This window comes from Carcharhinus amblyrhynchos, chromosome 6 (genome assembly GCF_965287045.1).
Source record: "Carcharhinus amblyrhynchos chromosome 6, sCarAmb.v2.hapA, whole genome shotgun sequence".
Lineage (NCBI taxonomy): Eukaryota > Metazoa > Chordata > Chondrichthyes > Carcharhiniformes > Carcharhinidae > Carcharhinus > Carcharhinus amblyrhynchos.
Genome location: NC_137329.1, coordinates 88,386,051 through 88,629,843, shown reverse-complemented (window position 1 = coordinate 88,629,843; position 243,793 = coordinate 88,386,051). Strand labels below are relative to the sequence as shown.

The 243,793-nt window shown below is 40.7% G+C and overlaps 1 protein-coding gene and 1 long non-coding RNA gene across 14 annotated transcripts; one reads left to right on the top strand and one right to left on the bottom strand.

Annotated features, from left to right (window-relative positions):
* Positions 1-229: 229 nt before the first annotated feature.
* On the bottom strand, positions 230-158,838 carry wnk1b (WNK lysine deficient protein kinase 1b). Of its 13 annotated transcripts, none has more exons than XM_080190894.1 (30): positions 157,003-158,834; positions 125,482-125,654; positions 120,090-120,310; positions 118,855-119,012; positions 89,830-89,918; positions 88,503-88,722; positions 87,858-88,197; positions 79,228-79,397; positions 75,118-76,665; positions 74,528-74,635; positions 74,164-74,199; positions 72,471-72,617; positions 60,357-60,629; positions 54,859-54,923; positions 52,010-52,169; positions 51,743-51,859; positions 50,823-50,996; positions 41,691-41,748; positions 40,850-40,984; positions 36,572-37,980; positions 35,638-35,739; positions 27,373-27,468; positions 24,920-24,992; positions 23,569-23,729; positions 20,850-21,547; positions 17,995-18,197; positions 17,713-17,907; positions 6,886-6,927; positions 4,635-4,831; positions 230-3,818 (listed from the first exon to the last, which is right to left on the bottom strand). In XM_080190894.1, exons 1-30 carry the CDS (start codon positions 157,801-157,803, stop codon positions 3,498-3,500), a joined length of 8,490 nt encoding a protein of 2,829 aa, XP_080047020.1. In that variant the 5' UTR covers positions 157,804-158,834; the 3' UTR covers positions 230-3,497. The 13 variants fall into 13 exon arrangements, with proteins under 13 accessions (XP_080047020.1, XP_080047023.1, XP_080047021.1 ...); XM_080190897.1 differs by having other exon boundaries at positions 50,850-50,996; XM_080190895.1 differs by having other exon boundaries at positions 74,528-74,632.
* LOC145344086 (uncharacterized) lies at positions 143,551-216,798 on the top strand. Its single transcript, XR_013886838.1, has 3 exons — positions 143,551-143,677; positions 191,517-191,732; positions 216,492-216,798. It is a non-coding gene; the product is annotated as an uncharacterized LOC145344086 (long non-coding RNA).
* Positions 216,799-243,793: the final 26,995 nt, after the last annotated feature.

Below are 243,793 nucleotides of genomic sequence, written 5' to 3'. Positions count from 1 at the left end.
GCAACACCAAATGTCATCAGTAACAAAACTTACAGCTCAATGAGTTCATAAATTGACTCTCACTTGTGTTGATCAGTTATTGGTCCTCCACTCATGTTGATTAGTGTAGTTCTTTCATCACTGGCACTGAACCCTCCACAAAGGCCTCCAGAACTAAAATTAATAAAAACAAAACTCAGGTCATCCAGATTGGATGGATTTTTATTTGTGAGAGAAAGATACAGAGAGATTTGTGTTGCAATTTTAATTATTTTTATTTGAATGATTTCAGTTAATAATCTACAAAGAAAGTAACAAATTTCAGCGCAAAGCGCAATCTTACACGTAGCTCAACACCCTTATTTAGTGCAAACATACAATTCATGTTGCAAATGATCCCCACATTTCTTTACAGTGTATAATGTTAAATAATGAAAGGAGACCTCCAGGACAGAGCAACAGAAAAGTCAGTCATTTCAAGATTGCAATTTGCGTGGGAAGGAGGGAAGGAATCAAGAGTATCACATAAAATAATTTAACACTAGTCAGTAGCATTTATAACATTTGTACATTTTTTTTTAAACTGCTTTCCACAGGAGGGAAATAGCAAATGGATTCATTTTTGCACGATATTAAAAAGCCTGAAACAAGAGAGGGGAGAATTGTGTGCTGCACCCTAGTTTAAAATAAATCAAGACAGATGCTGTTTGCTTTTTATGTTGAATGATGTTAATTCTCAACTACAGAGCAACACAATGCAGAATACATCAACTGCATAAGATTATGCATCCCACCGCGCAAGAATAGCATACATATAGTGAAGTAACTGCCAGCCTGTTCTTAAACAGGAACCAAAAACAAACATTAAGTAAACGAACAGCACGTCTCCAACAAAAATCCCAGCACTAATTATTGCATATCATTTCACAGCCACCTCCACTTACATTTTGGAGAAGGGAAGTAATAGTGTATGGAGAAATAGGAGGAAAACAAGCACTGAGAAACTTAAGTTAAGCATTCTTGAGTTTTCTCCTCAAGCCCATGCAAATGGCATAAAAATTCACAGAACATCTAGGATTTATCTGAGAGGTCAGGTAACCCCAACCAATATCTAAAAAGCTACTTACTACTAAAATAAAATGCAATGCATTTGTGTGGAGTTTTCACAGTTTATTGCAGTCTAAGGAGTAATACTGATTGCAGAACTTGCTTTTTCTTCTTCCTCAATTTTTCCTTTGTTTTAAACAAAGGAATCCACAACAGAGTAACATTGTGAAGCATAAGGTGGAAGATATAGTTAAAGCAGGTGCTGAAACGGTCCCCATACCAGTTCAATTTTTATTAAAAGGGAAGCAAGACAAAAAGAGAAATAAAAGTTTTTCATTATCATGCCTATCTGCCTAAAATAAAAGTAAAACCCCCAGCAGGTCGCATAGAAATACCATGACACTTTCAACCATCAATAATATTACACAATAATTCTTTCTGATTCTTTTTAAACAAAGCCTTGTGAAAGACATAAGTGTGCTCTTCATAACAGGTAATTTGTACAAAGGAACTCTTCTTTCAATGCATGCTTTTCTTAAAAGTTTGCACATTTCAAACAAGAGCTTTTGGAACAATTTGCTGTTGTATTTCTACTTCTACAAATTCAACTTCTAAGCTTCCCAACTCAGTTCAATATTGTTTAAGGCTCACATATTAGCAACAGTCTACAACAGATGCTGCAGTCGCAATTTTTAAGTTCCTTGAATTGTTGCAACAGTTACAGCAGAACTAACCATTCATTTATATTGATTTTATTAAATAAATGGTGCAACCTTCCTCAATTTTACTTAAACTAAACAAAATAAAGTGCTGACCTGCATTTTGTAACAATATATGCAGGGTTTAACAGTTCTTTGATAAAGTCAGAGAACTGAAACATTGAAAAAAAAACAACCTTCACATCCAAATGTTAAGTTATATTTGTCCTTTTATTCTCTACATCAATAAAAACTGCAAAAAAAAATTCCCTCAATCAGTTCCTTACCAATTACTTTTCTGCAAATACCTGGTGAAACAAAAATTAAACTTGCCTAGTTTGGGTGGAAATGTGAAACAAGGGAAAGGAAAATATCCTTCTTGGGGCAAGAAAGAAGGCACAGTATCAAATTTAAATAGTCATTCTTCAAGGAAAGAAAGTTATGACAAAAGGCTTTATAAAACCTGTTTTTTCATGAAGTGAAAACTGTAAAGAAAAATGCAGATTTTATATCAATGCAGTCTTAAAATTTGTATTTATTTCAATTCATGTACTTGTTCTAAAGATGGCTATTACTGGATATAAAATATGGACAGTTGAGAATTTCTGTTCCGATATCAGGTTGACATATTAGAATGTCGGAAAGGTTTTCCTGTAACTTACTTACTAGGTTTGCTACTTAATTTTTCATATTTCCCACTCATCCAGGTTCACAACATTTCTGGTGGTTTGTTTTGTACGTTCCATTAATAGTGACCACCTCCAACTCCAAAAGTAGGTTGCATTAGAGTTAATGAAGTAAAAAAAAAGGTGGATAAACCACAATTATAAATTACATTCAAAAATATTAATGGTAGATACATTGCAGAATCAAATTTTCTTCACAGATTCAGTATTTCATGAAGGAAAATGTTTGGCTTACAGAAGATGCTGCTTTTAATATGTACCAGCAAGCTTTATAGGAATAACTCCTCTTATCTACAACACATTTCTGGAAGTAACAGCATTTTCTGAATATCCTGGAAAATACAGACCCTGAATCTACAGAAGAAAATATTAACAATTAATATTTTAGCCTTAAATGACTCCATATTTTTAGTAATTAAAAGGCTAATACTTGAGAGGGAAGGACAAAAAGACCAGAAAAGATTTACAGAATGAATGTATTTCAAATCACTGAATGACATCAGCTCTGCTGAAGAACAAGTATGCACTATCCACTTTACCACAACTCCACCTTTCACTTGCTCTCTTCCTCTTTATTTTCTCGGTTGGGGACACTAAGTGCTTTCCTGCAGACAAGTCAGAAGCACAATACAAGGCACTATGAATCCAGCAAGCATACTGGGAAAAAAGGTATTCAAGTACATTTATACAATTTTACATTCACATTTATTTACCTAATACAATGAAGTAACAAAGGAATTAAAGTGTCTCTGATAAGTATGGATTATAGCTAGCTTTAGTTTTTTTGTTTTTTTTTAAACTTTAAACCCTCTAAATCCACTTTTAACTACTGTTGTCCAACAACATTTATATATCACAGTGTTTGAACATCAAAAACTGATGGGTAAATATATGTCCACACAGAACGCTGTTTGAAACAGAACTAGTAAAATAGCTCTCAAATGATGCTGTGTATATAAAAGCAGTGTCAGTCATTTGTATGTTTTAAAGCTCTATGACCTATCCCCAGTAACATCAGCAGAGGCCATTAAATCTTGAATTCCACTTAGTCTATTCATCACAATTATCAAGAACTAGAACTGTACATCTACGTTGTCCTAAGATTGGATCCAGGAGGATTGCTGACAGATTTCTGCAAAGTGCCCAAGGGAAAGCTCTGTAGTGAAGTGGTGCCAACTGCTTGAAACTGGAGGCCTGGTGTTGGTGGAATAATGCCTGGTTGCTGCTGGGGAGGTGCTCCAGTCCACTGGGTACCATAAGGTGTTCCAGGATAACCGTACTGGCAGATAGGAGTCTTGCTGAAAGGGCCCAAAGAGCCAACTGAGGCAGCAGAAATAGAAGGTCCCCCAACGGAATTTGTCATGGAGATACAAAGCTGACCTGGTGCTGAATACTTCCTTGGCATTGTCTGTAATTTTTAAAAAATAAGCAAACACCATTAGTCCAATAGAAACAGAACTGACAATGACAATGCAATAACAGACGTTGCCCATCATAACTATCCCTGTTTTACCCCTCAAAGTAATTCTGCCACTTTTAACTGACTGTTCAATTGATATAAACTCTCAGCCTCTTTTCTGTGACATGAACACTTTCTCCTTAATCTTCAATTATGAATGTTTAATTAGAGACTCATAAGATATATGAACCTAAGTGTATCAAATACTTTGCTGGCATATTTCTATGTACTGCCCATCATTTGACACAATTCCAAACAGAAATAGGCAAAGTTGAAAAATCAGTGGCACTGTTTGCAGAACAGGCTGTTCAAATTACAACCAATAGTGTAGAGTTTTCACCTCACACTATGTAATGAAAAACAGAACAACTGGTCATGCATCACAATACTGTTAGATCTTGCTATGCACAAAATGCTACCATATTTACTATATAATGATTACAAAAGACATTTAAAATTCTAATGCCATGAGAAGAAATTTCAGCAATGTGATAATGTTTACACAATGTGCTTTATTTAAGTATTGATATTTTAGAAAGGGAATCTGTGGTGTAGGTTGCTTCATGGTGTCACTTAAAACACCTATAAGGTGGCACAAAGCTGAACATTCTAGAATTGAAAACTCATCTTAAAACTCAAGCAAAAAGCTCAATTTCTCCCTGCAGATTGTTCTGATCAGCAGTAAAATACTCAACATTTGATTGAGCCAGATCATTTAAATACGTTTTTAAAATCTGAGCCACAAAGAGGCAGATTCCTACTTACTTCAGAGTAATGCTGGCCTGGTTGACCCTGTTGCTTCATGCCACGCTTGTTCTGTGAAAGATTCATAGCATCTCGAGCCCAATTGTCCACTAACTTATGCAAATCATCTGTAAAGGTGCCTTTTCTACTTGCTATTGCTGGCTGTTGTTGCTGAGCTATTGGTCCAACTCCACTTACTGCATTTGTGCTAGTTGTCCCTGGATAAATAGAAAAGCAAATAAAGTTGATTACAGATTTGGCAGTGTATAGTTTTCAGTAAAAGAGAAACAATGTAACTTACGATTTTAGTGATAATTGGATCCAACCTCATCACATATCTGTTTACTTATTCTCAATAAATTGAGAACATAAAAACACCTAGGGTCTATGAAGCAAAAGAATAGCAATCTTATTGTTACTCTTCATCTGAAGTTAATATTGAATTTATCATCTTGGGAAATCTCTACATTGAAGGCGCTATATAAATTGTTGCCAAGTTGAATCAACCAGAGAAAGCAGTCAATTTTCAAAAAATATCTTTAAAAAGTCATTCGTCTATGCATCTAAAGCAGCTGCAGAATGCTGTCCCTGAACAGAGCAGACACATTTGCCACAAATTCTTATTAACATGCATCTCACTTCAGCATGCACAAGTACGATCCAAAACTGTTAGAAAAAGTATTTGCTGTATATGTACGAGAAAGCAAATTAGTTTGAGTCATTTACTAAAGGCTTCATGCAGTGTTAATTTACTGTATTACAGGTTTCATAGACAGTGTTGAAGTCAAGTTGCATTTGTACATGCATAGTGTCTAAAGATCACAGATCCACATTCGCATTTTTAACAGCTCTCAGAACATGCAAAAACCAAAGCTACCTTTACATCTAATTTTAGCATTATGGGTTCTGCAATCTGACAATTGCTCAGTTCGATTTGCAGGAAGGCAACTGCCAACTTTTGATCCAAAGTTCATGGAATATGTCATGACTGTATGATTTATAGTCTAGTGCTGCGTGAAGTTAATTATTTTGGTTTACGGGCTAATGTTGATGGTATTTAATAAGGTTTACTCTCAAGCTAATGCACGGTTTTCAATTTGTGGCAAAAAATTTATTAATACCCTTGTGATTACTAAAATATATTTGGAACCTAAAGTGTATCTAAGTATAATGTAAAGTATCCCTTTCAACTGAAAAAAAAAAGCTTCTGAACATGGAGTCCCAAGTCTAGGCCCAGGGCCCATCAAGCATTTACGTTTGAGCTTTTTCCCAGAGACCAGCTTTGCAGATCTACATTTCATAGAATTTGTAGCACAATACAGGCCATTTGTCCAAATGTCAAAACCGTTGCAGGATGTCATGTTGAACATGCATAAGACATTAGTTAGACCTCATCTGTTGTAATGTGTCCAGTTCTAGGTGCCATTTTTGAGGAAGGATGTGAGGCATTGGTGAGAGTACAGAGGAGATTGAATGATTCCAGGAATAAAGAATTGTGGCAATGAGAATAGACTGGAGGGGTTTTCCTTGGAGAAAATAAGGGTGAGTGGAGACTTGATAGAGATATTCAAGATCCTGAGGGATATTAACAGGTAAATAGTGGGAAATTGCTCCCACTGAACATCAAGAAGGGGGGTGGATTTGGAGGAATGGAAAGGGAATTGGATTGCTATTTGCAAAGAACGTGCAAGGTTATGGGCTTATGCAGGGGAGTGAGACTAGGCAGAATGCTCTTCAGAGAGCCAGTGTAGACTCATTGAGCTGAATGGCCTCCTTCTGCACTTCTGGTTGTGCACAACAAGCCTTCTCTCTCACAACTTAATCTAACAGTATTAGCATATCTTTTCTTTCTTGCTTCTATATTTATCTAGTCTTCCCTTAAAACCATCAAATTTTCATAATGAATGAGTAAAGAGCACTTTCTAACTAAGATTTGAAAAAAGTTAAGCTTTTAAAAAAATTCTAGCTTTCATTCCATATTTTCTGGTCTACATAAACAATTGTTCTTCTACAAATTTTTCACCGTGCATATCCTGTGCTATCACAAGGAATGTAGCCAGATTGAAAGATTCAATTTCTGACATTGCTTCAGTTGAAGTGCACAAAAGAATGTAGTTTTTGCAAAATTATTCATCTTCCCAACACTTAAACAGGGTTGTGGAAACCTCAAACAATAAATCAGAGAAACCTATATCCTAAAATCAGATGCAAGGATTATGTACATTAAGTGTCACATGCTACATTAAGTAAAAGGTTAGAAAAAGATAATTACTACACAGTTGGTTGCATGGGCAGACTTTTTTCACCATCTTCCCTAAAGAATAAAGAAAAGTGCTTGGAGAAGAGAAACATACAGAATGGAAGAAAGTACATTAATATCAATTGAATTGATTAGTGTGACCTCGTATTGGACTGCATTGCAGGTAAACCAAAAGAGGAAGTAAGCCATTATCATTTTGCACGTGAATGCAAAATTCAATAAGTGGGGACTTGATCACCATTGATAAATTTTGATTTAAAAAACTAACATCTTTTTCTTAAAATATTCCAAAGTATTATTTTGTTCCTTGAACTATAATTGGTTTGTATTTAAAAATCTGGAGTAGACAGACCCAAAAGCATTTTGAAAATATATTTTAAAAAGTTTTGCCATCATCTTCTAGTTTTTCCAAAATCTGATTGAATATACATACACTGCTTTCCCATTTCTAGTTTATTCAAATATCTAAACTTCCTTTGGAACACAACTGCTCTGCAGCACCACACAATGGTCAGGTCACATAAATCTTTCCTCTCCATCTCTGCTTAAGTGTTGTAATGGACCAGCAAAGTGAACAAACTATACACAGATTTTGGTAGGGGGTGTCAGCAATAACTTTAGAAGATTTATATATATATATTCTTGTGAAGATGCAATCCCAGTTCCACATTGCAGACAAGTGACCTGGACCACAGTTAGCATCTCCTCCTCCTTGTGCTGCACATTTTCTACTCCTGGGATTGAGGTTGTGCAAATTTAGCAACAGCAGTCATAGAATCTGGATATGTATGCAAGACTATGTAAATAATTCAAAGTGACATTTGCTGAAATATTTCATCACTGTTTATAAGTGATCTTATTTAAAAATGAAGTTCAGCTCCTTCACTTCCCTCTACCCCAATGGCAGGGAATACACTTGCTCTTAACAGCTCTTGGCCCAGGCGATCTCTGGATGAGGAGTCCATTGTCACAAGTAGGCAAAAATAAGTAAAATTTCTCTGTTTTGTAACAAGGGCAATTAAATAGTCATATTTCAACGTATGAGAGTGTATGAGAGAGCCAGAGTGCACACAAGAGAGCCAGTACACTCAGCAGAGAGAAAAGTATGTTTACATGATTGAGATGGATACACAAAATTAACGGATTGTCAGTGACATTGCCCATGAGAAGAGCAGTGTAGCAGTGCAGTATTAACAGATTATTCACCTGCTTAGTTAATGCAAGATTTTTAAAAACTACTGACCATTTTGTTCAGCAATCTGCACAGTGGACTAAAGTTGTGTCCATCAATCTTCTGTGATAAACTAACACATGCCATGTAAAAGTGAAATTTGTATGAAAGAAACCACTGATAAATTCCTAAAACACAAGCTTTAAAACCATAGCAATTGTATTTTGGCCAATAATGACAAACAACTTAGTGGTTTGCTGTGCCAAACAACACTATAGCTGGGAAATAGGTAATTTAAGACATGCATTTTGAAATGTTTTCTAATCTGCCATTAATGATAAGAGACTGACAAAACTCAACCATAACAATTTTAAAGAATTAGAAGATTGAATATTTCCAATAAAAAATGGAAAATTCAAAAGCATCGTTCTTATCAATCTCTTATGCAGCAGAGAACAGTCACAAATGTGTGTTTAACCTGCAATAGTAATTTTGGTGACATGGGCACTGTAGCAGTGCTGCAAATCTAATTTGTTTTAAAATGAATGAATTTTAAAGAAAAAAGGTAAAGACAGTCTTTTATGCACCATTAAGTCAAAATATTTAAAATTCAGGATGTTCCCTGTTTAATCTTCAATAACCACAGCACAAGTTTATAATATGAAATTACTTACAGAACTGTTAGACAGTGGAAAGGTCAGAAAACTGAGACCAAGACAGTCAGAAAGCTGTAATCAAACAACTTCCATGAGATGTAAACTCGTAGGAAGCCATGCTGCTTTTGCTGAACATTTAAAATGACATGCATTAGGATTAGCAGAGAAAGTCCACTGGACCTGCATCCATACCAGCCTGTGGAATTCAAGTGTTTTGGCAAATCAGGATGATGACTGGAACATTCCACCACAAACCAAGTCAAGCAGTAAATTAAATTCTCCTAGCCACCCAGAATCACTCTGATGCAGCCATCACTGACCTGCTTCTGAATGCCACTGATAGGTGCCTGAGAACTGTACTCTAACTCAATCTCACCCAGGAAATCATATAGTGCAGGAAACTATAGGAAAGGTTCTTATAAAATCTATCAAGAAAGTTGGTTCTGAAGACAATCACCACATTGAAGCATGGTTTCTCTAATTGCTGCTTCAAAACAGCTTTTTACCTGGATTGTTTCAAAGATGGTGTCAACCAACTCTTTCTTGTCTTTGCATCAACTAAACGCAGTACAACATTGTAGTCAAGCCTCTCGAAATTCTCATTGGCTTGGTGAGTTAAAGATACTGCAGCAGCATGTATTTGTTGAATGGCAATTAAGAAGTGGGAGGCAGAAAAGCAACAAGGACTATAAGGTTGAGAACAATTTGATGATTGTTCTGCAGTAAGACTAAAGAATAATTCAAGATGGACTGGAGGCCACAGGCAGCTGGTTTGGGCTATTTTGGCAAAAGATTGGTGAAGCTACATGGTGGGCTGGTTGGCAAAAAGGATACAAGCTTATAATTGAATGTCTTAGCTGTCTAATCCAATTTAAGAATTGCCCTTTTTGGAATGAGTGGTAATCCTGAGATGAGGCAAAGCAGACATTCACAGTACTACATCAGTTCCATAACCAGAGCTACGGTATAAATAGCTAGAATAATTTTCTAAAAACTTCAGGCACATTTTACTCAGATTGACTTTTGGCAGATGGAATGCCCAAACACAGATGTACTTGTCAGTTTTTACAATTCAAGCAAAAAATTTGAATACGTAGTTTGAAAAAAGTTAGGTTCTGTTAATTGTAAAACAGAAAACCTGGCATGAATAAAGGACAAGGGGGCTTTTTCTGTACTGATATATCCATGTTTCTTATAGCAAATACAAGCAAACTCGCCAGAAAATCATTTGAATAAAACAGATGCCATGCAACGCATGGAACATTTAAAAATATGGCTGAATTCCCCTATTAAAAGTTTCAGGACAGAAATGGAAATAGTGACCAGCCATTCTGGAAAGGTTACCTACTACCATGAAAGGGTGGTTAAAATGCTATGAGGAAGGGGGAATGCAAGGGTGATAGGACCATGGTAATGCAGGGAACAGTGACGTAAATCTACTGCAAGTAAAGATTTAGAATATTTGTTTTTATAATTCCGGTACATGGTACATTTTATATGTTAGGAACATAGCTCCTTAATAGTGCTTTTTTTAAAGTGCAATACCTCATGTATTTTAACAGCATTATCTGACAATTTTTCAGTACCTGAGTAACTTGCAACACATACCCAATTCAAAGATTCAATAATGAATAAAGAATTATACATTTCAACAACTAAAGGGCGATCAAAAATCATAATGACTACAACAAACGGGTATTAATGCATGCATGTTATCCTGCACCAATGGTTGAAAAAAATCAACCGCTCCAATCAGATAAATTAAGTATAACTCAATTGAAAGACTGCACAGAGACGTGAGTCAGTCAATCACACAGAAGTTGACAAACTTAAAGTTAAACCCTGAATTAGCTACTGAGATGTTAGTGTTCAGGTGAACAGAAATGTTGCAGTACACTTGAAGCTGTGAAGTTGCATTTTCCACAATATTAATAAAGAATGCTGAATACTGGGACAGGATAAGGAATCAAACTGGCAAGAGTGGGAATATGGTGATACAGAACTTCACCAACGACCTGCCATTTTTATTAAAGTTTTCCTCATTTAAGTAAAAGTAATAAGTAATAACAGGGTAACATTAGCAACTAAGGGAAAATTGTATTCGTAACAGCTATATGATGCAATTACGTAGTGTGGATATTTCACGTTAATGTTTTTAGTTGCTCCGCTCAAGTCTGTAACTTGTTAGTCATGGTTGCAGGTGTTCAGCAATGCCAGATGATTATCTGTCTAGCCTAATATTGTGAAAATAGCATTGCTCATTTGTCCCAGTAGACTAAGCACTCAGCCCACATGCAGCCAGAATAAGATAAAGCTTGAATAGAATGCTCTGTACATGGCGGCATTCGTATTTACTGCTATCAACACACTGACAATAGAGACAGGGAATGAAATCACATCAAAAGATAGGGTTTTTCCCTCAAGGGCCAATACACCACCCCATTTTATTTTACAAAAACACCTCTGAAAACAGGGCTGCAAGATAAATGAAGTTTAATGTGCTTTGCCAAAGTGGAAAATAAATAGTTTATGGTAATTTTTTTGCAAAAAGCAGGCTTTTAATTGTATAAAATCTCATGTACATGTTCAAAAAATGGGAAATCTGGATTCAAATCCTTAATTCTCAAAAGGAGATCAAGTGGTGTGTGCATTACCAAACACTCACTCAGCCACACAGACACACTCAGACACACAAAATCATGGTTGGTTGTTGGCAACCTTTTGTATCAAAATCACTTTCATAATATATTCTACTTCACTTTCCAAACTTCATCAGAAATGAGTCAAATCACGGTATTATTTGAATTTTTGAATTTATCAAGCTGCCCCATGTGGAAACTTCGAATAGGTGAGTGAAATTCTGAAAACTTAATGAACAGATTTTGGACAGATAGCAGCGAAGCTTTATGCAGGGGCAGAGGAAGAAAAAGGCAGATGAGAAAAGAATAAAAGTGTTACACACAAAGAGCCAGACAGGGCGTACTCAGAAACCTTGTCCTTCTGCCGCCAAGTTTAAAAGTCACTTGCTCTGATGCACAGTGAAACGTTGCTGAGCCTATGACAGTAAAAGAAAAGGGAGGAAAATAGACAGCTGAAGTCAGAATGTTAGTACTTTAAGAGCAGAGGGAGCACTTCACATCAAATACAAAATCTTTCTCGTCCTAGACATTTAGGCGAAGCCACAACTATTTTTTAAGCCACCCAGGCTACATTTTTTCTAAGCATCTTATTTAATAGTGTTTTTTGTTGTTCTGGAATATATGATGCCGATTACAGGAAATTTTACACAATCATCCCCAATAATATGCTTCAAATTCTTCTGATTAAGTTCAGCCTTGTCAGGTTATTTTCATCATTTAACAATATAAAGGCTGCTGAAGAGATCCAATACTGAAACATTTTACAGCGGCAAAACATTTTCCTTCAATGCTTTTAAACTGAATATAACAACTTTATTCACCTCATATTTTAGTTTGAGTATCCTATTATCATTCCTAGCCTTAAGTGTGAACAATATTTCCAGCTTCCTGCCAATACCAATGCCTGGGGGAGTATAGCAGCTGTCTAATAGCTACCATTCATCCAACTCTCAACTCCATATGAAAACATCCTCATAACCTATGTATTGGCAGCCCTGATTTTAAAGCTGGCAGAAATTTTCAATGAATATAACCATCAAACACTTGTATTCTAGTGTAAAGAAAGACAGATGAACATTCACACATAAAACCAATGGCACTTATTAGTGCCTTCATTGGTCTATTAATGGAGATGCTCAAAATATAATGGTAGAAAATATTCTCAATGGGAAAAAAAATTGACAACAGCTAAAGTCACCCGTTTGTGGAATTTTTAAACTTTGAGGCAATGACAGCTGATTTTCACTTGCCCCGACATTTGCATAAACCAGAAATTTAGATACTGTCAAAACTGAATGCTCAAAAAAAAACTGGACCAGGAAATGGTTAAACTTGCAAAATATAGTTCACTTTCTTGGTCAAACATGAAAAAATAGAAATACCCTTTTATCTGAGTAAAGCATGGAAGTTATTTTATTACAGCAGAGAGAAATATAAAGGGATCTTAATTTTTAAAAGCACTTTGTAACACATCAGACAGCAAATAAAATGTTTATATATTCAGATACAAGTACCAATGTAAGATCATACATCTACATTTGCTCACATTTTTAAGTACACCAGTGCTATCTGAATCAAACAAAATATCACTTAAAATCATTCTATAAATTGAGTTACAAAGAGCCAAGAAAATTCCCCAAAATAGACAACAAAAGTTGCCAGCATTTGGAAACAAAACTACAATGAAACATTTTTGAAGCTATTGCATTTCCCAGCACCATCAATAAATTGCATCTTCCCTGTTGGACAAATGCTGTGTTATGGACATAAACACACACACGTGATTGCTGACTTGGTAGATGTAAGTAACAAGTTAAAAGTTTGCTGTAGGTACTTTCTTCATTGCACTGGAATCAGTTGCTCCAATCTGATTTTTTTTTAAAATGGGAGCTGACTTACACTGCCCGGGTTGCAAGACAATATGACCCAGGGATGAAACAATCGGACCCCCTAGAGTGGATATTAGTTTCAACAGCATAAATCCTTCTTCAACCTACCCAAAGTTGGTTAAACAATACTTGGATAAATAATTAAGCTGTTCTCTTTCCATAATACGAAAATGCAGAAGGGCCATTAAGAATAAACTCTCAACAAAATTCACGCAACACAACTTTGTGTAATAATGAAAAAAGACAGATCAACATGTGATTAAACAAGGGAGCTTCTCAAAAAAAGGTTTGCATTTTATATAGTTCCTTTCACAATCAGTGGTCATTTCAAGATACATTACAGTCAATTAAATACTTTGGAATTAAAGTCACTGCTGCAATGCAGGAAACATAGAAGCTAATCTGTCACAAGCAGCTCCCACAAACAGTAATGTGATAATGACCAGATAATCTGTTGTCTGATGTTAACCAAGGGAAAATATTAACCAGGTCACTAGGTACAAATCCCTCGGCCTTCTTCAAAACAGTGGCAAGGAATCTTTACATCTACCCGAGGGGCATGTGTGAAATGCTGCCTTGTGCGAAAGGCAGCACTTCCTCAGTAATGCAGTAGACAATGAGATTTAATTTTGTGTTCAAGCTTTGAACTCTCAATCTTCTGAGGAACCACAGGTGACAGGAAGCAACTTTTCCTCGTAGAGGGATCAATGACGAAGAGACATAGATTTAAAGAAAGGGGCAGAAGATTGAGAGGGAATGTGAGGAAAAACTTTTTCACCCAAAGAGTGGTGGGAATCTGGAACACTCTTGCCTGAAAGGGTAGAGGAGAGAGACACCCTCATAACATTTTATAGTACTTAGATATGCACTTGTGATGCCAAGGCATGCAGGTATATGGGCCAAATGCTGGCACATTTGCAATGTGCTGAAGGGACTTTTTTCTGTGCTGTATACCCCTATGAAAGTGACATCTTTGAATTACTCTTCAACATTTCTGATCTCTTGTTCGGAGCAAAACGCTTCAGCTTTCTCTAATAAAACCAAATATCCTTGCAGCCTTCCTCTTCCTTTCACCTTTAGTGCATTAGAATCATAATTGCCTCATCATTGGTGGCAGTGCCTTCAGCTGTCTCTGTCCAAAACTCTGGAACTTCCTCCCTGCATCTTTACCTCCCAAACTTTGCCTTCTTCTTTTACAATTCTCCTTAAAACCTACCTCTTTGACCAAGCTATTGGTCATCTGACCTAGTATTTCCTTGTGACTTGATGTCATATTTTATACTGCTCCTGTGAAATTCTTTGGGACATTTCATTACCTTTAGAGCATTATATAAATCTAAATTTTGTCTGGGAACAAAGGACTTTCCAATATAACGTCCAAGGTGTTTTTCCAATTACATGGACAAGTTGACAAATTATTCATCAGTTTAGTCTCTGGAGAAAGCAACTTCCATCCAACGTACTAACCGCAATTTTTTTGGCACTTTTAAGAATAATTTCTTAAATTAGAAGTATTTCTCCACCAAATCTGCTCTGGAAAAGTGATTTAAAAATCCTGATATACAATAATCTTTCTGCTGTAAAATGCAACCTATGTTCCAAACAGATAATGGAAGATGTGGACAAACTATCAATAAGGTTAAATCATGAGCTTACTGAAGGCTAAGTTCTGCTTTCGATGTATTGATGCCAAAGCCATTTGGCCACCCGCATGAAGTTCAAAACAATAAACAAGACCACAGGCTAGTGTTTTAAACAGACAACTTTCAGTTCTAAAATAGGAGCTATGTATCGAACATAAACTTACCCTTTCTCTTTGCAGATGAAGAAAATGGTGTACGTCAGTGCTTGTTATTTTTATCACTTGCATTTTTTCTTTTTATGTAACTGGTAAGATGCTCACATTTTATTGTAACAAGTCTCACAACACCAGGTTAAAGTCCAACCAGTTTATTTGATAGTAATCCCACAAGCTTTCAGAAACGCTGTTCCTTCATCAGGTGTTGGACTTTCACCTGGTGTTGTGAGACTTCTTATTGTGTTTACTCCAGTCCAACGCCATCATCTCTACATCACATTTTATTGGTCAGAGTAAGGAGAAGCAAAAACCACTGATATTCATGGATCTAGGTCTCAAACTTCATTCAATAGCCTACAGGTGTATAGAAAACCAACTAAATACTGTAAGATGATTCCTCAAATCTCTGGCTAAAATACAAGCAGCAGCTCACCAATGATATTAAAAGGAACCTCTGTATAACAAACAATTCAGCCAAATTACAAATGCTGGGATACCAGGGCAGAAAATTTCACTACATGGATTAAGTGCAGAATTTACACAATTTGTTATGAAGTGTTCTCTGCCAAATCATGTGTTCTAACTCTTCTACACTCCTGACAGTAACAATAAGCTTGACATTTGGGTTATTCTTTCAATTCTTGATCACAATCCTCCTGGTTTCTCTATTTTCATCAACACAAAAATTACAGAACCTTATAGTGCAGAAAGAAGCCATTCAGCCCAAAAAACCTGCACCAGCTTTTTGAAAGGGCTGTCTATGTAGTCCCATTCCTACATTCCTTCCTCACAACCAATAAAATGTATCTATTACAAGTATATATCAAACTCTCTTTTCAAAGTTACAATTGAATTACGTTCCGTCACCCATTTAATCAATGCAGTCAGATAGTAAATTGCTGCACATTTTAAAAATCACATCTCTGTTCTGGTTCTTCCATTAGCCTTCTTAAATCAGTGTCTTCTGGTCAACAAGTCACCAGTGAAAACAGTTTCTCCTTATTTTGTCTATGAAAACCCCTTAAATTTGGACACCTGTATTAAATCTCTTCAATCTTTTCTGCTTTGAGAAACTTCTCTAACAGGGAACAACGGTAAAGCCTGTCCTGGCCATTTTTTAAAATATTTCTTCATGGGATGTAAGCATCGCTAGCCGGGCCAGCATTTATTGCCTATCCTTGAGGGAATTTAAGAGTCAACTGCAAGGTGGTGCATCTGGAGTCACATGTAGACCAGACCAGGTAAGGACACAGATTTCCTTCTCTAAAGGACATTAGTGAACCAGATGGGTTTTTATAACAGTCAGCAATGGTTTCATGGTCATTAGACTTTTAATTCCAGATATTTATTGAATTCAAATTTTAACATCTGCCAGGTTGGGATTCAAACTCAGGCCCCCAGAACATTACCCTTGATCTCTGGATTGCTAGTCCAGTGACAATATCCCCATCATTAGCTTAACGAATTGGAAAATCATGATCAAGAATCAAGTTTTTTTTGCAGCTGGGCATCATGGATTTATTTCCTTCTTCCAACTCAATCAAGTGCTTCCTCAGCTTTATGCTTTTTCTCCATGCATGTTCAAAATTTGTATGTTCTTCCTCCTTCATTCTTGTTCCTGCATCCCTGAAACTAAATGTCAATAAATAACCAGCTTCCAGATTTTTACTATTTCATTCTGCAAAAAGAACAAAATGAGACTTCATCTGTATTTCTTTAAAATCTGATTGATTTCTCTATCATGGTTACTCCACAGTCCACTTCATCTGCTAAGTGGCAAGTTCACTACAACTATATCCCAATTCACAGCACAGTTTAAAAGATTCTAATGAAACAAAAGTTACAACATCACATCACAAGACAGTATAACACTATCATGTTATCACATGGCCCATAATTTAGGACAATGCTTAGAGTTAGGTTGACTGCTTATGTACCTACACTTCAGGGACTACAGTGGTTCAAGAAGGCAGCTCACTACCACTTTAAGGGCAACTAGGGATGGGAAATAAATACTGGCCTAGCCAGCGATGCCCACATCCCATAAATTATTTTTTTAAAAAAGGGTTCTTCCATCTTTTACAAGAGAAGCATTGGAATTCAGGTGGACAGAAGACTTAAAACATAGCCACCTTATCTCAATACACAAGTCCACACAAAATTCTCATTCACTTTGCAAATCAGAGCATCAGGGCAGCTTTAATTGACAAAAATGGAACGGAGAAGTCATGGACATGTACTTTTCAAATAGTAAGGTGAGAAATTATCCAAAATTTGTCTGCTGTACAGAAATAAAGTTTGAAGATCAGACTTTTAATTCATTTTTACTCCACATAACAGTACTACTTCCAATGGCAACCTCACTGTAGGCAGTGAAACCATGCTTAGAATAAGATTTTACTGGATGCCATTTGTTGGCACTTCCATCAGGTCCACTGTCTTACCTCAAATGTGAATTAGGAGATTTCGCACTGAGTGAGTACTGGCCAGCAATGCATTTTCACCACTGACTAGCTGTATGGATTTTCCCTCAAATTAATTTGAAAGAAATCAATTAGAAAGAAAATCTGCCTAAGAAACTACACATGCATCAACCTTGCAGACTTATACCTAGAACTGACGGAGCAATTGTAAATAAGACAGAATTTGTAAAGCAGAAACTTTAGATTATTAGCAAGATTCTTACCTTGTCCAATACCAGAAACACTTTGTCCAGAAATCACCCCTTCACTGGTGTAAGCAGAGTACAAATTTTCACTGGATGGTGATGGTTTCAGTAACTGAGCTTGTCCAGAAACAGTTAACTCTTGACTACTTGGGGGTGGCAAAAGCATCTGCTGAGGTGTTAAAACTGAAGCAGTACTCTGAACAGTTAAGGACCCTGCAAATAGAATGCAGCTACATGATATCAACGTCAAACACCTCTTTTTAAAAAGATCCATTACAATGGATGCTAATCATCACCTACCAGAAGGTAAAGGACTCTTTTGTCCTTGGGAACTGCTCCGACTAGATTTGCTGCTTTTCCCCTTAGTGGGCCGTCTGCGACGTCCAGACAGGGGTGCTGCAGGTGGAATTATTACAGCAGGTGGTGCCTTACCCAATTTGATATAGAGTTCCTCGATCTCCAGCTTCTGACGTGACTGTAACTCTTGAATCTCTTTCAAATGTCTGAAATAGATCAGTTTGATATTATTGTATACTATTTTGATAAAGTTGGTTTTACAAGATGCACGTATTGTGGTATTTTGGCTAAAATGATTAAGGATTGTGAAAGGGTAGATGCATTTGACACCAAACATAGCTAACATGTTTGTGTGATGACATTTTATAAAATGGAAAGCACTACAAAAATGCTGGTAGCGAATAATTCACTCTCTCAACTGCTACTGAAGTGAACCTGCTTACTGACTGACTCCAAAACCTGAAAGGACCCAGAAATCCACAATGCCAATCTCACTGAGGCAAAAGTCATCAGGAAACTAACTGGTGGACAAGAGAGCAGGTCTTAATTTAGAAACAAGCTCTTAGCACAAAGGACCGCAGCAAAATTCAGCAAGGAGAAAAAAAATGTCAAGTTATTCACCAACTGTTTAATAAACCCAAACTCCTAAAGAAGGCATTCCATCTGTGATTACTGCACATGAATGCTGTTTTTGTAAATATAAATAAATTTTTAAAATGCAGAAGTTTTTCACGTGCACTAGGAAGGGTGCAGAAAAGATTTACTAAGATGCTACTGGGTCTTGATGGATTGAGTTATAAGGAGAGGCTGAATAGACTGGGACTTTTTCCTCTGGAGTGTAGGAGGCTGAGGGGTTCCGTTATAGAGGTCTATAAAATAATGAGAGGCATAGACAAGATAGATAGTAAATATCTTTTCCCAAAGGTAGGGGAGTCTAAAACTAGAGGACATGGGTTTAAGTTGAGAGGGGAGAGACACAAAAAAAGTGTCCAGAGGGACAATTTTTTCACACAGAGGGTGGTGTGTCTGGAACAAGCTGCCAGAGGTAGTAGAGGTGGGTACAATTTTATCTTTTACAAAGCATTTAAATAGTTACATGGGTACGATGGCTATAGAGGGATATAGGCCAGATATGGGCAACTGGGATTAGCTTAGGGGTTTTAACCATAAAAAAAGGCTGGCATGGACAAGTTGGGCCAAAGGGCCTGTTTCCATGTTATGAACCTCTATGACTCTACGACATGTTCTAACAGTGAAAAGTGATTGATCATCAGATGTTAGGGTGATCCTGTCTGCACCTCATATGCAGAATGGTGTACTTACGATCACTGAATTAGACAGCATAGAGGCCGCCCTTTGGACCATCAAGTCTGCACCAACACATTAGAATCACCTGAACTCCCATGTAATCCCATCTGCCAGCACTTGGCCCATAGCTCTGAATGTTATGAAGTGCTCATCCAAATTCTTTTTAAAAGGATGCAAGGCAACCCACCTTTATCACTCCCCCAGGCAGTGCATTTCAGACCATCACCATCCTCTGGGTAAAAGAGCTTTTCCTCATATCCCCTCTAAACCTCCTGCCCCTCACCTTGAACCTATGTCCCCTCATGACTGACCATTCAACTAAGCTGCTCCTTATCCACTGTCTCTCATCATCATGTACACTTCAATAAGTCACCCCTCTGTTTTCCAATGAAAACAATTTAAGCCTATGCAACCTCTCTTCATCTATGCTTCCATTGATAAAGGCAAGTGCCCCATATGCCCTTTTCACCACTCTACCAACATGATGCCCTCTGCTTTCAGAGATCTATGGACTAACACACTAAGGTCCCTTTGTTCCACAAAACTTTCTAGTGTCTTAACATTCATTGGGTACTTTCTTGTCAAAGTACTACTTCCAAAGTGTATCACCTCTCACTTTCCAGAGTTAAATTCCATCTGCCATTTATCTGCCCATTTGATCATCCCATCTATATTTCTTGTAGCCCAAGACACTCCACCTCACTGGCAGCCACCAGCCCAACCTTTGTGTCATCTGCAAAATTACTAATCCTACCCCCCACATAGTCAATGCCATTTATATAAATGACAAATAATAGGGACCCAACACAGATCCCTGAAAACGATTCTTTCTTCTCTAACCTAAGTGCACTGTAATCAACCATAGTTTTTGCCATTGTCCCAGCTAGGATCAACTAAATTAGTGCATTTTAAATACTTTGTCAGTGCAGCTTAACACCATACCAGGTGATATATTTACAAGGCAGTAAGGAACTGTTCCAACATCAAGTCACCTCCATATATTTACATATTCAGCAGGACAAATATCACAATTCCTGCAACATAAACCAGAATGACAGATGATATTTAATTGACTGGGGTGCTGAGCTGGGCAAACAAGGTTCAATGCATGAGCGCTAACTGAAGCAGCAGTAGAGACAACATAGTTGACTGCACAGTCCTCAAGTTAAGGAGAGAAAAATAATTCTGGATTGCCACTCATTGGTCATAATGTGTCTTTGTGAACTGGACTTCACTGTGATGCTCTATCACATCAATGAAAATTGATCATTTATTGCTACTTGAGCTGTAACCCAGCATAATTTGTTCAGGAAGCAAAAAAATGGAAACACTTCAAAGACAACCAATATATATTAAAATTGATTTGTGTGTGGGGAATGAGACACAAGCCTAAAGATTTCCAAGGCCAACGCCCATACATTCCACACTCCGTTAGACAGATTATTCAAGGATAACTGGTATTACTGCTGGAAACTAGTATTTGCATTTACGTACATTGAACACACCAGATACATTTTATAACTGGATCCAGACCAAAAAAAGACACCTACTTGTCCCTCAATCTGTGCAACTCTTTTCTCATATCTTCATCTTCAATTTCTGAATCATTATCACTGCTCATGTAGGAGGAATTAAATGAGTTAGTAAGGTTCTGTGCAATGGTGGTACCCTTGGATTCTGGCGACTGGGGGGAAACTGAACTCCCTGCACTATCGACCTGCATTTGCTCCAGTTCCTTTGAATAGGGTTGCTGTCCTTCAGTCTTCAGCAGAACTGGTCCATTCACGTGCAGATATTGTTCAGAACTATTTGATTCTTTTGGTGGTAAAATTTGTTCTGAAGCTCTAAAGAGATCCACTGGCATAGATGAAATTACTGTTAATGAAGCTGTACTTGTAGGAACACAAGAGGAGCTTCCCTTGCCAGCTTCATAAGTAACTTCATCTTGTGTCCTTGCCACTGAAAAACGGCCAACAGTGTCTCGCCTCGTTGTGACCTGGAATCGTCCTATTTTCGCCTGCTGAGCTGGCTCCTGTTCTTGATATGATGGCGATTTACTGTTTTTGCTTTGAGTTACTGGTATACTATCCACCACATCTTCATGACTATCATGTTCAGAAGGTTTCACCACTGTACTTTCAGGGCTGCTTCCAGAGAAGGAAGATTCATCTGAGGCATGTTTCAGTTTACTCTCTTCCCGTTTATCATTTGCTTCTTGATACAAGACATCATCTGTTGCAACAGAAACCTACAAAAAAATCAATTAGCATTTTCGTCAAACAAAAATTTATTCATCTTTGGCTCATGAATAAGATTATAAGATACAAGCAGTCAAATGCAAACCATGCAGCAGAGTTAGGGCAAAAGATCATTGTCCAACAGGGCAACACTTGCAGTACTGGCGTGTCAGCTTTGATTTTTGTGCTCAAATCCTGAAGTGAACCCATAACTTTGAGCTAAAAGACAAGTGAAACTGCCGTGCAATAACATTTATGTGCCCAAACTTGAGTGCATATTTTTGGGACTTCTTTTCATATTTATTCCATTTAGTGTTATGCTCATATCAATAAACCACTCCAAATCTTACCAAGCAGTAACATAAGCAGCAACAAGAAAGTGCAGATCACTAAGTTGAACAAGACATTTAACATGCACATTCCAACAGTAATTCTAAACAACTTTATTTTCGTCCTTTTTATTCTTCAAATGTTGCTCTCAATTGTGGTCTCTGCCAGTAATGGCTCATATTTCAGGGTACTGACAAAGCAATGGCATTCAGCACTGATTTCAAAGATAGCTGCCCTCATAGCATTCTACATGGCATACATTCCTCGTTACTGACATTAGTTTGAATCTGGTAGTAAGTGAAGGGGATCGCCAAGCATATAGCATGGTAAGCAGCCAATCATATTAAAGCATTCTCAGAGACAGCAAACCAGGAAATAATTTCATTGATATTCTTTACACTTAATCATTTACAAGATATACAAAAGATTAAGATGAAAACTGATACAGCAGACAAACTTTAATTCATCAGCTGTTGAAGGTGCCATCTTTTCAAATGAAAGTTTAAACTAAGGCTCCACATGCCTGCTTGACAGATGTAAAAAAAAATCCCATGGCATTAGGGGAGCTATCCAGAGTGTCCTAGTCAACATTTATAGAATCACAGGATCCTTACAGTGCGGAAGAGGTCAGTTGACTCATAGCATTTGCAACGGACTCTGACAGCGCCCTCAATGAACATTATAAGAGGGAGATTATCTGGACATTGCCATATTGTTGTTTCTTGAAGTTTGCGAAGCACAAATTAATTGTCGCATTTCCTACATTACAACAATGCCTACAATTTACAAAGTATTGGCTATAAAGTGCTTTGAGATGTCTGGTGATCATGAAAAACACTATATAAACACTTCCTTTAAATTTGAAACTTTATCATAATGGAGAAAGCAGACTTAAAATATAAAATGAATTTTTCAGGGCCAGAGGAGTTCTGCAGCAGTTATTATGAACTTAGTACAATATTAAAACCCAGTTTCACCTCATTCAATAAGTTGTAACTTAAGAGTTTTTAACAAAGTTAATAGTGGAAGAAGTGACATTCCCATTTGTTCTGGAATCTCCACTTGATTGTACTTGAGTGTGTGCACGTGCGAGTGCGCATGGATACGCAGCACACATTATGGAAAGTTTAGTTTACTAACAGCAACTTCTAACATTTAACTGTGTTTATGCAGATTTCAGAAGCTGCTGTCAGTTTCAGATGAATATGGCAGTGAATAATTTTCACCTGCTCCCATAAGTTTGGCTCAAGGAAACAACATCAACAACAAACAAGGATGCTGGTGGGATTATGGAGCTGCACACAATCAGCAAAATTTCCTTATTTAGCTTTCTTAACTATTTAAAGAAAACGTGTCATTGCTCCCCAAATGGAACTGGAGGACAGAAATAAAACAAATAGAATGCTTAAAGATACTTGGCAAATGTTTGTAGGGATTTTGATAAAGGTAGTAGCTGTTCAACATTATCTGCAGATCAAGTTGCCACCAACGTGTAGGTGGATAAAACCTTAATCATGAAGTACAAGCCTGAAATTTATAGTCAGACTGATATCAGATTATAACCAATCACACTTCAGAAGTTCTTCACTGTCTATAAAGCATGCTGGAATTTCAAATGGACATTTCAATATTATTAAACAATAATAATTAAATACAAGTCTTTTCTCTTTATTGCCCCTCAGTTTCAAGACCAAATTCTTACCTGAAAACGTCCCATTTTAACAACTCCACTTCCAAAACCAGTAATTACAGTTGTGCTTGATTCCATGACACCTTCCTCATGTGACCGTGACGCTATCATAGGATGGACACATTTGTCTTCTGAAGCAGCCGTAATAATGTCACCTAGCTGTGGAACATTACCTAAAGTGAGAAAAAAAGAAAAAAAAACGCAAACATACTTACTAAATTAGATTATCCCAAAACTGCGTTCAGATCACATGATTAAGTTTATTCAAAATATGACTGCTCACTGAGCTTTCAGAATTGGATTGGTTGTTTATTTGAACAAACAAATTAAATGAATAAAGACACCCTATGAATGTCTGTCTTTGGCAGACAGCTATCAATTGAAATGATTACATTTTTGAATCATGAGCAGTGATTATCAGGAAAAATAATGGCATCAAGTAATTTTTTAAAAAATGAAGTACATTCTACTCATTCATTACTCATCTTTCACTCAGTAGCAATGGCAGATTCACATTTATTACTCAAAAATCCTCTGATTAGGAACACAGGAACAGGAGTAGGTCATTCAGTCCATCGAGCCTGCTCCACCCTCCACCAAGGCTGATAGGGTATCTCAATGCTTTTTATCCACTCTTCCACAAAACTCTTCATATTATTGTTAATCAGAATCCTATCATTCGCTACCTAAACATGCTCCGTGATTGAGCTTCCATGGTCTTCTGAGGTAGAGAATTCCAAAATTTCACAACCATCTGTGTAAATATATTTTCATCTCGGTCATAAGTAGTTTCATCCTTATTTTGAAATTGTGCCTCCTGGTTCAAGATTCCAACCAAAGGAAACATCTGACTTGCATCTACCCTGTCTATTCTTTCAAATATTGTGTAGCTTTCAATTAGATTGCTCCTCATTCTTCAAAACTCTATAGTCCAGTTTGTCCAATATCGTTTTTCATAGGACTGTCTCATCATCCCCAGAAGGTTCACCAGATTTGGTGAACATTTGTTACACTTACTATAGTAATAATATTCTTTGAGGTAAGGGGACCAAAAACTGCACATAGGACTCCAGGTGAATCGAACAAAGCTCAATATAATTGAAACAAGACTTCACTACTTCTGTATCCAAATCCTCCTGTGATAAAGGCTAACATTCCATTATCCTTTCTAATAGCTTGCTGCCCCTCAATTTAGCTTCACGTTAGCCCAAATGATTGTATTTAATGTTAGCTCAAATCGGTCACATTCAATTGAAGGATTTTGTCTTTAAATGAGTGGCAGTAAACAACTACAACATTACCCAAGGTTGGTTTTCCCTGCAAGAAGTGCTGCAGCATGTAGCTCATTTCAATAAATTCTTACCTTCACTGGATTGGCCAGTTGTTGTGGAGCTCTGTCCAGGAAACACAGTAGACCCATTTACTGGAACCATACCCTTTGATAAAAGCAAAAGTTGTTTAATAAAAGTACAACAGCATCAAACTTACCTATAATTGTTTGGTAGAACAGAATTGGAATATTGCCAGTGAGATTGAGGAATAAGTTAAAAATTACGAACCAAGTTAATGACATACATGAACTTTAATAGATGAACCAGCAAATGGCTATTATTTATTTTGGTTCGCTGAAATAGGCGTAATTATCTACACATGCTCTTTCTGGCTGAATATATGTTTTATTAATCCATGGACAACATTCAAAAGTTTGGAATTCACCAATAGTGGGAATACCAAAGAGGAGGAAGGACGTTTTACTTTCTATCTCCAATATTTGGAGTGGTTCATGTTACACGCAAATATTTCATTTAAAACTATTAATTAAATGAGATTCGAGTAATGAGTTAAAAACCAGAAGCTAAGTTAATTATATGCATAAACTTTAATAAATTAAAATGAATAAAACAATCTTAGTGGTACTGCAGGTGATATACCAGGAAGAAAGACAGCAGAAGTGAAGGGAGATTTAGAAATCCAAGACAAAAGTCAAAACAACAGGTCAGCATAGCAATATGGGCAAGGCAGTGATGTAATTGTGATGTCACTGGACTAGTAATTCAGAGGCCCAAGCTAATGTCCTGGGGTCACCGTTCAAATCTCAGTATGACAGCTGATGCAGGTCGAACATAGATTAAATTAATGAACCTGAAATTAAAAACTAGTCTCAGTGATAGTGTTGTAAAAATCCATATGATTCACTAATTTATTTTAGGGAATGGAATATGCCACCTTACCCCAAATATCCCCACCCTCAATGATGGGTAAGCCCAGCACATTAATGCGAAAGGCACCATCAGCCAGAAATAGAGTGGATGACCCATCTCCATCTCCTCCTAAGGTCCCCAGCATCACAGATGCCGGTCTTCAACCAATTCAATCACTGCACGTGTTTTCAGGAAACTGAAGGCAATGGATACTGCAGAGGCATGGGTCTGGACAACATTCCAGCAATCATACTGAAGACTTGTGCTCCAGGAATAGTTGCACCCAAGCCAAGGTGCTCCAGTACAGTTACAACAGTGACATCCACCCGGCAACATAGAAAAAAGTGTTCAGCTATTTCCTGTCAATAAAAAGAACAAATCCAACCCAGCCAATTACCATCTAATCAATGTACTCTCGACCACCAGCCAAACAGTGGAAGTGGTTGCTAACAGTCCTGTCGAGCACCACTTACTTAACAATAACCTTCTCACTGATGCTCAGTTTGGGTTCTGTCAATGGCCACTCAGCACTTGACCTCATTAAGGCCTTTGTCCAAACAAGATAAAATAAGCTTAACTCAAGAGTTGAGTGGCTGTCCTTGACATCAAGACAGCATTGATTGTGTTACATCTCAAAACTGGAGTCAATGGGAATCAGGGTGAAAACTCTCTTCTGGACGGAGTAATACCAAGCACAAAGGAAGATGGTTGTAATTGTTGGAGGTCCCAATACATCTCTGCAGAATCGCCCTCGGTGCTACCCTGTCTTCAGTTGCTTTATCAACGACCTTCCCTCCATTATAAAGTCAGAACTGGGGATGTTCATTGGTGCTTGCACAATATTCAGCATCATCCGCAACTCCTCAGATAGTGAAGTAGTCCATGCTCATTTGCAATTCGACCCGAACAATATCCAGGCTTGGGCAACCAAGTGGCAAATGACATTCCCACCACCCTAGCGTCACATCATGACCATCTCCTAACTAAAAAGAAAGAACCTAATCATATAGCCTTGACATTCAATGGCATTAGCACTGAATCTCCCCTATCAATATTCTAGAGGTTTTCACTGATCACAAATTGAAATAAATCATATAAATACTGTGACTTAAAAGCAGGTCAGAGGTTGGGAATTTTTTTTAATAGAAATATTCATTTATGGGACATGAGCACCATTAGCTGGGCCAGCAATTACCCTCCATTTCAGACCATATTTCGGAGTCAACTACATTGCTGTGGGACTGGAGTCACATGTAGGCCACAACAGGTAAGGGTTGTAGTCTTTCTTCCCTAAAGGACATTAGTGAACCAGGTGGGCTTTCACAACAGTCAACAGTAACTTCATGGTCATTAGACTTTTAATTCCAGATATTTATTGAATTCTAATTTTGCCATCTGTCATGGTGGGATTCAAACCCAGGTCGCTAGAACATTACGCACTGCCTCCTCTCTGCCACAATACAACTCAATTACTTTAAAAGTTAAAAATTGCCAATATTCTTTTATTGCAATGTTCAAATTTACCTTCAACTTGGCTCACTCCCTTGAATAAAATCAGGAATTCACACCACATTACCCGAACTTGAAAAGTTGGTCATAATACCTCGACGCTCACCTGCACTGATGTGATAGGAACCGGTAAATTTGTCACAGTTTCTGGACTCAGGGCTCGTCTTAATTGGGCATCCAAAGTGTCCAATGGTTGTTGTGACTGGAGGGCAACAGAAGTTTTTCTAAGTTAGTCATCCATGAATTCACACTTCAATCTATTGCCTGCATCTTTTGTCCAAGGACTCACCCTGAATACTCAATTTCAACTGAAATATTATTGCAGCTACAGATCATTTCCCCAGAGGTATATTGCAAAGCTCACAAATAAACTTCTCAAATCTAGAAACTCTTAGAACTGAATTCCTACTATCATTGAACAAAATGTGATCATAACTGCTTCCTTAAGTTTACCAATTGAAGCTCAAAGCAATCATGCTGGTCACCTGCACAAATTAGAGGGGAGATTGGGGGGAACAAAGAGTTAGATGAGGTATTGCCCAGATTGGTCACATAGTTAGAATCATTGAATTCTGCACTGCAGGAGGAGGCTATTTGGCCCATCGAGTCTGCATTGACCACATTCCTACTCAGTCCCTATCCCCATAACCCCATGCATTTACCCTAGCTAGTCCCCCTGACACCAAGGGGCAATTTAACATGGCCAATCCACCTAATATGCACATCTTTGGACTGTGGGAGGAAACCAGAGCACCTGGAGGAAACAAATGCAGACACAGGGAGAATGTGCAAACTCTACATTGTTAACCACTGTATCACCCTTAATGAACGACACAGAAGTTGGAAATATTATGGATTGTGAGGAGGTTCTGAATAAGAGGCTTATTAGCATCAGAAATGTTGGGCAAAATTCTTACCTATTGGCTCACAAGAAGTTTGTGGCCTTGAGCAAAAACTAAAAATAAGAGATAGCTTGAAGATTCTAAGAGAGATACACATCCACTTTTTTACTTTCTATATTTGCTCACATTTCCCGTGTCTGCTTGAACGCAGTTTCTGCATGTTGCTCAAGCACATGGAGTCAATTACAGAATCACAGAATGGTTGCAGCACAAAAGGGAAGTCATTTGGTCTGTCAAGTCTGCGTCGGCTCTTGCAAGAGCAATTTAGATTGCCCCACTCCCCCACCCTTTCATGCAAATATCCTCTAGGTGCTTATCCAATTCTCTTTCAAAAAGTACAATTGAATCTGCCCGCACCACATTCTCAGACGGTGCTTTCCCGAGTCTAACCATTATTGCATGAAAACATTTTGCGTCATGTTGCCATTGCCTTTATGCCCATCACCTTAAATCTCATTCTCAACCTCTCCATGAACAGCAAATTTTTCTTTGTTACTTTTTCATGGGCATCACTTGCAAGGGCAGCATTTGTTGCCTATTTCTAATTGCCCTTGAACTAACTGACTTGCTGGGCCATTTCAGAGGGCAGTTGAGTCAACCACAATGCCGTGAGTCTGAAGTCATGAAGACTGGGCCGGGTAAGCATGGCAGATTTCTTCCCCTAAAGGGTATCAGTGAACCAGATGGGTTTTTAAACAGCAATTACTGGTAGTTTCATGTCACCATTATGGAGATTTATTCATTTAAATGCCACCAGCTTCCATATGGGATTGGACCCATGTCCACAGAGCATTAGCCTGGGCCTCTGGATTACTAATCAAGTGATGTTGCCACCATGCCACTATTTGAGCATTTTTATCAAATATCCTCTGAGATTGGACCCCAGATGCTCCAATCTGGATACATAACTGGAATGTCTTTACATCCTTCCAAAAGTATGGTGTCTCAGATTGGACACAATATTCCAGTCAGAACCAGTTCTGACAAAGTCATCCTGACTTGAAACAGTGGCTCTATTCTCTCTCCACAAATGCTGTTTAGGCATGCTGAGATTTTCCAGTATTTTGTTTTGAGGCTGAATCAATGCTGGATAAAGATTCATCATAATTTCCTTGCTTTTGCATTCTGGTCCTTGATTTATGAAATCCAGGATGCTGTGTGCCTTATTAATGACTTTTTCAAATTGCATGGCATCTTCAACGATCTGTGCTTATATACCAACTGATATTCATTTTTAAAAAGGATTCAGGGACAGAGAAACTCTATTTTACTGTTGCCTGTCCTCATTCTTTCTCCCCAAATGCATCTCATCACACTGCTCTACACTAAATTACATCTGCCACATGTCCACCCATTCCAGATGTTTTTCACTATCCTCACAATTCATAAATATTTCCATGTTCTATGTCATTTGCAAATTTTGAAACTGTGGCCTGTACACCCGATTCCAACTCATTAATACAATCAAGAAAAGCAGTGGTGCTAGTATGGTTTCTGAGAAACCCCATTGCTCACCTTCCTTCCAGTATGAAACACTGTCCACAACTACTGTTTCCTGCTACTCAGCCAATCTTGCTTCCATGTTACCACTGTAATATCATGGGTTTCAACTCTGCTGACATGTCAATAATGTGGCACTTCATGAAATGTCTTTGTAAAGTCAAAATACAACTTTTAGCATTACCCTTATCAACTTTCTGTTACCTCATCAAAAAAAAATCAGGCAACTTAAAACTGATCTGCCTTTAACAAATTTATGTCAGCTTTGCTAAATTAATCCCTCAGGTCCAAACGACTGTTTTCTGCCACGGTTATCATTTCTAGAAGGGTTAAACTGATCGACATACTTATCCTCTCACCCGTTTTTTGAGCAAGGATGTGAAATTTCCATGGATAGTCTAAACCTTAAATTGTGATCATTATTCCCCAAATATTCCCTTGTTAATTAATCGAATTGAGCAACTTCATTACCCAGAACCAGATTATACAATGCTTCCTGTTTTACTGGGCCAGAAACTCATTGGTTAAGAAAATGCTTCAGAAATTCATTCCTCTCCATCTTTCCATCACCATAATATTCTCCTCACTAATACTGCCATTCCACCACCTTTCCTTTAGTATTGAGTCCTTTCTAAGTGGATTTCCCTTATCACCACTACATTATAATCCCATGTGTCTATCTGCATCTGCAGTTTACCAGCTTTATGTTAACACATTGTAAACCAAAAATTAGATCTTACTGTGGTCCTTCGGTGTAATCCCACGGAATACCTTACTTGACTACTATACGCCTCCCTTAACCATTGTTTCTGCTTTTTAATGGTATGTCATAATTTCCACCCTCAGGCAATTTAGTTGAATAATATTTCCGAATGCCAACATGACCCTGATTTGGTCTACCCACTTAATTCAATTCTCAATGTCATGTCGCATCAAGAGTAATCTGAAGATTGCTACTTCTGAGGACTTATTTCTTGGCCTCTCTGCTGGCTCCCTGTAATTTGAGAGACATCTCTCTTTCTACCCTTTTTTTATACCAACATAGACCACAACCTCTGGCTGCTCATTTTTCCTCTCGATGTTCTGCAAGCACAGTGACATACTTGACTCCGACAAGAGGGAGACAACATGCCATCCTGCAATCATACCTGCTGCAGCTGATGAAACACTTGGCTGTTCCCCTTCATTATGACTTTCCTAACGTTTTCTCCCCCCATACCATGCACACACACGGAGAGGAGGAGAATGCACAGAAGGTCAGAATCGGATAACCCCCAAGGATTGCTGGGCAGTGAGGATAGTCTGGAAAATTGCAGGGATCAAGTGAGTGGGAACACAGAAAGGACCTAAAGTCAAGGATGAGCACTTCAAATTTAATCCACAGAGTGATGAGAATTTATTGTAGGCCAGCAAGGGTAAAGCAAAGGAAATAAACAAAATAGAAGCAAAGAAGTATTCTTGAAGTGCACTGACTACTTTAGATAAGTAGAGTTTGATGAAAGGAGATGTGGCAGGAGGTTGAAGCAACCGACTATTTTAATTGAGTATAAAAAAGGGTGCTAACAATGAAAGGTCTTTCTTTGACTTTGGTTTCAACCTTGTTCACAATGCAAAAGTTGAGAGAGGCTGAAGCAAGGAGTTTCAGAAGAATAAATATGAAGCTGAAAAGAACTTGGAAAGGAACTGAAAACTCAGATGAAGGGTAGTTACAAAGGACAATAGGTTGAGGGTAGCTGGATAATAAATTGAGAAGATGGAGGCAATATTTGAGAATACACAATCACTGCCAAATGAGCTAGCAACAAAGACAAGGGAAAGGAAATGGGGAATCAAAATATACTTGGAATGGCATTGAGTCAGCAACAGGTAGGTTTCACAAAATGAGATGAACCTTGAAGGAAACTGTGGGAAGGGTCCAGGGCAGAATGGGTGGGAAGCTGGGAACGTTGTGGCTAAGGGTTAAAGGGAAGGTGAGGGTGCAGTTGAGACAACTCAAAAATTGGTCTCCATTTTAGTCATAGATAAGCTCCTCATGCTTGGTGGTTTGTGATGTTGTAAGAGTGGAGGATGCTACAAGCAGCAGTTAAAAAAAAATCAACAGCAAAACAATTGTTACTAAAAACATATAAATTTCTAGAAGACTGGAGCAATCTAGTTTGCTTTCTACTATCCTAATAGTACAACACATGATAAGAGTTGTTGACTAAGCACAGCAAATAAATCTATCAATTAGCCTACAACAGATCCAGAAGTGATGCAAGGAAATCAAGTCCAAGATCACCATTCCCTCTGAGCCATGCTGCACTTACCACATCCTGTCCCAAGTCGTTCATAGACTGTATCACAAAATGTTATTTTCTGAAATAAATCTAAATAGCATTTCAGGGAAATCAATATTAACTACTTCAGCTATGTCCCTTAAGAGTCTGTTCACTCAAAATTATTATTCTGGCAAATTCAATTTTAACGTTCCTTCTTCAAGTACTCATCGTGTTCTCTGGTTCTATCTGAGACTAGGTAAGACAGCTGGTCATTGTCCATGTCATCTAGTAGAACATGGATGTGGGTATTTGAAACAGAGCTGTAAGATGACTGTTTTCCAAGAGGACATTGTGAAAGTAGCAAAATCGTAGGAAAATGTATAGATACAAGTGACAAGGAAAATGAAGCAGCGATCAGAAACAGCCACAAGACTAGAGAGGCCACAAGATGTAACAAGATTAAGGGGGTGATCGAGGGTATGATACAAGTAGCTTATACAAAGGCTAAAATCAGAGGGAGCAAGGCCGAGGATGAAGCCTAAAAGCAGTGAAGAGGAGTCAAAGACGAGGAAGTAAAGAAGGCATGCCCAGGAGATTGGGAATAAAAGCAGTCTCATCTTCAAACAAGTCAAATTGAAACAGCAAATGCCATCTCAGGTAAAGAATCATATAGCACGATTTCAAATAAAAGCAGGGTCTCCCACTCAGTATCCCGGATAATATCAAACAACTTCACTTAAAAATTCTGGTGATCATATTACTATTTGAGTGATCTTGCTATGACAAGATTAAACTGTCTGACAAGATTCCTACATTATAACAATGACTATATTTCACAGTATTTTAGTTACTGTAAAGTGCTTTGGGACATCCAGTCATTGCGAAAGACATGACACAAATGCAAGTTCTTTGAACAACAAGGATTTTAAATTAATGAGAGATGGAAAGGGCATGATGTTCAAGAGAATGAGAAAGTGTCAGGGAATAGATTGAAGTTAGGGTAGAGCTAATGTTGAAAAGGGTAGACTGTGAAGGAGTTTTTGCCTGTGGCCTTTGTGGCTGGACTGCTAGTTTTTGTAAACTTCTCATTTACAATAAATTAGCATTCTGGAGGCAAAATGTATGCCAGTGCAGAAAAGATAGGAAAGTGGTTGAAGAGGTTATGCACAAAGGAGCAAGTTTGGCAAGATGATCAGTGATAATATAGAATAGAGAATTTAGGGTTGCTACTCTTGCAGAATCAACGCTGGATGTCACGTTGGATTCAATAGTGTGTGGAAGGGGATGCATAATAGTGAGGTTTTCAGAAAGACAATTCAATCTTGGCGAAGCAAGATCTGAACAGTGGTGAAGGGTTAGAGTAGGGGCCAGGATAGGCAAAATAACCAAAAGAACATAAGAACATAAGAAATAGGAGCAGGAGTAGGCCATCTGGCCCTTCGAGCCTGCCCCGCCATTCAATAAGATCATGGCTGATCTGTCGTGGCTCAGTTCCACTTTCCCGCCCTCTCCCCATAACCCTTAATCCCCTCTCTTATCAAAAACCCATCAACCCGCTTCTTAAAAATATTTAGCGAGGCAGCCTCCACCACTTCAACGGGCAGAGAATTCCAGAGATTCACCACCCTTTGAGTGAAGTTCCTCCTCAACTCCGTTCTGAACCGCCCCCCCTTTATCTTGAGGCTGTGCCCCCTAGTCCTACTGTCTTTTTTGAGCGGGAAGAGTCTTTCCACCTCTATCCTATCCATCCCATTCATCATCTTATACGTCTCAATGAGATCTCCCCTCATTCTTCTAAACTCTAACGAGTACAAGCCTAGTTTATTCAGCCTCTCCTCATAGCTCAACCCCCTCAACTCCGGTATCAGCCTAGTAAACCTCCTCTGCACTCCCTCCAAGGCCAAAATATCCTTGCACAGGTGCGGCGCCCAAAACTGCACACAGTACTCCAGCTGCGGCCTCACCAATGCCCTATACAGCTGCAGCAAGACCTCCCTACTTTTATATTCAATCCCCCTCGCTATGAAGGCCAGCATCCCATTCGCCTTCCTGACCACCTGCTGTACCTGCAGGCTGGGTTTTTGCGACTCATGCACAAGGACCCCGAGGTCCCTCTGCACCGTCGCCTGCTGCAGTTTTTCGCCCCGTAAGTAATAGTCCTTCCTACCATTATTCCTACCAAAGTGGACCACCTCACACTTGCCAACATTAAATTCCATTTGCCATTTCCTGGCCCATTCGCCCAGCCTATCTAGATCCTTCTGCAGACTCTCCACACCCTCCGCACAATTTGCCTTTCCCCCAATCTTGGTGTCATCAGCAAATTTCGACACCCTACACTCGGTTCCCTCCTCCAGATCATCTATATAAATGGTAAATAGCTGAGGCCCCAGCACCGACCCCTGGGGCACCCCACTAGTCACCAACCGCCAATCCGAATAGCACCCATTGACCCCCACTCTCTGCCTCCTATTTGACAACCAATCCTCTATCCACGCTAACACCCTACCCCCAACTCCATGTCCTCTGACCTTCTGCAGTAACCTCTTGTGAGGTACCTTATCAAACGCCTTCTGAAAATCCAGAAAGACCACATCCACCGGCTCTCCTCTATCCACCGCCCTAGACACATCCTCATAGAACTCCAGTAAATTTGTCAGACACGACTTCCCTTTAATGAAACCGTGTTGCGTCTGCCCTATCAAGCAATTCCCTTCAAGATGCCTCGCAATTTCCTCCTTAATGACGGATTCGAATGGGATCATGCCTACATGGAGGAGGATAGCAGCCTCTGTGAATGGATAAAATAAAAGAGAAAAGATGTAGTGATCACAAATCTGGATTGGAAGCCAAAATTTGAGATTGAATATATGAATGGACAGACTGCCAAGTTATGGAGGAGTAATAGAAATACATGCAGTGACAACTGATGGCAGTCAGGAGACATTACGAATCAATTCAGACAATAAAGTCTGCTTGCAAGATGGAACCTGTGGTTTAAAAAAAGTTTAAAAATTGGCATGGTCTCTTTGCTCCTCACGTCATGAGATCATACTGGAACACTGCCAGTAGAAATGACGTACTGCAATACTCAACTGGAAGAAAATATTTGTCACATCCAGAACAGTCTTACTGAATCAGAATAATATTTGTCACATCCAGAACAGTCTTACTGAATCAGAATAATTTCTGCAGCATCTACCTGACACATGTACATTGAAGACAATGTCTTTTCTCTTATGTTTTCTGCATCAACTATCACAGAAGGCATGGAATCTTTTCAGCACTTGTTATTGGATGAGTTAACAATATGAAGCATAATGCCTAGTTGCAAACAACCTACACCATTATTAATTGAGCACTCCAAAACCACTGACTGCTGCATGCATGTTAAGGACATTCTGTCATTGGAAACATTCACTGAAATAGAACATTTGCTTATACATGGATGCATCTGCCATATCCTGAACAATATCTGCTGAACATGAGGAGCAGCTAAGGAGCAATTTATCCAAACCTTCTGTGTTGCACATTGAGGCTTAGCTTGCACTGCATATAATGCTAAATTAACTTACAATGAAAATGTTAATAAGCAAGATACAGAACATGCATCAGATCATTTGCAATGAAGAAATGAATCACATGCAGTGACCTTGGCGCACAGAGTAATGAATTCACAAAAGAGCACACTGGGTAATATTATTGCACCTGGGTTAGTGAAGGTCCTGGAAAAGGTGGCAACTGCTCAGAGGGTGGAGTGAGAGCCTGTTTTAATTGTTGATCAAGACCTTCCGTGCTTAGCTGTTGCACCTACAAGTAATGAATGGGAAGAGCAGTTGCATCAACCAAGGCTTAAGAGTGAATGGCTTAGCAAATATAGGTCTTCAAAGATATTCTCAGCTTACATCATATAAAGCAGCCTATCCCAATTTAGAGAAATAATTTAGCATTCTATAATAAAACCTAATATTCAAGTGAAACAAATTCAAATAAACAAAACAAAATCTTCACAAAATATATGCTCATCTATAGTTTTGATAAATCACTATGCAGTACGTTCTGTATTTAATTACAAACTCTATTAATGATAAAAATCTTGTGTTATATTGTGAATTTCTACAGGTATATTACCTTAAGAGTGGTTGAATTGGTCTTGATCATGATAAATCGTGCAAAAAGTCACCTTGATCTAAACATACATGGGAGCTAAAATTTTAAACCTGAAGATGGGAGTTTGATGATGGGATTGTTCATGAAAGAATCATACAGTGAATGAAGATCAGGCAATGAGAAACCGTGCTTCTCATCCATTAGCTGACAATCAGTTTAATGGCATCAACAGCAGAGACTCCACAAAGGGAACTCTGGCCATCATGTGTTACAGAATGCTACATGGCACAAAGAAAAATGCATGTGTGGATAAAAATCGAACTAGAGAATGAAAAGGGGAGAATAAAAAAAAACAAGAGATTTGGTGCAAGTTGAACTAGTACTGCAGTCGAGTCCTGAACACTAAGTTTTAGTACTAATTCACATCCAAAAAGAAACTGAATCATTATGCAAGCAGTTTTCTGGTTTTACAATCTCCTACTTAAACCATTAAATTATGCACTTAAGTTTCTTAAACTCCTGGTTAACTTACAGGTAATCTGCCAAGTGGTGGTTTTGCCGGTGGAGTGCCTGGCCGTCCTGCATTTGGAACAACATTGGTCAAGGAGACTGTATAACCGGCAGGAGTCAAAGGTTGTTGGACAGTTAAAGGGAGTCCTGTAGGGCCAAGAGGTAGACTGGAAGGAGGTACAACAGACCCTGTGGCAGTTACTGGGTAGGATGCAACAGTAACTGTTGAAGTTCCTGGGACAGCAGATATTTTTCCTGAAATGAGCAAACTATCGACTGTGGTAGATTCTGCTACCAAACCTATCTCTGAAGATGCTGAAATGTGAGCACATCCTGCAGCACCATGTTCACTGAACAATGATCGAAGCTTTTCATCCAAAGTCTTGATATCATCAATGCCAGTTCCTTTGGTGTTCAAATCTATGTCCACTTCAGAGCAATGAACATGGGGTTGATTTGGAAGAAAAGCTGTTTGAGGCCGATTGTGAATCAGTGTTTGTTGAACAGAAGGAATGCTGCAAACAAGCTGTGCAGGTCCTGTACCAGGCACAGAGACCTGGGTAACCAGAGGCACAGAAATACCTACTGTCTGAGGTAGGGTGGCATTTTGTGCAGTAACTGTTTGAACCACAGGAGTCTGAATGCCACAAACAGGTTGTAATAATGGTGGCGATGTAGAAACTGCCAGTGTCATACCATTACCACCCACCGGCTGGATTTCTGCTTGCGTTACATTAAACATATTCTCTTTTGGGCTCTGAAACAAGCTCAGTGAAGCTGGAGACTCTGCCAGGCTGATGACAGTGCCCCCATTAAGCTGTTGAGGGGCTTGCAAAATCACAGCTTCTTTGGAAGAAGGGGAAGCAGAATTTGAAGGTCCTATACCAATTGCAGCTCCTTCAATCAAACTTTGAACCACATGCGATGTTAATGGTGGTGATATCGAGCTTGCAACTGAAACACTTGTGACAAGGCCAGTACTTAGTTGCTGACTTGGCAGGGAGGTCCAAGATGAAGACACACAATTTGGAACGCTAACATTGGTAGCAGGACCACTAACAGGCTGCTGAGCTGGCTGTGGGGTTGCAGGCAGCAATATGGAACTAGGGCCAATCACACCAGCCGTGGATTCACTATTTAACAGCTCAGCTGGTTGCGATTGAATATTCTGTATCTTGGCTTGAGATACAGAACTAGCTGTTATGAGACTAGCTGGTGCTGAGGATGACACTGCCGTTTGTGTATGAATTCCTTGTCCAATACTGGTCATTTCTGGATGTACTATAGTAAACGGTGCCACAGTTTGATTGAAGACTGGAGGAGCAGTATTAGGACCTTCTTGAAATGCTTTGTGCTTTAAATCTGAAAAGGCTTGCTGCAAACTCACTGAGGAAGCTGAATGTGAAAGGTTTAGATTGTGACTATGGGAAACTGTAAAAGAACAAAAAGATTTCAATTAGAATAAATGGTACTTGAAAAAAAACTTAGTGAATTATCCATAATGGTATGATATTTAATATACAGCATGTAAACAGATAATCCTAAAATAGTCTTTTTTTATATTAAACACTGGCCACTTTATCCACTACTGCTTCTTCTTGTGGAGGCAAATCACATCTAACGTGGTTGAAATTTTTGAGCATATCTTTAATGTGATTGAGAAAGTTTAGCTCAACTTCCATGCTTTTGTATGCTATTCCTCTGTAATAAAGCCAAGGATCCCATCTGCTCTAAATTTTTCCTCTCACCTTAAAGATCTATATACATCTACTCATAGGTCTCTGTTCCTGCGCTCGGTTTAAAACTGAACAATTTAGTTCATTTTACCTCTCCTCATTTTTCCTGATACATTTCATATGCATGCCCATTTCATCTCTCTATATCTCATTATTCACCTCATTGCCCCCTACATATTCAAATTTCTCATCATCTGCAAACTATGGAGCACCATTGTGCTCTGTATATTCAAGTCCAGATGCTATCAAAAAATACTGATTCTTACAGAATACACAGCATACTTCCCTCCTATCTTAAGAACAAAATTCTGCACAATTGCTCTCTTTCCATAGCCAATTTTATATCCTACTATCACTCTTAATTCCATGAACTTAAGCTTTACTAACTAGTCTATTATGTGGCAATTAGTTAAACACCTTTTCAAAGTCTGGATACACAATCAATCACATTACTTTTGTCAATCCTCTGTTACTGCAGAGAAGAACAATTATCAAACACTATATTTAATAAAAAAGAGTGCTGACTTTCATTTATTAAATGTTTTCTAAATGTTTCTAAATGTTAATTAACTTTATCCTGCAAGTTGGCCACAAGTTGACTGGAATATAAAGCCTCTCCCACCCCCTGCTATTTCCTCCAGCGTTAAAGTTTGAGGAATTTCATTCAAGGGCCATGTCAGGAGAAGTTTCAAAGTAGTCGAAGTCTTGAACTCTTCACTGTGAAACTGAACTTATTTTTTGCCATCTTTACCCTCTGCTTCTTTGGTTACACTTAAAATGTTCATGTGTTCTTACATTTATCCCAGTGAACACCTTCCTCCCTTCAGTGTATACAGGCAATTTTCCTCTTCATTTATTCACTCAAGGTCACTTTTGCTTAATCTGATCATTGTAATTTTACTTGTGTACCTTGAATGTACAGCATTACTCTTTTTAAGTGTTTCCACTGATCATCTATTGAAGTAATTCTAAACAAGTTTCCATATCCACTCATTTTAGTTGTCCTACCTTCATCAAATTTAATCCATTTAAGTTACAAGCCTATCCCTGGCTTTGGGAATGTCAGATTCCCAGGTCATGCCATTCTATGGTTGCTATCCCCCCAGGGATGCAATGATTTCCAGTTCTAGTACTTTGCCCAGGTGTTAAACAACAAAGTCAAATTGAGACTTGTGGCTTTTTGGTGCATTGCGTCATGAAGCAATCATGCATGTGTTTTTATTAACTTCATTTCTAAACCTGCTGATTTTTCTCAATATATATTTAGTTGATGAAATTCAATCATTAAAAATAAATTTTCTATTATTCCATAATATGCCCTTTATCTCCACAGAGCAGAGTTTCTCCTCATACTTACCTCATTGCATGCAATAGTGTTAACTTGCAGTATAGTCTTTACCCTCACACAATCATTTCATTTACCTCCCAGGTGTTTCTGGCAGAAAAGCAAAACTAGCTATTTTTCTTTTTGGACCCCTATATTCCTGAGTCAACTCTCTGAATTTAGCCCCGATATTTGCACCAAATCATAACTCCTTTCTGCCACAAGCACCGACAGTTCTGCCACCTTATTTCGAACACTTTCATTTACAACCTCAAGTTTTGTCTTTTTCATTGTTCTCTGGTTCATGTACATCTCTCCAGTTATTTGCATCCAAATTCACGTGTTGACTACTTTTCACCCAAAGATCCATCACATTATGGATTTTGTATTCTCCCTCTAATCGTCTTGAACTCCATTTTAGTCCAGCCCATTTCCTTTAAACCATTCCTTTCTAAAAAAAGTTTTGCTAGTTGTTTACAAATGCAGTATTGTTTTCTTCACATCAGATTGCAAATCATTATTGGCTTGGTGAACACTTCTTCTTTCCAAAACATAGTTATAACAAAGAACATTAAATTAAATCTCAACCTGTCAGCTCTGAAGCAACCCTTGTTGTGTATTTTACTTTTAGGGTCCGAATATTTCGAGCTATTCGCCCTATATTAAGTAACGTGGCTGGATTCCTATCGCCTCCTTCAATTTTCCTTTCAACTGTTGTTCATTATTGATTTCTGTAGCTCCAGATTGAAAAGGTACTATTTTGTAGATATCATCTTTATTTATTGTCATTTATGCTTTTCATTTGCCTGAACAAAGATACCCTTACAATTTTCTACAACTTGCAAACAGCATCAATTGCAAACATTTTGGGTTTTTAAGCCATTTTCAGAGATCTTGATTCTGTTTACATCAATGGACAATGCTCAGTATGTGTTAGTTACTGTAATTTATTGGATAGCTTTAATTCAAATGGACATTTTAGAAGAAATAAAAATAACAAAAGCTTAGGAAGCAGTTAAAAGTCTTGTACTGATCTCCCAGAAAGGATATTATTCCCCCTCCTCAATACTCAGCTTCAGGGGAAAATGGTGCATGATCTTTAGGTATTCGACTATAATTTTGTGTTCAATAAAAGCGAACTGAAAACTTGTAGTGACTTCATCTCAAAATAATTTGAGGCCATATTCTATCAAGCAATATTAAAGGGGATATATTCCAATCCACATCTCAAACACCATACCTGTTGGAATTTCTTTAATTGAAGTGACACCCACACTGAAAGTCGGTTCTCGTAATCGGCTCTCAGGGACAGGACTCACAATAAACCGTCTTCCAGCAGAATGGACAACCTGTGTTGCAGAGCCTGCCTGTGTACCTACCCAACAATAAATAAAGAATGAATGCAATTTCAGAACAATTCTATCACTTTGCATTAACAATCATCTTTTTGGCATCAGTCCTCCAATCACCATTAAGCATTCTGTTGTGAAATCCAAGTTCTCAAAAATAAGCATGCATGACTGCATTTTATGCACTGCTTTAAGATTTAAGAGCAACAATGAATTGTATTTTAAGGTGTAATTTTATTTGGATCAATTGAGATTCTAGCCAATATCAGCATTGATCTGCTGTTAAGCCATGATTGCACAATAACTTTTTGTGGACGAGGTGGAGAGGAAAAGAGAAATGTAGGACAGAGAATAAAGGGAAAAGCTTAATTAAGAATTTAACTTAGAAGCAAGCAACGCACTTTGCTAAATGCCTGCACGGTAAAATAAGAGGTGAAATCATGACGATATCACCCCGGCTCAGGTGACATAAAAGGACATCAGTTGATATGCTTAAGATGTTTTCAAATTGTATTTTTTTTTAAATAGACGTTAACATATACTATGATGATCTTGAAAGCAGTTTAGTTCTGACTCACTGGGAAACTTCATTTTCTACCAACAGCAATGATAAATGATGACAACCAATTAATGGAAGATTATGCCCAGCTTGAACAATTATAATTACCACAAATTTATCAAGGTGATTTAATATTTTAAAAGACCCTTACAAACAAGGAACAATTCACTTACCAGACTGAATGGGTGCTGATATTAGAGGTTCCTCTTGTTTGTACTTGCCCTCTGCTTTCTGAACAGAAAATATATTACGTATCAGTAAGACAGCATTTGTTTGATGAATAATTAGTAATGCTCTTTTACACAAGGCACACGCCATGAGCCACTATTGCCAGTAGGCAGGACAGAGGAATTACAAACATAATGGGTCAAAAGAGGCTAGCAATATATTGGGACTAATGAGAGTACAAAGTATGATAAGCTCAACAAGCCAAACTTATTTGAACCATATTTTACTGTGGCTAAAAGAAGTCAGAGGCTGAAAATTCTGTGCAAAGTAACTCACCTTCTAACTACCCAAAGTCTGTCCACTATCTACAAGGCACATGTCGGGTGCATAATGAAATACTCAACGTTCTTAATTTGGCTGTTTCCCCAATTAACTATTCTTACTCTATTCTGAGCTGGTCCTTTGCCCTTTTCCATACCATCACAAATTACAGGTTGACTACGACCACTAGATGTTCCCCTACTAACATTCAATTCACTGGACACACCTCATTCTCCAGAACCAACTTCATTTTACTGAAAGCATACTGATATAGAAAATTCTCCTGAACACACTCTACAAACTCTTCCTGTCTTTTCACACTATTAAAAACTATTTTTCTTGTTTTGTTACATATGTGTCCCAGGTCACTAGAAACCAGAAAACTGAACTGTATTCTGATAAATAAAAGCAAAATACTGCAGGTGCTTAAAATCGGAAAAACAGAAAATGCTGGCTAACTCTGTTGATGCTTTGGATGATCCTTCTTCAAAATGTTAATTCTGTTTCTCTCCACAGATGCTGCTAGATCTGCTGAGATTATCCCAATAAACACATAGTCACAGTCATATCATTTACAGCAAAATGGTTGATTCTTCCTTGCTTAATTGGAGGATGAGGTGGAGATACCAGCATTGGGCTGGGGTAAACATAGTAAGAAGTTTCACAACACCAGGTTAAAGTCCGACAGGTCAACCATGCAGACACTACAACAATAGATGAATGAATACCGCTCGACAATCACCAGGCAAGATTGCTCTCTTCCTGTTGGGGAACACTTCAGCAGTCACGTGCATTCAGCCTCTGCTCTTCAAATAAGCGTTCTCCAAGGTGGCCTTCACAACACACGGCAGCGCAGTTTGATAGCCAAGTTCCGCACACGAGGATGGCTTCAACCAGGATCTTGGGTTCAATTCACGCTATCCATAACCCCCACGGCTTGCATAATCTCACTAACTGTCCTGGCTGGAGACAATACACGTCTCTTTAATCTGTGCTTAACCCTCTCTCCACTCACATTGTCTGTACCTTTAAGACTTGATTACCTGTAAAGACTCACATTCCAACCATTATTTTGTAAATTGAGTTTGTGTCTTTTATGCCCTGTTTGTGAACTGAAATCCCACTCACCTACTGAAGGAGCAGAGCTTCAAAAGCTAATGGCTTTTGCTACCAAATAAACCTGTTGGACTTTAACCTGGTGTTGAGATTTCTTACTGTTTAGAGGCAGGCAGAAAATACCCACTATTGGAACTTCAACACAACTCTATTGTGTGGCTCCAAAAAAAAAACATCAATTTGCCATACATCTATGGCCAATTTGCCACATGTGCAAGTGTGTTAGTGATCTACAAGATGCACTGCATTATTTTGCCAAGGTTACGTCAACAGCACTTTCCAAACCCACAATCTCTACCACCTAGGACAAGGGCTGCAGCTGTATTGGAACATCAAGTGCATGTTCTCCTCCAAGTCACTCACCGTGTTGAAATTATATCACTATATCTTCAATGCTGCTGAGTCAAAATCTTGAACTCCTTCCCGAACAGCACTGTTAGTGTACCTGCACATGGACTGCAGTGGTTCAAGAAAATGGCTCATTATCACCATATGTTCAAGGGCATTTAGGGGCAGACGATAAATCCTGGCCTTATCAGTGACAGTTACAACCAAGAATGAATAAAAACAGAGTTCAACAATCAACAATGCCGGACAGCAGAATCAACGTGAGACAGAATAGGAAATAGGAAGTAAGAATGCAAACATCTAAAAAAAAAGTGCTTTGAACGAACTGAAGTTTAAAAGTAGAATCACAGGCAAATTACAGCACACGAGTCAATTCAGCCCACTGTGCCCCTATTGGTCAACTCCAGTAACACTATTTTACTGGAAGCATACTGATATACCATTCCCCACCTATTCCCGGTAGCCCTGCACATTTTTTGTTTTCAGATAATCAACTTAATTTTGAATGCCTCATTGGAACCTACCCCACTCACAGATAATGCAGTCCAGAACCTAAATACTTGCTGCATAAAAAGTTTTGTTCCTATTGTTTCTTTTGCCAATAAATTAAATCTACACCCAATCTTTCACCAATGGAAACAGTTTCTCCCCATTTATTCTGTTCAGATCCCTAATGATACTCCAATCAAATCTCTTCCTAGCCTAATTTTCTCCAAGCAGAACATCTCAGCTTCTCCAATATTTGTAGTTGAAGTACCTCAATCCCTAGAATTATTCCTGTAAAATCTTTTCTGGAAACTCTCTCATTCGTCCTGAAAAGTGGTGCTAGAACTGGATGAAATTATTCCAGTTGAGGCTGAACCAGTCTTTTATACAGGTTTAACACAACTTCTTTGCTTTTGAAATCTATAATCTTTTTTATAAATCTCAGGTTGTTTTATTAATTGCTCTCTCAATCAATCCTGCCACCTGCAATGACTTTTGCACATGTGCACCCAGATACTCTGTTCCTGTACTCCCTTAAGAATTTAACTATTTAATTTATATTGCCTCTGCATTGTTTGTAAAATTAATCATATTTCTCTATATTAAGTTTAATCTGTCACTTGTCTCACCCCATTCCATCAGCCTAAGTTCTTTTGAAGCTTTACCCTATCCTCCTCTCAGTTTATAAGACCCCAGGCTTATCATCATCAGCAAATTTTGAAATTGTGCTCTTCTTCCCAAGATCTAAATCATTAACATATGTCAAAAGGTGCACGAGTCTTAACACTGATCCCATGGGAACTCAACTATAAACCTTCCTCCAGTCAAAACAACCCTTCACCACTATATTAGTTTGCTGCACTCAGCAAAATTTTTATCCATGTTACTACTGTCCCTTTTATTCTGAGTAATAACTTTGCTCGCAAGTCTGTTGTGCGACACTGTCTTTTGGGGGTCCATATACACTACAAAGGCATTAACCTCATCAGCCCTCTCTGCTACCTTTTCAAAAAACTACAGCAACTTAGTTAAACACAATTCTCCCTCAACAATTCATACTCGCTTTCCTTAATTAAAATCATATTTGCCCATGTCACGAAAAATGTTGTCCCAAATAATTTTTAAAAATCTTTCCAGCCACAAAGGTAAGCCATCTGGTTAATTGCTGATCTTATCTTTACATCTTTTTCTGAACAAAAAGGTATAACATTTGCAATTCTCCAGTCCTCGGGCACTAATTGAGTCAAAGGAAGTTTGGAAAATTATGGCCAGCACCTCAGCAATTTCTACACTCATCTCCAAGTGTCCTTGGATGCATCTCAGTCAGTCCTGGTGTCTGATCAACTTCAGGTACAGCCAGCCAATCCAATCCTTCCTTGTCAATTTAAATCGAACCAACCAGATATCTGAATTACCTCCTCTTTAACCATAAACTCAGCAGCACTTACTTCTTTGGTAAAGACAGTTACAAAATATTAATATCTCAGCCATGCCCCCTGCCTCCATGCATAAATCCTATTTTTGGCTCCTAATCCAGCCCACTCCACATTTTATCAGTCTTTTACGACTTCTATGCCTAAAGACAAGTTTTGGGTTCCATTTTATATTAGATACCAGTCTCTTCTTACACCTTCTCTTTGCTTCTTATTTACTTCAATTCCCCTCTACACATTCCATATTCAGCCTGGTTCTTAATTGTATCATCCACCTGACAACTGCAATAACATACTTCCTGCTTAATCTTAATTTCCAACTCTTTCATTGTCCAGGAACTCTGGAGATGTTTGCCTTAACTTTCATTTTCATAGGAATATACTTTGACTGTACTCAAACAACTGCTTCTTTAAAGGTAGGTCGTTGTTCAGTCAGCTACTTACGACAAAGATATGAACATCATTGAGCAACTATTCTGAAATCTGATCCATGAAGCCAAATTTCAACATGCAAGTATAGAACATTGGAACTGGAAATGTGGACACAGGAATTATCATGGTAAAAAAAAAAGTTGATATTAATGGACTACAACAACAGAAAGTGCAAAGTATGACTGTCACTAAAGAGGAGTTTCCTCAGATGTTGAAAATAATAAGGAATTTTGATGCACAAGTTAAATTCCCAAGAACAAACCAGTTGTTTAGAAAGCAGATTTAGATATTTAGTTCGAAAATTAAATGAAACAGGTAACATAATTGCATACTTAGCATTTTCTACAGATATACTGACTAAGCTTCATGAAGCAGGCAAAATACTGCCCATGACTTCCATCCCAAAAAGATTGAAAGCTGATACTTTGATTAGCAGCCGAACTAGTCACTTCTTAGAAGTGCAAGCTGGGAGCGGTACAAACATTACACATTTACTTTCCTCTTCTTGGATAGAAAGTGTGTGTTTTAGAGCTAGTTTGCGTTTGGAGTTACAACAGCAAGCACAACAGAAATTATTATTTGAGTGCCAGGATAACAAGTAACTTTTTAAAAAAATTCTTCATGGATGTGAGCGTTTCTGGAAAGATCACCATTTGTTACCTGTCCAGTAGCCCCTAAAGAGGTTGTGAGCGATCTACTTGAACCATTGCAGATAATGTGGTGTTAATGCACCCACAGTGCTTTTACAGAGGAAGTTCCACAATTTTGACCTAACAATAGTGAAGGATTAGTGGGATATTCCAAATCAGGATGGTGGGGGGTTTGGAAAGGAATTTGCAAGTTATAGTGTTCCCATTTGCCTGCTGCCTTGTTCTTCCCGGTGGTAGAAATTGAGAGTTTGGCAGGCTCCACTGAAGGAGGCTTGGCAACTTAAGTTTCAGTACATCTTTTTATGGTACATTCTGTTGTCACTGTACACTGGTGGTGGAGTGAGCGATGCTTCACATAGCGGATGAGGTGGCAATCATGCTGTCTGCAGTATCCTCAAGTTCTTGGGAATATTGTGAAGAATATTCCATCATACTCCTGACTTGTAGTATGTAGATGGTGGACAGGCTTTGTGGGTTCAGAAAGTGAGTTACTTCCCACTGAATTACCAACCTCTGACCTGCTGCTGTAGCCATTAGATTTAAATTGCTGGTCAAGTTTCTGCTCAATAGTAACTTCCTAAGATGTTGATGATAGGGAATTCAATAATGGTAATGCCAATGAGTGTCAAGTGAATGTGGCTAAATTTTCTCTTGTTGGAAATATGTCACAAATATTGCTTCCCACTTGTTAGCCCAGGCCTGAATGTTACCTAGGCCTTGTTGTATGCACACATTAACTGTTTCAGTGTCTGAGGATTTGCGAATGGTACCGAATACTGTACCATTCATGGCCATCCCTACTTCTGACCTTATCATGGAGGGAAGGTCATTGACAAAGCAGCTAAAAGGTGCATGTGCTAATGCACCTAAGGCACTAACCCTCAGGAACACCTGCAGTGACGTCCTGGACCTGAGATGACTAAGAAATATAAGTCAATATCAATGACAAAAGTTAAATAATTAATGTTTTTGATATTATGAAAAGCGACTGGAAAGATTTTTTTTTAAATTTAAGAACAGCATTTTGCTGAGTCACATTTTATTTACAATAAGCACGTTTGCTAATTTTCTGAGGAGGCGGGGGAAGAGTGGAAGAGAGATTGGGAAGTGCAATCAGGGTGAAGAGCAAAATCATGAAAATAAAGGCAAATATGGGAAAAGTTCAAGCAAGATCATTCAGCAGATCTCTCAGTACTGCCTTTTTGAAAGACCTGTCCAATTAGTTCCACAAGCTTTTCACAGCTTTGCAAATTTCTCCTGCTCAAACTTGCATCCAATTTTCTTTTGAAAGTTACAATAGAATCTGTTTCCACCATCCATTCCAGTTCACAGCTCATGGAATAAAAAAACTCACCTCCCTTCTGGTTCTTCTGTCAATTATCACAAATCTATCTTTACCAATCTATTCAGTCACTAACTTACCATACCTATTTTTAACACCGCCAATTTCACCTTCCCATAATCATCTCTGTCCTAGGAAGAACGATCCTGGTTTCTCCAGTTTCCCCACATAAATGCAGTCCATCATCCATGTGTGATTGCCTATAAAACGATTTTATGTGGCGGTTGCGGCACCTTTAACCTTGAAAAACAATTCCTGGCTTTCAGTCAATGATTATGTGACCAAGCTGTCTGGGAGATAATTATAGGGGTAAATAGGTTCTGGATGTGCTTCTGCTTCAAGCAGTCTTTTTGAAGTTTGAAACAATCTAGCTGAAGAACAGGAGAACCCATTTGAAATTCTTAACTAAAAGAATTCAAAACTTTTGTTAATCAAAGGATTCTTAGCAGTCAGTTGTACGTCTAGGGATAGCCAAGCTGGGGAGTGAGTTTGAGATACAAGACTCCAGCATTATAAAATACAAGAACCAGAACAACTCCTACCCCAGAAGACTACACTGAATACATCAGTGATGCCAGTGTTGAACTAGGAGTCTGCAATCATGGAGCAGTTGGAGGAGATTTCATGGAAGAACCTGGCCAAAAGTAAGCGGAAAGACCTAGAAATCTCAGCCCTTATATAAATCTTTGAAACACTTGTACCAAGTGGTTAATTTCAGTTATGTTTTTGACTTGTGTTTTCTGGGAGCGTAAGTCAGATGGACAGGGAAGGAAAGTTGAATTAAGAGAACATTAGTAGTAGGAGCAGGAGTAGGCCATCTAGCCTTTCGAGCCTGCCCCGCCATTCACTAAGATCATGGCTGATCTGAAGTGGCTCAGTTCCACTTTCCCACTTTCTCCCCATAACCCTTAATTCCCTTGTCTACCAAAAACCTATCTACCCATGTCTTAAAATATATTTAGCAAGGTAGTTTCCACCACTTCAACGGGCAGAGAATTCCAGAGATTCACCACCCTTTCAGTGAAGAAGTTCCTCCTCAACTCCGTTCTAAACTGCACCCCCCCCTTATCTTGAGGCTGTGCCCTCTAGTCCTGCTGTCCTTTGAGCGGGAAGAATCTCTCTACTTCTACCCTATCCACCCCTTTCATTATCTTATACGTCTCTATAAGATCCCCCCTCATCCTTCTAAGCTTCAATGAGTACAGACCCAGTCTATTTAGTCTCTCTTCTAGTCTAAACCCCTCATCTCCGGTATCAGCCTAGTGAGCCTCCTCTGCACTCCCTCCAAGGCCAAAATATCCTTGCGCAAGTGCGGTGACCAAAACTGCACACAGTACTCCAGCTGCAGCCTCACCAATGCCCTGTACAGTTGCAGCAAGACCTCCCTGCTTTTATATTCTAACCCCCTCGCTATAAAGGCCAGCATCCCATTTGCCTTCTTGATCAGAAGAGATTCTGTTTCAAGTAAATGCAAGTGTTCATAATGCTTTTAATATCTTTAACAGACTATGTAAGCTATAGTGTATTCTCTGGTAGTCTGTCCTTTGATTTTTTTGTAGTAAAACTCTGATTTAGACCACAATCCTTCAGCTTCACTCTTTCAATGAATATCTGAGTTTCAGATTCTAAAAAATAAACACATTACTGGTCTCTATCAAGATAACAATTGATCTCATCAGGGATCATAACACCTGGTATCATTCTTGTCAATCTCCTATGCACTCAGGCTTTAAAAACTTCTAGGTAAGGAACAGAATTTACTGTTGAAAACCACTGAGGCTTACAGTACGTACCATCATTGATGTGAAAAATCTGAAACCAACTTCAAGTGGATGCAGATAAAGTTAACACAAAAATCTGGAGATTGGTGGCAGAGATGCGCTGTTTTTCAATAAGCTGCGTGAAAACGTTATCTCAATTTCTGGCCCACAACATATAGTGTTTGTAATAGTTTCTGTACTTGAATGATAGATCCCTGCCCTAACACAGAATATTATTTAAGTCTAGTTATCTCTTTTAACAGTATTATAAGTCTTAATTAGTACCAAATAACACTTCTGGCACCAAAAGTATACTTTCACAAGTGTCGACTTTCTTCCTTCAGATTGAAAATGTTTTGCTTTTGGTCATACTTGTTTTAAGCTTTGTCCTTTGTTTTTAAACTCTTGCTGAAACCAATTTTTAACCACTTCTCTACTTTGTTTTCTTTACCTTATTTAACCTTAAATAGACTACATTCAAATTCATACATCCGACTGAGAATCAGCACTGTTCAACAATACTTTAATCTAGGTTACAGAAACACGCAGTTACTTGTTCTGTTCACACACGACTGAGATGCCTTGTAAAGGGCACTGTGCTTTTGAACCTAAGTGCTATTGGAGAATGTCAGAAATCAAAATGTAGGTCAAGTGTACTGTTTGTTAACCATCGACCTAAATTCTAGTAGAATACGCAAGTGACTTAAAGAGTGAGATGGGAAGAGGGCAAAGGGGAATATAGACAGACAAAGAATGCAACGCAGTTTGTGGAATCTGAACAAATCATTTACGTAAAATCGAAGGAAAATGGTTGCTCGTTCCTTTCTTGCATAAATTCCAACAACAGAAGTCATGACTACTCATGATGGAGAATTTGGTGCGAATAGAAACAGAATCAGTGCAGGAGGCAGCCATTCAGCCCACTGAATCTGCACCGACCACAAGCCCATCCAGGCCCAATTCCTATAACCCTACATATTTACCCTGCTAATCATCCCCGGACACTAGGAGCAGCCTAGCCAATTAACCTGACCCTCATCTTTGAGCTTTGTTCCTTATTTGGACAGACTGTCATGATTTCTTCTCATGGCCAAATCAACATCAAGGCAGCATTTTAATTCTCAACTAAATGGTCCTCTGGATTCCAAATTTGGAAACTCAAGTGATGAAGTTAGACTGACAGATTAGTATTGGCTGCTAAAATTGATCGAGTGCTTTCCATTAAATAATAAAGCAATCCACAGCATACCTGTGCTTGATTAAAGCAAGCAGCTACCTGGGCTTTTACAGTCTCCAATCCTTGATCACCTTCGGGCTCCCCACTTGGATCTTCACTCAGCATTTCATCAGCCTTCTCAATAATTTCCCTTACTTGGTCAATAAATGATTCCCTCTCAGCCTCCAGGATAAACTCATTTTGAACCTGTATCAAAGAAGACCACAGATGATCCTGACAATTCATACCATATACAATGTTGTAATCTTAATAGTTAAGGGTACAAATATCTATGGAAATATTTCTGTATTTCTATTTTAGGGAACACAATCAAAATCAGTTCACTTTCACATTGAGGAGCGTACAGGCATATCAAAGGTAAAACATAAGCGTACTAATCTCAAGTAAATAGAACAATTCATATTGAGGTTCTATATAAACATCATCAAATGGTACACAGGAGAAAGCCATTCAGTCCACCATGCCAAGGCTGGGTCTTTGATAAAGCTATTCAATTAATCCTATTCCCCAGTATCATTTTTTTTTCTCCCTTAAAGCATTTATCTACTTCCATTTTGAAAATTACTATTTGATCTGCTTCCACCTCCCTTTCAAAGCAAATCATTACAACATGCTATACAAGTTAGTATTCTCAAGTTGTCCCTTGTTCTTTTACCATTGCATAAATTTACCACTGGGACAGTTCTAATTTTTATTCTATCAAACCAGTCAATTTGGGCACCTCAAACCTTGTCATAACCTTCTCTGCTCTAAGAAGAACCACCCCTTCTGCGTATAAATTCAACTTCCATCTCCAGTGCGATGTAATAAACATTATGCATTCATTTAATTTTTCTTGTTGTGAATTTAACCTACCTCCCAATCACAAAATCAGCATTTTATTCAACAGCACACTTTAAAACCCTCAAGAAATTTTAATGATTTGTACTCACCATAATAAATGCTATCTCAATTGGATTATCACCATCCAAGTCAAATTTAAAAGTAACCATTTTTCGATTGTGTGTTTCCAATTGGCATTCCACAACCCGGTCTCCTTTGTTTGAAACCTAAAGATGAAATGTAATATATTACTGTGTATTCAGCTTGAGAAAAATATACAATCAGGCTAAAAAAATTGGTGTTGCATGCTTCACTTGATCCTTCAACTAATCCTCCAAATTCTTTACTTTCAACATATCTGAACAATAGATACTTACATTAAGAATTCGTAGCTTTGGGCGAGATGATTTTTCATGACGTGAACGACTTCTCACAGATTTCCGATAATGCCGCTTTGCTGATCTCCCTTCATGTCTCCCACTTGCTGGAAGGCCTTCATTTCCATCACTCATCCCAGAAGCAACATCTGAGTGAGCACTGGAAATTACAAAACAGCAGCTAGATAAATCTTTAAACGTGGTTTTTTGGGAAGAATACTTCATTTAAAATACAACATGTTTCCAAAATAAAGAACCATCAAATATCTTAGTACCTGAAAAATATAAATATTTGGTCAATTTTGGTTTTTAGTTTTCATCAGAATTGACCACATTGTGCTAAAGGAACCACACCTAAAACACTGACATCAATTTTCATGACTTGATGACCTGCACCACACTTCTAATAATTTCTGTTTTAACTTCATATTCTAATCACTTGTAACTATTGCTTTTTTTAAAAAAATTACTCCATCCAAAAAGAATTCAAATTGAATTCAATTCATGGTCCCTCGAGGGACAAACAAGATCCAAGCTGATAAGATGAGGTTGCCACCCATTTTAGGCTTGATCTCATGCTTCATCCTAGCCCAAAAGCTAAAACAGCTTTGAAAGGTTTGTGGTTAAAACAATTCCAGGAGTTAAACAAGGATATAGGAAAGGCTTGAGAGTACAGTTACTTCAAAGACAGACTGCCTGCTGGAGGAGAATGCAAAGCGAGACTGCCTGTAGTGGAGAAGGGAGGGAGCAAAGCAAGACTCCCACCTGGATTGAGGGCTGAAGCCAAGGAGACTTCGGCACGAGGAGAGTGGACGGCACAGTAACACAGGGGTTAACACTGCTGCTTCACAGCTCCAGGGACCCGGATTCGATTCCCAGCTTGGATCACTGTCTGTGGAGTTTGTACATTCTCGTGTCTGCATGGGTTTCCTCCGGATGCTCCACTTTCCTCCCACAGTCCAAAGATGCATAGGTTAGGTTGATTGGCCATGCTAAAATTGCCCTTAGTGTCTTGAGATGCGTAGGTTAGAAGGATTAGCAGGGAAATATGTAAGGATATGGGGATAGGGTCTGGATGGGATTGTGGTTGGTGCAGACTCAATGGACCAAATGGCCTCTTTCTGCACTGTAGGGTTTCTATGATGAGACACTCGGTGCCTGCCAAGAGGTGCAGAGATTGAAAAATTTGGTTTCCTACTAACAGGATTGGGGGATTGTGGGAAGAGTGAGAAATGAGGGATAGATGGCCTGTCGGAGGGAAAAAGGAATCAGAGATTGAATCATAGAATCCTTCAGTGCAGAAGGAGGCTATTCGGCCCATCGAGTCTGCACCAACCACAATCCCACCCAGGCCCTATTCCCATAACCCCATGCATTTACCTTAGCTAGTTCCCCTGACACTAAGGGGCAATTTAGCATGGCCAATCCACCTAACCCGCACATCTTTGGACTGTGGAAGGAAACTGGAGCACCCAGAGGAAACCCCTGCAGACACAGGGAGAACATGCAAACTCCACACAGACAGTGACCCAAGCCCGGAATCGAATCCAGGTCCCTGGCACTGAGGCAGCAGTGCCAACCACTGCACCACCATGACTCCCAAGAATTATTTTTTAAATTGAATGTTTCATGGCTTGTCCGGGATTTGAATCCAGGACCTCTCACGTTTTAATACAATGACCCTAAGCAAGAATCGTACCCTTGGCCCAACGCGCCAGCAGCTTATTGCTATGTCAGAAACAGGCAATTACCTTGAACATTCCAACCTCAAGCTTCACATTTATCAAAGAACACAATCAAGTAAAACATTTCTAAACAAAGTGAGTTGTGCCTTGGTGTATAATTGTTGGAATGCGCCAAAGGTACATGAAACAATTAACCATTTGTGCCTACATGTGCAGCATACAGACGCAACAAATCACCATGGGAATCAAAAGTCTTTTTTAAAGATAAATTCAAAATCATCACCTGTCCACTGAGGAACACAATTGTAACTATTCTGCAGGTAATGTCTGAGAGAGAGGGACTGCCTACAGGTGGGAGAAATGGGAAAGATATTGGAACAGAAACTGTCCACTGGAGCGGAGGAGGGGCCAACTGGGAAAGGGCATCTGGCTGGGAAGAGGGCACAGGGCAGCTGGCTGGAGAGTGTGATCGTGAATGAGAGCAGGATGAGTGCTTTAGCCCTACACAGACATACTAACTCTCAGTGAAGATGAGCGAGCACCAAGGAACTATGAATGCAGCAGAATTCCTCATTCTCACCCAAATATTATCTTTATTAAATACTTTTCTTAAAATCAATTTATCGCTTCAATTTTTATTTAATTCACTAGATTGTTTCCTTTCTTTTTATGTCCTTCAAACGTGTTCCACCATTTAATAAGATTACAGCTGACCTGCTGTTAACTCTATGGAAATTTTAATTAACACAAGGTTAGAAACACTGAGTATTTCCAAATGATTTGGTATTCCTCTGCTTCACAGGCCATATGCAGAGTTGGAACAGTCTGGTCCTCTGATAGTTCCATCTGCAGGTTGCTTACACCATTCAAATGAAATCTTGTAATGCAATGTCGGTTGGAAACAAAAACTACATTTGGGAAAATTGCTATGTCAGAAATAGACAATTATCTTGAACCTTCCAATTTCAAGCTTCACATTTATCAAACAGCACAATCAAGTAACACATTCCTATATAAAATGAGTTGTGCCTTGGTGTATAATTGTTGGAATGTGCCAAAGACACATGAAGCAACTAACCATTTGTGTCTACAGGTGCAGCATACTGATCTCAAAAAAATCATCACAGGAATCAAAAGTCTTTTAAAAATAAATTTAAAAATCACCTGTCCACTGAGGAGCACAGTTGTAACTGTTCCGCAGGTAATGTCTGTGGAGGAGCCTGCGGCACCTAAAAGCATTAAAAGTGTTGGTGATTACAGACATCCCAAAGTAAAATGAACAAAGATGAACATTTTCTTCTAATGTCACAATCTTAACGTTACATTGCAACCATGCATTCCACAGAAATAATCTCCCTCCATTTGTCCAGTTCTGCCTTTCATGAGCCCTATGCTACTGCTCAAACAAAATGGAAGCCAAGCAGCCTTCTTCCTGGCAATGTTTTCAAGGAGGAAACAGAAGGAAAAACAGAGGAATGTCTATGGGCGGGGCTGGGAGGGTTGGAGAAAGTGGGAAAAGTCAATGACACAGATAAATTAATTTTTGTTTCAAGGGTGTTCTGGTATTTTTCCAGGTGCTCTGGGGATTGAATTCCACAAGTTTGTCCATTGTTTCTGTGGCATTTTACACCAGTTAATGGTCTGTACCATTATAATAGATAGTTGGTGAAAAACAGATTTTTCATGACAAATAAGTCGATCAATGGAAAAAGGCCAAATCGTCTTGACACTATCAAACAGGGATCTGGAATGGACAAGCAGCAGAAATGTGGTTTGGAAAACTAGCTCAACAAAAAAAAAATACTATTTTCAGAAATATAAGCCGGATTCAGTCAGCAATCAAACAAAGCTAGAGTTCTCAAATGGCATCATTAAACACAGATCTAACGTGGGGGCTAGAAATGTGGACCCATCATACATAAATTTTGAAGTACAAAGAAAGAATTATATCCAGTCAACAACTGATGGAATCAATTTTCAAATGCCTTCACAGTAAACTATAACAGTTTTTAAGCAGGAACCATAGAAAATTACAGCTCAGAAACAGGCCTTTTGGCCCTTATTGTCTGTGCCAAACCATTTTTTGCCTAGTCCCACTGACCTGCATTTGGACCATATCCCCCCACAGCCCTCTCCTCCATGAACCCATTCAAGTTTTTCTTAAATCTTAAGTGTCCCTGCATTGACCACTTTATCCAGCAGCTCATTCCACACTTCCACCACTCTCTGCATGAAGAAACCCCCTCCCAATATTTCCTTTAAACTTTTCTCCTTTCACCCTTAACCCATGCCTCTCGTTTTTTTTCCCCTCCCCTAGCCTCAGTGGAAAAAGCCTGCTTGCATTCACTCTATCTACACCCATCAAAATCTTATACACCTCTATCAAATCTCCCCTCATTCTATGCTCCAGGGAATAAAGTCCTAACCTATACAATCTCTCTCTGTAACTCAGCTTCTCAATATCCTTCTGAACCTTCTCTTCACTCTTTCAACCTTATTTACATCCTTCTTGTAACTAGGTGACCAAAACTGTACACAATACTCTAAATTTGGCCTCACCAATGCCTTACACAACCTTACCATAACACTCCAACTTTTATACTCAATACTCCGAGTTATAAAGGGCAATGTACTAAAAGCACTCTTTACGATCCTATCCACCTGTGACGCCACTTTTAGGGAATTCTGTACCTGTATTCCCAGATCCCTCTGTTCAACTGCACTCTTCAGAGCCCTACCATTTACCCTGTATGTTCTACTTTGGTTTGTCCTTCCAAAGCACAATACCTCACACTTGTCTGTGTTAAATTCCATTTGCCATTTTTCAGCCCATTTTTCTAGTTGGTCCAAATCCCTCTGCAAGCTTTGAAAATCTTCCTCACTGTCCACTACACCTCCAATCTTTGAATCATCAGCAAATTTGCTGATCCAATTTACCACATTATCATCCATATCATTGATATAGATGACAAACAGCAATGAACCCAACACCGATCCCTGCGGCATACCACTCGTCACAGGCCTCCACTCAGAGAAGCAATCCTCCACAACCACTCTCTGGCTTCTTCCATTGAGCCAGTGTTAATCTAATTTACTACCTCCCCATGTATACCTAGCAACTGAACCTTCCTAACCAACCTCCCATGAGTGACCTTATAAAAGGCCTTGCTGAAATCCAGGTAGACAACATCCACCACCTTCCCCTCATCCACTTTCCTGGTAACCTCCTCAAAAAACTCTAACTGATTGGTCAAACATGACTTACCATGCACAAAGCCATGTTGACTCTCCCTAATAAGTCCCTGACTATGCAAATATTTGTAGATCCTATCCCTTATCACACCTTCCAATAACTTGCCCACCACCATCCCCGTGAATACTGACATTTTAAATGTGTCTGCCAGGGTCCCTGCAAGTTCAACACTAGCCTCCCTCAAGGTCCGTGGGAATACTATGTCCTGTCCTGGGAACTTATCCACTCTGATTTGCCTCAAGACAGCCAGCACCTCCTCCCCTGTGATCTGTAAAGGTTTCATGACCTCCATACCCGTTTGCCCTTTTTCTGTCGGCTCCATGTCCATTTCCTCAGTAAACATGGATACAAAAAAACCCATTTAGTATCTCCCCCATCTCTTTTGGTTCCATACACAGTCTACCACTCTGGTCTTCAAGAGGACCAATTTTACCCTTCACTATCCTTTTGCTCCTAATATACCTATAGAAGCTCTTTGGATTTTCCTTCACTGTCTGCCAAAGCAACCTCATGTCTTCTTTTAGCCCTCCTGATTTCCCTCGTAAGTAGCTTCTTGCTCTTTTTATCCTCCTCGAGCATCTGATCTGTTCCTTGCTGCCTGTACATTTCATACAACTCTCTCTTGCTCTTAATCAGTGTTACAATCTCCCTCGAGAACCAAGGTTCCTTATTCCTATTTACATGACCTTTAATTCTGACAGAAACATACAAACTCTGCACTCTCAAAATTTCTCCTTTGAAGGCCTCCCACTTTCCATTTACATCCTTACCAGGGAACAACCTGTGCCAGTCCACACTTCCCAGGTCCCTTCTCATTTCATCAAATTTGGCCTTTTTCCAGTTCAGAACTTCAACCTGAGGACCAGATTTATCCTTATCCATGATCAGGCTGAAACTAATGACATTATGATCACTGGATCCAAAGTGTTCTCTCACACTCACATCCATCACCTGCCCTAACTCATTCCCCAATAGGAGATCCAATATCGCATCCTCTCTAGTTGGCACTTCTATATACCGGTGTAGAAAATTCTCCTGAACACGTTTTACAAACTCTATTCTGTCTAAACCTTTAACAGTATGTGAGTCCCAATCTATATGTGGAAAATTAAAATCCCCTACTATCACAACTTTGTGTTTCTTGAGCTGTCAGCTACCTCTCTGCTGATTTGCTCCTCCAATTCTCGCTGACTACTGGGTAGTCTATAATACAACCCCATTAATGTGGTCATACCTTTCCTGTTCCTCAGCTTTACCATAGGGTCTTTGTGGACAAGCTCCCTAATCTATCCTGCCTGAGTACCGCTGTAACATTTTCCCTGACCAACAATGCCCTCTGCCCACTTTTTATCCCTCTGCCTTTATCACACCTGAAACATTGGAACCCTGGAACATTGAGCTGCCAGTCCTGCCCCTCCTGTAGCCCAGTTTCACTAATAGCTATAATGTCACATTTCCACGTGTCAATCCATGCCTACTCCTGGCATTGAAGTAGACACACCTCAAAAGATTATTTCCACCACACTCAACCCTTCCATTTGTGATGTTGCTTGAACTAACCTGTCTTTTTACCCCTGCTCCACTATCTGCACTGGCACTCCAGTTCCCATCCCCCTGCAAATCTAGTTTAAACACTCCCCAATAACACTAGCAAACCTCCCTGCAAGTAAATTGGTCCCCTTGTAGTTTAGGTGTAACCTGTCTCTCTTGTGTAGGTCCCACCTGCCCCAGAAGAGGTCCTAATGATCCAAGAATCGGACACCCTGCCCCCTACACCAGTTCCTCAGCCATGTATTTGTCCGCCCAAGCATCCTACTCTTACCCTCACCGGCAAAAGCGAAAGCAAAAAAATGCACAGTATATACAGAAATGCACAGGAACCCACATGAAGTTTAAAACAGCATTTTTTTTTCCCAAAGCAAAGTGATTTGGGAGTTGGCACAGGGATTGGGTCTAACCAAGTCTCAGGGTAACAAGTCAGCTATTTACATCGAAGATAAAGATTTTTTTCCCCCACTTGAAACGTTGTGAAACTTTGGAATTCTCTACTCCAAAGAGCTCTGATGCTCAGCCGATGATTACATTCAAGATGGTGCCCAAAAATCTATTTAACGCAAGAGAATCAAGGGATACAGGGATAGAGCTGGACAGTGGGGTTCAAGTAGAAGACAAACCATGCAAGGACGTATGGTCCACTCCTTTTCCCATGCATCATACTCTTAGACAACATCGATAATGGGAGCCAAAGGCAGAACAGTTATACCCACATCGTTACATGTAACAGTGTACACGAGGAAATTTAACTATATTTAATCTCATAAGAAATATAAATCCTACACATTAAAGCTTGATTAAAGAAAGTGAAACTAGAAGTGAAATCTGGGGACAGAATGTGCATACATGCAGGATTTTCTCTCATTGATATAAACTTGTAGTGCACATTGCAAGTCAGAGAAAATGGTGACTGTCCTCTTCTGGCTGTTTCTATACTCTGTACTCTATTTTATGGTTTATTTGCCCTTCACCTTCTTGGGTGCATGGTATACAGCGGAAAGAAGCCACCATGTCAGCTGGCATTTGGGAAAGGTGTTATGGGGAAAGTACGGCTTTCTATACCTCCTTTCACATCATTTGCCTTTTCTCCACCTCCATCCTCTCACTGCATCCTCTACCCAAGCAACTACTACATCTTCCCAGAACCTTTATTCACATTGGTTAGCTCAATGGGAATAGGCTGGACAGCTGGTTCGTGATGCGGAATGATACCAAAAGCATGGGTGCAACTCCTGTACCAGAGGTTATTCATGAAGGCCTACCTTCTCAACTTTGTCCCTTGCCTGAGTGTGGTGATCCTCAAATTAAAATCACCATCAGCTGGCTCTCCAATCAAAGCTGAGTGCAGCCTGTGGTCTTGAGAGACTATAGAAACTTTACCTTGTATTCACATCACTAATTCAACTCTCCCCCTTGGAAAATGCTGCTCAATCTCTGATCTGCTGTCACTCACTTCGCAATTAACTCTTCACCAATTGCCACAATTGTGGGGTGGTGATGGTCATGTGGCAGTGACAGAAAATCTAAAGCCCCCTTATTCACTTTTTAAAATAAGTTTAAAATTAGAGTTAAAAGAAACTTGCAATCAATTTTTGCAAACACCCCTTTCAAATGAAGGATATGATTAATGGTTGTTTAATAAAGCTGTATAATATTCTACAGTTGAGCTACACAGCAAAAACATTATTGAATCCCTTGCATATTTCAGCCACAAAATGGATCAAGATCTGATATTTGGACATGTAGTGGATGCACTTACTCAGAAAATAAAACTGAATTCAAGGAAAGAATAAAGCTTGCTTCCCAGAAGAATGTTATTATTTCCTTACTTATTATATGCCAAAGCATAAAATACCTCTTGGGATGTTTGTGTATGTAATTGTCCTATTTGGTTCTGCTGAACAGTGGAGGCACCAGGCTGGAGTACTCTCGTTTGTCCGGTTGCTGTAGATTCAGTGTAGGATTGGACCATGCCTGCAGCAAGACCAACATGGTACAATGCTTGTGTGACAGGCTGAGATGCAATATCTGTAGGAACTGGAAGTGGTGGTGAGACAACAGTGGACTGGACACTCCCAGAAGACTTTACAGGACTAGGAGAAACACCTGGCAACGGGGTGGGGTAATTCTGTGATAGAAATTAAAACAAATGATCAGAACAATTACAGGTCTTATACAATATTCCTTCTGTTTGTTGGAAAATAAAAGCTATAGACAACCAGTTCATCACAACAATAAAATGTTAAATCTGTAACTAACTTCTAGAACTTGAAATGTTTTGTTCCTCATGAATTTTAAGCAAAAAACAAAAAAATTCCCATTTCGTTGATTTATGCCTCCACCATAACAATTCTGATGCCACATCACCAATCCCCCACCCCCCACCCTCAAAAAAATGCAATTTCTGTCACATTCTCTTGGTGCAAGAATGTAGATCAAAAATAATACCAAAGCACTTCAGTTGTTTGCCACAAATAAATGTTATTGCCCAAATACTGAATGATACAAATGTAGCACTTTAGTCGACAGGCACAAAAGGATCAATACAAATCAGCTTTTTGTTCATTCTAATGGTATGATTTTCCCTGTTGTAACTATTTTCCGTCTGCCCCAACACTGTCAAGAGTTCCTTAGTTCTCCTTTTGTTAAAAGCAGACTTTGCCCCTTACTGGATAACAAATCTACAGTTAAACAGATCTTCCAGTAACAGGACCTACGTTTGCTCCTTCTGCTGGTTTTTGTCCATATTTTGGATCATTCAAAATATTCCAATCTGTTCTCACTTGTCCAAATAGCCAAAACGGAAAACTCAGGCAGTCTAAAGGCCAATGTTATGATAGTGCTTCTGGAATCAGAAATGTCCCTGAGCAATGGAGATAAGTTTGGCAAAATGTGCGATGTGAGCAGAATAGGAGAATTGCTGAAAACCAGATTTTGATACCAGCAGAGAGGCAATTTGTTAAATGTTTGCAAAGGAAGGGGATGATGCCCACTTGGAGAAAATACGACGCTACTCAGAGAGGTCTTTTGATATATTGATTACACATTCAATCCTTCCAGAAGAGGAAGTCACATATTTAAATTTCTTCACGCTTTGAATGGGAAGAAACATGCAGGAAAAAACCTAGATCTACACATGAAACCCAAACTGCACAAATGTGCATCTCATGTAAAATGAAGAGCTTAATTTTTGTAATTGACTATTTTGGAAGTTATAATGCAGGGTTTCAAAAAGGGGTATCCTTCCATTGTGATGCAAAACTGCAGCATGCAGGCTGATGACATGCCACCAAATAAAAACCATCAGCATGATTTTGCATTGTTGAAAGAAACATACAGCTCAACCCAAATTCCTCAAACAGCAAAGTTATAATATTCTGAAGATAAGGAGACTCAAAGTAGCTTCATAAAGTATCCAGAAGAAATTTATAGCTCAACTTCTAGAAAGAGATTTCCTACTTTGCAAGTAGAATCATAAAAATTGACAACATTGAAGGAGGCCATTTAGCCCATTGTGTCTGTGCCAGTCCGAAAAGAGCAACCCAGCTGAATCCCACCATCCAGATCGTTGTCTGTGGCCTTGCATATAATAGCACTACAAATGCACATCCAAGTATATTTTAAAACGCACAGTGCATTTCAGCCTCTACTACCTATTTAGGTAATGAGTTCCAGACATCCATATCCATGAGTTCCAGTTGCCCATCTTTCTCAAAGTCCCTCCATTTATCCATTAATTACTTTAAATTTATGACCGCTTATAATTGGCTTCTCTACTTAGGGAATTAGGCCCTTGATCTCCACCATTATTCAATTAAATCTCCCCTTAGCCTTCCCTGCTCCAAAATAAAACCCAGTCTATCCAATCTTTCCTCATAATCAAACTTCTCCAGTTCAGGGAACATTCTCATAAATCTCGGTATTCCCTCTAGTGCAATCAAAGACAAGGCGCTGGAAAGTGGGATTAAAATGAGCAGCTAGTTTGTTTGTTTCTCTCTTTTGGCGGGTGCAGACACGATGGACTCAATGGCCACTTTCTGCACCACAACTTTTCTATGGTTCTATGTTCTAAGTCCTAACAAGTGCATAAGTACTGTAACTGTCCCGGAAGTTTAAGCTTCCAATGGGCTAATTTGTACTATCCTGGACATCATGCAAATCTCTATTAAACTGAATTCAATGTCAGAAGTGGACTAGATATGCACTATTTACCTGAATACTTGTCCAAGACATGTTACACTGTCTAGCATTTGATGTAATCAGTGTTCAACAATTTAACCCAACCCATCATTCTCTCCACACGTAGGCCCTCTCAATTACTGCCTGAACCAACAAGAACCTCTAGCACCAAAACAATGACCATTATGACACTCCAATCCTCACTTCCCCCACCACTGACCTGAACCAACTGTCCACTCCCACTCCTCCATCCACTTGCCCACAAAAGCCTTCAAACATTTAGATGAAACGGCCACTAATGTGGTAAAAAGAGGGTGAGTCATTTACACCTCTTCTACCATTCCTCATTAGCCTTCACCTTGAAAGGTTGCACTGATGCATCACTGGTGCAGAAAGGACCTGAAACCCAGGCTGGAAGAGTGCAAAAAGGTCAGAGTGCAGAGATATTTACAGAGAGCAGCTGACCACAAGATCTGGGTTGTGTGTTTCATTTGGGACTAAGCCTGACATTGATATGAAAGCATACTTTTGGGGGTAAAAGTGAGCATTCACATCTCAAAATACTAAGAGGTGGGTGCACAAATACTGGGGACACTATAATTTTCCAAAAAAAATTACACCCAAGACTTTTTTTTAAACACTTCTGATTAGAATGGACTGACAGCTACAATTCATAACTTGCAATCCCACACCATGCAAGAACTTCATGTTTCACGCGTCTCTAACTGCACCTGAGGATTTCAGATTGAGGAGCACCTGGCTTCATTGCTGGGCTGACAAATGGTCAAATGTTTTCTCCAAGTTAAGTTCCAAGAGATTGTCAACCCACAGCTGGACAGAGTTCAGAGCAACACGTAGAAATGTGATTGCAGGGGAAGAGACAGACAGTTCTGCTACCATCAATGCAAGTCCTGTATAGTACGTTGCATCCTTGGTGCCAAGCTGAGAAACGACAAAGAGAAGGTATAGCATATTGTACAGGAGGAGCAGGATGAGCCACAAGTCTTGGACCAAGTCGCGGTACAGAATAGGCTGGAGGTGCTGCATTCAAGAGCTTAAGTTGCAAGTTAAAAAGCAGGACCTAACTAATCCCTATTTAACACCCAGTGTCACATACGTCAGACTAGAAATAGAACAATGTTTCACGTTAATGCATAGCTGAAGACACACAGTATGGGAGCAGTCTTCAGACTCTTGGGATATTAACAGCAGTTTAGTAGCAAGAAGTATTTGTTCAAGATGCACGGAGTTGGGACAAATATCTCAAGGCAGGTTAACTTATACTGTCGGAGAGAACTTAAACCCATGGCAGGAGTGTGGGCACCAAGGCAAAGTCTTGAGCTATTTCTCTTCCAATCCTCTGCGCACTGGAAATGATTCAACGTGGTCTAATTTAGAGTAGAGTGATGCATATTAATGCATTAAGTATAGCTAACAAGGTTGGTGAGCTGCAGCTGCAAATGTCCATGTCCAAATTCAAAAAAGTGACAATAATAGATAGACAGCACAAGGGGGAGGGGGGAATGTTTGTGCAAAAATCTTTGAAGGTGGCATGAGAGGTTAACAAAGTAGCTGATAAATCTTTTTGGATCCTTGGCTTTTACAAAGCTTTTGGCCTTTGATCTTCGGGTAAGCATTCTCCAAGGTGACCTTCACGACACACAACAACGCAGAGTCGTTGAGCAGAGACTGATAGCCAAGTTCCGCACACAATGACGGCCTCAACCGGGATTTTGGTTCATGTCACACTATCTGTAACCCCCGTGACTTGGCTGAACTTGCAACATCTCACTTACTGTCCTATTTGGGGACAATACACGTCTCTTTAACCCATGCCTAATGCTATCTCCACTCACACTGTCTGCATCTTTAAGACTTTAATAGCAGGTTAGCTGTAAAGACTTGCATTCTAGTCAGTACTCGGTGAACTGTGTGCGCCTTTATCTGGTCAGAACTTTCCACACACCTGACAAAGGAACAGCGTTTTCGAAAGCTTGTGGGTTTACTATCAAATAAACTGGTTGGACTTTAACCTGGTGTTGTGAGACTTCTTACTGTGTGTACAAATAGAGGTACAGAGTATCAAAGCCAGGATTTTAATGCTGAACCTATAGAAAATACTGGTTCGACCCCAGCTCATGTCACACTTTAGGGAGAATAGAGAAGAGGTTTACCAGGATGGTTCCAGGGATGAGGAGAATTACAATGACATGGACAGACTATAGAAGCAGTTATGGCTGGAAATGGTAAGGCTTAGAGGAGATTTGATTGAAGAGTTTAAAAATCATGAAGAGTTTGAAGACAGCAAATAAAGAGAAATTATTTCTAGTGGCTGAAGAATGAATGAATCAATCAATAACCAAAGAGCACAGATTTAATTGGCAGAAGAATCAGACGAGCTTTTCTTTTTAGAAAACTTTAGTTAGGATTTAAATTGCATTGTGATAGGATGGTGAAAAAAATTTCACAGCAGGTTTCAAAAGAGAATTTGATAAATGCTTGAAAGAAAAACTACTGGGATATGGGGAGAGCACAGCAAAAAGTCAGACCTCAGTCTGAGGCCAGAACTCTCCATTCACCTGACAAAGGGACTAACCCGAAAGCTAGTGAGTGTACTATCAAATAAATCGGTTGGACTTAAACCTGGTTTTGTCAGACTTTTTACTGTGTTTACCCCAGTCCAATACCAGCATATCCACATATGGGGAGAGAACAGTGCGAACTGGAATGAAGAGGCAGTATTGACTGTGTAGACTAAACGGCGCTGTACAGTTCTATGGTTCTATAAATGGCCACAGATTCAGGCAGTAAAATGTTCAACTCAAATGTGCTTCCGGCTACTGAAAATAAGCAATCAGTTGCATGCCAGACTACTGATGGAGCTTTGTACTACTGCAGAATTTCTCAAAAATGAGAGGTGTGTACAGAAAACCTCAATGGATTGCTTTACAATTAAATGGTATAAAAGTTTATTACGTTTTGGGAATGTCTCTAAATTTCAGGTAAAATGAAAGAGGTCATGCAACTTGTGCTGAAGTCTGCCTGACAACTGATCTGGGTGATGGGGCTGTTGAAGGTTAAAGGAAAGCCCAGATTACTTTACTGGAAAAAAGGTGCAATGTATTCACACTTGCACGCAATGTCAAAGGCAGTTGTGATGCTGCTGATGAATGGACCTAGAATTTCCAAATCCTGGGCAAGTTTTAAAAGGGTGCACTTTGAACTGCTTTCCTGATTCCAGGGCAGGATAGGATTGGGGGCCTACACAATAGATAGTCAGCATTTCTACCTGGATACAAACTCCACATGATTCATGCTGCCGTGAGGAAGAGTTCAGAGAAAGCTATTTCATACATCAGGCTTTCCTAAAATATCCCATCGTCACAGGTAGGTGAGTTAGTATGCTATGGTCTGGGAAAGAGAGCAGCTTCTCTCTCTCTCCTAGACCGTGGCAGACTAACTCACCTACCTGTGACAATAGTTCACAGCACTGCATTACGTGTGGCAGCTCAAGCTTGGATTGGAAAGGCCAAATTTGTGGTGTTAAAATGAAGCTGGAACATTTGGCTAGTTTACACCTGACTGGAGCAAGGATTTTCAGTAATAACCTCACTGTGGGTGACAGTTCTGGAGTAATGAGTTACCAGGCTAAGAATGGAAAAAAACCCTCAGGAGTGAAGGATGACTTCGGATCGATTTCAGGAATACTAAATGCCTACTCAAAGAACAATGAACCTGTACTCCTACATCTCTTTGTTCTGTAACTTTTCCCAACGCCCTATCAACTGCCCTGGTTCAATATACCAAAAGGTATCACCTCCCATTTATCTGAATTAAATTCCATTTGCCATTCGTCAGTCCACTGGCCCAACTGATCAAGATTCTGTTGCAATCCGAGATAATCTTCTTCATTGTCTGCTATGCCACCAATCTTGGTGTCATCTGCAAATTTACAAAACATGCCTCTTATATTCTCATCCAAATCATTAACATAAATGATGAATAACAGTGGACCCAGCACCGATCCCTGAGGCACACTGCTGGTCACAAGTCTCCAGTTTGAAAACCACCCTCTACCTTCTGTCAAGCCAAGACAACATCAACAGCACTGCCCTCATCTACCTTCTTGGTTACCTCTTCAAAAAACTCAATCAAATTTGAGTGGCACGATTTTCCACTCTCAAAGCCATGCTGATTGTCTGCAATGAGTCCTTGCTTTTCTAAATGCCTACCGATCCTGTCCTTCAAAATATCTTCCAACAACTTACTCACCACAGATGTGAGGCTCACCGGCCTGTAGTTCCCAGGCTTTTCCCTACAGCCCTTTTTAAACAAAGGCACAATATTCGCCAACCTCCAATCTTCAGGCATCTATCGATGTAACTATGAATGATACAAATATCTCTGCTAGGGACCCGCAATTTCCTCCTTAGCTTCCCACAATGTCCTGTGATACATTTCAACAGGTCTGGGGATTTATCTACCTAGATGCACTTGAAGATTTCCAGCACCACCTCCTCTGTGATATGTACACTCCTCAAGACATCACTATTTATTTCCCCAAGTTCCCTAACATCCATGCTTTTCTCAACAGTGAATACTGATGAAAAATATTCATTTAAGATCTCACCCATTTCACGTGGATCTGCACATCAATGATCTTATCAATCCTTGAGATGCTACTCTCTCCCTAGTTACTCTTTTGGCCTTTATGTATTTGGAGAAGCTCTTTGGATTCTCCTTTCCCTTATCTGCCAAAACAATCTCGTGTCCCTTTTTTGCCCTCCTGATTTCTCTCTTAACCTGGATCATTTAAAAATCTTTTTGCTTTGCTAACTATTTTGTGTAAATGACCTTTGAAAAATTACAGTGTTAAGAAACGTTCATGCTCAGACAAAGAAATCGACTTTATGTTTTTCAACATATTAAATAAGGATAAAACAAAAGAACAAAAATTGCATTTCAGAGATTTAATTTAGCTTTAGGTTTAATACCTCAGTAGTACATCCACAAATGCTTGAGTAGCATTATAGAAGTCGGCCATTAAGCCCATCACACCTGCTCCACCATTCAATGTGATCACTCAGGGCTAACCCTCCATCTCAATATCATGGTCCTACTCTTTCTGTAACCACTGACCCATCCCTGTATCCAGTCTGATTTTTACATGTTTCATGAGATCTTCTCTCATTCTTTTAAACACCAGTGAATACAGGTCTAATCAACTCAATCTCTCCTCTTATGACAATCCTGCCATCCTAGGAATCAAACTGGTCAACCTTTACTGCAAGCATATTTTCTTGGTAAGGAAATCAAAATTGAACAACACTCCAGTCCCACCAAGGCCCTGTACAGCTGCAGTAAGACATCCTTGCTCCTGTACTCAAATCCTCTTGCAATGAAGGCTAACATACCATTTGCTAACTGCTTGCTGACCTACATGCTTGCTTTGAAAGACTGGTGTACAAGGACATACAAGCCCCTTCGTACAAAATTCCACAATCTATCACTATTTAAATAATATTATGCCATTCTGTTTTTCCTACCGAAGTGAATAACCTCACACTAATCCACATAATACTGCATCTGCCATGTATTTGCTCAGTCAAATTGTCTAAATCATCCTGAAGCTTCTCTACTTCCTCTTCACCGCTCAAAATTCCACCGAGTTTTGTATAGTCAGTAAATTTGGAAATATTACATTTAATTCCCTCATCCAAATTGTTGATTTATATTGCAAATAGTTGGGGCCCCAAGCATCCCATGGATTTTTATTTATTTCTCATGGGCTGCAATTATCACTGGCTGGGCGAGAATTTACATTCCTCAGGACATGTAAGAGTAAAGCACATTGCTGTGCATTTGCAAAGTCCAGACCAGACAAGGATGACAGATTTTCTTCCATGAAAGGATATTAGTGAACCAGATGGTTTTTACAATCATCGACAAAGGTTTCATGGTTATCATTAGACTTTTAATTCCAGATTTCTACTGAATTCAGGCAGTTAGATTTGCTAGAGTCACTTGGGAGTGTTTAAACGTGTATGACACAGCAGTGGGAACCAGGGCAGTCGGTCAGCAGGAGAAATAACTGAAGGACAGTTACAGACAAAGGCCTGTAAGATTAACAGGAAGAGCAGGCAAGGAGTAATTGATGAACACAGCGGGACTGCTGGTCTGAAGCACATTTATTTCAGTGCAAGGAGCATAACAAGACAGACAGGTGAATTTAGAACTTGCAAGTATGATGCTGTTACAGAGACTTGACTGAACAATCCAGGGTTTAGAGATTTCAGGCAGGATAGAGGGGGATATAAAAGGGGTGGGGGGATTGCAGTACTGGTTAAAGAGAATATCACAGCTATACTGATGGAGGGTTCAGGCAGACAGAAAATATGGGTAGAGCTCAAGTATAGGAAGGGTGTAGTCACAATATTGGGAGTTTATTAAAGGCCTCCCAACAGCTGACAGGAGATAGAGGAGCAGGTATGATTTCTTGAAATAGTATGTAAATATCCCAACTCAGGAAGGAGTCATATTGGACCTAGTATTGGGGAACGAGCCCGGCAAGGTGATTAAAGTTTCAGTAGGAGTGCATTTCAGGAACAGTGATCATAACTCCGTAAGTTTTAAGGTGCTTATGGATAAGGACAAGAGTGGTCCTCGGGTGAAGGTGTTAAATTGGGGAAAGGCTAACTACAACAACAATGGGCAGGATCTGGAGAGTTCAGATTCAGGGAGACTGCTTAAAGGCAAATCAACATCCAACATGTGGGAGTCTTTCAAATGCCAGTTGATTGGAACTGAGGACTGGCATGTACCTGTGAGGATAAAGGATAAGTGTGGCAAGTATCAGGTTGTGGGATATTAGAAGCCTTGCCAAAAAGAAAAAGGAAGCATTCGTAAGGTCTAAAAGGCTCAAGACAGATGAAGCCCTTGAAGAATATAAAGAAAGTTAAAACAAACTTAAGGAAACAGTTAAGAGGGCTAAAAGGAGTCATGATAAGTCCTCAGCAAACAGGATTAAGGAAAATCCGGAAGAATTTTATACGTATGTAAAGAGTAAGAGGATAGCAAGGGAAAGGGTTGGTCCACTCAAGGATAGTGAAGGGAATCAATGCATGGAACCAGAGAAAATGAACAAGATACTCAATGAAAACTTTGCCTCAGTACTCACCAAAGAGAAGGACTTGGTGGATGAGCCTAGGGTAGGGTGTGTAGATATTCTGGGCCATGTCAATATCAAAAAAGGTATTAGGCATCTTAAAAAAACATTAAAGTAGCTAAGTCCCCAGGGCCTGATGGAATCTACCCCAGAATACTGAGGGAGGTAAGGGAGTAAATGGCTGGGCCTTTGACAGAAGTCTTTGTATCCTCAGTGGCTACAGGTGAAGTTCCAGTGTTGTTCCATTGTTTAAGGTTAGCAGGGATAAAATTATAGGCTAGTGAGCTTTACGCCAGTAGTACAGAAAGTATTGGAAAAGATACTTAGGGACAGGATTTACTCACATTTGAAAACAAATGAAAATTAGTGATAGCATGGTTTTGTGACGGGGAGGTCTTGCCTCACTAATTTGATCAAGTTTTGAGGAAATGACAAAATGACAGATAACAGAAAGGCAGTGAATGTTGTATACATGGATTTCAGTAAAGCCTTTGACAAGGTGCCTCATGGTGAAGTCACACAGTATCAGAGGAGAGCTGGCAAGATGGATACAACAGTGGCTTGGCCGTAGAAGACAGAGGGTAGCAGTCGAGGGGTGCTTTTATTAATGGAAGGTTGTTACTAGCAATGTTCCACAGGGATAAGTTCTGGGGCTTTCGTTGTTTGTAGTATATATAAATGATTTGGAGGAAAATGTATCTGGTCTGAGTAGTAAGTTTGCAGACGATACAAAAATTGGTGGAGTTGCAGAGAGAGAAGAGGATTGTCAGAGGATACAGTAAGATATAGATCAGTTGGATACTTGGGCAGAGAAATGACAGATAGCTTTTAATCCAAACAAATATGAGGGAATGCATTTTGGAAGGTCCAATATGTATATAGGAATTATACAGTAAATGGTAGAATTCTTAGGAGTATAGGTCTGAGTGTACATGTCCACCGATCACTGAAAGTGGCAATGCAGGTGGATAAGATACTAAAGAAAGCATACTGCATGCTTGCCTTCATTGGTCGGAGCACTGAGTACAAAAATTGGCAGGTCATGCTGCAGTTGTACAGAACCTTGCATCTCATTTGGAATAGTGTGTACAATGCTGGTTGCCATAATACCAGAACAATGTGGATGCTTTGGAGAGAGTACAGAAGAAGTTTACCAGGATGTTGCCTAGTCTGGAAGGCATTAGCTATGAGGAGAGGTTGGATAAACTCAGTTTGCTCTCACTGGAACAATGAGGTTGAGGAGTGACCCAAGAGATGTTTACAAGATTATGAGTAGTATGGACAGAGTGGATAGTTAGATGCTCTTTCCTAGGGTAGAAAACTCAAGTACTAGGAGACATGGGTTTAAGATGCATGGGAAAAAGTTTAGAGGAGATATGCGAGTCAAGTTTTTTTTAAACAAAGGGTGGTGAATGTCTAGAATGCGCTGCCCGGGAAGTGGTGGGAGCAGCATTTAAGAGGCATCTTGTCAAATAAATGAATAGGATGGGAATGGAAAGATATTGACTCTAAATACATATGATTTTAGTTTAGGCAGGCATCACGATTGGCACAGGCTTGGAGGGCCTGTTCCTGTGCTGACTGTTCTTTGTTCTTTACCATCTGACATAGTAGGATTCAAACCCAATTCCCCAGGTATCACCTTGGATTTCTGGATCACTAGTCCAGTGACAACACTACTATACCACTGCCTCTCCTGTGGTACTGCCACTAATCACCATCTTCCATTCCAAATATGACCCATTTATTCCTTTTCTGCTTTCTGTCTGCCAACAAATTTAAAATCCATGCCAGTATATCATTGTTTCCCAGTATATTACCCCTAATCCTATGCACTTTAATTTTGCACACTAACCTATTTTATGAGACTATATCAAAAACTCTAAAATTCCAAATTCACCACATCCACTAGTTCTCCACAATCTTTTCTACTAGGTGCCCGTAAAACTGTACCCTAACTCTTAAAATATTATGCTGATCTTTTGTTACACCCTAGCTAAGACTATAACACTATATTCTGCACACACTTTCTTTCTCCCCTATGTACTCTTATGAATGGCATGGTTTGTCTTTATAGCTCAAGAAATAATAACTTTCACTGCATCCCAATACGTGAAAATAATAAATTAAATAGCTTTAGTAAGCTTGTCAAACATTATTTCCCTTTCATAAATCCATGTTGACATTGTCTAATCCCATTGATATTTTCTAAGTGTTTTGTTATCATATTCTTTATAATTTACTAGCATTTTCCCTACTAATGATTTGAGACTAACTGGTCAGTAATTCTGTTTTCTCCTTCCCTCCTTTCTTAACTAGTGGTTTTAAATTTTCCACTCTCCAGTCTGCTGGAACTGTTTCAGAATCCACAGAAATTCATAACAATTATCATGTTTCTTTCAACATCAGTGTGCAAGAGATTAAAATGAACAAAAGTGAATAGATTTTCTACAGTTAAGGATAGTTATATCAAAACACCCCATTTTAAAAATAGCAGTTTTCGTTATTTACTCAGACAAATGCTCCATTCTAACAAACTAGTTACTGCAATAAACAGTAAGAAAATATCAAACTTAATCTGGTCAAACAACAAAGAAAGCACAGTTCAGTAATTCAATGTTGTACCTGCGTTGAAGTTGAACCCTGCTGAGCAACATGCATCTGATTCTGACTTATAGACAGGGCCTGGGGTTGAGGAACTACTTGGCCTGGAACTGAGCCAGTGGGTCCTGTCTGTGCAAGTGAATACTGCACAGGCTGCTGCTGTACTATCTGGGGAGGGGGAGAGAGAAAAATCCAATATCATACCTGCAAATACATCTTGCTCAGTGTAATTTAGCCAGAATGAACATCCTCAAATAGACTTTTTCAACGAATTTGGAAAGATGGTCAAAATATATACAAGAATTTGATCATCTTCCATCTGTATAATTTCCAAAACACTCCTCCCATAGCATACACCCAATCATTAGGGCGCAAACTCTGAGATGCCCAAAGACCAACTGGACCACTTACAAATATCCTTTCAATGAGGCACTAGCTGTGCAGTCACACAACCTGCCCTTTATCAAATTAAAATGCACACAACACCAGCCTTGGTAAAACTGCAAGATTTTTCAACTTTGAAAGCATTCTTTGGTCTCAGTTCAGTCTCCTGACAGTATATTTATTTAACATTTGAAAATTATTTATGGTCAGTTATGCTTATGATAAAATGCAACTTTAGAATATTCTCCTCTTCCATCCCCTCCCACAGAGTACTTGTGGGAGCATTATTGGCCCAGATTTTAGACTCAGCAGCAAAGGGTGCTCACCACTGACTTCAAAGCAGGCCTGACAGATCTAGTGATCTCATGGACAAGACTTCAATTTATTTGGCATGCAACAGATTGTAGTTTTTTTTTAATTGGAATTCCCAGCATCCAGCTTCAGTGATGTTGTCAAGCTATTCACATAGCTAACCAGTAAACGAAAAACATATAACTTCATAAAATTTACAGGAAGTGACAAAGATTGGAATATGCACATGGGGTTAAGCTTAAAGCTCATTTATCATGTACAAACCTTAAAGAAAACTAATGTTTCATAATAAAGCTATTTAGAAAATTCAACAAATACGAAGTTAATATCTCAGGGACTGATAAGCTGTTCAGCAGGGGTTCTTACTTGGATCAAGTTATACTCAGTAACTGAACAAGCTTTTTTCTAATATACAGGCTAATAGTGACATAAGGAACATTCTCATGACATCAACTGACTTCACTGGTGTTGGACTTAGGTGTGTGTCTGCATGCATTGTAGCACACAGAGCAACCTGTGACACAGCAGTGAATGACAGACTGCAATGTAGCATTTGTCTGTTAATGTGCACCTATGCTAAATCCTAAATTGGATGTCAGAATGCTGACAATTCATGGTCAAAATGCTGATAGTATACTGTCAAATGGCCTGCAAATCTGAGGCCACTGTTCCAGCTTTGGACAGCAGAAGCCAATCAAATGGAACTTAAATCAAGTTGCACTAAGCCATAAGGAAATTTCATACAATGCACTCACCTAGTAAATGCCCATACATCAATACCATTTGGTCTAAGTGAAGACAGCCTTGTTAACAAATAGACAAGCTGCAATCTGAACCTAATTATAGTCTTAGTATAATAAACACAAGTTTTTGAAAACAAAAGGAACAGGTATTTTTGACAGAAAGAAAACTCAAACTTTAAACATGGACTCTGCTGCATTGCTAAGTGTGACAACTGTGCATACACAACCAAAAAAAGGGGGGGGGGGGAATGATTAAGAAGAATGAATTTCTCTACCTGTGGAAGATACGTTGGGGTGTAGTAACTGCCAAACTACAAGAAACAAACATAACAAAGTATGAGACACAGTACCAGCCGAAAGACAGTCCTATCAATCTAACTAAAAACTGAAATTAGAGAAGCCAGGAGACTTTTTTTTAAAAATCAGAAAGAACAAAGTGAAAAAGCCAAATTCTCATCAAGTCTCTCTCCTGGAATTTCCCAGTTCGTTCTCAGCTATGAAAATGAAACAGGATTTTTTTTGCCAACCACACTAGCCACTTGCCAATCTACCACCAACTTCATGAATAGTTGACCCTAGTACAAGACTCGATTGCAAATTTATCCTTACATGCCACTCCTTGTAGCACCTGATTATTACCTTGTTTGTCTGCTGTATGGATCCTGGTGGAGGTTGTGGGGGTGCCTGCTGAGAACTCACTGTCAGAGGAAGGCTGGTAGGAGGCGGCTGACTCTGCATTTGGACCTGCTTGATATTTAGACATGACAAAATTAATCCATGACATGAATATTATATGCAAGGGAAGTGTCTCCTGAATTAATCAGGCATTTAGGTTGGATGATTATACACTCTCAGATCAGCTGCACCCTACACAAATTCAGCGATTAAGTCAATTACGATTAAATAAATATTACAATTTTAAATGGGAGCTATTATTTCTGAATAGAGTAGGATACCTCCTCACTGATCAAGCTCAAACATTATAAATAACTTTATAAAAATTTCAACATTTAATTGAACTGAATAATTTCTTTCGAACACTACAGAATCTGAAGCATCTAAATCAAAGCTTTTAGGTGAAACAAAATGGCTAATTTATGCAAGTCATGGAGCAATAGAAACTACTCCTAATTTGCAGGCTGCTATGCAATTTTTCCAGTAATCAAATTCGCCTTGTTAAACACTAAACACACTTCAGCAAAAGGCATGAACACCTGAAACTCAAGTACCAAAGGTAGACTGTGCCCATCTGCAGAACTGTGATCCAGTGGCAAGTTCTGCTGGGATGAAACAGGATGAGACCAGGATCCTTCCATGACTTGAAGATACAAGCCAGCTGTTCCTGAAGTTGCTGGAAAGGGCTCAGTGTTGGTCAGCATTAACATAGGTGGTTGTGCGGCTAGTGAAACAGGCACACCTTGCAATGTTTCATAATGCATGCCATGCTTTGGCAAAACCTGTTGTTGCTCACAATACAATGATAAACCGGAGTATGGTGCCAGGAAACCCAAAGGAGGTGGTGACTGGAACTCCCTGGTCTCTGAGGAAGTCGACTGACCAGAGTCACTTGAACACTGTGGACTAAGATTCTGAGGAAGTTCTTCTGACACTGGCTGCCTACTTCGCAGGTGGTCACCTGGTAGTATAACAGTATCAGAACTAAAATAAACCACCTGCTCTTCCGTCACTGGCTGAAGCCTGCTGTACACTCCAGTCCCTTGATTGTCTTCCAGGCTCAGATCCATTGAAGCCCGCCGATTTCTGTAAATTCTTTGAGTTAATGGTGGAACAGGAATGTGGATATCATTACTTTCCACCTGTACTGTGGGAACTTGAAATTCAAAGATCGACCCTGTTCTGCTGTCATTTACCTGTGCAAGAATGGGTGGTGCAGAATGAGGGACAGTCAAATGCTGAACAGTTAGCATTGTATTAGCATTTTCAACAGGATTTCTTGCAAAAACACTTGACAGTGCAGGTTCACTTTGAACATCTTTATCTTCCTTTAAGGGTAGAAACACTTTACTGGTCAGTGGAAATACTGCCTGTGGGTCTCCAACCTTCCAGTGTTGTCTATGCTTCTGCATCATGTCCTGTGTCATTTGAAGATGAGAAGCTAGGTTTGAAATTTGAGCTGGTACTGTATGAGAAGCCACCTGCACCGTTTGAGGCATTTGACCCATCGCACTTTGAATTGGGCAGGGCAAAAAAGTCTGACCGCTCAGGGATTCCTCACAGCTCGAGGGCTGGGAATAATTCTGTTGTTGCTGTAGATTCACTTCTGTTGGAATTCGATGCAAAGGAAGTGTACAAGATGAAACGTCATTGTAAGGTACTGCCTCGTATGGATCCTGCGAAGTTTGCTGCAACTTCACATAACATGGATACATTGCTGGGTGACACAAAAGTGGAATTTCCTCAAACTGACCCGATCTTGACCTGTTTTCAAAAAAGGCATGGATTTGTTCTGGTTGCACCTGGCCTTCACTGGCAGATCTATGAGTAACCAAACCCATCATGGTTGAGTTTTCAGCATTCCAACTTGCAAAATCACCAGCAGAAAGAACATTTTGACCTATGGTCTTCAGTATTGGCTGAAAATGGTGAGTGTGGGCTTCCAGGATGGAAGTACTTTTGCGGCGTTGAGCATTAGCAACGTTCAGAGAAAAACTTGGTGGTGGAGAAAAAGAAAATGGTCGTTCAGGAATAGATGGATATGAAACGGTCTCTGGTAGTGATGGAACTCCCCCACAAGGATGCACTAGAGATGGGGACTGCTTTAACATGAAGACAAAAATCTCAAATCAGAGTTGGGAAAATTAAAAATTCATCAGAAAATGAGCTTTTGTTTGAATTTCACTAATTACATTACAGAACAACAATAGCAAAAGAATTCGACAAACACAGAAGACATTTAAAAGAACTGAATGAATGCATTAAACACATCTGTGGGCACAAGTTCTACATTAAAGTGCAGCATTTAAATTCCATCTGCACGTGAAGAGATTTATTTCTTGCACGTTTACATCTAACACGGGATGCCAAAAGTACTAGGTATGAATGATTTGATCCAGTACCAAGTATTGCCATACAGTAAGAGGACAACTGATTGGATATTTTCACTGGACTTCAGAATAAAAAGACCCATCTGTCTAACAGTTCTAAGAGGACTCCACAGAAAGGAATTAAAATTTGTTGCTATTACACAGGTATATTCTGCCAACAAACTTTGGCATGCTGCCAGGTGAATTATATATATTTAGACCAAAAACGTCAGAGTGCTTATGGATTAGGCCAAAACTCTTTCAAATTAACCATTCAAAAAAAATGAATTTTTGATATCCTATTCTATTGAGTAGTTTTAGCAGCCAATGATTTGGGGATTAAAAGTTTTGAAAAAGAAAATTAGTATTTTGTTCCAATAGGAAGTAGTGTTTCTCTAAATTTTATGATGACTTTGTTCAGCATCTCAGGTAAACTGATAATGTGGTTATAAGCAGCATTGCTTATTCCAAGTAGTAGATAATTCCTGAAAGATATAGAATTGCTCCAGGTGGTTTATATAAATGTGACAGTTAAATAAAAGATTTTACAATATTACATTTTCCTATTTTAAATTCTGTCAGATGGTTGGATCATTTAATTAAGTACATAAAACTGTGAATAAAGATACATTTCAATTTCATCAAAGCTTGTCTACACATCCCACTTCCAAAAAGCAAAATTGGTAGCTAAGACTCAAAATACCAATATAACATCGAACTAAATCTCATTTTAATTGTAAAACTTAGTGCCCAGAACAGTTTGTATTTAATGACAACTTATCCTCATGAGTCACAGACAACATACAGGGTTGAAACTAATACACGGAAGGCTGGAGCGGCGCAGTTTACGTGGAGGAGCTGAGTGCATAGGTAGGACACTTTCCAATGCTTTTGACAGTTTTTCTGCAAAGGTTTCTTCAGGGATAGTCCAAGCAGGTGAGGAGAGAGGTGCAGAGAGGACTGGTGGCGGAGTGGAGGATAGTCTAGGAACGTAGGGTGAATCGGGGATGGTGGAAAGGTGGGGAACACATACAGACATGCTACGACCTCGTTGAAGCTAAAAGAAAATGAAGAAATAAATAAAAGAAAAAATAAATAACACTTATCAACTGACCCACAGTAAACAGGATGTCAACATGTACACGAGACGAACTCAGCCGTTTTGAATGTAGCATCCATTATGACATTTTGTAAATGAGGGCTAGAAAGAAATGAAATGGGGTGTTTTGCACTGTGTGATGATGCAAATTCCCTCCAACTTCATGAAAAATGAGTTGGCTAGAACCTGAAATCCATGTATTTGCAAGAAATTTAGCTGCACAGGACATATTGAGGCAGCTATTTTACTGCTACTGGTGAAGATTAACTGGTTAGAATTAGCACTACATAAGTCTCAACCAGATATACCAATATTGATCCTAATGATGTTATTAAGTTTACTACTGGTCAGTATTAGATTGTATCCAAGAATATCCAAAAAGAGAAAAGAAAATCCAATGCGCACTTTTTGGATAGAAGAACAAAGTACTGCAAGCAGCCTGCAAACTCTGTCTGACACCAATAAAAGGTACATTTCGAAATTTTTAAAAATGCAAGGGTTACAGGGTGGATCACAATTTGCATGAGGGTGGATGAAAGGTTTATGCATATAAGCAGGATTGATATCAATAAAATGTCACGTGCTTCAGTCAATAATGCATTAAAATGCATCTACATGCCAGAAGAATGTCATTTTTAGCAATAAAGCTCCACACTATCAAGTCCACAGGCACCTTATACACCTTTCAATATTGTTACTGTAACATGTTTTGACATTGTGTTTTAATTAAGTCACTGCAACATTAACCAGGATTTTGAATAAATACAAGGCATCACAATTACCACAGGGAGTATATTTTACTCCTGGACATTACCACTGGTGCCTTTGGCGTTAGTGTGCAAGCTTCAACCTCAAAGAAAACGTAGCAAATATGAGATAAATAAATTCTACTTATGAATGTGAAAAATAGTTCCAGGTCAGACAAATTCAAGAAAAATACTCAACAGCACCTTCGCCAGTGTACAAGTTGATGGTGGAAACTATTTGAGGTAATTTCAATGTTAACAGAATTTCTTTTAAGTTAGTTACATAATAAAATTACATACAAATTGATATAGAAAGTTAAAATGATAAAATGTATTTAGAAACAACCAAGGCTGTTCAAACCTATGATATAAATACATCAAAATTCTCAAGTCAGTTTCATGGATTTACAAATATTGTTTACTAAGGAGCATCCAGCCCAATGCACTTACCCCTGTAGGCTGCTGATGGCCACCAAGCTGCTGAGATGTTGACTGGGCATTTGGAGGCACCTGGCTTGATGAAATATGCTGTTCTTGAGCAGAACCATAAGAAACAGTTTGACTGCCATAGGAATCTGAAAATCCAGATGAACTCTGGCCACTGTCAAATGTGCCATCAGCTAAACAATAAAAAAGTAGGTTTTAATCAAAATTTAACTTTGATAATATTATATTATCAAAAATATACACAATTTTAATCAAATGGTGTTTCTGATTCTTTTTTAAGCATTTCTAACTGATGAAACCTACAAATCTGGGTTAGACTGCAGCTTTGAATTTGAACTTCTGATTTGAAACAATGACATCAAGTCATCAACAAAACCAAAAATCACCAGAAACAAATTACTGAAATCTAATCATATTCATCAACAAGTATAGTGTACTTAAGTTTTAAAATGTTAGCATCCTTTCAGTACATAGATTCAATTTGGTCAAACGGCAAACAACCATTCCATTCTACTTGCCTACAACACCAGAGTTCAACTGTATTTGAAACCACATTATTTCTCAGGTTTTGAACTGAAAACACGAAAAATATTGACAACATATTCAAATAAATTAACACTAGGGTTCTTTTATTCTTAGAAGACAATTTAATAAAGCCATTAAGGTTCTAACATTTGTAACATTTGTCAATGGTCTTCTTGCATCTCTGCCCTCACATACATTCAACTTCTGGTGGAGGGAATGGGAATCTAAGATAACTGCAGTTGTAAACTACCAAGCATACCAAAGTAGATTATAAAGCTGCATTATTGTTCATGAGGTCACTTTGAAAGTTTAACCTTGCACAAGATAGATTTGCTGTCACCACAAGTGAAAAATAAAATCACGTTATGAAATATATTACAGACCAACAAAAGATTTGTTGTATATGGAAGTTGTGTTTTTTAGTCTCTAAACTGCTGTTGTGCCCATCTCTCCCTCTGCAAAATATAATGGAGAAGTCCAAACTGTCTTGTTTTCTTGTGAAAAAGCAGAGCATGGCAGATGTGTTGTTTTATTTAAGTACAAAGCCAAGATTTTGCATAGCAACAAAGTTGTTACTTCTTACAAATAGAAAAAAAAGATGAAAGTTTAATATTTCTTCAAATTTCAGCAATATGAGTTATATTCATTGCTGCTCTTAACATATGCTGAATCCACCACCACACAGTATGTTAATCCTTTATGTCAAAAACAGAGCTTTCAAAGTAATAGCTTCAAATAAGAAACTAAAGATAATCTAAGACTTTGTGTTTCAAATACTTCAGACAGATTTACTTAAACCCAAATTTGAATCTTATAAATTGCTGCATATTTTATCTTTTATGTCCTGCTACTCAACACAAGGTTAAGTTAGACAGTGATCAATTTGCTGTGGATGCATTCTATAATGAGGCAAGCAAAGTAGCTTAGAGGTGGAGGTGTTTCATATCTTTGTGAAAGAATCTGAGCTTCTTTCAGCCCGTTTTCCTAGGAAGGCATCCAGTCAGACAATGATGGGATGGAGTGAGCTACATTATACCACAAATGCCACCTCGTAAATGGTGTTCACTTCTTTGATAATATTACAATCGCCTCAGAGGAGATCTGGTCACAGCAAAATTTAAGTATCACTAAATTAAATTGTAATCAAATACAGAACCACAAAACATTCAATGAAATACTTCAAACATCAGGATCCAGACCCAACAGTAAATCTGGTTGTGAATTTTAGGATAGACTTGTCCCATTAAAAAGCAAAGTGGCTTTATCAGATGTCTGTAACTCACTTGATCTATTCTGATGAATAGCTCTCCACATACAATTAGGGGAACAATCTCCAGCAGTACTCAGAGGTAACTCCTAGAACTTGGTCAAGGATCAATGGGGAACAAAATTCACAGCACCTATACTGTACAACATTATGTTGAATGCTGCTGCATGCAACAATATTCATAAAAATTGTTTGAATTGTTTAATGGCTTTTGAAAAAATATCTACATCAGATTGTAACTGTCCTTGACTACCACAGATGTATATGATATGGCTATACTAATCAGTTTCACGACATTTAAATTTCATAATAAGCTTGGCACAAAGTCATTCAATTGCAAGAAATTTTTCCCAAAATTTTCTTTCAATGTTTTTCTACAGAAATGGACAATTAGTCCATAAATGATTCTCATTAATGGGTTAACTGTGTACAAACCAACTGGAAAGTTTACTACAGGTATTTAAAAAGGCTTTACCATAGCTATTGGAACTCTCAAATTGATGCTTGTCCAGTTTTGGTAATGCAATATAAAGGAGTGATGGGTGTTTAAATTCTAGGAACACCTTGTGTTGAACAAAAAACATGGACAATAATCAGCTGCCTAAAATAGGAAGCTTAACTTACAATTTTGGGGGGCAAGTATGTTATGCTTGCGACTTCCTGACATTCTTAACTCCTAATGAAGTAGAATGATTTGGAATTTCTTAGCAGTGGTAAATATGTAGAATTGCATTAAAAGGGCACAATGTTAAAGGAAATGGGTTTTCAATATCAGACCACTTTTCTTTGTCTTTCATTTGCTGGCACTTGGGTTCTTGTGCCTTTGTGCCCAGCATTCAAAAGCACATGAAAATTAAAAGGAATAAAACTGGCTAAAGGCTCCACCAATGGCTCATTGATTTTTTTTATATTTAATTTTTGAAGGTTCCAGGTTTGATTCCCCATTCTATGCTGAGTTATTTCAGTAATTACATTAGTAAGGGAGCTATGATTGGCTTCAGCACAACTATATTAAAGAAAAAAGTGAGTGTTGGTGGGGAGAAATTGCTCGTGTCCTGTTTACAGTTGACGTCCAACAACCTTTGATGGAAGTACAGGTGGTGTTCTTAGGTGAGGCAGGACAGTTTTTAGTGTGATTCAAATGTGTAACTTGCTATCGGAAGGAGTAGTCGAGGTGAAAAACGGATACATTTACGTTATGTTAGCACAAGAAAGAACAGTTTATGCTGATAGTTAGATTAAGCAGAATGGAAGGAGCCATGTGGAGTAGAAATGTGGCATAGACCACCTAGACTGAATGAAATAGTTCTCTGCTTGAAATTTAATTTTTTTTTGCCCAGTACCACCATCACCTACACAAATCCCCAATGCAGGATTTTAGAAAACGAAGAATTCCAAACAAACATCTTAATTAGGAGCAGGCCACTTAGTCCCTCAAGCCTGCTCCATCATTCAGTGAGACCACGGCTGATCCAATTACAACCTCAACCCTACATTCCTGCCTACTCTGGGCAATCTTTCACCCTATTGTTAATCAAGAATCTATCTAGCTCTGCCTTAAAAATATTCAAGGATTCTACTACCACTGCCTTTTAAGGAAAGGTTCTAGAGATTCAGACCTCAAGGAAAAAGTTCCCATTTCCATCTTAAATGATTAACTCATTTTTAAACAGTGACCTCTAGTTCTAGATTCTCCAACAAGAAACATTCGCTCCACATCCACCCTGCCAATATTCCTGTTTCAATCAAGTCACCTCTTACTCTTTTAAAACTCTAGTGGATACAAACCTAACCCTTTCACCTTTCCCCATAAGACAAATCCACCCCTTCCTGGTGCTCATCAAATAAACCTCCTCTCACTTGTTCCTAATGCATAATACCTTTGCTTAGATAAAGAGACCACTACTGTACATGATTGGTCTCACTAATGACCTGCAAAACCTTACTAATTCTGTAATCAATTCCCCTCACAATACCATGTGGTGTTTGCATATAAGAACATAAGAAATAGGAGGAGTAGGCCATCTAGCCTGCCCCGCAACTCAATAAGATCATGGCTGCTCTGAAGTGGATCAGTTCCGCTTTCTCCCCATAACCCTTAATTCCCTCGTCTATCAGAAATCTATCTACCTGTAACTTAAATATATTCAATGAGGTAGCCTCCACCACTTCAACGGACAGAGATTCACCACCCTTTGAGTGAAGAAGTTCCTCCTCAACTCTGTTCTAAACTGCCTCCCCCTTATTTTGAGGCTATGCCCTCTAGTTCTGCTTTCCTTTCTAAGCGAGAAGAATCTCTCTACCTCTACCCTATCTAACCCCTTCATTATCTTGTAAGTCTCTAAGATCCCCCCTCAGCCTTCTAAACTCCAACAAGTACAGACCCAGTCCATTTGATCTCTCTTCATAAGCTAACCCCCTCGTCTCCAGTATCAGCCTGGTGAACCTTCTCTGTATTCCCTCCAAGGCCAATATATCCTTTCGCAAATAAGGGGACCAAAACTGCACACAGTACTCCAGTTGCTGCCTCACCAGTGCCCTGTACAGTTGCAGCAAGACCTCTCTGCTTTTATACTCTATCGCCCTCGCTATAAAGGCCAACATTCCATTCGCCTTCTTGATCACCTGCTGCACGTGCAGACTGAGTTTTTGCGATTCATGCATAAGGACCCCCAGGTCCCTCTGCACTGTAGCATGCTGCAGCTTTTCACCCTTTAAATAATAATCCCTCCTACTATTATTTCTACCAAAGTGGATAACCTCACATTTCCCCAGGTCTGCGTGGATTTCCTCCGGGTGCTCCAGTTTCCTCCCACAGTCCAAAAACGTGCAAGTTTGGTTGATTGCTCATGCTAAATTGCCCCTTAGTATCGGGAGATTAATAGGTTAAATATGTAGGGTTACGGGGATAGGGCTTGGGTGGGATTGTCATCAGTGGATGGACTGAATGGTCTCCTTCTATACTGTAGGTATTCGATGAAACGATAATATTCGATTAATTTTCTGACACAGAATTCCTACAGTGCAGAAGATGGCCATTTGTTCCATTGTGTCTGCACCAACTCTCCGATAGAGTGACTTATCCAGACATCTTGGGACACTAAAGGGCAATTAAGCATGGCTAATCCACCTAATCTGCACATCTTTGGAATGTGGGAAGTAACTAGATCACAAGGAAGAAACCCACACAAGCACAGGGAGAACATACAAACTCCACACAGACAGTCACCCAAGGCAGAATTGAACTGGGGTCCCTGGCACTGTGAGGCAGCAATGCTGACCACCATGTCGCTCTTTTCCCAGTTACTTGTTGTACCTGTGTACTAGCCTTTTGTGATTCATGCACAAGGGCACTCAGATCCCTCTGCACCTCAAAGCTCTAATCTCTCACCATTTGGTGAAAAAGCTTCTTCTTTTAATTTTTCCTGCTAAAACAGAATTTTATATTTGCCCACATTATACTCCATCTGCCAGATCTTTGTCCACCTCCCTTAATCTATGTCCCTTTGTAACCCCCTTGTGTCCTCTTCACAAATTTACTTTCCTACTTATCTATGTCACCAGCAAATTTAGAAATTATGCCTTCGATTCCTTCATTGAAGTCATTGATATAAAGTGTAAAAAGTTGAGGCCCTAGCACTGATCCCTGTGACACATGACTCGTCACATCCAACCAGAAAAAGACCCATTTATGCCAACTGTTTCTTCTTAGCCAGCCAATCTTCAACCTCTGTCAATACGTTAGTCCCTACACCTTGAGCTTTTATTTTCCATGATAACTTTTGATGTGGCACCTTATCAAATGCCTTCTGGAAACGTACAGGCAGTACATCCACTGGTTCCCCCTTATCCACAACACGCGACTCCTTCAAAGTCATCCGACAAATTAAACGTGATTTCCCTTTCATAAAACCATGTTGACTTTGCCTGATTGCCTTGAATCTTCCCAAGTATACTGCTATGATATATTTAATAATGGCTTCCAACATTTGCCCTTTGACAGATGTTGGGCTAACTGGCCTGCGTTCACTGCTTATTATCTCCCTCCCTTTATGAATAAAGGAGTTATATTTGCTATCTTCCTAATTTTGTTCAACTCCTTCCTCCCATTTCCTGATTTACAGCTATTTCTGGGATGGTAATGGTGTCCTCAATAGTGGGCACAGATGCAAAAATACCTGTTTAATTCATCTGCCATGGCTCTGTTTTTCATCAGTTCCCCTGACACATTATCATCTATAAGACCAATGTTCATTTTAACTATTTTCTTACCTTTAAATAGCTATAGAAACTCTATATTACTAGCTAGCTTTCTCTCATTTCTAGTTTTTCCCTTCTTAATCATTTTTCCCTTCTCAATCATTTTCTCATTCTTTGCTGGCCAGCATGCCCTCCCCTTGGAATTATTCTCCAATTGAAATGTGTCTGTTGTGTGTCTTTGGCTTTAAATGTTTGCTACTGAACTTATTGATCTATCCCTTAAGCATGTGTGTCAGTTCACTCGAGCTAGCTTTCCTTTAATAACCTCATAATTATCTTATTTAAATTAAAAATACTAGTCTTGGATGCATTCTTCTCTCCCTCGAACTGTGCAAAACTCAATCATATTATAATCACTACCACCTAAGGGTGTCTTTAGTATGAGAATAATTAATCCTATCTCATTGCACAATACCAGGTTGTTACCACTGACCATGTGATTCTTCCAATCTGTATGTAGGCAGACCAGGCTTTGCATACAACTGCAAACATTGATAAACATACCTTGCTTTGGCAAACAAACAGTCTAAGTGGAAACTTATTACCATAGGAAGCTAAGACAACAAATCTAAACCTGTCAAAATTCTAATCATGACCACAGACCCTGATGCCCCTATATAACAAGTTGAGAACTGTCACCACAGTATTCAATTCATCAGACAGCGAATCGTGCTGTGTGCTGCCAAGTACACCTGCAACTAACATACAACATGGAACTAGCATAGCCAGACACAGATATCCAGCAACAACACAGATCTTGGGTCCACATTCTGCCAGATGTTCTATGATGCAAACCAGAAGGTTGAGCTGAGTGGCACAGGGGCCAATGCTACTTGCAACTATCTCATTTATGCAGCATCTCCATTTAAGCAGTCAACAGCAGCTATATCCTGGTTTACTCAGACACTTTCCAGCAAATGCACATTCATAACTTGTGTTTCCTACCTTTAACTTTTGCCTCCGTTTCTTAATTTCCTCCACCTCCAGTTTCAGCTAACTAACAAGTATATGGAGATGTCTTTCTAAAAGCTTTCAAAATTTACACCCAGTATTATAATGACCCCATTTAAATTATGCTTATCCCTTGAAATTTCATTTACGGTATCTGCAATTTTCTGTTTCAAAAAGTACTGCACACCTACACCTGTCCAACTTTTCACCTAAAGCTATGCTAATTGACAAAATCTGGTATACTGATTTCAACTTCATTTCATCCTCATAAAGCCCACTCAATCATTTCAGTCCAAAGTGAACAACATTGTAACTTTAGGAAATGGAATTGAGATTGTGAGGCTATGTGCAAATTAGAAATGTAAGAGTCAGGTTCAAAAATGGTGACAACACTCTAATGTTCACTGAAAGCATAATCCTGAGTGGCTAAGCAGCTGGGCTATTTTCACATGTTGGATTTAGGTGTGTTAGTCAATAGTAAATGGAAAAAGGATCCAAAGTCCAATCCCAATTTGTGCTGGAATCTTAGAAATCAGTACTGGAATTTTTTTTTAGGGGGGGGGGTGAGAAAAGGAATAGAGAGAGCAGAGTAGTGCTATCAGGTATACAAAGTGCATATGTTAGGAAAAGCTTCTTATGTCTTCAACAGAAGAGATCTTCCAGAAAATTCTTTGCTCTTCTGTGGGAAGAATGCAGGTGAATAATTTGACTATTGTTTTTATGAATATTATTGGGTGGGACTGGAACTTTGAACGTTAACTCAACTCCAGTGGCAGACACTGAAGCATTAATAAAAGACTGACCAAAGTGGCATGAACCATTTTCCAAACTGCAGATTAAAAATTCAACTACCAGGAAAAACATGACTTGATAAACACATGCAACAGAAATTCATTATTTTGCAGCATAGTTTAAAAAATCTTTTCATATGAAGTGTTTGCCTTTACATGTGTGGGCAAGATCCTCAATTCTTGAAGGAAAGAATAGTTCAGAACAAGAGTTTGGAACGGACTGGTTGGAAGTAAGGTTAAAAGTTAAGTGTGTTAGTGCCTCTATGACTACACAATAAAAAAAACATTAAGTTTACTTAACGCAATGCCTCTTTCAACTTCTCCTGCCACTCAAGTTACACATCTCCTACTCTTTTACTGCTGATGAAATAGGAAAACTAAGATCAGGAGTTCCTCAGGTAGGAAAGAACACAATTTTTTTTTTAAAAACAGAACCTCACCATTTAACTAGTGCTTCACAGCTTTCTGAATTCAGTTCAACAATTTCTTTGCCCCCAAGTCCTGTCCATTTTTTGGAGAGAAGCTATTGGTGACAATTTTGCTTTTTCTATTTACAGCTCCTCAAGATACATCTTTACTTGTCTTACTACCATAACCTTTTGCCTTGCATTCCTTTCATTATTCAAATCCACTGTACCACAGACCTTATTTGTTCTCTCATCCCCTCCCCCTTTCCCTGCCTTTCTTAAAAACTGTTGCATATCTCAAGTTCTACGAAGAATTATCAATCTGAAATGTTAACTTTTCCCTTCGCACAGATATTTCCAGACCTTACAGAGATCAGAGATCACATTTCTTTTTGAGACATCTTTTTGCAAGGTTTAATAGAAATAACGTACATGTAACAGAGTTTCCAGCCGGCTGGTACTGCAATCTATGTTGATCTGCTTCAGGCTCTTCAGGCTCAACTTGACTTGGTAAAGTTGCAGGAAGGGCAGAAGGAACTGCTGTGGTGGGTAACTGAGCAAGATGCCCTCCTCCGGGTTGAGAGATACTGGCTCCTTGCTGACCTTTCTGCTGCTGCAGTTGATCATGCTTCTTCTGCTGCTCCTCCAGCTTCTCTTGTTTTTCTCTAACCAACTGCCGTTGCTCCCTTTTCCGTTTGATCAGAGACACACGATCTTTAATGGCTTTTGCCATAGTTTTGTGATCTCCTTCGGATACAAATCCGGATTCCACCTGCACGAAGCATAGTAACATGCCGAGTCAAAAATGTATTACCACTTTTGCCATTCAAAGAAAATGGCAATCAAAATCCTTCAATTTTGAAGATAAATTTGTGTTTGGTATGTTTTTCAGTGCAACTTACACACTTTGCACAGGAACAGATTACAGGTAAATTATTTCACACTGTTGGTGAGCAGTGACAACTACATGTTGCAATTTCTGAATTCACTTTTTTTAATGTGAGCTGCAGTCACAAACATAGCTGGGGCTCAAATACTAACACAGAAGTTTGGTTTAGCATTAATACAATGACTTACCATTTCCTGAGCCACATCCTCCGGAACATCTCTTTCCAAGTCAAACGAGAATTCTATGGCTTCATTATCCTTATACTTTCCTTTGAGTTTCTTAATGTCTTCAATTCGTAGCCAAAGCTTAATTGCAAGCTTTTCTCCATCATCTTCTTCTGCCAACTCTACACGAACACCAGTATCTTCTTGAAAGAAAGCATGACTCAAAAGGTCCTTAATTGCATACCTACAACCAAATACAAATAAATTATTAAACTCATTAAGTTAACAGTGATGTTGGGGAAAAGGAATTGAGTCTATTTCAAGTGATCAACATTATCAAGTAAATGCAAATCAGGTACAGTACAAATTGATGCAAAGTAAAACTCCCTCAGTCACATACCTCATTTCCAACTATAAAAGAGTAGGAGGCTTTTCTGCACAGATTACATTTATTTTCAATACCAATGAGTCTGTGGTCTCTTACATGATATTGCCAAACAATAACAAATAATAAACCATTCTGCACTTGGGTTCTCTGCCTAGGAGACTGAGGTTACCCATTTGTATGGTGCATGATCCTGAAGCCAGCAGATGAAGATTTTCATTTCATGTCAGGAGTGGATTAAAGTTCACAACCTTGAGGTCAAAAGCTTTCCAAAGAGCTAATTTTTAAAAATTTTCACAATTACCTTGTACAAATTCTTAACTGGAATTTCTATTCCTCATTCAAACTTTTCTTCCTTTAGATCCTGAACTCAGCCAGTGATACCCACATCTATGAACAAATCCACTTCATGGCAATGTTATCATTACTTTCAGCACCAATCTACTTCTCATCTGAGAGGAATGTGCTTTCTTCTCCCCAGACTTCTCAAGTGAACTACAATGCCCCAATTGAAAGTTACTTACTCTTGGATCTCGCTACTTGCGTTTCCTGTTGTCCGTAACAATGTGGTTCAATTAACTTTTGATTTTACAACCCATTGTGCCACTTATTTTGAAAACAGCACCATCATTCAGTTTGGAACCTCCCAAGGTAAAGCGCCAAGATTGCTCCCGACAGTGAGTTCACTCTCATTGCTAATGGCAGTATCCACTGTGCTGCATGTTATTCTGAATGAATACAAACATCACTGATGCACTGGCAAACAAATTTCACAACAAAATTGAACTTGAATGAACTTCTTCTGAATCTAATTTCATGACGTGAATTCCAGTAAATTCACTGCTTCTGGAAAATAAATACCCTTTCTCCAGGGTGTTAACTTGTATTGCAATTGAAAAAACATCAGATGTGCAATTCAACTTTTAAATCTCACATGACTTTAACAGCAGCTGTCAAGACATTTACCGTTCATCTTTATTCTGGCGGATACATCCTTCGATTATTTCTTTAACTTCAGGGATTGCTACCTTGTCAAAGCTGGCTGGTTTCACCCCCTAAAGAATAAAAGGAAATAAAACATCAAACACAAAAATAAAAATCAGTAAAAAAAAGAGAAAATCTTTGAATGTACATCAGATCAAGTTTTCAGTATAACATGGTTAAATATGAAGTTATCCACTTTGGAAGGAGAAACAAAATGGTAGAGTATTATTTAAATAGTGATAGAATGGGGAATGTTGAGGTACAAAGGGACCTGGGGGTCCTAGGACACAGTATTGAAAACAAGCATGCAGGTACAGTATGCTATCAGGAAGGCGAATGGTTTGATGGCCTTCACTATAAGAGAACTGGAGTACAGGAGCAAGAATGTCTTACTGCAGTTGTATAGGACTTTACAGAGACCACACCTGGCATAGTGTCTGCAGTCTTGGTCTCCTCGTCTGTGAAAGTATATACTTGCCAGAGAAGGAGTGCAGCAAGGGTTCACCAGACTGATTCCTGGACAGTAGAACTGTCATGCGAGGAGAAATTGGGTCGACAGCCTGTATTCACTGGGATTCAGAAGAATGAGAAGGGACCTAGTTGAAATGCATCAAAGTCCGACAAGGTTGAACAGCCTGGATCCAGGAATGTTGTTTTCTTTGGCTGGGGTGTCTAGGATAAGGGGTCACGACCTCACAATATGGGATAGGCCATTTAGGACTGAGAAAAAGAGAAACCTCTTCACTCAACGTAGTGAACCTGTTAAATTCTGTACCACTGAAGGATGTGGAGGCCAAGTTATAATATATTTGAGACAACAGATAGGTTTCTAGACTCAAAAGGTGTCAAGGAGTATGTGGCAAGCACAGGAGTATGGTGTTGAAATTGAGGATCAGTCATGATCATGTTAAATAATGGAGCAGGCCTGAAGGGCCAAACGATCTACTCGCGCTCCCATTTTCTGTTTGCGTTTCAAAATACATCAGATCAAGTTAGTATCTAAAAATATACATATAGATTAATTCTGGATATAAACTTTCACTGCAACCCAAAATGTTAACTTAGCTTCCTTTCACCAATGTTGACTTTATCAGATGCATACTTTCAAGAATATTTTTTCTAAGAGAAAAAAACCCATGTCCTTCAGTTAGATAAAATCTACAAAACTACTTCCTTATTTTAATTCTGTACGCAAAATATTAACTTGCCGCGTTAGAATAACTGCCAAAAGTGGTTAGTATTTCTTGTTTGAAGTATATTTGGAACTGCAATATTAAAAAAATGTAATAATTTAAAAATTGAGCATGTGCACACACAAGGAGAGTACACACGTGTATGTTTGGGGGAATGCACACTAGAATTGTACTAAAGAGCAGAACACAATTAGTGCAATTTTCTAGTTCAAAACTGTTAAAGATAATGAGACTACTTTGGACCAATTAACCTCACAATTGTAGTAGAAAATTTGCACCTGAGGGTAAACATGAGTGAACATTTGAAGATGCGGATACATGCGATTAGGATCAGCACAACGTAACTTATAGAACAAATTAGAGACAACGCAAAATGCATTAAGGGACTGGGCAGATAGGGGGCAAATTCTGTACAATGTTGACAAATGTGAAACTTCCCACTTGCAAAGGAATTGTATTGCCTTTTTCTTTCTGCCATATTACTTAATGAATTAGGATAGATACATTAATACACATTAAAGGTACAGGATTTAGTTTCTCTTCAAATGAAATACCATTGCAGAAATGATTTTACAATACTTTTTTGTATGACTCGAGGATAGTAGTGAACAGCTTTACCGAAAAAGATGGTGGTATACTCCAGGCAGGAATTCAAAACCAGCTGAGGCTAATGGGCGAGAAGTTTATTCACTGCTGGCTCACAAAGGCTCCTTAGACAGCACTTTCAAAACCCACAACCACCAACATATAAAAGGACCAGTGCAGCAGATACAGGAGAACACCACTGCCTGGAAGTCCCCTCCAAGTCACACACCACCCTGATTTGGAAATACATCACTGTTCCTGGGTCAAAATGCTGGAATCCCTCCTTAATAGCGTTCTGCATGTGCCTGCACCACATGGGCTGCAGTGGTTCAAAAAGGCAATTCACACCATCTTCAAGGGAAATTAGGGATAGGGAATAAATGCTGGGCTAGCCAGTGAAGCCCAAATCCCATGAATGGAGAGAAAAAAAAATCATAGAAAATCTATCTTGCATCATATGGCCTATGGTCTTAGAAGAGGTGCAATATATAGGTTCAGTGCACAAAATGACCATTAACTGTAACGCTTGGTCAGGTCACAATGATGTTAACGCTGGCAATTTTAGAAGTTTCATGGTAGGGTTTGCTCTATCAGGTTTGGGCTTAATGTTGTCTGAGAAGCAACTAAACATTTCTGGGTTGCACGATTGAAAGATGTTTATGAGCACAGTGATACCTATTTCACCAATACTGGCTCCAGACTAGAGTTCTTCTCCATAATCTCTATCTGCTGCCTTTTCCTTGTCACTCATTTAAGTTTTTAGCCAATTCCTTCTTAAATGCAGTTTGAGCAGGGGAGCATCACAAACTGCCGAATTCTCTCCTCTCATGCCATGCTAAAGGATGGCCAAGCTTCCCAATCCTGGAAACGTACTACTCAAATTCTGCTCCACCCCAGGACCTTCTTCAGTACCAGCTAGCCCCAAGTCTTTAATTCTTCTACTTGGCTGTGACTTCCCATCCCACAATTTACAACAAATCCCATGATCGCACTACCAAATTTTACGATGTGCTGGTCCCAGTAATCTACCCAGTTCCAGCATATTGATTTGCATACAAATAGAATAGTCAAAAGAGCACGGAAGCAGCATACACTGATCCTACATCCATGAGATACTCTCACAAACTTTTCCACCAGTGGATCACTGAACTGAGTAGGAGTAAAAATTATTGCAAAAGTTACTTTCTCTGGACTGTAGTCAAATACTACCATTTGCCTAAACATTTTGTGGTCTGAAAGGATATGTAGGCAAATGGTAAAATCTGACTACAGTCCTGGTTGAGTTCAGCCAACTGGGAATGGATGTGGAGATGTTTCATTTGGGTGGCACAGTAGTTAACACTGCTGCCTCACTGCTCCAGAGATCTGGGTTCAATTTCTAGCTTTGGTCATTGGGTGGAGTTTGCACATTCTCCCTATGTCTGCGTAGGTTTACTCTATGTCCAAAGATGTGCAGGTTAGGTGCATTGGCCATGCTAAATTGCTCCTTAGCATCGAGATGTGTACGTTAGGGTCTGGGTGGGATTATTGTCAGTGCAGATTTAATAGGCTGAATGGCCTTTTTCTGCACTGTAGGGATTCTATGATTTATAGATCTTGTTCTTAAATTGAAGATGTCGCCCAATGTGTTACTTCAGCAGATACCCATAGATTCTATTCTCACTTTTCAACTACTTTTATATGTGCATCTACCAATTCACTGTTTATCTCTAAAGTATGGTCACGTTGAGAGAGAAGAGTCATACTAAGCAATTAAAATTCCGTAACTGGAAGATCTCTCCACACCCCACCCCCTCCTAAAAAAAAATACCATGCCTGGGGGAACCATTTAATGCTCCAATTTAAAATCAGAGACTTCATATATTTCCGATTCACTCAGTAGGCAAGTTACCCAGGAAAAGCTAGGTTTAAAACCAACACCCTGACTCCATATCCTTTATATTGTCTTTGAAAACAAATTGAAAGTCAATTTTCTTGTATCCAGAGCTGATTGAAGAGAGTGCCACAAAGATACAGCTGTAGGCCTGTCCAAAACACCAGTACACGTACCAGAAAAACAGACCTTGTTGATTGTGAACATACAAGTACTTTTGGTGCATTTCTAATAAACAAGGCTTAGTGCATCATGACAAAATGTCTGCAGTTTCTAGTTCTGGAACCAAATGTCCACACGATAGCATAGAACATGGAATAATAAATTTACTTCCCATTTTGATGTCATATATCAAATATGGCCCTCAAAATAATTATTTGACTTTATTATTTCAGTAATTCAAAACATTTTGGGAAGCAAAGAATTAGAGTTGCTTAGATCACAAGTTTCACAACAGCACAGGTTAAAGAAGTGAAAATTGGTGAGGTAATCCACACACGCAGCAGCCAATTTGCATACAGTAAGATGCCATAGCAGTAACCTGATTCCATAATATTGGTTGAGGGATAAATGTTAGCTAGGTTTTCTTCATCCTATTCTTTGATCAGTGGAAAGGAGTCTTTTACACCCATGTGAGGAGGCACATTGGGCATCAGTTCACCTGTAATCTGAAAGGGTTCCTCCAATTGTGCAGTATCCTTTCCTTCTCTATGTACACTATACTTTGTCTGAATAGAGACCACAATACTTTTGACTGTATACTAGCGAAAATGACAATTAATTTAATCAAAACCAAATAACTTAAATGGAATGCTGAGAAAACATTCAGCCCATCTGGGTTCTGAATGCAGCCTACAAGACATTTTATTGACTGTTGCCCACGCGCAGGATTGTCACATTCTACTGATTTGTTTGCGTAGTATTTTTTCCTACCAGTGTGACTGAAGAGATACGCACACAAAGCAGGGGCAAAAGTGAGGTGCATTCTGATTGTTTACAACATTGACAGTGAGAGTGTGTGCCCTGCACCCAAAGTATAAATAATTCTGTTTTCACCATTTGAAGTTGATGATCACTACTAATTTATAAATGATTAAGAATTTTCTATAACACTGAAATATTCAACATGTATTTAATTTTATTCATGGGGTCAAAGCAATTGAACAAGCCAGATCGAACAGGTGTTGGAGTGTGATGACCAGGGGAATTTCACAGTAATTTCATTGCAGTGTTAACGTAAGCCTTACTTGAGACCAATAAACTTTAATTTCAGTCTTGCAGCCCACTGAGGTGAAGGGCCACTCGTGTGGTTCACTCACTGGCCTAGGTTTATCTCAAGTGCCAACCAATTTCTTTTTAAAAATCACTGATTACCTCTGTTCCCATCCCCATTTAGGCTGTGGCCACCATGTCGTTTCCATCTGCTGTGTAAAAAGAAACTCTTCCTCAGAGCTGCTTTCCCTAAATCTGTCATAATTTTATATACCATTATCAAATCTCCCTTCCTTTGCCCCAAAGAGAACCCCAGCTTCTGCAACCTAACTTTTTACATAAAATCCCATTCTAAAACAAACCCACTCAAAAATCGACATATCCTTCCCAAAGTTTGGAGACCAAAAATGGACACAATAACTCTAGCTGTGGCCTAACCAGACAAAGGTTCAGCATAATTCCCTTGCTTTTATACTCCATACCTCTATTTATGAAGACAAAATCCCACATACTTTGCTAACTACTCTCCCATTGTGCCTGCCGCCTTCAAACATCAATCACATGAACCACAACTCCCTCTGTTAACGGCACTGTTCTAAACTGTAATAAGTCTATATTACCTCTTCCTATCCCTTCTAAAACGTATGTGCATTTGGCAGAAATATGGGCAATAGAACTTACAAATGGCAAACATGGACAAGGATAATGTTTTATAGATAAGTGTGCTCAACTATAGGATCTCATATATTAATGACAAATACAAATATAATTTTTAATACTACAAATGGTCTTATGCCCTTAAAAGAGCAACCTCTAGAATACAGCCGTAAAAAAATTGATTACTCCATGTCACAATTTACAGCTTGTGATCTTGAATTAAATACATATGGAGTGCTAATTTCATTCATTGGATTCCTGTTTTCCTAATGGTGAAACTGGTCAAGTGCAAATTCTGATGGAAAGGAAAAAAAGTGCGTTTGGTTCAAACAAGACATTCGTTTCACGGTTTGCTCACATTCATCTTCTGGACAGCTAAGAGTTTGAGAGAATAAATTGACTCCAGCTGGGAAAAGGCAACCTCAAAGAAAGGGATCCCTCGAGTTCAAATTGCTGTTCCTCTCCCAAATTTCAGCTCTATCTACAAGTTAAAAATGACTTTGGTTGAAATAGTACCATTTAAGAGCTCAGCGAAAGTTAGTTAAAAGCGAGTTAGAATTTTAAAATGCTTGTTTTTTTTGACTGAACGCCTGCTATCAATCTCTATCAAGATTTGCCTCACCAAGTTCTTAATATAATAAAAAAAATTCTTGCGTGACTCCAACAAAGCAGTGTTTATCCTCAATTTTAAAACCACTTGTTTTCAAATCCCTTCATAACCTGATCTCTCCCAGGCACCCGAGTGTTGCGACTAGGGGATTTTCATAGTAACTTCATTGCAGTGTTAATGTAAACCTATTTGTGAGACTAATAAATAAATTGATAAATAAATATCTATAATTTCCACCAGTTTCATTACACCCCCCTTCAGCCTCTCCAAGATATTTGCACTGCTCCAACGCTGGCCTCGAACTTCTCGAATTGGTAGCATGGTGACACAGTTGTTAGCACTGCCGCCTCACAGCACCAGGGACTCAGGTTTGATTCCTGGCAGGGCTCACTGTCTACGTGGAGTCTGCGCATTCTCCCAGATTCTGTGTGGGATGCCTCCAGATTCTTCAGTTTCCTCCAACAGTCTAATAGACATGGTTAGGTGCACTGGCCATGCTAAACTCTCCCTTAGTGCTCCTGAATAGGCACCAGAGTGTGACGACTAGGGGATTTTCACAATTATATTTTTAATTGCTACACCACTGACAACCGTGGCATTTCCTCGCAAGTCACTAATGTAGGGAAGGACTTTCCCCATATTCCTGAATCACTCTTTCCTCCTTTTAAGCGCTCCTTAAAGCCTACCTCTTTTCAAAGCTTTTAGTCATCTGTCCGAATATCTCAAGTGCCTTGGTGTTAAATTTTGTTTGATAGTATTCTGGTGAAGAGCCTATCTTAAAACCACACACAAGCACAAGTTTTTCTTAAGAGCCAACCACAACATAGGACTGAGGTCTCGTATTGCCAGATGAAGCAGTGGCAGCAAATCATTTCCTTTGGACATTAGAGGGTTGAGTTTTTATGCAAATCAGAAGTTTAAGGCATTTTTTCCAGTGCCATTCCAGAAATGATCTTTTATGAGTTTACTTGCACAACTTGTCACCATGAGTTCTGAACTTGATCTCTGGCTTGCTAATCCAGTCCCACCATAATTGTTCCATCATACATGAAGTAATCATATTAACACAAGTCTGCAAAGGCTTTTGAACAGAATGGCGACAGTACTGGTGAAAATGTCTGTTGGAATTTATAAACGGCACTGTCCACAGAAATACAAGTCAACCCAGTGTGCTGAATCAAATACCATTGGAGTTAAATATCTCAGTTTTCCATAACATACTAGTTGAGCCAAAACAATGCAAAACCTCAATACTCAAACAAAAATGAAGGAAGCAAATAAATCTACAAGTTAATCACAATTTTTCAGATTATTTTTAGACGGGTATCAATAGAGCTACTGCCTTTTAAAATGGGCTTAACTGAATTTATTTTTACTATCAAAAACAAAAAAAAGGAACTCAAAGTAGAAGTTAACTAAAGGTGGAGTAAATTTTTAATTTTTTTGACTGATGGCGTAGGATAGGCAATGCTGGCCGAGCCAGTGACACCATCCTGTAAATGAATAAAGAAAACTTCCACCACATCAAAATTTGTCTCCCAAATACTTATTGGACAAATAAAATTGTTCCATGGCCCCAACAAAGCAGTTTTTATTACACATTCCAAGTTGCCCTCATGTGGCCTCAACTTTGAAATTCTTACCCGTTTTCAAATCCCTCCGTGGCCTGATCCTTCCTTATCTCTAATCTCCTCCAGTCGCACAACACTCCACAGGCTGAGTTTCAAATTTGCAGTTCAGAAATACAGCTAGAGAATATTTATCATGCAAGACTACCTCAAATGCACATCGACTTCTCTCCAAATGGCAATTCCTTTTCTGTCATCTATAACATGTTTGGAGTAAAAGCAGACCTAATAAAACCAACATCACAAAATCTGGAGTTTTTCCTCAAATTTTGATCGTCAGCGTAGTTGACAGGAGTAGGGGTTTCAGGTTAGAAATAGAAGAGGCTTTTAAACAACATGCCCACTCTCCATTTACCATATAAAGTTTTTGTCTGAAAATAATAAACTAAAGTTTGAACTCTCAAACTACCTTACAAAGTAAAATTAATTTTTAGCTTTGCATAAGTTATTAGGCATAACCTCTAACACATCAGTGAAGTGACTTTTAAAACCACATTTATAGGAAAGCGAATCAAACTTCATAAATGTAACAACTACTCACCTCGTTAACGTGGACATGATCATTTTGATGTGAACAGCAACAGCAGTGGGAATTAATAATAAAAAACACTGGGGATCTCTCTCTACTCTCAGAATCCATCTGAGAACTTGCAGTAAAGTCTAACGGGTCACAGACGGCATTTTGGCAAAAGAGATTTGCCAATATATGGCAAATCAATGGATATTGGTTTCTATTTTGCTAAATAGGGTTCTTTATGCCCCCTACACTAGTAAAAGAATTTTAAAATTTCTCTCATCAATGCACCTCCTTTTCTTTGTAACAGCAAGTTGAACATATCACTGTTTCTCCAGCCAAGTGCCTAGTACAATCCTCTACACCTCCTTTAAGGTTGTTCAGTCACATGAACAGATTTCATTAGCAACTGAAATGCGTCATACCTCCTGCAGGGCATTTCTATCCTGCAATCTTTCAACTATATTTTCACAAAGGCAGGAACCAATTTTGAGCAGCATCTTCAATAAAAGGTTACCTTAAATGCCTAAGGCCTTAATTTTTGATAAAGCTAGAAGGCAAATGATGATCTATAATTTCCCTCCACAACAGAAGAAAGTTATTAAAATAATTCTCAGAAGGGTTTTTGTGATTGGCCGCTTATTCAGTTCAAACAAATTTGAAACACCATTATCCTTGAATAGTTGTACAGCAATCATTTTAATCTCAATTATCCCTGGTACGTACTTGTTCCTTCTAATGATTGCAGTAAATAATGACATCTGGCCAAAATAAATAACTTCAGTAGAAAAATGCTTCATTTCATGTGACAAATTGTGATAAGAAAATTTTTTAAAAAGTGAAAAAATTTATACCTCAATCTAACCTTCCAGGTTTAACATGAGATGTGGCAAAGCGTGCATGTAATTATTTTCCTCTCCTATTCCCAAAATTACTTAATTGTTCTTGGGTATTGCTCCATGAACACTTCAGCATAATGTCTGGTATCTCAATCAAGTGATCACTATGTGCCTTTAAGGCAAGGTACAAGGGTTAACAGGGAATTGAAATACATAGACCCGGATTTGATTCTCACCCAGTGTCTACATGCAAGGTCCAGCAAGCAGTACAGACTACGTATCCATAGTTAGTTCTGAACTGGGACAATCATTATGGCACCAAAGGATTCTATGAAGCTATTTGGCCCAGTCAATCCCATTTCTCCATTCAATCCCAGTAGCTTTGCAAGTTGTTTCCCTCATGTATTGAAGTCTTGTCCCCAAGAGCATCTGGATATGTATCAAAGGCAACAGTCATCGATCATGTTATAAGCAATAATGCAACATTTAAAGTTGACTAAATATGGTTTAAGTGGCACTTTCAATCTTCAGCAACACTTTTCTTACTCCTTTTCAACTGGCCATTGTTTGGAAAGATCTTTAATTGCAGTGCTAGCCAGAATACAAGTATCCACTAGCACTTTAACCAGTAGATTGACAGGTTTCTCAGCCCCATCTCCTAATATCAATTATCTTTCACTTTTTTGTTGTTGCATTCATTTAGTCCGAAATAGCATTGATTGGAAATCAGATCAAATTTCCCTTAATCAGTCATTTTGCAGTGTTGCCACAAGACTTTTTTTTTAAGTGCATTGTCATTATTATCACTGAAATTATATGCAAACTTTACATCTTTTGAATTATGCAGAAGCATGTAATTCCCAACGGCAACATCTCAGCCAAAGTTGACCTGCCAAACAATCAGCACCCCTTTCGTCCTGTAGTATAAATTGTTGTGATCATTTGAAATTTGGCATTGCTCAATGAGTGCAAGATGAAAAGCCTCAGTATGTATCTCTTTTCAACAACATTCAAGTTCAGTACTACCAAGTGACTCAATTCTTTTTAAACCAATAATTTGATACAGTACTTGCATTTTATTTATGCAACTTTAGACAACTCAATTACTTTCACCATCAGATATATTTTGTATTTTGCGCTAGAAATGCACCTTTCACGTACTTCACAGATATAGCCAGGCATTTGTGACAACTTATTGTATGTGATTTCTGAATTAAACAGGTATGCTCACTGTTGGGATCACACTGAACAAGCAGCTAAGATAGGGAAAAATAGATGCCAAGATATGCTGTTTCTGGCAGGAGCCAAACAAGATGCCCTCAATCGGAAAATATTAACTGATTTTGTTTTATTTCAATGCCATTAACGGAAGCATTCTGAGACAGGTGATTTTCCACATCTCTAAATGGTGGGGTGAAGACAGCAAAAATATGGACAAGACCAGAGATGAAGTAATACAGTACTTGGGGGGTTGCAAAGGTACAGAACGTTAAGGAGGGAGGGGAAAAGGCATGAAAGAATTTAAGCACAAGAATGTGAATTTTAAAATTGGAAGAGTGCTTCAGAAGCAAAAAATTGAGAACTGATTTAGAGTACATGCAGATCTTACTTTATTTAACACAAGGTTTGCATTGTTATGATGTACTGGTCACCTTCATGAAAGCATGATATCTTTCCAAAGGTCATAACTTCAGAGTAATGGTTGTAATGTCACTGTAATGTTATTCCAACAGGTTGTTTGGAGAAAAACAATTCAAAACAGCTCTTTTTACCCCTCTGGCCTGTGGCTTACCATTGAAGCATTTCACTTTATTGCTATAAAACACTTCCTCATGACACAGAACTGTACCAACCTGAAGCTATTGCTAAGAAAATGCAAAAATCTCACGTAAAATAGCCCCTTTAGGATCAAAGTCATTAAAGTTATAACCAACAGTTCACTCAAACGTGATTTTGCACTGAAGTAGCATTTGACAAATAACCCATTTAAACTTCAAAATCTTGGCTGAAAGCTAAATCAATAAGTCAATGCACAACACAAAACTAACTACAATTAGCAATTGATCTTGTAACCAAATTTTAGTGCACAAAAAGGAATTTTCCAGTCCATACGGAAGTTTTTCCATTAGTGTTAAACGGTACTGAAAATCCCCCGATAATAGTCAAGAATATTTTTTGAAAAAGAGAACAAACTGGCTTTCAGAAAGGAAACTAGACTTAAGAAAAAAAGTCTGATAACAGGAAAAATTATTCGTTGAGTTGCTTTTGCAGAGAGTCACCACAGACGGCCAAATGGCTTCTGTGTTGTAACCATTCTATGATTCTAAACAATCAAACTTATGTGGATAAATAATTAAAACTTTAATTTTGTTTCAGAGGGTTGGCGGGGGTAGAAATGAAATCAAATCAGCCAAAAGATGGTTCAAGCACATTTGCACATGGATCTTTTCCTCTATTTTGGATTAAATATTTGTATAGCAAAACACTAGGCATCAAGGCTCGAACACAAGAAACCAATAAGATTTACTTTGACTGTCAAAGACCACTTCATGGGGACAGGCTGGCAAAATGGCCAAGTAAAACGAACATGAACACAGATTATGCTTAGGTTTCTTTAATGTGAAGACAAGGAGGAATGCACTTTTAATAGAATAACCATGAAAACAACAGATTTCATAGAGTTGGAAATCTGAATGTCATACTGGTCAAACTTCTCCTTCATGGCTTTACAATCAACTAAACTCAGAAATAATTACACTGTAATTTCTGACCTTGAACTGAACTAGCTAAACGACAGTTGTTAATGAAGTAAATCTGATGTAAATGCTCACTGGACTTATTTTACTGAAGATTTCCATAAAGTGTGAGAATATAAAATGCTTAGGACAAGTGATGGAAAGAGGAGGGGTCCTTAGGAGGGAAAAGTCAATAAGTTGAGAAGCAAAAATAGAATGATCAGGTTGCTTGAGATGTTCTACAGGCTTCTAAATAGCGAGGGATGGCGAACAGGTCTGCAGAGAAATCACATCGATGTGCAAGAACTATAAAGTAATGGCATGGGGCACTTTAATTACCCAAATATCAACTGGGATAATATCAAGGTTAAGGAGGGAAAGGAACTTTTAAAATGTGTTTAGAGAACTTCTTTGATCAAGACGTTCTTGGCCCAATTGGAAAGGAGGCATTGCTGCATCTGTGAAAGGAGATGTGTCAAGCAGATCAACTGTCTGTGGGAAACATTTGAATCAGTGTGATCATCATATCATAAGGTTTGGGTGAGTAATGGAGATGAGCAAGGAACATTCTTGTGTAGGATTTCTAAATTTCAAGGCAGTTAATTTCAATGCAACAAAAGGGACCTAGCCAGGGTAAAACAGACCAGAGACAGGGAAATTTTCAATTAAACAATGAGCTATCTTTAAGAAACAAATGCTTCAAATACAAACTAGTCACGTTTCACAAGAGGAAAAACTGAAAGGGGCCCCTGGATGACTTGGGATATTGAGGCCCTTATCAAGAAGAAGAAAGAGGCACAAAGAACAGTACAGCACAGGAAACAGGCCCTTTGGCCCTCCAAGCCAATGCCACTCCTTGGTCCAACTAGACCATTCGTTTGTATCCCTCCATTCCCAGTCTGCTCATGTGACTGTCCAAGTAAGTCTTAAACAATGCCAGCGTCTCTGCCTCCACCACCCTACTTGGCAATGCATTCCAGGCCCCCACCACCCTCTGTGTAAAATATGTCCCTCTGATATCTGAGTTATACCTCGCCCCTCTCACCTTGAGCCCGTGACCCCTTATGATCATCACTTCCAACCTGGGAAAAAGCTTCCCACTGTTCACCCTATCTATACCCTTCATAATTTTGTAACCTCTATTAGGTCTCCCCTCATTGTCTATCCAGGGAGAACAACCCCAGTCTACCCAATCTCTCATAGCCAAGACCCTCCATACCAGGCAACATCCTGATAAACCTTCTCTGCACTCTCTAAAGCCTCCACATCCTTCCGGTAATGCGTCCTCCAAATGTGGCCTAACCAGCGTTCTATACAGCTGCAACATCAGACTCTAGCTTCTATACTCTATACCCCGTCCTATAAAGGCAAGCATACCATATGCCTTCTTCACCACCTTCTCCACCTGTGCTGCCACCTTCAAGGATTTGTGGACTTGCATACCTAGGTCCCTCTGTGTTTCTATACTCTTGATGGCCCTGCCATTTATTGTATAACTCCCCTCTACATTAGTTCTTCCAAAATGCACCACTTCACACTTATCTGGATTAAATTCCATCTGCCATTTCTCCGCCCAATTTTCCAGCCTATCTATATCCTGCTGTATTGTCCAACAATGTTCATTGCTATCCGCAAGTCCAGCCATCTTCAGGTCATCTGCAAACTTGCTGAAAACACCAGTTACACCTTCTTCCAGATCATTTATATACATCACAAATAGCAGAGGTCCCAGTACAGAGCCCTGCAGAACACCCTCCACATCATGAACACCACTGGTCACAGACCTCCAGCCAGAAAAAGACCCTTCGACTGCTGCCCTCTGTCTCCTGTGGCCAAGGCAGTTCTCTACCCATCTAGCCACCTCTCCTGTATCCCATGAGTCTTAACCAAGCTGCCATGAGGGATTTTGTCAAATGCCTTACTGAAATCCGTATAGACAACATCCACAGCCCTTCCTTTGTCAACCGTTTTTGTCACCTCCTCAAAAAACTCCACCAAATTTATAAGGCACAACCTCCCACTTACAAAAACCATGCTGTCTGTCACTAATGAGACATGCATAGGCAGCTGGAATCAAGTGAATCTCTTGAAGAGTCTAGGGGTTGTAGGAGTAGAGTTGAGAGAGAAATCAGGAGGGCAAAAAGAAGGTAGAAGGTATTGAGAGACAGGATCTATAGGCATTTAGAGATGCAAGGCAAGATGATTAGGGACAGTCAGCATGGCTTTGAGAGTGGAAAATCATGTGTCACAAATTTAACTTGAGTTTTTTGAAGAGATAACCAAGAAGGTAGATGAGGGCAGTGCAGCTGATGTTGTCTACATGGACTTTAGCAAGGCCTTTGACAAGGTACCACACGGTAGGTTGTTGCATAAAGTTAAATATCATGGGATCCAGGGTGAAGTATCTAAATGGATACAAAATTTTGATTCTTGACAGAAGCCAGAGGGTGGTTGTAGAGAGTTGTTTTTCAAACGGGAGGCCTGTGACCAGCGGTGTGCCTCAGGGATCAGTGCTGAGCCCACTGTTATTTGTCATTCATGTTAATGATTTGGTTGAGAATATAGGAAGTTAGTAAGTTTGCAGATGAGTGGAGGATCTTTAAAAGGAGATCTTTCTTGGTGCTCAGCAGAAATTTATTCTGATGGTAAAGAAGGATCGTAGGAGAAGAGATAATCAGCCGTGGATAACGAAGGAGATAAAGGAGAGTATTAAATTAAAAGCTGATGCGTTTAGAGTGGCTAAAAGTAGTGGGCGAGAAGAGGATTGGGAGAGGTTTAAATATCAACAAAGAATGACGAAGAAGTTGATAAAGAAAGGAAGGATAGACTATGAATCTAGGCTAGCGCTAAATATAAAAAAGGATAATAAGTTTTTATAAATATATAAAAAGGAGGAGGCTGGCTAGGGTGAATGTTGGACCCTTAGAGGATGAGGGGGGGATTTAGTGGTGGGGGATGAGGGAATGGCTGAGGCCTTGAATAAGTTTTTTGCTTCGGTCTTCACGGAGGAGGATGTGAATAGTTTGCCGGGTGTTAACGATGGAAAGATGGTAGGAGTGGAGGGCCTGAAATGAGATCATTGTTACTAGAGAGGTAGTGCTCGACAGACTAGTGGGACTGATGGTGGACAAGTCCCCAGGACCGGATGGAATGCGTCCCAGGGTCCTGAAGGAAATGGCGGAGGTGATAGCGGATGCCTTAGTGATTGTTTTCCAAACCTCGCTGGATTCCGGGGAAGTGCCGGAAGATTGGAAAACGGCTAATGTTACGCCGCTGTTTAAAAAGGGTAGCAGGCAAAAGGCAGGGAATTATAGGCCGGTTAGTTTAACATCTGTTGTAGGAAAAATGCTTGAATCCATCATCAAAGAGGAAATAGCGAGGCAACTTGTTGACTGCCATTCTGTTGTCACACACTCTTTGCCAGTCTTATTTTCTTGTTCATCTCCACTTTGAACTTCGTTCTCATTTGAGGAATTCCTCTAACATGCACAATCCTTTTCTTTGTTTCATCGTAATCTCTATTTCACACATCATTCGAGCCTTGATTTTGGGTCAGAGGTTTACAGCATGGAAACAGGCCCTTTGGCCCAACTTGTCCATGCCACCTTTTTTTTTTTAAAAGCCCCTAAACTAATCCCAATTGCCTGTATTTGGCCCATATCCCTCTATACCCATCGTACCTACGTAACTATCCAAATGCTTTTTGAAAGATAAAATCGTACCTGTCTCTACTACTACCTCTGGCAGCTTGTCCAGGTACTCACCACCCTCTGAAAAAATTGCCCTTCCGGACACTTTTTTGTATCTCTCCCCTCTCACCTTAAACTAATGCCCTCCAGTTTTAGACACCCCTATCTTTGGGAAAACATATATTGACTGTCTACCTTGTCTATGTCCCTCATTATTTTACAGACCTCTATAACGTCACCCCTCAGTCTCCTATGCTCCAGAGCAAAACATCCCATTCTATTCAGCCTCTCCTTATAACTCAATCCATCAAGTCCTGATAGCATCCTAATAAATCTTTTCTGCAGTCTTTCTAGTTTAATAATATCCTTTTCATAATAGAGTGACCAGAATTGCACACAGTATACCAAGTGTGGCCATACCAATGTCTTGTACAACTTCAGGATGTCCCAACTCCTGTATTCAATGTTCTGACTGATGAAACCAAGCATGCCAAATGCGGCCTTCACCACTCTGTCCACCTGTGACTCCAATTTCAAGGAGCTATGAACATGTGCCCCTAGATCTTTGTTCTGTAACTCTCCCCACCATCCTACCATTAACTAAGTCCTGCCCTGGTTCAATCTACCAAAATGCATTACCTTGCATTTGTCTAAATTAAACTCCAAATGCCATTCGTCAGCCCACTGGCCCAATTGATCAAGATCCCGTGCAATTGGAAACAGCCTTCCTCACTGTCCACTATGCCACCAATCTTGGTGTCATAAGAACATAAGAAATAGGAGCAGGAGTAGGCCATCTAGCCCTTCAAGCCTGCCCCGCCATTCAATAAGATCATGGCTGATCTGAAGTGGCTCAGTTCCACTTTCCCGCTTTCTCCCCATAACCCTTAATCCCTTTGCCTACCAAAAACCTATCTACCCGCTTCTTTTCCTGCCTACCCTTAATACTCCTGCTGATCAAGAATCTACTTGGTCTTAAAAATATTCAATGACCCAATATAAAAAATAACAATTGCCAATGATACAATGAGTGGTAAACAATGAGGATGATATGAACTGCCTGCAACAAGACATAGGGTGGCAGAATGAGCAGACAAGTGGCAGACTGAAATTTATACAGAGAAGTGTGGTGTGATGCATTTTGGCAGAAGGGATAGGGAAGGTCATAGGACTTAATGGTACATTCTTTGAGCAGAAAGGCCTGGCAATACAGGTGCATTAATCTTGGAAGGTGCCACTCTTGAAAGAGTAGTTAGCGAAGTATATGGGACCTTGGCAAATGAATAGGCACAACTGAAAGTACATAATCATCATCTTTTCATTGGCAGTCCCTCAGGATCAATGATGATTTGCTTCCACTCTGATTTGATGGGTGTTGAAATAGCAAACAAGTCCATTACGCAATCTGGAGATTGTGTCACATGGAAGGCAGGTGATGTTTGAAAAATTGGATAGATAGGTTACTTGGTGCCCTTCCTCCAATGCCTCAACTTCACCTCTGCACATTTCTCAAAGCGTTCAGTGCTGTGGTAAACGAGTTTCCTCCATTTTAAAAAAATATTCACAAGATGTGGCTATCACTGCTTTGGCTGAACATGTTGCCCATTCCTAATTGTTCTCAAGAAAGTGATGCTGAACCACTTTCTTGTGGCTATAGTCAACAATGCCCAGGCACACCCACAGTGCTGCTAAGGGAGCTCCAGGTTTTAACCCAGCATCAGCAAAGAAACAATGATGGTGTTTGGTTTGGAGGGGTGCTGTCAGGTGGTAGTGTTTCCATGTATTTGTTGCACTTGTCCTTTGAGGTGGAAAGAGGTTATAGGTTTGGAAGGTGCTTTCGAAGAAGTCTTGGTGAGTTCCAGTAGTGCATCATGTAGATGGTACACACTGGTGCCACTGTGGTGGTGGAAGTAGTGAATGATGGAGCACAGATTTAAAGCAATCAGCTGAATGATGAAAGGGGACCGAGAAAAATGATTTCACATACAGGATGATTCAAATGTGAACCTCAGTGCCTGAAAGGGTCGTAATGGTAGAAACTTTCACCCTGCATTTAAAAACTACTTGAAATGCCATAATATACAGGGGTTATAGACCAAGAGTTAGAAAGTGGGATTAGGCAGCTAGGTCTCTTTTAGCTGGGACAGACATGGACCAAATGGCCTCTTTCTGTAAATTTCATATGCTTCATTTGTACCCTCATTCATCATTCCCAATCGTCTAAAACAATTTCAAGCTTAACCCAGCATTTATACCCAAATAACCAGGTATCTCTCCATCCCATGTCACGTACCTGCCTCATTTCTTACTTTACACCATCTTCTCACTCTACATTCACCCAACCCATTCACTCCAGAGATCTCTCCTCTGCCAATCCTCTACCTTTGCCCTGTGCTTCTCCGCCAGGTTCAAAGATTTATGATATTTTACACAAAGCTTTTATTTTTTAAAAAATACTTAGACAATAGCCCACAGTTTCACTGAAGGGGGAGAAGCAGCTCCAACTCTGGGAAGGCTGGTGAGCGTCGGACAATTTTTTTTTAAACCGATTACCTCAAGAAACAAACACAAGAGATATTAATGAGTGCAGCAGCACCACATAGCACAGAAAATTGGAAGTCAAGTATGCATATCTTATAATTGAAAGTAATATCCAGGTATGACAAAGAAACCATAACAGAGGAATTGAGGCAAACAGGGCGTGCATGCCTCTGAACCTTTTAATACATAGCTCTAATTTAATCTGTTCTGCTGCGCACATTTTGGGGGTGGGGGGGGAAGAGAGAGAAAGAAAAAAAGAGAGAGAGAGAGAGCACGAGCTGCTGCTCTGGTAGCACGTTCAAGTCTGGAGGGATTTTGAATGACAGCAGGGGCTCCAAGGATGGGGAACACTAAGAGTAGGGCAATGAAACTGGATCTTGAATCTGGGAGCCTGGCAAAGAAAGATCCCCAACATCTGGTAGCAGTTCTGCATCAAGGATCTACAAATTTGTGGTCATGAGGATTTCTAAGCAAAACTGTAGCCCAGGACTTGACAGCAAGAGCAAGAACCGAACCTTTTAAACATGGTTTAATTGTCATTCAGATCTGGTACCATTCGACAAGCAAGATCAAGGAGCCTTAAAGGAGGATGCTGGGTGAACATGACTCAAATAATCTTTGATCCTTTTGAATCAAATGTCACATTACCCTGAGCAAATATGCTTCTAAAACGTTAATTGCCATTGTTGTTTCCATCAATGGCCCCAATCCATAGGCTTTCTTAAAGCATTAATATACTTAGTGAATGTGGCATCTTACAATCTTGTCAAGAATTAATAGAAAAAAAAGGAGCATCTCAAAACACCAGAAAAAATTATAGTGTCATTACTTCCGTATAAAATCTGCATTTGCGTGTCAGAAAAGTTAAATGTTTCAACTATATTTTCACTCAAAATACAGGGTGGCTTGCCATGTCTAACATGTACGCAGAACAGATTAAATTAGAACTGCTGCTAATCACAACTGTGTTAATCACACTTGTCTGAATTACCAGCTAAATTAACAGTAAAAGAGCAATGTTTTACATTATGAAACTTGCCTATAATAAATGCATACTTTAGAAATGGTGAAGAAACTAATTGTCACAGAATTGTCAACTCATATTTATTGATGCATGCTAGGAAATCAGAACAAAATACCATAATCCTAAAATGACAGCTCAGACTGAGGGGTAAATAAGGAGTGACATCACCCCTAGGCTACTGGAACTCAAACATTCTTCCCCAAAAAGCTGTGGATACTGGTACAATTGAACACTTTTGTTATCAAGTGTATCAAGAGATATGGAGCAAAGCAGGTAAATGAATGGAGATACAGATCAGCTGAGAGCTAAGTGAATGGCAAAACAGACTGAATGGTCTCTAGCTGTTCCTGTGAGAGTATAATATTTATCTTTTGATTAGAAAACTCAATCTTCCACTTAAAAAGGCTCCCAATAACTAATTAGGATAGACACTGTACTGAACCAACTGAATACAGTATTGCACAGCATGTGCACATGTAAAGTAATAGTGTGCAAGCAGCTGAATAAAATACCTGCAAGGTTGAGTTGAACAGTGACTTGTCAACATTCTCCAGCACCCCTCCACCCCCTTCAAGTTCAAAACAATTCAACCTGTATTTGAATCAAGGTCAACAGCACTCATGCTGAGGAGTCTAGTAAAAAGGTTGAAGGGTGATCACAGAACATAAAGCTGCTTTCTGCTCAACAGATCATCACTTTTTGAAAATTCATCTTGCACAAAGACTGCAGCAACACCATTTGAAGACCTTTTTGCAGCATTGCTATGGATTCAGATGACCGTGGATTTTATAATTAAGAAAAATGAGCCTGTAAGTAAAATTCAGAGTTAAGTTTTGAGGTTTTCTCAGCCTTTTAATCCAAGACTAGAATTGCAATCAGGAAAGATGCTGTTTGATGAACAAAATTTGGAATAAAAGGTACTGAATTCACAAGCTAATGTTATGTGCCTGAGAAGCAGGATCAAGTCCCATTCCATTTTTTTGTCAGTTTGTAACACGTAAAAAAGGTCACATCAAATGCAGAAACCTTGGGATGTGGGAGTGATAGATGTACAAGGAAGGCAAAAATCAATAGTTATAATCACATCCCAATGCTTATTTGTGTAGTAAGTTTGTGGAAGCTCATTTCCTCAAATGCAGACAAAATGTCAGGCAAAAGAAAGGGGTTTCAAAGTTTAAAAACTTCCAAAACACCATTTTAATGTTTCCTGTTATATGGAATTCCTATTAGCTTCGACAGATTTCTAAGTACTTGAGCAATTATATTATTTGTTTCCTCGTTTGTTGGGAAAGAGATGGGAGGGCAAGAAACATTAAGCCCCAGTCAGCATTTTCACTCAGAGTAACAGGAGCTTTTTGAGGAAATATTAAATGCACTTTGATATTTTGTATCTTAATGTATTAATAAATTTTAAAGGAAAATCATGAGCAGTTTGGAAATCTTGGAAACATTCAAAAAGGTTTACTGGATACCAATGCTTGATTTATATCAAGTTAAAACCACAAGACTGGAGACTAATTAATCTGAAACAATTACATGGAACATACAGGAAAGAAACAGGCCACTCATCCCAATTATTCTGGCCAGGGTTATACTCCATAGATATCCTCAAATTCTATCAAATGCATTCAGCTTTTCAGTGAATCTTTCTATTCCTTTCTCACTTGTGCTTAAGTCTTCCATGGGATGTGAGCATCACTGGCAGAGGCCAGTACTTGTTGCCCATTCCTAGTTGCTTGAGAAGCTGGTGGTTAGCAACATTTTTAAACCACTGCAGCCCATCTATTCTCAACTATACTGGCAGTGCTGTAAGGGAGGGAAGGAGTGACAGCTTCTTGACTCAGTGGCAGTACGGTTCCAAATCAGGATGATGCTAACTTAGAGGAACATGCACACGGTGACATTCCGATGAGTCTGCTGCCCTTGTCTTTCTAGGTGGTAGAGGATGCGGATTTGAAAGGTGCTGCCGGAGGAGGATTAGCAAGTTGCTGAAGCGCTTTACTATATGGTGTAGACTGCTGTTGCTGTGCACTGATGGAGAGATTTATTCATCTTGTTTCTTTTGCATCCAAGCTGTTTATCTGAAACAGCAAGTCTACTAGCAACTATTTTGGATTTATGACCTCTGGTTTTAAATTCTCCCTTAAATGCAAATATTACCTCTACATATATTATGTTCAACCCATTCATTCATAATTTTCAATACCTCTTAGATCTCCTCTCTGAAAAACCTGTTCCAGTTTTTCCAAAGACTTATAATCTCAGTTCTAGCTACCATCCTTCTAAATCTTTCACTCACTTTCCTCAGTACTTCAATATCATTTTTTATTATTTGAAGGCCAAAGGTACTGAAGGGAAGGAAAATTAGAGGGAGTTTGCATCCACGACTGTACATCTTCCTCACGGCAATGGTGAAGAACCTACCATGTACGGAAAAGTAATTCTCATATAAAAGTCAACCCGTGATTTTTGACTCAAAAAAATCTTAAGTGCATGCAAAAGTCAACTATAGTTCTCCACAAATCAAAGCCTAAAAGTTTAATATTTCTTTTCCGTGGATTCTGAATTCGCACGAACCCACGCAATGAGCTGTCTTGGTGTGTCTAACTCTGTCCTTTGTTGAGTTCCATGCTTGTATCTCCTGCAGCTGGCTCAAGAGGGCGCCTGTGTTACATCTGTTTAACTTTTCTCTGATGGTTTCTGAAAATCTTCAAAAATGAGGTTTTGTCGGAGAAGTGAAATAAGTTGCCTTCCAGAGTAGAATGGTATGTGCAACACACAGCGAGTAGCTAGCCCACAACCCTGCTGTTTAATTAGAAAATAAACCACACTGGAGTTAGCATTTTATGAAAAGAAAAGAATTAGTCAGGAGTACAATCATTCAAGGACATTATTAAAGCAAAGATCCTTTTTCAGCAAATGCAGAAATGTTTTACAACGTGTTCAATTGTCCAATCACTCGTGCCCACAAGGTGGGGGTCCACCTTAGGGTTATTTGTTGAAAATAAGCCTACAACTTTGCCCTTAGTCGATGGATCCACAGTCTCTTCTGGATTTCACTCAAGGTTTTCTTTTGGTCTATGTGAGCCCAAATCAAGGATGCATGTCTACCCCTCAAAATGCCAAAGGTGATTCTTAATTTTTGACAAAGTAATCTCAAAATTGTGATACTTACATGGGTATGTAAGCTAAGTTAAAAAAAGGCACCTGAACATGTACCCTATGTCCCAAGCATGGAAAAGGGGAATTAACTTGGACAAGCTTCGATAAAACTCACTTCTTTTATTCAATACATAAGTACACTTCATATTACAGAAATGACAGCTACTGTTTTATCTTTTTAGAACCATAAATAGTTACAACACAGAAAGGGACCATCAGCCTATCATGCTTATGCGAGTTCTCTGCAAGAACAATTCACCCATCTCCACCCTTTCCCCTTTGTCTTGCAAACTTTCTCTCTTCAGATTATCCAATACAATACCTTTTTAATGTCACTAAATCTACCGCATTGTCTTCGCAGTCAGTGTAAAGTTTTATTTTAGTCACAAGTAGGCTTACATTAACACTGCAATGAAGTTACTGTGAAAATCCCCTAGCCACCACACTCCAGCACCTGTTTGGAAATGCTGAGGGAGAATTTAGCATAGCCAACGTGCGTAACCAGAGCACCCGGAGGAAATCCATACAGACACAGCACAGAGAGTGATCCAAGCCAGGAATCAAACCCAGGTCCCTGGTGCTGTGAGGTAGCAATGCTAACCACTGTCACCATGCCATGTATTCCAGATCCTAACCACTTGCTGAGTAAATCAACTATTCCTCACGTCACCCTTTTCTTTTTCTATTAACTTTAAATTAGTGGCCTCTGATACGCCACTCCAACAGGGACAACTGCTCCCTACTTAGCCCATCCAGACCCCTCAATTTTGAACACCTCTATCAATCTCCTCTCAATTTTCTCTTCTTTAGAAGAGCAGCTCCATTTTCTCCAATCTATTCTCCTAATTCAAGTCCCTCTTTCCTAGAACTATTATTGTAAATGCTTTCTACACCTTCTAATGCCCCAAGTCCTTCCAAAGTGTGATGCCTAGTATTGAACCAATACGCTACTTGAAGCAAAACTATTGTTTTAAAAAGGTTCACCACGACCTCCCTACTTTTGTTCTCCATGTCTCCATTTATAAAGCTCAAGATCACATCCAAAGTCTCAGCCTGCCTTGCCATCTTCAACAGTGTGTGCACAAGTACCCAGGTCCCTCTGCTCTTGCACCCACATTAGAATTACCACCCTTTATTTTATATTGCCTCTTCCCAGTCTTTCACTTCACAACATTAAATGTCATCTGCCACCCAATCCACAAGCCCATCTATATCCTTTTGACATTTAACACTATTCAACTTCCAGTTTTACAAAATCTGCAAATTTTGAAATATGCCCTGCAACATTCAAGACTAGGTCATAAATACAAATCAGGAAAAGTAGTGGTCCTAATAACAATCCCAACAGTACCACACTATATTTCCTCCAGTCCAAAAAACAGCTGTTCAGCACTACTCTACATTTCCTGTTATTCAGCCAAATTCATATCAAGACTGTCACTGTCCCTTTTATTCTATGGGCTTAATCATGCTGCCGAGCCTGTTACGTGGCACTTCATCAAAAGCCTTTCAGAAGACCACATAAACCACAATCTCCTTATCAACCTTCCCTTTTACCTCATTAAAAAACAAAGTTGGTTAAACATGATTTGCCTTTTAATCTGTGCTAGATTTCCTTAATCCACATTTTTCCAACTGTTCATTTTCTTGTATTATTGTTCTAAAAATTGTGTCATTACCAGGGTTAAACAGACTGGTCTACAGTTGTTAGGTTCATCCTTACACCCTTTTGAACACTGAATAACTTTACAATTCCCCCATTCTCTGACACCAACTCTGTATCCAAGAAAGTTTGCAAGATTATGGCCAGTGCCTCCTTCATTTCCACCTTTGCTTCTCCTCAGTATCCTAAGGAATAGGAGTAAGCCCTTCAACCCATCAAATCTGCTCTGCTATTTAGTACAATCATGGCTGATTGGATACCTCAATGCCATTTACACCCACTATCCATATAACCCTTTATGCAGTTAAGCAGAAATGTATCAATACCTGCTTTAAACATACACAATTACTGAGCATCCACAGCCTTCTGGGGTAGTGAATTCCAAAGATTCACAATGCAATGTGTAAAAAAAATTTCTCCCCATCTCTGTCCTAAATGGTATCCCCATTATTTTGAAATTGTGCCCCTGGTTCTAGATTTCCCAACTAAGGAAAACATCTTAACGGAATAGACAGGGTAGATGCAGTTAAGAATTTTGTAGCTTTTAATCCTTGGATGATTCCCACCCAATCTTGGTGGCTTATCAACTTTAGATACAACCCGCCTACTACTTCCTCCATCAATTTTCAGCTCATCCAGTGTCTGAGCTAGCTCCTCCTTCCCTATAACTTTGACAGCATTAACTTCCTTTGGCAAAGGCAAATGCAAAGTACGCATTTTGTAACTCAGCCATGCCCTCTACCTCCATGCACAAATCTTTTCGGTCCATAATCAAACTCATTCCTCCTTTTACACCTTTTTACATTTATATGCTTATAGAAGTCTTTCAAGATTCCCTTTTGTGTAGGCCAACAGTTTCTTCTCATGGTCTCTCTATTATGCTCTCAGTTCTTTCTTCACTTCCCATACACAGTGGGATTCTCAACTTGTATTATCAACCTAACATCTGGCACATACACCCTTGTTCTGCTTCACCATACTCTCTCATTGTTATTTGTTTATCCTGCTTTCCCCTTTCAGAAATGAATCATGGCATTACCCGAACTTTCTATAAAGGCAGCCGCTGTTCCTTAATTCTTTTTAGCTATTTGTCACATCCACTCTTCTACCTATATTTAGCAACTAGGATGTTATTTAAAACTTATGGGGCAAGATAGAAAAGCAGCATCTCCTCATCTTCTAATTGGGCTCATTGCAGCCCTTGGGACTTGATGTTGAATTTAGCAGTTTTAGATTGTGACCTGCCTCCTCAATCATAAACACTGCTTTTTGTTTAATATCCCATACATGTAGTGCCTCAAAGCAAATCCCCCCCCTTCTACAAGAGGCCATCTGTTTTCTATTCTTAAAGTTATTACATTTTGTTGCAATCTCTCACAGCTACACTTTAATGTCTAAACACATTCTCCGTCTCTTCAGTTCTGAGAAAGAGCCAAATCGACTTGAAGTGTTAACTCTGCTTTTTCCTCTGTCAGACTTGCTGAGTTTTTTTTCCAGCATCCTGAATTTGTTTAGAATTTCAAGTTCCTGAAGTTTTGCATCTGATCCTATTAACTAAAGAAAAATGAAGTACTTCCCGGGTGGAACAAGGAGGTACTGATGATAGCAGGGACAAGATGGATGAAAACTCAGTGATTGGACAAAACGCAGTAGCAAAACACAGATGGTAATTTATAATACCTAATCACCTAGAAGGGGGTAAAAGACAAACCTGGGAACAATTGGAAATATCTCAGTATTGGAAAACATGTGGCGATGGAAACTAATCAAATAGACCACCTAGGTAAACCATCTGAGGGTGGCACAGTGGTTAGCACTGTTGCCTCAACACGAGAGGCCCAGGATCAATTCCGGTCACTGTCTGTGTAGAGCTTGCACATTCTCCCTGCGTCTGCGTGGGTTTCCTCCAGGTGCTCTGGCTTCCTCCCACAGGTAGTCAATGATGTGGAGATGCTGGCGTTGGACTGGGGTAAAACAATTATGCATGTAAATTGAGTTTGTGTCTTTGTGTCCTTTTTACGGATCAGAACTCCCAACCACCTGATGAAGGGACAGGCTGTCCCAAAAGCTTGCGGCTTTTGCTACAAATAAATCTGTTTGGACTTTAAACTGGTGTTGTGGATTTCTTTCTGTTTTTCCTCTCACAGACCAAAGATGTGTGGGTTAGGTTGATTGGCCATGCTAAACTGACCCCATCAGGAGGTTAATAAGGTAAATATGTGGAGTTGCGGAAACAGGGCCTGGGTGGGATTGTGGTTGGTGCAGACTCAATGGGCCGAATGGCCTCCCTTTGCACTGTAAGGATTCTATGAGATTTCAGTCTTGTTCATATTGTTTGAGAGGTCTGGAAAGGAAATGGAATAAATATCAAAGTTAAGCTTCTTATATATCATAGAAGCATCTTGATCTACAAGTTGAGATAAATGGCAAAGAACTAGACATAAGTAGCATACATTTGGAATTCCAATGATTGAATTATGTTAGATTCAAGAAACAGCATGAGGAAAGAAGTGGCCAAAAACATCTAACAGATAATCGTGAAGAAATGTTATGGGGCTTGGAGATAGGTCACTTGGAGTACCTCAACAAAAAACAGAAGATAGAGATGCAGTGAAAATTGAGCAGATAAATAGGTTGATGCCAGAGTTTTGTGACAGGAGGCAGGGATGGGGTAGATTATGGCACTTCAAGTGAATATCCAAATACATAAAAATCACAGTACCCCTGCAGTGCAGATGGAGGCTATTCAATGAAAAAAGGATTTCTGTCTCCACCACTCTTTCAAGCAACGTGCTCCAGGCGTCCATCACACTCAACACCCCTCAAATCCAGATCTCTCCTCTCCTTATCTGGGCCCCTCACTATTTATACACATCAATTAAGTCTCATCTCAGCTTTCTCTATGACAAAGGAAACAATCTCAGCCCATCCACTCTTTCACGTTAAATTCTCTAGCTCAGGCAATATTCTTGTCATCTCCTCTGTACTTTCTCTCATGTAATCATATTCTTCTTGTAATACAGTGACCAGAATAGTACACAATACTCTAGCTATAACTCAACTAGTATTTTATTCAGTTCTAGCACCACCTTCCTGTGCTAATATTCCCTGCCTCAGTTAATAAGGTAACCTATATGCCTCCTTAACCACCTACTCTAACCACCCTACCTTCAGGGATCTGCACTTCAAAGAGCGCCTGTCCCTCCCACTTGTCAATTTCTTAACATTTAATGTGGTTTCTCTTGTCTTGTTTGTTTTCCCAAATGTATTATCTCAAAACTTCTCAGGATTGAACTCCATTTACCACTTCTGCCACTTGACCAGTCCGTTGGTACCCTTCTGCAGTCATTTTTTTCCTTTCACTGACAAGCACCAAAAAAGCAAAGAACCTAATAGAATGTGGAACCAGTCTTCCAGTCACAACATGCTCAACCATTTTCCTATGCTGCCTGTCACTGAGCAATATTGCATCCAGCTTGCCCCATATCCCTGGATCTCATGAGCTTTTACATTTCTGGCCAATCTTCCATGTAAGACTTGTCAAAGCTTTCAAATAAATTGCTCACCACCAACATGAGACTTACTATCCTGTTCATTTCTTCCTTTTTAAGCCATGATCCATTAGCAATCCTCCAGCATCATACTAGTAACCAAAGGGGATTGGAAAATGGTCAGAATTTTTGCTATTTCCTCTGATGCGTCTCTTAGCTGCTTAGAAGCAATTGGCTATCTACTTTCAAAGATCAATTTCCCCTCTACTGATCCTTCAAATATTTAACACTTTTACACAGTCTGCATTTTCCCCTCTTTTGTGAAGGCAGGCAACAGGCAGCAATGACACACAAGGGAGGGAAGTGGAGGGGGTCAAGTGAGAGGAAGTGATTTTGGAAGGCTGAAGTCACTGCAAGCAATCACGGCAAAAGGAAGGACAAGAAGCAACGGTCATAGGGAATTAGAATTCTAGCGAGGGAAGTCTGGAGGCAGCACTGAAGGGGTGGAAGAGATCACAAATAAAAGGGTGGGGAAGTGGACAGCAAAGTAATGAAATTTGAACATTCGGGATGGTGGGAGGTCAGGAGGCTGTGGTGGGAGAGACATTTTAACACCTTAACCTAACGCCTCATGGGAAAATCTCAACAGATTTGCCCAGAATTAAACATGACAATTAGATTCTTAAATTTGCGATGACAGGTACATACTGGTGATGAGTGGGGGATGTGGTACAGAATAGTCATCTGCAAGAACACTCAAGTGCATTATCTTTGCACAAAAACATAAGCCAGAGGCCCAGGCTAACGGTCTGGGGACACAAGGTTCAAATCCCACTATGGTAACACTTGGAATTTAAATTCAATTATTAAATCCAATATTTTATAAACCTGGAACTGAAAGCTACTCTCAGCAATAGTGACCATGAAACTATCCTTAATTGTCAAAACCTATTTGGTTCACCAATATTCTTTAGAAAAGGTAACTTGCCATGCTGAACTGATCAAGATGGGCAACAAACGCTGATTTTTCCAATACTGCGTACATCTCAAATGAATAAAAATGATTACACTTCCCCAAGGATTACACTCTTAATTATGGGGGGTGGGTGATGTGGAGGATTGCCATCATCTCCCTCCAGAACATTTTCCAGTTCAGAAAATATCCCAGGCTGCCCTTTCAAGTCTTTTCTTGTCATAAGACAGCACTTAAAATTATCCTTGTGTATCTGTTTTTCCTTTAATTTTAACAAGATACGTTGCTTTTGTTCAATATCACGACTTCAAAATAATGCTCGGGATCAGAAACTCACCAGGTGGAGCACTTCAATTATTTCAGAATGTATTTAGTCCAACTATGTTTCGCAGAGGCACAAAGAGCAGAACACCACAAACAGCAGAAGTCAGCTGATCGCCCAGTATTCTTGATCCGCAAACAGTTGTAGCAGTGTTGCTAAAAATCATATTACTTCACTCAAATGACAACTACTGCTAGTCGCACATTTTAATCACACTTTTTTTTAAAGAAGGACAGCTGAAAATCTTGCACTACCATTAGAGTTACCCCAAATCCACGAATCAAGCATGTACTTACACTGGTTACTCTACGATAGATCTGAGCAGCATTCTGGCATTCCGAGTATGGGTATTCTGAAGTTGCCATCTCTAGCATACACATCCCAAAAGCGTAAACATCAACAGATTCATCGTATTTTTCTTCGTACATCTCAGGAGCCATGAACTCAGGGGTACCTTAAATTAAAAGAACGTTTCAGACTCTAACAGACTGTCTCAGTGAGTAGAGGCTGTCGGTACTCACCGATGGATGACGATGACCTGTGGGGGAAGACAAAGCGGAGGCGAAGGAGAGCCCTTCTCAGTTACTCAGTAACCTACCAACTCAAGCTTTCCTCTGCAAGGCATCCTACATGGTGTTCAGCAGAGTTGATCCAATTAACCCTTTACAACTGAACAAACATTCCTGCAATTACTAATAGGATCCAGTTTATCCAGAAAAAAATGCTCAAATGTCAAATGCTTTTTGTAGTGGGAACACATCAACTACATAATGGTTAAGTGAAATCTCATCATCTTTTTTATTCCATCTTACAATAATGGAAAGATCACATGAACTTCAATCTGCAAAATTCATAACTGCTTCAAACACCTTGGACATCTAAATTACTTGTACTGCAAATTACAACAAACTCAATATTGTTAAAATATTTAAAAAGGTGCAGAGTTTTTAATTTGAATAATGGGTCAATCTTCACAGACTGAATTAAATTTAGTTAAGGAAAAAAGGTAACTGAGCCTGAACATAGCTGGTTCCTGACCAAATATGTATTTTACACCCTGCATTAGTAACCAAGTTGCCTTGCAAATGAAAACTGGCACACAATTAATCAAGTTGAAACATTCAATAATTTTGATCTTCAAATCATCAGAAAGGCAACTCACCACAGCCTTTATCTATAGCACTTACCGTTCAACTGCAGTACTGTTAGGTCTACTGCAGCTGGGAAAAGTAGATGTCCTACAGTTGAAAATACTTAGAATACAGAAAATTGAGTAAAGAGGGCTCAGCATTATAACCAGACAAGAGACCCTATTTACAGTTTCAGGTATTCTGAAACTGGCTTTCATAACAAAGATTAGAAAGCAGATGAATATTATAGCACAGCAAAGTAGGCCAGTTTTGTTCAATCCAATAACGTACACTAATTTATTTCAAAGAAACATCCGTAAAAAAAAAATTCTACTTTCATTTTTCAAAGCCGACAGCTCACAGCCCACAAAGCAAGCTACACTTAACAATAATCAACTTACCTATCACACTTTTAGCAAATGATGCTCTTTTTAATGTAGCTAGGCCAAGATCCCCAACTTTAACTGATCCAGTAGGGCCTGTAATGAAGATGTTGTCACATTTCAAATCTCGGTGAATAATGGGTGGCGTACGAGTATGAAGAAAATGAAGACCCTTCAAAATTTGACGACACCAGCTTCGAAGCACCTTGATTTTCATTATCTTGAACCGCTTCAAATAACTGAAACAAAGATTAAGACATAGATATCACAAGAAAATGCTATTCCAAATTAACTGACAATATCATAGTTTCCACAATGCTGTTCTCTTAAAATCATAGAATGTCTACAGTTCAGAAGGTGGTCATTGGCTTATCGGGCTTGCACCAACAAATCTTGTTAAACCTAAAGCTCTCCAGACCAAAAACTCGGCTGACAAAACAATATTTTGATGCATTATATGCATAGGATGTTATACGCAGACCAGCATGTGACTGCACAGGAGTTTTTAAAAGGCACAAACAGAACTAGTTCAAAATCTCTTTTCCGTTAATGCAATACTTTCCTAAATGATGGGACGCACTAAATGGCAAAGTAGGTTAAAATCCTGTATTATCACTTCTGGGTTTTACACCCATTCCAGAACTCTTGTTGGATTTAAGGATCAAAATGAATTTCACTAGTTCAGAATTCCAACAGAAAAGGGGTCACACAACCTACCAATTTGGTACCATTAGGAATTACGTGAAGTCTCAAGGATGACTGGTGGGTTTAACTCTGATTGTTCTGCTAAACATGACCCAAGAATGATTTAACTGGAAAATGTTTGAATCAAGTGCGTGGAATAATGTGCATACTTTTCAGTCTTAGGCCTTTAACAGAGTCCCAAGAAAGTTTGCTCTGCACCCAAAAAGAGAACACTCAATCAATAAAGACAAACTAATCAACTTCTGGGATGAATTCAAACTCAGGAAGCAAAATAGCAAGGCTTTACCTCATTATGCTTTCCTGCCCTCAACATCGGCATACAAATTTATTTAATGAGAAACAAAAACACTAGCTGCAAATCCGTGTAATTCAATTTAACACACAAGATGTTTCAGAAGCCATGTCAATTTTTTCTCTTAGTTCTTGGGGACTGTACATTAATAACTGTGAACGTAAGCTCAGTGCAGCACTGTTTCCCCAAGGTGAGAAGATTGCAGTTCAAGGATAATTACACAAGTTTTATCTCCTTGCTCTGTACAGGACCTTGCTATGCCCAAGTTGGCTGCCATACTTCCCCAACATACAGAAGTAACTGTACTTCACAAAATAGTTCATTGATGAAACGTCCTTTGGGATGTACTGGATTAGTGAAAGGCACCGTATAAATGGAAGATCATGCTCGGTTTTGCCAAATGATCACCCACTGGTTCAGTCTGAAGGTTTTAAACCCATACTGCAAAGGGATATCCTCTGATTAAATGCTTCATTTTTATCAAGTTCCAAATTTGAGCTGTCAAAAGACAAAAAGATAATTCCACATGACCAAGACCATTCTTTCCATCTTAATTCATCAAATCAGCAAGATCCTAAAGTGCAGCTGTCTCAAAAATCAAATAGTTCCACAACTTAGTTTAGCAATTATGCTACTTCTGGCAGGCCATTCCGCATGGTCATCAATCTGTGTTAGAAAGCTTCTTGGTATTAGTACTCAATTATGTTTTTTTTAATCTGGCTTGAACCTCTGTTTATCCCGTACCCAACTTTACTCTCAAATTTATTTCTTTATTCCAATTTTTTTTCATCCATCTCCTTAAGCTTGTATCTAAAGATTATCTCACAGACACCAACTTTCTAAGATTTAATGCCCAAGTTTTTCTTGTTTTTGTCACTCAGACTTTTACAATAGGGATCAACCTCAAGGCTATTCTCTGAATTGCTGGAGGCATTGCAATCTCTAACTTGTACCTCAGCAACCAAAATTAGACGAAAGCTCTAGTCAGAACACTAGTTTAATCACATTTTTCTTTCAGTTATGGTGTGTGATTCAACATTTTATTGCCTTTGTCCAGAATTTTGGTGATTCTCTAGAAATATAGAAGATAGTTAAATGAATGGATGATGTAAACCCAGACTACGACTTTATCCAAGAGGACATGTACACCTGAATTCCAAATGTCAGAGAAAATTTACGATGAGTTTAGATCTTTTTCAGAGTTGTATATATTGAGTATAAAAAGATCGAGGTCACTTTCAGGTCAATTCTTAGCTTTTGGACACCATTCGTTGCTACTTATTGTTCCTTTCAACATGCAGTGCTTCTTAACATTCTACTTTTCAACATTTTTCTTCCCAGTTACATATTTTACTTCCCAAGGAAGGGAACTCATTTCTTCCCTTGTGAATGCTTGGAAGTCATGATTCAGAACATTATTTTTGATAATCCTCAGTTGAGTGCAGCTATATTGGCATTTTTAATACTTATCAAGCTTATGGCTGTTCTCTTTAATCTCTCTGCAGAAACTGTTCTCCTCCCATCTGACTTTGTATCACCAATTAACTTGGATATTTTATGTTCAGTTCCTTCATCTAAGTCAACAAAAAGCAGAGGGCCCAGCACTCATCCTTGAGATACCCCACAGGTAAGGTATGCCAATCTGAAAGTGATCTATTTATTCCTACTCCTTTCTACCCTTTATCCAATCTTCTATCCATGTGAATATATTAACCAGTATCTCAAGAGTCCTCATCTTGTGTAATAACATTTTGTTAATTTATCAAGTGTTTTTTGAAAATCCATATATACTACATACACTCGTTTCCTTTTATCCACCTTGGTAGTTACATCTTCAAAAAATTCTATGAAATAGAGATAATGTTTGACAAGTTTATTAAAACCTTGTTGACTCTGCCTAATTTAGGATTTTCCAGTACCCTCTTAGTAATGAGCTCCACCCAACATTCCCCTCCCCACCCCCAATCCAACATTCTTTTCCCCCCCACAACCCCCCCATGACTAATGTTAAGCCTTCTGGTCAAAAACTGTCTGTACAGAGACATGTTGAGTTCAAAGTTCATTATGTTGGTGGCATAAGGGCTTCAGAAAACAACAAATTGTTCAAGGTCAAGTACAAAGGGATCAAAGGGAGTGGTGAAAATATAACAAAGGTTCAATTGGGAGGAGCAGATGGGCTGTAAGGGGCTAATCAATAATGTGACTGAAAGAATTGTGGGCATTCTAGAGTTGTGAAAGATTGTTCTTGCTGTATGAATTGCTCAGATAAATTTGTGCTTTTTCAACATAATCCATTTGAGGGCTCCTCTAAGTGATCTTTAAAGATTTTGCTGCACCACTTGTAACTTTCAGCCATGATCAATAAACTACAAGGCAGAATCCAAATTGGAGCTTAAAAATTTGATTCTTCAAAAAGGAACCTACTGGTAAAGCCTAATTCATCAAGAGCACAAATCACTGACCTGGTTTTAAAAACAGTTTAATTTTATACATTTTACTATGGAAATATGATCGTGACTCTGTATAATGTGTTTGCAGTTACACAATACACGACATTCACCCAAGGTTTTCCTATATTGATGTAAATTTAAACCCAAGTTCACATTTCTCTATGAGAACCGGTATTCTATTTTTCTTTCACCAAACATCCTGATTATCAGTTGTTTTTATTAATTGCTTCACCACGTGGTCCACTGAACTGAGATATCTTCGCTCCTCAATTCCTTTCCTACTTTTACTTGGCTAATTCAATTCCATTTCTTCAATATTTGACATTTTTACAACTAGTGGTAAGCATTGCTGCCTCACAATGCCAGGGCTTGCGCTTGATTGCAGCCTCGGAGGACTGTGTGGAGTTTGCCCATCCTCCCAGTGTTTGTTTGGGTTTCCTCCAGGTACTCCAGTTTCTTTCCACAATCCAAAAACTGTACAGGTTAGGTGGATCGGCCATTCTAAATTGTCCTTTATGGTATCCCAAGATGTGTCAGTTAGGAAGATTTGTGGGGTAAATGCGTGGAGTTACAGAGATAGGGTGGGGAATTCGAATAGGTTGCTCTACTGGAGAGTTGGTACAGCCATTACAAAAGACTTGGCTGGGAACTAAATATTCAAGAGTGTCTAACATTTCAGAAGAACAGGAAAAAGAAAAAAGGTATTTAATCAAGCTAATAAAAAAAAGACCACCACAGAAATAAAAAACTTTCTTGATTCAGAGGATCAAAATATAGAATCAGTTTAGGTGAAGAAATAGCAAAAGAAAATAGTCACAGGTATGAATAGCTTATAAGCCCGTTGACATAGCTACTAAATAGGACAGAGTATAAATCAAGAAATAAAAGGGTCTAAGAAAGGTACTGTAATAACCGTTGGCAATTTAAATCTTCATAGAAATTGGACAAATCTAATTGGCAAAGGTAGCCTGGAGGATGAGTTCATAAGAGTTGATTTGAGCCACTTTTTTTAAAAGTATATGTTCTTGAACCAACCAGGGAACAGCCTATTTTAGATACGGCAATGAATATCAAGATAGGATTAATTAACAACCTCAAAGTAAAGCATCCTCGAGGTAAGAGTGATCAAAACATGACTGAAATTCTGAGAAATGTGGATCTGAAACTATGCTTAAACAAAGGCAATTACAAGACAGAATTGTTAAAGTGTCATGAGTTAAAAGCTAAGATGATGCAGAAGCAATGGCTGACACTTTAAGGTGATACTTATAACTCTTGGCACAGTGGTTAGCACTGCTGCCTCTCAGCGCCAAGGACCCAGGTTCAATTCCGGTGTCAGGTCACTGTCTGTGTAGAGTCTGCACATTCTAAGTCTGCATGGATGTCCTCCGAGTGCTCTGGTTTCCTCCTACAGTCCAAAGATTGTGGGTTAGGTTGACTGGCCATGCTAAATTGACCCTAGGTGCCAGAGGGATTAGCAGAAATAGGTCCTGGGTGGGATTGTGGTTGGTGCATGCTCAATGGGCTGAATGGCCTCCTTCTGCATTGTAGAGATTCTATGATTTTCAGTACATACTTGAGAATGCATATATATTCAACTTGGCCCACTTAAAGCACCAAGTTATATTTAAAGAGATAGCTCCACCAGTTATTTCACATCTAGGTCTCTAGACTCATGCTCAAGTAATTTTTCTCACTTACTTTCAAAAACTTACATAAATTGACAAAGGTATTCGGGATATAAAAAAAAACAAATACTGAAGAGGTAAAGTCAAAACAGAGAAAACTAGTAATGAACATTAGATCAGTCAACATCAGAAACATAAGACAATGTTTTAAATGAGATCCTGCATACCAACTGATTTCAGCAGCTGTTCCGTGCGCTGTGCATTTCCAGCTTTGAAATGAAGATACTTAGAAATTACGTAAGTTTAAAATATATAGATAACTTAACTTTACTTACGTTTTCAGAGTGCCTGATGTCATCAATTCCGTCACCAATACTATACATTTCTTTCCCTTTAAGATCGATTCCCAAGAGTCATAAAATCTGACTATGTTTGGATGCTGCAGGCCCTTCAACATTTCAGCTTCTTCTTTAAATCTTTGCCTTTCTGACTTTGACAACTTTCGATCCTGTTAGCAAAACAACAGTGGTAATGATGGCTGTGCTGACAAGCAAATTAGCTGCATTTGTCTGCAGATAAAAATGTTTATAATTTCTAGTGCTAACATGATAAAATACCATAATCCTGTTCTTGGACAGGTTCGTTATGAACTTCTCCATTTCTATTATAAGTAAATTCAATGCTTATTAATGAGTGAATGTATTCATTAGTACAGAACAAAGGACAGTACTGCAAACTAAGGGAAGGGAATCAAGGGTTATGGGGATACGACAGTTGAGGATTACATCAGATCAGCAAAGATCTCATTGCGTTGTGGAGCAAATTCAATGGGCCAAAGAATGACCTACTTCTGCCCCTAAGTCTTATGGGCTAATTGTTTAAACAGTCCCACATTGAATAAACTGCAACATGAAGTACAATTGTACATCTTAATTGCCTGACAGACATTTCCACCAATATAGGAACACAGAATTAGGAGCAGAAGTAGGCAAATACAGCCCTTCAAGCATGCTCTGCCATTCAATCAGATCATGGCTGATCAGGCCCTGGTCTCAAATCCACCTCCCCACCTGATCCCCATACCTTTTTTTTTATTACAAATATTCTTGAAGTAATTCAAAGATTCAGACTTCACCGTGCTATGGGACAGCGAGTTCCACAAATGCGTCACCTTCTGCGAGAAGTAGCTCCTCCTCATTTCAGTTATAAAGCTACCATCTCTCAACCGACACCTGTGACCTCTTGTTCTAGATTGTCCCACAAGGGAAAACATTTGGTCTACATTTACTTTACGAATCTGAGTATCTTATATACCTCGATCAGGTCCCCTCTCATCCTTTTAAACTCCAGAGAGTATAAGCTGAAATTGTTTAACCTCTCTTCACACGTCAACCCTTTTATCCCCAGAATCAATTTGGTGAACTTCCTCTGAATTGCCTCCAAAGCTACCACATCCTTCCTCAAATAAGGAGACCAAAACTAGACACAATGCTCCAGATGTCAGTTTCACCAATACTCCTACACTTTTATACTCGAGTCCCTCTGCAATAAATGCCAACATCCCATTTGCCTTTTTTATTACATGCTGCACCTGCATACCAACTTTGTGATTCATGAACATAGACACCCAGATCCCTCTGCCCAGGCACATTTTGAATCTGCTTTCCATTCAGATAGTAATTTGCTTTTCTATTTTTACTTATCCACGTTAAACTCTTATCTACCAAATTTTGGCCCATCCTCCAAACAATATCCGACAGTAAAATCTTTATATCCTCTTCACTGCCTGCTTTCCAACCTAGTTTAGCATCATCAACAAATTTTGCTAGGTTACATTCTGCTTGCGCTTGCAGATCATTTATATAGGTTGTAATCAGACTATATACAGATTAAACAGATTATATAGATTGTAAAATGGGGACAGAGTAGTAACCTCAAACTATTTTGCATATTTCTTACTTAATATGGAAATTAAGTAGCCTCAGCAATCACTGAAGCACGTATCCTTGGTCTTGCTATTTCAAAATAGAGACCTTAAACTAAATTGCAAATATTGAATAGGACACAAATTTCCTACAATATAAACCTTACTTTGAGTTATCACAATCTCTGTTCACACTTTTCTAACATTTACACATGGTCATTACATGGCATCTGCTAAGTAATAAAACAATCCAAGGTACTTGGCAAGAGAGTGTTATCCAACAAAATTTGACATGGGTTACATAAAATATTGCTGTCAACAACTAAAAGTTTGGACAAAGTAGTAGTTTTAAGGAGCAGTTTAAAAGTAGGAAAGTAAGGAACAGAGGCAGAGGTTTAGAGAGAAAGTTCAAGGCCTGAAGGCATTGTTGTCAATAGCAGAGTGATTAAATTCAGGGATGAATAAGAGATCAGAATTGAAGGAGTGCAGTTAAGGATCGCATAGCTAAAAGATATTAAAAATAGGCGGGGTTTGGAAACAAGAATGGAAATTTTAGAATTCACATCCAGAGTAGAAGCTGATGTTGGTCAGCTAGCACAAGAATGATGGGTGATCATGTCTAATATGACTTGACTAAAGACAGAGTTTGGAATGAGCTGAATTCTATGTAGCAAGATGGAGACCAGGTCTGTAAGTAACAAATACATGGATGAGGATTTCAGCAACAAAGCTTGGGATGGAGTCAGGGACTTGGGTTCAATTCCCAGCTTGGGTCACTGTCTGGGCGGATTCTGCACATTCTTCCCATGTCTGTGAGTTTCGTCCGGATGCTCCAGTTTTCTCCCACAGACTGAAAGACACGGTGGTTAGGTGCATTAACCATGCTAAATTCTCTGTGTACCTGAACAGGGACCGAAGTGTGGCAACTAGAGGATTTCCACAGTAACTTAGTTGCAATGTTAATTATAAGCCTACGTGTGACACTAACAAACTTCAAACCTGGACGAACACTTTGAAAAGAGGATAGGCTATGAATGGCAAGGTATTGAGAAGTTCAGGTTAGCAAGGAGATAGTGTTCATATGCACAACTTCTGAAGGGTAGCAGGGCAAGTTATTAAGGTGGTTACAAAAGCAAAGAGATCGCACTAGAGCTTTATAAATCATTAGTTCGGCCTCGACTGGACTACTGTGGCAAATTCTAGCTACCACACTTCCAAGGATGCGCTTAGTAAAAGTACGGAGTATCCAGGATGTTACCAGGCACGAGGAAAAGCAGTCATGATTGGACAAGTTACAGCTATTCTCTTTGGAACCAAAAAGATTGAGATATAACTGAGGTTTTCAGGATGACAGGAGGTCTTGTAAAGCAGAGAAAATTTCTAAGAATGGTTCAATTACCTAGGGTTATAGAATTCAAATCATGAGGAAAATTGAGATGAGAATTTTTTTTAACTCCGTTGTCAAGATCTGGAATGTTCCACCTGAAAAAGTGATGGAAGCAGAGTTCAGAAATAATTTATAAAAGGAAACTGGAGAAGTACTCAAGAATGAGGACCTTGCTTGGTTAGGGACAAATAATGGGAAAATGTGACCAAACACCACAGCACTTCTTCCCTAAATCGTTGAGCTTCCATCTTAACATTCCTCTTGTGTGACACTTAATGGCTTCCAAAAGTTCATTTATAAAACATTTACTGCAGAATGAAGGCGGCCATTTGGACCAGTATTGTTTCCATGATTCAGAAATCACTAGCTGTTTTCATTTCTGCACGTTAACAGGTAGCTATATTATGCAAAATAAGTCCCACCTCCATGTATCCATTTAATTTAAATAAAAGTGAACCAAATTTTATTTGGCTTTCCCTATTTTTATAATATAGGATTCGTTAATTTATTTTTCCTTGTGTTCCCAGAATATTTATTTCTTCAACTGATAATCAGATGGTTGAAGATAAAGTTCTACAATTTAAAAGTTTCCAACTTTCTACTGAGATGGATTCAGGAATTAAGCACAAGTTGTTTAAAACCATGTTTCTGACCTACAATGTTAGGGAAGGTCCACACAGACCTACAATATTAAAATTGCATTACTGACAGGCAAGCAGTCAGGGATCAACCACAATAATATTATTCCTTCATGATGCTTTAAAGGTTCCTTCTTTCCTTTTGAATGGTTGCATTGGTACTTCTATACAGCACTGTTGTCAAAATCAAACTGATCAACAGTAAAACCATACAAGACAAAGGACACAAATAACTTTGAATAACAGCCAAAGTAGTCATCTCACTCCTTTTGTTTATACAATACTGCTCAGATTTGCTTTGCAACTTGTTAAAAAGTTCTAAGTTACCAAAATACTGTAGAGATTTTTGAATGCAATGCCATTTGTTTACAGGATACTGTTTTTGATGACTGGAATACAGTTATATGTAGAGATGTTACATGACCAGATACACATTAACATTACACGAAATCCTATAATTTGAAGTAGACTTCAAGCTGAATAATGCTGAGTAGATTCAAAAACTGAATTTTGAATATTAACAATCTGGGATTTTATAGCCCTGTTCCACAAAGCTTCAGATTTAACAAAGTTACAATCTACTAATAATAATTCTTCATTTTAAAAAAAATTGAAAGACTAATGTCTCCAATGTCTTAAGAGGCAACAGCCGCTTCACACTGAGGCACATAAAACACAACAGTCCCATGTTCCATTAGCAATCTGGTTTTCTCAGACTTTCCCTTTGGATCTTGCTTCCCGTTTCCACTTTCTCAAAACCCATTCTATTTCTACCTTACCTCAGTTCTGATGGAGGTCATCCCGAGACATTAACTCAGTTTCTCTCCACAGATACCTGACTGAAGTATTTACAGCATTTTATTTTTTTTTTATTTCCAGCATCCGCAATATTTTTTGTACCAATCCCTGCTGTTGGCTGAATTCAAGGCCAGTGCTGCACTTGGCTCAGCATCCCTGAATTGAGACTAAGGGAGGGAAAGGAGGAGGGAGTAAAACAAAGCCATGGATAACACAATCAAGTGCAATCCCATATAGAGGAAGGAATTGGGCAATGACATGGTCAAATGATCTGTTAATACTGTTGGGTAAAATACTGGGGGTCAGCCAGTATTTAGAACCCAAAGAAAGAAAATGCTGGAAAATCTCAGGTCTGGCAGCATCTGTAAGGAGAGAAAAAAGCTAATGAGTCCAGATGATTTTATGTCAAAACGAGTATTTAGCCAGCACTTTTAGCCAGTATTTAGGCTTGCATCCAAGCATGAAGTAGCACATTTATGAAAACAGCCTTTATCAATATGGTTGCCATTTTCTTCTAGGAAAAAGACAAATTCCTTATGTTATTTTACAACCAGAACATTTTAGAAGTCTTAATATTCAGCCCCTAATCAAATCTCCAACTTTACAGAAGAAAGAAAATCCTACTGTCGCCTCTGACTATAAATAACCCTTGATCACCTTTCAGATTACAGAAGTCTTTCAGCATTTCTTCAGATTATGTTTCAGCAATGACTGCTGGCATACAAATATACATGGATATTAACAACGATAGGAACCAATTTAAACATAGACGGAATCATAACATTAGTAATTATAACAGATCAAATGACTGGACAACTGTAGCATATGGATCTCAACTGCAACAAGTGGACTCTGAACCTGATCTTTACCAAAAGGGAAGAGATCAAAGCACTTTCTAAATGGTGAAAAGTTCAGAGGTCCAAAAAGATTTAGGGGTCTATGAACTAACTGAAGTGTCATGGACAAGTACAAAGAAAATAGAAAAGGTAAATGGAATTCAGGTTGCTATTTAGAGAACATTGTTGAAACTTAAGTCATGTTCAAGCTGTAATCCCATGCATCTGCTGCCCTTGTCCTTCAAGGTATCAGAGGTCATGGGTTTCAAAGGTGCTGTCAAAGAAGCCAGTGTTACTGCAGTTCATCTTGTAGATGGTACATACTGCTGCCACTGTGCGTCAGTGGTGGAAGAAGTGAATGTTGGAGGTGCTGGATAGGTCGTCAAATCAAGTGGGCTACTTTGAATTGGATGGTGTTGAGCTTCTCAAGAACTCATCTAGGCAAGTGGAGATAATTCCATTACACTCCTTATTCCCAATGATTCCAGTTTTGCTCAGGCTCTTTGGTGCCACACTCAGGACTATCAGCCTTGATAGTCAGATGGGTCAAGTGTTCATTATTGACTTAGGTTTAAACATGTGTTTTGAAGGGCAGAAATGAGGTAGAGCATTGGAGCGGTGTTGGAAGAGTCTTCTAAGGTGACCAACTCTAAGGAAATATTGTAAAGAACACTTTGACTATAGGGAGGCAGTGCGGTGGGGTGGGATTGAGCTGCTGGCAAAGCTGGAGAACCAGAGTTCTAGTAAAACCAGAAATCTGAAGTCTGCCTCCTCAACCCCTTCATTGCTCCCTCAGTGCTTCACACTGCTCCCCAAATGGTCTAAAATGCCAATACACCACTTTCAAACCCTAGACCCCCACTCACCCAGTAGCTCCTCTTCTCAACACCCCCAATCTAGGGCTGCCTCCAGGCCCAGACTCAGGCCTAAACACTGCCACCCTAAATCTTGAGCACCATCACTACTTTCCACCCCCAACTGCACCTACATAGCCTGGGACTGTGGGGCCCTACCAATAGATAAATTTCAATGAGCTCTACCCTCTGCTCCTCCCGAAGAATCATTGGCTCGAGTCAATTCAGTGGATTGGCCATACTAAATTGCGTTGTGTAACGAGGCAGGAAGAATTAGGGACCTTGTTGTGAGGGATTCTCTTGGGACGAGTGATCATCGTATGGTTGAGTTTTTGATGCAGATGGAGGATAAGAAAGTAGGGTCCCAAACCTATGTCCTCTGTTTGAACAGAGGGGAGTACGATAGGATGAGAGAGGAATTGGCAAATGTAGATTGGGGGCGCAGATTGGTTGGTACGACGCTGAGGAACAGTGGAGGATTTTTAAGGAGATCTCTTTCGGTACTCAGCAGACATATATTCCGATGGTAAAGGAGGAATGTAGAAGGGATGACCTCTTTATATATTTGTAAAAACTCTTACTGTCCTTTTATATTTAGTGCTAGTTTAGCTTCATAGTCTATCCTTCCTTTCTTTATCAACTTTAGTCATTCTTTGTTGATTTTTAAACCTTTCCCAATCTTCTAATCGCCCACTACTTTTAGCCACTCTGAACGCATCAGCTTTTAATTTAATACTCTCCTTTATTTCCTTCGATAACCACGGCTGGTTATCCCTTCTCCTACATTCCTTCTTTACCACTGGAATATATTTCTGCTGAGCACCGAAAAAGATCTCCTTAAAAATCCTCCACTGTTCCTCAGCCGTCCTACCAACCAATCTGGCTAGAGTGAATGTTGGACCCTTAGAGGATGAGAGGGGGGATTTAGTGGTGGGAGATGAGGAAATGGCTGAGGCCTTAAATAGGTTTTTTGCCTCGGTCTTCACAGAGGAGGACACAAATAGTTTGCCGGGTATTAAAGATAGAAGGATGGTAGGAGTTGAGGGCCTGAATGCAATTACTCACTTGAGGGGTAGTGCTTGATAGACTAATGGGACTGAAGGTGGACAAGTCCCCAGGACCTGATGGAATGCATCCCAGGGTTCTGAAGGAAATGGCAGAGGTGATAGCGGATGCCTTAGAGATTATTTACCAAAATTCAATGGATTCCGGGGAAGTGCCGGAAGATTGGAAAATGACTAATGTTATGCCGCTGTTTAAAAAAGGTAGCGGACAAAAGGCAGGGAATTATAGGCTGGTTAGTTTAACGTCTGTAGTTGGAAAAATGCTTGAATCCGTCATCAAAGTAGTAATAGCGAGGCACCTAGAAAGGAATGGTTTGATGGAGCAGACGCAGCACGGATTCGTTAAGGGGAAGTCGTGTTTGACAAATTTATTGGATTTCTATGAGGATGTGACTAGTGCGGTAGACAGAGGAACCGGTGGATGTGGTGTTTCTAGATTTTTCAAAAGGTGTTTAATAAGGTGCCTCATAAAAGGTTGCTATAGAAGGTTAGGGTGCACGGAGTTGGGGGTTGCTCAAAGGGCTAGATGGCCTACTCCTGCTCGTATTTCTTATGTTCTAAATTGCCCTTCTGTCAGGGGGATTAGTTGGGTAAATACATGGTGTTATAGGGATAAGGCCTGGGTGGGATTATTGTCTCTGCAGGTTTGATGGACCAAATGGCTTCCTCCTGCACTGTGGGGATTCTATGATTCTTCCAACTCGAGGCAGACCTCCTTCTGGGTTGTGCCCAAGTGGCTGACATCATGGCAGCACATCAGACTATGCATATGCAAACACCAAAAGATACAAAGGCAGCAAAAAGAAGATACCCCAGCAGTCTTACAGTCACTGCCCAAGGACAAATTGCGCTCCATGTGACAAATGGTGTCCTGGCAGTTAATGGTACAGGACGGACACACACACACACACACACACACACACACACACACACACCTCTACAGGACAATCCCATGAAATACAGGATGGTTGATCCTGAGGTAGTTCAGAACTTGGGGTCTATGAATCTGAAACCGTGGTCACCAAGGATGGTGCAATTATATATAAAAGAATGCAAAAGAAGCCAGTATTAGAGCACAAACATCTGAGAATTGAGGCTGAATGGGATCATAGAATTATCACATACTGCTACAAGATAACTGTTTTGGACAATACTGCAAAAACTGATGGAATGGACTTTTAAGGCAGTTGGTACCCCAAATAAAACTTGACAGACCCCTTTTCCTCTTCCAATTAAGAAAGTGATGTGAAATAGGAAAGACAGCAAACGAGTGCTCAATTACTTAAAGCTCAAACAAGTAAAATTTAATACAAAATCATATACGCAATAAAATTTAAGTGGGGTACATAATGAATTTCATTAATTAGCTTATGGCGAGTCTGAAAGAGATCTAGAACTGTTCGTAAATCTAATACTGATTATATCCAATTGATAGAGAATAGAAGCTTACAAAGCAAACATAATTGATAACTGTGTTGTCATATCAGTAGACCTATGTTTTCAACAAATCAAGCTGAAGCTAACCAATGCTCTGGTGAGGTCAAATGTATGTTCAGCTTGTGAGCAAGGCATAAGTAAAACATCCATTGCCACAAATCTGTTAAGTTGAATGGCTTTCTTCATGCAATTCTTTTAGTGAACTCTTTCCCATTCCAAAACTGAACATTGTAATACAGGCTTGCCCAAGCCATGGGTCACAGGCCACAAGCCTGTTGCCTCCCAAACCTCTATGTATAAAATTAGCAAAGCTAGTGTTCAAATGACAGGCAAGAGTCTCAAAGGATTTGCTCCTCCAATCAGGGGCAGTTTCTCACCAAAATCTGATGTTGACTGGTAAGTCTACCAGCAGTAAATTCGAGAAAGAAACACTCATTCTCTCAGTGCTCCTCAAATCAGAGTCTTTACTGTTTCCATACAATATGAAATGCTTGAATACTGTATGGGCATTTGGCAATAAAAAATGTGATTGTATTTTATGTAAAAAACTGTGCTCATAGTCAAGGGAATTTTGGATTTGTATTCAGCATAGCAAAAGCAGTATATTTTAAAAAGCTGCTAAGTACCCTGTGGAGATAAGCAACTATTTCCAGTGCCTATGTTAGAGGCAGTCATGACTTGTTTCTTCCCCCTCCAGAAATGTAATAGCTTAAAGATCAAGTTGATAGTTCTCCAGGAATATACTAATTGGGTGTTTGGTTAGGACAGTTTTGTCCAACTTTTCAGCTTGGGAAGTTGCAATCCATTTTTCTTTCCACTCGAGGGACCACTGAACAAATTTCAAAGTTTGGTACAATATTCAACATGAATTTTAAAAAGTCAATGCCAAAGCAATAACCTGATAATTTAAAAAATTTTTTTATTGTAAATGACTAAAAGCGCCAAGCAGCAGCATTGACCAATAAAGCAAAACAGAAATGCTGGAAAATCTCAGCAGGTCTGACAGTACCTGTGGAGCAAGAACAGAGTTAATGTTGAGTCTGGATAACCCTAATGCTAACTTTGTTCTCGCTCCACAGATGCTGTTGGACCTGCTGAGATCTCTCAGCATTTTCTGGCTTTGCTTCAAATTCCAGCACCTGAAGTAATTGTACTTTAAAGCAATCAAACCTTTCTTGTCTTTTCACTTAAGATGCAAAACCAGAGAGAGCCAGACTAGACCCCAAGTGCTGGCACCAGGGAAGGATTGGGGACTGGAGTCATGCAGGAGAGTTAGGCTTAACCTTATATTCATCACTGATGTCATGCACTCTGTGCTGGTCGCAACAGAATTCATACAGAAATCAAAGTATGAACCAGATTACCTTTGAATTTTTCTCCCCTCCTGACTTACTTTGTTAGGTTTCTTTGGGGCAGCAGGGGTGGAAAGACACGAGAAAGGAGGCAAGGTATGTGTGTACGTGTAACCCACTCCCTGCTTGAGGCTCTTCATTGTCCCCTGTTCACCCACCCAGACTCACTCACTCAGACCTGCCCAAACTCACTCACTCTCACAGACCTGTTTGTTCACACGGGCTTGCTCACGTGGACTCAATTGCTCACTCATGTGTTTCCCACCTGGGCCTGAGTGGTTTGGACATCTAGCTGTAGCATTTCATGTTTACATGCTTGATAGTCTTCTGCCTAAGCCCACTGTAGTGGTCTAACAACCATTGTACAAAGTTACCTTGCCTCAATTTACCTATTCAAAATCAAAATACGCACTATAAACAATTTCAGCAGCACTCATGAACACTATTATCCCACTTGCATTCAGAACTTCACTCTAACATACATTATGAAATCCACCTCAAGGGCAATTAGAGATGGACAATAAATGCTGGGCTTGCCAGCAATACCTACATCCCCGAAATAATTTAAAATACACGCGGAATCAAATGTTTAAGTATTACTCAATCAAATTCTGCTTCAACTTTACTTGCCTCGGCATTAGATTGCACCTAAAGCAACATAAAAAATTGCTTTCCAAAGGCAAAACTGCATATTTTGCGTCCTTTTCTTTAAAGGGAAGCCCTTACTGAAAACAAATGTTTGAATCATCTGTTTTGCTTCATAGGGAAAACTGATGGAAGATATAAAAGCAGAATATGCTGGAAATGTTCAGCAGGTATATTTGTGCACAACACAGAAGTTTGCCAGTCAGAAGAATCTGCCTCTTCCATATTGAGCCTTCGTTAGTTCCCCTTCAATTAACAGTCTGCTCTCAAGTGTGCCTAACTAAATATAAACCAAAATGCTGTGCTTGTACCTTCAGTCTTGGCTTTGATAGAGACAAATTGATTGTAAACTACTTCACACTAAAATTAAATGCATTTCACAGAAATCATCATAGAATCCCTACAATGCAGAAGGAAGCCATTCTGCTCATCAAGTCTGCACTGAAAGCAATCCCACCCCAGGCTCTATCCTACACATTTACCCTGCTAATCTCTCTCTAACCTATACATCCTACAGAGGCAATTTAATATGGCCAATCAACATAACCCGCACACCTTCGGACAGTGGGAGGAAACCCACGCAGACAAGGAGAACGTGCAAACTCCACGTAGACAATGACCCAAGCCAGGAATTGAACCAGGTCCCTGGCACTGTGAGACAGCAGTGCCAACTGTTCTGCTACCACGCCGCCCAAACTTCTTTTTAAAATCATTACAAAAGTAACCTCACTCTCCTGCATTAATGGTTAATCTCTCTCACAGACAGACCTGTGTCAACATACAACCAGGTACAAAATGCAACAACAGCGCAAAATAGAATGCTAAATTATCCCCCGAAGTATTGTGGATGCTGAACCAAGAAAATTAAGAAGCTGATCAATATATGGATATATCGTAAGCGTTGATGATAGGTAAACAAGTTGAGGCCCAGATAAGCCTCAGTTGATTGATTATACTGGAGGGTCAAGATTGAGACCACAATGATTGTGTACATAGAAAGTTGCTGTGTTCTTTGAGGGATGGGTTTTGACAATAATGTTGTCCAGTGTACCTTCCGCTTATTTATCCTTCTATTTGGCCACGATGCCATTGGAGCTAGTGGGACCACGCTCTACGTAAACTGGATACGCACGTGCACATGCACAGAGGCAATAACTAGATCAAAATGGAAGCCAAAGACAGGGAGAAAAAAAATAATGCTCACCATCACTATACCACTCAAGCCTCTCATCACTGTCTCCCTCTCCAGACTCCATTTCAGCTTCCCACTACCCCAACAATCCCTCCAGCCCCGATATTTTGTGATTGTCCATGATACTTCATGATTGTGACTGTATTACATTACCCTTTCTAAACTGGTCCACACTGCTTCTCTTCATCCTCAGTTTCTATGACTCTGGATTCAAGTACTTCCCTCCAACTTTACCATCAGTGCAACCTGAAGGGACACCTCAGTTATTAAATTCCTACAGTGCAGGGGGCCATTCAGCCCATTTAGTCTGCACCCCCACCCTCGCCCTCATACAATCCCCACCAATCTCCACATCTTAGGACACTAAAGGCAATTTAGCATTGCCAATCCACCTAACCTGCAGATCTTTGGGACTTGCTCCTTCAAATATAAAAACTCAAAACTCTTATTCAACAGAGCTCTAGCCACTCCTCAATTTCTTCTTTCCTGCTTAAGCAGCCATTTTCCATTGGTTGTTCAATAACTACCTGGAGACATTTTCATGCTGAAGGTGTTATATAAATGAAAGTTGTAAGCAGTCAATATAGAGACAGGATACATTTGTGCTTAAAAGCCAGTATTAGGTTGTAACAATAAAAGACTTCAGTTCTTCATCCATTCCCTCAAGTTAATTTAGTTTAAAATGCCCTGATGAGACACAAAAGAGATGACTTCACCTTTGTTCAAGTGCTACATTGGAGTGGAACCTGAAATTTTCCTATGGAGATTTCAGGCTGTTAATTGTTATTGATATAATCACAACAGCATTAAAGCTAGCTAGGGTCTCAAATATTTATGATCTTAAGTTATGACATGGATGAATGGACCAAAAGTATTGTAGCCAAATTTGCTGATAAACAGACAGATAGGAAAGCAAGTCATGAAGAGGATTTGAACAGCCTGTAAACAGATATAGGCAGCTTAAGTGAGTGGGTAAAAAATTGATAGATGGGGTAATGTGGGAAAATGTCAGATTGTCCAGTTTGGCAAAAAAAGAAAAACAGAATCTGGGTAGGAGAAGGAGGAGTCTGTTTGACCTATGAAGTCTGCACTGACTCTCTAACAGAACGATTTCAAAATAAGGGATCTCCTATTCAAGATGCATTTGAGGAAGAATTTCTTCTGAAGATCATCGATCTTTGAAATTCTGTTCCATGGAGAGCACTGGAGGATAGGTAATGAATATATTGAAGGCAGAGTTAAAAAGATTTTTGATTGACAAGGGAAACAAGGGCTATGGGGATTAGGCAGGAAAGTAAAGGCCACAATCAGATCTGCCATGATATTACTGAATAGTAGAGCAGGCTCAAGGGGCAAAACAGCCTACTCCTGCTTCTATTTCTTCTGAACTAATAGAAACTTCAAATGGCCAAAACACCGTGAAGATTAAATTAATACAAGTGCCTCTCTATAACAGAAGCAATACTCTCCAACCTTAAACCGTAACATTCACTTCACAAATAAAAGGGTCAAACAAAAAACAAAAGCTGGACATTAGTTTCAAGTAGTGCACACCCACAATGTTGGTTGCATCTGTGGCATCAAATATTTTGAACTCCTGGCAATTTTTTTTTCATATGGTTGAGCATATGCTCAATCTCCATTGCAGGAGATGGGCACATCATCTAGATTTAGGCTTGTGCCACTGTAAACAGGGGGTGTGCTACATTGTCAGAGGTACCATCTTTCACTTGAGACTTTAAACCAAGGCCTTGTCTCCCCATTCATGTGGGCTTTAAAAGGAGCCCATGGCACAATTTAAAGATTAGGAAAGTTCTCACAGTGTCTGCGTCCACATTTATCCCTTAGCGAACACAGATTAACTGGTAGTTTATCTCACTGTGGTTTGTGACAACATGCCGCCTGCAAACTGGCTGCCAATTTTAGAACATAAGAACATAAGAAATAGGAGCAGGAGTAGGCCATCTAGCCCTTCGAGCCTGCCCCGCCATTCAATAAGATCATGGCTGATCTGTTGTGGCTCAGTTCCACTTTCCCGCCCTCTCCCCATAACCCTTAATCCCCTCTCTTATCAAGAACCCATCAACCCGCTTCTTGAAAATATTTAGCGAGGCAGCCTCCACCACCTCAACGGGCAGAGAATTCCAGAGATTCACCACCCTTTGAGTGAAGAAGTTCCTCCTCAACTCCGTTCTAAACCGCCTCCCCTTTATCTTGAGGCTGTGCCCCCTAGTCCTACTGTCTTTTTTGAGCAGGAAGAGTCTCTCCACCTCTATCCTATCCATCCCATTCATCATCTTATATGTCTCAATGAGATCTCCCCTCATTCTTCTAAACTCTAACGAGTACAAGCCTAGTTTATTCAGCCTCTCCTCATAGCTCAATCCCCTCAACTCCGGTATCAGCCTAGTAAACCTCCTCTGCACTCCCTCCAGGGCCAAAATATCCTTGCGCAGGTGCGGCGCCCAAAACTGCACACAGTACTCCAGCTGCGGCCTCACCAATGCCCTATACAGCTGCAGCAAGACCTCCCTACTTTTATATTCAATCCCCCTCGCTATGAAGGCCAGCATCCCATTTGCCTTCCTGACCACCTGCTGCACCTGCAAGCTGGGTTTTTGCGACTCATGCACAAGGACCCCGAGGTCCCTCTGCACCGTCGCCTGCTGCAGTTTTTCGCCACGTAAGTAATAGTCCTTCCTACCATTCTTCCTACCAAAGTGGACCACCTCACACTTGCCCACATTAAATTCCATTTGCCATTTCCTGGCCCATTCGCCCAGCCTATCTAGATCCTTCTGCAGACTCTCCACACCCTCCGCACAATTTGCCTTTCCCCCAATCTTGGTGTCATCAGCAAATTTCGACACCCTGCACTCGGTTCCCTCCTCCAGATCATCTATATAAATGGTAAATAGCTGAGGCCCCAGCACCGACCCCTGGGGCACCCCACTAGTCACCAACCGCCAATCCGAATAGCACCCATTGACCCCCACTCTCTGCCTCCTATTTGACAACCAATCCTCTATCCACGCTAACACCCTACCCCCAACTCCATGTCCCCTGACCTTCTGCAATAACCTCTTGTGAGGTACCTTGTCAAACGTCTTCTGAAAATCCAGAAAGACCACATCCACCGGCTCTCCTCTATCCACTGCCCTAGACACATCCTCATAGAACTCCAGTAAATTTGTCAGACACGACTTCCCTTTAATGAAACCGTGTTGCGTCCGCCCTATCAAGCAATTCCCTTCAAGATGCCTCGCAATTTCCTCCTTAATGACGGATTCTAACATTTTACCTACCACAGACGTTAAACTAACCGGCCTATAATTCCCCGCCTTTTGCCTGGCACCCTTCTTAAACAACGGCGTAACATTAGCCGTTTTCCAATCTTCTGGCACTTCCCCGGAATCCAGCGACGTCTGGAAAATAACCACCAAGGCATCCACTATCACCTCCGCCATTTCTTTCAGAACCCTCGGATGCATTCCATCCGGTCCTGGGGACTTGTCCACAATCAGCCCCTCCAGTCTGTCGAGCACCACCTCTCTAGTAACAGTAATGTCATTAAGACCCTCCATTCCTACCACCTTTCCATCGCTAACACCCGGCAAATTATTCACGTCCTCCTCCGTGAAGACAGAAACAAAAAAAGTTATTCAAGACCTTAGCCATATCCCCATCCCCTACCACTAGCTCCCCTTTCTCATCCTCTAAAGGACCAACGTTCACCCTAGCCAGCCTCTTCCTTTTTATATATTTATAAAAACTCTTGTTATCCTTTTTTATATTAAGTGCTAGCCCAGCCTCATAGCTTCTCCTACCCTCCTTTATCAACTTCTTTGTCAATCTTTGTTGACATTTAAACCTTTCCCAATCCTCTTCTCGCCCACTACTCTTAGCTACTCTAAATTCCTCCGCTTTTAATTTAACACTTTCCTTCACCTCCTTCGTTATCCACGGCTTATTACCTCTCTTCCTACTGTCCTTTTTAACCATCGGAATAAATTTCTGCTGAGCACCAAGAAAGATCTCCTTAAAGATCCTCCACTGCTCCTCAGCAGACCTACCTTCCAACGCACTCCCCCAGTCCACATTCGCCAATTCTTCTCTCATCCTACCGTACTCCCCTCTATTCAAACAAAGGATGCGTGTCCGGGAACCCACTTTGTCCTCCTCCATCTGCACCAGAAACTCCACCATACAATGATCACTCTCTCCAAGAGGATCCTTCACCACAAGGTCCCTAATTCTACCCGCCTCATTACATAGCACCAGATCCAAGATAGCTCGCTCCCTCGTCGGCTCCAACACACACTGTTCAAGGAAATTATCCCGGCAGCATTCCAAGAACTCCTCCTCGAGCCCACCTCGTCCAACATGGGTCGACCAATCAATATGCAGATTGAAATCTCCCATAACTACTGCCATCCCATTCCTGCACACCGCACTTATTTGCGTGTTAACAGCCCGCCCCACCTCCAGATCATTATTCGGGGGCCTATAGACGACACCCACCAGCGTCTTCCTCCCTTTGCTGTTCCTAATCTCCACCCACAACGATTCCACGTTCTGCTCTTTGGCTCCGATATCATCCCTTGCTACCACCTTGATACTATCCTTAATCAGCAGAGCTACGCCACCCCCTCTTTCCTCCTGCCTATCCTTCCTAAACACTTGATAGCCCTGTACATTCATCTCCCAGTCCCTGTCACCTTGCAGCCACGTCTCTGTAATGGCCACCAGATCGTATCCATTTGTGTCGATCTGCGCCACCAGCTCATCCACTTTATTCCGAATGCTTCGTGCATTCAGATAAAGCGCTTTCATCCCAGCCTTCACCTGGACCCTATTTGCCGTAACGCCACCAATTGGGACATCCTCGGCCTCTTCCCTTACCTGTACCCTATCCTTAACTTTAGACCTCGTAGCGTCACCTACCCTCGTATCTACAAAATAACTGTGTCCATTACAAAAAAGTAATTCACTGGTTGTAAAGCACCTTAGGATATCCTAGAGTGTCATAAATGCAAGTATTCTTCTTTTAGAGGCAAAAAGAGCAAACCTTTTTTTCACATGAACAGTAAAGTTCACGCAACAGTAATTCAGTTACACAGAGGTTCTGAGCTCTAGTTCAAGGATATCTGATATTTCTTCTCTGTTCCTCAGCTCAGCATTTACAGAAAATCATCCAATATATAACCTATGTCTAGCAAGAGAATGAAGAAAAAGGGAAAAAAAAACAACTTTCCCTTGCAATAAGGATCTCATTTCTGCAGGCTTATATTCCAGATAGTACAGTAGGCCAGCTGGAGGAGCTTAACTTATACGCTTAAATTTTTAAATCTCTCAACTCCCTGCAATAGCAGAAACTATAATTTTCTTTTACAAAAGTGGTTAAAGCTCCTAATGCTTCAGTAGCTTCAGGTGGAAAGGTTTGGGATAATGCAGTACTTGGGGAAGCACCCAAACATTTTTCAATCATCCTATAGCACAGTTAGTGTGGAATTCATCAAGTGAAAATTTTTATCCAGCACTAATACTGGACCATAACTTCCCATCAAGCACAGGATGGCTTGCTGGAATTACCAGACTTTAAAGCACACTTACCACCTTCAACAAATGGTGCTGAAACCTCTCACGCTAGGGCATTCAAAAAAAAAAGAGTTCCCACGGGCGCAAGCATAGTCCAGTTGTGTCGGAGTCAAGGAGGCCACACGCACTTTAGTGCAGTGGCTGCTGTAAAGCAGCTAAGTTTGAAGGGCCCATTGGCGATGTTACGCGGATGGGATTTGGGTTGTCAGCATGACAACTCAGGACTTTGTAATTTTGGCTCAACAACTGAGCTAGACAGTCCAAGACCATCCTAGATTTGATCCCTGGTCTGTGCTGAATTCACATTTCACAGCTTACCAAGCTAAGGAGGAATAAAATGAACTTTTGTGGAAATTTCTACACTTATCCATATTAGTTGCTGAAATGAAACTGTAATCCACGCAATTGTAATTCAAGGTGCTCCTATAAAAGTTCCAGTGACTACTCACGAGACCCTCAAAAGAATCTTCCAGCAGTTTACAGTAATAAAAATCCAGGTCTAAATGTGCACCAGCTGGTTGAGAAGTTTTGATTTTTGCTTCGAATTTCTGTAGGGTTCCTATTGAATTTACAATTGATTAGAGAATCTAAGATTTCTTTCCTGCATTCATTTTTCTATACAAACTCCCCATCCCCCCTTTCCTAGTTCCTTCCCTCTTGCACTTCCTGTGTAAGACCCCGATGTTCATCATCATCACCGCGAGTTCCTTCAATGGCTCCAGCACCAATACCATCTTCTGCTGCTCAATGCAGCCAGTCACTCTAAACCCAAACAGCTGAGTGAACAAGCGCCACAAGCATCACCGGTGAGTGTTACCTTATTTACATTCATATTTCTTCTAAAAATAAGATTTATGAATATAAAAGTTATTTCAGAATGTACATAATTTCAACTTTTTTCTGATGGTTATGTACAAGAGAACATAACTCTAGTTTGAACATAAATTCTTAAGGGAAAATCTGGTTCATTTAACATTGTTGAGGAGTGTGACCTTCAGCAAAACAAAGCAACTACAACCTTAAGTGAGGAATATTTGTATGTAATTTTGCCACGGTTTCACTGTAGCTTTGAAATCAAAAGGTGGTGGGTGTGGAATGGGAAAATTATCACAGATACAGTTTGAAAAAACAAAAACCCAGAGAAAACAAGGAGATGGGAAAGGAGATTTTATATTTAAAAAATTGAGTATCACACTTGAAAATGCAAGATTTTAAAACTAATCTAGTGAAAGAAGGCATTTCAATAATAACTGGCATTTAACTCAGCACAAAAAAAAGTACATCTTTGCCTATTTGCTCATACCTCTAAGAGGTTTAACAAAGCAGATCAATAAGATCCCAAACATTTTAGTAACATGTTGTTTCCATAATACAACAACTTGTTCTTCCTTGAAGTATGTAGAATACAATGGCCAATTATTTGGTGACGCTGGTTGAAGGAGGAATGCTTGCCAGATCTACAGGCTTTTCTTCAAAGTAATGCCGTGGAATTGAAGCCCACCTGAGAATTCCATCTCAAAGACACCTCCAAAAATGCACCACTCTCCAAATATGGCACTGAAACGTCAGCTTAGATTGGCATTGCTGAATCTAGGGCCCACAGAGACTTTCCAGAGGGCCTGTGAAATAGTCAAGCAGTGCAAAAATAAATGGCAGCTAGAGACAGGTTTGTTTCAAGCCAGGAATGGACTGCGGCCACCAATGCGTGGACTGCAGAATGGAACAGCTGTTGCATTTTGGAGGAATAGACAGCAGTCAGATTGCTAAGACAACTCACTAAATACCTGGAAAATTAAGATTCTCTTCCAACCATTTCACTTGGCAAAAACCTCGCCTATTCGAAAAAGCTCAACAGCAATATCCTGGAAATGCCATGGACCATTTTCCATTTCTTGGGAGCCTTACTTGGATGAAGACAGCCATAAATAGCAAAAGAAAACTCAATTTCCAATATGGCAGCTCAGCTTTCAGCCTACTGGGAAAAAACATTTGACAGGAACTCAAACACAAAACTAAAATTATGGTTCTAGGCAGCATGGATCCCCAACCTCCTATGCATTTCAGAGACATGGATTATGTACAGCAAGCACCTCAAAAGTAATGGAAATTTGCCACTACTTTGTAAGATTCTCCAAATCCAGTGGCAGGAAAGACAGTCCAACAGCAAGTTCATCTGGCAAACTAATTTGTCCAGCATTGAGGTGCTAATCAGCTCTGCTGGGCAGGATGGGTCGTTCATATGCCCAATGCTAGACTTCGAAAGCAACTGTTCTTCTCAGAATGCTGTCTCAGCAAAAGATTCCGAAGAACATAGCAGAAATGCTTTAAGAGTGTCCTCAAAGTGTGCCTAAGGTGTTGAATGTACTCGCCAACTGTTGAGACCCTGGCTTGTGACTGACCAAAATGGAGAAAGCTCATTCAAGTAATTTTGACAGAAACCCAGAGAAATGAATTCAAGACAACTAAGGGAGCATAGAAGTCTCCAAAGAACCCATCTACACAACTCTCCAAAACAGCCTTGTGGTCGAGCCTATACATCGTGCATTGAACACAGCCATCTCAGAACCCAGTGAATCATAATGAAGTTAAGACATCCTCAATCCAGAGGGAATACAGAAGGAGGAGACCAAGTAGGCACACAATTAATGAGACCAAACATGGGCACCAGGCAACTTCCACCTTGCTATTGGTTATTTTTAAATATTTAGTTACATAATCTCAAAGAAAGAGCAGCAAAATAGAAGTTCATACAGACAGGGGGAATGTAAGCTGCAAGGGGGACAAAAAGAGGCCACAAAAGGATACAGACAGGTTAAGTAAATGGGCGGCAAGTTAGCACGCGGTGTACAACAGGAACATAGGAGCAGAACATACAACCCATCAAAACTACTCCACCATTCAGTAGGATCATGACCAATCACCTATTTCAATGCCTTTTTTTCCAAAATTATCTCCATATCCCTTTAGGTAATTGACATTGAGTTCTACCAATTTCTACTTTAAACATACTCAATGACTGAGCTTCTACAGCTCTCTGGAATAGGGAATTCCAAAGATTCACTGTCCTCTGACCAAAACAAAATTCTCATCTTTGTCCTAAATGGATTCCCCTTATTTTGAAATTGTGTCCCTTGGTTCTAGACTCCCCATGCAGGGGGAGCATCTTCCTTGCATATACCCTGTCCATCCTTTCAAGTATTTTGTAGGTTTTAATTGGATCATCTTTCATTCTTCAAAACTCTAGAGAATACAGCTCTGGTAACCCCAATCTCTCATCACAAGACAATCCAACCACCCCATTTGTTGCACCCTCTCTATGGCAACAATATCCTTCATAAGGTAAGGGGACCAAAACTGCACACATTAGTCCAGGCGTGGTCTAACCAAGGTTCTATACAATTGAAGCAAGGCTTCGCTATTTTGCGCTCGAAGCATCTTGCGATAAAAGGCCAAAATAACAGAAATTGCTTGTTGCACCTGCATGTTAGCCTTCAGTGACTTATTAACAAGGACACCAAAGTCCTTTTATATATCTACATATTTCTCTCCCATTTAAGGAATACTCACACATATCTTCTGCCTACCAAAGTGGATAACTTCACATTTTCCAATATGATATTCCACCTGCCATGTTCTTGCCCACTCACCAAGTCTGTCCAAATTCTTTTGATGCCACTTTGCACCTTTGCTCACAATACACATTCCCACTTAGCTTTTTGTTATCTGCACATGTTGAATGTTGAAATAATGACATTTGGTCCTCAAACCCAAGTCATTGATAGATATGGTGAACAGGTGACACCCTCCCCCCAACCCCCCAGTACTGATCCCTGTGCCTGCAATACCTCCCTAGTCTCAGCCTGCCACAATGAGAATGACCTGTTTATCCCCACTGTGTTTTCTGCTTTTTAACCAATGCTTAACCCATGTCAGTAATTACCTCTTGTTCCATGTGCTTTAATTTTGATTAATGGGGTCCCACTAATTTCTCCAATATAGCCTTCATAGCAATACAAATTTCCTTAAATTCCTCATGCTCCCAAGTTGCTTGGATCTCTAATTCTGGAAGGTTCCGTGCATCTTCCTCAAAGACAACAGACACAGACACAGACATAATCATTTAACTTCTCTGACAATTCTCTATTTCCCATTGTCAATTCTCCTTACTCTGCCTGCAATGAACCCACATTTGTCTTAATAAATGTTTCATTTTCACTTATCTATAGATGCTGCAGGCTGGTAATGAATGCATAAGTATTTTGCAGGAGTTGCATATTCACTTTAACACATTTTCATCCAACTCAAGTAAGCACACTCTTTTGCCATCAATAGATTGTCCTGTTTTAAACAAACCCCTGTTAAGTTGTGGTCCATTTCTGGGTGTGAAATGGACATGTTCAGCAATGTGGGACAGGAATCTACCTGATGCTATGAACTTCCACTCCATCCAAACACTATACCAGCAAGTAAAGCCAAATGAATGTAAATAGCTAGCAGCTTTCATAAACCAAAGTTCTGAAACATCCATTGTCAAAAGCTTTCCAAGTGGAAAAATGTAGATATAGTTGATGGTCAGTCACACAAGTCAGAAATCTTAAACCAAAGTTGGGTTACATGATCGCAATCAGTACCAATAAGGGATGAATTAACAGTTTACAGCACCCGCAGGTCATCTGTGACCCACCCCCTGCCTCCCTACACCCCATTCACCAAAGTAACAAAGTTTGCTAATGATACCGAACTTGGTGGAAAGATAAGCTGTGGGAGAGAGGGAGAGGCTGGAAATAGGTATAGTCAGTGTAGTTGAGGTTACAAAAAGGTGGCAGATGGAGTGTGATGGAGTGTGATGTAGAGAACTGTGAAGTTGTTCACTTTGGTCATGTGCATTCGAAAGCAGAATCTCTTAAAAATTTGATGTTCAAAGAGATTTGGGTGCACCTGAACAAGGAACACAAAGTTAGCGTGCAGGTGCAACAAGCAATTAAGAAGGCAAATGGTACGTTGGCCTTTAGTGCAAGAGGATTGGAGCACAAGAATCAAAAAATCCTGCTGCTGTTGTACAGGGTTTTGGTGAGACCATAACTGGAGTACAGTGTGCTGTTTTGGACTAAACATTTAAGGAAGGACATTGCTGCATTGGAGGCATTACAGCAAAGGTACCCTAAATTGGTGCTCTTTTGCATCCCTGGGAATGAGTAGGTTGTCTCATGATGAGAGGCTAAGTAAATTTGGTTTATACTCTCTGGAGTTGAAAAAAATATGAGTTAAGGGGTCAATCTTTATAGTCTGAGGAGGGGAAATTATTTCATTCAAATGGTTGTGAATCTTTGGAATTATCTACCCCGTGGGATTGTAGACGTGTCATCATTGAACAAAGGTTGCAAGAGACAGATAGGTGTCTTTCAGGAAATTAAGGGATATCTGAAGTGAGCGAGAAAAATAAGTCGAAACCCAAGATCAGCTGATCAGCCATGAATGTACTGAATGGCGTGGCAGTCTCAATGGGCCATGTGGTCTACAGCTCATTGCATGTTATGTTAACATAGCTGTGAAGCTGCACTTACTCTGCAATAAACTGCTCATTGGTTCTTGATTTGGACTCCATCAGGGCCATTCATACTCTAAACTCATTACAGCCTTGGTCCAAAATGTGGACAGAGCTAAGCTGCCTCCAGAGGTGAGGCAAAAATGACTTCCCTTGACATCAAGGTACCACTTCACTGAACGGTGTACCAAGGAGCCCGAGTAAAATTGAAGTCAATTGAAATTGGGGAAAAACTTACCACTGGTTGGAGTCATGCCTAGCACAAAAGGAAGATAATTATGGATGTTGGAGGTCAGTCATCTTAGCCCCAGGAAATCTGCGCAGAAGTTCTTCAGGATACTGTTCTAGGCTAAGTTACTTTCAACTGCTTCAAATGACGCTCCCTCCTTCCCTCCATCGTACAGTCAAAAGTGGGAATGTTTACTGATGATTGCAGTGTTCAGTACTATTCTCTACTCAGATACTGAAGCAGTCAATACCCATATGCAGCAGGACTAGACAAAATTCAGATTTGGGTTGTTGAGCGGCAAGTTACACTTGCGGCACATAAGTGCTGGGCAATAACCATTTCCAACAAGAGAGAATCTAATCATTGGAATGATCTGGTTTGGAACCGGTAACGCTTTGCTTGAAGACAAGATTTGAGATCCCAGATATTTATTAAGGAAGTAAAGCCACAAGATTCTGCTATTTTAAATGAAGAAATTTTACTACAGAAAGTCCAATACTATCTACCTTATACTCTAACATCCAGAATTAACTGACAAACTACTGATGAACACAAACCACAATGCATACCAAATGGCAGACACAACAAACACAGATCCCATGAATTTTCGCAGCAACTCACCAGACAATGATTGCTCAGAGTCAAAAGATTCTTCCAACTCTGTTTTCCTCATCAGAGTACAACCCCTCTGACTTACTGAATCCCACCCACCATCTGAAAGGTTACCATTGACCAGAGGCTGAACTGAATTAGCCATAAAGATACAGTGGCTACAAGATCACATCAGAGGCTTGGAATTCTATGGCAAGTTACCACGTCCGATTTCCCCAAAGCCTGTCCACTATGTGGCACAATGAAGTACGATGGAATGCTTTCCACTTGTCTGGATGAGTACAGCTCCAACAATTTCTCAATTTTTTTGCTTGTAGTTTTTCTAACCAGCCTTTCATTTCTTTATTGTTGTCACAAGTAGACACTGCAATGTTGCCTCTGTAAACTTTTGAAACTAATGCCCCTTGGGAGCTTCTATAGCCAGTCCCACACTTGATTTGTATGGTCACTAGCATTTCAGTTCTGACCTTTTTCCCATTGTAGCTGGACACAAAAATTGCCATGGAAAGGGTTATATTTACCAAAGTATGTATTACATACAAGACTCAACAGTAAATTTTCTGTAGCCTTGCTCATGTTGCAACAAAGCATATGCTGTTCCATGCTCGATAACAATATCAGTAGCACTGACATATGGTGATTTAAAGAATTTGAGTTTTTAAATCCAAAAGTATCAGAACGCTAAGGCTCATGGAAATTATAAATCAAAAGATATTCTAATAAATACTCACATACTTAACGCATGCCTTTAAAAATTGCAGGACATTCAGAAAGATGTTTCACGTTACAGCAGCAAAGGTAGAAGGTAAAGCGGTGATACAGTTGTTTCTCGTGTTAACTTGGAGCCAAGAATTGTTCAGATGTTGAGGTGCAAAGGAGTGCAGGAAAGGAGATCCCCAGTGGTGAGAATAGATTTCAGAGTCTAAGATAAAGTTAGTAACATGATGTTGAGATGAAGAAGGATGACTGATGAGCATAGAATACTGTGATAGGAATCTTTCATTTTGTCATTTTATTCAAAGTAGAACTGAAAAAGGAGGAGAGTGCAACTCGTGAATCTTGAGATTAACCTATAACAGGTGGATGGTGCAATTTTCAAGTAGCAGATTGAGTAGAAGCAACGAAGAGAGAATAAAGGTCTGGGGTCACTGATGCCCATACAGTGCTGAAAACTTCAGAAGGAGTTGTAAGGATCCATGATAAATGGAAAAAGGAGAATTTTGGTTTTCAGATATATAGGAGGTGACAGCTGCAGTATGTTTTCAAGTTTAGGAGCATGCCGAAAAGGAGAGGGATAACTTTTATAAATTTCCTATGACCTCCCAGAAATCATCTCCCATGAGAATTTTTTTTATATATCTAAAGCCTAAATTCTGCATATACAATAACAAACTGCCTACAAACATTCGATAGCTTAAAAAAAAGCTGCTAGCTCAATACTCAGAAAATCATTGTTAGTTAACAATCTCCCAACATGAACAAAACACATTGTGACATTATTCGTTCAAGTTCTTCAAATCATGTATGTGCTTTTAATAGTTGGTTCCCAGGTCATGATCATGCACGTGATGTTTTTCTTGGGCGAGAGTCAGAAATAAGGAAGAGAAGAAAGACATCCTTTGTGGCCCACTTAAATAGGGCAAATAATGTATATACCTATGTTGGTTAAAAAAAATGCATCTGAAGATTCTGTATTCAATATACAATCTGTACAGACACAAAAGATGCTCTCAGACTTCAATTTAGAGCCATGTTTCAGCTTAACAAATGGTCGCAATACAAAGTCTGAAGAAAGTTGTTATATAATTTTATAAAATGCATCCACTTTACTCACTATCAACCTTAATGTAATCCAGGAAAATTACACTACAAGAAAATATATTTGGATCAGTACATATTTTGAATGTCTAAAAGCTTACTGAACTAAATACAAGTTGAGACTCCAACTACTGTTGACAAACTAAAAATATGATCATGAACAAAGATTGTTTGGCAACAAGTGCTGATAGATCATGGTTTTAATTATGATTATGAAATTGTCCTGCCATACACTTGATTAGTTTTATTTGCTAAAGCCATAATTTATGTTCTTGTTACCTTTAGATGCAACTATTGCAAAGCTCTTTGGTCTGGACTCCTTAAATACTTAAATTCCCAAAACTCTTGCTCCCCCCACATTTTTGTAGTCCCCAACCTAACAATCAACATTCCCTTTAAATTGCACTTGTATGCAGCAGAGGTTCCTGCACAGGCCAAGCTCAAGTAGGCTTCTAGAGTACCAATAAATGCATGGTTGCACATTTTATTTATGCACTTAGCATCAGCATCGTCAAGAGCCAAGTAGTAGCCTCATCAGTACCTAAATGGAGTTCCTGACACTCTAATTAGTCAGGCAGTAGCAAAAGTGAATTATTGTTTGGATTGCACCACAGCTGCAACCTGGATGGCCTGGTGACCCCACTGACATTGAATGGTTTCACGGAGGCCTTGATAATCCAGAAATGGTTCAAAAGTGCCCACTTTCATTGTGGAAAATCAAAGCAAAGTGGACAAGCAGGAGGTCTATGATGAGAAAGGAGTTTCTGGCAGATGTTTTTCTCTAGTAATCTTCCTGCCACAGATTGTTGGCACGGTGAATTTTATGATATGGAGTGGTGTAAGGGAAGGGAGACTCCTTATGGTTGGAGGTTATCAAATAAGGGCAGCTTTGAATTGGAGTAGATCTTCACCTGTAGCTTGTCTGGTGCAACTACCCTCCTGATTTTTTTTGGGGGGGGGAAGGAATGAGAGGGTGAGTGAGTGTGAAAGATAATTCAGGAAAATAAACATGAACGATCAAGATGAAAAGTACGTACTATGGAACACTACTCTTCAAGAATACTTCAGCATTTAAACATGCACTACTGTATATTTGTTCAAAATAATGAATTTAATAGCTTGGAAGGGAGATTGAAGTTGATTAATAGGTTATTACAAAGATAGGAATGATATCCACACAGTAACCTGTGCACTAAATTCTGAACTACATTACCAAAAGCTGCATAGTGCACATTCAGCCTCTGCTGACTTAACTTCCCCTTCACCAAACTGTCAAAAATGCAACAAGTGCTATTGACCAAAACCTGACATATACTAACTTATAAACGCAAGGGATCAAACAATATACAACTAATCTCGCTCATTTCTGCTCCATACGTCACTAAGTAATTTTAACCTACAAATGTTCCTCACCCATTTACAAAAAAACCAAACAGCGGAAAATGGTCTGTTAGCACATTTTCAGGAAACTTAAGCCTAAATGTTCTTGTCACGAGGGAGCATGACAAGATTATTTAAAAACTTAGTTTAAGCAACGCAGCTGTTGCAACTATGCCACAGAAATATTTCCCAGCACAAGTGCGTGAATTTGTAAGCATGGAATTGAGGACTGTGAAATATTTCCAAACTTCATATACCGAGATGCAAAAGATTTCAGGAGAGAAATTTAATCTTCAAGTTTAAGATTTCCCAAAAACTAGGCCTTATGCATCATAAGGGTTTTAAGTCTTTAAAAATTCTGCTGCAGAGTGCAATTTATTTTTACAACACTTGAAGCAGCTACCTAAACCGCTTTGTCAAAATACGTAGTCTGTAAACAAACAAACAAACCTGGGCTGCTCACATTGGTGGTTATTTTCATCAAGACTTTTTACAATTTCTACTGGTTTACATAATGAACATGAAATTGAGATAATATTAAGCACAAGAGTTCCCAGGGGTATAATCTTACAATATAAACTTCTCCATACCAAACAACAGGCAAAGGTCACAAAAAAGGTCAAACTGAATTCTTAAAACCGAGCTTCAATTGTTTAAATGTAATGATTTGCAATCTCTTCCAAATCTTCCAACAGCTTTTAAGCTGTTTTTAACTGCAAACATGTGCTTGAGGCATCAAAACACAAGTGAGCCAGAAATTTCAGTGGCACATTAGTTAATCAATCACATTACAGCAATATACCAGTTTTCCAATACACATGCATTACTGACAAAATACACAGTAATAGGTCAACAAGGTTCTTATTTCACCATCCTATCAGAGTTGCACCTTAGGTCTTTGTAAAGACGTGCTGTAATCACGTCAAAATTTATTTGCAATTTCTTAGTTAATCGGCGTAGTTCAGATGTCACCTGTGGTATGCATACTCTTCCATACAAATAAATTACCACACCAAGCAGTAATTGGCACGTCCTTCCAATTTTCACCAATTGAAGATATATAAGATTATTTTGTATCATCAATTTTTAATTAACAAAGCCCACAAATGATTCAGTAGATGCAAACATGGCACATGAGATCACAGCACCAAGGACCCAGGTTTGATTCTCCGTCTTGAATTTGGTGTGAAGATGGCACATTCTGTATTTGTATGGGTTTCCCCTGGATGCTTCAATTTCATCCCACAGACCAAAGATATTTAGTTAGGTTGAATAGCCATGATAAATATAAAGTGTTATGAAATAGGGTGGGATGTACTTGGAGAGTCATTGCAGACTCAATGGGCCAAATGGCCTCCTTCTGCACTGTAGGAACCCTATAGTTCTATACAGACTTTTTAAAAGCTTGTCATAGGGTTGCCTTGGTTGATAGGTGGCAATCAATATTTCAGTTACCTTAAGGAAAATTACTCACGTCTAAACTAAGAGTTGGTAGGCTAAACCATGCCAGAAAATTATACCCAACACTTATATGTATTTAACCTAGATGCGTGTGCACAGTTGAAAGGTAGACTGAAATCAACAGACACCCCAAAACTATAGTTACTGCACTATACAACATAGAATGCTATGCTGTCATTTATTCTCCTCCATGAAAGGCTTACGACTGGCAGAAAATAATTATATTCTGCAGAAAATGTTAAAAAGAGCAGAGTGTCACAAGGTCTCAAAATAAAAAGAGCAATTGTAGCGCTGTTATTTTATATATTCTGCGTTTTCTGTCAAGCTTCTACATCCTACTCAAATTTTTGCATGACACTAAAAGAATTGTTTTTTTTAAAAATGTACCACAAAATTGTCTTATTGACAACTTTGTTTTTTGTGCACGTGGCTGAATCGCATTGAACTCTGAACTCAGCTATGAGCATTTGTGGCCTTAAAAAGACCAAGCAACATAATGCATTGTGCATCACATTCCATAATGTTCCTGGCTTTATAAAACAACCCAGTGGCTTACTATCAGAAACACCACTGAATTCATACTTCAAGCGTGTCCACAACATTTGGTAATTATGTTCACAATTTGGTTCTTGAGAAACCAGAGCCATCAAAAAGCACTTCACCTTTATCCACTTATCCTGATTAACTGGCTGTCCACTACCCACTTAGTTCAATGTCTCTCTCTCCCCCACCCACCCCCCCCCCCCCACCCACATTTCAAAGTCCTACAGCACCCTCTGACTCATCACCTTGGACAACACCAGGGGAAATCAGCTAGTGTTTACATCATAACTACTCCTTGAAGATTTTGAAAATTGACATTTGGCCATAGGAATTTAAAACTTATATTTATATAGCACCTTTAACATTATAAAATGGCCCAAGGCACTTCACAGGAATGTTATAATGCATAATTAGATACCAAGCCACCCAAAAAAATGATATTAGAACCGATGCCAAAACTTTGATCAAACAGGTAGGTTTTAAAAAAGTATAGAGTAAGAGGGGTTTAGGAAATGGTTTTAAGAGCTTAGAGCAGAGGCAGGCAAAAGCAGGGTCATCAACAGTGGAACTACTAATATTCGGGATGCTCAAAACATCAGAATTAAATGAGTGCAAATATCCAGGGGTTGAAAGCCTTCAGGAGATTAGTGATAGCAAAAGGGAAAGGTCAGGGAAGAAAGAATTTGATCACAAGAATTTTAAAATCAAAATGTTGTTCAACCAGCAGCCACTGTAGATAGCAAGCACAGGTACAAGTGAACAGGATATGGATAGAGTTTTGGATAATCTCAAGTTTACGGGAAGAGTTTGAGTAAACTGCCTCAAGTATGTGGAATAGTCAAGTCCATAAGTAACAAATGCCATGGGTGACGGGTCATCAGCTGTCTCATGAAAACTAAACACTGGTCTGGATGATGTCACCAAGAGGCATATACATGAGAAATCGGAAGAGGTCAAGGATGGATCCTTGGGGGACACCAAAGTTAACTGTGTAGGTTTGGGAAGAATAGCCATTGCAAGTGATAGTCCGGCTACAATTAAATAACCAAGAACCAAGAATTTACTGCATCCCTAAACCATTTCACCTTTTGTCTAACAATGACATGGACCTTATTTTCAAACTTTGTATCCATTTTGATCTTTCTGATCCAAAATTCTATACAACTTATTTTTCACCCAGATTGAAACATACTAGATTATAAGCACATTGGAGGACAAGATCAATTATACAGAGCCCTGCAAACTACAACTAGGTTTGTTTTAAATGTCAGTTAAAAAGAGCAAAATACACAATTAACAAAGTAGAAAAATAAATCATACTCCACTGCAAACTGGCAAAGGCGTTTATGTCTGGACCACCACTAAATCTGGTCAACTGATAAGTGCGCACTAGATGAAAAATGTTAGTGGTCCTACCAAGGACTTTGACAGGACGTGCACAGTCTGGTCAGGTTCTTCAGGCATTTTTGGTCTGCCCCAAATCCCCTTCTTAAAATATGAATCAGAAGTTGGTGGGATTAAAGTGCCACTCCAGAGATTTGACATCTTAATCCAAGATGACACCTCAGTGTTGTACGAGTGCTACACTATTTGGAGATACTGCCTTTCGGACAATGTTACATTGAGGCCCCAAGGTGGTTTCAAAAATTCCCATGAAAGTATCTATTCCCTGTCTGCCCCACGGTCGTTTTAAAACTTTCCATGGGACTGTTTGGTGAACTATTCTCCCCAGTTTCCTGACAAATATTTTCCCCTAGGCCAACATCACAAAAAAAGTTACCTTACTGCTTTTATGACATAAACAAGTACCTCATTGTCACTTGCCATTTGTCACCATATACACTAATAACCCAAAAATATGAACAAAGGCACACAACAATCCCTGACATGGACTGGTATATTAATGGGCACAGTAGAAACTAACTACACAATCAAAAACACACACTGAAAGAGATCATTCATTTTGATCAACTACAACCGTTGTTATAAAAGGAAAAATGTGAACCATACCAAATTGAAAGACTCTTGGCCTAACATCAAGTTAATTCCATTAACTAATTTCAACAGTTGTAGTGGTAAAAATAAAATGGCCCCAACTTTCTACAACCAAAGCAAAAATCACAATAAGTTCCTAATGAAGATTATAATCTAGGCGTCCCTGTTAGAATTGAGCAGATATCCAATGTAATACATCAACAACCATGGTCAAATCTGCCAAATGGTCATAGGGAAATATTAGGGGGCCATTACTAAAACAAAGTTTGATCTTTTAATGGAATGCAAGTTGTTCAAGTACCTTGGTAACCAAACCTTTTAAAAATAAAACCTGCAAGACTAGTTTATATTTTTTTAAATGATGCTATGAGAAGTGCCAATGGATTTGTCAGATTCCAGTTTAAGTTCGCCGTATATGTTGCATCACCCTTTGGTAACATAATAATTCCTTCGACAGGACCAGCACTAATGCAAGATGAAATTTAAGTAAAGTGGCCAATCTTTCTAATTAACACAAATGTAACCTCCAGCAGAAGCACGAAACTTACCTGCAATTCACACCAAGCTACTTCCACTGTCGTTTCTGTATCTAGACCTTTATAGACGGTTTTGAAAGATCCTCTTCCAATTTCTATGTCAAACTTCAAAAACCTCCCATCAGGGGAAGTTGCCACAGCCTTCGTCTCTATTTCTTCATTATCCTCCTGCGCCTTCCTCTCAAGATTTCTTGCCTCCTCCGCACCGTCATCTTCGCTGACTTTCAAATCGGCTTCCTCTTTGATTGGGATAGTTTTTTGTTTTTTTCTGCTGACGCTGCTGCTGCCGCTGCTAGTTGTACTCCCGGCATGATTGCAAACATCGACATCGGGGGAACGGACGGTGGCCTTGGGTGGTTCATCGCCAACGCCGGCGACTGTGCTTCCTTCTTTCGTACTGCCATCAGTGCACTTCTCGCATTTTTCTCCGCCAAATACAGGCACTGCAGCTGTGACAGAGGCAACAGTCGTTGCTTGTACTGGAAGCTGTGCTTCATTATTATTGGTGACACTGCTAATTAATGTAGCTGCATTATCCGATTCGGGTGGAGAAACGATAATGCAGGTCTTACTGGGCAGATGATCCAAAGCAGTAACGTTGGAATCGCAGATCACACTCCTCCTGATAAAACGTTGGTGCTCTGCTTTACTGTCCTTGTCCATAGTATGTCTCCGTCTCCTAAGAGCCTTGAACTCTTCCTTTTTTCTCAAACTTACTCCAAAACGTTCCCCAATTGTCGTATCCGAACTGGAATTGGTACCATTTTTAGGGGGGCGCAGTAAAGACCCAACATTGTCTGCGCTTTCCGACATTGCCACAGAAATTCGAATCCCAAAAGGCTTAAAAAACAAAAATGCACTGGCTTCTCTTCAAACAAGATTCCACGCAAGACAAAGTCAAGCGAATGACTGAAATGCAAAAAAAGTACCAACTACGAACAGAAATAAATGCAAACCGATTTTCTTTAAAGAGTCAAAACAATTCCATACTATATTTGTGCAAAGGGTCGGGTCCCTGGAACAGAAGCGTTCCTTTATTAAAAATAAAGAGACACACGATATTGTCCAACTCAATCAGTTGAGATGCAGCGACATAAACGTGGACCAAATGATGTGATCCATCCATCCTTAATTAAAGTCTCCGAACAATTTTCATCCAGTCTTCATTTCTCAAAAAGGAGATAAAGAAATTTAAAATGAAAAAAATCCCAACCGTGGAAACAGAGCCAAAAGTAATTCCTTATTCTCGAATAAGCTCGAAAAAAAATTAAAAACGTCTAGGAAAAAAAGGCAGTCAACGCAACAATCCGTTTCACATCGATGTTGCTCGCGTCCGTCCCCTCAACAGCAGAGCAATTCCACAGTTATGGGAATATGTGGAGTCGTTTTTTAAACAGAGATAATGTACAGCGCCACAACTGTTCCGTCAATGGCCATAAAATTCGGCTCTTCCAGGCTTTCAAAATGGATGCGATGCCTATAGTTTTTTTTAAAAAAAGTCAGCAAAATTCAAATAAGCAAAAAAAAAGTCCGGGCTGCCAAATGGAGTAGGCCTGGAAGCAGCAACAATAGAAAACCCCAGGGTAAGGTCGAGCTGCCCGGGGAGAGGCGCTCACTGCAGAGCTGTCCACATACGTAACATCCCCGGCTTCTTCTCTTCCTCCCTTACGCTGGGACCGATTTTTCAACACGAAGTTAAAACCATCAGCTCTTCTCCCCTCCGGACAAACTACCATGAATACGAGCCCGAGCCCCCCACGCAGGAGGGGAAGGGGGGGCGGCGGCGGCGAAGCTGGCTAATTAAGCGACTATCTCAGCTCCAAAATAGACACGCTCTTCCTCCCAACTGTAAATGGCGGACACACTACCTTTCGTTCACTGACTAGCACTTACCGAGAAGCTCAGCGCTCGAGCTCAAGGCAGTCCATTCACACGCGCGATGCGCAGCGCACAGCTCACTGGGAAACGTAGTTTTTTCCATTTCTATGGCTGCCTTCGGCGCACCACTCAATTTGAACAACGCCGGGAAAGAAGAACTACAACTCCCATCATGCAGCGGGCGCTTTTCGGTTGGTTGGCGTTTGTTGACCCCGCCCATTTTGCGTAGCTGGGGAACGTTGAGCGGAGCACGTGATTTGGACAATAGGCGGACGGAAAAGAATGAGTGCAGAGGGCATCAAGGTTTCTTTTTAAATCCTTAGTCACTCATCTCTCAGTCTTTATTCTTAAAGGGAAGATGCTCTTTGTCATGAAAATATGCTGTAATCGTTCTCAAATACATAGGGCTTAAATAATTCATCGTGCAGAAATCGATCGTTACGTTGTGGTGTGGTAATGGAACTCCTCCTGAATGTTATACCTCCCCAAAATAAATACATCTTTCTTAATTCACCATGGCAGAGCAAATTCGAATCTGAAATAAAAATGCAGTATGTTGATAACACACAACAGGGAGTATATATGTTTACAGCATTTAGGTTTCATGTAATTTATCTGATTTCAGCTTTATCCTAATTTCTATTTGTTACTGGGGACCTATTAGGCCTCATTACAACCAGGGCACTTGGGTGTTGCACCATCACATTAAAATACATGTTTAAATGCAGAAAACTCTTATCTTTCTCACTAATTTTCCTCTGACTTTGCTTATTCCTTGCTTTAGCTTGTTGAAGTGGTTACACTGACCAGCAGTTGCGCAAGATTATGGATCAACTTTTGAAGATGGCCATGCACTCAGGGTGCATACAGTGTAAATATATGAACAAAAATACATTGCAGTGAGAAAAAATGAACTTAAAATCCACTTCTTTAGCTAGTTGTGGCACTGTCATAAAAGTCCCAGTCAAAGGGCCGTATCAGTGTCTTCTTGCTAGGCCAATACTGTAAGCACATGACAGTCGTCCATGCTATGTGACATACGTACACCCACCGTGCTATTAGGGAGGGAGTTTGACAATTTTGACACGGTGACAGTGAAGGAACACTAATATATTTATAAGTCAAGATGGTCAGTGGCTTGGAGGGGAACTTCCAAGTGGTGGCATACCCATGTGTCTGTTATCATCATCATTATTTGCTTTCCCACCTATTTTTATGTCATCCGCAAACTTGGCAACAGTACATTCGTTTCCCTCCACCAAATCATTAATATATTTTGTAAATAATCGTGGATGTGAAGACATTGGAGAGAGTGCAGAAAAGATCCATGGGACTGGTTCCTGGGATGAACGACTTCCTTTAGATTGGAGAAGTTAAGACAGTTTTCCTTAGAGAAAAGAAGGTTACAGAAGATTTGATCAAGCTATTAAAATCATGAGGGTTTTGGACAGAATAGATAGGAAGGAACTTCCCACTCATGAAAGGATCAAGAATGAAAGGGCACAAGTTTAAAGTAATAAGTGAAAAAAGCATTAGTAATATGAGGAAAATCTTTTTCATACTATGGTTAAGTTTTGGAATGCTCTGGCCAAGTGTGTGGTGGAGGCAGGTTCAACTGATGCAATTGAAAGGAATGAAACTATTATCTGAAAAGGAAGAATATGCAGAGTTATGGAAGGAAGGCAGAACAATGGAACTAGGTGAGTTGCTATTTCAGAGAACCAGTGTAGACACAATGGGCCAAATGGAATCCTTCTGTGCCATAACAATTCTGTGATATCTAAAATATAAAAAAATCAGGAATGATACAGCCATATACCCAAATACCTCTATGCAGTAAACTGGTCACTGGGTTGTGATATGTTTCACAAATGGAAACAGAACACAACAGGAAGTTTAAGCATAACCCAATGTGTCTCTCTGGAGAGGCTATCAAAACAATGGAGCAGCTGGTGAACCATTGCTGGCAAAGTTGATTCTCCCATATCACTGGAAATCATAGAGAGGATGAGCAATTGGAGGTTGACATTTAATTTTGTTTTTGAAGCTGCCATACAAAACAAGAACTGTGTAAATCATGAAACAATTCAATTTAGTTATTTATTGACAAGTTTGAAGGCAGTGGCATGAATAATCCAGATACCCAGTGTATTGCTCTGTGGACCTGCATTTGGATCCCACCACAGCAGATGGTGAAATTTCAATTAAATAAAAATCTGGCATTAAAGGTCTCATGGTTCACTAATGTCCTTTAGGGAAGGAAATTTGCATCCTTACAAAGAACAAAGAAAATTACAGCACAGGAACAGGGCCTTCAGCCTCTAAGCCTGCACTGACCGTGCTGCCCGACTTAACTAAAACTCCCTATCCTTCTGGGGACCATATCCATCTATTCCCATCTCATTCATGTACTTGCCAAGACACCCCTTAAAAGACACAACCGTATCTGTTTCTACTGCCTTCCCCGGCAATGAGTTCCAGGCACCCACCACTCTCTGTGTAAAAAATCTACCTCGTACATCTCTTAAACCTTGCCCCTCGCGCCTTAAACCTATGCCTCCTAATAATTGCCTGAAATGCATATGACTCCGGACCCACAGCAATGCGGTTTACTCTTAACTGCCACTCAGTACAAGGGAAATTAGGGATCGGCAACAAATGCATTGCTAGCAGCACCAATATCCTATGAAAGAATAAAGAAAAACAAAGTTATCTCATAAATCTCATGTTGTTAGGGAAGAGGACGAACTTCCATCACTGCAATAATGGACATATTTCTCAGGTCAGAGTTAAGGAATGGTGATGGGGTAGAGCATAAGAAGCACTCCTCTACATCTGACCCATCCTTTTTTTGATCTAGAAATACTTGGTTTGCATACTGATTGCAAACTATGAAAATGTTCTGTATTGTGGGATTTCTTGGCTTGAAAAGCAGAAATCTTTTTAAAAACGTGTCTCATTCTTAACCATATTTGTTACTTTGAAGTATTTTATGAGCAAACAAACTAGATAATGGGGGCGAGTTTTGAGCCCAAACTCTCCACATATGGGATTGGTGCCTTGGCCTCAAAATATGGGGAGACTTGGAGAATGTGAATCTCACCGGTGAGATCCTGATTTCTGATTTTCGACCCCCCACCCCCTTGCCAGCAGTGTAATTTCTGGGAACCTCATTTTAATACATTAGCATATTATAATCAAACACTCACACAGGATACATCCCTCACTAAATATTCAGCAGCTGGTGCAATTTACAAAAAGTCTGTATAAACACGAATCTGGTGGACTCATCTTTAAGAGGGAATTTCGGAGGTGAATGCTCAGGCAGCCATCAACCTTAAGTGTGTTCAACGCTTAATGAAGAGGGTACACGGGACACATTAGCTCACTTCAGGTCACTGTCGTGATCTCGTAGGGAGGGGTACCTTGCAGACTTGACCCTGTCGTGTCACCCACTGCTTTAAGGGGACCTGTATGATTAACAGGCATACAACACTTTTCCTATCCTCTATGCTGGGCTTGCTGAGTGGGCGCCCTTCCTTGGAGGGAATAAAAGTGGTTGGGAGGAGATTACAGTAGAGGGGCAGTACTGGGGGTGGCTATGAGGTCCCTGATTACGGATTTGTGAGAGATCAGGTTGCAAGAGCAGAGAGGTGTCTCAATAATGGGGTGTCTCATGAGGCATGAGACCCTTTCATTTGCAGAATGGTGGGGTGACTCCTGTGTGTCCTGAATGCCACAGGCAAGAGTGTCAGCCCAAAGGGGTATAGTAACATGCAAGTTTGTATCCACTTATCAGTGAAGAGTCAGGGACAGCTGATCATGATCATGGATTTGTCTCATGGAAGGAAGGTTAATTGTACAGTGCTTGTGACTTGGGAGGATGAGGAAGCCCTCCAGGGAAGTGCTGGTCATGCTAATTGCAGCCTTCTCATCAGCTGTGCATTGTCAACCAGAAGAGGAAGCCAGTTGCTAAAGCAACAACCTTACCCTCCCTTGACTAGTTAATCTTGCCAATTAAATCTCTCGAGTTGAACATTAATGGTACAGATTGGAGCTAAGTCGTTAACTCTTCTAGCATCAAGCGCTTGGCACTTTGGGTTCCAACTCTTCACAAAACAGGACGTTGAAGAGGGTGCCGGGAGTGACCGTACTGACGAGGAGGAGGTGACAGACAGGACCCGAATGGGCTGGGTTGCAAGGGATGCCCTCATAGCCTCTTGGTTCAGGGATGAGCAGACCATGAGGTCTAGCATCTAATTAGTCATATGTGCTGCCAGGATTACGGTCTCATGATGTTGCCAAGTTCATAGGCAGGGGCCTGAAGCCATGGGCTGGACTCTGCAGGAGAATGATGATAACTTGTATTGGGGACAGTGATGCTCATCTCATCCTCAGCAATATGTCTGACCTGTCTGACAAAGAGCTGAATGTGTCCTGCCTGTGAATGGATTGCTCATGAGGTTCAAATAAGCTGGAAGATTAACCTCAACTATGGCAGGTCCTTCCAAATTTAGGGCTCTAAACACCCTAAATTTGGAAGGGCCTGCCATAGTTGAGGTTACATGCATCTTACATCCCAAGCTATCAGCACCTTGACAGTCCCTGTCCTCTTCATCACTGGAGAAGAGTGGCACAGATGAGAGGCATGAGGGGGGCAGTTCCTTCTTCCACGGAAAGGGTTTGGAGGAAAATCGCTGAGGGAGGGGGCACGCGAGCAGCGGTGGTTCGTTCTTGCATCATCAGTGTGGAAAAGAAATAGCTCTGCCATTATCACACTCCACAAGAATGAAGCGCCAAGTGTACACAGGGGTTCACTGAGCTCGATGGATTGAAATGGCAGGATGGAGGGTCTGTGGGTGAACAAAGTGATTCTTAATTATAAAACTATATTACAATGGTGGCTTAGCTACAGTGGTGCTTACATTCACCCGTGCCCACCAGGTGCCTACCTCGTTTAAGAGTTTCTTACTCTTCCTTACCCTCCCACTACATCTAGCTGTATCCCCAGGATCTACAACAGAGGTTGACATGGCCTGCTGACTACCTTGCCCTGAGGTTATCGATGAGTTTCCTTTGGGGAGGTTGGGCTTAAAGGTCCCAGGCCTGCTTTCAAGCTTCACAGGTATTGCAGTGCTAACATCTTCAGTGTGCAGGACTGGAGATGGGTTGCTCACAGGGAGGAAGGTGTCAGATGGCAGCACCCACCTGCGTCTTCCTGAGATATGATCCTGCTGGTCCTCTTCCCTTCAGATACCCAGAGGATGAGATCCAGGAAAGTTGCTGTAGCATGTAGTTGAAACTCTGCACCGTGAAGTTCATGCCCTCAGCCATGGTCATGAGCTGAACCGTGGAGTGGAAAACCCCTGCTATGGAGCGAATGTCCTGCATCAAGGACTCCATTGTGGACACCACCCTCGCATTATTGGCCTTGTTTCTTTGGAGTGATGGCAACATCTCAGACAGAAGGCAGTGAGACTTCTCCAGTCAGCCTTGCAGCCCAAGGAGGGCTGGTGTCATATCTTTCTAATGCTTGCGACTCCATCAGCTCTGGAATGACCAGACCCACTGGACAATGATGTGCCTGGGACGCAGTCGAGTGTGGGGCCCCAGCATCCTTCTAAGTTCCCGGGGATGTCCCTGTCTCCATCTGCTGTGGATGCTCACCAGTGTATGCCTAAGAAGCCTGCCTACTCGGTAATCCCAACGAGGTGTGAGTATCTGCACTGCTGGAGAGTGCAGAAGATAGCTGTGACACTTCTTCAATGGTGGGGTCTGAGAAGTTGTCCTTGGAGCTGCTCGTGTCCATGGGCTCCAAGGGGCATGAGGATGGTCCTTGCTGCTCAAGTGGATGGCCTGCAAGGGAAAGGAAATGGCATTAATGCATCAGGGGAGAAATTAAGGGGCAAAATTTACTTATTGATGCTTGAAGAATGACAGTACATCTTGAGGATTCTCACTTTTGTCCAGTTTGCCATCTTCATGGGTGAGGGCTTCCTCCTCCTTGGCTAGCTTAATTGTTATCTCCTCAAAGGGCACAAAGGTTCTGAGCTCTGATGTGATTCCATCAGTCTGCTCCCACTCAAGTCTGTTATGATGGAATTCATCATGCAATGAGACAGATGGGGAAGAGTGTAGGTGGGAGTGCTGCCAGTTCAAATGGTGATGATATGTGGCATGTATGACACATTGGGAGCCGGAGTGTGAGGACCATATTAGCTAATGGGGGGAACATGGGGATTGTGGGGGAACTGGGGGAGAAATGGGAATGGGGTGGAGATATAAGAGGGCCTTGGGAGAGGTGTGGCCAACTTGCAAGATGGCTAGGTGACAGATCAACGTGGAGGTGCAAGGAGTGTGTGAGGGGGTACAGCAGGATTCAGGAGGAAGCAGACTTACTCTGGCTGTGTAATGATCTTTCATCTTCTTACTAAGCGGCTGGCCCATCCTCTTCTGAAGTAAGCTGGCACTGACTAAGGCTGCCACAGCCTTTCAAGCAGAGTTGGCCAACTTGCTGGAAGGAAATCTGTGTGATTGTGGATAGAGGACATCCCGCCTCTGCTGCACACCATCTAGGGGTCTGGTCAGGTCATCCTCCCAGAAACGCAATGCTGTCTTCTGCGCAGTCATCCCTTTGAATAGATCTGGAATAAGTGCTGGGAAGACATTTATATGGAGCTCCCCACCGATTGCAGAGATTTATGTTGACCCAGGGTGAGTGAATCAGTGAGAGGCCAGTGCATGGTGTGAATCTCATGGAAATAAAAAGTTTCTTAATGAGGCTTAAAATTCCGAGAAATCCTGTCAGTGGGTTTCACACTATTTTTTTCACCGGAACTGACAATTCTGGTAAGATTTCCCCTAACATTTTATTATGTTTATTATTTTGGTGCAGTTAAGTCATTGTTAAGTTTCTGAAATTTATGCTAGATTAGTTCAGCATTACTGGTCACTCCAGTAAGGGCTCTTTGGTCCTATATGTTCTTAAATGGGCTTCTAACTGCTCAATCTCTTGATAACAAAACTCAATGATAAAACAGAGAATATTTGCTACCGTACACAAACTTACTGCAATGTATTGTGGACTACTGTCATAGTCATAGAGTCATAAAGGTTTACAGCATGGAAGCAGGCCCTTCGGCCCAATTTGTCCATGCTGCCTTTTTTTTTAAAGCCCTAAGTTAATTCCAATTGCCCACATTTGTCATTGCTGGATTGATTGAGTATACACTGAAATGACTGAAGCTCCGGCTTTTATTTAGAATAAACAAATATACTCAAAAATGTAGTCAGTTTAAATTTAAACTGGTGAATCTGATTTTATAATCATAAAATGATACTATCACATTTAAAATGAATAATAATCTAGGTTTACAATTACAGTAATTATAAACTTTTGTAATCCCTTTGAATAGAGAACAAAACAATAGTGGGTAGCACAGTGGCACGGTGGTTAGAACTGCTGCCTTACAGTGCCAGGGACCTAGGTTCAATTCCGGCCAAGGGTTGCTGTCTGTGCAGAGGATTCATGTTCTCTTTGCATCCTCTGGATGTTCCAGTTTCCTCCCACACTCCAAAATTTTGCGGGTTAGATTGATTGGCCAAGCTAAATTGCCCCTTAGTGTCAGGGAGATTAGTAAAGTAAATATATGGGGTTACGTGGACAGAGTCTGGTTGGTATTGTGGTGAATGCAGACTTGATGGTTCAAGTGGCCTCCTTCTTCACTGTAGGGATTCTATGATTCTATGAAATACTTCCTGCAAACTATCTTTCAGTATAACTAGATGCCACAAAATGGCTGCACATTAGCTGGTTAAATGTTGCCTTAGAGTTATTGGCTTAGCACAGTCCCTTTGCTGGCTCCAGACTGCACACTGGTTGAAGAGCTAACCACAGAGAGCTAAATAATCAATAATGACAATATCCAATCAATTAATTGATTTTTTGTCAAAGATGCAGTATCAATCAAATCACCACCTCATTCTTGGATCCAAATACCTTTACCAATCCTTTGAGGATATATAAAGTTCTGGAGAGAGGCTTTGCAGAATTAGGGGTCAAATAGGCCATTGAAGACTAGAATGATGGGCCAGCAGAATTTGGTACAGCCAAAGGAGCTGATATTTACAGAGCATGGAAGACAAGAGAACAAAAAAGGAAAAAACCTGTATTTATGTAGCACTTTTCACAACCACCAGACATCTCAAAACAAACACTTTAAAAGTAGGAAATGCAGCAGGAAAAAAATAATGATAATGTGATAATAATCAGATCATTTTTTGTGATGGTGATTGAGGGATAAATATTGGCCAGCACTCCAGGGATATCACCTCTGATTTTCTTTGAAATAGTGCCATGTGATCTGTTACATCCACTCAAGCTGGCAGATGGAACCTCAGTATAATGTCTCAACCAAAAGATAATACCTCCAAAAGTGCAGTGTTGTCTTAGTATTGCACTGAAATGTCAGTTTTTGTGCTCAAGTTCAAGCCTTGGGGTAGGACTTGAAATTGGAACCTTGTATCTCAGAGATGAGAATTCTACCAATGGAGTCACAGCTGACATTGGTCACGCATTGGAATAATTGAAGGTATCAGAGACATGAAAACATCATCAGCACATAGACTGACTGAGCTGGAGTGGAGGCTGACAATGTTATACAGCATTCTTCATGACAGAATCGAGGTTCATCGACAGATCAGCCATGATCTTATTGAATGGCGGGGCAGGCTCGAAGGGCCAGATGGCCTACTCCTGCTCCTATTTCTTATGTTCTTATGTTCTTATGTTCAAAACTTCATTTTGAGGTCAGATAGGACTGCAATGCAATGAACAGTTGAGTTCGAATTAAGTTAATTACTGGGATGAGGGTTGGAATCACAGGAACATATACAGAGTTTGTGACAATGATGAAGCACCATAGTTGCAGTCTTCATATAGAGAGGAAATTGTGGCGCACCCAAGCCTGAATGTCAGACAAACAGTCAGACAACACAGAGGAAATGGAGGGATCAAGAAAAGTGGTGAAGGATGTTGTCAGCATCTATGTGGATGGTGAGCTCATGTCAGTGAATGAGGTCATCTTATGGCAGCATGTAGATGTGGCTTTCCACTTGTATCACAGTTGGTATGGTTCCTGCTCTGTTCAAGACAAAAACTACAAAGGGTTGTGAACGAAGCCCAGTCCACCACTCAACTCGGCCTCCCATCCATTGACTCGGTCTACACTTCCCTCTGCCTCGGAAAAGCAGCCATCACAATCAAGGACCTCACGCACCCTGGACGTACTCTGATTCCACCTTCTTCCATTGAGAAAAAGATTAATAAGTTGAGGATACGCACCATCCGACTCAAAAACAGCTTCTTCCCTGCTGCCATCAGATTTTTGAATGGATCTACCCTGTATTAAATTGATCTTTCTCTACATCCTAGCTATGACTGTTAAATTACATTCTGCACCCTCTCCTTTCCTTCCCTATGTACAGTATGCTTTGTCTGTCTAGCGCACAAGTAACAATACTTTTCATTGTATACTAATACATGTGACAATAATAAATCAAATCAAATCAAGTTGAAATCAAATCAAAAATGAGGAAAAAGAAAGGAAAGTGGTCCTACAGGAATCTGGAGATAGTTGTGTGGAGATGGGGAAAGAGAATCATTGTTGGAGATGCACTGGCTACAAGTGGATAGCTAACTGTGGAACCAAGTGAGGGTAGATTCACTGAATTGGAAAGTAGATGAGGCCTGTCAGGGGAGGATAGTGTCAACATCAAAGGTTGCAGAGATAAAGCTGGGTGAATTGAGATAAGGCACACTGTCACATTGACAGAGGATGTGACTTGTGGCTATGGCTAGTGGTGTTTCGGTGCCATGCCAGGGCAGAAACCTCAATATAGAAATTCAAACATAGAATTGTGAGAAAGGTGAGCACAGATTGGGAGCCCCAAAACCCTCCATCTAGTGCTAATAGCAATAAGATTTATATCAATAATCTCAGACAGATAAAGAGGTACATTTTTATCATGAGATTGTTTTAATATCGATATCTTTGAGCTACAAGTTTTAATAACTAAATATTGTTGTTTTCAATTTGGTTGTTGCAGTTTTCAATTAACTTCTCTAATGCTATAACAGTAAATTGAAGCAGTAGCAGCTGTTACACCATTAGAGGACTGACTGTGTGTAAACTAATGAGAAAAAGCTTATGGCATTCATTCACAACCATTACAATGTCCCATATGAGCATTGCTCAAAGTATCACAAAGAAATCCAGCGAGAATGAGAACTGTGTCAAATCACAAACATTGCACAATAACAATGAAACAAAAGCCATTGTTCTAAAGGAAGTAAAAACAAAAAAGCTGAACAGACTAATACATATGTTTGAACCACATACTTCCTGTGTAGAGTATGGCAAAAGACCATCCACCATCTTGCAGCAAAACATTACAGTTAGTCTAAGTTGATACACTATATTTTCTAAAGGAAGTGTGTACCTTTTATGTTATTCAGCTTAGTTCTCATGCAACTTCATAGATCCGACAAATTATTTTATTGATAATGAACTGAAACACCAATTTGGTACAATGAATTATGTAAAACTGCCTAGTCTATGTCACTAACCCTCAAATTTTAAAAAATAACTTTTTATGTTGTGCTGCCTTTCAAATTAGTCTGGGCAAAGTCTACCTCAGAGGATAAAAAGAACTAAGTGGTGTAGAGGAAGCAATAAAGATTTGAGAATTCACTGGGTGGTGGAGGAACAAGCTTAGCATAAGATATCGATATCTGGACTGATAATCCAGAGACCTAGGTAATGCTCTGGGGATTTGGGTTCAAATTAAGTTAAACAACTAACCAGAGGATGAGGCTCCACAAATATCCTCATCCTCAAAATTGGGGGAGCCCAGTTCATCAATGCCAAAGATAAGGCATTTGCAAAAATATTCAGGCAGAATGCTGAGTGAATGATCCATTTTGGTTACTTCCAGAGGTTCCCAGCATCACAGCTGCCAGTTTTCAGCCCATTTGATTTGCACTGCATGATATCAAGAAATGGGCAAAGGCACTAGATACGACGAAGGCAATGGGCCCTGACCATTTTCTGGCAATAGATTTGTGCTCCAAAACTTGCTGCACCCCTAGCTAAGCTAGTACAGCTCCAGCCCTAGCATTTATCTGGCAATGTGGAAAGTTTCAGCTTTTTCTGTTTTAATGTGGAAAGTTTTCCTGATACGCCTGCCTAAAAAAAAGGACAAACCAAACAGCCAATTACCATCCTATCAGTTTACTCATGATCCTTGGTAAAGTGATGGAAGGGGTCATCAACAATTCTATTAAGCAGCAGTTGCTTAGCAATAGCCTACTCACTGACACTCAGTTTGGGTTCCATCAGACGCACTCAGCTCCTTGACCTTGGTTCAAACATGGATAAAAGTGACTGCCCTGAACATCAAGACAACATTTGACCAAGTAAGGCATCACAGAGCCCTAATAAAATTGGAATCAATGGAAATCAGGAGGAAAACTCACCACTGGTTGGAGTCATATCTGGAACAAAGGAAGATGGAGTCAATCATCTCAGTTACAGGATATCATTGCAGGAGCTCTTCTAGGTAGTATCTTAACCCCAACCATGTTCAGCTGCTTCATCAATAACCTTCCTTCCATCATGTCGGAAATAGGGATATTTGCTGTTGATTGCACCATATTCAGCACCATTTGCGAATCCTCAAATACTGAAGCAGTTTATGTCCAAATGTAGCAAGACCTGGCCAATATCCAGGCTTGGGTTGGCAAGTGGCAAGTAACAGTGAGTCCACACAAGTGCCAGGTAATGACCACCTCCAATAAGAGAGAATCTAATCGTTGCCCCTTGACATTCAATGACATTACCATCACTGACTCCCCACTGTAAACATCCTAAGGAGTAGCCATTAACCAGAAACTGAATTGGACTAGCCATATAAATACTGTGGCTACAAAAGCAGATCAGAGCCTAGGTATCCTGCATCTAGTAACTCACCTCTTGATTCTCCAAAGTCTGTCCACCATCTACAAGGCACAAGACAGATGTGTATACATGGAATATTCTCCCCTTGCCTGGATACGTTCAGCTCCAACAACACTCAAGAACAAAGCTGGACAAAGAAGCCCATTTTGGCATCACATCAACAGACATTCACTCCTGCTATCATTGACACACTGTAGCAGCATTTGTGTCCTATCTACGTGATACACTGCAGATCTCACCAAGGATCCTTAGACTGCACCTTTCAAACCCATGACTCTGCCATCTAGAAGGACAAGGGCAGCAGATGCATGAGAACACCATCACCTGGAGGTTTCTTTCCAACCCACTGACCATCCTGACTTGAAAATATTCCTTCACAGTTGCTGGCTCAAAATTCTGGAACTGTCTCCCTAACAGCACTGTGGGTTTACCTACACCTCAGGGACCACAATGGTTCAAGAAGGCAGCTCATCACCTCCTTCTCAAGGGCAATTAGGGATGGCAGTGAATGCTGGCCTAAACAATGATGTGCACATTCCTTGAATGAATATTTAAAAAATAATACATAAAATCTCTAAAAATAGTATCACAAGTTCATACAGCCATTAAGTTATAAATTAAACTTATTTCTAAAGGAATAGAATAGGGAAGAAGTGTAGGTAAATTTATACAGAATCTTGGTTCAAAGTCTACAGATATGCGGATTAGGTGGATTGGCCATAGTAAATATGCAAGATTATGGGAATGGGCAGCTGAGTGGGATTGTGGTTGGTGCAGTCTTGATGGCCAAATGGCCTCTTTCTGCACTGTGGTGTTTCTAAGGTATGGAATGGGTCAGATGCTATTTTGCAGAGTTGGTGCAGACTTGATAGGCTGAATGACCTCCTTCTGCATTGTAGAGATTCTATGATTCTAACTGCATTTGGAATACTATGCCCAGCTCTGGTCACCAGATTACCGAAATAGCGTATTGAAGCACCAGAGAACATACAAAAAGGATTTGTAAGCACGACAAAAATTAAGAGAACACAACTATGCAGAAAAATGAAGCAGCAGGAGAACGTTTCTTTGGAAATCAGGAAGCTAAGAGGAGCACTGTTAGTTGTGTTTGATTGGGTGAATATCAAGAAACAACCCATGTTGTTTCGTTGTTTAAAAAAGGTTCCAAAAGAAATCTGGGAAATTATAGGCCAGTAAGTTTGACGTCGGTGTCGCAAGTTATTGGAAGGTATGATAAGGCATAGGATCTACAAATATTTGGATAGACAGGGTCTTATTAGGGAGAGTCAGCATGGCTTTGTGCATAGTAGGTCATGTTTGACCAATCTATTAGAACATAGAACATAGAACATTACAGCGCGGAACAGGCCCTTCGGCCCACAATGTTGCGCCGACCAGTCTTATTTTTAAAAAAAAAACATTGACCCACTAATCTAAACCAATCCCTTTTCGTCCATAAACCTATCCACCAATCTCTTAAACGCCCCCAAACTAGGCGCATTTACAACTGCAGCAGGCAGGGCATTCCAGTCCCTCACCACCCTCTGGGTAAAGAACCTGCCCCTGACATCCGTCCTATAACTACCCTGCCTTAATTTAAAGCCATGCCCCCTCGTGCTAGCTTTCTCCATCCGAGGAAACAGGCTATCACCATCCACCCTATCTAAACCTCTAATCATCTTATATGTTTCTATAAGATCCCCTCGTAGCCGCCTTCTTTCCAGTGAAAACAACCCCAAATCCCTCAGTCTCTCCTCATAGGACCTCCCCTGCATACCAGGCAACATCCTGGTAAACCTCCTCTGCACCTTCTCCAAAGCCTCCACATCCTTCCTGTAATGTGGGGACCAGAACTGCACACAGTACTCCAAGTGCGGCCGCACCAGAGTTGTGTACAGTTGCAACATGACGCTGCGACTCCTAAATTCAATCCCCCTACCAATAAACGCCAAGACACCGTACGCCTTCTTAACAACCTTATCTACTTGATTCCCAACTTTCAGGGATCTATGTACACATACACCTAGATACCTCTGCTCCTCCACTCTATTCAAAGTCCTCCTGTTAGCCCTATACTCAACACATCTGTTATTCCTACCGAAATGGATTACCTCACACTTCTCCGCATTAAACTCCATCCGCCACCTCGCGGCCCAGCTCTGCAACCTGTCCAAGTCACCCTGCAAACTTCGACACCCTTCCTCACAATCTACCACACCTCCGACTTTGGTGTCATCAGCAAACTTACTAATCCACCCAACTATACCCTCATCCAGATCATTAATAAAGATTACGAACAGCAGTGGCCCCAAAACAGATCCCTGAGGCACACCACTCGTAACCGAACTCCATGATGAATAATTACCATCAACCACCACCCTCTGTCTCCTATCTGCTAACCAATTCCTGATCCAAGTACCTAAATTACCACCAATCCCATACATCTGCATTTTCTGCAGAAGCATACCATGGTGAACCTTATCAAACGCCTTACTAAAATCCATATATACCACGTCTACTGCCTTACCCCTATCCACCTCTTTGGTCACCTTCTCAAAGAACTCAATAAGGTTAGTAAGGCACGACCTTCCCGCTACAAAACCATGCTGACTATCTCTAATCAATTCATTACTCTCCAAATAACTATAAATCCTATCCCTAATAATTCTTTCTAAAACCTTGCCCACTACAGAAGTAAGACTCACTGGTCTATAATTCCCAGGGAAGTCTCTGTTCCCCTTCTTAAACAATGGGACAACATTCGCTGTCCTCCAATCTTCCGGTACTATACCAGAGACCAACGACGACCTGAAGATCAGAGCCAGTGGCTCTGCAATCACCTCTCTTGCCTCCCATAGAATCCTAGGGTAAATCCCGTCTGGACCAGGGGACTTATCTATTTTCAACCCTTCTAGAATATCCAACACATCCTCTGTATCAACTGCAATACTTTCTATTTTACACCCCTTCACCCCAGTGACCTCCTCAGCTACATTCATATCGTCCTGCGTGAACACCGAAGAGAAATAATGGTTCAATGCCTCTCCAATCTCTCCCGGTTCCACACACAACTTCCCCCTACTGTCTGTAACTGGCCCTAATCTTGCCCTAACCAACCTTCTGTTCTTGACATACCTATAGAACGCCTTAGGATTCTCCTTAATCCTATCAGCCAAAGTCATCTCATGCCCTCTTCTAGCCCTTCTTAACTCCCTCTTCAACTCCCTCCTAGCCAATCTAAAGCTTTCTACTGCACTACCCGAGCCCTCAAGCCTCATCCGAACATAAGCCTCCTTCTTCTTCCTAACCAACAAATCAACTTTTTTTGTGCACCACGGTTCCCTAGCCCTACCAATTCCTCCTTGCCTGACAGGGACATACCTATCACAGACCCACAGTAGCTGCTCCTTGAAAAAACTCCACATTTCAGACGTTCCTAGTCCCTGTAATCTCCTCGTCCAACCAATGCTTCCTAATTCTCTCCTAATGGCCTCATAATTACCCTTCCCCCAGCTAAAACTACTGACCCGAGGTTCATGCCTATCCCTTTCCATCACTAAGGTGAACGTAACCGAATTGTGGTCACTATCACCAAAATGCACACCAACTTCCAAGTCTAGCACCTGGTCTGGCTCATTTCCCAGCACCAAGTCCAATATAGCCTCACCTCTAGTTGGCCTATCTACATATTGAGTCAAAAAACCTTCCTGCACACTTTGAACAAAAACTGACCCCTCTAACGAGCTAGAGCTATAGCAATTCCAATCAATGTTAGTAAAGTTAAAGTCCCCCATAACAATTACCCTATTACTTTCACTCCTAACCAGGATCGTCTCTGCAATCCTTTCCTCAACCTCTCTAGAACTTTTTGGAGGTCTATAAAAGACTCCCAACAGGGTGACCTCTCCTCTCCTATTTCTAATTTCTGCCCATACTACCTCAACAGACAAGTCCTCATTAAACTTCCTCTCTGAGACTGTGATATAGTCCTTGACCAATAATGCTACTCCACCCCCCCTTCTACCTCCTTCTCTACTCCGACTAAAGCACTTGTACCCCGGCACCTGCAACATCCATTCCTGACCCTGCTCTATCCACGTCTCTGAAATGGCCACAACATCAAAGTCCCAGGTACTGGTCCACGCTGCAAGTTCATCCACTTTATTGCGAATACTCCTCGCGTTAAAGTATATACATTTCAAACCTCGCTCCGCCCCACCCCCACAATGCCGTGCAATGCCATCCCCTTCTATGCCCCCCTCACTTTCACCCCCTCTACCCAGGATCCCACCCCCCCTCTGAATCAGTTTAAACCACTCCGCATAGCCTTCACAAATTTACCCCCCAGGATATTTGTTCCCCTCTGGTTCAGATGTATACCATCACTCTTATAGAGATCCCACCTTCCCCAGAATGAGCCCCAATTGCTCAAGTAATTAAACCCCTCCCTCCTGCACCATCCCCTCAGCCACAAGTTCAAACTTTCCCTCTCCCTATTCCTCTCTAAACTATCCCGTGGCACAGGCAAGAGTCCAGAGATAACCACTCTGTTCGACTTGGCCTTTAGTTTCCATCCCAACTCCATGAAACTCTGCTTAATATCCCCTTCCCTTAGCCTCCCTATGTCATTAGAGTTTTTTGAGGAGGTTACCAGGAAAGTGGATGAAGGGAAGGCGGTGGATGTTGTCTACCTGGATTTCAGCAAGCCTTTGACAGGGTCTGTCATGGGAGGTTAGTTAGGAAGGCTCAGTCGCTAGGTATACATGGGGAGATAGTAAATTGGATTAGACACTGGCTCAATGGAAGAAGCCAGAGAGTGGTTGTGGAGGATTGCTTCTCTGAGTGGAGGCCTGTGACTAGTGGTGTGCCGCAGGGATCGGTGTTGGGTCCATTGTTGTTTGTCATCTATATCAATGATCTGGATGATAATGTGGTAAATTGGATCAGCAAATTTGCTGATGATACAAAGATTGGAGGTGCAGTGGACAGTGAGGAAGGTTTTCAAAGCTTGCAGAGGGATTTGAACCAACTAGGATAATGGGCTGAAAAATGGCAAATGGAATTTAACGCAGACAAGTGTGAGGTATTGCACTTTGGAAGGACAAACCAAAGTAGAACATACAGGGTAAATGGTAGGACTCTGAAGAGTGCAGTTGAACAGAGGGATCTGGGAACACAGGTACAGACTTCCCTAAAAGTGATGCAACAGGTGGATAGGGTTGTAAAGAGTGCTTTTTGGCCTTTATAAATCAGAGTATTGAGTGTAAAATTTGGAGTGTTATGGTAAGGTTGTATAAGGCATTGGTGAGGCTGAATTTAGAGTATTGTGTACAGTTTTGGTCACTTAGTTACAGGAAGGATGTAAATAAGGTTGAAAGAGTGAAGAGAAGGTTCAGAAGGATGTTGCTGGGACTTGAGAAGCTGAGTTATAGAAAGAGATTGAATAGGTTAGGACTTTATTCCCTGGAGTGTAGAAGAATGAGGGGAGATTTGATAGAGGTGTATAAGATTTTGGTGGGTATGGATAGAGTGAATGCAAGCGGGCTTTTTCCTCTGAGGATAGGGGAGAAAAAAACCAGAAGGCATGGGTTAAGGGTGAAAGGAGAAAAGTTTAAAGGGAATATTTGGCGGGTGGGGGCTTCTTCACGCAGAGAGTGATGGGAGTGTGGAATGAGCTGCCGGATAAGTGCGGGGTCACTTTTAACATTTAAGAAAAGCTTGGACGGGTTCATGGATGAGAGGGGTGTGGAGGGATATGGTCCAAGTGCAGCTCAGTGGGACTAGGCAAAAAATGGTTTGGCACAGACAAGAAGGGCCAAAAGGCCTGTTTCTGAGCTGTAATTTTCTATGATTCTATGGTAAATTGAATATTTCCAAAATGAGGGTTTTTAAATATATGATAGCCATTAATCAAACAAATAAATGAGTTATTAGAAATTAGAAATTTCCTGAAGAGAATATAGAACTTGTTGAAGTTGGAATTGTTGAAACAGATCAAGTTAACGTATTTAAGGGGTGGTTTACTATATACAGGGGGGAGATGGGAATGAGGGATGCAGGATAAGAAGAGATAATCAGTGTTCGAGGAGACTGTTTGGACTATTGACATCAGCATGGACATGTTGGACTGAAAGGCATGTTTCTGTGCTGAAGGTTCTTTGTAATTCAAGGCAACGGTAATCCTTTGTCAAAATCTGTTCACCCCCTCCTTAACCCATACATTAAATATGGCCAATGTAGTTGCAAGACCATCTTTGGAACCCACAATAAAATCATAGAATCTATGGCACAGAGACAGGCCCTTTGGCCCAAATCAGTCCATGCCAAACAAAAAGCCCATCTAAACTAACCCCACTTGCCTGCATTTGGCCCATATCCCTCTAAACCTTTCCTATCCATATATCTGTCCAAATGTCTTTTAAATGTTGTCAACATCCCTGCCTCAACCACTTCCTTGGGCAGCTCATTCCACAGACGTACCACCCTCTGTGTAAAAAAGTTGCTTCTCACATTCCCATTAATTCTTTCCCGTCTTAACTTAAACCTAAGCCCTCTAGTTTTCAAATCCCCAACCCTGGGAAAAATGGATAGTGCATTTACCCTATCCATGCCTCTCATGATTTTATACACCTCTATAGGATCACCCCTAAGTCTCCTATGGTCCAAAGAAAGAAGTCCTAACCTGTCCAATCTTTCCCTATAACTCAGTCCCTTGAGTCCTGGGAACATTCTTGTAACTGTCTTCTGCATACTCTTCAGTTGAATAACGTCTTTCCTATAGAATATGGAATACAATACACAAAGCTACTTCAATCCAAGGTGCAGCAGTATGCATGATTTTTCTGTTGGGCTGTCACATGAAAATATTTGCTATCTATTTGTTGCTTTTCATTTAACCTTCATCTTATTTAGGAAGTGAGTTCTTGCCTCACATTGTGAATCCTACTCATTATCTAATTTCCTCAGTTAAAGTAACAAATAAACAGAGCATCCCAACCAATTTAGTATTTATAAACAGTATAGATCAGAAATGTTTTTGTTTGGTCTCTGATTGTTTAATGTAATTTAGTTTCTACACTGTGAGAAGGATTAGCCTCACCATCCCTTAAGCCACAGAGTCATACAGTGCAAAAATGGCCCTTTGGCCCACTGAGTCTACACTGACAATAACCACCATTAAAGTTGCACTATTCCTATTTTCCAGCATTCGTCCCATATCTTTGGATGTTATGATATTTCAAGTGCTCATCTTTATCTTTTAAAGGTTGTAAAATTTCCAGCCTCCACTCCTTCCCAGGCAGTGCATTCCAGGTTTCCACAACACTCTGAGTGAAAAAATGTTTTCTCAAACCTCCTCTGGATCTCCTGTCTCTTACCCCCTTGTGATTGACTCCTTAACCAAGGAGAACAGCTGCTCCCTATTCACCCTGTCCATACCCTTCATAATCTTATACACCTCAATCATATACACCCTCAGCTTTCTCTGCTCTAGAGAAAACAATCTGAACCTATCCAGTCTCTCCTTATAGCACAAATGCACCAACCCAGGCAGCATTCTGGTGAATCTCCTCTGTAACCCCGCTAGTACAATCACATCCTCCCTATAGTGAGGTGACCAGAACTGCACACTGTGCCCCAACTGTGGCCTAAACAATGTTCTGTATAGCTTCAGCATTAATTCCTTGCTCTTATACTCAATGCCATGGCTGATAAAAGCAAGTGTCCCATATGCCTTCTTAATTATCCCATTCACCTGTTCTGCTGCCTTCAGGGTTCTGAGAATAAGTACCCCAAGATCCATCTGTTCCCCTGAGCTTCCTAGTGTCTTGCCATTCATTAAATATTCCTTTGTCTTGTTACTTCTTCGAAAGTGCATCACCACATACTCATCAGGGTTAAATACCATCTGCCATTGCTCTGCCAATTTAACCAACCCATCTATATCTACCTATAACCTATGACCTTCTTCTTCACTATTAACCACCCTACCAATCTTAAGGTCATTTGCAAACTAGCTTATCATTCCCCCACTTTATCATCTATATTATTTATGTATATAACAAACAATAAGGGTCTCAGCACTCAACTTTGTGGTATGCCACTGGATACTGGCTTCCAGTCACTAAAACAGCCTTCTATCATCGCCCTTAGTGTCCTGTTACTAAGCCAGTTTCAGATCCATCTCACCAAGTTTCTCTGTATTACATGTGCTTCAACCTTCTTAATCAGTCTCTCATGTGGGACATTGTCAAAGCCTTACTAAAATCCATATAAACTAAATCCATATTCAACTGGAAGGAAAGGGAAACAAGATTTCTCCTCTGGATTTATATCCAGAAAGGGCTATTAGTTAGGATATAAGTTAGTGAAGAATCTGAAGAATTGTGCTTAGTTGTGAAAACCTAATATTATCCTCTGAATTTCTATATGAACAGAAAATTTGATATTCTAAAATATACTAGAATATAGTATAGAATATATGGGCGGCACAGTAGCACAGTGGTTAGCACTGCTGCTTCACAGTTCCAGGGTCCTGGGTTCGATTCCCGGCTCGGGTCACTGTCTGTGTGAAGTTTGCACATTCTCCTCATGTCTGTGTGGGTTTCCTCTGGGTACTCTGGTTTCCTCCCACAGTCCAAAGATGTGCGGGTTAGGTTGATTGGCCATGCTAAGAAATTGCCCCTTAGTGTCCAGGGATGTGTAGGTTAGCGGGATTAGTGGGTATAATATGTAGGGATATGGGGGTAGGGCCTGGGCGGGATTGTGCTTGGTGCAGACTTGATGGGCCGAAAGGCCTCTTTCTGCACTGTAGGGTTCTAAGATCTATGATATACTGTAATGCACTGTAGTGGTACGATGGCACAGTGGTTAGCACTGCTGCCTCGCAGCGCCAGGGGCTGGGTTCAATTCCAGTTTGGCTGTCTGTGTGGAGTTTGCACATTGTCCCCATGTCTATGCGGGTTTCCCCCAGGTGCTCTGGTTTCCTCCCACAGTCCAATTGGCCATTCTAAATTGCCTCTCAGTGTCAGGGGGACTAGCAGGGTACGTGGGGTTATGGGGATGGGCCAGGGTGGGATTGTTGCCGGTGCAGGCTTCATAGGCTGAATGGTCTCCTTTGCACTGTAGGAGATTCTGTGACTTGCTGTGCAACAAATGGTTAATCCTTGAATTTTGCAAAATGAAACACTAACAAAGGACCTACACATCCTGTTGTTATCAGAAGGTCAATGGAGATAATTTGACGATGGTTGTAGTCTGAATGAGACGTTTCAAGGTTGTAGAACAGTGAAGTGAGTAAAATGTGTGTGTCTTGCAAAATAAGCAGGAAGAAAGTTGCAATGAATTGGTGTAAGAGAACCTAGTAAGGAGCAATGTAGCCTTAATCAAATTAAATTATATCTGAGGCTGGATTTTGAATTGGTGATGGGGGTGGGAACAGATGTGGGCACAGTTTGAAAATTGTGTACCCGAAGAGCAGCACCAGATCATACTGCCTCTGACATAGTTTGCAATTTTCAAACAACCTACATGGGGATGAAACATAAACCCACTTGCTGCGAATTTAGGAGCTTGTTGAAGGGTCTGCCCAGAACAGAATGGGATTTTCAATCTTTTCAATTTTCAACCTCTTTTGGAGTAAAGCTGAACAGTCTGGTGCACGATAGTTCACAGTTCGCAAGGTATCTACGGGGCAAAAGAAAGTCTGTTTCCATGTGTGGTTTTTGTAAAATTTAAAGGATCAACAAGTGCCAGACCAAGTGCTGTATCTCAACCTAACCCTAACCCTAACTCTAACCGTAACCCATGGCCACTTTGCATCACTATTATTTCTCTTGCCCATTCATGCATTGCCTGCAGTCCTCAGCAAGGCAGCAATGGGGCCCACATGGCTGCTGCCTGCCTTTGCAGCTGGCAATGGTTTCCTCCCAGAGTCCGAAAGACATGCTGACTAGGTGCGTTAGCCATGCTTAATTCGCCGTCAGTGTACCAGAGTGTGGCGACTGGGGGATTTTCACAGTGACTTAATTGCAGTGTTAACGTAATCCTATTTGTGACACTAATAAATAAACTAAACTCAACTAAACAGGCAGGCAGCTCCAGCCATCTGAAGGTACTCAGCATTTCTAATTGAGCTGAATTCACCTGCCCAATTAGCCAAATTTGCATTTCAAAATAGCACCATAACAGCAATACGGTTCAGGCGCAGAATCATGGCGAGAATCCATCTGGGTGTCAGGTTGTCAGGTTTTCAATCCCACTTTGACAACCTGGCCCTTGGAATCATACATGGACGATTGCTGAGCAGGGTGGCTATCATTTGGACATGGGAGGAACTCTGTAAAGGGGGCAGTCGGGAAGGGAGGTGTGTCCCAATGTCCATGGTGGGGGGGAGAGACAAGCACAGGGAGCAATCGGCATCAGGCAGCAGGAGATCTCCCAGTACTCTGGGAGATCGGGGCATCTGCGAAATGGCACCCCAATAGCACAGCAATCTGCATCACTGGCGAGATTAGGCTCCACCCCTCCTCTACAGGTGAGAATCGTATCCTGGCTTTCTTTTGCACTTGGAGCCATAACATTGCAATGTGCAGCTCGCCCAGAAAAAGTGCAATTCTCTCCCGTTTTCTCACTCGTTGGCACTTAAAATTTTTTTGTAAAATTCACCCATTGTGTTTTCTCCACTTCCAGTGAGTTTTACAAGAAGATTCAGGAGGAGCAGGTGGCGATTGCAGCCATGGACACTGATGTGAACTCCCCAGTTCGAGATACCGGATGCAGTGACCATCATCTGGGATACATCTCCTTTTGCTCCCACCAGGCGCAGGCCTCCAGTTGGCGCCATCTATATCAGAATTGCTGTCACATTGGGAAGAGAGTTCAGTGCCAGCCAGGGAGGCAGAAGTCACTACAAAGGAATTGCTACCACTCAGAAAGGGGCTTCAAGGATACCTTTAGCTAGGGCCAGCACCAATCTCCTTGGACTACACTTCTAGAAATAGAGAAACAAAGTCGCTTGTAGATTTCTCCAACGAGGTAGTAAATAAAGTCCATTCATTGGAAATGTGAGGCAATATGACATATGAATCAGGAGCAAATCAAAGATGGCCGAATGCATGTGGGAAGGCTATGACTACCTGCGGACAGAGAACTCCCCAAAACACTGCATTTGCCTCATCTCCATTCCCCTCAACTACACCATCATCGTCTGGTTCAAGAGATTGTCTTGGGGGAAGACCAAACCATATTGTCAGGACCAGTCTAGACAAAGAACAAAGAAAATTACAGCACAGGAAAAAGATCTGCGGCCCTCCAAGCCTGCACTGACCATACTGTCCAACTGAACTAAAACTCCCTACCCTGCCAGGGACCATGTCCCTCTATTCCCATCCTATTCACGTATTTGTCCAGATGCCTCTTAAAACTCACTATTGTATCTGCTTCCACTACCTCCCTCAGCAGCGAGTTCCAGGCACCCACCACCCTCTGTGTAAAAAGCTTGCCTCGCACATTTCCTTTAAACCTTGCTGCTCACACCTTAAACCTATGCCCCCGAGTAATTGACTCTTCCAACCTGGGGAAAAGCTTTTGACTATCCACTCTGTCCATGTCCCTTATAATCTTGTAGACTTCTATCAGGTGGCCCCTCAACTTCCTTCATTCCAGTGAGAACAAACCAAGTTTCTTCAACCTCTTCTCATAGCTAATGTCCCCCATACCAAGCAATGTTCTGGTAAATCTTTTCTGTGCCCTCTCCAAAATTTCTACATCTTTCTGTAGCATGGCGACCAGAATTGAACACTATATTCCAAGTGCGACCTAAGGTTCTATAAAGCTGCAACGTGACTTGCCAATTTTTATACTCAATGCTCCGACTGATGAAGGCGAGCATGCCTTATGCCTTCTTGACTACCTTCTCCATCTGCGTTGCCACTTTCAGTAACTTGTGTACCTGTACACCTAGATCCCGCTGCCTATCAATACTCTTAAGGGTTCTGCCATTTACTGTATATTTCCTATCTTTATTAAACCTTCCAAACTGCATTACCTCACATTTGTCCGGATTAAACTCCATCTGTCCGAGTCTCCAACTGATCTATATCCCCATTGGGTGTGCCTGTGTCAGGCAGAGACACTAAATCCTATTGAATCAAGCAAAGGAGGAAGTGTGCATGCGTGTCTGCATGTCTGTCTGTCTCTGTGTCTTTCACTTTCTCACTTTTTGATTACAAGATGGTGTTGCATTGTGGTGAATTGGGATTTCACATTGCTGACGTAATTTATCTTTCTCATTGTTTGTTATTAATTGATCTTTTTAATAAACAAGCAATGTACCAGCAACAAATTTTTGAATGGGCAGTAGAATTTGAATTGATTGCATTAAATTTCAGGAAATGCGAGGATTTCCATGAATGTTTCCTTAAGACTCCAAGAAAGTATTGAAAATTTCTAGGAAGGGCAAAGTTAAAATAAATTATAAAGAAAATTGGAAGCAATTATGCAAAAAACAGAGACTGGTCAAATCCAAATTTTCAAGATTAAGATTAAGAAATGTGTTTAATCAAATAGAAATAAATCTTTAGCATTTGAAAATCCATGACAGTTCTGATAAAATGAACTAAATAAGATCATAAGAAATAGAACCAGGAATAGGCCATTTGGCCTATTCAATATCATTCAATAGGATCATGGCTGATCCAACATTCCTTACATTTACTTTCCCTGTCACCCTTCATTCCTTTACTGATCAAAATCTATCTCAACCTTAAATATACAAAATGACTCTGCCTCCATAGCTCTCTGTGGCAAGGAGTTCCAAAGAGTCACAACCTCCTGAGAGAAAAAATTCCTCCTCAACTCAAATTGGTGTCTCTTTACTCTGAGACTATGCTCTCTAGTCCTAGACTCTCCCGTGAGCAGAAACATCCTCTCAGCATTTACCCTGTCAAGCTCCTTAAGAATCCTATATGGTTCAATGAGATTGCCTCTCATTCTTCTAAATCCAAATGAGTACCAACCTGTTTAACCTTTCCTCATAAGACAATTCTTCCATACTGGGGATTGTCCTGAAGACCCTTCTTTCAACTGCCTGTAATGAACATAAGAACATAAGAAATAGGAGCAGGAGTAGGCCATTTAGCCCTTCGAGCCTGCCCCACCATTCAGTAAGATCATGGCTGACCTGAAGTGAATCAGTTCCACTTTCCCTCTTTCTCCCCATAACCCTTAATTCCCTTGTCTGTCAAAAACCTATCTACCTGTGACTTAAATATATTTAGCGAGGTAACCTCCACCACTTCAACAGGCAGAGAATTCCAGGGATTCACCACCCTTTGAGTGAAGAAGTTCCTCCTCAACTCCGATCTAAACTGCCCCCCCCCCTTAACTTGAGGCTGTGCCCTCTAGTCCTGCTATCCTTTCTAAGCGGGAAGAATCTCTCTACCTCTACCCTATCCATCCCTTTCATTATCTTATACGTCTCTGAAATAATACATTTCCTTACATAAGGGGACCAAGGCTATTCTCAGTACTCCAGTTGCAGCAAGAATTCCATACTTTTATACTCCAGCCCTCTTGAAATAAGAGCCAGCATTCCATTAGCCTTCCTGATTTCCTGCTGCACCTATGTGCTAGTTTTCTGTAATTCATGCACGTGCGCTTCAGTTTCTGTGTGTTGCAGCTTTCTGCAGTTTTTCTCCATTTAAATAATACTCTGTTCTTTTGATTTCCCTTCCAAAATGAACAACTTCACATTTTCCCAATTTCTTCTCCATTTGACAGCTTTTTGCCCACTTATTTAACCTATCAATATCTCTTTGTAAACTTCTCTCGCAACTTGTCTTTCCTCCCATTTTTGTGTCGTCTGTGAAAGGAATTTTTGTCCATGGGGGATACTGCTAAATTGGAACTGTTCAGAATTACACTTTGTCATGTTTAAGTATTTTAATTAGTAAAAGTTATACTAATTCTTCTTGTTATATTCTAACTGTGCTCTTAAATAAAGTTTGTTTTAATAAAAACATCCTAGTAGGTCAGTTGCATCATACCTGAAGCAAAACATCTTATGCTCACCCTCATGCCAAAATTAAATACAAAAGTTGGGTCCAGGCAAACTGCATAACATACATTGACGTTTCTGATTGGGTCCCTAACATTATCCATATGGTCTTAACATTGAAAGTAGTCCATGTTTTATTACATATATAACTCTTTGCCTGGAGTGGATTTGAGTGGATCTGGGACCTGGATTTGAATCCCACCATGGCAGATGATGGAATTTGAATTCAGTAAGAGAAAATCTGGAATTAAGAATCTACTGATGATCATGAAACTATGATCGATTGTTGTAAAAAAAACTATCTGGTTCACTAATGTCCTTTCAGGAAGGAAATCTGCTGTCCTCACTTGGATTGGCCTAAATGTGACTCCAGACCCACAACAATGTGGTTGACTCTCAACTGCACTCAGGCAACTAAGGATGGGCAATAAATGCTTGTTATCCAGCGATGTCCATTTCCCACGATTGATTTAAAAAAAAATTGTCTGTAGAAATGCACTTTCCTTTATATTCAGTATTTCACATCTGTCCCTGTTAAATTAAATTTATTTCTTGTTCTACCCCATTACATTCTAGATCTAAACTAATTTGCATGATCTTAATTACACCCTTGCAGATCTTGCTATTCAAATCAGCGGCATCCTTCAATCTGTATAAGATGAAGAACATGGAACAAATCAAATCCATTGGGAATAATTGCTTCATATTGGGTAGCTTGCAGATGGCTGAAGAGACCAATCCATGAGAGGCACATTCTTCACAAGGGCTGCATATGAAGTAGTTACCCAGTGTCATTTTTCGTTGTTATTTCTGGTACAGGCCTGTTGGCAAGTCACTGTAGCCACTCATCATCATGGTGGTGCACGCCAGCCCACAATTGATCACCATTTTCCTGTCATTAGCTAGTGTCTCCTAAGTGCAATATTCGATGTTTAGGGCCTTCATGCCATACTTGGAAGCATCTTCGAAGCTGAAGCTGGGTGTCCTACTGGTTGTCTGGTTCTGGTTACTTCCGACATCCTCAGGCATGTTACTGCCTTCCAACATACGCACATGCCTAATCTACAGTGAAGTTGTCGCTGCTTGGTGAGCCTAACATACTCTGGAGCTTTGCCTTTTGAGTGCGCTACTGCATCTATGATCTTGTCCTCTCATCAGATGCCCAGAATGCACTGCAAATAATGAAGGTGAAAGTTGTGAGTTTCCTTTCTTGATAGCTCACAATCATCCATATCAAGGGTAGGACTCTTAGCAGTGTAGAGGATCAGAAGGACCTCGGGGTCTGGGTCCATAGGACTCTTAAATTGGCCTCGCAGGTGGAGGATGTGGTATGAAGGCGTATGGTGTACTAGCTTTCATTAATTAAGGGATTGAGTTTAGGAGTTGGGAGGTAATGCTGCAACTTTATAAGACCCTTGTCAGACCCCACTTGGAGTAATGTGCGCAGTTCTGATCGCCTCACTACAAGAAGGATGTGGAAGCTATTGAAAGGGTGCAGAAGAGATTTACAAGGATGTTGCTTGGATTGGGTGGCATGCCTTATGAAGATAGGTTGAGGGAGCTCGGTCTTTTCTCCCTGGAGAGACAAAGGATGAGAGGTGACCTGATAGAGGTTTATAAGATGTTGAGAGGTATAGATAGGGTGGATTCTCGGAGGCTATTCCCCAGGACTGAAATGGTCACTATGAGAGGACACAGGTTTAAGGTGCTGGGGAGTAGGTACAGAGGAGATGTCAGGGGTAAGTTTTTCACTCAGAGTGTGGTGAGTGAGTGGAATCGGCTGCAGTCGGTGGTGGTGGAGGCAAACTCATTGGGGTCTTTTAAGAGACTTCTGGATGAGTACATGGGATTTAATGGGATTGAGGGTTATAGATAGGCCTGGTAGGTAAGGATATGATCGGTGCAACTTGTGGGCCGAAGGGCCTGTTTGTGCTGTAGTGTTTTATGTTCTATGTTTCACATTCATTCAACCAGGTTCTGAGAACATAGTTCTCATAACCAGCACTTTGGTCCTAAAGGTCAGTTTGGTTTATGTACGAGGGAGATCATGCCTCACAAATTTGGTTTTTGTACGAGGGAGGTCATGCCTCACAAATTTGGTTTTTGTACGAGGGAGGTCATGCCTCACAAATTTGGTTGAGTTTTTTGAGGAGGTGACAAAAATCATTAACGAGGGAAGGGCCGTGGATGTCGTCTATATGGATTTTAGTAAAGCGTTTGACAAGGTCCCTCATGGCAGGCTGGTGCAAAAGGTTAAATCTCATGGGATAAAAGGTGAGCTAGCTAGATGGGTGGAGAACTGGCTTGGCCATAGAAGACAGAAGGTGGCAGTGAAGGGGTCTTTTACCGGTTGGAGGTCTGTGACTAGTGGTGTTCTGCAGGGCTCTGTACTGGGACCTCTGCTGTTTGTGATATATATAAATGATTTGGAAGAAGATGTAGCTGGTGTAATCAGTAAGTTTGTGGATGACACGAAGATTGCTGGAGTTGCAAATAGTGATGAACATTGTCAGAGAATACAGCTGTGTATAGATAGGCTTGGAAATTGGGCGGAGAAATGGCAGAGGGAATTTAATCCAGATAAATGCGAAGTGATGCATTTCGGTAGATCTAATGTAGGGGGGAGCTATACAATAAATGGCAGAACCATCAGGAGTATAGACACATAGAGGGACCTGGGTGTGCAAGTTCACAGATCCTTAAAGGTGGCAGCACAGGTGGAGAAGGTGGTAAAGAAGGCATATGGCATACTTGCCTTTATTGGACAGGGCATAGAGTACAAAAGTTGGCATATGATGTTGCAGCTGAATAGAACGTTGGTTCGGCAACATTTGGAATACTGTGTACGGTTCTGATCGCCACACTACCAGAAGGACGTGGAGGCTTTGGAGAGAGTACAGAAAAGGTTTACCAGAATGTTGCCTGGTATGGAGGGTCTTAGCTATGAGAAGAGATTGGGTAAACTGGGGTTGTTCTCCCTGGAAAGAAGGAGGATGAAGGGCAATCTAATAGAGGTGTATAAAATTATGAAGGGCATAGATAGAGTGAACAGTGGGAAGCTTTTTCCCAGGTCAGAGGTGACAAACACAAGGGGTCACGAGTTCAAGGTGAGGGGGGCAATGTTGAAAACAGATGTCAGGGGAACGTATTTTACACAGAGGGTGGTGGGTGCCTGGAATGCACTGCCAAGCAAGGTGGTTGAGGCAGACATGCTGGGATTGTTTAAGACTTATCTAGATAGCCACATGAACAGATTGGGAATAGAGGGATACAAACGAATGGTCTAGTTGGGCTCATGAGCGGCACAGACTTGGAGGGCCGAACAGTCTGTTCCAGTGCTGTACTGTTCTTTGTCAGCTTGATGTTAGTCCATGCACATTTTGTGGTAGTTGCTTTCTCTATGCATGTGTCCATTTCTGCATCAAGAAACAGGCCGTTTGATATTTGATAACCACTTCCAGCAGGGTGTTATTTAATGTGATCAGGGACAAAGATGTGAAAGTTGTTCTTGATGCTTATGGTCATGGCGAACAAATGCAGGCATCAGAGAGAATCCATGAATTTGTGTGGAAGTGTTTCTGTGCAAGCAATGAGCATCATCAGTGTAGTGGAGTTCTCTGATCAAATCTTGTAGAATCCTACCCTGTTAATAGACATGCCACAGGATACACGTGATGCAAACATCATCACATTATACAAAATGAAGGGAACAGAAGGGAGTGTGAAAGAAGAATTTTGCTCCTCAAGTTATTGGATCATGCTTAAAAGGCTAAGTATATCTAGAAGTACAGCATGGTTTACATGCTGGAAGATCTGCAATATACTCGCTGTTCTACATGCCCCAGCTACAAGTGTAGGGAACAGGCTTTACCTCTTCACATTTCGTAGATCTCACTAATGCATTTAACACCCTATTCACATGCAGTCTGCGGATTTAATAAGATTACAATTGTTTTGCATCCTGTCATTAATGTAGTTGAGTAACAACAAAGATCTAAGCACTGATGGCTAACATATTCCTCATCAACTTGTCCCAGTCTGAGATAGTGCTTCTTATGAGTACTCTGTTTCATTTTTAATCGATGTTCTTATCCAGAACTAGATTGACCCTTAGATTGTATTGGACCTTGTGGTAATTAATAGTCTACATGTCTACATACCTTCTAAAAATCCAAATAAACTATTGATACAGGTATCTCTGTTATCTATTTTATTCATGATATCCATAAAAAAGCCAAATAAATTTGTCAAACAGGACCTACCCTTTTTAATATTATGCTGTTGCTTATGAATCAATATTATATTTTATGACATATGCTATGCAGTATGAATGTTTGGTGCCTTTAACTTAAAAACATTCTCATTGATTTCAGAAAGTTCTATCATATTTGTTGCACCACCGTAATTGGATCCTTCTCGGGCAGGTGGGTTTAATTTAGTTGGAATTAGATGTGCCGTGCTTAAACTTTTATTCTGCCACCTAATTAGGCAATGTTGATAAGGTTAAGTTGATTTATTAGTGTCACAAGTAGGCTTATATTAACACTGCAATGAAGTTACTGTGAAAATCCCCCAGTCACCACATTCTGGTGCCTGTTCAAATATACTGAGGGAAAATTTAGCATGGCCAATGCACCTAACCAGCACATCTTTCAAATAGTGGGAGGAAACCAGAGCACCCAGAGGAAACCCATGCAGACATGGGGAAAATGCGCAAACTCCACACAGACAGTGACCCAAGCCAGGAATCAAATCTGGGTTCCTGGCACTGTGAGGCAGCAGTGCTAACAACTGTGTCACCATGCCGCCCCTACATTTTATAAGGCTTACCGAATAATTATTAATCCCTTTCAGATCTGATAGGATGATTCAAATCATGTGCTCCAGACTATTTCTGCCTTTCATCTGAAGTATGATGCAAGTTGAAGTGTGGTACTGAAGTATTTTATTACATTTCTAAGAGATGTGATATAATGCCAAATAAATGTGAATCTTTCTTACAAGCAATTGGTGATCCAGGCTGTCCTTTCTTCCATCTCTAGGAAAAGTGCATGGTAAATAGCACAGGCCATTGCATTGTCCTGGATAGAGTATGATAGGTATTAAGAATAGCTTGGAATGTCTCACTTACCTGACTGTAAACCATTAATGTAGAATGCTCTGAAATGGATGATGCTTTTGGGATCCTGTTTTAAATTGGAATTCTGCAGCTTGATCATTCAAATATCGTGTTACAGTTTACTTAAACTTAATTTCCAAACAAATGAAACTATCTGAAATCTCCTGCAACTTTTCACTAACTATGTCTCTAGCATTTTTTTCAGTGCTATGTCCATTTATAGCTTTGAATTACAGATAAAGTTCAAATCATTAATATTTGATTTGAGTGGTATCGGTGCACAAATGGATGGGACAAGAAGGTACTATCTTAATGTTTGCTGAGCCCTCCTGCTGGTGGTATTGTGAGTAAATGCTGCCAATCACAAGTACGTTAGTCATACAGACCTGAAAGTTGCAAGTTTAATCCTATGTGCTGTGTTAACTGATCTCAGCTGCAGCACTGGGAATTCAGCCAAACTTCCTGTCTTTGGTGCAGAGTGAAAACTTCATTGTTCTTATAGGATAAAGACAGCTGTGCTGTAATTGTCTAAATACAAAATCTAAACTGACAATCCAGTGCAACACTGAGGGAGTGCTGCACTGCCAGAGGTGATCCCCTTCAACTGAGATATTACACTGAAACCCTATTTGTTTGGAAATTAAGTTTACGTAAACTGTAACACAAATATTTGGATGATTCAGCTAATTACCCTTTAATTCCACGTGAAAATGAGGGTAAATGTGCTTGATCAACATTTATCCCTCAATCAATATCACGAAAGCAGATTATCTGCTCTCATTATATTGCTATTTGTAGAGGCATGATGTATGCAAATTGGCTACTGGAAAAAGAAGTCACTGGTGTTGTCTTCGTTCGGCTGAGTAGCAGAATCAATCGTGTGTTACTTCTTGTGATAATGGTCTATGCAAGTTAAATAACAGTGCATTTGGATGCACGTTATGTTACAATATCCGTAAACGAATGGAAAGTTTTTGCAAACGCATATTGTCCTTTAAGTCTTAACTTTTAAGCCTAAGCAAGCTGTTGAGCGCTGTAATGGTTTGGCGGATAGTTTGAGACACACCCTGAATGGGCGCATGAAAACGACAGAAAAATTGGGAAACGTTATGCTAGCTTGTAGAATTTTATGGTTTTTCAAACTATTTTAACGGAACACTGAAAGACGCCGAGGGGCGGGCGGGGGGAGTGGTAGCATCACTTGAAATTAAAAAAAAACTAACAAAAATGCCTCAGGAGCACAACTAATAATATTCAAATCATACACAAAAATGACATTTAGCAAATTAAATAATCTTTTACACGTTTGGCCAGCTGATACTTCTAAAACACGGCGTATTCATTACATCTGAATTAACGGTGAAATGTTTGATTTCAATTTATTTCAATAAAACGAAACCTTTGGTCAGAAACTACTTATTTCTGCGGGACCCTCTCCCCTCCTCTTCCTCCATAGAATCGCCCCCTATTGACACTGGATTCCATTACATCAATCACAAAGACACTTGTTCACTCGCCGGCTTGTCCAGCCACCGCCTGGAAGATCAGATTGATTGACCGGAATTTATTGCCAGGTCCACTGACCGATCACAAGAAAAGGAGGAGGGAAACTATCAATTAACACCCGGAAGAAATCATGAGCACTTCGACTGTTGGGTCCCGTGAGCCCGCCGTAAGTAACCGCTGGAGACATATTTTAATTCCATGTGTTTGTTTGCCCTCTCGGTCTCTCCCCTGCAACTGTTGAATTTCTCACAGATGTGGCAGTCCCAGATGTGTAATTTGCATGCCTCCGCCATTCTACCAGGTTTCACCCCAGGCTGGCTGCCCGGGTCTCAGGGAGAGTCGGGGATGATGCTAAGAGTGGGAGACGGTGAGCAGCCTCTGGATTACACAGTTGCCAGTTCTCACTGGGTTATGGTCTGACTACGTGGCAATAATCTCCCCCCTTAACTTAAGCTTGTGTTAAGATTGTTGAAGGAGTTTTGTTTTGTGTGTGGCGTTAACTGTCATTAAGAATTCCTCCTTTTTTTCCCCAAGTTCTAAACAAACCCCAGCAGACGAGCGGGTAATGTCAATGAAATCTTTCCCTTTGCACTTGGCCGCCCTCCATTGCTAGGGTTTAACTGCAGCTTTCTCAGCGATAAGCAAAACAACAGCCTGTGGCTGGTGACAGCATCATTTAGTCATGTCCCGAGCAGTAGGATAGGGACACTGGCCCCTATCCTGTCTTGTGCTATCCATTGAGTTGAGACATGGGAATTTGCCACGATGTGAAGTTATGTCTAAATCGATTTAAATTTGCCATTAAATTCCAAAAGGAACTGGTGATCAAAGCTTTGAGATGCGTGTTCAAACTGACAGTGATTGCCAGCTTTATCATGTAGGTGTGTAAGCGCACGATTCACCTCTTCGAGTCACTTTGAACTCAATATTCCATCGTTGGCATAACGGAGATTTCCAGAAGTAAATCGAGCTCCCTTAACATTGAGCCCCACAGAAGAGGAGAAATTCGGATCCTCACTAAATTGCATAATCATACAATCCTACAATGCAGAAGGAGGCCATTCGGCTCATCGAGTCTGCACCAACCATAATCCCACCCAGGCCCTATTCCCATAACCCCATACTTTTATCCTGGCTAGTCCCCCTGACACTGAGGGGAAATTTAGCATGGCCAATCCACCTAACATGCACATCTTTGGACTATGGGAGAAAACCGAAACACATGGAGGAGACCCTCACAGACACCGGGAGAACATCCCACAGATAGTGACCCAAGCCAGGAATTGAACCCAGGCCCCTGGCATTGTGAGGCAGCAGTGCTAATCACTTGCCATCGTGCTGCCCATAATAATCACTATCTGGGAATAATCATATGAAGGACATACAAAGGAGGTAGAAAGACATCTGAAGAGAGTTTTGTTACCTCATACTTTGCCACGTTTCACTATGCTATTCATATGGAATGGGATCAATATTTGTTTAAAGTGCGCTCTTCAGGTTGTGATACTGTCAGGTGACATTAAGTTATAGTTTATTTATTAGCCATAAATAAGGCTTACATTAACACTGCAATGAAGTTACTATGAATGACGTTTCTATTATCCAGCACAAAAACAGAAAATGCTGGAAAGTCTCAACAGGTCTGATGGCATCTGTGGAGAGGGAGAAAATAAAGCCAATGTTGAGTCTGGATGACCCTTTGTCAAACCCAGCTCTGACGAAGGGTCACCCAGACTCCAAATGTTGGCCCTATTCTCTCTCCACAGGTGCTGTCAGACTTGTTGAGATCTTACAGCATTCTCTGTTTTTGTTTCAGATTCCGGCATCCGCAGTATTTTGCTTTTATATCATTATCCAGCACTTTGTTTCTGCAGCAGGGAGGCTGGAGTTAGGAGAATTTTGCTGTGCACAGAGCCAAACAGAACACACCTAGGGACTCATTGGCCCCTGGGACTTCTGTGACCTGGCTATATTGCTATGTTTGTGATGTGCATCTTCACTGTGCCATCATTTTGCAAAGCATTTGCTGGAGTCTTGCATCTAATGGTGATGCTAATGTCCAAAATAAAACATTTCACTGGCTATTCTAAGGAATCGTACATTAGTTTAGCCACATCTGGAACACTGTATTCAGTTAATTTGCCAAATGCCCATGTTACACTCAGGAATAGACCAAATTTCCCTTAAAGAGATTTCAAGCTTCATAACGAAACCTTTGCATTTTACACACTAACTTGATCGGAGTTGGTACAACTCTGATCAACCTTATAGCATAACAATTATTTAATGGAGAGTATGTAAGATTGCCAGCATATTAAAAGACATAAAAATCAGACATTGCTAAATTATTTGTCCAGATTTATTTATTTATTTATGTAAAAAATACAGAAGTATGGCAATATATTTGTCCAATACAATAATCAAGCTTATGTTATTTATGGATTGGGTTGAATGTTTAGCACAAAACAAATTGAGCCAAAAATTCCAGTACGTGCTGGTAATAAATGAGATGAGACAAATTCTCTGAGTTTGTTTCACTATGTACAATACTTAGAAAAACAAAAACCACCAAACAATCTTGAATTTTTAAAAATGCTCTTATGGGATGTGGCAAGGTCAGCATTTGTTGCCCATCCCTAATTACCCTCAAACTGAGTGGGTTGCCAAACCATTTCCAAAGACAGCTAAGTGTTGACCACATTGCTGTTGGTCTGGAGTCACATGTAGGTGAGACCATATAAGTACAGCAGCTTTCCTACTCCAAAGGACATCAGTGAACCAGATGAGTTTTTATGATGACCAGCAATGGTTTCATGGCAACCATTACTGAGACAAGTTTTTCAATTCCTGATTCTATTAATTGAATTTAAATTCCATGGTGAGGTTTGTACCCATGTCCCCAGAGCATTCATTCGTCTGGCTCTCTGGATGACAAGTCCAGTGAAATTACCACTGTACCATTATCTTCCCCATGACTTATTTTAGAGTTACTTTTTTAAAATGTAAAATCACACTCTTGCCAATAACATCATCTGTCAGTGCTGTTGCTTTGATATTTTTCTCTTATCTGAAAAAGAATTCTTGGCCCTTTGACCCTGTTAACTGGCATCCCGTTTAGAATAATAGAATTCCTACTGTGCAGAAGGAGGCCATTTGGCCCATTGAGCTTGCAACAACTACAATCCCACCCAGGCTCAATCCCCTAACCCTATGTATTTACCCTGCTAATCCCCTCAACACTAAGGGCAATTTAGCTTGGCCAATCCAACTAACCTGCATATTTTTGGACTGTGGGAGGAAACCGGAACACCCAAGGGAAACCGACGCAGGCACAGACAGAGTGTGCAAACTCCACACAATCACCAAAGAGCAAAATTGAACCCAGGTCCCTGATACTGTGAGGTGGCCCTACTAATCACTGTGCCACCCCTTTACAAACCCCTTTCCTCTTCTCAATCCTCAGATCAGTTGTTGCATTCCTAATCTTTGCCCTTCTTGCACAACTTCTGTTTGAATCCTTCCTGCCAGGTTTCCCTGAAAGTCTTTGCTTTTATACCTTCCTCTTACACCCAACTCTTTGACCAAGGTGTAGCTACTCTTCCTATTAACCAGCTTGATATCCATTTTCTTAGACCTCATGAAATACAATGCAGCATTTTCTATCTTAAAAGTACTATATAAAATACAAGATGTTGAGGCAATGGTTTTTGAATTGCTTATTTATCCTCTGGAATTTATTTCCTAGACAAATATTAAATGTTAACCCTTTTGAGATATTGTTTCATAAATTGGTGGTGACTTCTGAATTATATAAGTCCAATTGTTTTTCAAAGTAATCCAAAATAAGAAGTCTCACAACACCAGGTTAAAGTCCAACAGGTTTATTTGGTAGCACGAGCTTTCGGAGCACTGCCCCTTCATCAGGTGAGTGGGAGTTGAGTTCACAGGCAGGGCATATACAGATACATATTCAATTACAAGATAATAGTTGGAATATGAGTCTTAACAAGTGATCAAGTCTTTACAGGTACAGATAATGCGAGTGGAGAAAGGGTTAAGTATAGGTTAAAGAGATGTGAATTGTCTCAAGCCCCGGACAGTTAGTGATATTTTGCAAGACTCACAGCAAATAATCACTGAAACAACTATATGATGACATCAACAAGTTCCATCCACCATCAGACTCACCATGGACTACCCTCTGGAATTGGCTGCATTCTTGGACCCACACATCTTCGTCAAGGACAGTCATCTCAGCATGTCACAGCAGTGCGAGCCCACAGATTAACCCCACGATGCTCCACTTCTCCAGCTTAAACACGTTAAAGAATCCATCTGCTATGGACAAGCCCTCCTGATACACAGGATCTGCTCAGATGAGGAGGGTTGCAACAGATACCTACAGGCACTAAAAGATGCCCTCAAAAGAACAGGATATGGCGCTCAACTCATCGATCGACAGCTCTGATGTGCCACGGTGAAAAACCGCAACGACCTCCTCAGAAGACAAACACTGGACACGGCGGACAGAGTACCCTTTGTCATCCAGTACTTCCCCGGAGAGGAGAAACTACATCTTCTCCGGAACCTTCAACATATCACTGATGAAGGCAAACATCTTGCCAAGGCCATCCCCACACCCCCACGACTTATCTTTAAACAACTGCACAACCTCAAGCAGACCATTATACGCAATAAGCTACCCAGCCTTCAGGAGAACAGTGACCACAACACCAGACAACCCTGCCATAGCAACCTTTGCAAGACGTGCTGGACATCAACTTGGATGCCATCATTTCACGTGAGAACACCATCCACCAGGTACACGGTACATACTCTTGTGATTCGGCCAATATTGTCTACCTGATATGCTGCAGGAAAGGAAGTCCCGAGGCAAGGTACATTGGGGAGACCATGAAGACGCTACGACAACGGACAAATGAACACTGCTCGACAATCACCAGGCAAGAGTATTCCCTCCCTGTCAGGAAACACACTTCAGCGGTCATGGGCATTCGGCCTCTGATCTTCGGGTAAGCGGTCTCCAAGGTGGCCTTCAAGACACACAATGCAGAATCTCTGAGCGGAAACTGATAGCCAAGTTCCGCACACATGAGGACGGCCTTAACCGGGATATTGGGTTCATGTCACACTATCTGTAACCCCCACAACTTGCCAGGGCTTGCAAAATCTTACTAATTGTCCTGGCTTGAGACAATTTACAACTCTTTAACCTGTGCTTAACCCTGTCTCCACTTGTATCCACTTGCTATCTCCACTCACATTGTCCGCACCTTTAAGACTTGATTAGCTGTAAAAACTCACATTCTAATCAGTATTCTGTAAACTGAGTGTGTGTCTTTACATTCCCTGTTTGTGAACAGAACTCTCCACTCAGCTGACGAAGGGTCAGAGGCCCGAAAGTTAGTGGCTTTTGCTACCAAATAAACCTGTTGGACTTTAACCTGTTGTTGTGAGACTTCTCACTGTGTTTACCCAAGTCCAATGCCGGAATCTCCACATCATGTATCATGCCCACTTGTATTGTCAGGGTGGCATTGTAGCACAGTGGTTAGCCCTGCTGCTTCACAGCGCCAGGGACCCAGGTTCAATTCCCGGCTTGGGTCAATGACTATTTGCACGTTTGTCTGCATGGATTTCCTCCAGGTGTTCCAGTTTCCCCTCTCAGTCCGAAAGATGTGCTGGTTAGGTGCATTGACTGGAACAGGCACCGGACTATGGCGACTGGGAATTTCACAGTAACTTCATTGCTGTGTTAATGTAAGCCTTACTTGTGACTAATAAATTAACTTACCTTAAAAGAGACCACTTGTATTGTCTGTACCTATAAAGACTTGATTACCTATTAAAACTTGCATTCTAACCATTACCTTGTAATTAAGTTTGCGTCTTTATATTCCGTTTGTGAACCCAACTACCGTTCACCTGATGAAGGAGCAGCACTCTGAAAGCTCATGCTACCAAATAAACCTGTTGTACATTATCTTGGTGTTATGAGATTTCATATAGTACTTACCCCAGCATCTCCACATCATAATTCAAAATAATTTATTTCCTTATGCCCAGGAGGGCTAAAAATAACAGATTCCATTGAGTCAAGCTTGGTAGCTGTGCCCTGCAGAAACATTTTTAAAACACTGCTTGGACTTTGTTTTTGTTGCTGTCTCAAATGTTGAATGATCTCTCTTGAATGTCATGAAGGACAAAAACTCCCCTGTTATATCTGGCTTACCAAAAATGTGACTAAACCTTGGGTTCAAAGTCCAAAATTTAAGCTTAACAATCCAATTATTTATCCTTAACTGTTGTGCAAAGTCAGATACAATGAGAGCACTATTAATTGATCGTCTGATATTCCAGAAGCTGGAATGACCGACTAGCTTAAGCCTGATGTCCCATGGTTTATTTAAAAATACATTGATTATAACTCATTTACCATAATTCTGCCACTACCAATTTGTCAAGCAATATCTTAGAGATTCTAGTTCTCTAGAATTCCCACAGTGCAGAAATAGGCCATTTGGCCCATTGAGTCTGTATTGATCCACCAAAAGAATATCTTACTCAGGCCGCCCCATTCCCTTTAACCCCATACATTTACCATGGCTAATTCATCTAACCTACACATCTTTGGACACTACGGGGCAATTTAACATGGCAAATTCACCTAACCTACAGATCTTTGGACTGTGGGAAGAAGCCAGAACACCCTGTGGAAATCTACACCGACCCAAGGAGAACATGTAAACTCCAGACAGAATGTCACCCAAGGCTGGAATTGAACCCCTGGTGCTATGGGGCAGCAGTGCTAACCCCTGTGTCACTGTGCTGTCCTAATTAATCTTTCAATTAACTTTTCCAAACTTATGACTTACCACTTTTCTTAAAGTGAGGAGTTTGAAGAGAGTTTGGAAAGATATTTACCAAACTTGGTAACACATGTACAACTCCAATATGCTACACCATGAAGTAATAATTTACAAGAGGTTTTCAAACACACTGCATGGTTTGATTTTCTACCAGGACTTTGGCTTAATAATGAGCATCCTTTACATGAGGAAATGTTTTGAATGCAGGTTTAATAATTGGTTATTATACTTTGACAGGTTGTCAATAGAAACATACATCTCCTTATTTTACCTTGATGCATATTGTGCATGTTGTTTAATATTATGAGTTAGAAATTTTGGAACAAAAGTTCAACCCAACAATTTGTGTTCTTCCCACTTCGCATTTAATTGGGCTAACAGCCATTTCCTTCTAGGATTTTAGAACAACCTGTAGACTTTACTGGAATCAAATGGAAAAAATCCCTGTCTTGCATGACAGATCTTCAGTTCTAGATTCTATTACTGAACTGGTCAAACATCAGCATTTCTCCAGAGTATTGTGGACCCACCTAAGTTGAATATCAAATTAGCAAGTCTGTCGCACTGGATTCTAAGCTTCTAACTCCTCTTGTCATCTTGGAGTCATCTTGACTTGAGACCCTACTTACCTCTTTCACCTCCCTCCTTCAACAACCAGCCAATATTCATAAGTATGATCACTCAACAACTGACACGTGTGAGGTTGTACCCTCACAAGACATAGTAGGTACCATGAATGGATGAGTGCATCTCATCAAGTACAAGACCCCCATCCTCTTAATCGCATTATCAACAGTTGGAAGTGTGAAGCAACTATTTCATTTTTGCAACATATTCCCCACAGATATCAAGCCCTTCAAATATGTGCATTTGTTTTCTGAGTAATGTCTTTGAATAATTGTTTACCCAACAGTCTCTTGACTTCTTGACTTTTCTCATCTGTGTAGTGGCGTGACAATCACTTATCTGATTTCTTGGCAACAACTCTTTAGTCCATTGCAACAAGATGTGCCAGCAATGAATAGCTTGCTAATGTAATCAGTGATTAGTTAGTGCAGGTTTTCTTGTTGTTGCCATTTTCTCTCTTTGTCACAGATCCATCTCACTGGATTGTTTAATTATTTGAAGAGAAGTCCTATTATATGCTTGGAGTCCTAAACTATGATGGGGGACTGTTTAGCACATTTTTATTTGTCATTGGATTAAAGTTCATTGGCAATTTACAGTTGCTAAGAAAAAGATAGAAAGATCAAAAAATGATTTTTTTAGCTAAAAATAGCTCTTCAGGACTGATCTTGACATCTTCCAAGGGCCAATGAAATCAATAATTGCCTCAGTGATTAATTCTTCTGAGATATTCTCCTCCATTGTCTGAATAAATTACAGCCCACTTGTTAATGCTCACACTAAATTCTCTTATTTAAGACATTGATTAGCTAGTGCAGTAAATCACCAGGCAAGCCAATCAATAACAAAATATAAGCTATAAAAACATGTAATTAAAAAAGGCTGACCATAGATGAGAATCTTCAATAAAATGTGAAAATATTCAATTTTTTAGAACAAAATGTCTAAAGACAATGGCTATAAATGGAAACAATTCTCTCAAAATATGTAACTTTGGTGGTTGAGGTGTTAACTGTTCATTAAGTTAAGGGGAAGGAAGAGATGAGTTCAGTTCCCATACTACTTAACAATATGCTAATGACAGTGCTTCCAAAGTTAGGAATAAACTGAATGTGAATAAGATGGTGATTACATTGCTAGACACATGATGCAGTACAAAATTAAAGACTTCAACTGCAACTCTGCTGATAGTACTGTCCTCAACAGAAGCATTCATGCCAAGTAGCTTGAAGTTGGATGTGAAGATGGAGAGATACAAATTGCCTTTGAATGTTGGTTACCAGTGGACTGAACAGTTGAAATGTCTCTGCTCACCTTTGTGCTAACCAATAAAGTTATTTTGTGATCACTGACAATTGAATGACATGCGAACCCTTGAGGAAGGCATTGACCTGTTTATGGCTTTTGCCAACAAATCATCAAGGTGCATCAGCAATAGGAACATTATCTAGATTTGAGAAACAACTTCAAAAGGTGTATTTCTAATCAAGTGCACAATGTTTGCTCAAGGTCTTACTGCCTCTTGATGTCTTCCTTGGAGTATTATTTTCAGTTTTGTATTTGCCTGTTAGGTTGATTTTTTTTTGTACTAAATGTTGTAATGCAGTCAGATGTTTGGACTTCCTATTTTGTTGGAGGGTGTGGAACATTATTCATTCTAGAATTACGTGTCATAAGGGTGTGACTATCCAAACCACACCTGTAAACTGGTCATGTAACTCTGTTCCATGCTGCATGCTAATGATGTAATGATATTTGCAATATTTATGATATGATTAAGACAAAATGATATAAAGTGATTGTGTGACAATGACAGACAATTATAATCTCTCAAGTCTTGCTTTGCAATCTGACTCTGAAAATGAAAAATGGGTGGAGACATTTGTGGTAACACAATTGCTCAAATAGTCAGAAAGCAAATATCCTCAATTGGATAACATGAATTTAAAAAGGGAGGTTCTCTGCAGCTGGATTAAAATGTTGCACAGTTTAAGCAGAATGCAGCGTGGCTTTCCAGATTCTTTGCGCCTCCAGGTTGAAGCCTGTGATGTATTACATTATATTACATTGTCCTGTGAGACTGTGATTCCTGCCCCTGTTTGGTGAGGTCACATGGAGCATTTACCTACTGCACTACCAGGACAGCTAATTTTTATCTCCTTTCTATCACTTGTTTTTAATTTTTATTTGTTTAGCATTAGAATGTGCAAGTGAAGTATATTTTATCCCTGTTACTTGAAAACTGCACCTCTTGTCTATTCTCAGAACGTTCCTGACCACAGTATTTCCAACCTGAATCTTGTCAACAGGAGCTGGATAAACAAAACAAAATCCAATCAATTCTGTGTCTTTGACAATGTGCCTATTTTGTATTAATTTTGCAAGTTAAAGTAGCTTGGAAGTTAGAAATGTCAGTATCAGTACGTAGCATTACAAATAACAAATAGTGACTCTTTGAATCTTGTTGGTATGTATTTAGGGTGATTTAAATAATTTGCCTCAATTCAGATTTGGCTGTGTCATGTAGGTTTGGCTGAAGCTTAACAATCTTTTGTGTGAGAGATTGCTTGAGGCTTTCCACTGCACAGGCTATCAACTAATGCTTCTTTGTCACAATTGTAGTGTTTGTCTTGATAAGAAAAGCAGATGGTAGGGTGTCAAGACACGACTGTATGTTTGGGATATCACAGCTAAGTTATGATGTCCCTATGAATAGCCTACTTTCAGATGACAATTTTCAAGAAGCTAAAATTGTAGTCAGCGTTAATTCCTATGGATATTGAAGTCAATTACATCTCCCCTTGACAATAATATTCAATAAAAAGCTTTATTTTTTCAAACATTCATTCGATTGAGATATATGCCGAAAACCACTGACCTTGTCCGTGGTTAGGATTCTCTGGTGTCGCTGCAGTGAATGGAGTTTTGGCTAAGTGCCAAATTCTCCATTCTTGCTGACTGTAGGGCAAGTACTGATTGGGAGGGGTTGTTAGCTGGCAAGTCCACGGTTGGTAAGTGGGAGGCTTTCAAGAGCAAAGTGATAATGTTGCAGGAAAGGCATGTGCCGGCAAAGAGGAAGGATGGGAAAGGCAGGATTAGAGAGCCGTGGATTACAGGGGGTATTGAAGACTTGGTCAGGAAGAAGAGAGAGGCATATGTTAGGTCAAAACAACTGGGAATGGAGAGAGCGCTGGAGGAATATAGAGAGAGTAGGAGGGAGCTTAAAAGGGGAGTTAGAAGGGCAAAAAGAGGGCATGAAATGGCTTTGGCTGATAGGATTAAGGAAAATCCAAAGGCATTTTACTCTTATATTAGGAACAAGAGAGTGGTTAGAGGGAAAATTGGTCCTCTTAGGGACAAAGGAGGGGAGCTATGCATCGAGTCTGAGGGAATGGGGGAGATCCTGAATGAATACTGTGTGTTGGTATTCACGAAGGCGAGGGGTTTGGTGTCGTGTAATGTCTTGGAGGGAGCTGTAGATCATTTGAAGGAAATATCCATTACGAGGGAGGAAGTGCTAGGGTTTTTAGGTAGCATAAAAACGGATAAAGCTCCAGGGCCTGATGGTATTTATCCCAGGCTGCTTAGGGAGGTGAAAGATGAAATTGCTGGGCCTCTGACGCAAATCTTTGTCTCTTCTTTGGACACAGGTGAGGTCCCAGAGGACTGGAGGGTAGCTAATGTGGTACCGCTGTTTAAAAAGGGCAGTAGGGATAACCCTGGTAATTATAGACCAGTGAGTTTGACATCGGTGGTAGAAAAATTATTGGAAAAAATTCTTAGGGATAGGATGTATAAGCATTTGGAGTGTTGCGATCTGATTAGGGATACGCAACATGGCTTTGTTCAGGGGAGGTCTTGCCTTATGAATCTGGTAGAATTTTTTGAGGAGGTGACAAAAACGGTTGACGATGGACGAGCCGTTGATGTCATCTGTATGGATTTCAGTAAGGCGTTTGACAAAGTCCCTCACGGTAGGCTGGTAGAAAAGGTTAAGGCACGTGGGACACAAGGACAGGTAGCTAGATGGTTTGAAAACTGGCTGGGCCACAGGAGACAGAGTAGTAGTGGAAGGGTCCTTTTCTGGCTGGAGGTCAGTCACCAGTGGTGTGCCGCAGGGCTCAGTACTGGGACCTCTCCTCTTTGTAATATATATAAACGACTTGGAAGAGGGCGTACGTGGTGTGATCAGCAAGTTTGCAGATGACACCAAGGATTGGCGGATACTGAGGAAGATTATCAGGTGATACAGCAGGATATAGAGAGGTTGGTATATTGGGCAGATAGATGGCAGATGGAATTTAATCCTGACAAATGCGAGGTGATGCATTTTGGAAGGAATAATGCGGGGAGGAGTTACATGATAAAAGGTAGACCGATTTAAGAGTATAGAAACACAGAGGGACCTGGGAGTGCAGGTGCACAAGTCTCTGAAGGTGTCGACACAGGTAGAGAAGGTTGTGAAGAAAGCTTACAGAATGCTAGCCTTTATAGGATGGGGTATAGAGTATAAGAGCTGTCGTCTAATGCTTCAGTTGTACAGAACATTGGTTAGACCGCATTTGGAGTACTGCGTCCAGTTCTGGTCACCTTACTACCGGAAGGACGTGGAGACCCTGGAGAGAGTGCAGAGGAGGTTTACCAGGATGCTGCCTGGTATGGAAGGACTGAGTTACGAGGAAAGATTGGGTAAATTGGGGCTCTTCTCCGTAGAAAGACGGAGATTAAGGGGGGGGATCTGATAGAGGTGTATAAAATAATGAAGGGAATAGATAGAGTCAACAGTGGCAGGCTTTCCCTAGATTGGGGACAACTATTATGAGAGGTCACGATCTAAGGGTGAGGGGGGGAGAAGTATAATTTGGATACTACAGGAAGGTTTTTCACGCAGAGGGTCGTGGGGGTATGGAACGTGCTACCGAGTAGGGTGGTGGAGGCAGGCACGTTGGACTTGTTTACTTAGATAGACACATGAGTGAAACAGGGATGGAAGGTTATAGAAGACGGTATTAAAAAGGGTCAGAGCCTTGGGACGACACTGGAAATGTAGTATTACATGCGAATGTTTTGTCTCTTTTAATCCACAGGTGTCGGTCCACCTTGTTGTCAAATGAGGGGCATGCACACGGTGGGTCGTGCGTGGGCTGCTCTTGGAGGTTTCGAGAGTGGCCTAGTACTTCGTGTCGTTGTGTGTGCTTAATCCTGGACCAGCAGACGGGCACCACAACAGCTCAGTGACTATCACTGCTAGCTGTGCAGATACATGGATTTGGGCCTGTGTCTGTGGGAGTTTGCACATTCTCCCTGTGGTTGCGTGGGTTTTCTCCGGGCGCTCCGGTTTCCTCCCACACCCCAAAGATGTGCTCTTAGGCTGATTGGTGTACCAAATTGACACTATTCTCCCCTGAATATGGCTACATTAGGGGTACCATTCACATACACACAGGGCAGGGTAGGTGTAGGAAAATGCTTTGTTGAAATGGCGGTGCGGGCTCGTTGGGCCGAAGGGCCTGTTTCCCGTGCTGGGTTGTTCTTTGTTCTTTGTACGATGCAATCGGAGAATCACGCCCATGGACTGGGACTTAATGCAGGTGAGAACTGGTTGGAGTCCTGCAATACTTTTCTCTAGGAGGTCTGACACTGTTATATTCCAACAAGACATTTGGGCCTCCCATCCAATTAAGCTCCTAAGTGGAGATATCTCACCCATGATACCTGCTGGCCAGTCAGAAAACACAGTAAAAAGTCTGACAACACCAGGTTTAAGTCCAACCGATTTATTTGATAGTAAACTCACTAGCTTTCGAGGTTTCCCTCTTCTTCAGGTGAATGGAGAGTTCTCGTAATAGATATTGCAGGAAATATCTATTACGAGGGAGGAAGTGCTAGGGCTTTTAGGTAGCGTAAGGACGGATAAAGCTCCGGGGCCTGATGGTATTTATCCCAGGCTGCTTAGGGAGGTGAAAGATGAAATTGCTGGGCCTCTGGCGCAAATCTTTGTCTCTTCTTTGGACACAGGTGAGGTCCCAGAAGACTGGAGGGTGGCAAATGTGGTACCGCTGTTCAAAAAAGGTAGTAGGGATAACCCTGGGAATTATAGGCCGGTGAGTTTGACATCAGTGGTAGGGAAATTAATGGAAAAAGTACTTAGGGGTAGGATGTATGAGCATTTGGAGCGTTGCGGTCTGATTGGGGATACGCAACATGGCTTTGTTAGAGGGAGGTCTTGCCTTACGAATCTGGTGGAATTCTTTGAGGAGGTGACAAAAACGGTTGACGATGGGCAAGCCGTTGATGTCATCTATATGGATTTCAGTAAGGCGTTTGACAAAGTCCCTCATGGTAGGCTGGTAGAAAAGGTTAAGGCGCATGGGATACGGGGTCACGTAGCTAGGTGGATTGAGAACTGGCTGGGCAATAGGAGACAGAGGGTAGTTGTGGAGGGGACCTTGTCGGGCTGGAGGCCAGTGACCAGTGGTGTGCCGCAGGGCTCGGTACTGGGACCTCTCCTCTTTGTAGTCTACATAAATGACTTGGAAGAGAGCGTAGGTGGTGTGATCAGCAAGTTTGCTGATGACACCAAGATGGCAGGGTTGGCGGGTACTGAAGTGGAATGTCAGGTGATACAACAGGATATAGATAGGTTGGTGCATTGGGCAGGTAGGTGGCAGATGGAATTTAATCCTGACAAATGCGAGGTGATGCATTTTGGAAGGAATAATGTAGAGAGGAGTTATGTGATAAAAGGTAGACAAATTAGGAGTATAGAAACACAGAGGGACCTGGGAGTGCAGGTTCACAAATCCGTGAAGGTTGTGACACAAGTGGAGAATGTTGTCAGGAAGGCTTATGGAATGCTAGCCTTTATAGGAAGAAGTATAGAGTTTAAAAGCTGCCGTCTAATGCTTCAGTTGTATAGAACGTTGGTTAGACCGCATTTGGAGTACTGCGTCCAGTTCTGGTCACCTTACTACCGGAAGGACGTGGAGGCTCTGGAAAGGGTGCAGAGGAGGTTTACCAGGATGTTGCCTGGCATGGAGGGGTTGGGTTACAAGGAAAGGTTGGAGAAACTGGGACTGTTCTCTTTGGAAAGACGGAGATTGAGGGGTGACATGATGGAGGTATGTAAGACACTGAAGGGAATAGACAGGGTCAATAGTGAGAGACTGCTCCCTAGATTGGTTACGAATACAAGAGGACATGATTTAAGGGTGAGGGGGGAGAGGTATAATTTGGATATGAGAGGAAGGTTCTTTACGCAGAGAGTAGTGGGGGTATGGAACGCGCTACCGAGTGGGGTGGTGGAGGCGGGAACGTTGGACTCGTTTAAGGTTCAGTTAGATAGGCACATGAGTGAAACGAGGATGGAGGGTTATGGTAGGGGTTATTGAATAAGGGTTAGAACCTCGGGAGACACCGGAAAGGCAGGCTCGTGATTAACGTTTTTGTCTTTTCACTCCGCAGGTGGAGGTCCACCTCGTTGTCAAACGAGGGGCATGCACACGGTGGGTCGTGCGTGGGCTGCTCTTGGAGGTTCCGGGAGTGGCCTAGTACTTCGTGTCGGTGTGTGTGCTTGATCCTGGACCGGTAGATGGGCACCGCAACAGCTCAGTGACTATCACTGCTAGCTGTGCAGATACATGGATTTGGGCCTGTGTCTGTGGGAGTTCGTGCATTCTCCCTGTGGTTGCGTGGGTTTCCTCCGGGCGCTCCGGTTTCCTCCCACACCCCAAAGATGTGCTCTTAGGCTGATTGGTTTTACCAAATTGACACTATTCTCCCCTGAATCTGGCTAAGTCAGGGGTTCTATTTGTAGATACGCAGGGTAGAATAGGTGTAGGGTGATGCGGCGGCGCGGACTTGTTGGACCGAAGGGCCTGTTTCCCGTGCTGGGTTGTTCTTTGTTCTTTGTTCTTTGTTCTGGCCTCAGACAGAGCATATAAAGCACAGATAGTTTACAGATAACAGATACAGATACAGTCAGAAAACTACAGATTACCAGCATCAACAACACCTTTGGGAGTAGTGGCCACTGGTGTTTTACAATGGTGTAACAATTACTCTCTCCAGTAATCCACCAGGATCACTGATGGATTGCTGGAGCGCGATTAGGATAGGAAAGTCGGACCAAATGCTTTTTAACTTTACCTCTGACTTCTCATCTCTGACTGTTTGCTCAGACTGAACTAGGTTGTGCACAAGATTTGTGTTATGTTTGTCCCACAGTTGAGCTTTAAATTTCATATCCTAGTCAGCATTAAAACTGCTAATTTTCGACATTACTGTCTACTCCTATCCTACTTATACTATCATTGAAACTCTTCCTCCAACATTCATGAGTTCTGAATATAATTTCCCCAAAACCCTCTTTGCTGGCCACCTAATAACCAGTTCCCATCCAAATCTTTGCCAATGATACCACATCAACACGAAGCCCTGCTTGCTAATCATCCTCATCCTTGTTAGCCTGCACTGGCTTTTTATACCGAATTAAATTCAACACTCCCTTTCTTCTAAACAAGCTTCTCAAGTTGTGCTGCAATCCACTTTTGCAACTTTCTCCAGTCTTTGTTTTGTGCCATTTGGTCTTCTGACTCTGACTTCAAGAACAACTTGAAGTATATTGCGCACTTACTGCTGAAAAATGTTCCACGATGCTTTGTGGAAATGAATGCTAAGTTAAAGAAGAAAAATTGGAAGGCCTGCTCAGTTCCTCTGCTCTATTTTGGACACAACCATCATCCCTCTCATCTATACCATCTCTGTCTGCAAACTCTTCTGTTTCTCTACCTCCTTACTTCTCTTTTCAAAAGCCTCCATCTATTTCACTTTTTTTTTAGCAATTGCTTCTGGGCTTCTAACAAGGCTTGTTTTTTTTTACTTCACTATGAAGAACCATAGGACATTCACAGTTAAATATAAGTGAAGTGAGACTCTGTTGAGCATATACCTCAGTCATGCTGAGTTAACTCAACATTATTACAATTACACAGCTTTTCCTTGAGGATTTTCCCCGCATGCTTGGTACTCTAACTTAAAAGCTGAAAAAAAAATCATATTTTTATAAAGAACTTTCATCTAATTTAGGAGGCTTCTGGTCAATCCGCATCCAACAATCTGCCCCATAAACTGTACACATTTTGTTAGCTGTGACATGTTCCACCAAGCAGTTGAGACAGTCCACAACACTCTAAAGTAATCAATGACATTCTAAATAAAGCAACAGACAAGTTTCTTAAAAAATGTCAATTCATCCAATCTCCCAATGTTAAAAGCTTCCAGGGTCCGAACTGGGATCTGTATTTTTGCCAAAAATTAATCAGCTCTTCATTAGACCAAGTCATGCTTTGGTGAAATTTGTCCATTCATTTTTGAGAAAGAATGTCGGTAGACAAACAAACAAGGGTGAAAATATAACCTCGCCACCCTTCCCCGGCCTTCAGTGGCAGGGGTAATAAGTGTAAGTTGTTGTTTCATGAATTTTATGAATGCTCTAGAACTTGAGCTTTAAATTGAACAAATAGAAATTCTGAAGTATAATTTTAAACACAATTTGATTCAAACTGTTGGTAGATAAAAGTCAGCTTCCACAGATGTGTGTATTTTCTATGAACTGAAACTTGACTGTGTGCAAAGTATCTGGGCTAGCAGATATTTGGGTGAACCATCATTAACCACGAAATATACTTTGGAAATAATACAGTGAAGCACTTTCTATGCTTTGGTTTGGTGAGTTACAGGTGCATATTGCTACGTGAAAGTTCATGTTGTGGCTACAACAGAGACATGGCTCAAATAAAGGCAGGGTGAGGTATTGAATATTTATTGATACAAAATGTTCAGGATAGAAAGAAAAGGGACAGGGTGCTGATATTGATTATGAAGAGCATTGCAGTGCTGGAGAAAAAGGATATCCCAGAGGGGTCAAGGACAGACTCTATTTAGCTAGAGCTAAGAAACAAATAAGGTGCAATTACATTGCTCAATGTACTCTATGGACCACAAACTATTGGGAAAGATATAGATTTGCAAGGAAATTACAGAGAGGTGCGGGAATTATAGCATTGTTATTGCAGAGTACTATAAGTACACTAACACTATCCCAGTCTATATTCAAATAAAGGGTAAAGAGGGTAAAGAGTTCATAGAGTGTATCTGGGAAAAATTCACAGCAATGTTTCCTGTTCAAGGAGAAAAGAGGCACTTCTCAACCTGGTTCTTGAGAATGAACTGGGTCAAGTGGATCAAGTGTCAAAAGAACATTTAAGGGACAGTAATGAACAAAGTTTAGTTTAGTTTAGAAAAGGATAAAGAACAATAAGAATAATTAACTGAGGGACAGCCAAATTCAATGGGAGTAAGAATGGACCTGGGACAGATAAATTGGAATCATTGCTTGGCAAGAAATGTGGTAATTGAACAATGGATAATGTTAGTGAACTACCTTCAAAGAAGAGATAGCTCAGGCATAGTCCAAGTCTATTTTTGGTCTATGGGGAGAGATACAAAAGGGTCCTGAAGGAGACTTCTTCCAGACTGAGAGTGGTGAGTGTCTGGAACAAGCTGCCAGAGATATAATTTTTGTCTTTTTAAAAGCGTTTAGACAGTTACATGGGTAAGAGGCTATAGAGGGATATGGGTCAAACGCAGGCAATTGGGACTAGCTTAGTGATTAAAAACAAAGGGGCAGCAAGGGCAAGTTGGGCTGAAAGGCTTGTTTCATGCCATAAACCTCTATGACACCATGACTCTATTTCCAGGAAGGGGAAAGACAGGGCAAACAAATCCAGAGTACCCCAGATAACAAAAAAGATAGATACTAAAATAAGGAAGAAAATAATGTGCTTAGGACAAATGTCGGGTGAAATTGTCCAGCTTGTCACACTACCAGATTTAAGGTTACACTGACGATGCATCCCTGCTGTGGATTTCCCAGTGGCGTAGGGTGAAATCAATGGGAAATCTCATTGATAGCAGTGGGACCGGAAGATCCTGCTGGTGGCCAGTGACATGCTGCCTCTTGTCACCGAGAAACACGCTGCAGGGAGGCCAAAGAATACTACAACTGAGAATCAGGCTGAGTAGAAAAGGGAGAGAGGAGAAGTGAAAAAGCAAATAAGAGAGGCAATCAGAGAGAATGAAAAGAGTTGAGTGTCTAATATAAAAAGAAATTCCAAATTCTTCTTAAGCATGTAAACAATAAAAGGGTGGTAAAAGGAGCTGGACAGATTAGGGACCAAAATGTGGAGCTCAGTGGACAGCTGAGATATTAAATGAATACTTTTCATCTGTCTTTACCAAGAAAGGTCATGGTGAAAGAGGAGGCAATTTAGATACTTGAAGAGTTTAAAATTCATGAGGAGGTATTGGATAGGCTGTCTGTACTTAAAGTGGATAAAGCTCCAGGACCACCCGAGATGCATTAAAGGATACTGAGAGAAGTGAGAGTGGAAATTGTCGAGGCACTGGACATGGGCTGGGATTTTCCAGTTGCACTCACCCCAAGACCAGAAATATCTCACCCAGAATGGTTCCCATGATGCATAGGACTGGAAAATTTACCCCATAACCTTTGAGTCTTCCTTAGACTTGGGGTGATGCTGGAGAATTAGAAATTTGCAATCAGGCCAATCAGTTTAACTTTGGTTGCTGGGATGTTTTGGAAACTGTAATTTGGGACAGAATTAAAGCCACTTTGGCACATGTGGGCCAATTAAGGAAAGCCAGCTTGGATTTGTTAAGGCAAATTGTGTTTCAATAACTTGCTGGAGTTTTTCAAAGTGGCAACAGAGAGGGTTGCTGGGCAATGCTGTTCATGTGATGTACATGGACTTCCAAAAAGCATCTGATGCAGTGCCACACAATAAAGCAAAATGAGATCTTATTGAATAAAGGGCAGTAACAACATCGAGCTGTGTATTGTTTGGATCCACTTTGCAAGAATTGATTGCCTAAAAAAATGAAGCCTGCCTTGCAGGTATAACATGCTCTTGGCGTGCTAAACAGGCTGAAAGTAGGACTCTTGCCCCTCAGTGGGAGAAAGTCCTGACTTTGAGAGCTTTGGCCAATCTGATTGCCCCACAGCTCTTGCAGCCCCAGTAGAGAAAAAACTGAGTGGTGGGTGCTGCTCGAACTGCAGGCATTCACACGGAGAACTTTTTTGGATCCCAAAGCCAGGTAAATCCTTTGCTTTTAGGATGAGGAGGCATTGGGCAACTTAGGGAGGGTAGCAAGGTGGTGGGATTGCAGGAGATGGGTTTTGGAGGCCAGGCGAAGTGGAACAAAATGGGAGGGGTAACACCTTGGGGGCAAATGCTCCCAATATGCACAGTGAACCCCTTAAAGAAAGCCCCATCCCTGTTTCCCTCTTTATCCTTAACCACCTTTTAAACACATATTTAAAAACAGCCTGCCCATTCCTTCCCAATTGTATTACGGCACAAATAGCATAATATTTTGGTCAAATGGCTTGATTAAAAAGCCCAATTGACCATTAATTATTTCTTCAAAATGCTGGGGAGCTCATGGAAAGAATGGAAGATGATGGTCTTGCCACCTCTGGTATTTTACATGCCTCCACCCATGGAAAAAATGCCAGCAGATAAGCTGAAACATCTGCCCATGGGTACAAAATTGATAAGAGTGACAGGAAAGAGAGAACAGTGGTTGATGGATGATTTTCAAACTAGGGGAAAGTTTGTAGCAGAAATCTCGAGGGATCAGTGTTGGTGTTGCTTTTCCTGATATATATTAATGACCTAAATTTTGGTGTACAGGGCACAGTTGAAAAATTTGTGGATGATACAAAGCTTGTATTGTGAATTGTGAGGATAATATAGAACTTCAAAAGGACCTAGACAAGTTGGTGGAATGGGAGGACTAGTTACAGATGGAATTCAGTGTGGAGAAGTGTGAAGGAATCAATTTTGATCAGGAAGATAGCAGAGACAACATTGAAATAAAGAATTCAATTCCAAAGGCAGTGCAGGAGCAGAGAGACCTGGTTGTATACATGTAGAAGTCATTGAAAGTGGCAGGACAGATTGAGATCACAGTTAACAAAACATACAGCATCCGAGGTTTTATTAGTGGGGACATGGACTACAAGAGCAAGAAGGTTATGTTAACAAAGAACAAAGTAAAGTACAGCACAGGAACAGGCCCTTTGTCCAATCAAGTCTGTGCCAACACAGATGTCTCACTAATATTTTCTTGCCTCTACATGGTCCACATCCCTCTATTCCCTGCCTATTCATGTACCAATTTAGATACCTCATGTATGTTGTTGTAGAATTTGTTTCCACCACCTCCACCAGCAGTGTGTTCCAGGCACTCATTACCCTCTGTGTTGAAAACTTCCCCCTTACATCTCTTTTAAACTTTCTCCCTCTCAATTTCAATCTATGCCCCTGAGTAATGGACCCTTCAACCCTGGAAAAAACTCTGACTATTCACTCTATCCAAGTCTGTCATAATCTTGTAAACCTCTATCAGGTCCCCCCTCATCCTCTGATGCTCCAATGAAAAAATGTTTGTTCAACCTTTCTTCATTGTCCATATCCTCCAAACTAGTAAATCTGGTAAATCCCTTCTGTATGCTTTCCAAAGCATCAACATCCTTCCGGTAGTGTGGTGACCAGAATTGTACATAATACTCCAAATGCAGCCTAACCAAAGTCATATACAGCTGCCACATGATTTTCCAATTCCTATACTCAACGCCCTGGCCAATGAAGGACAGCATGCCATATGTCTTCTTGACCACCTTGTCCACCTGGGTTACCGCCTTCAGGGAACTGTAGATCTATATGCCTAGATCCCTCTGTATGCTAATATTTCTAAGTGCTCTATCATTTACTGTATACTTTCCTTCTGCAGTTGACCTCCCAAATCGCATCGCCTCACATTTGTCCGGATAAAATTCTATCTGCTATCTTTGGCCCTGGTCTCCAGTTGATTTATACCCTGCTGTATCCTCTGACAATCCTCCTCACTATCCGCTATTGTATACTTGGATAAAACACTATTTGGTCCTCAACTGGGGTATTCTGGGTGCCGTACTTTAGGAAAAATGTGAAGGCATTAGGAAAAGTGCAGGAAAAACATTTATGAGAATGTTTGCAGGGATGAGGAGCTTGAGTTACTGAGATGGATTGGAAAAGTTGGGATTGCATTTCTTGAAGTAGACAAGGTTGAGAGAAGATTTGATAGAGGTATTCAAAATCATGAGGAGTCTGGACATAGTAAAGAGGAAAAACCTATTCCCATTGGTAGAAGGATTGAAAACAAGAGGACACAGATTTAAGATAACTGATAAAAAAAACAATTGTGACATGAGGAGAAACTTTGACACGCAGTGAGTGATTAAGATCTGGAAAACCCTGCCTGACAGTGTGGCGGAGGCAGGTCCAATTTTTTTAAAATTTATTTGTTCAGTGAATGTGGGCTTTGCTGGCTGGGCCAACCTTTATTGCCCATTTATTGAGGCATTCAAGAGGAATTGGATTATTATCCAAAAAGGAAGATTGTGCAGGGTCACAGGAAGAAGATGGGGGAACAGGACTTGATGAATTGCTCAGTTGGAGAACTGGTGTAGACATGTTGGGCTGAATGGCCTCCTTTTATGCTGTAGCATTTCTGCGATCTAAAAAAAATTGTAATGGACTAAGTATAGGCAATAGTTAGCCTGGTGATCTATATTAATAATTTTCATCACTTGAATGACCTTTGTAGCTTCCAACACTTGCTAATTAACATGCATAAATTTTGTGATCCGTCAACCTTTTGAAGCAGGTATTTACATATGATATTAGATTGTATATTCTCCTCATACAAAATCACGAAGATCATAGAAAGTTTTTCAAAAGCCATTTTGAACATTATTACACTGGAGTAGCTACAAAATATTATTAAAAATCCATATTTTCAATGTTCTGATGGTCTAAAGCATGCTGAATTCTCTTAGCCCATCATGTTAAATGGAATCTAATTTTGTTGATATGATTGATCTTGGGGGCGATTCTCCTGGCGGGAGACATCAGCAGGGGTCTGTAGCAGGACTCATGACAGGATCGTGAGCCCCCCAAGCAATATTTTCCAACATGATCAGTCTTGGGCTGGAAATTGGTGCTGTTTACCATATGGAAATCTCAATTTCAATATGATTAGCTAGCCCGGGACAGTTGTCTTTGGGCTCATTAGTGTTCCCCTCTGTCCCTCCCATCAGAAGAGGTTTCCCATCAGCAGGGTGGGAGCAGGGGCCTTTTGAGGTTCCCGTGGAAGGTTGGAATGTGGGGTGGGGGGGGTTGCCCTTTGGGCAGTGCTAGACATTCTGACACCAAGGGGGTGGAGTCTGAGGGGTGAGACTACTGGGACCAGGGCCGATCGGTGGTGGTTAGGGGGACCCACTGCTCTCTCTGCGATGGGATTGGTTGAAGAGAGAGGGAGGAGACAATCGGGGCTCACATGGGGGGGTGGGTCAGGGATCAGGGCTAGCTATTGCGAGCTGGTGATTGGGGCTGGCCCGGGGGCATGGGTTGAGTAGGATGGCAATTGGAAGGCAGGGCGTTTGGGTAGGCTGGTGATCAGCGGGAGGGCCTGAAAAAGAAATTGGGAAGCCAGTGATGGGGGAGGGGGCCAGTATGCGTGTGCCGATTAACCTGCTGACAGATTGGCGCATGTGCAATGGCCCACTCAGCGCACTGATTTTGGCCTCTCCAGTGGGATGAGAATGTATTTCTCTGAGGCACTGTGTGGAGCATCGAACGCCGGACATTTGTGGAACTAAGTATGCCCAAAAATGGGAGGAGAAATATCTCCTTTTCCTGCCCGTTGGGCAGTTCATTTTTTTTTGGGCAATCGCCCCCACCCCCTTATTTTTACAGCCAAACTTTTGGAAATTAAAAATTGAAAATACATTGCAGAAACAAGTAAGTCTTGTTTGAACGAAGAAACAACATAAAAGGAGGAGGAGGGAGGAAGGAAAGAGGAGACACACAGACCTCAGCATTGGATGCTTTATTTATTTAATCATATTGCTGCCGACAACATCCTGACTGGGACACAACTCAGTGCAGTATTGCTGCTTTTAGAGATGCTGAGAAAGCCTTCATGATCTAACCTCAGCAAACATTTAATCTTTGTAATACAGGCTATTTTTCAGTGCATCACTTAAGTGATGATTTCTCTGCAGTTAGAGCATTTTCTCATATTACAAGGGCTGATTTATTTCACATCTACAAAATGTTCTTTCTTCTTCACCCTCCTCCAACTGAACTTTCTTCCAGTGGAAGTGAGTGATTGTAGAATTGTCAACTAGCCTCATACACCACGATGACTCTTAAAAAAGCTATGCATATAGCTGTTCCCTAGCTTTCCGGAAGAACATCGATGCCAACTTGTTAACTTTGCACATTAAAGTATCAACACTGGAGTAGCAGTGTGCTATCTGACAGATCGGCAGATGGGTCTTTGACCTTTCACATTTCTAGAGCGGAACTTCCCTCAAAAATTACAAAGTGCCATTTTGGGCGAGAAAACAGGGGCACATACTGGCGCAAGTCATATCACAATTGTCTTACACTTAGTTCATTGAACGAACCCCCATGTGAACCATACCAGTAAGGAATCCCCAGACATGTGACTCACCCAAATTGGCTTGCAGCAGTGCACTGTTAACAAGGGGGAGCTGCATTTAAACACTCCCTCTGCACCCACAGCCAGTTAAGCCAGGAAGATGGCAATGCAGAGAGCTGCCCCAGGCTTCATGGAGGAGAGGCGGACCACCCTGTACTCCTGAATGATTAGACGACCTAGAAGCAGCAAAGTAAATGCAGCCTGGGATGCGATGGGTGCGGCAGTCAGTGCCAGCAGCCTGAATCTGTCGTCCAATGCCATAATAAAGTGAATTACCTCATTCGAGCTGCAAAGGTGAGTGTCCATCTGTCATATCCTGTCAGCAATCCTGTCTGTCACACCTGGAATGTCCACATAAACCCGTTCCCTGACACTCTATGGCCTTCAGCATCTTCCTCAAATCCTTCTGGCCTTCCTCCTCACAACCCTTCCAGGTACAGTGCTGATGAATGCCTGTCCCAGCATGCCTCCCCCCACTCCTCCAGCCATCAGGAAATCAATCATTTCTGTTTTTCCCCATAGGAAAAGATAGCCCATAATAAAAGGGAGAGTAAACAGCTGGTGAGGGAATTTCTGAGTTGCATCTCCTCACTCCCTATGAGGAATGAGTAATGGAGATCTCAGGGGAGCCACATGAGAGAGCCACGAGACCACTCTGCACCACTGAAGGGAGGATCTGCAGAATATTCATCCACATGACTGTCTCAAGTAAGCTCCAAGCTACCCAGACCCTTGTCCTTCCTTTGCATTGAACCATGTTTCTTGTCTTGCAGGATCAGCACCTGATGAAGCCGGGCCATCAGGAGTCAGTGTTCTTCCCATTACACCTACCAGCACCTTGGTGGAAAGCTCTGAGAAAAGCAACAACCAGGCGTCACCTGCACCTTCCACCAATGCACAGACTCATTCCTTGGTGAGCGGAATTAGCAGACAGAGCTCAGGGTCACTATCTGGTGAGCACCATACCAAGGCCACAAATAAGATGGAGGAGCACCGAGAGGGCACATGTGAAGACAGACACTGTAATTAGGGATAGGACAACTGGCACCATAAATAATCAGCATTAAAAAATATTGTATCTCAAAGCTGCAATTCCTTGTCTTTGTCCCATTTCTTACAGGGCTTTTATCTCTCCATCTGCACTCAGGATCTCTTAGCAGCTCCCCAAGCAATCCCAACAGTGAGATTCATGGAGACCTATGGTGAGACACGTCGTGGAGTGCCAGCCTTGTCACTCATTGAACCCTAGCATCAATTCCCCCCTTCCTCTCGTCTACCTCCAGAATGTAGGGCTAAACAATGGTACCCCTGACCCTTACAGACATGAGCCCAGATGTCTGTGTGCAGCCAGTAGATAGGCAGCAGTCAGTCTCGGGCATCATCAGAGCAGCACTTCAGCGAGTCATCATCAGACTCGCTCCCTGACAAATCATTCACTAACATGGGTGTGAGGTCATGAAACATTTGGAGGAGAAAAGGGGGAAGTGCTATTCTGGCAGCAATCAGGACCTCCCTGGTTCTCCTGTCATGATGGACTTTTGCTGATGCCTGTCCTATTTCCTTGGGTCCACCTCTGGCTCTCCTTCCACTCCTTCCTGGTCAGCTTCCTCTCCAGAGGAATACACATGGTCCTCCTCCTTCAGAATGTTACCCTGCTGCTGCACAAGTTTGTGGAGAGCATAGCAGATCAGCATGCTATAGGAGACCTTTTGGGGGCTGTACTGAAGAACACCACCAGAGCGATCCAGCCTTGCCAATGCACAGAAGCTGGTGTTTGACCACTTCCTGAACATTATGCATATCTATACGTGCTATCCTGGGAGCACGCATGATTCCTACACCCTGGGATAGCCGGAGATACCCAACATGTTTGAGAGTCATCGTTGGCCGAGGGGTTGGCTAGTGGGGATAAGGACAGGGTAAGACTACAAAAAATATAATGGTTAATGAGAATCAAAGTGGCAGGTCATAATGTGAGGGGAAGCTAGAGGTTAATAGGATGAACAAGCAGGGCCAGCCTAATGACTATGGAGGGGAAAGGAAATGTGAAAAATCAAAATGGAAAGTGACTGTGGGAGTGAAAGCTGGGGATGAGAGATGGAATTTTACCACCTTGTCCAACCCGAATTGGGGCAGGCGAGGCTTGCAGAATGGAATTCTCTGTTGGCCTCGGGCAGGATTTTATGAGCCTTGCCCGAGCAAGGTTGTAAAATCTCACCTGAGATCGAGCGTTACCAGAGATTAATAAAGGAGGTCAAAATTTGTGAATAACATAATGCACAAGAAAATCCTGCAAGGGAAAGACAAATCAGTAGGACGTATTTTAAAAAACCTGTACCTGAATTCACTCACTATTCAGAGTAAGGTCAATGTACTGACAGCACAGATAGAGATGAATGGGTATGATTTGTTGGGGATTACTGAAATGTGGTTACAGGAGTTCTGGGACTAGGAGTTGAATGTCCAAGAGTACTCAGTATTCCGAAAGGACAGGATGGAACAGGGGATGAAGTTGCTTTATTAGTTAAAGATGACATCAAGGCTGAATTTAGAAATGAGATTGGCACATGTTGGAAATAAAAAACAAAGGAAACAAAATCACGGTAGAAGTTATTTAAAGACCCCTGAGCAATACTTCCTAAGTGGGGCAAAGTATAAACCAAGAAATAATGAGGGCATGTGAGAAGGGCACAACGGTAATCATGGGTGATGTTAACATGCATGTTGACTGGATTAATCAAATTGCAAAGGCGGCCTTGAGGGAAATTTCATAGATTGTATGAGGGATTGTTTCATGGAGCAATACATTATGGAACTAACCAGGGAACAGGCGATTTTAGATTTAGTATTATATAATGAAGAAGAATTGATAAATAGGCTTGTTAAAGATCCCTTTGGAAAGAGTGATCACTGCACACTAGAATTTCAGATTCAGATTGAGTGAGAAGACAGAGTGTCTTAGCACTGAGCAGAGGTAATTATACACGCCTGAGGAAAGAGTTGGCCCAAGTAAACTCGGCACAGGTAATTGAGGGTAGGGCAATTGAGGAACAATGGCAGGTATGCAGGGAGATGTTAAACACCTCTCAATTAAAGTATATTCCTGAGAAGAAGAGGAATTGTAAAAGGAAGAAAAGCATTCTATAGCTAAGTGAGGAAGTCAAAGGGGACATGAAGGCAAAAACGAGTGGGAAGCTGGAAAATTTACTTTAAGGTATAGCAAAAGGCTACTAAAAATAAAATCAATAGAGCTAAGATGAAGTACGAAAGGAAACTAGCAGAAAACATAAACACTGATACCAAAAGCTTCTATAAATATAGAAAGAGGAAGCGAATGCTAAAGTAAATGTTGGTTCTTTAGAGGACAATACTGGTGAGGTATTAATGGGGAACATAGTGATGTGGAGGTGCTGATCCAATATTTTGCCTCTGTCTTTACAGTAGAGAATAATGAAAAATTTCCAAAAACTGCAGTTAATGCAGAGGAACATGATGCAATAACCATCACTAGAGAAAAGGTATTGAGTAAACTGAGGGGATTAAAGCAGATAAGTCTTCTGGACCTGATGGACTGCACTCTAGGGTCTTTAAGGATGTGGCAGCAGAGATGGTGGATGTATTGGTTGTGTTTTTTCAAAATTCTTTGGATTCTGTAAGGCGCTGGTGGATTGGAAACACGCTAATATTTTGCCTTTTTCCCTATTCAAAAAGGGAAAAAGGCAAAAAAGTGGGAAGATATAGTTTGATGTTTGAGGTGGGGAAGTTGCTGGAATCAATCATTAAGGAGGAAATGACTGAACATTTGGAAAGACAAAACCCAATCCATCATTGTTAGCATGGTTTTATGAAGGGTAAGCCATGCTTGACAGATCTGCTTGAGTTCCTTGAGGACATAACCAGCAAGGTGGATAATGGGGAACCTATGTCTAGACTTCCAGAATGCCTTCTGGCTATGAAGGGTGAGAGGCGATAGATTTATAACAGAGATGAGAAGGAATTGCTTGTAACAGAGGGTGGTGAATTTGTGGAACTTACTGCCCTATGGTGTGGTGATAAAGTGCCAGCTTAAAAACTGATCCAGAAGGTGAGATCACAGGGCATTGCGGGTAGTGTACTAAATTGGATTAAGGATTGGCTGATTGACAGAAAGCAAAGAGTCGGGATAAATGGGTCCTTCTCTGACCGGCGAAATGTAACTAGCGGGATGCTGCAGGGGTCAGTTCTCAGACCTCAGCTGTTTACAATCTATATAAATGATTTGAAAGCAGGCACAGAGTGTAACATAGCAAAATTTGCAGATGATACTAAAATAGGTGGGAAAACAGGCAGTGAAGTGGAGATAAAGATTTTACAGATGGATATAGATAGCCTAGGAGAATGGGCCAAAATTTGACAGATGGAGTTTAATGTGGATAAGTGTGAGGTTATCCATTTTGGCCCAAAAAAATAGAAAGGCAAATTATTATCTAAATGGAAAGCAGATTCAAAATGAATCGGGGAGGGGATCTGGCTGACTATATTCATCAATCACAGAAAGTTGGTGTGCAGGTACAGCATGTAATAAAAAAGGCAAATGAAATGTTAACATTTATTGCGAAAAGACTGGAGTATAAAAATAGGGAAGTGTTGTTGCAATTATATAGGATGTTGGTGAGACCACATCCGGAGTATTGTGTCCAGTTTTGGTCTCCTTATTTGAGGAAGAATGTAGTGGCATTGGACGCAGTTCAGAGGAGATTCACCAGATTGATTCCAGTGGTGAAAAAGTTGACATAAGAGGAGAGATTAAACAGTTTGAGTTTATATTCACTGAAGTTTAGAAGGATTAGATAGGATCTGATTGAGAAATGTAAAATACGAAAAGGGATTGATAAATTAAACGTAAACCAAATGTTTTCCCATGTGGGGCAATCTAGAACAAGAGGTCATAGGTATAGGATGAAAGGCGATAGATTTATAACTGAGATGAGGAGGAGCTATTTCCCACAGAGGTGGTGAACTTGTGGAACTCACCACCCTATAGTGTGGTGGGTTCTGAATCACTGAATGGTTTCAAGAAGTAGATAGATACATTTCTAATTTAAAAAACAGATTAAAGGGATATGGGGAACAGGTGGGGAGGTGGATTTGAGACTGGAAAAGGATCACTCATGATCTGATTGAATGGTGGGCAAGTCTCAAAGAACTGAATTGCCTCCTTCTGCTCCTAATTCCGACCTTCCTATCTACCTGCAAAGGTCATGGCTGATGACGCTTATGCAGAGGCCCCCAGACCGAGGGAAACCTATCACATAGAGATTCACTCTGCCACCAGGACCATCATTGACTGGTGCATAGGCCTCCTCAAGATGTGGTTCCGCTATTTGGACCACTCTGGTGAGACGCTACGATATAGACTCCAGAGGGTTGCACAGATAGTAGTTGTTTGCTGTGTGCTGCACAACCTTGCACAGCAGCTTGGCGATATGGAGGAGGGGTAGTAGGAGTGACAGACAGCCTCATGAGAGGAGGACAAAGAGGACTAGGATGGCACAGAGGATGAGGATGCCAAAGGGCTGAGCAGGCGGTTGCCAGGGTCTGACAGAGATGTATGACCAGGGAGGCTCTCATTGCTTACAGATTTGAAATGTAGAAGCTTCATTGTCCAGCAGATCAATCTTCCACCTCCCTAATCCTCAGAGCTGCCTTGCCCAGTCCCTTGTTCCTCCCTTTCCATCATACTGGCCTCTTTCCCATTCCCCCTTTCCTAATCCTTCTGTCCATCTCCCCCTCCCCTTCTCTGACAACATTTCTCAGCACAGCATCACACCAGGGTAATGAGTCTGGGTTTGCAGTGTTTGTGGGTCTCTCCACAAGGCTGAGGGATGATGTTGACTTGCTGAACAGATCTGAGATCCTCCTCAGAATCTGAGCTCTGACTCCAGCCTTTCTGGTGACAGGTCATTTTCCTCCTGGCTCATCACTTTTGGAACCTTGGATTCATTCAATTCCCCGTAACCTTAAGGGGTTGGCGATGGGGAGGCCCAAGGGTCAGATCTTCGAGGTCATGGATTGGTGATGCTATCAAAGGTGGACACTTTTGCCCTTAAGGAATACCAGTTAGAAATTAATGGGGAGGCCCTGTGCAAGGTCAGAGATCCAAGCAGTTGACATAACGCCCTCACTGATTCACTCTCCTTAAGGAATAGATGGAACATTGATAGTCCAGTGGGTATGGAGGTGACATGTGTTCATTAATAACAATATACGTGGTGTCTCCTTCCCCCTAACTGCAGCTGTGAAACTTAGTGGTCTTCTATCTTCCGCTTCTTTTGTTCCCTCCCATTCATTCCTACGTGTATCTCCAAATTGCACATTGGAGGTGGAGGCGGCCTGCTAATGACTGCCCCCTTTGGAGGGCCTGGACCTGGAAGGACCCAGCCAACTTTCAGCTATCACAGGTGACAACAATGTCCCATCCTGTTCTGGCCACAAGGTGGATACAGTGAAAAGTCTGACAACACCAGGTTTTAGTCCAACCTATTTATTTGATAATATACTCACAAGCTTGTGAGTATATTATCAAATAAATAGGTTGGACTAAAACCTGGTGTTGTCAGACTTTTCACTGTGTTTACGCCAGTCCAACGCCGGCATACCCACATCATCACAAGGTGGATACCAGGCCTCTGGAAATGTTCATCCCAGCAATGGTCAACATACAAAAGCAGAGCCAGGTTTTACAGGAGGTGTGTCAGTGACCTTCCAGCAGATGCAGGCATAACTGGAGGAGTCTGGATGTCAGGTAGAGGGGATTCAGAAGAACTGGTGACAGCCTGAGTCTCCACTAGTGAAGGCATCAGGCTGAGCTCCAGCACTTCCTCTTCCCTCGGGGTGCTCCTTGGCCCCCGAGTCACTCTTGGGATGGAGGGGCAACTGGAGTGAGCTCCAGAAGCCTTTCCATTATCTGGCGCTGCCAGTTCTGGAGGCCCACCATTATCTGCACCATGGTTCTGATGCCTTCAACCTTGGCCCTTAGCGATTGGACAATGCTGCTCAGAGCTTGGTCCAGGACCACAGCTGATGCAATTTCTTTCAATGCCAGTGACATGTCTGTGTGTAACTGAGTCCTGATGCCTAGGACCACAACCATGGACATCACTGAGTGGGCCACATCTTGGAAGTTATTGGTCATGATATTGACATCTTGGCACAGGCTTTCCACTACGGACACCATCCTTGCAGTTTTGGCCTGAGTGCCACTCAATGCTGGCACTATCTCCTGTGAGATGAGTCTCCCAGGCTCCTCCAGTTATGCCTGCATCTGCTGGAAGGTCACTGACACCCTCTCCTGCAAAACCTGGCTCTGCTTTTGTATATTGAGCATTGCTGGGATGAACATTTCCAGAGGCCCGACATCTACCTTGCGGCCAGCTGTTCCTGCTGAGCCATCAGGCCTCTGACTGGCTGCTCCCTTGGGTTCCAACCTCCACCCAATGAGCAATAGCAGCAGTGTGGTGGTCACTAGAGAATGCTCAGAGCCTGTCCACTAATTTTTCAAACTGTGAGTGTCTCTGTGCTGGTGCTGGTGAATGCAGTGACAGGATGTCAGCATCCTTCCCGGAGATGTGGCTTGGAGTGCTCAGAGGGGTTGGATGGCAGGAATCAAACCAGGGTGGCCCAGCCTCATCTGATGGAAATCTTGCAAGACAAAAGACATGGAGTCAACTGGTGGAGATATCAAGGGTTTGGAGGATGACAGACTTACTTGTGATAGATCATCTGGATCACAGTGCTTTGTGCTATTACCGGCTTGGGGCTGACCTCGCAGTAAGTGACAGGTCACTCTTGGATCTCACCTGCAATTTCCAGGGTCCTCTCCTCAGAGCAGGTGAGATCTTGTATCTTGGGGATGCCCCTGTCCATCTTCACCCGCTCCCTCTTGTTGAATGCAGTCTTTGCCCATGGGGACGAGAGGGTGGCCTGACTAGAATGGGGGCTGATAGCTGGTGGCATGCATATACATGGGGCCTGGCCAATCAGGGAGTGTGATGTGGACTGCTCAGGGAAGGGGGTGGGTTCTGATGGGGATTCTGTGTGACAATGTTAGAAGGTGGTGCAGTGAGATAGAGGGGGGTTTAAGGTGAGATGGCAGTGGTTCAGGACATGAGTGAGGCCAGGGGCAAGGAAATGGGCACTCACCCCAGAGCAGGTCATTCATCTTCTTGTGACATTGCATACCTGCCCTCCTGGTAAAACTTCTCACGCTTCTGCCTTGGCCGCTGCTTCCCAAGCTTCTGCTACCTTGGCTGATTACAGCCTCCTATCAACTCTCGGGAACAGAGTAGTTCTCCTTTCCTCCAGCTCCCCGGTTCTGACTTGAGGAATCTGGGTGCTGAACTTCTCCCATAAGGCATAGGAGCAGAATTAGGCCACTCAGCCCATCACGTCTGCTCCACCATTTCATCATTTGATATTGTTTGCTGGAGCTGAGAGAGAGAGAGAGACAGAGCTAAGATTTTACCTGTTAAAAACCTGTTTAAAATAAGTTTAAAGCACTTTACTCTTTGTAGAACTGTTTAAAGCATTTATTTATTGTATTTACTGCTTTAAGAATTCTGAGGGTGTGGTGAAAAGGCATTTGTGGACCAGCCTGCTTTAAATCAGCGCCAGGTTTAAAAGGAGGCCTGGTGTAGACAGCGGGCAGCGTCTGAGCGGGCAGCGGAGTGAGGGGGAAGCAGAGTGAGTTAATAGGGCTTAATATCAAAAAGGGCTGGAGGGGAAAAAGGCCAGGTGAGTTTGTTTGAAAAAAAACAAGGAAAAAAAATTTTTTCAAAACTACTACAGCAAGAAACAAGGAAAAAAAAATTTTTTCCCATAAAAAATTACAGTGAATAATGGAGGGGCATGTGATGTGTGGTTTGTGTATGATGTGGGAACTGGCAGACCCCAGGGTCCTTCCCAGTGACCATGTCTGCAGTAAGTGCAGGTTGCTGGAGGAGCTCCAGCTCAAGGTGGATGAGCTGGCCTCTGAGCTACAGACACTGAGGCTCATCAGGGGGAGAGAGGGTGCCCCTAGACTGGCTAAATCTAAGGGTCAGGGACAAAAGGGGGCTGCTGGGAGGAGGAGGAAGGGGGGTGAGGAGCGGAGGCCTCAGCCTCTTAATCTGCATAACAGGTTTGAGGTTCTTGCTTCCAGTCTGGAAGAGGACGAGGCAGGTGAGGTTGGTGAGCAAACTGCACACGGTACAGTGATGCAGCAGGACATAGGCAAAGAGAAGGGGAAAAGGAACGTAGTAGTGATTGGAGATAGTGGGGTGAAGAGTATTGACACTGTCCTTTGTCACAATGACAAAGTGCACAGAAGGGTGTGTTGTCTGCCTGGTGCTCGGGTACAGGATGTCACAGCTGGGCTGCAGAGGAACCTGGAGTGGGAGGGTGAGAACCCGGTCGTTGTAGTACATGTGGGTGCCGGCGACGTAGGCAAAGTGCGGACTGAGGATCTGCGGAGGGAGTATGAGAAGCTGGGAATGGAATTAAAAAGTAGAACCGACAAGGTGGTCGTCTCTGGGCTACTGCCTGAACTGAGTGCAGACGGGCGTAGGGTTGACAGGATAAAGGAAGTGAATGGGTGGCTCAGGGATTGGTGTGGGAGGAATGGGTTCGAATTTATGGGGCATTGGCACCAGTATTGGGGTAGGTGGGACTTGTTCGGGCGGGATGGGGTTGGTCTGAATCGTGCTGGGACCAGAGTGTTGGCGAATCGAGTAAAGAGGACTGTAGACAGGGCTTTAAACTAATTAGGGGGGGGGAGGGTGCGAGGGTAGGTGACGCTACGAGGTCTAAAGTTAAGGATAGGGTACAGGTAAGGGAAGAGGCCGAGGATGTCCCAATTGGTGGCGTTACGGCAAATAGGGTCCAGGTGAAGGCTGGGATGAAAGCGCTTTATCTGAATGCACGAAGCATTCGGAATAAAGTGGATGAGCTGGTGGCGCAGATCGACACAAATGGATACGATCTGGTGGCCATTACAGAGACGTGGCTGCAAGGTGACAGGGACTGGGAGATGAATGTACAGGGCTATCAAGTGTTTAGGAAGGATAGGCAGGAGGAAAGAGGGGGTGGCGTAGCTCTGCTGATTAAGGATAGTATCAAGGTGGTAGCAAGGGATGATATCGGAGCCAAAGAGCAGAAAGTGGAATCGTTGTGGGTGGAGATTAGGAACAGCAAAGGGAGGAAGACGCTGGTGGGTGTCGTCTATAGGCCCCCGAATAATGATCTGGAGGTGGGGCGGGCTGTTAACACGCAAATAAGTGCGGCGTGCAGGAATGGGACGGCAGTAGTTATGGGAGATTTCAATCTGCATATTGATTGGTCGACCCATGTTGGACGAGGTGGGCTCGAGGAGGAGTTCTTGGAATGCTGCCGGGATAATTTCCTTGAACAGTGTGTGTTGGAGCCGACGAGGGAGCAAGCTATCTTGGATCTGGTGCTATGTAATGAGGCGGGTAGAATTAGGGACCTTGCGGTGAAGGATCCTCTTGGAGAGAGTGATCATTGTATGGTGGAGTTTCTGGTGCAGATGGAGGAGGAGAAAGTGGGTTCCCGGACACGCGTCCTTTGTTTGAATAGAGGGGAGTACGGTAGGATGAGAGAAGAATTGGCGAATGTGGACTGGGGGAATGTGTTGGAAGGTAGGTCTGCTGAGGAGCAGTGGAGGATCTTTAAGGAGATCTTTCTTGGTGCTCAGCGGAAATTTATTCCGATGGTCAAAAAGGACAGTAGGAGGAGAGGTAATAAGCTGTGGATAACGAAGGAGGTGAAGGAAAGTGTTAAATTAAAAGTGGAGGCGTTTAGAGTAGCTAAGAGTAGTGGGCAAGAAGAGGATTGGGAAAGGTTTAAATGTCAACAAAGATTGACAAAGAAGTTGATAAAGGAGGGTAGGAGAAGCTATGAGGCTGGGCTAGCACTTAATATAAAAAAGGATAGCAAGAGTTTTTATAAATATATAAAAAGGAAGAGGCTGGCTAGGGTGAACGTTGGTCCTTTAGAGGATGAGAAAGGGGAGCTAGTGGTAGGGGATGGGGATATGGCGAAGGTCTTGAATAACTTTTTTGTTTCTGTCTTCACGGAGGAGGACGTGAATAATTTGCCGGGTGTTAGCGATGGAAAGGTGGTAGGAATGGAGGGTCTTAATGACATTACTGTTACTAGAGAGGTGGTGCTCGACAGACTGGAGGGGCTGATTGTGGACAAGTCCCCAGGACCGGATGGAATGCATCCGAGGGTTCTGAAAGAAATGGCGGAGGTGATAGTGGATGCCTTGGTGGTTATTTTCCAGACGTCGCTGGATTCCGGGGAAGTGCCGGAAGATTGGAAAACGGCTAATGTTACGCCGTTGTTTAAGAAGGGTGCCAGGCAAAAGGCGGGGAATTATAGGCCGGTTAGTTTAACGTCTGTGGTAGGTAAAATGTTAGAATCCATCATTAAGCAGGAAATTGCGAGGCATCTTGAAGGGAATTGCTTGATAGGGCGGACGCAACACGGTTTCATTAAAGGGAAGTCGTGTCTGACAAATTTACTGGAGTTCTATGAGGATGTGTCTAGGGCAGTGGATAGAGGAGAGCCGGTGGATGTGGTCTTTCTGGATTTTCAGAAGGCGTTTGACAAGGTACCTCACAAGAGGTTATTGCAGAAGGTCAGGGGACATGGAGTTGGGGGTAGGGTGTTAGCGTGGATAGAGGATTGGTTGTCAAATAGGAGGCAGAGAGTGGGGGTCAATGGGTGCTATTCGGATTGGCGGATGGTGACTAGTGGGGTGCCCCAGGGGTCGGTGCTGGGGCCTCAGCTATTTACCATTTATATAGATGATCTGGAGGAGGGAACCGAGTGCAGGGTGTCGAAATTTGCTGATGACACCAAGATTGGGGGAACGGCAAATTGTGCGGAGGGTGTGGATAGTCTGCAGAAGGATCTAGATAGGCTGGGCGAATGGGCCAGGAAATGGCAAATGGAATTTAATGTTGGCAAGTGTGAGGTGGTCCACTTTGGTAGGAAGAATGGTAGGAAGGACTATTACTTACGTGGCGAAAAACTGCAGCAGGCGACGGTGCAGAGGGACCTCGGGGTCCTTGTGCATGAATCGCAAAAACCCAGCTTGCAGGTGCAGCAGGTGGTCAGGAAGGCGAATGGGATGCTGGCCTTCATAGCGAGGGGGATTGAATATAAAAGTAGGGAGGTCTTGCTGCAGCTGTATAGGGCATTGGTGAGGCCGCAGCTGGAGTACTGTGTGCAGTTTTGGGCGCCGCACCTGCGCAAGGATATTTTGGCCCTGGAGGGAGTGCAGAGGAGGTTTACTAGGCTGATACCGGAGTTGAGGGGATTGAGCTATGAGGAGAGGCTGAATAAACTAGGCTTGTACTCGTTAGAGTTTAGAAGAATGAGGGGAGATCTCATTGAGACGTATAAGATGATGAATGGGATGGATAGGATAGAGGTGGAGAGACTCTTCCCGCTCAAAAAAGACAGTAGGACTAGGGGGCACAGCCTCAAGATAAAGGGGAGGCGGTTTAGAACGGAGTTGAGGAGGAACTTCTTCACTCAAAGGGTGGTGAATCTCTGGAATTCTCTGCCCGTTGAAGTGGTGGAGGCTGCCTCGCTAAATATTTTTAAGAAGCGGGTTGATGGGTTTTTGATAAGAGAAGGGATTAAGGGTTATGGGGAGAGGGCAGGAAGGTGGAACTGAGCCACGACAGATCAGCCATGATCTTATTGAATGGCGGGGCAGGCTCGAAGGGCTAGATGGCCTACTCCTGCTCCTATTTCTTATGTTCTTATGTTCTTATTTTTCTCATCCCCATTCTCCTGCCTTTTCTCCATAACCCCTGATCCCCTTATTAATCAAGAACCTATCTATCTCTGTCTTAAAGACACTCAATGACCTGGCCTCCACAGCCTTCTGCAGCAAAGAGTTCCACAGATTCACCACTCTCTGACTGAAGAAATTCCTTCTCATCTCTGTTTTAAAGGATCGTCCTTTTAGCCTGAGGTTGTGCCCTCTGGTTCTAGTTTTTCCTATTACGGGAAACATCCTCTCCACATCCACTATATCCAGGCCTCCCTGTCGTATTACTGGCTGAAGTGGGAGTGCTGGAATACTGCTCCCTCTTGTAGAAGGCTAACAGCTGAATCTCGACTGCTGTGAATTAGGCACCAGGCATCAGGAAGTTATGTTGGGAGAGAACTAGCCTATTACCATATTCTGAGTTGCAAGTGCAGATCGCTGGTAGCTCCAGAGGTAAACACGTCAGCTGTCCTGCTGGTGTGGATACTTAATCCCAATCTGGGAAAATCGCGGCCCTGGTATTTGTAACTGTTAGTGGGGCCTGAGATGGAATGTCAAAAATAAACCACAGGGCCTTTCAAGCAGGGTGACCGGTGTGTTGTTAGTGGGCTTTGCAATTGGCATCATAGGCAGTCCCTCAAGGGCCTCTCAGCAGCCAGTGAGAATACTTGTCACATGAGCTCCAATCCAATGGTGGGCCTTGACCTGCGAATCTCAGCCCTGCCAAGCCCCTGCACCCTTGAAGGCCCCCCACCCCACCCTGCACCATGGTAGTGGCTGACTGGCCCTTTTGCACCCAGGAAGTTAGTGCTAAGTGGTAATCACCTCCTCATTTGCCCTTGCAATCCATGGTGCCTGGACCACACTTCAAGGGACCAGTAGTGATTTGCGCCTGTGTGACTTCCCACTGGGGAGATGGGAACGTTCCAGGAGAGGGGATGATCACATGCCAAACTTGCTAATGAGATTGAAATCAAATTAATCTCATGTCAATCAACCTCGTGCCCTTTTCTGGGTGAGATTCAGTTTACGCCATTGGAAAGGGGCGGGAAGATTGCAAAACCCATCCTTAGGCCCGCACACAATTTTCCTAGATTAGTGCAATCTCCACCCGCGCAACATGGCCGGAAAATTGCAGCTCTGATTTTCTAACATTGGGCATGTCGCCTGAAACAATACTCTATGGGATAAGTTACGGCTGTTCTCAGTGAATATTTAAGTTCAAAATGTGGCTTGATGCAGCAACAGTTAACATTAAAGACTGTGGTTTTGAAGAACATTTAAAAGGACCACTGATTTACTGGAGGATAGTTTTGGAAAATGTAAGGGATACTGGACAATGGACTATTCTTTAGAATTAGCACCCATTATCATTGTATAGCACTCCATTGTCAGTTGAGTAGAACTTCCTAAAGGGTGAAAGTATGTATGCTTACAAATGTCACAAAAGTATTTCTGCTGTATCTACTTGAATGTTATCACTTTCCATAACAGCTTTTTACTGTGAATTTGTGAGTAGTATGAAAATAGGTTGAGGCTAGCTCAAACACATTTCACGTGTGACTCTTACAGTTGGCAGTTGCTGATTTAATTCCATTACTCTATTGAATTCAAACCTGCATGTTTGTGGTAAGTGGTGCTGACCTGTTACGTTGCCCAGTTGCTAAAAGAGAAAAGATAATTGCAAATCAGATTCTGCTGCAATTTAGCAAAGTGCATTTCTGACTCTGTAATGAAAGTGAAAGTTCTGTTGCAGGATCAGTAAGGACTACATTTAGCAGTGTCTGCATTTGTATCAATGTCTCTTCAAAAATAAATTCCATTAAGCAGAAAATGATAATCACAAACCCATCTGGAGTTAGCCTCTGTTTTTTTTTGCAAAAAACAGAGGCTAACTCCAGATGGGTTTGTGATTATCATTTTCTGCTTAATGGAATTTATTTTTGAAGAGACATTGATACCCTGTTGGAAAATAGGAGGTTTACTGGCACTGATTTAGTGCAGCCTCATCTGTAGGCTTAAGTGACTGCAATTTCAGACATTCTAGCAGATTATAAAGCCGGAGCTTTACTTCTCATGAATTCTAATTTACTTCCAGACAAGATTCTGAAAGAGTAAACCATGCAATCTAATCACAGAATCCTACAGTGCAGAAGGAGGCCATTTGGCCCATCAAGCCTGCATCAACAACAATCCCACCCCAAGCCCTATTCCTGTAACCCCGCATATTTACTCTGCTAATCTCTCTGGCACTAAGGGCAGTTTAGCAGGACCAATCAATCTAACCCACACATCTTTGAAGTGTGGGGGGAAACTGGAGCATCCAGAGGAATGCCACGCAGACACAGAGAAAATGTATAAACTCCACACAGTCACCTGAGATTGGAATTGAACCTGGGTCCCTGGTGGTGTGAGGCAGCAGTCCAAACCAAGCTCCTGTCCAACAAGTCAAAAGCCGATTATTGAAGAGGCACTGGGTGACTTGCAACATATTATCCAGTTGCATTGAACAAATTGATTATAATCAAGAGTATCTGAGAAGGTTTGTTCCCTTAAATATAGGATGTTATCCCATGGGAGCAATGGGAATCTTACCTGGGGCTGGAGGGCCAGTGAGAGCCCCTTATCGCCTCTTTTAGGGTAGACTGGCCAAATTAAGTTTCACTCAGCCACTCAAGTTTTGTGGCTGAGATTGGGTACCATGCAATTAAATATTTTCCTACTTGGATGAGAAGAGTAAGGTTAGATGATATTGTGTGGTTTCCTGTGTTGTGGCAAGTCGAGTGATACGTAGTAATTTGCCAGCTCTCTGTTTGCTTCAGTAGGTTCCAAGATAGCTTCTGAGGTGAGGTCATCATCAACTGATTTGAGTAATGTTCATCCTGATGTGTATTTGCTGCTGAAGGGTGTACACAAGGAACTCCCTGGCTTTATCATCCTCTTCGTCATATCTCAGCTTTGGTATATTGGAGCATATCAGCACCCATTGGTAGAAACTATCTAATTCCCTTCTTTCCATGCTCTACTTAGTGTTACTTATGTTGCAATTCTAACTTCTTTACCTTTTGTTTAATGTCTGGAGTTCTTTCTGCTTTTTTGACAGAGGTATTGCTAAAGTGGTTTCTCACAGAGTGTGAGTGTGCTGATGAAGTTTGTGGTACCCAAAATTGGAGAAGGTCAGCTGAGCTTGGTGGAATGACAAGAGTTCCAAATTGTCAAAGATAGTGGAGTTGAGGTACCCATCTCTGAAAGGAAGGGTTGGTTGGTTAGGCTGAGTTGGAGTGTAAACTGGATGTGGTTTGAGATGGATCTCTTATATCTCAGCTCAAGATACTGAGATCCCTTAAAGAAGAAGTTGGACCTTGAGTATATCTTGTGAAAGTTCAAGTTGTTGGAGTGCAGGGATTGCCTGACATCCACTGACCCTGGGTTAGCACAGTGCTAATTGGTTTTTGCTGCTGGTCCATTGTGCAATGTATGTGCTTGGAGTATAGAACCAATTTATAAAATTTAACTTTGAAAGTTTGAGTTTCACTTGTGGTGGAACTTTTTGCTGCATTTTTTGTACCATTTGGTGGATTTTAATCAGAAGGCTTTTGATTACTACATTTAGAAATTGATTTAGGGTCTTACTTTCCAGAAGATAAGAAGAGTTGAAAAGAGAAATATAGGTTCACCAGAGGCTGACTATTTGCACCTGCTGTCATGCAGACAAAAGTACATACACATACTTGAGAACATCTGTGGAAGAATTGTTTCAGCAGATTCACCAGGGAAGCAATGTGTCTGCTCGAACGTGTTCTACTGACAAATTCCAACAACAATGGTTTATAAAGTTAAACTCACCATGGTCCGCCACTTCCATGCTTCCAGCTTATCCCACGCTATCACGTGGATCATCAGTCAATCCAGTGAGCATGACTAGCGTGTCTCTGATGTATTGTTCACCTGGGAAAATAAACTTTCTTCCCCTAGAAAACTGTCAGCAGTTTTTCCATATTTTGGGTTTGTGCTTGGTTTACGTGTCGAACTGTGCCCTTATGAGTAACACTGTGGCCTTCATGAGCTGCAAGTGTTTCCCTTCCACTAAAATGCAGGTGCTCAATCAACAACAATACGTAATCATGCTGGCTAATGCCTGCTTTTTAGGCATGAGTCATGACTTTTTATAAAATCTTCTGTAACTTGACCATTCAAAGAGAAGGTACACTGGAATGATAGGTTCAGAAATCAAGACATTGTTACAGCTGTGAAAAACAGCAGGAAAGATCCTGAAGGTGCGTGCAGCTACCAGAGTCATTTGTGAACATGTGCTACAAGCCTCGTGAAGCAGCACTGGGAAGAAAAAATATGCATGTAATGTCATGTGATCCTGTGAAGAAGCTTGTATAAAATATAATGTTTTATTTATCGTTGCAATTCACTAAGTATTTAAAATTGCTAATAAATGGAAAGCAAACTCAACGCTTCAGAAAAGCATGCTTTATTTTTGGTAAGAGGAAAAATCCATTGGCCGTTTTATATTTGACTGCCCTGTGTGTGCTGTGAGTTTGAAGGTAACGGGGAAAGAAAGTGATTACAATCTGCCAGAAATAATCTCCACACATTTATTTTATGAGTTGATTGGTCAGCTCCTGGGCTTGGTGTGCTATATCTGGTTACCTCTTCTTCCCTTTAATCCCTCCCCTTGACTTTTCACAGGTGTAAGTTACCCTCATCATTTAGAAAGTGTTGACAGCAGTAGAACAGTCCTGTCTCACAGTGGCTAAATATAGCTGTTGCTGGAGGTGTAGGAGTTGGTCTCTGCCCTGACATTGAAAAATCACTGTACACTGCAACTTTCACAACTCTGCTGGGAATGTGTATGTTGTTCACAAATTGTACAAAATGATGCAAGTCACACATCTTCAGGACTTGCTTAAGTGTGTACATTTCAACAATGAATCAACCACTGCGGAACATGCGAGGTTTGCTTGGACATTTTAAAATATATGTTTTCAATAACAAATGAATAAAAAGATAAAGATATTTAGCTTAGAAAACCCAACAAAGTTCATTCATGAATAAAGAGTTTAAAAAATATGTTGCAAATTTTGGGTCTGTATTAGATACTCTCTTCAGGTTCAGCATCATTGATTCTCCTGAAAGCAGACCCGAATGATCAGGGGATTACCACCTACCTCTGTCCAGTATCTAGCCATACAATGAAACCCCCTATGTGTGAACTGGATAGTCTCATTCCACACATGGCTACATGTGGGTTTCTCCAAACTTCTAGAAAGTAAATTGATAAACACTCCAGTGAGCTGAAGCCAATTGCTAACCGACAAACTGATTTATTTTGAACGGATATGTGAAGGAATAACATAAAATAAAATTCAATGAATGGCACTTTATTATACAATGTTTCTCCTGTTAACAAGCTAAATACACTTGAAGAACTAGCAAAACATCTGAATCTAGTTACTTCTAATCTTATAAAGCAGTTCCCTTCTTCTGTGCTTGTTTGCACACTAAATATCATCATTATTATTAATTTTTACAATTTTATTTTGATGGTTCCCCCTACTCTGTGTATCTAGTTTGGACAGTTCAACTTCCATCAAGTTTACGACTACTCTGTCAGGTGAGGGCTCTTAGCAATTAATCTGTGCATATACAATTGAGACCTTTTCAACATTTTATATGAGTACAATTGAAATGGAGTAACAATTCCCATTGTCTCAAATTGATATGTTTTGTGACAAACAGCACTCTATTAGGGAACTTGACTGATGATAGCTGTTGGGGCACATATGATTTTTAGATACATTACGTTGTGTGGATTTATGTACTGAAATTAATATAATAACAACCTCTTGATTTGCTGTCCTGAAATTTCCCATTTGCCAATTAGTCAAAAATCTCAAAATATGATGTGGTGGTATGAGAAAGACAGGTAATTATAAAGGAAAATAATGTGTTACAAACATGTTGATAAAAGATAGTTTTAAAATTGGGCTGAAAATCAGCTTGTAGATCATGAATAAATATTAGTAATACCAAATTAGTACTTTGCCCCAGTTTTAACAGAACATGTGAGAAACAAAGTGTACAAGGAGAGGAAATGTAGCAACTAGATAGGATAACAGCAAATAAGGAAGTAGCATTGAATTCAAAATTAGAAATAGAACTGGGCCTTGATGGGGGTTTGCAATTGAGAAACATGAGGGAAGTCTTTCAAGTATCCTTGGACTGCGAAATTGTGCCAGAACATGGCTAACTGTGATGAGGACTTCAAGGGTACAAAGACAGGTTAGTGGGTCAGGCAGACAGAGAATTGCAAAGTTCTGCTCAAGAAAGGAGAAATTAATAATTTTGGTTACTATAGACCAGCCACCCTAACATGACTAGTGATAAACTCCCAAAGACCATAATACAGGCTCATTTTAATGCTTAAGGAAGAAGTCGATGATGAATTGAGAACAGCCTGCATGGAGTTATAAAAATCTAGTTTTGTCTGATAAATCTAATGGAGCTTTTGTGCAAACATTGGAGTGTGCTGATGAAGGAAATGCAATGAACATCCTGTATAAGATTTTCAAAATTTGTTTAAGATGCTATATCAGAGACTTGTTAATAAATGTAAGGCACATTGCGTTGAATGGCTATAGGCTTAAAGATTTGGCTAATGATCAAAAAACACAGATCATTGGTTAAGGCATGATTTTCAGACTTTATCCTTTAATAGGAAATGGGCATTGCTGGCAAGGCTGTACTTGTTGCCCATCCCTAATTGCCCCTGAAGAATTGGTGGCATGCCACGTTCTTGAATTGCTGTAATCCATTTTGTTATGGCACACCCACAGTGCTTTAGGAGGGGACTTCTGGGATTTTGATGCCACATGAGTAAAGAAATGACAATATAACTCCAAGACTTGGAGGGGAGATTGCAGACAGTAGTGTTCCCACATGTTTGCTGCACTTGTCCTGCTTGATGCTAAAAATCATAGATTTGGATGATGCCTTGATGAATTGCTCCAGTTTCTTCCTGGTATATTTTCACATCGTTGTGAAATAGTGGAGAAATGATGGAAGGATTCTCGAGCTGGTTGTCAGCCCATTGAACTGCCAAATGAACACATCTTCTGTGGCCAACAAGTCCTGCAGCTTCTGGTCCGGTCGTAAGGGTGCTACCACTGTGCCAGAAGGCTTCCTAACATTACTGTAATTCATCTTGTAGATGGGACACACTTACTACTGAGAGGGAGTGAATGTTTAAGGTGGTGGATGTAATGCCAATCAAGCAGACTGCTGTGTCCTGAATGATGTTGAGCTTCCTGCGTGTTGTTGCAACCTCACCCATCCATGCAAATTTGAAGATTTATTTGTGCACAGTGATTCTAATTTTTATTTAATCATATATTAATTGTTTTTTAAAGTTTATTTATTAGTGTCACATGAGGCTTACATCAACACTGCAATGAAGTTACTGTGAAAATCCCCTAGTCGCCATACTCCGGCACCTGTTTGGGTACACTGATAGAGGATTTAGCATGACCAGTGCACCTAAGTGGAGAGTATTCCATCACACTCCTGACCTGTGCTTTGTAGATTGTGGACAGGCTTTGGGGAGTCAGGAAGTGAATCATTCGCTGTAGAATTCCCAGCCCCTGACCTGCCACAGTATTTATATGATTGTCTCTGTGTGGTTTCTGTTCAATGATAACTTCCAGGATGCTAATAGTGAAGAATTCAGTAATAGTATTGACATTGATTGTCTGGGGAGATGGTTGATTTCTCTCATGTTGGAGTTAGTCATTACCTGGTACTTGTGTAGTGCGAATATTACTGGAAGAGTCTAAACAGTGGTGTTACTCCCAGCAATTAGTGTTGGAACTATTGCTCTTAAATGATTTGAATTGGGATATAGGGGATAGAATATGAATGTTTGCAGATAAAATAAAAATTATATAAATAGTAAATAGGTGAGCAGGTGAGGCAGATTTAAATTTCTGGCACTTGCAACAGCTCAAAAGGCCAGGCAACATTGCACAGATGCTTTTCTCTGATTGCCTCAACTAATGGGGTGACATTTCCAGGTGTTTGTTTCCATGTTGCTCCGGATTGAAGTGTTTGCTATAGTCAAAAAAATTCTTTGAAGAAATTCCATTACCTTGCCACACTGAATACCTGTTGTATACTGACATAAACAGCTTCCAGCATTGCTGAGGTGATAATTAAGATGTAAAGTCCTACATCATGTAATACACTTATTCAAATTGACTCAGTAATTATCCCTCTAATGCTCTGATTTCCTCTGTGCTCGCATATAGCAAGAGTAAGACCTCATGTTCTAAGGTAAGCAACAAAAAGAGGAAGCGAAAGGGACAATAACAAAAAGTTAAGGAAGGTGTGAGTCCCTGCAACAAAGAATTCAAGTTCTTAGTGAGACAGGAGACGTCAGAAATAGAAATAAGGGAAAGTTATAAAAAGCCAACAACCAAGTACCAAGATTACATTTGAGTAAAGCCTACATTATCTTTTCTCAAAATACTTTTATCAGTTTTATTCTTTATTGCAGAGCTTGTAGACCTAGTATGAAACACAAGCAGTTGCAGATATATGATCCTGACATGAAATAGGGGCTTAATTTGATAGTACCTAAACACGTGCGCTGGGATCATGAATTGCAATTAGCCTACCCCATTGACTGTGATGTTGGGAGGATGAAAAACTTTGTAATGTCAATTTATTTCAATTTCCAGTCAGTGCTAACCATGCTGTCAGGGAGCCTATATTGTGAGTGGCTAATGCCAATTAAAACTGTCTTGAAATCCTATCAATGAGCCTGCACTTCTGAAAAGGGACATACATTATGGGTGAAATAGATGATGGCGTTTGTGCAGGAAGTGACACCTGGAAAATATTGAAGAATGGCAAAACATGGAAGAGAGCAGGCTTCGGGTTTTTTTGGATGAAGGAAGTAGAAAGGAGAAGGGATAACATCTCTCTGTGGGGGAGCAGAAGGGCATCAAGACACACCCTAAAATGGCAGTGGAAACAAATAGCCATGGACATCAGTGCCCACAGCCAAACCTCAAGGACCTAATGCAGTGCCGAGAAAAGTTCAATGATCACATATGAGTGATCAAGGTCAGTGAACATATCTTCTAGTGCCATATCCAATCAAATTTATCAGTAGCTTCAGATACTGGTCAATTTACAATCACCTCTGTCACACTCCTACCAACAATTTCTAGCATGATTTCTAGTGCAGGGCTGAACTGATGCCTAACATTCATATGCTCTACTCACCTTCACACACTTAGCACTCCTACAAATTTCACATCCATTCATGTTTTGCAAGTTTCACACATTGCCAACTGTTCAACCATGAAAGTTACTTAGCCCAAACAGACCCCACAACATTGACTGATACACTTCCCTTTTTCTCAGGACAAAGTGACATACAACCGAAGCACCAGAATCTAACTGAAAGAAACGAGGTACACCTGCATAAACCCCAGGAGGAGACACTGCTGGCTATTATTGGGAGGCCCATTGGTGAGGCAGTGGTTAGTGCAGGACTGAAATCATGGTAGATGATTATATTTCTAGGTGAATATCCATTTATAGAATCAAGCAGCAGAAGACATTCTGTGATTCACGACTGTTTTATTTAAGCTCACTGCACACACTTTCCACACTTCCTTCCTGGGTCCTTTCCCTGTCCAGAAGTAACTTCCCCACTGGAGCAAAACCCAGTAATTAAATGCAGGCTTCAATGAGCATCACCTCAGTTCACCATAAAACTACTCCTGGTTTACTCTTAAGGAGACTTGTGTTCTATCATTGTCAGATGACAGTATTCTTATACCTTTTTTTCACTCACATCCCACTCATCCTTATCCTACACTCTTTTCTCATTATCAGACTGCTAATGATGTAAGCATGCAACTTTTTCCTTTTTACCACTGCATTCTTCCCCATATCCTGTTGCTGCATCACATGCCTTTCTCCTTACAGAATCACAAGAAGTGCATTCTGAACAGAAAATATAGGAATAGCAAAATGTCAGTGATTCTAAAGACTCAATTTTCCACTTACATCTCAGATTCTGCCACTGCATAACTTAGAGGATAGCATAGGAACAAGATCTGCAACATGTGAGACAATAGGCTGAGTGAACTGCAGCTAAGGGTAGAGGATAAAGACAGTGCAGGTATCCAACTCGCTAAATGAGTTATGCTGCAGAGGATTCAGAGGAGCACTTTGATGCAGCAGATGGTGGAAGAAAGCTGAAGGATAACTGGGAAGCCTGCCAGAAAGCCTGTGATCAATGTCAAGGAGAATAGACGAGTCCAGTACCAACTTGGCACAAGGCTTTGTGCAAACCTTGGGGTCCATCTTTTCTATCATGGAAATAGTGGCCAACTCCATATGCACACTTATGAACCCAACCATGATGCAGCACCTGATGACCAATGTTATCACCTCCATTGCAGCACAAGCAGTAATCACCAAATGTTTTGAATGCTATCTTGCAAGAATCATGGCCGTGAATGTCACAACAGTCCAACAATTAGTTCTCCAACAGATGACTAGGATTGTTGAAGTGCTGCCCCAGGGGAGTGGCAGTGCTCCTCCTCCTCATGCTCCTGAGCTGCTTGCTGTATAGCTGAAGGCAAGAGCTCCCCCATGTGATGGTGAAATTGATGGTGCTAATGACCTATCTTGACGCTCACTCTGCTGAGTACCGCAGGGCACTTCCAAAGTGGTTCAGATAGTAGAAATGGTTGTTTCAGCATATAAGTGATGTGCTCTATCACATTTTATACAGGGGCATGGCTCATATTGTGTGTATGCTTCACATATGTGCATTGCTTGCACACTTGAACCATCAGTCATGTGGTCATTAGAGTGCCTGTCACCCAGTAGCCATTTATTGGTCATGGGTGTTGAAATGCAGCCAGCACAAAGGACTGCCACAAAGTGAAATTATCATGACTGCTGTTAAAATACCAATGTTCCGTACCTATGGTCACATACCAGCTTGAGATTGAGAGAACGGGACTTATTTTGTATCTTGTATGGGATAGAGTTGATCTACAACATCTACAAAGTGATGTCTGTGCACTCAATGCTAACCTGCACCACAGGGAAGCCTGCAATCATAGTGAAGCTGCACATCTCACACCTGGCAAGAGGAGATGTAATTAGCTTTCACTGAGTAACAAGCCTCATAACTTCCCTTATGCAAGATCTAAGCTGTGAGATATTAGAAATACATCCAGCTCCAGACTGGAAGAAGGTAGACACATAAATGTTCTTCCTGAAGTCAACTTCTAAGCCACTCAGAAGGTGGCTCTTGCCCTTCTGAGGATTCTATTGTAGCTGCAGCAGGTGGTACATTTCAATAAGGACACCCTTATTGTACTACAGATATCTTACACACTATTCATCACTGAGGATTACACACCAGGGGTGGATGTATCTTGCTGCTGGCAATCTTCTTTCCCTCCTCCTCTCTCTTCCAGCAAGTTGGCCTGCTCTGTATCCTTTGTTTATTCTAAGCATCATGCTGGATTCTATGCCTGAGAGCAACTGGTTTGTGCAGAAATTTTGAAGTCAGCAAAAACTCCTTTGGCACTTGCCACATCATCCCTTGCAGACTTTTGTTTAATTTAAAACAATAGAAAGCACCAAACACTTACGGAATCAAAGCAACAGCCAGAAGATATTAACCAGCAATCAACTGTAAGTAGTTATGATCCTTTTTAATTTGCAGTGGTTGGGGTTGCCCTTTCTGTTGTTGAATGCGCGTTTAACTATGTGGACTAAGCGAGGACATTGGTTGGAGCACTGAGTCCCAAAACAACGCTGCTGTTGTAAAATTAGAATTTAACATTGATTGACCTCATGATCTGTCCACTCTCCATATTCTTGGCAACTGTTCACTGTTCTGTGTGCTGTTTTCCTTATCAGTAAGGCATCCAGTATGATTTGCTCTAAAAGTGTGCATGTGTGTCATGGACACTATTTTATAACTCAGAAGGGTACTTATGACACTAAGACAATGATGAAGATTGCATTTAACAGTGCAAACAAAAACAGATGATATAACAAAAATGAAATCTCATCAGTCACACATTTCACTGTGGGTTTTCAAAGCAGCAGAAGCAGTGAGACTTCCCTCCTTCCCCTCCCATCTTTGTCCTCTGCTCTTCACCCAACCTTTCTTCCCTCTTCCCCTTCCCCACCCTCTTCCCATCCTTTTGTTCCATCGCTACCCTTTCTTTCCTCTTCATCCCTTCCTTTTCTGTCCCTCTGTTTTTCTAATCACTCTGCTTTATATCTGCCTTTGACTTTGTGTTTATTTCTGTCAATAATGCTATGTAGAGCATACCCAGTGAATCAAAAAGTTCAAATTAACCCTTTGTCTGAAAGGCCTTCTAATTACAATATACACCCATTTAGCATTTTAAATTTGGTTGAACTGTAAATTTCTAATTTAACATTAAAATCAGGCATTTGTTTAACGGTGCTTATGTCAAAGCAGTATGTTGTAGCAGCTGAATGACATTCTGTATCAGAGTAATTTGGCAAAATTGTACAGGCATCTAATATCTGCAAACAAAGAAATTAGCTGCTACAGCGAAGTTACTTTTCTTATTTTAATGTTTTGTCTCCAATATATTTACAATTGGAGACAAGAGACAAGCCACGAGCCATTTGGACACCTATGAATGAGCCTGTTATTTTCCTCTCTCCCCTGCCCTCTCCCCCATATGACTGTCAATTACCATCTGATTACTTCCCTCCGAAACAGCATTACTGAAATCAGGAACCCACGGTGCCTGGGATCACTGGTAAAAATTGATGTTGTACCAGTACAAGTATACCAATATGCCACTGCATTCAGTCTCCCCAGTATTTTGGCTCTCTTGTGCAATGCAAAGTGAAAAGAATGAAGACAAAAGAGTTTTCCCAAAGTTTTTTTCAAAAAAATAGTGACACTCTGAATTACGTACTTGGAGTACAAAATATTGGATTGTGAGCTGTTTATTTTTTTGTTTTGTACATCTTTATTCTGGGGACTTGGAAGTTGTACAAAACAAAATAAAATGTGCTTGCGTCTAAATACAGAACAGAATCTTGTTATACATTGGGTTATACATTTGGCAGCAGCTGACACATGATTCATGCTCCTGTTGTTTTTGTTTGTTGTTTATGTCATCAGTAAATCCCAGAAGTTTTTACAGTTCTGCATTTTCCATTGAGTTAGATAAACAGATGTACCCAAGCATTTGTATGTATATCCCTACAGGTCGAGGTCAGGGGTAAGGTCACTTTGGACGTGCGTGTGCGTGTGCGTGTGCGTGTGTGTGTGAGTAGAATGCAGAGAAAGAGTGGATGGAAGAGGAAAATTATAAGTTTGACATTGGATAATAAATGTAGGATTGTTCTGAAATTATACCTGAAGCCACATAAAACTGGAAACATGACTCCTTTTGCAAAATTGTCCAGTACTAAATGACATAATCATGCAATTACAAGTAGTTGTATATTTTGCATATTACATCTATTTTTGGCTTGAATTTTTCCTTGTTCTAGAACAGCTTCAGAGAAAAACATGGAATTGTATTTATATTTAAGTTGAGTTCTGTAAAGTAAATTTAATTTATTGATTGCAACTTGACATATCTGCCCAAGATAAGCTGAGCAGTACAAATAGAAAAATCAGATTAACAACTCTTTCTCTTTTCGGATCTTTGTTGGTTCTGAAAACAAATGGTCCTTGGTGACAAGAATTCATCATGGTTTACTCATTTAATTGCTGAAAAATTAGTGACATGTGCAGTGATTTGATCCCCAAACAGTGTGATCTTGATCTTTGTCTTCTTGCTGGAGGAAGGTAGCGAACAGTATTTACCCACAAGGAGGAGAAACAATGGCTATGATTTTCCAGGCTCATTGACTGAGAGCATGAATCCCATTATGGCCACTAAATCTCGTGAGGGGCCAAGAATGGGATCTGCACCACCAAGAACTCCAACTTTGGTCTTCCCAGGCCTTCCCGCTGAAGTAATCAGCTTCATGCCTGAAAAGGGTGAAAACCAGATTTGAATGCATTTGAATCTCATTAGTGAGCTTAAAGCCTGGACCAGTCTCATTGAATCTCCCTGCTCCCCAGCATGAAGTCACATGTGTGTGAATTGCTACTGATTTTTAAAACTAGGGACCAGGCACCATGGACTCTGTGAGGGAGAAAGATGATGAGCATGCCTTTCACCTTTGAATCGCGGTGAGCAAGAGGAAAGTATCTGCTGGCCAGCTGCAGAGGTGGGGGACGTCCTTCAAAGATGCTGGGGATTGGGTGGGGGGGGTGGGGTTCAGGCAAGGGGTGAAGGGGGTAGGTAAGGTGTCTCCCCAGAATGGGGGTCGTGGTTGGTGTGTGTTGCCATGAAGCTTGTTGTGTGTCTCTTTTTAAAGTCTTTCACAGCCTAGAACTGATCCTCGTCCTATCTGTTTTCAAAGTACTTCACAGCCCAGAATAAATAAAGAGGCTTTTTGTTTGTATGGCAGCTGACTGCCCTGAAAGATTCTAGTGCAGAGCTGGAAAACTTCTTTAATACACAGCTGAAGATTCAAGAGTGTCAGTGAAAAGTATGAATGAGCTCAGAGATAGCAGTTGCTAATGGTCTGGAGGTGTGGGCCATTGGGGGAGCGGGCTTATGATGTAAGGGGAATGGAGTGATGAGAATTAAGCTTGCCAGCCTAAGATGGCTGGATGAGACCCCAAGAGAGAGACATGGGTGGGGTTTGGGGGGCTTGGGGAGTGTGGATGGGTGCCATTGCACATTCACTCCTGCCCAGGAGTCTTAAGTGTAAAGATATGATAGCAATTAGATCACAGGGTGACAAAACCAGAGTATGAACAGTGCCTATTAGTGTTCCCTTTGTTTGCCTCAGAGAGGAGTTGTGCCCTCTAAAGTACCTGAGAATCTTCCTTATTCAACTAATTGGCCATCATCACTTAACACTTAACTGCCCACAATCTCATAGTTAAGGAGAGGGGATGAAACCTTGTGTCAAGGGATGAAGGTTGGGTGCATGGGCAGCATCCATGTTGAGCCTTGCAGCTGTGACATCCAAATGTCCTGGGGAATCCAATAGCCCTCAAGGTTAACATGGGTGTTCACTTGCCCCTGCATATGATGGCCCCTACTGTTGCTGATATTAAGGGAGGGAACAGTCAGATGCAAGCCA

What these genes read in the sequence shown, in the direction of transcription:
- wnk1b (XM_080190894.1), bottom strand. Translation starts at nt 157,803, where the DNA reads ATGTCGGAAAGCGCAGACAATGTTGGGTCTTTACTGCGCCCCCCTAAA. An exon ending in GGCTGGAAACTCTGTTACAT is followed by an intron (nt 79,398 to 87,857) that starts GTACGTTATTTC and finishes TTTATTGTTTAG; the next exon opens with CTGATGGCACATTTGACAGT. An exon ending in CAAAGCTACGAATTCTTAAT is followed by an intron (nt 51,860 to 52,009) that starts GTAAGTATCTAT and finishes TTTCATCTTTAG; the next exon opens with GTTTCAAACAAAGGAGACCG.